We start from the raw sequence: 288,358 nt of genomic DNA on the forward strand, positions 1-288,358 counted from the left end.
TATTATACATGCTATTTATATAATTCCTGAAAATTTTCTAAATGTCTGCTATAACAAGTTAAGGTCACCGCCTCTAGTTTTGAACCTGCAAAGGATTTGTTTGTATTCCCAAACACAGAGCCAGCATTAGGGTCATATGTATCCTACCACCCAATATAGGAAGCATACCATCAACATGTGCAATTCAAACACTAAGCCCCCAATATTCCTAAATACTAGAGATCCTGTTAAAGCATATTAAAACGCCCCAATCCTTTTTCCTTTTTTAATCTATTGAACTAAGACTAGGGAAATTGGGTTCTAGTGTCATTTCTACCACTAATCACTTAACTAACCAAAGACAAGTCAATTTATCTTTTTTGAGCCTCATTTTCTTAATTGGCTAAGTGATAAATTGGACTAAAATACCTTTCAAAGCTCCTTGTTAGAGTATAAAATTAATTAACATATGTAAAGTACTAGAAACGTTACCTAGCACCCAGTTAGTACCACCTAAGCCGTAAGTGTTATTGTGTGAAAGGCCTAGGCCAGTAAGGAGAGATCATCATCATATGAAAAGTGATCTGTTGATTTAAAACCATAAATATGGTTTAAGAGGATCTGGAAAATTTAAATCTGTATCTCTCGGTCTTTTGCCTTATTCTAGTAAGTTAAAATGTTTAGAACACTCTTATGTGAAAAAAAATGAGATGACATACAACATATGCAGACAAGCACAGTTTTCTGAAAGGAAAGAAAGCCAAGCAAAATACCTGCCAAACCTAAACAGTTCTCTCTGGTTTGAGTAGCTGTTAGGCTCACTCAGCCATGATATTTGGAGGCAAAAGCTATCTTTAGAAACTTCCTAACAAGAAGAACAGTACCAGGCATTTAAATGCTATAAATGGGCACTTTGGAAGGCTAAGTTTACTGCACTTTCTGAAACCACATCCGTTTTGTTACTTCTTAGCAATCCAAAAAGGACATATGAGTATATTCTATCAACTACAAAGTGCTATATAAATGTTAGTTACTATAATAAAATTGTATTTCTTGATGTCAGCATGCCTCAGCAGCATTTCAGAAACCCAAGAAAAAAGGGTGTTGGCCGCAAAGCAGCCTAATTTTGAAAGGAAAGTTTAAAAAAAGGGAGTGAAAAGAAAAATTGCATAGATTTGCATGACGCTAGCGGGGGAATATTATTGAGAATCCTAGGGAAAGTAAATTTCAGGGAAAAAAAAAAGGGTTCTTATATATTTCCCTACTCCCTCTGAAACTTTCAAGAGATTGGACATTGTACACACTAGTGTTCTGTTCAATCATCTCTAAAGGAAAACAATTCTGTTACCTGTAAGATTTTTTTCCTGACTTTTCTTATTAACACACCTAAGAAATCTTACTTCTTTGCATACTGTCTCAAAGTTTCAAGTTTTTGTGCTTTATTCATAGTTTTTTGAACAAAATTAAACACTTGAAATATGGAATAAACTGATTTTGTTTTACTTAAACTTGGAGTCAATGATCTAAATGAACAACCTGCCCTCATAAAATGCCAGAGTCCATATCTCTCTCAGTACCTGTGTGTAAAGTTCTAGAAGATTTGATGGATTTGAACATTCTTTCTCTTCTCCACACAGGAGTTTCAATTTTTCTAATGCTGCAGAGGCCCGAATTAAAAAGTGATCTATAAGAAATAAAAATATGATTACTTCACATAGTTCAGAGTGTTATTTAAACAAACAAAAAATTACGTATCAAGATAAAATGATGAAATAAGATGAAATAATATTATCGCATATGGAGAAATAGTATTTAAGTAAAAATATCTAACATATGCCTAAACCTAATTAAGTAAATTTATCACGAAAATTTATTCTAGAAAGCAAAACACTGAAAACTTTCTAGATTCACTGTTGCTATTTGTTAAATGCAGTCTGATAATGCACTCAAAATATTTAAACAAATTAAAAACTTACTGAAATATACAAATAATATATATAAATCTACAGAAAGGGCTTCCAACTGAAAACTTGTAATTTCATAAATGAAGTTATAAATGTTATCCAAAAGGCCATGATTGACAAAATCGAATTCCTTATAAAATGCCAGCGTTACGAGCAATTGTAACTTTATCATAATTGTTTATAATTAAAATTACATAATGCAGCTTCGTTGTTCTTTTAAAAACTTAGAAATGAAACAAATTACCTCATTTCCTCAAAACCTGGAAGAAAAGGAACTATACTTATGATTAAGTCCTCTAATCACAACTCACCCTCCCTCTGCCTTCACCATCTCCTGATTGATTTCCCTTTCTCTAATGTCATAATCCCTTTGTTGCCTCTGTGATTTCATGTTGTCTTATGCGTCCACTCTGAGGCACTATTCATGATTCTGCAGCACTTCAATGTAGTCAAATTTAGATATACCCACTATCAAGACACTAAACTCCGAGTTTGCCTCTCTGTGGTTCTCTTTTGAAACGCATTCTGATATTCTATCATATATCCCTTTCTTCTTTACAGGCCAATGAACAGATAGCGTAGCACTGGTGTAGGCCTACCTGATCCAGTCTCAGGAGTTACACAGACAGACAAGCTGTTTCTGTGCTGGAGCAAAAGCACCATCAGGTTATGTCTGTTGGCAATCACGTGACTGCTGCCTTAAGTCTTCTCAGGTAAAGCCTGAGATTGGATTTTGATTGCTGTAACATCCATTTTGACTTGAGTTGAAATCTACTTCTTAGCACTGTCTTCCCACCTCTCATTAGCCCAGAAGCGACATCCACACAACCTAGAAAAGTATTCTACTATAAACTGAAATTGCATGGAAACACTCCTTTGGGGCTTCTTTAGAGAGTATGTTGATATTTTTTTAACTTGCAAGATTATTTTCAATGTAAAGATTTGTATTGAATTTACTAAACCATTACTGAAAGAGTATGTCACATAAACTCATGACATAATTACTGGGGGAGGGAGTGGTGGCATAGCTCACATTTTGGAAAAGCTCCATAAAATGCAGTATTTTTACTAGAATTATTTAGTCAAAGTAACGACGGGCAAGACAAAAGATGACAGATTCTTACAAAATCTCTGGAAAAACTCCCTCGTGACATACTTCGATATAGTAAACAGATTATGCTTGCACGATGAGAAATAAATTAACAAAAATTGGCTAGAAATTTAAAAATGCATTCTTAGATGAAATAATATCTGGCTTTATCTCATCTAATTTGAAGACAACAGTGGAAACTATCAAACCTCTATACCCTAGTATAAACATATAGTTGTTACATTAAAGAACAAAATTTGAATCTTGTTGCATGGAAAAAAAATGCCAAATTCAAGTACATGAAATTTTGTTTTAATTAAAGTTTATCAAAAAAAATCTTGTAATATTTTTAAGATTAAATTGATATCCATGCTGATCAACAGCTCATAATGTGGACCACTAACACTGTCATTTTATTTTAGTAATTTTCAAAAGTATAAAGCCTCCAAACAAGAATTCCATATACAGCACATGACTTTTATTTCCAGGTCTCATTCATTCCAGATTAAAGAAGTCTTCCAAAGGAAATGCAATGGCTTTTTGGTTCCGTGATAAGTGAATAAAAAACATTCTTTGGTCTCTTTGGACAGGTTCAAGTGAATCTAGAATTAGAGGTAACTTAGATACACTTTCAAGTTAATAGCTATTACTACCCAAGAATTATTCATGTGAATCCACAGACCAAAATACAAGTCAGCTTCAGGATGATCTGTAGGTTTTTAAAGAACACACTCCTGACCGGGGTCAGTGGCTCACTCCTATAATCCCAGCACTTTGGGAAGCCAAGGCGGGCGGAATGCTTGAGCCCAGGAGTTCAGGACCAACCTGGGCAACATGGTGAACCCCGTTTCTACCAAATATACAAAAGTTCGCCGGGCGTGGTGGTGTGCGCCTGGAGTCCCACTACTAGAGGGGTTCCACCCTGGGCGACATAAAGGAGACTCTCTGTTTAAAAACAAAACAAAACACTCCTGTGAAAAGATAATCCGGCAAAAAATATTCGTTGAAACTAAGGCATTTCATCACAGACCCTATTTAATAAGAAATCCACCAACTATTCAATTGCTTAATACAAGGTTCCACTACTGTTTTCCTATGACTCCGATGATGAGTCAGTCCACAAGAATTTTAAAATCTGTCCTAATGGTTCAAAACTCAAAAAGGAATAACGTAGATCCTAAAAGCAGCTGAGACATAATGAAGAGAATTCTACTTAAATTGAGAAGGTTGAGGTAATTCCCTAGCCCAGTTTTTCCTAAGAAAACAACTTAGACTTTTCCAAAACAAGTGCTTACTTAACAGATTGCGTTTGTGAGAACTGACATGATGTATGGGGCAGAATTTTCTAAATCACACCACGGTAAAGCTCTTCTGTAGAATGCTGTTTCGAATCCAAAACGTAGAACAGAAATTTACAACACAGCAATGAAAAATTGGGAACTATTATACATCCCTATTTATCTTTACAGGATGCAAAACCACCATTACTAATTTGAGTATTATCATTCATCTTAGCCATTTATTTAAACTTTCGTATTTTATTTAGATTCTACCCTTTTCCCAGTCGCTACATAGACAGTTAAGTACACCAGCACAGATCTGGACAGATTTTCCATGGGTTCTGAAAAGGCAGTTTTCGAAGCCAACGCCTTGGCAATGTGAATTCTGGGGATTGGGCAATCGATGGCGCAGCAGGGATCAGAAGCGACAGACCTCGGGTAGCTACGTGCGGCCTGGGACCCAAAGGAACACAGGCCTCAGCCTCTAGCCCTTATATCGAGCGCCAGTCCCGAAGTGCAGTCCGCCCCGCCCGCCTCCCCCTCCTCCGCTCCCTCACCATCTTCACCGGCAGCTTCGCTAAGTTGCTGTATGTGGGCCTGAGCCAGGTCCCCGAGCTCTTCCACTCGTCTCACCACACTAGAGACTGCGGCCGCCATGGCCACAATCAGCGGGCGCGCCCCGGCCACGTGACGGTGTCGGCCTGCAATCACCTGATCCTCTAGCAGGGGCGGGGCGTAGGGCGGAGCTCGCCTCGTTGGTGGGAGGAGACATCAGCTACGGAAGAGGGCACGCCCAGAGCCGCAAAGGTCATTCCGGGTTATTTTTTCCTCCTGGACTTCCCTTCTCTCTCATAATTCAGAGCAGCAAGGGGACTAGGCGTGTGTGTGACGTTAAGGCACGCCCTCCTCTAAGCCAATAGGGAGCCAGCCGTGCCCCTAGGTTGACCCAATGGGAAGTGAGCTCGCTCCTCCTGCCTCCTGGAAGACAGCTCCGTGACGTCTGGCTGGCGGGATGCGGATTGTCGTCCGCTCTCCCGCTTCCCTGTCCGGCGCGGGAGCCACAGTCTGGAGGGCAGACGCGAGTGTCTGAAGAGAGGACTGTCAAGTTTTGGCTTTGTAGTAAGAAGGTTGCTAAAATAAAGTGATTATAGTCTCCTGGTCCGAAACGGAAACCCCATCGGCCCCTCTTGTAACACATGCAAGTCTCCGTCCGGATGGGGAACTCCAAACACTAGTGGAGTTACCAGTCTACGTGGTTGAATGTCGCTTTTCTAAATCTGATTTTTAGCAGTCCAGTTTATCTCTGACCTCCCTTGGAGTTCACATTTAAAGAACTTTAGCCATCTTGCGTCCAATGGTACTAAAGTCTGCAGCCACAAAACTGTTTTCATTGTCTTTCATTTCAAGACCTTCCCTTAAGGCGCCAATTGTGCATGAGGTTCATTCTCTCAACTGAGAGTTTCAAAGCACTTAGTCAGCACGTCTGACTTCCACTTTGGATTCCCTGACTGCTTTCTTGCCTCTGGTCAGACAAACCGTTAACTCTGTTTATTCAGTTTTCAGTTTGACACACTGTATCTTGAATAATCTCCATCCTATCATTTCTTATGGAAGGTAGTTTTGTTATAATAGAATATACTAAAATAGGGGAAAAGTGTATTGTAATTTATAAGTGATTGACCACAGTGACTTTCTAACTGACCACTGTAACACCAGTTTCTTCTTCTGTCAATTCACCCTAAATATAGAGGACAGGAATCATGTATTCTGTGTCCTTAGTGCTTTATACAGTGCCTGGCACATATGCACTGTTGTCAACAAGCTACATGGCAGACAGATATGATGTGGTCTGTGGGAGCAGACAATTATTCAATTGTTCGGGAATTGTAGGTGAGTAAAACAAGGATCTAAGTATAAACAAATTGAGAGAAGGCTTTCTTAATAAGGGGTGGAGAAGGTGATAGTTGAAGAGAAGAGGGTGTTGGAAGGTAGAATGGAGAATAATCGTATCTGTACACAAAGGGGGAAAATAGGGAGAAATTCAAAATGAAAGTAGGGAGCTGGTAATGGTTAAGGAAAAGAGCAGAGGGTTACACCTGATGCCTTCTGAATCTTCTACAAGATGTAGAACTAAATGAAAGCTTCAGTCGTTTTCACGAAACTTTTCAAAAAATAACTTTCAAAAAATAACCTTTGACTAGGAATTTTCAGTCTCCTAGGAAATGAATAATTTACCATTCTTAAAACTATTTAAAAGAATTACCTGGATATGTGGGCAATAGACAAAGGTGCAGCTGAAATATTTTGACTGTGGATCCATAAGGTATCTCTGCAGAATTGTTTTGCTCTCAGGGCCACTGTTCCTCTCAGGTTTTCATAAAAGATCTCTTAGGGTCTATGTAATCAGGTCATCCATTTTCTAGCCATGAGATTTTGATCAGGGAGATCTTGCTCATGATTTCGAAGTGATCTTGGATTGCCATTTGAATCAAGATTTTCTTTTTAAAATAAACATTTAGGGTCAAATACTCAAGAGGTTCTTTCATTACAACTATGGCTTTTTCTGTTTCCTTTACATAAATGTGGCTTTTAAAAACATTTTAGGTCAGGTGTGGTGGCTCATGCCTGTAATCCCAGCACTTTGGAAGGTCTAGGTGGGCAGATCACCTGAGGTCAGGGGTTCAAAACCAGCCTGGCCAACATGGTGAAACCCCTTCTCTACTAAATATACAAAAAAATTAGCCAGGTATGGTGGCACGTGCCTGTAGTCCCAGCTGCTCAGAAAGCAGAAGCAGGTGAATCACTTGAACCAAGGAGATGGCGGTTACAGTGAGCTGATATCACACCACTGCACTCTTGTCTGGGTGACAGAGAGAGACTCCATCTAAAAAAATTAATAAAAATAAAAAATAAAACCATTTTAGTGGAGTGTGTTTCCAATATTTCTCTTTTTCTTCTTTCCTTTATGTTCTCTTTCCCTAGTTACAGATGCAGTCCAATACAGAAACTTGATGTTTGTTAATCCATTTTATATAGTTCAAAGTTTATATAAACTGTAAAATACTGAAACATAATAAAATCACCCTTACCCCCATTACCTCTCCCTTGCCATCTTTGTTCAATCTTTCCAGACTCTGCTGCATTTCCAGACTCTGCTCTATCAGGTTGAGCCAGCCTTGTGTGGTTAAACTGAAACTACCAAGGAGTATCAAGTCCTGATATTAAGACTCTTTCAGATTTACCAGACTCCTAATAAAGTCTCTCTCTCTAGCTATGAGTGTGATTCTAATTTTTAGACCTCTATGGTAAACACAAAGCTTTTTGACAAAAATCGTACAAAAGGAGGCACAACAAACAAATATCATGAGTATATTTGAAAAAGTCCTAATTAGAATGTTCTCAAATTAATTTAAAAGATGGGTAATACCCAAAATCAGTAAAAGAAGATAAGCACTCACTCTCATACACTGTTGTTAAGAATATACTTTTATACAAACTACTGAAGGATGACCTGGCATAACGTATTAAAACCTTTGAAAATAACTGGTTTAGTAATTTATTCTAAGACAACAACTGGACAAGTGTGTAAAGCTCAATAAAACAAGGAGGTTCATCATAATTTTGTTCATAATTGTGAACATTTGGAAATAACACATATCTGTCATAGGAGATTGGTTCAATAAGTTTTGGTATGTTTATGCAACAGGACATACTGTAGGCATCAAAATTATGTTTTATCTCCATACCTATTGACAGATTAAGATGTTCTTAATTTATTAAGTAAAAATAATTATAACAGTACATAGAGTAGAGCTTTAGTTTTAGTTGGTATTTCTGTTTTTTTGTTTTGTTTTGTTTTTGTTTTTGTTTTTGTTGTTTTGTTTTTTTGAGACAGGGTCACATTCTCACCCAGGCTAGAGTGTACTGGCATGATCTTGGCTCAGTGGGAAATCTCTGCCTCCCAGGTTCAAGTGATCCCCCTACCTCAGCTCCTGAATTGTTGGGACTACAGATACATGCCACAATGCCTGGCTAATTTTTGTATTTTGTCATAGAGATGGGATTTTGACATGTTGCCCAGGCTGGTCTCGAACTCCTGAGATCAAGTGGTCTGCCTGCCTTGACCTCCCAAATTGCTGGGATTACAGGTGTGAGCCATGGTGCCTGCTAAGCTTTAGTTTTAAATATGGGTTTATGCATCCAAAATTTGAGAGAATATCAATTATGAATAATAAACTCATACTGTTGGTGCATGTATGGATGACTTTTAATTTTTTTAATTTTACATTTTACAAATGTTACAATGAGCATAAATGAAAGTAGAACTTTTCTCCCTTCCACCACATTTTATGAAGAGACCACCATAGGAGTAATTGTGGTGGCTGAATGGTGGCCTCCAAAAAGATATGTCCATGTCCTAAACCCCAGAACCTGTGGATGTGACCTTATATAGGAAAAAGGTCTCTGCAGATGTAATTAATTTAATTATCTTGAAGTAAGATCATCCTGGATTATCCAGGTAAGCCCTAAATCCAATGGCAAATATCTTTAGAAGAGACAAAAGAGAAGACACAGATATAAGATGGAGGCAACAATTAGAGTGATGCACCAAGAAGTACTACAAATTGATGACAGCCACTGGCAGCTAAGGGAGAGGGATGAAAGGATACTCCCTAGAGCCACACTCAATCAGATGACCTATTTCTCCTTGGAGAAAAATGAGAACGAGGATGTGATTTGGCCAACAGAGTTAGTTTCTTTTGGCTGCTGTAAGAAAAAAAAAATACCACAAACTGAGTTGCTTAAAAACAATGGAAATCTATTAGTTCACAGCTCTGGCAGAAAGAAATCTGAAATCAAAGTGGCAGCTAAGTCAAAAGAATATTTGAAGAAATAATAGCAGAAACAGGTCCTTAGATGTGACACCAAAAAAAAAAAAAAAAAAAAAAAAAGCAGCAACAAAAGAAAAAAATACATAAACTTACTAAAAACTAAGAACTTCAGTGCTTCAAAGGACACTATCAAGAAAGTAAAAAGACAACTTGCAGAATGGGAGAAAATATTTGCCAAACATATATCTGATAAGAGACTGGTATCCAGAATATGTAAGGAATTCTTACAATGAATTAGTAGAAATATTAATAATCCAATTAAAAATATGCAGAGGTTTTGAATAAGGAATTCTCCATAGAAAAAAATTAAAATAGCCAATTTACACATGGAAAGATGTTTAACATCATTAGGCATTAGGGAAATGCAAATCAAAACCACAATGAGATAACACTTCATATCCAGTAGGATGGCTATAACCAGAAACTCAGATAATAAAACGTGTTGACAACAATGGAGAGAAATTGGTACTCTAATAAACTGCTAGTGGGGTAATATAGTGTAGCAACTTGGAAAAACAGCTGGAAATTCCACATGACGTTAACTATAGAGTAACCATATGACCCAGTGCAATGGGTTCAATATTTATGTGCCCCCACCAGCCCTGAAGCAGATTCATATGTTGAAATCCTAACCCCCAAAAGGATAGTGTTAAGAAGTGTAGCATTTGGAGGTGATTAGGTCACCAGGGTGGAGCCCCCATTAATAGGATGAATGCCCTTATAAAAGAGGCCTCACACACATCTCTCAATCCCTCCACTATGTGAAGGCACAGAAAAAAGTTGGTTGTCTACTAAGAGGACCCTCACCAGACACAGAATCTGCCAATGCCTTGATCTTAGGCTTTTCAGCCTCCAAAACTGTGAGAAACACATTTCTGTTTTTTTTTTGTTTTTTTTTTGTAAGCCACCAAGTTTATTGTATTTTTTTATACCAACCCAAACTAAGACACCCAGCAATTCCATTCCTAGCTATATACTGAAGAGATATTCAAATATATATCCATACAAAAAAATTTACACAAATGTTCATAGCAGTATTACTGATAATAGCCAAAAGTTGGAAACAACCTCAATATCAATGATTTGAGAAGCAAAATGTGGTATAACCATACAATAAAATATTATTCTGCTGTACAAATGAAGTACTGATACATGCTAGAATCTGAATATTAAATACATGATGCTATGTAAAAAACCCATACACAAAAGACCAGGTCATATAATTCCATTTATATTAGATGCCCAGAATATGAAAATTCCATAGAGACAGAGTAGATTAATGATTTCCCAGAGTTAAGACAGATAGGTTATATGAGGATAATAGCTAAAGGGCACAGAGTTTTTTGGGGGGGGCTTAAGATATCACCTGAAATTGTAGTGATGTCGGATGCTGCATCAGGGTATGAAAAATTAAGAAATAATAAAAAAATAAAATTGTGGTGATCGTTGCATATATCTGTGAATATCCTAAATACCATTGAAATGTATACTTTAAATGAATGAGTTATATGGTATGTGAATTACATCTCAATAAAGCTGTTACAAAATGTGTCCTACACTGAGCATCTGAAGCTTAATCCATAGCAATTCCTATGCACAAATTCAAAGGCTGTAGCTCTAATATAATTTTATGTAATGCCTAAAATAACCCATTTGTCAATAGTGGAATAGCCATGTCTAAATGCCACCTCATTTAAGATTCATTACTCTGAAACTAGACTAATTTGTCAAGCACAGAACAGGCATTTATTTTAGGTATCTAGTAATTTTTTTTTAATGGAGCATTCTTCATTTAAAAACTAGAACATACTGCATTTGATTAGATGGGAACCTACTGGCAGCAAGGAACAAAAAATGAAACTGAAAAAGTTGACAGTGGACACATTATGGAGCCACTGTGATGTCATGATGAAGAGTTTGTACTGTCACCTCTAGACAATGGAGAGACTGGAATGGATTTCAGTAGGATAATGACAACGTTAGATTTCTGAAAGGTATTTATACTGGTGGTAAAGAAGATGGGCTTGTAGGTTTAAGTTAAAAGAGAAGGAGACTAGTAGGGAGGCTTTTAAAGTAATGTGGGAGAGAGAGGATTATGGCCTAAACAAGGATAGTACCAGCATAGGAAGGGAAGAGGGACATGATGAAATAAGTATTACTAAGAGGTAAAATCAGCAATAATTGGTCATCAATTTAGCACAAAGTTAAAGCCCAAGATCACCTGCTTTGTGCCTATTAGCAAGAAAAATCCATCAACTATCTTCTAAATTCTTAATCTGTTGAAGTCCAAGTTCTCTTCATTCTATTGTAGAATGTTGATTATGTTAACTTCGGAAATTTAAAAACAACATTAATGTAGTTTGACCATGCACAACATTTATAAGTTTTAGTTTGTCTCTTCAATTAATTGATAAAAATAAATAGGTCATAAAATACAATATCAGAAAACTGCCTGAATTAAATACGCTTTCTTATATTCAAGCTAGAAGGTTTTCTCCTTTTACTTTATTGGCTTTAATAGTATAATTTTATCTGGCTTAAAACAATTTATGAATGGGAATGGTGGCTCATGCCTGTAATTTCAGCGTTTTGGCAGGCTGAGGTGAAATAATCACTTGAGTCCTAGAGTTCTAGACCAACCTGAGAAACATAGAAAGAATTTGTTAAAACAGAAAATTCAAAAATTAGCCAGTGTGGTTGTGCACACCTGTAGTCCCAGCTACTTGGGAAGCTAAGGTATAGGATTGCTTGAGCCCAGAAGTTTGAGGCTGTAGTGAGCTAAGACTATACCACTGTACCTTAGCCTACACACAGAGTGAGACCTTGTCTCAAAAACAACAATGACAAAAAAACCCACAACTTATGCCCAGGTTAAATCCTTTGAAGTCTCTCACTTCTAAGCATATTTCTTAGCCCTGCAGTCCTCAGAGAAGGGAAGCTTTACAACCTCCAATCTGCTTTCATGCCATCATCTTCTTACTATCTTGAACACACTCTCTCAAGATTTTTTTCCCAACAACCACCCTGCTCCCACCTTTTCACTCTACTGCCCAGAACTTTTGCACCAACATTAAAAGATGCTTTCATATTTTCAAAATGAGATGGAAATTTCCTCCACCGTACATCTATTAATCCATGCTGCTTCTGCTATGAGGTCAAGCTCTCTGAATAGATCTCTTTTCTCCACAAGCTTCTGGATTCCTTGCTCATATCCAGTAAAGCCACTGAATCTTGGTTTACATTATTTATCTTCACCCTAATCCTGCCTTTATCCTAAGATAGTCCAATGTCCTTGTAGACCAGCAAGCCATACTGTGAATATCAGAAATATTAAACTCCAAAACCCAATCTCTGACAGCATCTTCTCTCATGATTTCACACCATAAGAGATCTTTCATCTGGAAAACCTTTTGGCAACATTTTCTCCTAATTTTTTTAGCTCCCCTCTGGCCTGTGTTCCCTTTTTTTGTAGATTGAGTCACATGATTGATCACTTAAACCGAAACTCTCAGTTCCTTATCTTTTCAGCACTCTCAGTTTCCTATCCTTTTAACCCGTAAAACCCAAGAAATCTTCAGTGTCTTTTTGCCTTGCCATTCAGGTGGTGCACAACAGCTTCATTTGCATACAGGTTCCTGCCACTGTAAATTGAGCTGGATCATTCATGCTACCTGACAGTTCTCTTACTTGTCCCTAGTCAACTTCCTCTGGTGCCTTATACTCAGATAGTAAACTCTTTGAGGACAGAGTGAATACCTTACGTACTGACTTGCCTATAGAGAACACTTAAATGTTTATCAAATTATTAAATATTAATGAGTTAATTCATTAACATTTATATTAAATGAGTGAGTGGACCTTAAAAATATTCAAATCTCTCCAATCTCTTGTCCCTGATTTTCTCTCCGGCTCCTTTCTATTCTCTGTGTAACTCCCAACATCCAAACATTGCAGAAGTACAGTCTACACTGTCTCCTGTCTCAGATTATTATGGATAATATCCCCATCTCAAGATCCCTAACTTAATAACATTTGCAAAGTTCCTTTTGCCATAGAAAGTAACATTTGAAGGTCTCAAGGATCAGGGTCTGGATATCTTAGTGACTATTATTCAGCCTATATACTCCAGAAGGAATAAAGCACTACCAGCAACTTTTAATGGCTTAATTAAGTCACCTCATTTTTCTTGTAAAAAGACACTAGCGTGGTGGTCACAGACAGAGTCTGGATCCTCTGCATGGACACTGGTGTGGGTCAATGAATTCTTGATAAGCAGACAGTACATTTCCAGAGATTAGAGTGAGATAGCTATAGGTCTTACAGATGGCATAAAACATGGCTTTGATGGAGTTGCCCAGGGTGGTAGTGCAATCCCTGGCTAAAGTGTAGTAGTCGAGGATACTGGCCATTATTAGCAGCTTCTTTGGTGGCAGGAGTGAGGAGTACCAGCACAGAGCTGCAGGTGCCTATTATCTTTCAAGGGACAATGTGGGATTTGCCAATCTTGTTCCTCCAATAGCCTCACTGCATGGGAACTTACAGAGAGCTTGGCCAGGATGACGGCCTCATTGATGGCAGTGGCTACTTCCTTGGAGCACTTTACATCCTGATGACATGTTGCTTATATTCCAAGATGGTGAAAAATGTGTTGATCCTGGTCAGCTGGACAACATGGATCTGCTTTTGCATGGGCAAAATCTTTAAAACCTTGTCCTTGAGGAATATTTCCAGGTAAAAGTAGATGATCTCAGACTACTGGATGGGTAGAAAAAAACAGAAAGATCTCTTATTGACTTGAGCCAGGTGGCACAGCTTTGTGATGGGAAGCCATTCCTTGTCTTCAGTCCCGTCACAAGCACTGAGACTTGAACCAAATGCTGCTGCAGAAACCTCCCTGGAAGCCAAGGCTTCTCTTTCCAGGACACCTGGGTGCTAGAGGGCACTCTGGCAACACTAGGAACATCTGTCATTTGGTGTTTCCTCAGAGAACAAGCCCAATATTTAAACTGTAGTCCCGTGAGCCCTAAGCTGGACTTCTAATCCAAAAAAACGAATAAGATAATAAGTTTGTGTTGTTTTAAGCTACTAAAGGTGTTGTAGTATGTCAATGAAGCAATAGAAAACTAACATACCCAGCTCCTAGTTGACATTTGAATTATGCAGATTTGTCTCTACTCTATACCAAAAACTACATCCTAGATTCTTGCCTAATAATTGAACTTCTACTATTTTGATGACAGCTCTTACAAGATTTAATTTTAGAAACTATTTAAGCCTAAAAGAAAACCACCTTTTCCCTTACTATCAGGCAGAACCTGTCCAATACAACTTTCTGCAATAAAGAAAATGGTCTATATTTGTGCTGCAATTCATATAAATGGAATCATATAATAGATGGCCATTTGTGGAAGGCTTTTTTCACTATAATGTTTTCAAAGTTCATCTATTTTGTAGCACCAATTGGTACAGCATTATTTTTGTGGTTGAATTAGATTCCATTGTTTGGATATATACCATGTTTTGTTCATCTAGTCACCAGGTGATGGGCGGTTGAGTTGCTTTCACCATTGGTTATTGTGAATAATGCTGCTAGAAACATTCCTATACACATTTTTGTGAAGACACGTTTTCACTTTTGTTGGATATATACCTACCAGTTGAATTGCATGCCGTATGGCAACTCTATGTTTAATTTTTGAGGTACTGCCAGAGTGGTTTTCAAAGTGGCTACATCATTTTGCATCCCCACCAGTAGTATGTAAGGGTTCTATTCTCCACATCCTTACCAACACTTGTTATTGTTTCACTTTTTGATTCTACTGGCCATTCTCATAAGCTATTCTTGTCCATATGAAGTGGTACATCATTGTTTTTGGTGCGAATTTCCCTGATGAATAATTATGTTGAATATCTTTTTTTTTTTTTTTTTTTTTTTTTTTTGAGACGGAGTTTCGCTCTTGTTACCCAGGCTGGAGTGCAATGGCGCGATCTCGGCTCACTGCAACCTCCGCCTCCTGGGTTCAGGCAATTCTCCTGCCTCAGCCTCCTGAGTAGCTGAGATTACAGGCACGTGCCACCATGCCCAGCTAATTTTTTGTATTTTTAGTAGAGACGGGGTTTCACCATGTTGACCAGGATGGTCTCGATCTCTCGACCTCGTGATCCACCCGCCTCGGCCTCCCGTTGAATATCTTTATATGTGCTTATTGGTCATTTACAGATCTTCTTTGGAAAAGTGGCTGTTCAGATCTTTTAAATTAGGTTATTAATATTTTTAATTGAGTTATAATCATTCTTTATATATTCTAGATATAAGTACCTCATGAGAGGTATGATTTACAAATATTTTCTCACGATTACTGTCTGGGTCATTTAATTTCAGCCTGAAGAACTCCCTTTATTATTTCTTATATAGCAAGTCTGATAACAGCAAATATTTTCAGTTTTGTTTCTTAGGGAAGGTCTGTCTTTATTTTGCCTTCATTTTTGAAAGACAGCTTTGCTGGGTGTAGAATTCATGGTTGATCTTTTTTTTTTTTTTTTTTTTTTTTCAGTACTTTGACTATGTTATAACACTATCTTATGTTTTCCACTATTGCTGCTGAAAAGTAAGCTCTTAATATCACTAAGGTTCCCTAAGTCACTAAGTGGCAAGTCATTTTTCTCTTGATACTTTGAAGATTGTCTCTTTATCATCTTTGACTTTTACTATTTTTATTGTGATGTGTCTTTTTGTGGATCTCTTTGCATTATTCCTCCTTAGAATTACTAAGCTTCCTGGTTGTACAGATTGCTTTTCAATGAATAAATTTGTTCAGTGTTCAGCCTTTCTCCTGCTCTTCTTTTCTTTTCTTTCTTTGCTTTTCCTTTTTCCCCTTCCCTCCCCTTCTCTTCCCCCTTCCCCTCTCCTCCCCTTCCCTTCCCTCCCCTTCTCTTCCCTTCTCTTCCCTTTCCTTCCTTTTCTTTTTTGAGACAGTCTCAATCTATCCTCCAGGCTAGAGTACAGTTGATGCAATCTTGGCTCACTGCAACCTCAGCCTCCTGGGTTCAAGTGATTCTTGTGCCTTGGCCTCCCAAGCAGCTGGAATTACAAACACATACCACCGTGACCAGTTAGTTTTAGTATTTTTAGTAGAGATGGGGTTTCACGGGATTGGCCAGGCTGGTCTTGAACTCCTGGCCTCAATCTGCCCACTTCAGCCTCCCAAAATGCTGGGATTACCATGCCCAGCTTCAGCTCTTGTTTCTTTGAATTTTTTTTTCTCCTTTACTTCTCTTTCTAGTACCTCCATTATACACATGCCATTGTCCTATGGTTTTCACATTTCTCTGAGACTCTGTTCATTTTTCTTGATTTACTTTTCTGTTTTTTAGATTGTAGAATCTCTATTGATCTATGCTCAAGTTTGTAAATTCTTTCTTGTTGAGCCCCTATATGATTTTTTTCATGTAAATTATACTTCATTGGGTATTCCATTATTTTCACTGGGTTCCCTTTTATTATTGATACTTCTGGTTTGGTTTTTCTTGTTGTTTTTGTTTTATCTTTTTCTGGAGTCAAGGTCTTGCTCTGTCACCTAGGCTAGAATGCAGTGGTGAGATCATAGCTCATTGCAGCCTCAACCTCCCTGGCTCAAGTGATCCTCCTGCCTCAGCCTCCTAAGTAGCTGGGACTACAGGTACATGCCGCCATTTCTGGCTAATTTTTAAAATTTTTTGTAGAGATAGGGTCTCATTTTGTTGCCCAGGCTTGTCTTGAACTACTGGGCTCAAGCAATCCTCTTGCCTTGGCCTTCCAAAGTGCTGGGATTACAGGCAGGGGCCACTGCACTTGGTTTATTTCTATTTCTTTACTTGTAACCTCTTTTTGATGTGACATGATCATCTCATTTTACTTTTTAAATCATGGTTTCTTTTAGTTGTTTGAACATTTTTATAATAGTTATTAAAATCCACATCTGGTTATTCTCACAGGCAGTTTCTGTTGTCTATTTTATTTTTCCTGCTACAAAGGTCACACTTTTCTGTATCTTTAGTATGTCTTGTAATTTTTTTTGTTGTTGAAAACTCAACATTTTAGACAATAACCTGTAGCAACTCTGAGTACAGTTCTTATTCCCTGCCCACACTTGTTACTGCTATTTGCTTAGCGACCAGCTGCATTGTCTTAACAGAATTCATATCCATCCCCACAACCTCCAAACCCCTGTGTGAAGTCTCTGATGCTCATCGGGGCCCAGCCTTTGTTGTACTCTCAGAGTCACTTTTAGATGACAGTTGTGGTCAGGGCACATTTTGATTATGTCTTTCCCTGACCAGACCTAACTATCAAGGTCTAGTAACTTCTAGTTTGTGTTCTATTGTTTTCAACAATGCTTTGGGGGCAAAAATAGCTCCACAGACCAAATCAATCTACCTGGAGCTCCTTTGATGGAATAGTTCCTCTAGTCAGTTATTGAGATTTATTCTGACCCCTGGTGGTCTCCCCACAGCTGCCTCTTCCTCTGGTTCTTTCCAACAGACCAGCAGACCTACAGTTTAGCTTATATCTTTAATGAAACTACTAATCACCTCCCAGTTGACTTTTTCTTTGTTGACAGAGAAGGTCAAACTCTGTAAAATATTTGAAGAGGTTTATTCTGAGTCATAAAACTGCCTCAGGAGGTCTTGAGAACATGTGCCCAAGGTGACTGAGCTAGTTTGATTTTACACATTTTAGGAAGACAGAAGTTACAGGCAAAGACATAAATTAATATATGTAAAGATTACATTGGTTCAGCCCAGAAAGGCAGTACATCTCCAAGGGATGGGGGTAGCTTCCAGGTGACAGGTGGATTTGAAGGTTTTTTGATTGACAGTTGATTGAAAGACTTAAGGTTTGCCTATAGAGTTAAAGTCAGCAGAAATAAATACTCGTGTTTAAGATAAGGGAGGTTGTAGAAGCCAAGGTTCTTGCTATGTAGATAAAGCTTCTAGGTAACCAGCTTCACAGAGGATAAAAGGTAAATGTCTCTAACTGGGCCTTAAAAGTTTTCAGACTCCTAGTTAGATCTCTTGTAGGTCAGGAAAAGACCTGAAAAGGGAAGGGGATTTTCTATAGAATGTATGTTTCCCTCACATGAGGCAGACTTACAGGACCATTCCAAATTATGCTAAAGAAATGTATTTGGGTGCTGGGTGTGGTGGCTCATGCCTGTAATCCCACCAGCACTTTGGGAGGCTGAGGTGAGCAGATCACTTGAGGTCAGGAGTTTGAGACCAGCCTGGCCAACATGGTGAAACCCCTTCTCTTCTAAAAATACAAAAATTAACCAGATGTAGTGGTATGCGCCTGTAATTCCAGCTACTTGGGAGGCTGAGGCATGAGAACTGCTTGAACCTGGGAGGCAGAGGTTACAGTGAGCCAAGATCGTGCCACTGCACTCCAGCCTCGGTGATAGGGAAAAAAACAAACAAAAAAACAACAAAACAAAACAAAAACAAAAAAACACACGCATACAAAAAACAAGATATTTCAGAGTAAAATACTTTTATTTCCTTTAGGACCTGTTATCTATCATATGACATTATACCAGAATCAGGTTTGAGTTGGTAACATATTGCTACAAAGAGTCTGCTCTGTCAGTCTTAGGGTCTCTATGTTTAGTGCTAATGCTGTTTAATTGTGTCTAAACTCCAAAAAGGAGAGGGTATAAGGAAGCATGTCTAACTCCTTTCTCTTCCCATCTTGCCTAAACTATTAATAGTTTTTCATGTTTCTTTGGAATCCCTTAGCTGAAAGGGAGGTCCATTAAGTTAGTTGGGGTATTTAAATTTTTATTTTTGGTTTACAGCTTATATCATCAATGAACCTGAAATGGAGCAAAGACTCTTGTTCGAGGCCTTCCAAGCCCCCACAAGCATGGTAATAAAGGAAAATCTTGCGTTACTTTAAGAAAAATTGCAAGGACCTAGCTAGCCTTGAGTAGTAAATGAGCAACTTGATAAACAAGAAGGTAGCTTAAAACAATAGTGAAGGAGATTAGCCACAAAATGTTTGCTTCCCAATAGAAACTAAAGATAACATCTTAACTTATGTGGCTGAACTGATTTTCAGAAACCCAGACCTCCACAAAATGGAAAATGTCATCTGTTGGCACATGGACTTCAGGTAAGGGAAAACTGAAGACTAAACTTTGAACAATGTTCTTTGTTCTAAATTTCTTCTTGAGGAGCCTGGACAAAGTCATGACCACAGGCCAGAGCATAACATTCCTTTCTGCTGACCCCAAGTTTTTAGACAAACCTTGCTTCCTTAACCAATATCAAATCAGAGAATCTTTAAATCTCCCAATGATTTGTGACCCCTTGTTGCAAGATGCCCCACCTCTTTAGACCAAATCAATTTATAGCCTCCATGATACTGAGCTATGGCTTTGCCTGTAACTTTTGCTTCTTTGCCTTTTAAACCCCTATATTTGAGCCATTGAGGAGTTCTGATCTTAAGCATCCTGCCTGATTCTTCTTGCTTAGAGCCCTGAAATAAATGCCTCACTTTCTCTTGCTGCAAATGCCAATGGCAGTGTTTGGCTTTACTCTACCAGGTGGGCAGAGACCCAAGTTTGGTTCATCAACAAATACACCAGTTTTCTCCCAATTACTCACTGCCACAACCTCCATTGTTTTTTGTAGCATCTACCCTTAGGCTCAATCATCTCCATATTCTGCTGCAAATAAAGTCAACTGTTTTGGGAAAACTCTGTTCTCTGTTTTAAGGCCTGTTTCTTCCTTGTGGTGAAATTTCTGAGCCTTGGGTGAAAACAATGGCAGGCTCCTTTCTGAATGACACCTCTACCCTGGGAACGAGGAGTAATGTCAGGTCTTCTTGACTTGCTTCTTCCAGTGTTGAATTGCTGCCTTATGAGCCAGGGCTAGGGTGATAGTGTCTCCAGCATTTTCAGCAATACTGTGTCCAAGGTAGAGTTTCTGTTCCTTGGTCCTGACTGGGCAGATAAACTGAAACTCACCTCTCTGCAATGCCTGCCTGGAATTTAGCCTCAGCGGCAGGTACCTGGGAATGGGAGGAGAAAGGCTGATGTCTTGCCCCTTCCAAGAAGACAGCCCTCTAACTGGTAGTTGACGGGAAGAGGAAGCTCTATGTTTCAAGCTGTGCGGGTTTGGAGTGGAGTTTCACTCACTGAGTTGTTGGAGTGGAGTGGTCTTGATTCAAGTATGATGGACTGTGGTTCTTCCAAATTTTTACAGATTTTCAGGAATAAACATTTCTTATTTGCTATATGTCTGTAAGGCCATTTCTAGAAACCTTATACGGTTGAGGTTTTCAAAAAGTAAGTTTAACCCATTTCCCTAGGGGGTGGTTTCATGATATCCTCATACTGTTGTGCATAAGTCTCTCCTCTGGTTGTTGATTTTTATGCAGAGCCTGAATCTTAATATTCCACATTCCAAAAAGGTTATTTTGATGGATTATAATTCAAGTGTAGTAAACTATGGCCTGCTGACAAAATTTAGCCAGCTAAACTGTTTTTGTAAATTAAATTTTCTAAGAACACAAATTTGTATACTTTGTAACATATAATTTATGGCTATTTTTGTCCTACAAAGGCAGAATTGAATAGTTGAGACTGAGACTGTATGGCACTTAATTGTACAAATATTTAGTATCTGGTCCTTGGCAGAAAAATTTTGCTGATCATTAGATAATAATATCCAGCAAGGTAATAGAGGGATGGCTTCTTGTTTCTTTATACCTCAATGATTTGCTGGGTATATGGGTTTGCTTATGAATAATCTGGCAAGAGTGCTCCTCTTTCCAACCCTTAGTTTAGAGGATGTAAAGCTAAGCATGACATAAATTATTCTACTGTCTTCTCACAAACAGCTTCAGAAGCACTTTTTTTGGTCAAATTAATTCTACTTTCTTACCTGAAAAGTTGGCCTGCTTAGGTAACCCTAAATACTATATAAGAGGTCAGAAGGCACTAGAAATGTACAGAAAGACATATTCCTGCCATTTTAAAAAATATTTAAATACAGGTAAAAATTTATAGAAAATATGTATTTTTTGCCCCTGTAAAATGATTTGTACACAGAATAAAATCATTCAGAAATGTACGATGAAGGAAGCAAATTTCATTCAAAGTCCTACCATCCAGCAATAGACACTGTCAATGTTGTGTGTGTGTGTGTGTGTGTGTGTGTATGTGCATAAATAAAATATTTAATATACATACACACAAATACAAATATACAGGGTTAAATTCATTTTAGCATAAAGCAAATCACTGATAGGACGGGCTCTTTAAGTCTGATAAAAAGAAATTACAGTCTGTTCTTTCTGAAGTTTGGTACCTGAAGGCTTTATCTGCATGGTAAAACCTTGGTCTCCACAACCCATTATTTTGACCCAAACATTCATTTCAATTGATTCTAAGTCTTCAGACAATAATCTAACTCTTTCAACCAATTGCCCATCAGATAATCTTTGAATTGACCTATGACCTGGAAGCCCCCATTACCAGTTTTCCTGCCTTTCTGGACCAAAGCAATGTACCTTTTATAATGTTTTGATCAATCTCTTATGCCTCCCTAAAACATATAATACCATTGTATCCTAGCCTCCTTGGGCACATGTTCTCAGGATCTCCGAGAGTTGTGAAATGGGACACTGGTCACTCAGAATTGGCTCTGGATAAATCTCCTCAAATATCTTACAGAATTTCACTGTTGTCATCAATAATAATTTGACATCCATACATGTGGGGTTTCAGAGAAGACTCAGAACACCAGAAGACTTGCCCAAACTCAGAGCTACAGTACCAGGAGGGACCCACTGAACGTTTACCTGACTTCAATCTTCCCAGTGGAACAGGTATGTCCTCTTGAGCCCTGGACCGTTCTCTGGTTGATGGTCCTTGGTTTATTCTGAGCTGGGTGTTATTTTCCTCTAGGAAGTTGTTGTGTAGGATCCTAATTCTTGTTTAGAGGTATATTCTAAAGGGGTTTCTTAAATGACTTTTTCTAAAGATAAAGAGAATGACGCCCTTTTGAGAGCCCCGCTTGGTTTCTAGTTTAAAGGTACATTCTAAAGGGTCTTCTCCATTGCTTTTTCTCCCCAAATTAAACTCAATTGGCCTGTGTATTTGCATGAAAAACTAAAGTGTCATTTTCATAGATAAATCAGAGACTGAGCTCCACAGCTCTGAAGGAGAGGGGCATTTTGTTCCTTTCATCTGAAAGGCACCCCTGGGTGACCAGAGGCTGAATGGGAGTATCTGGGGGGGTTGACCCCCATGACATATGGTAGCCCTACAGAGAATTCCCCCAAAAACTTAGTTCAAAAAGGCTATCTAGGAAAAACATATAAGACCTGACCACTCTGTGTTTTGGGCCATCGCAAAGATGCTAGACCTCCAGAGTGATAAACTGAAATGCATAAGAGGGCAAAAATGACTCAGTGGTGAAACACTGGAATCCTGCCCACAATCAGCAGACATTGATCCACCATTATTAAACCCTAAGCCATAGCTCAGATACACCTTTTAAGGAAAAAAGAAAAAGGTAGGAAACAATCTAAGAATGAACAAAGGTAATGAGAATGACCCCTTTTCAGGCACCGCATTGGATTTATGGCACCTCTACTTGCAAGTGTTTGTAAAATAGAAAGGTTCCAGGGCCTGCCGGTTTTTCTAGCCCTGTACATATTATAGTCTGTTGTGCACATTTTAAACTCATGGGCAAATTACATCAAGGTAAAATCTAGAGTCCAGAGGTTGACCTTCAACTAACTGTAGAGTTCCTGAATTCTCTATTTTCTTTTCTGCTGTTACTTTTCTATTGAGATAACAACCACTGTTTGGATCCAACCACTTTTTTTTTCTTTCTTTCTTTTTTTTTTTTTTGTAAACTGGTGAGTTTGTATTAGTATCTCATGGCTAGAGTTCTGAAGTAAAAGCTATAGGATCTTTGTAGGAGTGTCTATGTATGCATTTATGTTTATATACTGTATTTTATGTGTTGTTGTCACAAGGTACTAAACTGGCCTAAAGTTAAGGAGTAATCATAAATTAACTGCATAAGCCCAAATTCTTTTTAAGTCCATGTCAACTAAAGTCTTTAATAAATAACCTGGCTTTAAAATTATTAGTAAAGTAATATTAGAGATGTCTTAAGAATTGTCACCATTTTTGTTTGCATTTCTTGATTAAGTAGTTTCATACATACCCTGCCAGATATTATAAGGTGTCAAAATTTGACAAACGATTTATAAAAGTATAAACCAATCTCAGAACAGAATGATTTTTGCTTGTGTACTTTTTGATGCATGAGACTTTTAATATTTTGGTTTACTGAGAATAACTAGATACTTAGTTATTGGTAAAATACCCATATATTTAACCTTAAGTTTCTTACCTAGGTAAACACCTGAAATTCATAGGCTATAAAAATGGTTAGTAGGGAAATAACATTAAATGCTGACTATCACCGTTTTCATGAATCTAGGTAAACTATTAAAAATAAATGATTGGGTAAATGTAATGGAATAAATGATTGTAAACAAACTTGTCATATAATTTAGAATTTAAAGTTATTTTTGATAATAGTCATTAAACCTTTGGGTAATTTTTAATTAAAAAGTATAGAAAAACATTTTTCTAAAACAGTGTTCTTTTAAAAAGGTAAATATTTTTTGTCTAATTCAAAAGCTATTTAAAAGTTATATATAAAACAATGTAGAAGGAACTAGGAGATAGATGTAAAGAGTTATAAATATAAAGAGGTATTTTGGGTAGAAAAGGCTATGAGAAAGAATCTTGTATGACAAATTTTTGTACTAAAAAAATGACTGATTGTTTAAGAAAGAGGAGTTCTTAGGATAAACCAGAAAGTCCAAGGATGTTTTAAATGGTTTAAATTTTTTTTAGGTTAGTTAAAAAATGTATTTTAAAAAAATATATTTTTTAAATATATATATTAATTATATAATTAAGCTGGCTATGATTAAGGGAAATTTTAAGTCTAGAAACTAAACTTTGATATTAAAAATACATTAATACAAAACTAAAGAATTAATTAGAACAATATTTGATTAAAATTGACTTACTCAATACAAGAAGCTTTTAGGTTTTAAACTATATAATCTGTTTCTTTCTGAAATTCTTGATATTGATACTTCAGTTTAACTTCTGCTGTATACTGCTGCCTCAGCTCCCTTTTGAGAAGGCCTGTGGTCGTAGCTCTCTCCCTCATTATTTGTTGGTTCCTGTAACTTTTTAGAAAAATTAATAGTCTAAAGGGCAAGATTTTTAAAAAACAGGCAAATGGAAAATCTCATAGGTTCTGCTTTTATATTATGTCTACATGTTATGTCTACATGTCTATATGTATCATGTGGAAGAGATACTTGACTATCAAATTCTATGAGAGCCCTACTCAATTGGCTTAAAGAAAAGTAAATGTTTAGCAGACTAATAAAAGCAATCTACCTCTTGTGTCTTTTAGTTTGTATGACTATAATAATATTTGGTAAGATTAATTTGATAAATTTAATCTCAAAATTCTCTCCATTAGTTTGAAATCTTACATCACGTTATATTAAATTAAGTTACCTCAAATTTTTTTCTACTAGAAATTTGGGTTATATTGAGTTAAAATAGTAGAAGAGTAAAAAATGTTTTTGATGAAGTTCCTATAAACGCAAGGAGGTGATTTTTGCTAAAAGAAATGTATTATTTTCTAGTTTATAGACTGTTTGTCACTTTAAAGTAAAGGAAAAAATTATATAAATAATACTATATAGATAAAGAGAAAAATAAAAAGGCATGGAATAAGAAACCCTGATTCTTGGGTAGCTACATGGTCACGTATCTTAAGGAGCTGCACCTGGGCTGCATTAAGTTACTAAAGAATAAAAGTTACCAATGGAATTTAGAGATGAATCATACTCATACTCCCAGGAAGTTAGTTCACTGAAAGCATAAGGAACTGGAAACTGATTAAAAAAAAAAAAAAAAAAAAAGGAAAACATTAAATCTCTTGGTTATTGTTATCTGTAACAGCTAAAATGAAAGTAAAAGAGTGCTGGGTTGGCCCTAAGGCTAGACTAAGCTCAGACATGGGTCTATCTCAGTTCGGGCCTCTAGCCTCAAAACTACCCACAAAATGAAAAATTAAGTCAGGGCAACAAAAGTTACCTCTGAGACCTGTGGTTACCAAAAAGATAGTCAATGTGTGAAAAGAGCAAAAATCAAGTAACTATTAAAACCAGAGGGTATAATGCAAAGGAATTGTTTCATTTTGTAGATGGGTATTATCAGTTTCCTGAGAAACCTTTACTATAATGCACTGTAAAAATAACTACTTGGCCAGGTGTGGTAGCTCCTGCCTGTAATCCCAGCACTTTGAGAGGCTGAGGTGGGTGGATAGTGAGGTCAGGGGATCAAGACCATTCTGGCCAACATAGTGAAACCCGTCTCTACCAAAAATACAAAAAAATTAGCTGGGCGTGGTGGCACACGCCTGGAGTCCCAGCTGTTCGGGAAGCTGAGGCAGGAGAATTGCTTGAACTCAGGAGGCAGAGATTGCAGTGATCGGAGATCTCGCCAGTGTACTGCCGCCTGGGCGACAGTGTGAGACTCCATCTCAAAAAAACAAAACAAACAAACAAAAAACAAAAAAACCCAACAACCTACTTTACGGACAGTATCTTTAATTTTAAATGCTACAGAACAAAAGAGCATGTTTGGGTTGATGCAGGACCCACAGTTCATTATTAAATAATCACTGAAGAGTATATAAAATCCAGGTGCACAGGAGGTTATTCCTGAGAGAATGATAGCCTAGTGAACTGAATACACAGCACCATAATTTCTGTTTATTCTGAGAAGGGAAATTCCCAACTCTCCCTATAAATTGCCAAGGAGAACACCCCAGATGAAGCAGCTTACATGCTTCATATGCAAGCCATGTGGGACTGGCTTTGTGATGAATGGGATATTTTCCCACTTAATATGCCTATTTCCCAGGCCATGATAAATGCTGGGGTTAAGAGGGCCCCTTCTACATGGCTACCCTGGGTGACATTACTCCTACAAAATCAAACAACTGTTTGAGAAGCCTTATCAAACTTGCCAGGTGTGGTGCAACCTGGCTCACTGCAACCTCGGCCTCCCAGGTTCAAGCAATTCTCCCATCGCAGCCTACCGAGTAGCTGGGACTACAGACCCACACCACCACACCTGGCTAAGACTCAAACTTAGTTATGAGTCTTACAGATGCTAATAAAACATTAGGGTAATTAACAAAACAAAAAAGGAGACAGGCCAAAGGGAGTCAAAGGACTTGTCTCAGAAGGGTGGTGGAAATCTTTAGATGATTATTAAGAAATGAAATTAAAATAATAATAATTGGTGGTATTAACAAAGGAAACCCCTGCTGGTCCCCCAACATTTATGACCCTCCAAACTAGTTTTCTGCATTTACCCTGAAATGGAGACATTTTTAAAAAATAAAAAGGCAAAGTTTATAATGAGAAAGTTGAAACAATGTTGAGGCAAATTTAAGATAGATTGAAAAAAGGGCGGCCGGGCGCGGTGGCTCAAGCCTGTAATCCCAGCACTTTGGGAGGCCGAGGCGGGTGGATCAGGAGGTCGAGAGATCGAGACCATCCCGGTCAACATAGTGAAACCCTGTCTCTACTAAAAACACAAAAAATTAGCTGGGCATGGTGGTGCGTGCCTGTAATCCCAGCTACTCAGGAGGCTGAGGCAGGAGAATTGCCTGAACCCAGGAGGCGGAGGTTGCTGTGAGCCGAGATCGTGCCATTGCACTCCAGCCTGGGTAACAAGAGCGAAACTCCATCTCAAAAAAAAAAAAAAAAAAAAAAAAAAAAAAAAAGGGGCCAAGTTCCTTGGCTCAACTCCCTGCTGGGAGCCTGAATCTTTTTTCACCAGAAAAGGTAAAATGATCTAGGGGTAGAGAAGAAAAGTTCCTGGGACCAGAACATAAAAATGTTAAGGTTGAGAGGATTATGAAATTTGAGATGTTTAAATGGCCTTTATATAAACTGGTTGTGACCCCTTGCCTAAATATCTTACAAAAATGGGTATTGTATCTGACTAGGGGATGTTTCCCCTATCTAACACTATAAAACAAAAGCCATGTAAAGCTGTGCTTTTAAAAAAAATGTTAATTGACATGCTAAATGGTAACTAGTAAGATTATATGACCCCACAGAACATAGGGTAGAGAAACTGAAGCACTAGCTGGAAAATATCCTCTACTTAATAGCTCTTTGTGGGGCATTTGCTAGGGCTTATGGCAAAGCAAAAACAACTTATGAGCACTTCCAGTGGCAACTACTAGGACTTCAGAGAATTTCCACTTGAGGAGCATTTACTGCCTTGCTATGGAATATTAACTAAAGCTACCCCTATGCTAATGAAAATAATAGTGCTCAAAAGAGTTCCATGATAAAAGAAAAAATAATTTCTATAGGATCTTGATACCTGGGGATGCAAGGAGGAGACACTCATAAGCAGAGAGCCTCTTTTTCCCGGACACCTGACTCTAACTGTGTAAGGAACTGCTAGATTCTGCAGAGCCTGATAAACAGCTCTCCTCTGACAAGAGCTGCTTGGCTTATGAATGGCAGTGCCAAGGTGAATAAACAAGATCTTTTGTTTGGAAGGCTGCAGCTCTGTTAAAAAAGAGTCAAGGAAATATTTTTTCTTTTATTTGTTTTTATTTATTTATTATTTTTTTGAGATAGGGTCTGGCTCTGTCACCCAGGCTGGAGTGCAAAGATGCAATCCTGGCTCACTGCAACCTCTGCCTCCCAGGTTCAAGCAATTCTCCCATCGCAGCCTCCCGAGTAGCTGGGACTATACAGACTCACACCACCACACCTGGCTAATTTTTGCATTTTTTGTAAAGAAAGGGTTTTGCCATGTTTTCCAGGCTGGTCTTGAACTCCTGAGCTCAAGCGATCTGTCAGTCTCAGCCTCCCAAAGTGCTGGGATTACAGACGTGAGTAAATTTCTTTTTAACTTTCATTTTAAGTTCAGGGATACATGTGCAGGTTTGTTACCTAGACAAACTTGTGTCATGGGGGTTTGTTACACAGATTATTTCATCACCCCCGGTATTAAGCCTAGTGCCAATTAATTATTTTTCCTGATCATCTCCCTCCTCCCACCCTCCACCCTCTGATAGACCCCAGAGTGTGTTGTTTCCCTCTATGCATCCATGTGCTCTTGTTATAGTAGGCAGCTAGTCTGACATGATCAGGGTAGGTGAGCCCCTCACTACCACTGGGAATGTCTGGCAACTAGCAGGTGATGGTCAGGTGGTTATTAGACTGTCTCTCTCAAATGATAATAAATCACAGCCATGGCCAGGGAAAGGCAGTCTCCCAATGGATAAAAACACCTGAAACTGGTCATCACCAGCTTCCTGATAAGATCTCAGTAGCTGGGCTAGTGAGTTCAAGCATGTACATTAAGAGGTAAAGTGGTGGAGCTTAACTGGTATATGACATTCTAAATGAATTTCTAGGGACATTTCCCTGGTAACGAAAGAACGCTATCAATTCCAGGAAACACATTGTGCATGCTCACCAGAGTGAATATGCTATCAATTCCAGGAAACACATTGTGCATGCTCACCTCCCAAGTTTTGGCAGGCCACTGAGTATGCAGACAGCCCATTCCAAGGGAAGAATCAGGGGAGAACGGATGCAAGACCCTGGAAGCATGTCAACATATAAAACCCTAAATTAAAAAGTCAAACCAACTACTTGTCCTTCAAGTTGCTGCCTTGGCCCTGTTCCAAATGTACCTTCCCTCCTTTTGTTCCTGATCTAAAGCTTTTTAGTAAACTTTCATTTCTGCTCTTAAACTTGCCTTGGTCTCTCTTTCTGCCTTATGCCTCCTCAGTAGAATTCTTTCTTCTGAGAAGGCAGGAATAGGGGTTGCTGCAGACCCATATGGCTCCTTGTCACTAACATTACCATAATTTAGCTCCCACTTATAAGTGAGAACATGTGGTATTTAGTGAGTCAGTTAGAGTTTAAAGCAATTGGGTAAAGTATATTTTTGTGAACAATGTTCCTTTCTATGAGTTTTCCAAAATTTAAAAAATGTTGGTGATTTTATGATAATAGTTATTGCATAAATTTAGTAAATGTATTTTCTTTTAAAATAGAACAATTAGAAACACTAGTTGTTTTACCAAGGTTTTGGCTAGAATAAATGTTTTTAGGTAAAGTTCCAGCAAAGCCAACTTGAAAAGAACCTATAGGACCAATCAATTCTTGCTGCACTTTATGTAAAAAATCAAGCCACTTGTAATAAGCCTGGAACTTATTTTACACAAAATTTGGTCTTACTATAACTTTAGTAGAAAAGGAGAACTAGAAAAAGGAATTATTTTAAAGAAAAACCAAAACCCCTGTTGCTACATTTTTTCTTTTGAGGGCAGATTAAATCATGAGTTATTCCTTAACTATAATAATCCTCTAAAGATGAACCAGGTTATAATTTTTCTTCATGTTTTTCATTGGCAGCCTAATGGAATAGGTCACTTTTTCTGTTCTGACACATATATTCTCTTTTAATTGTCAAATTATTAATGTTATTTATCTTTCATAGTTTTACTTCCTTCAAGAAAACCAGAACTGTGGTTTTCTGAAGACCAGAGATGATTTGACAAAGCCTATCAATTTCCCTAATTTGGAATCCCACTGGACCCAATCTGTTTTATACTTCAAATGCCCTGCTGCTAAAACTATACTATAAGCACTTTCTCTCCAGGCCCAGAAACTACTGCAAAAGTGGTGGGCATGTGAGATTTTAAAGGCCGGTTTTGAGTGATAGAATTTGTTCAGACCCTCCAAATTAAGGATGGTTACACAAATGCCTAAACAGCTGGTAAAATCAGGAACTTTGTCTTCTGGGTTATTATGTGGCAACTTTTTATCCATTCCAACTGTAAACAATTTATTGCTCCCTATAGAATAAAAAGAAAATTATTACTGAGAGGATATAAAGATACCTCATGTCAAAGTATCCTGGGTATAATACTCCCAGTTATGAGATTCATGCAGATATATTAAAAAATGTATTAGCCATCTTAGGACGAATTACTAAAAGACTGCAAAAAGCACTGTGGCACAACAAAAATCCCTAAATTCCTTAGCTTAAAAGGTTTTAACAATGCTTATGCTTTGTTATGCTATGTTTTCATGCTAATTGCTACAAGTCTGTAACTAAAGCTAAGATTACAATAGTTCAATGCATAGAAGTTAAAGATAATTCAATTTTGTATCCTTACCTTAGGCTTTTTGTTTGTTGGATGTTTTAAAACATTTCAGAGTTAATAAATGCCTGTCCATGTCCATTCCCATCTAGCCTAAAACGTTTAAACTGGCTATAAGTATTTTGGTACGAAGTCTCTTGGCCACTGGGTTTCAACTGAGGGGCAGAATAGACCTGGGGCAGGCAGCCATGCCACCCTGACAATGCTATGGGACAAAATAAAAGTTTGGTGGCCACTGGTGTTGCCTCTGGCAAATATAGGCTAGAAGGAAGAGAATGTAAACCAAAAATAAAATTCTAAGCCATGCAACCAGCTGAATGGATCCTTCCTCTCAGCCAAGGGCATTCCAAAGTTAACCTGAAAAAAACTAGTTTAGGCCATGATGTGAAGGAAGAGCCAGGTGGGGACTCTCCACCCTTTTGGAATTACTGATAGAAAAAACTTTTTAAGTCTGATAAGAAACATTTAGAATCTATTCTCTAGGAAGCCTGCTAACTGCAGGCTTTATCTGCAGGATAAAACCGTGGTCTCAAAGACCCCTTATCTTGAAGACCCAGGCATTCCTTTCTATTGGTTTTACGTTTTTAGACAATAACTTAACTCTTTCAACCAAGGGCCAATCAGATCTTTGAATCTACGGATGAGCTGGAAGCCCCTACTTTTGGTCTTTTTGGACCAAACGAATGTACATCTTACATGCAATGATTGATATCTTATGTCTCACTAAAGTGTATAAAGTCAAATTGTAGCCTGACCTCCTTGGGCACATGTTCTCTGGATCTCCTGCGCATTGTGTCATTGGCCATTGGTCACCCACATTTGGCTCAGAATACTGCTTTTCAAATATTTTAGAGTTTGACTCCTTTTGTCAACAGATTAGTATACTTTAAAAAGTCCTACAAAATTTGCACCCTGTCTACCATTATGTTCAGTCTTCATCTCCTGATAAGATGTAAACTCCAGGAGATCTGGGACCATGTCTGCCGTCTTATTCACAATTAAATTCCTAACCGTTAGTATAGTGCCACATGAAGGAAAGCATTTATTGGTTAGTCTGTAGCCCAATTAGTCTATAGACTAATAATATAGCATAATTTTATAGACCAATAATGATTGGCATATTTAACCTTATTGCAATTATTTTTGTTGCTGTTTTAAAAATTGCTGTGATGCATAACCTTGTCCATAAATATTTGTGTACTTGTTGTAGTATTTTCTTAGGTTAAATCCCTTGAAATGAGACTACTGAGTGGAAGGTTAGAAAAGATGATGTAAATAATACTCAGAGCATGTAGCATAGTTACAAGGAGATGATGTAGCATTGCACAAGAGAATATTGATTTTCCAGCATCAGCTCCATCCTCAGAATTCTGTAGATAGAGCTTTATTGGCTTCTCTAAGGTATTCACCACATAGTTATAGCACTAGACTGATCTTCAGAGTGGACTACGTGCCCTGTAGGAAGTCCTCAGGAAAACCCATGGGCACATTGGAAAAAACATAAAAAGGTCTATTTATATTTGTTTTTATCTAATGTTTTAAAACTGTGTTTAAAATGTGCTGTGGCAAATGTATTTAACTTATAAAAAACATATACAGACTTTACATGTATATATGTAAGTGTAGGATACAACTTCTACATATATTTACACTGACAACACAATATTTTCTACATCACTGCTGTAAAACAGGCAGAGAATAAAAATCATGAAGATTCATAATTGTCATAAGATATTGACATAAAACCAATTTTTCATCCAAGTTTATTATTAAAATGGGGAATGAAGTCTGAGTGCTGTTAAAATTTGCTTTGCCTTTTTTCCATATCTGGTCATAAAAAGCTCACTATAAATTCTATGACCCTTATTGTCTTAGTTTGTTTGGGTTACTATAATAAAATACCATAAACTTAGTAGTTTGCTGTTATGAACAGCAGCAATTTATTTCTCACAGTTCTGGAGGCTGGGGAGCCCAAGATCAAGGCACCAGCAGATTTGGTGATGAGGACACAGATAAAGGCATTAATCTCATTCATGAGAACTCCACTCCATAATCTAATCACCTTTCAAAGGCCCCATTTCCTAACAACATTGCTTTGGGGGTGAGGATTTTAATATGTGAATTTTGGAAACATAAACATTCAGACCATAGCACTTCCTTTTCTCCTAGTACTTTCCTGGCTGCTTTTGAGGGAATAGCAGTTCAATACTTTTATACTGATTATGTTTTAGGACTAGCCAGTGAAATAATCAGTTTTATAATTTTAACACTCAGGAAGTTTTTCTTAGACATTAACAAATGACTGCAGAGTAAATATGAGATAGGTAGAAAATCCACAGATACAAATCTGGTTAGAGAGTAGCAGTGTTTTAAGTCACAGCTCAAAGCTACTAGTAACTGTATAATGTTCATTAATGATTTATAGGTGAGGAAAGATTTTTATCTTGTTGATTCTTTTGTTTTCCAACTTACTGGCTTTCACTGAAGGTTGCCGTCCTCATTCACATATAGAGATGTGCATGTTGAAAGACTATCCAGTTATTCCACTTTCTGACTTGGCAGCCAAAGGAAATCTTAGTGCATGATGTAAAACACAGTATCTAGTATCCTGAAATATTTCCTTGGGTTCACAGTTTCAGACTAGAGAAGGCAAAAGTTGGTCACCAAATTTTATATATATAATATAATATATATATAATATATATTATATATACTAATATTATATATTATATATAATATAATATATATTATATATATTATATATTATATATTAGTATATATTATATATTATATATATATATATAAAATTACAGTAAGAACACTGAACATGGTATCTACCCTCTTAACACATTGTAACCACACAATACGGTACTACTAACTACACATGTAGTGCTATAGAGGTCTCTAGAACTTTTTCATCTTGTGTAACTGAAATCTATACCTCTATAGGAACTCCCCAGTTCCTCCTCCTTACAGCCCCTAGCAACCACCATTCTGCTCTGTTTCTAGGAGTTTGACTAGAACTCCTGGATACCTCACATTAGTGGAATCATACAGTATTTGTTCCTCTGTGACTAGCTTATTTCACTTAGCATAATATTCTCAATGTTCATCCATGTTGCCACACCTGGCAAGATTTTCTTCTGCTTTTAGGCTAAATAGCATTCCATTCTATGTATATATCACAGTTTCTTGATATATTCATCCATTTATCAACATTTAGGTTGTTTCTACATCTTGACTATTGTGAATAGTGCAATGAATGTTGGTGTGCAAATACCTCTTTGAGGTAACCAAATATACATTTGACATGTATATTTAGAACTCTTATACCAAAACTATATGTCTAGTGCTTTTAAAAATTGAATAAAAATTGTACAATAGTTTAAACAATGAAAGTACCTAAATTCTTGCCCTTATCATATTTTTTCCTCACTTTTAGATGACCTTTTCATTTCTTTTGCAAAAATATATAATATATGGTTATAATCCTTATATAATACAATTTGAATTCTGACTTTTATACTTAACTTTCATATAATTTACAACTTTTACTTTTTAATAATGGCATAATTGTCTTTCAAGATGATGTCCCATAATGTAATGAATCACTTTTCTGTGGTTGGATATTTATAAGTGACCCTGACATATTCTACTGAGCCAGGGTGTCACAATCTCTTGGCAGTATTTTTTTTGAAATGTATTATTGCAGGTGTTACTGGTTGTCTGAGAGCATAAACAGTGGGAACATGTAGCCAAAATATCATACTTGGTTGGGTTACTCTATTGTGAAAAAGATTTAATCAAATGGAATATTCACAAGAAGGGAAGGAAATAACAATGAGAGAAACAGGGACCATTTGAAAGAGGGAAGTAAATTTGTAACTCACTATTTGACTATTTTCTTCTTGTACTACAATGGCAGGTTATCTGTGGAGAGAAGATAGCTGGAGTCACTGCAAAGCATGAGGCTGGTTACAGGAACTGTGTTAGAGAACAGAGGCCAAGGGATGAGAGCACAAAGTAAGCTGTAAAAGAGAATACAAATGTAAATAACTACTCCTATCACATCATGATTAGAAAGAAAGTATTCAATCTAAACAGTTGAGCTGAGAGACACATATTAAAGTTCATGGCTTGTATTAAGGCAGCAAAAAAGGACAGCCCAGGTCAGCACAACTGGTATTTGTTGAACTACTCTTTGCTTAAAATAAATCCTAGGACACTATGGATACAAAAGTGAACAAATATATTCTTGACAAGCTCATAATCCAGGTGACCAGGGGCCCTGAGAGTACAGAGTAAAAGAAAATAGCTTTTAAGAGGTGGAATTCAGAATGTGAACAGTCAAGGTACACAGGGGAGTTACATTTGATCTGAGTCTTGAAAGATGAGGAGGAGTTTGCTCAGCTGGAACAGAAAAAAAAAAAAGGCATTAGCAAAGGCTCCCTGTCAGAAGGTGCTTGGTATATGAAGGGAGCAGAAAGTAGGCCAATTTAGCTAAAGTTGTAATTTTTGAATATATTTAATAAGGGTATTTAGAACTCCAACATATAAAATGGATAAACGTGGTGCTTTATGGTTTAAATGTATTTTATCATTTAAATTGTGAAATATTTTCTGTTATAAATGGAAACAATGAGAATAATAAAGCCCTTCTGAGAAGCTAAAAAATTGCAACCATGGAGTTACATCTGATACTTTGCTTATTTTATTTCTGTTTGCCAGCACAATATTAAGAAAGTTAGGATTCACACTGCAGCTTGTCCTAGAATTTCAGTGTATGATTCAATTAAAGTAGATCACAACTTGAAAGAAAAGTAGCAGGAAATGTTTGCTTCAATGGTCAATAACTAATAATGTCAGTTACCTCTTGTTCACATATGTAAATGTCAGACAAGATGTAGTCAAAATGGAAAATAATCTCTAAAACTATTTAGAATATAATATTATTGTGAAGTGTTTTATATGTTCTTTTTGAAGAACTACTATGCTGTGATTAAAAAAAAAAAATTCTAGGCAGTACATGTGTCTGACCAGAGCCTCAACGTGTTATATTTATATAAATTTAAGTGAGTCAAAATGCAGAGGTCTAAATGATAAAAAGACACAAAGCTACAACCTTCTCTACTGATAACATATTTTATATATTCAAACATGGGAATTTCAATGTTGAGGAAACTTTATTCTAAGGTTTGTTTCCCAATTGCACAATCTGGTAATTTTTTCTGTGTGTGTGAGATGGAATCTCTCCCTGTCACCCATGCTGCAGTGCAGTGGTGCGACCTTGGCTCACTGCAACCTCCACCTCTCGGGTTCAAGTGATTCTCCTGCCTCAGCCTCCAGAGTAGCTTGGACTACATGTGCCACATGCCAGGCTAATTTTTTATTTTTAGTAGAGGTGGGGTTTCACCATGTTGGCTAGGCTGGTCTGGAACTCCTGACCTTAGTTGATCTGCCCACCTTGGCTTCCCAAAGTGCTGGGATTACAGGTGTGAGCCACCATGCCCAGCCACAATCTGGTAATTTTTAATAAATTAAAATCAAATCTAGATCACAATTGAGTGTGCACGCTGCTTCTTTGTTAGTGTTGATAGAATAGTAAAAATGTAATCTAAAATTTAATTTCAAAATATAATGTTTGCAGAGTCCCTAAAGTACCTCTGCAAAGCCCTTAAGTCTACATGATTTGTTGAGGCTCGATTAAACAAAATCTTGGCTATAATTGAATTTTGGACTTCACTTGTAGCCTTTGAGGATTTCTTGAAATATTTTAGAAACGGATGTGAGAAAACCAGATCCTGCATTTGAAATAATAATTTTAAGCATGTTTAAGTTGAGGGAGAATGGAAATTTATTTAGAAAGAAACTGAAATAATTCAGATGAGCGTGACTGAAATTGATGCCCTGAAGTAGTTTAGAATGAGTGAAACTGGAGAGTTGTGGTAAGATTCAAAGACATTTCAGAAAGAGGGAGGTATAAAGAAATAGCCACTTTTAATAACGTATGGTCCAGGGTTTGAATCTTGCCTGATGTTTTTCAGTTTATGAAAATATCAAAAGCATCTGCTATGGTTTGAATGTGTCCTCCTCAAATTCCTATGTTGACACTTAATTGCCAATGTGATAGTATTAAGAGATGGGGCTTTTCAGAGGTGATTAAGTCATGAGAATTCATGAATGGGATTAGTGCCCTTATAAAAGAGGTAGAAGGGAACTGTCTGTGCCTTTGGCCCCTTCCATCATGTGAGGACACACAACAGGTACAATCTATGAGGAACAGACTCTCACCAGAGTTTTGTTAAAAGAAAAACTTTAGAGAAATTATATTTAGCAGAGTTTAATTGAGCAAAGAATAATTCTGAATCAGGCAGCCCTCTGAACCAGTAGAGGTTCAGAAAGCCCCGTTCAGCAACGTAAGCAGGCAGTATTTACAGGCAGTAAAATGAACTGAGGTACAGAAACAGCTTGATTTATTACAGCTCGCCGGCATTTGGGCACAATGCAATGAGGTATTTGCCTTATGTGGACATGGTCTTATTAGTTGGCAGTCTGTGATTAAGTGAAGTCTGGCTGCTGCAATTGACTGATACTCAGCTATTTGTTATAAGAATATACTCTTAAGTAAGGTTCATTTACGCACTAAGTTAGGTGCAGTTTGCAACGTAGAAATTCAAAGTATGGAAGCAGCTTTAGGCCAAATTTAATTTAATTTAATTTAACACATTAATTCGGCTGGTGCCTTTATCTTGGACTTTCCAGCCTCCAGAATTGTGAGAAATACATTTCTTTTTATGACATACGCAGCCTAAGATATTTTGTTGTAGCATCAAGAATGAACTAAGATAGCATCTGGGAAATAATTAATAAAGTATAATCTTTAACACCTGAATAATACAAATAGATACTGATCTAGAAATTACATCTTGACATTCTGTAAGCCCTGCTTAACTACTGCATCATAGAAGGCCACATAGGTAGAGGCTGCAGAGCAGAGTCTTGGAGCCTAGCAGCCTAGCCACAGAATTCCTGCTCTTTATTATTTTGCTGTCAACACTTGATTCTTGATTGAGATTGTGTTCAGAGGCACATGTAGTTTGAAATATAAAGTAGATGTGTAGGGGAAAGTTAGATCAGGAGAAATGATCCTCTTCTATGTCATGTTATGAAGTATGAACTTTGGATCTCAAAGGTAGTGTGGAAAACCAATGACAGATTTTAAGGAGAAATAAGGTGATCAGTCTTGAATGTATAGAATGTATCACTCCCGTGGGTTTTATACTTTTAGGTTGCCTTAGCATCTTATAATAATTATCAATTTCATTCCAGGCCTTAAGCCTTCTCCAATTACCTCATGCATTTATTTTATTTTTTTTTTCCTGAGAAAACTACACTTTTAAAAAGTTCAATTTATTTTTTCTCTATTCATTGAACAAATATTAAATATAAAGTAGTTAATACTAATAAAAGAGACTCCTTCAAATGATCTATGAAAATAAGCTTATGAAATATGCAAATCAAGGGTTGATGACTTGCATTATAAAACAATACTTTGGATTTATGTTTTTCAAACCTACTAGCACAAAATTGTTTGAAGGACTATGTTCTCCATATATTAAAGGACTATTGTCATAAAATGAAGCGTGCATGCACTTTTATAAGTAATTCAAATGACCTAATTAAAAACTGCTATTTCTAGTGAAACCAGTTAGTCAACATTTAAAAAACAAGTCTTCAGATGCCCCTGATTATCATCCTGGAGGAGTACACCATCAACTGTAAGGACAAGATGTTCTATCTTTCACTCATGAGTGATGCTGTTGCATCTCATTTTAGGATATTTAAAATGAAACTCCTTAAAACAGAGAACAATTTACAATCGAATACACTCAGACACAGTACCTGCATTTATCTGATAAAATGATGCCACACAGTCATGCCTTGCATAATGACAAAGACAGGTCCTGAGAAATGAGACATTAGGCTATTTTGTCATTGTGCAAATATCGTAGAATATACTGACATAAACCTGGATGGTCTAACCTACTAGGCACCTAGGCTATATGCTATGCTTGTGCTCCTAGGCTACAAAGTTGTACAGCATGTTACTGTACTAAATACTGTAGGCAATTGTAACACAATGGTAAATATTTGTGCATTTAAACTTTTTTTTTTTTTTTTTTTTTTTTGAGACTGGGTCTTGCTTTGGTGTGTAGAGGAGCAATGTTAGCTCACTGCAATCTCTGCCTCCCCGACTCAAGCAATCCTCCTGCCTCAGACCCCACTGCCCACCCCACCCCTACCCCAGTAGCTGGGACTACAGGTCCCTCCAACATACCCCACTATTTTTTTTTTTTTTTTTGGTAGAGATGTTTTTTTTCCCATGTTGCCCAGGCTGGTCTCAAACTCCTGGGCTCAAGCAATCCACTTGCCTTGGCCACCCAAAGTGATGGGATTACAGGCGTGAGCCACTGCACCTACCTAAACATTTCTAAACATAAAAAAGCTACAGTAAAATATGTTATGATAATCTCATGGGACCACCATCATATATGCTGTCCATTGTTGACCAAAATGTTATGTGGCACATGACTCTGTACATGTACACACACACCCACACCCACACATACACATATGTATCATAACATAATACGAAAACAAAACAAAACAACAAAAAAAAAAACTTTCTTCATTGCCTGCCTGGAATCAGACCACTTGTTTAAAGGTTTTGAATCCAATTCTCCCGGTTTTTAAAAGTGTGGAAGTTAAACTCTGCAAGATTCCACAAACAAAAGTTTCTAGAATTTGCCAGAAACTGCCCTTCAAAGCAAGTGGACAATATCTTTCCTAGTTCAGAAAAGTTCATATATTTAAAAGAAGTAACATTTTACACACCAATTAAAATTGAAATGCCTTTGTGTAACTAAAAGGGAAGTCAACATGTAAGAACTTCTTTCTGTAATTTGTAATTCAGTTTATTCTAGTCTAGGAGTCTCACACATTATTTAAAAAGTATAAAATGAAGTCACAGCCACCAAAAATATAGTACAGTGTGTTTTGACCATACAGTAATGAAGTTGATTTTTAGTCACAGAGCATACACATTTAAAATGTGTCTTCCTCAGCCAAGAGCAACAAAGTGAGACCAGCCAAGATCAGTCATATGACGACCGACAAAGTTGCCAGTGGAGTTTTTCCATTTCATGTGCTCTGTGGAAGGGCAAAAGTGGAAAACCAGACCCAATTGGAATGGGCAAAAGTGAAAAAGCAGACTCAATTGGAATCATAGGTTTTTTTTCCACATTTTATAAGTTAAAGGTCCAAAAGCTGCTATATTCTAAATTATCACTAGTTATGGGACTTTAGTTCTAGTACTCGAATTTCCTCTCAATCCGACTTCTTAAAATGTGTTGAAATATCAAGCATTACTAAATTAATTTCTCCAATGTAATTGAATAGTCTAACTTGGCATCTTATTCCTTAACTGATTTTGACTAAAATCATAATATTTACAGGGGGAAAAAAGTTCAGAGTTAAAAGAATACCATGAAAAGGTAAATGCTTTTATGGACAAACTTTGAACTGGATCTTCACTATTCATTACCTTAGGGTATTTGCTAAGGAAGGTAAGATCTCATTTAATTTTTTATGTTTTGCTTTGGTTCAAAAGTAATGTCACATTCTCACAACTTAGGCCTTAATAAAACAAAACGTTATTGAGCGTCCATGTGGTCTTTCCCTTCTGCCAAGTGCAAAGACAGTTCTGGAGAAATCCGACTTGGCTCATGTCCTCAAGGAGTTGGTCAAAAGGTAAGTCTTGGAGAATATGTAGGTGTCATGTCAATGAACTGCTACAACTCGAATAAACTTGTAATAATGCCTAACATTTATTCACTCCTCATAATACGGCCAGAAATTTTGCATGAATTAACTCATAGAAACGTTATGACGCTGTATTACAAGCAGTCCTAATTAGCAGATGAGGACACTGAGGCTTAGGGAAGTTATCTAACTTTCCCAAGCTTAAAGCAATATCCTGCCTTTACGGTTTCATCTTCTTAGTAATCTCTGGGGTTGCTGGGACTCCAGTGAGAGAAAGAGCCTAAAATTCGCAAACTTGGACGATGGGGAAGAAAAGGTGTGCTAAACTCTGGTCACAAAGGTCCATTCTTAATCTTCCTCTGCAAGCCTTGCTGCTCACACCTTACAGCCAACAGCACAGCAAACTTACTCCACCTAAGCCAAGGCCAGGTGTGGGGAGAAGGGGCTGAGAAATGTTAGAAATGTTAGAAATGTGAACGCAGTCCCGGCGGGAGAAGAGAAGGGGGTCTCGAGGGGTGCCCCTATGCAGCCCACACATGCCAGGCACTGACTTGGAAAAGCAAAAAGCTTCGTGGGACATTCTCCCGCGGCAGGAGGGCCCTGAACCCTATGCCAAGACTCATCCACAACCTAGGGGGAGGCGGCCACCCGCGCCCCACTGAAGCTAAAGGGGTGACTTAAGGGCTGCGGCGACAAGTGCACGTCAACACAGCTGCCTCGCACACGCCAAGACACCTGAGGCGCGGAGAGGAACTTCCCCGCGATCCGTCAGGGTGCGCAGAGCCTCTTCTCCCCGCCAGGGCCCCGCCCAGCCTCACTTATTTTAAAAGCAGCAGCCAGCAGCGCGCCCGCGGCGTGAGTCTCGCAAGCCCCGGAGGACGTCAGTGCAGCGCTGTCGAGCCTCCAGCCCGCCCCGCTTTCCTTCCCAGTGACTCGGCGGCGGCCAGGACAGCGCGCACCGGCCAGGACAGCGCGCACCGGCACTCCCACACGCGCTCCAGCCTCCTACTGCCTCCCGGGCCAAAGATGGCGGCTCTCAAACTCCTCTCCTCAGGGCTTCGTCTCTGCTCCTCAGCGCGTGGAACCGGAGGAGCCTGGTACAAGGTAACGTTCGGGTGAAGAGGCAGGCCACAGGCAGGAAGAACGCGGACCAAATCCGAGTGGTGCCCGCGTTTTCTCCTCGGCCCCTACCCGCCCTCTCCATCCTGGGATCTGGCATCCGTGGCGCGGTATCCTGGTCACGGACACGCGGCGACGCGTCCCTGGCCTCGCCCTCTCCGCGGATGATTGCCTTTGCTTGGTTCTGCAGTCGCTTCCCGGATGGAGCTAGACGCCGTAAAGAAGCGCGCGGAGAGGCTGAGAAGGGGCGGGAGGATTCCTCGCAGCGCTCAGGAGCCCTTCGGCGCTCGCCGGCGTCCCCAGGACGCGCGCCTGCGTTGCCCCCGCAGCCGCTAGACGTCGTGGCACCCGCGCTTGGAAAGGGACTCTGAGGGCCTGAACGGGGGGAAGAGGGCGCCAGCGTATGAAGGGGAAGGAGTGAGGCAACAGCGAGTGGGTTTGCGCCCCCAATGTGGGATCTCTAGGCAGAGGAGCCTCTGGAGAGCCAGAACCTGAGGCGGGGTTAGCCACGGCTCTGCTCAAGTTCACCGCCAAGGGGCTGGATGCCGGGTGCCGCGGATGTTGAATGCCGCTCCCCATCCTCTCCTCTCTTCCCCTATTTGGCTCTACTGCCCGGCAGACTGCAGCGCTCTCCAGGGCGACCTGTCGGCCTAGCTGGGAAACCATTCGAGATGTGTCCGTGGCTCACGCGTGGTCTGCAGGGGCGTACAAACCTTTCTCTCGAGGCCAGGTTAGGGGCTTTCGCTTTCGAGAGCCCTTTGAAATCCTTTTTGCGCCCCACTGCCAATTCACCCCCACAGTGGACTGCCTTGTGGTTTTTCCCTATGCACTGTCCTCTGTTGTGAGCCCACCCCTGTCTGGAGCCTTAGGAGCCCAGAGCGCCAGGTCCAGGAGGTGGCTTTACCCCGGCCACCTCAATCGCAGAAGTCTCTTCCTTGGTATTGAATAATAGGTCTGAGCTTGACAGCGTGCCATGCACACGGTGCTTATTCTTGAAACTTGCCTGCCCGGCCCCATTGCTCTTCTTTCCTGTATCCAATCCCTGATCGCTGAGAACACAGAGGAGCTACTGAGTTCTTTCGGCAGGTGCTAGGGAATGATTCAGAACTGGACCCTTTTACTCTTAAATGCCTCTTAAGAAGCATTTTGATAACTGCAGATAGACTTGGATATATAAAGCATTATTAAAAGGGAACTTGACCTTCAGTGAGATTGCAGCTGTGCTTAAGTTAATGCGAACCAGAGCACCGCGATACCCTTGGGCCGAGGTCAGTAACCTTCCTTCTTTTGACAGTTACTTATTTGCCCAGCTGTAATTTACTCACTTCGAGTCTTTCCCACCTTGAGTATATCATTAAACCATCTCCAAAGCTCAGCAAACCTCTGCTTAGAGGGATGAGTGCAAAGGAGGTGTTCTGCTGTATCTCATTAAAAGTTCATTCAGAGTTCAAACTTACTCCTGTCAGGCTTGATTATCATGGGTCTAACTCCTGCCTCCCACTGTTCCCCTAGCTTATAGCTCTTAGTGCCCTTTTGTTTAGCACTTTAAATGCTCACCCGCTCCTTCTGTGGAACTGTACCACTTATCCTCTTGTTTAACTTTTCAGATGTGTATATTGTCTCCTCAACCAGATGACAGTTCCCTGATGGCAGAACTACATTGTATGCCTTACACTCAGTCTCCCTCAACAAACACACTACTCTGCATAGATGAGATATTCTACACATGTTTAACAAATGGATGAGAGAACCCTGCAGGCAAACAAGTAGAAACCTTGAGTTTTTCCACTAAACATAGCTAACAGCTAAAATGAGATGTTTTCTTAAATGTTTAAAATTTTTATGATGGGCAAGCCCAATGTCTCTCAGACCTGACAGTGCATCAGCATTACCTGGAGATTTTCTGAAACAGATTGCTGTACCCACACCCAGAGTTTCTAATTTAGTGAGTCCTGGGTGGGGCCCTATAATTTGCATTAACAAGTTCCAAGTGATATTGATGCTGCTGGTCTGTGGACTGAGTGCCCCTTTTGGAGTTATCTGGTGTGGACTTAGGTGAGAATAGGCTATTGGAAGGTATCTTTTTGCTTCATTATTACTATGGGACATTGGGGGAGCATTTAATACTCTTTTCACTATAGAAAGTTATTAGCTGGAAAAAATTATAAGAGAACCACTAATATTTGACTCACCTATCATCCTTGAAACTGTCTTTTCCCAAATCTCTTTCTAACCCAGACTCTCCTGAGCTGCGGTCCTTCTGATGCAACTGGTCAACTTCACTTGGATGTCAGTCGGTGCTTATAGCTCTTTCTGATCCAAAGCAATCAGCTGTAAGGTAGCTTTCTTCTTCCTTGTTTTGTTCTTTTTGCACTGTGGTTCACAGCATCAGTATCCATCCAGTGTATATGCTGGAAATCATGGAACCATCTTCTCTTCTCCTTGCTACAATTCCAATTGATCACCAAGTGTCATATGTGTACCTTTTTCAGAGTGTTCCTCATTGCTGTCCCTGGCATTCTTTCTCAGCAACTGTTTCTTCCTTATAGCTCCCCAGCTAAATACTATGATTGTGTTTAAATTTTTGTAATTATTTAATGACTACTACCTTTGCTAGTTTGTAAGTTTCATCATAGCAGGGACTATGCCTGTATTTTATTTTTAATATTTATTTTAGCTTTTTAGCCCCAATATTTTGTACAGTTGGGTGAAGGAAAGAATGAGCTTCCCTACTACTTTCTTAATTCAGGCTTCCTTTGAGTTATGACATCTGTTTCAAAAGCTTTGTTTTTCCTTCCTCATTGAACAATCAAGTCACAAATAACCACTAAAGAACTTAATCATGTAACCAAATAAAACCGGTTCCCCCAAAACCTATGGAAATAAAAAAATTTTTAAAAAAACAAAAAAACTCTGCAGTGTAGTCTGTAAGGCCTTTTCAAACTGCCTCAGTCTGCCTCTCTGGCTTGATCTTTATGAACCTCTCTCCCTGAGACCTTATCCTGCACATCTGTGACCACACAGAGACTTTTCATATTGCTGTACTCTTACTCATGTGGCTTTCTTATTTGGAATCCATGTCTTGACAAGTATTTAACACCTGACAAATTGGGATTTTCTAGTCCACCAGGTAGAATGAATTACTCCTTCATCTGTGCTCCTGTGGAGCACTGAGTAACCCTCCAACATTGGAGAATAACATGTATGTTCCCTCAATAACAATGCATACCACCGCTGTAGAGAATGGCCTAGTGTTGTAACTCCCTGTGGGCTTCTTGAAATTTATTCTTGTCACATGTGTATAATTGGCAGTGTTTAGTTCAAGGTGAACATTCCACCTTTGGTAGATACTGGTCGACTGCTGTACAGCTAAAGTGTTTTGACACGTATCACCGCCTCTTGGTCTGCTGATCTGCAGGTCTGTAAGTGAGTGTATTCACCCTCATGTTACTGCCTTTTCTTTCTAATGTGTATCTCTTCACTTCTCTCCATATAACCTCTCCACACATTTACTTCTCAAACTCTGATACTGACTTGTACAATATCAGCCTTTCTTTGTCATTTATTTAACTGGCAGGTGACAAAATATCACCTCATGTTAAAGTAATCTTAAAGCTAAGACCTGTGTTTTTTAAAACCTTTGACAAAGATCACCTGGGTTAATTTGCTACAGTACAAATTGTGTTTAAAAACATTCTTTGTAAAATCAGTGGCATGTGTGTTTAGGGTAGAGTAAGGTGGTTAAAAATTAAAACTAAACTCCAGTAGATGGTAGGTTAATCTTACTGCCCTGGTGGAGAATGAAGAAAAGTTTGCATTTTCCAAAGGAAAATCTAACATCCCCTGGGCATCTTCTATAGTCCAGGCACAGGGCTTCTGGGCATAACATTTGATCTTTACCACATCTCTAGAAAACAATTATCATCTTATTGTAAACTTAAAATACCCTCTCCTTCCATGAAAAAGAGTTGCAGTGATTAAGTAATTTTCCTAGCTTCATACAACTGTGGCAGAATTGGAATTTGAAGGAAGGGTATTTTTGATCCCAAGAGCATGATGTATTATGCCACACAATCTCTCAAACTAGATGTTAGGGTTTCTTAGGACAGAATCTGTTGTAGTACAAGTTGACTTCTCAGTAAATAGATGTCAAATGTCAACAAATATTGTTAAATGAATATATGAATAATGAAAAAAACAAACTTGAGTACCTGCAAGTTCTTCATTGTCCTGAGCCCTTCTCACATTACCTGGAAAACATGGTCACTTTATGCTTTTAACTTTTGATTATCTGGATAATATCGTTTCTAAAATACTTTTGAGGTATTTTTTTTGCAGGGAGTGTGGCAAGCTCCTTGGTAATTTCTGACTGTAATGAAAACTGTCAGATGAAACAAAAGAATAGAGTTCTTGACAAGCCTGTGGTTATATGCTTTTATTTTTCTTTAGGGGCAGGGGAGAGATGGTAATGGTTAACGGGTACCAAAAAATAGAAAGAATGAAAAAGACCTACTGTTTGATAGCACAACAGGGTTACTATAGTCAATAACAACTTAACTGTACATTTTAAAATAACTTCAAGTGTATTTATATTGTAATCCAAAGGATAAATGCTTGAGGGGTGGATACCTGAATCTGAAAAGACTCTGTAGGTGTGTAGGGAAAATAAGTTTTCTTCCAACTTCCTCTCTATGTGGGATTTGTGTTTCTTAGCATATTAAAATAGCTAAGGGTGATCTTAACACACAGACTGTTGAGGTGTGGATGAACTCTTTAATTTTCTTCCCCTTCCAGCTATAAGGGCCTCACTCTTCACTTTTGGGTGGAGATAATGACAGCAGAGTTATACAGGAAGAAAGAACACTCACAAAGATTTGTTGTATATCAGTAAAAGAGAAGTAGAGTAGGAGAGCTTTGAAAAAACATGGAGAGAAGAACATTGTAGTAGAAAGACCCTGAGGTAGAAGGCCAAAACCATGGATTTGGTCTTGCTTCAACGGAGTTTTTGGTAAATTACAAGATCCTTCTAAGCTTCAAAAGCTTGACCTGTGGAATGAATTGGTTGAATTAGATATCTGCTTTTTTAAGTGTCTCTAGGAGATATCCTTAACTTTATCTTATGAGCCTTATAAACCTCCTGTTGGCCTGTTTATTCAGGCTATCACACCTGTAATTTCCAATGTATTAAAAATTTATGTTTAAAACCAAAGCAGAATGATACTTGAGGATAGGAAAAAGAGAACACTATGGCTCAAGCCCTTTCTATCTCTGCCTAGACTTACTTCTCAGGATTTGGGCAGTGTGCTGACTTATTTTTAGAGGAAGAAAAGATTGATAGACATTTATGCTGTCACCTTGACCACCTCAGGTTGTGTCTGTCTTGGAGACTGTTAGGCAGTAGGTGTGAGCTCACAATTGGCTTGTTAAGGTGACAGTATACCAGGATTCAGATGTTCTTTCTTTTTAGGATGACTGTATAATGAGAATAAAGGAGAGCTGATATTGAATATGAATGATTGCTACAGAATCTGCTTTCTCATTTTCTTTTGTGCATATTGTGGATGAAGTAGTGGAAAGGGAAAAGTTTACAACTGACTGTTCATGAATATTCACAGTGACTCATTTGGGACCAAATAGTACACTGTGGTAAGGCTAGGCTTACCTACCTTGTAGATAATGGCTTGTTCCTTTTCTGTAGCCTCCATAAACCTTCAGCCCCATAGGAAGATGGGTTGTTTTGTAAGCTGTTCTTGTCCTTTTAGGAGACATTCTCTGACATTTAAGATAGAACCTGGGGCCCAGTTCTGTAGGTATGTGTTTTTTTTTTAGATAGCAGTGCTCATGTCTTAATACTTAGCTATGTTGGAATAAATAGGACAGGACTTGGCACATGGCAGGTTTACAGTAAATACATGTTGATGAATGGAAGATTGGGTTACCAGAAACTGATGCTTGATGACACCATTGCTGTGAATTTGAATTCCAGTATATGGACTTCTTTTCTTTCTACTTTCCTTCTTTTGTGTTGCCACAAATGACAGAGTTAGTGCTTTCCCTTATGTAATAGAGGACATCTGTTACAAGGGGACTTCAGTAATAATTTGTGGATAAAATATCCATCTTACTTTTAAGTATGAGTCACGTAAAGTGCCAGGCTTTTAAAGAGGGGGATAGTGTCATAGACATAAAGAGTGAAATGGTGGTTACAGAGGCTGGGGGTGAGGTGTGGTGAGATACTGGTCAAAGGATATGTAATTTTACCTAGGAGAAATAAATTCAAGAGATCTGTTGAACACTATCATGACTATAGTTAATAACATATTGTAGACTGGAAAATTGCTTAGAGATTTTTAAGTGTTTTTACCATGAAAAAAGTCTGTGTGCTTATAGTTTGACTTAGCCATTTGACAATTGTATATAGTATCCTCCCTTCTTTGAGGGAAATATGTTCCAAAACCCCAGTGGATGCCTGAATTGTGGATAGTACCAAACCCTATCTATGCTGTTATTTCCTACATATCTCTGTGGTTCATTTTAATGTACAAATTAGACTATGAGACATTAATCACAATAACTAATAGAACAATTATAATAATATACAGTAATAAAAGTTATGAGTGTGTTCCCTCTCTCAAATCTTATTGTAGTGTACTTACCTGAGGTAAGATAGACCTCAGAAAGGGAAACTGTGGATAAAGGGGGACTACTGTACATATTAAAACACCATGAATGCCATAAATCTATACATTTATTACTTGTATAAATATATACATTTATATACAATTATTACCTGGCAATTAAAAACATGTATATATAAAGGCGATAATGAAATTATCATTTGTCTGTCAAATAATTGCTACACACACAAAGTAAAGCTGTATCTCCAAATGATAATCAAAATTTTTTTTTAAATATTTCAGGGATGTGTTTACTCCTTTTCCACTAGTGCTCATTGCCATACTAAGTTTTATACAGATCCAGTGGAAGCTGTAAAAGACATCCCTGATGGTGCAACCATTCTGGTTGGTGGTGAGTAATAATACTGTTTTACAGTAATGTCCTTATGTTTTTAAATGAAGCAGGCAAATCACAATGACAAAGATGTATAGATTAGAAATGATAATTATTTTATTATGCATTATTTATTTTACATATTACAGTGTCATCTATTTTATCAGTGTCTCCTTCCTAAAAGTTTAGCAAGGTTTAGCATTTTTTACTTTCCGTCAGTGTGTGTGTGTGTGTTTCTATTTTGAAAAAATGAAGCTTCAAAGTAGGCTTGTTTCATTAATACTTTTGAAAAAATTCCTAGATACTTGGAAACTTTTTAACTTAAAATGTTTACATTGATCTCATAAGCTTATACCTAGCCACTTCTGTTATTGTTCCTTATTTTGAGAAAGAGAGCCCGTAGACATAGGCATCTGTATTGACCTCTTCCACCGCCAGTTCTATTGCTGTTTCTTGTTTGGATTATCATTTATTATTTATTGATTTATTCTTTAGAGAGGGAGTCTCACTTTGTCGCCCAAGCTGGAGTGCAGTGATGCAATCTCCATTTACTGCAACCTCTGCCTCCTGGGTTCAAGCGATTCTCCTGCCTTAGCCCCCTGAGTAGCTAGGATTACAGGCACCCACCACCATTCCTGGCTAATTTTTGTAATTTTAGTAGAGATGGGATTTCACTGTGTTAGCCAGTATGGTATCAAACTCCTGACCTCAAGTGATCCTCCCACCTTGGCCTCCCAAAGTGCTGAGATTACAGGCGTCAGCCACCTGAGCCCAGACTGGAATGGCTTTTAGATCCACTGACTCACACTCATTACCTTGCTGCTTGATTCTTGTAAATAATATCAAGAATTATTTTTAGGATTTATCTCCACTAATTCAAGTAAGTCATTGAATGTTCATACAGTCAATACAATTTAAATCATCATGGAAAATGTAAAGAAATGACACTTTGGGGCTGGGCGCAGTGGCTCACGCCTGTAATCCCAACACTTTGGGAGGCCGAGGCGGGTGGATCACGAGATCAAGAGATCGAGACCATCCTGGCCAACAAAGTGAAACCCCGTCTCTACTAAAAATACAAAAATTAGCTGGGTGTGGTGGCGGACGCCTGTAGTCTCAGCTACTCGGGAGGCTGAAGCAGGAGAATTCCTTGAACCCAGGAGGCAGATGTTGCAGTGAGCCAAGATCGTGCCACTGCACTTCAGCCTGGCGCCTGGGGAGGGAGCGAGACTCTCTCTCAAAAAAATAAAAATAAATAAATAAAAAATAAAAAGAGAAATGACAGTTTGGGGCTTAAGCTTCCAATTCTGCAAAATCTACTCAGACATATAAACATGCTTGAAAGAATTACAGAAAAACTGATTTACAAAGCAGGACAATAGATGTATAGTTAAGTGCTAAGCAATGTGTAGCCATATAAACTGGTTGCATTTGGCCTTATACTTATGGTTCAAAGAGTGGGCAGTGATGTGTGATATAATGGTGCAAAACATTTGGATACAGACATATGATCATTTATTGAGCTGCTGAGATAATATCTGTGTATTTTGCTTAGTAGATCTAATAATGTGCTTTGGTTTTTTTCCCTCTTAAAAAGAATAGCACACACTTCTGAAAAAAAATGATTAACCCCTTCACAAATTGTTTATTTTTTGGGCTTAATATAGGTTTTGGGCTATGTGGAATTCCAGAGAACCTTATAGATGCTTTACTTAAAACTGGAGTAAAAGGACTAACTGCAGTCAGCAACAATGCAGGGTAAGTGTGCATTTTCAAAACAATTGGCTGGAGGGAAATCCCAGTTTTCAATATTTAAGCAGAGTTTATCAATGAAATGAAGTTTTCTCCTATTCACATGAACAGTATTTCCAAGCATCAACATATAGTGTTGAACAAGGTCAAGAGCGGTGGTTACATTTATCTGAATATTTTTGGTATCAACCTTCATAAGTGAAGCAGACTTGCTTTATCTTACATAGTATAAAGATATAAATTAAGACTTTCTATCTTAATCTGATGTGCTTTTCATTTTCTAAACTTAAAGTATATTGAATTTGGAATATATATCTTCAAATTAAATCTTGCATTTTCAAATTTAAAGGTATTCCTTTATGTTATTTATTATAACAGATGATTATTTATAAAGCAAGATGGACATCAATTTGAAATCTGTTTGAAGTCCTTTATTTTAGCAGTGCCATCACTCTAGATCATATATAAAGGGATACCATTAATCATAAAAATATGGCTGCTCTTGGAAGATGGATATGCAGCCAGCACTTAAGATAGTAGGATTGCATATTATGGTGGTCAGAAATAAGCCATCATTTTAATAATGGCATGTACGTTAAGTTACATTCAGCTATATTAGGAAAAGCTATTTTTTTTTTAGATTTTTAAAATACATATGTTCACATACCATCTAGAGCATATCGTACTGCAGGATGTGTGTGTGTGTGTGTGTGTGTGTGTGTGTGTGTGTGTGTATATTTTTTAAAAATTGTACTTTAGGTTCTGGGGTACATGTACAGATCATGCAGGATTGTTGCATAGGTACACACATGGCAATGGCAATGTGGTTTGCTGCCTTCATCCCCCTGTCACCTACATCTGGCATTTCTCCCCATGTTATTTCTCCCCGATCTCCCCAACCCTCTGCTGTCCTTCCCTTGGCACCCCTACAACAGACCCCAGTGTGTGATGCTCCCTTCCCTCCCTGTGTCCATGTGTTCTCATTGTTCAATACCCACCTATGAGTGAGAACATGCGGTGTTTGATTTTCTGTTCTTGTGTCAGTTTGCTGAGAATGATGGTTTCCAGATTCATCCATGTCCCTACAAAGGACACAAAATCATCATTTTCTATGGGTGCATAGTATTCCATGGTGTATATGTGCCACAGTTTCCTTGTCCAGTCTATTGTCAATGGGCATTTGGGTTGGTTTCAGGTCTTGCTATTGTAAACAGTGCCACTATAAACATAAGTGTGCATGTGTCTTTATAATAGACTGATTTGTAAGCCTTTTGATATACACCCAGTAATGGGATTGCTGGGTCAAATGGAATTTCTATTTCTGGGGGTAGCTATGCTAGAATACTAGTCCAGAAACAAAGCAAAACCCATAATAAACAATGATTCCCAGAGCTAAAATAAATGAATAAAAAGAAGTAATCTTCAAATAGAACCAAGTTAAAATATGTAATGGATTGAAAAGCCAAAGAGTTCTAGAAGGGGGTAGTTAGAAAAATTCCCACATTAATAAGTGACCACCTATATTCTGGCTTTAGTATGGGCCTGCAGGAGTTTCAGGTACTTAAAACTACAGAAAGCAAAATGGACCATATCCACCTTCGTGGATTATTTCATTACGACTTTATTAGTCTGGGCTCCAGAGGATATCAAACGTAATTGAATTTCCTGAGTAGTTGACGAGTTTACCAAAGGGAGCCTTTTCAATGGAATGGTCAGGGCTGAGGGAAAACATGAGTAATAAAGAACCCTGGAGTTTGTAATGGAGACAGTAACCAGCCCCAGGTTTGAGGGAGTGAGGGGAGGGAGCTGTTACCAGGACCTGGAAGAAAGCTTTATGGAGGGAGTTATCCAATGGGCTGTAGCTTCTTAGAGAGGGAGCCAGAGGAATATAAATACCAATATTTTCCCCTCACCCCATCCTCCTGATGGTGCCTCCCATTGGAGGAACCTAGTCAGAGTGGCTGAACCCAATCAAAGGGATTTTTCAGAGTAAAATCAAGGGTCTCCAGAGTAACCTGCAAAGTACCATGTGATCAGATGCTCTTTGACATCCCCAACCTTACTCCACCCATTCTCCTTTTTGCTCACTTCTCTTCCTTTCCTGGCCTCACTATCCCTCCAGCATACCCACATATCCCACCTGGTGCCTTTACACTGGCCTTCCTTCTTCTCAAACTCTTCTTCCAGACATCTACATGGCTCTGCAGTGGAGTTGAATTTGTGGGAATAGAATTGTGGGGACCTAACCAGTTATTAGGAGTAAATTAAAAACTCAGAAGGCATTGTGTGCATTGAGAGTAATGAGGAGACAGCCCTAGAACAACAGAATCCTTAGGCATCTTGTGACCTCTAGTGGACACACATATTTGTAACTTGCAGGGAATTCTAGCTCAAAAGTACACTCTTGAAAATACTAGGTTACTTAGACATTAGTTTTCTTTTGAATCAAGTGAGAGTAAGTCATGCAGCTATTTCTTTTATACCCATGGTGGATGGGAAATCGTATTAGATTCAGTATTTGGAGCCTAGGGCTGCAAAACAAGTTGAGTAGGAGGTTCACAGTTATCTGTTACCTGGATACTCTGAGGTGTTTGTTGTGTCAGGAGTGCCTGGGGGAGGAAAGAGGTTTGGAAATAAAATTCAGAGAATTGGGAAGGAATCAGCTGAGCTGGATTGGTCACTTGTGGGTGTGAGGATTGAGGGTGGAGAGTGGAATGAAGTTGGGAGAAAAGGTGGTATAGGGAGAAGTGTCAGTGATTTGTCACATACTTAACACCTCTCCAGATCAAATAAGTGGGTGTCACTAGTGCTCCTTAATTTTCCCCAACCAACTTTTTCTATATTCCATCACCAAAGCCAGAATTCTGGAGTGAGTCTGCAGCTACATCAGGATGGGCAACAAGTCTTATGAATTATTCCCCCCAAGACCCTCTTGGATTCTCCCTTCTTCATTCCCATTCCCACTGCTTTAGTTCAGACTCTCATCATTGCTTGTTTGGGCTATTTTGAGTCTCTTCACTGATCTCCCTGCCTTTCATCTTTCAATCTTTCCAACTAATCATATTGTTACTTTTCCACTTAAAACTTTTTACAGGGCCTTCCTATTCTTCGAGGTGAAATCCCATAGGGCTGATCACAACCGGCCCTGCCTCCTGCCCCTCCTGCATGCTGTTGCTCTCAGTCCATATTCCAGGTGCACTCAACATGTGGTTTCTTGAGTTAATCTTTGCAAAGCTGTCTATCTGCCTATTTCTCTCCACACCTCTACCTCACAGTCTGCTCTCAAACTGTTTTCTTTTTTCTATGTCTATTCAAGTGCCGCCTCCTATAAGACTTTTTCTGCTCTCTTTCTCAACAGTTGGGTTATCCGTCTTCAGTGTTATCATACTTAGTGCATAATTGCCTTAGCATGTCTCTCCTTGTGTTGTAATTATAGGTTATGTGTTTATTTTCTCAGTTTCAAAGCTGCTGAGGACCAGGTCTTATTTATGGTTGTAGCCTCAGAGCCTGACACAGGGGTAGAATAAGCATTCAGTAAGGGAGTCTTAGATGAATGAACTGTGTAGATGACACAAGCTCTGTAGGGAAGGAACCATCTGAGCACTAAAAGAATTAGGAGGAAGAGATTGTAAATAAAGACTTCTGTTTCTGGGAAGCACTCTGGTCCTTGTCACTACGTTTCTATCTCAAAAGGCTTTATTGAAGCCTAGTATAGAGTAATACAGAAAAGTGAGCATCACATAAATACAGTTTGATGGAGTTTTACAAGCTGCACACCTATCTAATCAATGCCCAGAGAGATAAATGGAACATGACCAGAACCCCAGGAATCTCTTCCTGCTCCTTGCAGTCACTATGCTCTTCTCCCACTACCGATATTAATCATTAGCCTCACTTTTCATCCTCATAGATTTGTTTTGTCTGATTTTGAACATAATATTTGAACAAGATTAAAGGAATATTTCAGTATGTACTCTTGTGTCTGGCTTTAGCTCAACATTGTTCTGTGAGATTCAACCATTTTTGCTAATGGTTATGGATCAGTCATTCTCACTGCTATACCCCACTTCATTGTCTCGTGTGCTAAAATTATCTATTCTGCTGATTACATTTGGGAGGCTCCAATTTTGGCCTAATGAACAGTGCTGCTATGATTTTTCTTGTTCATGTGTTGCAGTGAACGTTAAGTATGCATTTCCTGTTGGTTATAGACCCAGAATGTAATTGCTGACCCATAGCATACAGATACATTCCGCATTAGTAGATACTAACAGGTTTTCCAAAGTGGATGTTTCCGTTTACATTCCCCTTGGCACATGTGAGAGTTCTGATCGTTTCATATCTTCATTGAAGCTTGATATTTTCTTTTTTTTAAGTCATCCCTTCATGTTTGTGGTGATGGCTCATCATGCTTTTTGCCGTGTGTTTTGCTATTAAAAATATTTCGGCATTAAAAAAAATTCATTCAAAAATATTTCAACATTAAAAGATATTTCACCATTAAAATATTTCACCATTAAAAAGTATTTCATCATTAAAACATTGTGCCATTGAAAAATATTTTGCCATTTAAAAAAGCTTAAGGTCAAGTATTCTTGTAAATGTTTTTATTTCTCTAGTTGGTTAAAATATTTCTGACTCTTGAATGGAAGCTGATCTTCAGTTTTTAAGGTGACTGAATGAAAAAATAATTCATTCAGTTATCTGTCTTGTTACATTGACTTGGCTTGAAATTCTAGGCATATTTTACTTTGAAAAATAACAGAAATAAAGAAAGGCATAAAGCTGGAGATCTTCACCCAATGAAAAAATAAAGTCAAGACTGTGTATACCATTTCTAAGAATAAATTGAGCTCCAGCTTTAAAATAATAAAGATATTAAACTATAGTATAGTATATATAATTTAACAGACACAGTATTATTGTTGCCACGTATGCTCTTCACTGGCTTGTGATTAATTTTCTGTTTTTTTTTTTTGGTTGTTTTTGTTAAGACTGTTCAAATGTGTAAATCTTCTTGAACAACATATTTATGATATAGGGAAAATGTTCATATTTATAATTTGGGTTCACATTTTAATGAGTATGTTAATCTCTCTTTTAAATATCAGAATGCCCCTCTCTCCTTTTTAAAAGAGAAAGAGCTTCTCCATCCAAATCTTCCCTTTGGGTCAGTATATTGCCACTGCATTTATGTATTCCTTCAAAGCATAGGACAAGAACCAGTTCATCTCTTTGCTTATCTTCTAACTCAGAATCACTCTGCAGCAGTGAAAATAACAAAAGGTGTGGGGTAAAACTGTAGGGTTGACATGAGTGTGAATATTGGCTGTCTGTCCCTTACTGCCCAAGATCTTGGTCTGTGCGCTCCCCAACTCCCCACCCCAAATCACTTAAAATTCTTGAGTTTTAGTTTCTTCAACTACAAAATAAATGGATAGCCACCTTGCAAGATTTTTGGTGTTATGGGAGACTGAGAATGTGGATTAAATGCCTATCAGACAGGATATATATTTTTTTTAATGAACAAAGTTTTATCTCTTTAAAAAGTTACAATAGTGTTCTATCAGATGCTCTTTGGTAAACTCCCCTCATTTTCTTTCTAGGGTTGACAACTTTGGTTTGGGCCTTTTGCTTCGGTCCAAGCAGATAAAACGCATGGTTTCTTCATATGTGGGAGAAAATGCAGAATTTGAACGACAATACTTATCTGGTGAATTGGAAGTGGAGCTGACACCACAGGTGAGAAGATTTGCTTTTCTTTTATAATCCTAACTTATTTTAAAAATTCCTTTCTTCTCCCTAGATATTTCTTTGTGCAAGAGAGGTAAGGCAGAGGGAATACTACTTTGCCAAACCAAGGAATTTTGCTCCTAAGTTACACCTGTTGATTGCTAGAGAATTAATATTTTCTTCCACTGTCTACTGAAAAAGGAGCTATTTCTAATAAAGATATCCAGGCTGCAAGATAAGATTTTAAATTTGGTACTGTAATGTGTATCATGCCAGAAGCATACAAAAGGATTTCTCACTCTGTCACCCAGGCTGGAGTGCAGTGGTGTGATCTTGGCTCACTGCAACCTCCACCTCCCGGGTCCAAGCAGTTCTCCTGCCTCAGCCTCCCAAGAAGCTGAGATTACAAGTATACTCCACCATTCCCAGCTACTTTTGTTTTCTGTAGTGTTAGGAGAGACAGGGTTTCACCATGTTGGCCAGGCTGGTCTTGAACTCCTGACTTCAAACGATCTGCCTGCCTTGACATCACAGGTATGAGTCACTGTGCCCTGCCAATTTCTGTGAATTTTAGAATTAGAATTCATGAGTGATCTGGTCTTGCTTAGACACATCAGAATGAAGCCCATGGAAGGTGCATCTACTACAGATGAGTAAGTGCTGGGATCAGAACCTAGATTTCCAGCAAACAGATGTTACTACAAAGCAAGCAGTTACTAAATTAATCTAGCAATTTTTCACTCATGTTTTTTATCATCTCTTAACTAATTGGAGTTATTCATAAAGAAAGGAAAACTTTTTGAAGCCTTTAAGTAAAACAAAGATCTGCAGTTTTCTCTTCTTTCATTTTTGACATGCTCTGCTCTCAGCTCTTGAACCAAGCCACTCCACTTTATTTTAGTCAACAGAAAATATTGCCACTGAATTTGCCAAGCAATAACATAATATAATAGATTGTTAATTAAATCATGGTATGTTTGTCTGGAAAGTACGCATAGGAAACTGTTCTGAGACTCATGTTTTGCAGTCACACCTTGTCACTCTATAATACTGTTACCTATATATACCATAGCATTGCACTGGAGTTGGTATTTATTCAGTTTTCGCAGTTTTTTGAAAAAACAGAAACAAACCAAAGATGTCTTAGTCTGCTAAGGCTGCTATAACAATATGTTGCAGATTGGTGGCTTAAACCAAGGTTTCTCACAGTTCTGAAGGCTTGGAAGTCCATGATCAAGGTGCTGGCTGCCAATTCAGGTCCTGGTGATGTCTCTCTCCTTGACTTGCAGATGGCCGACTTCTCACTGTTCTCCATGGCAGAGAGCATGCATGCGCATTCTTTGGGTGTTTCTTCTTGTAGAAGGCCTAGTCATACCAGATCAGGGCCCCACCTTCTCGACTTCCTTCAACCTTGATGACCTCCTTATTGGCCCTATTTCAATACAGTCACATTGGTGACTAGGAGTTCAACATGAATTTGGGGGAGAACATAGTTCAGTTCATAGCGGTGTTTTTCACATTGTAGGTTGAGATACAGTATTCTTTGGGTTTTGGAGCTATTGAAAATTAACATTTTGATTACCCTTGGTATCTTTTACATTACTTCTTATTTTGTCAGAAGGTATGTACATCGTTAATTTTTTTTTTTTTTTTTTTTACAGTTTTCTTCTTAGGCTAAGGGAGGTCAGTGTCTCCCTCTTCAGCTTAGTGGCCCGTTAGTAAACACTGGCTCTGGCAGTTTATTTTGCAGTCTGAAGGCCAGGGGGAGCAGAGTTGATGTTGGGGATCAGGACTTCTTTGGTGGGTGAGGGTAAGGAGCTGGTGGTACCTACAGAAGGCCTATCTGCAGAAATAGTCTACTTTCAGGCCCTTAACTGGTATGACGAGGAGAGTATTCAGGGAGGGTAATAAAAAATACTTTAAGGCAGGGGGTGGTGTTATGGTAATTTAGATGATTTAATTTTTCGTGAATGTTACTAACTTCACAATACAAGGTAGAGTCATCTCTTTCCATTGGCTAGATAATCAGTTATCTGGAAGATATTCGGTTATATCCCAAGTCTCACTTTCCCCAGAATATTCCACCTACTTGAATGACTCAGTGTCTCAAGTCCCAACTGTTAGTTTCTTCTTTGAGTTGAGAACTTAGAGTCTGGTTAAAGTAGAAAACAGTTTTTCAGGTTGGGACAATTTGAACACACCATTATTAATACCATGAGCCAATTCTTTTTTTTCTTAAAGAGACAGGTCTTATTGTGTTCCCCAGGCTGGTCTCAAATCCTGGCCTCAAGTGATCCTTCACTTCACAAAGCACTGGGATTTACAGGCATGAGCTATGGTGTCCAGCCCCAATTTTTAACTACTGACTAGCCAGTCCGTTTTCTAGTAAGACTGTGATGTAACAAGACTATAACAGTAGTCTTCAGTGTTAGGAAGGGCATCAAGGTTCAGGGCCAGAGTTGATTCCTTAGGGGAAACCTGGATAGAAAATCAGTTGAGGGTGAGAAAGCTAGGGAAACTCGTCTTGAAATCGCTGGTACCTAGGAAGAAGAGTCACCCATGAGAAAGACAATGAACAAAAGAACATATAAAGAAATTTTGCTTGCAGCTATTTCTGCCCTAAAACAATTTGATGTACTCTTGATTTTTAAAAACCAACTTACCAGTATGCTGTATTTTTCACTTTTTGTTTTTTTTCTTAGCTAATTTGTAGATAAAAATATTTATGAAAATGGTTTAAAGTAAACTCTAAATTTTAAACATTTTACATTATTAACAAATAAAATTTAGGCCCTAACTACACAGAACATGAAATAAAACAAAATTTAATTATATTACTGACTGTGTATAACTAAGGTTTCATAATTCAGATTTTAAAATTGACTTAGAATATCAAAAATAGACACATTTAAAATATGTCAAGAGATCATTGGGAGATATGGAAGCTGAAAACATGAGTATACAAATAAGCAGTTGCATTTTTGAATGTGGATTTAGAATGGATCTAGGGGGCAGTAATTTCTTAAAATTGATCTTCTAGCATACAATATTAGTGAAATACTCATGCTAATATACAATGCTAGCTACTTTTTAGACTTATAAGAGAGTAGGAACCATGTCTAAATGTTTGTGTCCACATATAGAAGTGGGCTTAGTGAACTTATAGGGTGTTGGTTGCTCACTTGTAGGGCACACTTGCAGAGAGGATCCGTGCAGGTGGGGCTGGAGTTCCTGCATTTTATACCCCCACAGGGTATGGGACCTTGGTACAAGAAGGAGGATCGCCCATCAAATACAACAAAGATGGCAGTGTTGCCATTGCCAGTAAGCCAAGAGAGGTAAGAAACACTCCCATCCAGATAACACTGGGATCCTTCTTTCCATGTGGGATTCTGGGCAAACACATTGTGCAAATAAGTGTAAAAGAACCTCTGTATGAGAAAAAGCACTCATTCCTTTTCATAAATAGGCAAAATTTCTAGATAAATCTAGGCATCCACTAGCATTTAAATCACATAGAGAAACTCGAATAAATAAGGAAAAAAAGGTGTAATCCACATATGATGTACTAGACAAGGTTAGTTACTTGAACTGATTTTATGATAGGTTTTAACAAATTGAGAAACACAATCGCTGATTATGCTTCTATGGAAAATAGAGTACTTGTGATATGCATGCTAGCAAACTTTTTGTGCCCTGGCCCTTCCTAAAGTGACTGTAGGAAGGAAAAAAAACAAGGGAATTGTATGTTTGTCTGAAACCTTGAAAAGGAACTGTTATGATGGAATGGAGAGTTCATAGGATCACTTTTTGTTTTGTATCTTGGACACATTTGAGCTTTTGATGGAATAACCTACTTCTGTTTAAAGTGCTGAGTAGGATGGGGTACATTTATCATAGGAAACATCACTTAACATATTATAGAAGAGTAGAACTTCAGATAAAGGTATTTGAGATGCTCAGATTTGAGATATTTTCAAAAATTACACTGGCCAGTATTTCATTATGGTATTTTTTAGTATCTTTCCATTCTCTTTTCCAGATGGCCCAAGAGAGTTAACACAGGTTGCAGAAATGCAGTACTTAATCTCTGGGGAAGTGAACATAGTAAATCAAGGGATCTCTGATCACTTTTCTGCATATGGGGATGCTGGCTCTGCCCCTCTCATTTTGAGGAAGATGGGAGGTCATTGAACATGTCCTTTGCTGTTCAGTGTTGGTCTCCTGTCACATCTTCCATCTAGAGCTTTGTCTTTCTGTTAAGAGTGATCTATGTGGATTCAAAGCTTTTATTAATGTGTTTCTTATGTTATCTTTTTCCTTTACTGCCTAACTAAGTTAAAAAAGCCTTTTGACAAAGTGAAAGACAGGAGCTAAATGAATAAAATGAATTGTAATAGTATGTCATAAAGGTTCTCAAAAAACTTGCAATAAATACTTTGATAGCTTGCTAGAAGTTGTAGAATTAATTCACCTGGGGAAACTATGAGACTAGAATATTTCTTGGGTTCACTTCTGCCTGGAGTCAGGTGCCTCAAATTAGTTGTTTTGTAATTTGTCTGAATTCCCTAGGAATATGACAAATACTTTATTAATTCTTAGCACTTTTAAATTTTTTTACTTATAGTTGGAGGAAGTAAGTTAATTTCTAAATTAATGATATTTACTGAAGTCTTACTCTTTGCCAGTCCCTGGTCTAAGCACTGTGCTAAAATGATCTAGATCAAGTCCTCCTACTAGTGGAGGGATTGACAGTGAATGAATAAATACATAATGTCTATAGTAGAAGTACTATCAAGACAAATCAAGTAGGTCAAGAGCAAAGAGAATTATCATTGGCCAGGAAACTGTTTATATTCCAGATTGGTGGCCAGGGAGAGCTTCTTAAGGGAGGTGATACTTGGTAGAGACCTGAATAAGGTAGGAGAAAGAGGCAAGTGGAGATGAGAGGGTTCGTGCTCTATTCAAAAGGAAGAGTAAGTATACAGTGCAGAGATAGCTACAGGCTTACCATGTTTCAGAAGCAGGAGGTGGTAAGACTGGAACAACACATAAGGCAGAGAGTGGTATGGATGGAGAATGAAGAGAGGCAACAGCCAAATTCATGCAAAGTTTGGATTTTACTGAACATAGTGGGAAGGCCATGGAGTTTAGAACAGGGGTGAGAGTGATGTAATTTGAGTTGTCTTTTGTAAAGATCTGTTGGCTGGAGGTTTTTTATTTTTTATTTTTATTTACTTATTATTATTTCTGAAGCCAAGAGGAGAAGCAGGGAGAGAAGGGTTAGGAGGCTGTTGTGTTAATTTAGGTGGGAATGGAAGGTGGCTAGACCAAGGCGGTAACAGTGGAGTTTGAGAGAAGTGGTTAGAGTTCGGGTAATGTTGACGGTAGAGCCAACAGGATTTGCTGGTGGATGAGTAAGGGGTGTAAGAGGAATCAAGCATAATGTATAAGATGAGTGAAGCAAAATGGGTGAAGCACAAGGCTAATCAAAGAGCTCTGTATGGAACATGGTGCATTTGAGCTGTCCATTAGATTCCAGGAAGAGGTGCTTAGTGGACTTCAGGTCAGGGGAGAGTTTAGAGTCAGGATGGCATCAGCATATAACATTTAAATCTGCATACTAGGTGAGTGTCTAGGGGCTGAGTGCAGATACAGACCACTTCTTTGACATTTAGAGATTGGGAAGAGAAGGAGCAACAAAGAGAAATGGGAAAGAGTGACTAGTAAGTGTAAGAGAAACCCAGGTACATCTGGTGATTTGAAAGATAAGGGAAATTTTAGAATGAAAAGGGAATGATCAACTGAGTGTGAAGAGATAGATAATATAGGGCCTGGAAATTGACATTAGATGTGCAAAAACAGAGGTCACTGGCAACCTTAAGGATTATTCCTTTCTGGAATGGAGGGGATGAAAATCTCATTAGATTCAAGAAAGAACCAAAAAGTGAGGAAGTGGTGACTATCAAATGCACAACTCTTTCAAGTTAATGTAATAGCTCATTTGACAAAACCAACTCCTTCCCCATTTTTAAGTTTTAGTAAAACTAACGCTAATAGCTGGTGTGTAGACACATCAGGAAACCATGTAACTGGAATATAAAAGAAGCCTATTTATTGATTCTTCCTTGTATTTGCATATATTTACTCCAGTTTTCTAGATCTTTATGTAAAATACTCAACTATCGTTGTTGGTATTTACAATGATTTTTAAAATACAGAAGCCATTAAAAAGTAATTCTATATTGGTATGTGGCTCAGAAATATCTTTCATATAATTTATCTGAGTTCATAATAATAAGATCCTCATTAATCAGTTGTTCCCTAAGTTCATTAGTCTTTTTTCTAGGAGGAAACTTGGATAATATCTTTAAAGTAGCTTTTATTTAAGAAAGGATTTGTTTCAAACCATAGTTGAAGTAAATGTACTGAAACTTCATAGCAGCTTTCTGTATAACGCACTTGTCTGTTTTTCCACTAGGGGGTGCAGTAGGGATGAGAATGGAGTTCTGCATTCGCATGGCTCCATCTTGTGCAGTGATGGAGTGTGGCAGTGGATGTTTGTTTTAATTTCCGGAGATAAACCCTCAAGAATTAAAGAACGTGATGGCAAGACAGTTTTGCTTTATGTTCTTCCCCCCAAAATTCGTAGTATAATTAAAAGTCAATAAGCATAAGTAAAAATCAATAGCATTCCCTTAGACCAGTAATGTCAGAAGAGTAGATAGGAGCAAATGTAACATTCACAGTAGCAACAAACCACTAAGTACCTATAAATAAACCTAAGAAAAATATACAAAGCTTGTATGGAGAAAATGATAAAACTATTGAAGGAAGTCAAAGAAAACCTCAGTAAATGGAGATATATACTTTGCTCATGGGTGGTAAGGTACAGTGTGTTGGTTTTCTCCAAATTTACTGATTCTGTGAATCCCATTTAAAATCTCAACAGTTGATTATAGGTTAATGAGAATAGCTGAATGATAGATTTTCGTAACTGTTTTATGTACAAAAATGATACATAGGCCATTTTATGCAAACTATATTTTTTTTTCCAGGGGAGAAGAGGGACTATTTTTCATACTGATTATATAAACTGTACACACAAAATAGTCAAATGAAAATAGTCTATTCCTCAGGCTTACAGAACTTTCATTTCCTCAAATGCACAAGTTTTCTCTTGTTGCTGAATCTTTGCTTGTCTGTTTTCTTAGCTCCCCTTTGACTACTTTGACTAAGTCCTGCTTGCCTAACACTGCTTATCCTTGAAGTCTCTGAGATATTTTTCCCTCTGAGAAATTTTCCCTCACTAGACTTGTATCCTCGTTATCTACCTCTATCAGAGTGTCTCTATCACAATCAAGACCTGTGCAAATACCTGACAATGCCTTCTCCCTCTCCTGCAGGTGAGGGAGTTCAATGGTCAGCACTTTATTTTGGAGGAAGCAATTACAGGGGATTTTGCTTTGGTGAAAGCTTGGAAGGCGGACCGAGCAGGAAACGTGATTTTCAGGTATTGTGATAGTTTTAAAAACACTTATACATATCATCAACTCTATCTTTTCTAAATTATGATTACAAAAATGGATGTCAGAGTGAATTTGCAATTTAAAAATTTATTTTGGAAATGGCCCAAGATCATACATGCCCATGTGTATTGCACATACGTAGGTGTGTGCAGGGCTGCTGGTATGTCCACTTGTGGGAGTCTTGTTTGAACTGGTTGACATCCATGCTGCACTGCTTGTTAAATATTTGAATCTATATGCCCTTTTATATAGGCACATGCAATTGTTTTTCTCCTTGTCAATTTTAGTTGGGAAGACCATCTACATGCTTAGAAAACATGAGTCACACAATTTTATTTAGTTGATATTGTAATTTACATGTATTGTTTTAAAATGTCAAAATTAATTTGATATTCTGAAGAGATACTGCTAATAATAATTAGTGTTAGTCCTTTTTCAGTTCTTTTGGTGTCTCCTAGGAAATGCTTACAAATGTCCTATCTGAAAAATTGATTAACCTTTATAATACTGAACTTTAAATCCTCACTCTCTGGTTAGCCACAGACCTGATAGATTTGAAAATCTTTTGGTTATTCTAAGCATACTTATCTTGGACTTATAGATTTAATAGTTTTTTGAGGATTATGAAACCCTTGAGTATACACTCGAGTTTTCCAAAATGTTTAATCTTGAAGAATTTACCTACTAGATTACAGAAATCATTGTTTTTCCTCATATTATCATTTGCTGCTTTCGATTAACACTTTTTTAATCTTTAGCAAATGCAGCAAATGCAGCTTTGGTGCAATCACAATTAAGTTCTCAGTGATAGTCTCATATTGTTTTTTATCTCTGAAGAAATTATGTGTTATTAATGTTCTTTGATTTCTTTGATTTAGGCAGTTTTTTACCATACAACTAATTTTGGCAGTAACAGAAGAAATTTTACATCATCTTTATTTGACACATTTGTATATTATTTACAAATGCTTAGTTGTTTTTTTAAAAAGATTAACAAAATTGTATATTAGTAAGCAGAAATGAGTTATGGAAAATATTCCCACATTTATTCTGTGCTGCAGTGCCTGGCTCTGGTATCTAAAGACTGCACAAGGGCTATTCTAGGCACTGATTTTATGCTGGTCGTTTATGAGTTCTGGTGTGAAATGAAAGCTTGCATCACCAATGGTCAAGTGACCTTGGGACTGACTTCACATTTAGTGGGACAGCTGGAAGAGGGGTCTGTCTAGGTTATTCAAGTGGGGGACTTGGGACTTTTTTTGCCTCTGACCATTCTGCCCTTGGAATTTTTGATGCCTGGATGTCTAGTGGGCTCTAACCCAGCAACCTGGGAAAGTTCACACGTACTCCCTTCTCAAGGATGCTCCTTTTCCTGTATGCATCCTTCAATCTGAGCAAAAGAAATACTGGCGGCCCCAAAGAGCTAGTAAAATATAGCTGTGACTTGCTTCCTTCTACCAAAGAGATTCTGCTGGCAACCTATATTCCCAGAGACAAAAAATATATTTTAACTTTTACTGTTATTGAAGAACATCGGAGTGCAAAACAGTCAGCAAAATTGGCACCTCTTAGAAATTTTTACACCTCAGGGTCTGATGTGGGTGTTGCGCTTTCAAAAACTTCATCAGAAAATGATTCTCCAGAATGATCTTTATAGGTGACTCACGAATTACCAATGAATGTTTCGTTTGGTTTCAGCAATAGGCTTCTTTTCTTCAACAGAGAATGTAATTACTATACCTTCTCATGTGAAGCATTTGCTACTTTTCCTTTCTTAATGTTTTAATGAGAGCAAGTTATTGAATGAAATATTTAACTAATAGGGTCAAAGCATACTTGTTAAAAGATTAAGGGAAATTAACTTCAAATAAGATATATTTATTAATATCCTTTTTGTGCATGTAGCTATATGTTGAACATGAAAAATAGTTTCTCTTTCTCTCAAACCTGTTCAAAACTATATACATTGAATAAAATAGCTATTAAAAATTTATGAGCTATTTATGAAACTTTATTAATGGAAAATACGATAAACTCATTTTGGAAAGATTCTTAGATTTTTGGTTCCTAGAAATCCTAATATATAAAATCTTAAAGCTGACAGAGATACTTATTTTTGGTCTTTTTCCCCCACTTTCTTATCTCCCCCATGCCGATGTAGGAAAAGTGCAAGGAATTTCAACTTGCCAATGTGCAAAGCTGCAGAAACCACAGTGGTAGAGGTAAGAGGTTATTTTTGAATTCTTGGTGTTAATTATTTAACTTAATGTTAGTATTCATTCAAGAAAAAGTACCACAGTTCATTTGTTTTCTCAACAATAATGACAGTTTTTTTTTTGTTTTGGAAATGGAACCATTCTATCTAAATATATAATAGTTAAAATTTTGCTGTAACTTCAGCTTTCTTGTTAGCAGGGATGCTCTCCGTGAATCAAGCAATGGGACCAGCTTATAAAAGTTCTTTGATCCTTAAATGAAGTAGATCTCCTTGAGTGAAATTCCAAGATGAATTTATGTATGTAGAATCCCAGGAAAATAGTAAATGTGTCAGAAGAAGTTCATGATCTTACTGTGGTAAATTTTGTGACTTCTTTAATGGAAGAAGGTTACACAAATAACTACTTTGATGTGGTTCCATTCAGAGCAAAGTCAGGCACTGACTGCCCTTTGGGAATTCTGCAGCCTTCCCAGGCTTAGGGATCTGGGACAGAAACAGGTCCTTATACCAAAACCTTGCCATTTTGCTTGTAACATATTGAACCTCAAAGAAGACTTCAAATGATTCTCAACTTGAGGCTTTGAAGGTTACCTAGAACTGAACTTTTGTGGGAGTTTGAGGTAGTTTTTCCTTGGGAGGGCTTTATCCCTGTTGGGATCTGGAATTGAGATACATAGGTTCCTGATTTTTCTCATGATGGCAGGTGTTGTATGTGGTGTCTTTTGATTCGTTTATACAAGGCCACCATACTGTTTCATGAAGGCAGTACAGTTTATTTTGAAAGAATCACGTTAGAGTTCTGTACGTTTCTTGGAAAATGAATTATGCTATTTTAAAATGCTGAGGTACATGTTACTTTCAACTGAGGCATGGTGGTTTTATTGGAATGGCTTTACTACATTTAGTACATTTTCTACATTTAAAATGGATAATGTGGCTTATACTTTCTGCGTAATCTGTCTTTATTTATCCATCTTAATTACCTGTCCATGGCACACAACTATAGCATTACTGATAAACGGCCTACAGTGTAGCTTAAAATAATAGTTTTACACCCCATTGACTTCCTGTATTTCTGCAAAACTGTCAGAAACCAGTATTTCTTCCCACAGTACAGAGGGTCATTATGCATTATCTTGGGTGAAGTTCTCTTTAAAACTTTTTCCTATTACAATCTGGCTCTTTTCAGTTCATCTCATTTCTTACAAGAGCAAAAAATAACCTTGTCTTGAAGAATCATTGAAGGTATTAGGAAAGAGAGGCTCTCTTTTGGCCTAAGGAGAGAAAATCCTTTAACTGAACCTGCAAATGTAATAAAGGCTGCCCTTCTGTGTCCCTCAACAGATGTCTCTGATGGATCACAGAATGTTTTTCTGGTAGGCCCAGACATACATTAGGGTCTCTTTCAATGCAGTGCTGTGGGCAACCACTTCTAAAATTCTCTACTCTCCAGTATGGTAGCCACTAGCCACGTTAAATTAAAATTATTACATGGTGGCTCAGGCCTGTTATCCCAGTACTTTGGAAGGCTGAGGCAGGTGGATTGCTTGAGCCAGGTGTTCGAGATCAGCCTGCACATCATGGTGAAACACTGTCTCTACAAAAAAAAAAAAATATAAAAGATTAGCCAGACGTGGTGGCATGTGCCTGAAGTCCCGGCTACCTGAGGGCTGAGATGTGAGGATCACCTGAATCCAGGAGATCAAGGCTGCAGTGAGCTGTGACTATGTCACTGTGGTCCAACCTGGGCAACAGAGTGAGAGCCTGTTTCAAAAAAAAAGACTGAGAAATTGAATTTACATTTATACTAGTCCCATAGCAAGCAAAGCTACATGTAGCTAGTGATTACTATACTGATCAGTACAAATAAACATTATCATCGCAGGAAGTTTATTGAACAAAGCAGGATTAGAAGGCTCAAGAAGAAATCTGTTATCCTAGTTTAGGAACATAAGCAAAACAGCTCTTTGGACTATAGGATTCTTGTAAGCCTAGCCCCGACACCTGTTCATAGTAGAAACATATAGTATACATAGTAGAAACATGACCATAGACTGAGTTGTAAGAATTGTGCTCACAAATGTGGAAAATAATTTGGAATTGGGGTTAGTGCCTATGTTGGGCATTTTCTGATACGAAACTCCATTTTGGTTTTGTGACTTGTATTTCGAGTCCAGTGAGTTCTCTGGACCTCCAGCCCCCTGTTCTGTGCTATGCCCTATGCACTCCATTACCTGCACCTGCCTCCAGGGTTCTATGATATTTCAAGCTCTATCTTGCTTTCTTTTATGGGGGTCATAGTGCAATTGATGATTATAAGCTGATCTCTGAAGTACAGCATTTAAGAGAAATCTTCAGAGATTGTTAACTGCATATTCTTCTGCATGCAAAATGCTAATAATGATAGCTAGTATTAATCAAGCATTTATGATATGTCAGCCACTGCTGTATTCCTTATGTGCATTATTTTAAATTATCATGATAGTACTATGAAGTAGGATAATAATTATCTTTATTTTAGAGGTGATGACTCTAAGGCATAGAGAGGTTAAGGTATATACTTGACATCACACAGCTTAAGTGGAACCAGGATAGACCCACAGAGAAACTGATTCCTGGGTGTCTACTCTTTTCCATTATGTTATGAAATGTGTCCATATTATCTATCAATGGGTGTTTTAAATTCTTAGAAGATATTGAATCTCCAGAGGCAGTCCATTCCAATGCCAACTATCAGAGACAAGCAAATAAGAAGATTTTCTGTCCAACTTATTTTCTATCCCAAACTTTCCTTGACAATTATTTCCATTGTAGTCTTTTTTTTTTTTTTTCTTCTAGTACCATCTACCTTAGAGATGTCTTTGAGAAAGGCATCATCCTGTGTTCAGTGGCCCATGCACTCATTTAGTCTTTCTCTTGGACTCTTTTCATTCTATTGTTTAGCCTCTTTGACCTTTGTGCTTTTTACACATTTCTCTAAATGTGATGATTGAATGTCTATTCTAGAAGATAGTATCTTAAGCAGTGGGAGCTACACCCTATATAACATAGTCAAAGGCATCTTTTTCTTTTTAATAGAGAACTCTTAGATCATCTTGTTTCTTTTGAATTGTAGAATCTGGATGAGAGCTTGTCTCCCAAAGCTCCATGCCAGCATCTTCCCACTCCACAATGCTGCGTCTTTTAAACCTTTCTTCTCCCTGGTGATTTGAATTTTGATTTTTGTTTTACGGAGGATAGAACTATAAGTATTTAAAGTACTGATGATGATTCCCTTAGGCATCTTAAATTTGTTTTGGATTTAGAAGCAGGGTGGAAAAGGAACATAACCTCTTGCTTTTTTGTTTATAATTTTTTAATTATATAATTTACAGCAAATGTTTTACATCAACAAGTAAATGAATATGTTTATCATGAAGTTAAAAGAAAATTAAATTTGTCCTTGATGTTATTTATTTCTCAATTCTACAAAAGGGAAACTAGTCCTTTTTGGCAAAGTTTGTTTTTAGATGTGTTCTAGACCAAGGGCCCCCAACCCTTGGGCCATGGACCAGTAGTCTGTTAGATCCATGGTCTGTTAGAAACTGGGCTATACAGTAGGAGATGAGTGGTGGGTGAGTGAGCGTTACTGCCTAAATTCTGCCTCCTGTCAAATCAGCCCTGGCATCAGATTCTCATAGGAGCGGGAACCCTGTTATGAACTGTGCATGTGAGGGATCTAGGTGGCTTGCTCATTTTGAGAATCTAATGCCTGATGATCTGAGATGGAACGGTTTCATCCTGAAACCATTCCCCCGCACGACCCTCATCTGTGGAAAAAGTATCTTCTACAAAACTGGTCCCTGATGCCAAAAAAGTTGGGGACCACTTTTCTAGACAAACTTACGAGTTGTATAAAACCATAGAGGTGATCACTTACATATGTTTTTAACAAAACCAATGTGAACATTACATATATTTCTTAAAATGTGCAGCCATTTGCCTGCTTCCCCACAAAGTTGTGACACAGTTGATGCTGGCTGTGTCTTCCTGCCCTGCTTATGGACCTGGGTAGCTACTTGGGGAAAAATAGTCCACATGGCTGCACATATTGCTATACTTGTCAGAGAGATGTTTCTCTTTTCAGTCCAGACAGTGTTATTTCTGGACCTCCCTCTCTTTGAGTGAGTGGGTGAAGTCTTCCCTGATAAACTTTACAAGTTTAAGTGCAAAACTTGCCAGGGAAAGACTCTTGGGTGTTGCCTTCCATGTGTATGACAAGGAGTAGCAAGGACTCTTGAGTATTCCAAAGGGCACTAATTTGGCCCTTTATCAGGAGGAATCCTGTTATTGTGTTAAGCTCTCAACTCCCTATGAGCCCCTCTGCTAGTCTTCTGTGTATATAACCTACCATCTAAGTTTCTCTGCAAGTGGCCTATTTCTACTTTTTTTTTTTTTTTTGAAGGAGCCTATAATAGAAAACCTAGTGGGAGGGATGAGAGTGCTTCACTCAGGAGACTGTTGATGCTTTGTCTCCTGCAAGCAGCCTGGCATGCACGTGCTGTCAGAAAAGGTCGTCTGACTCAGCCACTGAAGCTGCTGAGGCTGCCTGTGACCGAAATAACCTCACTGCTTTGGACTTCTTTGTGCTGCCAGGCTTGTGCCAGGGCTGGTTTACAAGACAGCCAAGGTTTATCCAAGGCTCTTTCAACTATTTTAGTTAACTTCAGCCTTCAGTCAAAATAAGTATATTTATCATGATATAAATAGAATTACTTTTATTGTATTTATATTATGATATGTTTGCCTGTGAAAGAATTGTTTAGATGACATAATATTTGGTGCACACAAATATATTTACTGTAGCATGTATGATTTGTGAAGCACAATATAAATTGAACATTGGTGAACCTATCTAATATAAGAATTAGAGCTTAATGGACATATAGAGAATTATTTTCAAAAGTAATATCCTAAGACTTATATTTATAAGAACCAGGCTTCAGGGAACTGCATCTTCTGTGTTATGTGCTAGTGCCTGGCACGTGCCATCTTTTTAAAATTTTTAAATTTTTGTGGGTACATAGTAGGTATATATATTATGATATATGGCTGTTCAGATTTTGAATTTTTTCCTGGTTCAATCTTGATAGGTTATATGTGTCTAGAAATTTATTTATTTCTTCTAGATTTTCCAATTTATTGGCACATAGTTACTCCTAGTAGCCACTAATGATCCTTTGAATTTCTTACCAGTTGTAATGTCTCTTTTTCTCTGATTTTATTTGGTTCTTCACTACCACCACTCTGCCTTTGTTAGTCTGGCTAAAGGTTTGTCAATTTTATCTTCTTGAAATATCAACTTTTTAAAAAATTGTTCTTTTGTATTTTCTTCATTTCAAATTCATTTCTGCTCTGATCTGTATTTCTTTCACTAGTTTTGGGTTTAGTTTGCTTTTTTCTAGTTCTTTAAGTTGCGTCATTAGGTTATTTGTTTTTCTTTTTTGATGTAGGCACTTACAGATGTAAATTTTCCTCTTAGCATTTTATGGCACTTACAGCTATAAATTTTCCTCTTAGTACCTGTTCGATGAAATGTTTTATAGATCTCTATTAGGTTCATTTGTTCTATAGTATAGATTTAGTCCAATGTCTCTGACTTTTCTTTCTTGGAAATCTGTTCAATGCTGAAAATGGGGTGTGGAAGTCTCCGGCTGTTGTATTTTACTCTATCTCTCTTTAGCTCTAATAATATTTGCTTTATATATCTGGCTGTCCCAGTGTTGGATGCATATATATTTATAATCATTGTATTCTCTTGCTGAATTGACCCCTTTATCATTATATAATGAGCTTCTTTGTCTCATCTTACAGTTTTTGTCTTGCAATCTATTTCGCTTGATGTAAGTATGGCTACTCCTGTTGTTGTTTTTTTTTTTGTGGATGTCCATTGGCATGGGATATCATTTTCCATCCCTTTATTTTTGGTCTATGTGTATCTTTATAGGTGAAGCCTGTCTCTTGTAGGCAACAGACCAATGGGTCTTATTTTTTTCATCCATTCAGCTACTGTGTCTTATTGGAGAGTTTAGTCCATTTACAGTCAATGTTATTGATAAGTAGGGATTTATTCTTGCCATTTTGATTTTTTTTTGTTGTTATTTTCTGATTGTTTTGTGGTCTTCTTCCTTCTTTTCTTCCTTCCTATCTTCCTTTTAGTGATGGTGATTTTTCTCTGGGGTGCTTTAATTTCTTGCTTTTCATTTTTTATGTATCTGCTGTATATATTTTTTTGATTTGATATTAGCCTGAGGCTTGAAAACACTGTCTTATAACCCATTATTTTAAACTGATGAAAACTTAACACTAATTTTATAAAATAAAGCAAAAAGAAAACTAATAAAAACTCTTAACTTTTATTTTTTTTGAGACAAGAGTTTTGCTCTTGTTTCCCAGGCTGGATTGCAGTGGTACAATCTTGGCTCCACTGCAAACTCCACCTTTGGGTTCAAGCAATTCTCCTGCCTCAGCCTCCTGAGTAGCTGGGACTACAGGTATATGCCACCACATCAGCTAAGTTTTTGTATTTTTGGTAAGATGGGGTTTCATTATGTTGGCCAGGCTGGTCTCAAACTTCCAACCTCAGGTGATCCACCCACCTTGGCCTCCCAAAGTGCTGGGATTACAGGCATGAGCCACCGCGCCTGGCCAAAACTCTACACTTTTACTTCATCGTTATGCTTTATAACTTTTTGCTTCTCTTCATTTCTTATTGTGCTATGTCTTAAAGTTATTACAGTTATTATAATTGGCTCATTAGTCTTTCAACTTAAGTGTTTATACACCACAGTTACAATGTTACATTAATAATATCCTGTACGTCTGTAATCCCAGCCCTTTGGGAGGCTGAGGCAGGCTGATCATGAGGTCAAGAGATTGAAACCATCCTGGCCAACATGGCAAAACCCCGTCTCTACTGAAAATAGAAAAATTGGCTGGGCATGGTGGTGCGTGCCTGTAGTCTGAGCTACTTGGGAGGCTAAGGCAGGAGAATTGCTTGAACCCAGGAGACAGAGGTTGAAGTGAGCCATGATTGTGCCACTACACTCCAGCCTGGTGACAGAGCAAGACTCTGTCTCCAAAATAATAATAATAATAATAATAATAATATCTGGTGTTTTTCTGTGTGCTTCAAATTACCAGTGAGTTTTGTATCTTCAGATGTTTTTTTTCTTTCTCATTAACATCCTTTTTTTTTTTTCAGATCGAAGAACTCCCTATGTCACTTCTTAAAGGACAGGTCTGGTGTTGATGAAATCCCTCTGATTTTGGTTGTCTGGGGAGTTCTTTATTTTTCCTCCATGTTTGAAGGATATTTTTGCCAGATATCTTGTTCTAGGGTCAGAGGCTTTTTTTTTTTTTTTTTTTTGCTTTCAGCCCTTTAAATATGTCATGCTACTGTCTCCTGGCCTTTAATGTTTCCACTGAAAAGTCTGCTGCCAGACATCTTGGAGCTCCGTTGTCTGTTGTACATTGTTTCTTTTCTCTTGCTACTTTTAGAATTCTTTATCACTGATTTTTGGAAGTTTAATTAAATGCCTTGAGATAGTCTTCCTTGTGTTAAATTTGCTTGGGGTCCTCTCACCTTCTTGTACTTGAATGTTAATCATTCTCTAGATTTGGGAAATTTTTTTATGCCTTTGAATAAACCTGCTACCCCCATCTCTTTCTCTACCTCTTCCTTAAGGCCAGTAACTCTTAGTATTGGCCCTTTCAAGGCTATTTTCTAGATATTGTAGGTGTGCTTCGTTGTTTTTATTTTTCTTTTGTCTCCTCTGACTGTATTTTCAAAAAGCCTGTCTTCAAGCTCAGTGATTTTCTTCTGTTTGATCAGTTCTGCTATTAAGAGACTCCAGATGCATTCAGCAGTATGTCAGTTGTGTTTTTCAGATGTAGAATTTCTGCTTGCTTCTTTTTAATTATTTCAATCTGTTAAATTTATCTGATAGAATTCTGAATTCCTTATGTGTTCTCTTGAATTTCTTTGAGTTTCCTCAAAACAGCTATTTTGAATTCTGTCTGAAAGGTCACATATCTCTTTTTCCCCAGGATTTGTCCCCCGTGCCTTATTTTGTTTGGTGAGGTTATGCTTCCCTGGATTGTCTTGAAGCTTGTAGATGTTTGTTGGTGTCTGGGCATTAAAGGGTTAGGTATTTATTGTAGTCTTTGCAGTCTGGTCCTATTAGTGCCTTTCCTTGGGAATGCTTTCTAGGTATTTAAAGGGACTCAGGCTCCATCCATAACTGCTGTGGTTTTTGTAAATTTGTAAGAGGTATTGTCTTGATGGTCTTGGATAATATCCAGAAGACTTTTCTGGATTACCAGGTAGAAACTGCTGTTATTTTCCTTACTTTCTTCCAAACAAGTGCAATCTCTCTCTCTCTCTCTCTCCCTCTCTCTCCCTCTGTCCTCTCTCTCTCTCTCTCTCTCTCTCTCTCTTTCTGGCTGTGCTAAACTGCCCGGAACTGAGGGTTTTTTTTTTTTTTTTTTAAGTCACAAATACGTATGTACACATGCACACCAGCCCCGCTGGGGACGCCAGGCTGTCAGGACACGAGGGGTGCAGGTTCCCAAGCGCAGCAGTGTGGCGGATGGCACCCTCCAATCCCAGCCCGCCCCACCCTCTCCATGTCCCTACCAATGAAATGGGAAGTGGGGGCAGAGGGATGGGCAGGGGCCGTGCTCAGCTCAGGCTCCACTCCTCGGCCTTGCCTCCCTCCCTGCCTGCCGCGTGGCCTGGGAGCACAAGAAGCTTCAGGAAGGACAAGGCGCCCACCTCCTGGACCCTTTGGGTCTCCCTGGCTTCCTCACGGCCATCAGCGCCGACGGACAGGACAGGCCGAGATAGGGGCAGCAGCTGCACTACTGCTGGCCTCCATGAGACCCAGCCACCCAGCAGGCTCAGGGGATGTGAGTCTCACACCACAGGCAAGTGGGGGCGCTGGAACCCCCCTTGGTGATACAAATATACCCCTGTAGCTACCACCACTTGGACTGTGCTGGGTCAGGCCTAAAGCCAGCACAGCGCAAGGCCTGCTGTAACTACTACCACCTATGTTAACTCAAGACCCTGAGGCTCTACAATAAGCAGGTGATGAAGCCAGCCAAGTCTGTTTTCTTACCTTCAGGGCTGTCCCAAATACAGTCTGATTTTTAGTTCTTGTGACAGTGCTTTTCTATATACAGATAGTTATTAAACTTTGGTGCTCCTGAGGTGGGACAAATGGCTTCAGTTCTACCATCTTGCTAAACTACCTTTCCATCTCTTTTTAAACTAATCAGAGGAAAAGATCAGGGGTATGTCTGCCATCCTGCCAAGCAGACATGTAGGGTTTCTGGTTGGTGGCTGAGGAAAGGTGAAGATTGCAGTATAACTGAAATACAAATTTTCATTTTCTGGAGGATAATGAACATATACAATAGTAAGCAGAGGAATATAATATATCTTCTTGAGCCCAATGCCTTATCTCCAATGACTATCAACCCATGGTCACTCCTGCCCCATCCACATCCCCATCTCTTTGCCTTCTCCTTCCTCTAATTGATTTGAAGCAAGTACCAGATATTACGGTGCAATGATAGTTTAAGGAAAGTTCACTGATAATCAGAAATTCTAGCATACTAGGTATTTTTATAGATTCTGGAGATATAGCAGTGAACAAAACAAAACTCTCTGCTCTCATGGAGTTTACATTCTGATGGTCTATCTTGATAATAGGATGAATAAGTAAAATATATAGTATATTTGATATTGCTAAGTGTTAAGAGAAAAAGTGTGAAAAGGGACCTGAAATGTCAGGGAAAGAAACTGAAACTTTGGATGGTACAGTGAAAGGCCTGTCAGTGAGATGACTTCTGAGTAATGACCTTAAGAAAGGGAGGAAGCTAGATTTGCAGCTAACTGATGGTGGAGCCTTCTAGGCCCAAATGAGTAGTATGTGCAGAGACCTGAGGCAAGAGCATCCCTGGCAGGTTTGGAGAACAGAGATAACAAACTTTTTTCATTGTATGGTCATAGGGTGTGCAGTCTTACATGAGAATTAACTTTCTTGAGGGTACTAACAGTATCTTTCTCAAGGCTATATGACTTTTGACATTGGAGCATCCTCATGTTAATGACTGTGGCCCTCTTTGGAGAGCTTTGTGTTAATAATTCCTCATAAATCATCTTAGACATGAACAAGCTGGTTGTTTTACTTAACAATAGAAGGTGGGAACACAGTGGATTTTAACCAGGTGACATAATCGCTAAAGTGGGTCCTGTGAGCATTTAATTTTCATTAAGCAGGCCAATTAATGTATTCATGTTTTAGAGATTTGGGCTATCTTGCTTCCCGCTTTAGAGGAAATGAAAAAGCCTAAGGAGTAAGCATAATTCCTTCCCTCTTAAATTTCTCTTATTCTTTAGATTGCTAATCCCTAATGATACAGTTTCAAAAGCAATGGAATTCATGATTTTTCAAGAGGCAATAAAAATAAAATGAGATAGAAAGAAAAATGGAGCTTTGGTCCACGTAAGACAAGGACTTCTCACCGTGTTGAAAAACTTCACTGGATCCCATTTCAAGTAACACACACATCCATACGCAGGCTCATTTTTGTGTGAAATTTATTCATACACAAACATCTGTGACATATGGAGACATATTTATGAGAACTTGGCTGAAATGTCAAATTTGACATTTACTGTGTGAAGTTTACTATACTGCATGCTCTTTACTGCACGTTAGTATTTACCTGGTAGGGTTCTCTACCTCAGTTAGTTAGCTACATAGAATGAGGTTAGCAAAAAACTGTTTATCCTAATCTTCCTGAATCTACTCACATGGGCCAGTTGAGTTATACATGTAACACAAGTTCTTTTAAGAGAAAAAAAAGGTGTTTGTTTATACAATATGGAAAAAGAAATACCTTCCTTCCACCAACCCACCCTGAAGAACCCTTAGTCCTTTGGCACAATACTATCACCTTCCTGAGTGTTAACTTTTGGGGTGGATATGGTGAGTGCTGGGTATCATTCACACAGGTTGATTTTTAGACCTGGTAAATTATATAAAATCTTCAATTTACATTTATTTTCCTTATTTTTTTCAGTAATAATATTTTACTTGTGCTTTTAGACTTTTTAAAATGGATGACTAAGCCATTCTTAAAGACATCTCTAAATTCTATGCCACATATTTAGGTAGGTATAGAATGCTTTGAAAAGATAATATCCTAACAGAAGTATACTAAATGAACTGACTGATTCTACTCATTTCAGAGTATTGAAGTATTTAAAGACAATTCATTCATTTCCTTGAATTTTTATGAAATGCTGTATTGTTTTGAAAATATTTAGATGCTAATGAAGATGGACTCAATGAAGACATATTGTAGTTGAGTAGTTTGGCAAAATAACCTAACAATTACTGTTATGTTAATATTTGCTGTTTCTATCGAGGAAGCAGTAAATATAAAAAGATGGACTTGGTGAATGCCTAGTGTTAACTTACTGCATTACTTTCCATCCACTTGTATATTAACAAATATAATTCTTAGTTTAATGACTGTTTACACCCAGAATAGCAGAATAGAAATAGTTTATTGGTGATAAAAATATATTAAAGTGCTAATCTTGACATTTTATATCTTGTTGCTTGGTAACAATACTGCAGCTATGTGAGAGACTTCCATTATCTCATGTACAATGGACTTCATTGCATTGTGGGGTAAAAATACCAATTACAGCAAGTCATTTGTATGCCATTATCCTCACAAAATTTGGGAGCTATTTTTTACAGTTTGTATAGAGATCCTAAAAGAAAGTCACTTTAATAATATATCCCCCTTTCTTGATGGATTGGTGAATTTGATCCTAGCTATTTTTGGCTTTTTGTCTTTATTTATAATTTTTCAGGCCTCAAATTTGTATTTTACTAACCTGTACTATATAAATCCAGGCTTTTAAATGTTGTTATAAATATGCACATTATAAGTAGTGTTTCATAGTCCTTAATGAAAATCCTTTATCCTTGACCACTTAAAGAAAAGAGAAATATTTGGAATTTTTTTTTGCCTCATAAAAAATATGGCATATTCTTCATCCTTCTCTAATATAGAACTTCCTAATTCAGACATCAGGAGAGTCTGTTGAACTAATGTGGTTTGTACTAAATAAGAGGCAGATTCATGTTGTACAGAACATTTTTTTGCTCTGTAATATTGGTTCACAGTTATTACTTACAAGGATTGACAAAATACAGCCCATGGCCTGTTTTTGTACAGTCTAAGAGCTAGGCATATTTTTATATTTTGAAAAGATCATATTTTTAAAAACTGTGTAACAGTGTATAGCCTGCAAAGCCTAAAATATTATTTAATCCTTCACAGAAAAAAGTTTGCAGATCCTTCATTCATAGCATAACTTCTATTTCTATAGTCTGAATATATTAAATCACTCAATATTTCTTAAGGACCAACATACTTAAGTAGAACTGAAATAACTGGTTTGAAGACAATGAATAGAAAATTAATTCGAATAATGTGAATTTGTATAGATGTTGATAAATTACTGCAATTTTGTGGGACTGGTTTTGGGGCATCCATGAAGGGTAGATCTTGTGCAAGCAATTTGTGTATCCAGCTCTAGTTGCTACTGTCTTTTAAAAGCACAATGCCTCTGTCAATAGATCTAACATTAATATGATATAATTAAATATTGATGGACTCATTTTATTAGAAGCACTTGCCTTTTTTGTGCTTATTTAACTTATACTTAAGAGCCAGTTTCTAATGTATAGAAATGCACAGCCAGGCCGTGTGCAGTGGCTCATGCCTGTAATTTCTGCACTTTGGGAGGCTGAGGCTGGTGGATCAGCTGAGGTCAGGAATTTGAGACCAACCTGGACAGCCTGGCCAACATGGTGAAACCCCGTCTCTACTAAAAATGCAAAAAAATGGGCCAGGCATAGTGGTGCACACTTGTAATTCCAGCACTTTGGGAGGCAGAGGCAGGCGGATCATGAGGTCAGGAGATCAAGACTATCCTGCCAGGATAGTGAAACCCTGTCTCTATCAAAATTACAAAAATTAGCTGGACATGGTGGCAGGTCTGTAATCCCAGCTACTCGGAAGGCTGAAGCAGGAGAACTGCTTGAACTTGGGAGGCGGAGGTTGCAGTGAGCTGAGATCACACCACTGCACTCTAGCCTGGTAACTGAGTGAGACTCCATCTCAAAAAAAAAAAAAAAAAATTAGTCAGGTGTGGTGGCAAACACCTGTAATCCCAGCTACTTGGGAGGCTGAGTCAGGAGAATTGCTTGAACCTGGGAGGCGAAGGTTGCAGTGAGTGGAGATCACACCAATTCACTCCAGCCTAGGCAACTAGAGTGAAACTCCATCTCTATAACAAAACAAAACAAAATGAAAATGCACAGCCAGATGAATGTCAGTAATCAGTATGATAGGTGGAATCTCCTCCAGCCTGACCAGTGTTCAGGCTATGGCTGTAGCTCCTGCTGGCTGGCAGAGTTTCCAAGAGCTACAGAAATAGTCCAGGATTGAAATCATCTCATATTCCTGGAGTCTTGGGAGGGCCCTATATCTCTGATTTTTCATCTGTGTCATCAGCACCTTAGGAGGAGGAAGAACATGATGGATACTTTGCAGATGGAGAGACTTCGAGGATGGTGAGGCTGATTACTGCCCCCACCCCCACCCCCAGCTTTCTAAACTGTCTTGTAGCTCTCTAGTTTCTTTTTGGTCAGAAACGCTTTTGTAAGACTTACCTATTTCTTATTTGTTGATAAGGTAAAGCCTCAAATCGGGAAGTTTAATGGGGTAGCAATATGCTTTTTTGTCTTACAATGGTCCTCTTAAGCAGTAGAAAAGGATTGAAACAGCCAGGGTTACTGGTGAGTGGCAAGTCAGTTTTAGCTAGATTCATTTAACTCCCCTTTCTCATAAACAGTGCTCAGAACTTCACACTGGAGTACCATTTCCACAGTACCATGTGTTTGATGTTACTTTGCATAATGCTTTGTGCTTTTCAAATCACTTTGACATATAGTATCTCATCAGATCCTCTAATCACCACGTAAAGTTGGAGGAGAAGCAGTTTTATTACAATATTGTAAATGAGCAAATTGACATGGCTAAGTTTCTTGGACTAGATCACTAGGCAATTAAGTGGCTTCATGAAAAGGACGCTTGGAAGACTTGGCTTAAGTCCTGAGTTTCCATCCTCCATCTGTGAATTTCTGGTTTCTCTGACAATATAGAGGCTTTATTTCTGGATATGTATAAATAGGAATTATAAAAATCTGAATGTAGATAGGTATGTAGGCATTTGTAGGAGCTTGGATTTTACGTGTATTTGGAAAGGTAGTAATTTTAGTTTGCGTGTTATATGTAGAACAGACTTTAGAGGCATGAAGGGGCAGACCAGTGAGGAGACTGATGTGATCCAGGTGAGCGGTTGATGGTTGCTTGGACTCGAGTGTTGGAGAGGATAGAATTAAGAGATACAATATGTTGGAAGAGGAATCTATCCAACATGCCCATGGCTTAGATGTGGAAAGCTTGGATAGAGGAAAGGTAGAAATTAAAATTACTCCTACACTTAGCTTGTGCAATGATGTATCACTTACTGAAATGGGAAACTTGAGATGAACCTGTTGGGGGAGTGAGTCAAGAGCTCACTTAGAATTGATTGGCTTCTTAGGCATTCAAATAGTGGTGATGCAGGTGCAGATGGATATGTTATGTGTAGTGCTCAGAGATGGGGGGTTGGAAAGGTAGTTATACAATTGGGAATAATTCACAAATATTTGAGTTAAGGTTCTGGAATGGAAAAGATCACTTAGGGAAAAAAGCTCTGGGACTAATCCCAGGGAATCTTATCTTACTCTTGTATTTATTTATTTATTTTTTTGTGTGAACAGAATCTGAGATTAATATTTGTCTCTCACTACTTTTGCAACCTTAGACAAGTTTAGCATTTCGGCTTCCTTATAGCATCTCCTGTTTGCTCATTTCATGGGTTTATTTTGAGCATCAGTGGGATAGAGCATTTCAGTGTGTTTTCTAAAGCTTTAAAGTGCTATATTCTCACCTTAATCCCTCTTGCTGCTTTGATTAATAAACCTCAGGTGACAGTTGTTCTCACTGATCCAGTGATGATGACTATTGAATTACACTGTAAATGGCAGCTGGCAAGGCAGATCCTCTGTATCCTTTCCCTGTCTTCCAAAGTTCTTGATCTAAGAAAATAAAAATTCCATAATGCCACGATTCCTAAAATCTTAGTGCATGATCTAAAAACTAAATTTGGTTTTGAAAATATTGTCAGCTTTAATCCTTCAGAAAACTAGCCAGTATTTGAAGTCCATAAAATCAACTTAAACATGCTGATACCTTACATCAAGCAAAAACTATGATGATTCTTGAGGGGAATATTATGGACACCTTCAAGAAAGGAAGGTTCTTACAAGTCTGTCACTTTATTAGCTCGAGTTGCACACTGTCAAATTGATAACCTCTCTCTGCCTTTGTATTTGAAATATGGAGCATTAAGGATCCATTTTATCTCTTTTTATATTTTGGCTCAAAAAATTCACATATTTTGGTTTGAGATGAAGATAAAAGTTATTTATTGCTTAAAACTTGCTCATGCTGAATAACCACTCTGACTTTTTTATTCTTTAATAAAGTTTACTTGGCTCATAATTCTAGTGGGTAGAAAGTCCAAGACGAGGCAGCTGCATCTGGTGAGGGCCTCATGCTGCTCCACTTGTGGCAGAAATTGGAGGAAGAGTGGATGTGCACAACAAGATCATGTGATGAGAGAGGAGGCAAGAGCCATTTGATTTATTTTGAATGAAAGTCACATCAGTTGTTCGTTTGGGGGCATAAATAAAGAGGGCCTCAGATATTGATGCTTTCTGTTCACCTGTGGGCATACCACTTCCTGAACAGAGGGACTTAAGGTCCAAAACGTAAATTATGTGGAAGTAAAAAGTGTTTTCCTTTCTTCCTTATGATATTTTGCCTTACTGAATTTTATAGAATTATAAAAACATCTTTTTGTTTTTGGATGGAATAGTTTAAAACAGTTAATTTGGGAGAAATAATGAAAGACTAGGAACTAAGAATTACTTAAGTCTGAATGTAATGGTCTTCTGCTCTGTGGTTTATTCCATGAAAAAATCAAGTCCACTCATGTCTAAGACTAGAAGTTACCTTCTCTGATACAACTTTTTCAAGTTTAATGATAATACGAAGTGTTTCGGCCACTGAGTAACAAATTCTACATTGAGATTTTTCAACCACTCATGCCAGAACTATAGGTCACCTTCTCTCTGATACGGCTTTTGAAGTTTAATGATAATACACAGTGTTTCTGCCACTGAGTAACACATTTTAGTTCTTCAAAGAGAATTCTAAATACAAATCCCATGTGAGGGAAGTTAAACTGGAATGTGAAGAAACCTGCTATCTTTTCTGTGCCTTCTGTGAAAAGGATCTGGGTCATTCATTTAAAGAATATATTTTAGTTTCCCTAATAATTGCAGTAAAGGATGCAAGTTTTGCCATGCATTGTGAAAAAGTTCTGTTCAGTTTTGAATTTCACTTTAAATTTTGGAAAAGCTTTGCTGGCACAGACAAAACTCAGAAGAGAAATTCATCATTACCAAACTCAGACAATACAGGTTTACTACAAAAAGCTGTGAGATTAAGAATGAGTTTCAAAGTTTTGGTGTAATTTAAATTTCTCTGAGAAATTTACAAAACTCATTCATCTTGAATTGGCTTCTTAGAATTGGAAATAAACTTTTAGAAATAAAAGTAGTATCGGCCGGGCGTGGTGACTCCCGCCTATAATCCCAGCACTTTGGGAGGCTGAGGTGGGTGGATCACGAGGTCAAAAGATTGAGACCATCCTGGTCAACATGGTGAAACCCCGTCTCTACTAAAAATACAAAAATTAGCTGGGCATGGTGGTGACACATGCCTGTAGTCCCAGCTACTGGGGAAGCTGAGGCCGGAGAATTGCTTGAACCCAGGAGATGGAGGTTGTGGTGAACGGAGATCGCGCCATTGCACTCCAGCCTGCGTAACAAGAGTGAAACTCCATCTCAAAAAAAAAGAAAAAAAAAAAAAGAAATAAAAGTAGTATTAAGTAGAATCTGAAAGGCAGTTTAATAACTCAGTTTCTGCTATAAAAAGTATTTTAGCTGCTGTTTTATTTGTAGTTCCTTGTTCATTGCTCTTGGCATCTGAATATGTTTGCACTCAAAATATTTTCACATATTTTTCCTCCTCGGTTTATATTTTTAATGTACAAGATGTTTTCTATGTAGATTGAGGACTAGATTTTAGAAGGAGATAGGAAAATGGAATGGAAAACTTTCTTAATGAAATTCATTCCCAGGAAATATGGGCAGTGAAGCGGTCTAAGTAGACTCTATACAGCTAAGGTGTACCCTACACAGAATGTGATAGATGCTATAATTGAAATATTTTCAATAGTCGTAGTAGCAATTGAAGGAAATTATAATAATAATGATAATTATAATAATAATGAAAACAACAATAATAATAAACTGAAAAATAATAATAATAGTAATGAAAACAACAATAATGACAACTTCTGTTTATACCACGCACTTACATGCAAAGCACTTTAAGTTATCCTTTATAATAACTCAATGAGGTAGGTTTTATTGTCTGTATTTTATAGAAAGACAAATGAGGATAAGGAAAAACTTTAACAAAGCTGGTAAGGGGAAGAATTAAGATCTAAACATTTCTTTGTGCCTCCGGAGCTTATGTTCTGAAGCAAAACAAATGATGGTTGATATATTTTGAGATGCATTTTACATTATGCTTTGCAATGTTAACATTTTTATCTAATTTACAGTCTCCTTACTTGCAGGCTCTTAGACCTTTAGCTAACTGAATTTTTCAGTTAACTTAGTGTAGCCCCAGGATAATAAATGCAAAATTAAAAATCATTCAGTAATGTTAACCTTTTAGAACATATGAAATAGAATAATATCCTAAAAGCTGTAAAATGAGAACCTTCACATTTAGGAAGATAGAATGTTTTTTTCCCCCCAATTGAAAATGAAATAGATAATATTATATAATAGTTTGAATTCAAGATGGAAATTTTAGGATTCTATATAATAACTACTGGTAATGATTATTTGAAAAAATAGCCACTTCCAATTTCAGGTCTAACATGCAAGGAGCTTGGAAGTTGCCATAATCATTCTCACAATAATAAAAAGGCTTAATAAACTGAAAAATCAACAATTCTTCTTAGATCCACCAGAGGATTAAAGTCACAGGACAAACCACTGCCCCCCAAATTGGAGAGAGACAGGCTAATATGGAGAATCTCAACTTACTGGAGCAGAAACCTAGTATCAGAAATCTCCATGGGAACCAGTCCCCAGGTAGAAAAACTCAAACTGTAATTGATGAATTGTTGGAGGCTCATGTGGACAAGTTTCAGAGTTAGGCTCCAGAGTGGACTGGTCTTGGGAGGGGCTTCATATTTCTTTGAGTTTTACCTCTAGAATCCCTACCAGAGTTTTGGTGAAGATCAAAGGAAAATTTCCTTGTGCTTCTGGCAAGGGGTTGGGGGAAAAGTAGACATCTTGAAATATACCCAGAGCATTCTTTTTTTAGCAATGCCTGCCTTTAAGTGAAATTAATAATAGCAATGTTATAAGAGACAAGTGCTGTGGATACCATGTTTTAAGATATTTGTGCTACCCATGAAGTGGTATAGTATTATTTGAAAGAGGACTTGGATTAATTGTAAATGTATATTGCAAACTCAATATAACAAAAGATAGGAGAAAAAGATAGAATTCTATAAAAAAGTTATTAAAACTACAGAATGCAGAAAAGAGTGGAGGGCAAAAGGAATGAAGAACAAGGACAATGAAGAGAATGAAGAGAATAGTAGCAAATATGGTAGATATCGATTTGAACGTTACTGGTCTAAACATGCCAACTAAGATTCAAAGCAGATTAAAAACAAGACTCAGATGTATGTTGCCTACAAGAAATTCACTTTAATGTAGAGACACAAAAGTAAAGAGATGATGGAAAAAAAATTCTAACATTAATCCAAAGAAAGATGGAGCAATTAGGCAGGGCATGGTGGCTCACACCTGCAATCCCAGTACTTTGGGAGGCTGAAGCAGGTGGATCTCTTGAGCTGTGGAGTTCAAGACCAGCCTGATGAACATGGTAAAACCCCCATCTCTACCAAAAATACAAAAACGAGCCAGGCATGGTGGTATATGCCTGTAATCCTAGCTACTTGAGAGGCTGAGTCAGGAGAATCACTTGAACCCTGGAGGCAGAGGTTGCAGTGAGCTGAGATCACGCCCTTGCACTCCAGCCTGGGCAAAACAGCAAAACAGCTTAAAAAAAAATACTGGAGCAATTATATTAATTTCAGACAAACCAGACTTCAGAGCAAGGAAAATTATTAGGGATAAAGAGGGGTAGCCCATAATGATAAAAAAGATCAGTTCTTCAGAAAAATACAACAGTTCTTAATGTTTATGCTGTGGCAATTCTTATTTCTAGTTCCCCTCCCCTCACTCGCCACCCCCCCACCACCACAGAACTAGCCTTGTGAGCTTCAGAAGTATAAGTACTGTCTGCATCCTGTCACTCCCAGTAGGGGTCTGGATCCCAGCTCTGAGAAGCACCTGGCCCTAGCACCAGTTCCATCTACTTTTCTTTGTTCCTCCTGCAGTTACTAGATCTGTGTCTCCTTCGTGCTTTTTGCCTTTTCAATTCTCAATTTCTTATTTAAATTATATAAAAATAACTGCCAAAACTAACTCAAAAAGAAGCAAAGATCTATCTAAATATAAAGTGTAAAATAGAAAACTCATAGGAAATAACAAGGAAAATGTGGCCATGCTTTTTTCACATAAAAACATGATCCATTAAAGAAAAACACTTGATAGGTTGGACTTCATTAAAATTAAAAACTTCTCTGTAGAAGGCACTATACAGAGAATAAAATGACAAACTGTGGTTTGGTAGAAGATATTTGAAAGAGGACTTGGATTAATTGTAAATGTATATTGCAAACTCAAGTGTAGCAATAAAAGATAGGAGAAAAAGAATTGTATAAAAAGGTTAATTGTAACTACAGAGTGCAGAAAAGAGTGGAGGGCAAAAAGAACAAAGAACAAGGACAATGTCTTATAAGACTGGGGGCAAACATACACAAAAACAATTAAAACTCAATGATCAGAAAATTACCCTATGACAAAATAGGTAAAATCTGAGCAGGTGCCTTACCAGAGAAGATATACAAATGGCAAATAAGCATATGAGAAGATCCTTGTCATCATGTCATCAGGGAATTGTAAACCTAAAAGAGATATCATTACTCATCTATTAGAATGGCTAAAAGTCAGAACAGTAACAACACCAAATGCTGATGAGGATGTAAAACCACAGGCACTCTCAGTCATTCCTGGTGAGAGTACAAAATAGTACAGCTTCTTCCGCAGTTTGGTGTTTTCTTATAACACTAAAAAACTCTTACCAAATAATCCAGCAATCACACTCCTTGGAATTAATCCACTATGTAGTTGGAATGCTTCCTGAAAGATTAATAAATTACCTATTTTTGTTTCCATGTAGAATATATGATAGACTTATTCATGCTCTGATTCTGAGCCATGGCTGAATTTGATATTTAGTTTACTGTATTTTTCCTAAACATCAAAGAACCACTTTAGTGGCACTGTATACTGACTTTCATAAAGAGGCAATGTTTTCTTTCAAAAAGTGACTGCATGTGTGTCCCTGTGTAGATAAAAACAATACTTTGGTTAAATGTAGGAAATAGGTAATTGGCTTTGAAGTCCGTTTCAGCTGCGCATTGAGTGAAATTTCTAGCTTACTAAAACTATGAAATGCCACCTTCAGAGTTGCTCGGGGATGTAGTCAACAACATGGCTGTTAGGTATAAAATGTTAAGGATTTGCTACTTCTTGGCTATGTTTATGCAGATATTACTATAAGGTCAATTGTGAAGGAAAGAGAAGACTTAAGGCATTTTACACTTGCCATCTTGATTGACAGGTCTAGTGACATTTTGGTGAGGATGGGCCAAAATGGGATGTGGAGACACTTTCTTCATGGAACAAAGAGACTTGAGAAAGAAGATGGGAGTGTCTTGGGTTGATTTTCTTTAATTCCTGTTTATATATAATGTTTCTTTTTATAAAATAGGGACCATTTTATAATTTTTCATTACATAAAATATATTTTTCATTACATAAAACATTAAGCATGTTTTTGCAGCTTACTACTCCCTAAAGAAAGATATTTTAATAGTAATAGTGAAACTTATATCAACAACTCTATTGTTGGACTTTCATGTTTTCCATCTTTCACTATTAATGCTTTAGTGAATATTGTTTTTGTGCATGTCTGATTATTTGACCACATTTCTAGAAGTAGATTTTGTTTATATGTGTGTCAACATTTGAAGGTGTTGGAAACTATTGCTAAATTATTCTCTAGAAAGATAATTCCAATTATAACCTCTCAGTGATATTTAGAAGTATCATTTGTAACTACTCTCAATAACATGGATATTATACTTTAAACACTTAATAACTTGCTAGGTGAAAATGCTGCCCTATAGTTTTAACTCTCATATCTTTTGACAAGAGACATTGACTGTTTTTCGTATATTTATTGGCTCTATTTCTTTTGTGATTTTGTGTCTTATTTTAATGGGAATATTGCTAGTATTTTATTCCCAAGCATTTATAAACCTCCCACTTAGTTGAGGATTTGTGCGAAAGGGAAGAAGATAAGGTGCAGGGTATGTTTGACATGTGTACTCTGGAGCCAGACACTCTAGATTAAAACTCCACTTCCTGGAGAATCCTCCTGGCTGCTTGACCCAGGACAAGAACTTGATTGCCTACAGTTAGTAGACTAGAAAAGAAAGAACATTGTGAACCCAGAGTAGTAACCAGTTATCAAAGTAAATATGGTTAAGTTTCCCAGAGATAAGGTAACCATGGCCAGCAGCTATACCCATAGAGCCCCTTCCTAAAATAAGATGTGAGTCAAGTGCTGTTGATTCACTGTTTTGAGATAGCTCTCTAAAACTTATAGTCGTGATTTCCCACAAAATAATGTTGTTGCAAATGATATATATTATGTTCAAAAAAAAAGAAAAAGATGTCTCACGCCTGTAATTCCAGCACTTTGGGAGGTCAAGGCAGGTAGATCACCTGAGGTCAGGGGTTCGAGACCAGCCTGGCCAATGTGGCAAAACCCCATCTCTACTAAAAATACAAAAATTAGCCAGGTGTGGTGGAGCGTGCCTGTAATCCCAGCTCTTCAGGAGGCTGAGGTAGTAGAATCGCTTGAACCCAAGAGGTGGAGGTTGCAGTGAGCTGAGATCCTGCCACTGCACTCCAGCCTGGGCAAAAAGAATGAAACTTTATCCCCTACCAACACCCCTTCCCCAACAAAAAAGGAAGAGCCAGAGGGCATTTCTAACATATTAATGTTTTGGAATCTTTATGATACTCCCTCTTGAAAGGCTATTAAATAATGTACATTGTCACTGACATAAACTGAGGGATGTTCTCCTAAAAAATAATTATCTTATTACAAAGAATGACATGGATTCCTTTTCCTAATTTGGCCTCTTTTTTTTTGGTTTAACAACTTTTGACCTACTTATCAATTTATCTCATGTTTGTGTTAAGAATTTAACTTATAGTTTTAAAGTCACTCTGATTAAAAATAATAGTGGCTTTCCTTACTCCTTCCAGAGATCCTGTCAAAAAATGGTATTTTTTCCAACTTTAAATATAGATCTAGTCTACAAATACTGAAGTGACAATTAGGGCTTATGTAAGATTGTTTTATTTGAAAAATTATCTGCCTGCCTTTCTTTCTTTTCTTTCTTTCTTTCTTTCTTTCTTTCTTTCTTTCTTTCTTTCTGTTTTTCTTAAACAAGTTACTCTTCAAATCTTTCTGTTTCAAGAGTAAAGCTAAAAAAGGCATCTTAAAGTCATGGCTTATATACATAATTTAATTGAGAAATGTGACAAAAAGTTATAAACATGATTCATTGACCTTGTTACTTTTTGTCTTACAATCACATTTTTGCATGTATTATTATAGTTTAAGCATGTAGCATATGGCAGCCTCCTAAAATTAGAACATATGCAAATATGTGGCCTTTTATTAGACCCCTTGAAAATCCAGGTGCACAACCAAATATTAATAAAAGTGAGAGAAAGTAATTGCCAATGTGTTAAATCTCTTTCTGGTGAGAAGTCACAATAAGAAGAAGAAACTGCCCCAGCAGCATCAGCTAAGGTGAACTCTCTTGTGAATTTTTTGAAGTGCAAAGGACATCATATTTCCTTTTTTGTTCAGGTTAGCTGTTACCATTTCTGATAGCTTTTCCAAAATAAGGTTCCACATTCCGCGGAACAAAAATTTTGAACTTTTGATGCAGTGCTTTTATTTTCTGTGTACCCTAGGTCCTTTGACAGGTAACACATCCTCACATTCTCTCATGAGATCACATCCTTCCCTACCCTTTGCCCTTGACATTCCTCCTGCCTAGAGTATTTTCCCCGTTCTTTTTGTGGCTGATTTTCTGCCTCGTCAGTGGAATGTTCCCTCTACTACAGCACTTATTTTCATGTTTTATTGTGATTCTCTGTTTACCTGTCTTCTCCATGAAACTGTGAGCATCTTGCAGGACCTTGTCTTACTCATCTCTGTAGTCCCAGCATGTAACACAATGCCTGGGACATAATAGCTGCTCATTAAATGATATTTGAGTCACTGAGTCAGCAGATTCAAAACATACACAACACTTTGCAGACTTAGAAATGTTCTACAGATTTTACTTGATTAACATCATTATCCTGCCATGATCTAAAAAACAAAAATGTCTTATGTTCAGTGGTTCTTCCTGATGGCATTAAATTTGAGGCCATTGTCAGTCCTACATAGAGAGACTTGATAACGTGCCACCAACTGTTCTGCGACTACCTTCCTTATTACTGTGACTAACTTCCTGTGACTTCTCTGGGATCATTTTATCTCCAGGTGTGCCTTTTAATGCCGGTTGAAATAGTGTGTCCCATTCAGTAAGCTTGTGTTACTTTGCAAAAGCAGAATAAGCCATATGGTAGTTACCTAGTCATACAAAGGGTTGTAAAGTAATAAATCAGCAAATCAACTGGCCTTGTAAATTCAACACCCTGTTTGGTCAGGAGAGAAAGGACATAGCAAGTACACATGTACAGAGGAATACTGAAGATACGCTAAGTGGCATGGAATTAAAATTATGTTTTGCATTTAACAGATATGCTTAGTAAGATGGCAATAATCTGGAGTGTTCAATATCCAGAATAATTAGAAAGATATTACACAATAATGTGCATACTTTATGGTCTCGTAATAGAATATCTAGGAACTGCTATAGGCTTAACGATCATGCAAGTGCTGGGAAGAATATTAGGCTTCATTTAAAGTTCAACTTTTTCATTTAAAAGATGAAATGACCCTAGGTGATTCATGTAAGAACCCAGTATTAGATGATGTTAGGGCTGAAATTAGAAATCTATATCTTCTGACTTCAAATCCAGTACTCTCTTTATATCATACTGTCTTTTTTTTTTTTTTTTTAACTATAGGAAAGCTCAGTGAAATACATGGCATTAGAATCATATGGACTAAAATGTTCCTTACTAAATATTGACATCAATACATTGCTGTTTTTTATCAACCATTCCTACTCTTCTTTTAATCATCATACTTAACTTTTCAAATATGGTGTTGAGTTTTGGGATGAGTTTATATTCAAGGAAGACATTTTGGATTTGGGACTGCGATCACCTTTACTCATGGTAGGTTTCAGTCACTGTCTGAATGATGGCTACGGTTAACCTTAAATAATGAGATTCAGAAGATATGAGTAAGTATAGAGTTTGAGTATAGTCTAAGGGTAGTCACACAAGAGACACTCTAAATAAATGGGGTTAGCATTCCAACATTGAAAAGTTGAGGTTTCACTCACAGAGACAGAGAAATTCTAGCAGGACTACAACATTTTCCATATTAGACCAGATCATATGTTGTGATTTGACTCAAGGAAGATTAGTTTATTACTCCATGAGGAGGGGTAATGATCTGTAGGAGGTCTCAGGAAAAAAAAGGCAGAAGTTGCAGCTGCATGCCAAGTGACTCAGGCTGCATAGCCACACTCCTCAAAGCTCAGAATGATTTTAAATTCCAACAGCTTTAAGTTTGAGTTATTTAATTTAACATCACAGTTAAGGCTGGCCCTGCTTTCCCAGTGATGACTAGATGCTGAGATTCAGTGAGTTAGAAAATCCTGCAACCAAGTGGTACCAGCAGTAAAACTGATTGAACCTCTCCCTACTTGTACCCGTTTGAACATAATGCTGAAGTCATAGTTGAAATGTGATAAATATGTTTGAATTTCTTTAGGACTTAAAGGTCTAGTTTGGAAAACTGAACCACAGAGAGGAAGAAATATTTTGCTTTAAAGTATATTTTTGCATTTTATGTCTACCTCATATAAATCAGGGAAAACAAACATGGCATCTTAATTTTCTTAATGAAATATGTAGGATTCTACTCTGCTTATTGCTCTATAGAAATAAAAACATGGAGAGCATTTGAAAGATGAAATGAATAAAGTAAAGCTCTTCTAATGCACATTCTAAACAATTTTAAATTTAGGGACTATTGAGTCATCCTCATGCTAAATTCAAATCAAATCTGTTACATTTAGCAGCCATTAACTGTGTTCTGGAAATGCTGGGGTTTAACCCAATCCTATTTTGCAGTTTATGTGTTAAGTATTGTGTTCCTGCATTATAAAGTGCTTCAGGGATGATTAACAGCTTCAAATTGGGGGAAATAGTCTTAGAGTAACATTTTAAAGGTTAGTTGGCATTATCAATAGGCAGCCTTTCTGTAGCTGTAAAAACCTAACACAAACTTTTTCTCTTCCTGTTTCTCTGTAACTCTCTTCACTAAAAGTGTTCCTTGTTTAATTCTATTAATTATATTATGTCTCCCTGTTTTCCTTGGGGTGTATGATAATGGTGTAATTTTTTAAAACTATTATAGATAAGACTGGTGCTTTGAACATGTTAGAAGCATTTTAATTCCTTTGGGTAGATGTATTCATTTTAATTATTTCTCTGGATTTCCTACAGTCCTAATAAAATTTCTTTTTTTAAAAAAAGATGTGACAAATGAAATATGGCTATTTAGAATATTGCCTGAATGTTATTGAAGCAGGAGCGGCCACGAGAAACAGACCTCTCTGGACACTGAACTAGGAAGGAAGAGGTGATTTATTTGGCCGGGAGCAAGACGACATAGTTGTCTAACAGCAAAGCTCATCTAATAAAGAGAAGCTCTGCCTTTATGTAGGGTTACAACTCTGGATATTACATGTGAAAGGTCTTGGGTTAACAGTTTTAGAAATTACATGTGAAAGGGTCTTGGTTGATGGAGTAGGCTTGGGGTGGGGGTTTGATCTTGTTTAAGTAAAAACAATACATTCTGGAAATCCCCTATACTATGCCTGCTCTCTATAGGAAGGTGATTAAGGAGGCACAGGTTGTCCAGCCTTTTCTTCTGCTGAAATGCAGTGTGGAAGTCAAGGGGGTTGGTGATCTTAGATGCTTGGGTCTCTTTCCTCATTATTAAGTCACATATTAAGAGAAGATTGGCATTTCTGGGCAAATAAAAAATGTTGACAGCTGGGCATAGTAGTGCATGCCTGTAATCCTAGTTACTCAGGAGGCTGAAGCGGGAGAATCGCTTGAGCCCAGGAATTTGAAACAAGCCTGGACAACATAATGAGACCTCGTCTCAAGAAGTAAAATAAAAATAAAGTGTTAGTCTACTCCATGATGGTATTTTGCTATTTTGGCTTGTTTTTAGAATTAGTAGAAATGAAAATACTTGCCTTAAACTGCCTTCCATGTTTTTTTTTTTTAAACAATTCTTCCACATTACAGAAACTATTGGGATGGTTCTTGAAGTAACATTTCTGCTTTTTTCAGATCAATATGGGTCAGAAGTTGTATAATATAAGGATTTAATACATACGCTGTTAATGTTGCTGCTAGTCAGTTTTAACAAATTGAGTTATCTCAGATAAAGCTTTTCCTCTAGAGTTCAGACTGCTTTATCCATTTTTCACATCCTGTGTTTTAAAATGAGACATTGTAGGGAAGAAGGACTGTTTTTGTTTTGTAATGTGAGACATTAGGTTGAAGGTGCTATCACCAGCTCTGAGGCTCGATGGCAACAGAAAGGAAGACTTTTGGTGTTTGGAGGTATCTATCATGTAATAGTCTTTGTGCTGGTGGTTAGCTAAACCCTTCTATTTGCTTTTCAGAAAACTATATTAGTCCAGGTATTTGACAATATTATCTTTGATCCCTGCAGTTCACTCAGTTAACACTGGTTCATTTTATTTCCCTAAACAGTAGTGATCATTTTCTGTCTTCATTGAATTAGCTATTCTTTCTGGCCTTGGATCAGTTTCCAATTGGATAAATGTACTGCTTAGTTTTTACCTGTTTTTTTTTTTTTTTTTCCCAAAGGTGATTTAAAATAGCTTATAAGACATAAATATACATGATAGCATCAATTAGGAACAGCAATAAGAATGAAAAGTTATGGCACAACTGTACAGTGGCTCTAGGGTTGGACTAAAAATTGATACTGTAATGACAAACATGAGTGAGGCCTGAGATGCCAAATAAAAATCAAAGTATTTACATAATTAATAGTGCATAGAAAACTAATGATCAGATGAAATACAACTATTCTTGCTACCACAACCGACAGTTTTATGTCAGGCACTATGTTTTAATGGTAAGAAAGAATTCACTTGATTCCAAGAAAGAAAAACAAACTCTTTATGACTGTGGTATAAAGATAATTGGTTTGTTCTAGGGGCGTACCATTCTTGGAGCATTTAAAAGAGTGGTTTGACTCCTTTAGTATGGTTTTTGTCATTTCTTTTGGTAAGTACTTGGAGGCATGAACCTCAGATTATTTTCTCTGTTAGACAAAGGGATACACTCCAACCTTTGCCCCTTAACTGTAATGCTGACTTTTTTGTCTTCATTTAAAGCCTTGTAAAGGTGTTGATAGAATAGGATAGGACAAAGACATCGGGCCATTAGAGCAAAAATCTAGGCTGGAGCTGGGGGGTGGGGGTTGATGGATGTCTGTGGACAAATTCTGTGGAATCTTACAAAGGATTTTATAGGTAAAGAAATCTTTGTTTATGTGAATTGACTCATGAGATTCTTAAAGTAGTACATGTACCCTCAAAAGTTAAAAACCACAGGGTGGGTGTGGTGGCTCATGCCTGTAACCCCAGCACTTTGGGAGGCTGAGGTAGGTGGATCGTGAGATCAGGAGTTCAAGACCAGCCGGGCCAAGATGGTGTAAACCCCATCTCTACTACAGATAAAAGAATTGGCCAAGCAGGTTAATTAGGTGGCAGGTGCCTATAATCCCAGCTTCTCGAGAGGCTGAGGCAGGGAAATGCTTGAACCGGGAGGTGGAGGTTGCAGTGAGCCAAGATCACACCCCTGCACTCCAGCTTGGGTGACAGAGTGAGCAAGGCTCCATCTCAAAAAACAAACAAACAAAAACCCACAGCACTGAAGACATCCCCTAAGGCTTTGTCAAGCCACCATATACCTGTGGTTCTTCAAGTATTTGTCTACCTATCTGTACACCAGAGCAGACACCTTTTCTGTTTTCTTCCATGCCAAATCTAGTAGGTGCTTAGTTTGTATTTATTGATTTAAAGTGAATGAGCCCACCTCACATTTTCCTGCTATGTCTTTAAGACTCCTAGGTGAAGGACTGGGTCAGAGGCTTTGTAAAACCATGCACTGTGCTTTTCTCTTGACCTACCTATGTTCTAGCCTGATCACAAATTAATGCAGTTTATTTTGCATGACTTGATTTAGGGGGAGACTTAGACTGCTGTCCAATTCTTTTCTCTCTTTATGGCTGTCTAGACCATGTATTTAATAATCCTTTCTAGAATACTGTTGTAGATTGAGCCCTCCTTTTGAAAAGGAGTATATTTGCCTCTTAGCTGACACCTCTACCATTTTTCACTTGATTGTAATTCTGTGATCATATCTTCAGGCTCGTTAAGGGTCCTGGGATACAGATGTTGTGGGTCTACTCTTCTTGGAATTGAATTTCTCCTTAATCGTACTAGTTCTACTTTCTTTCTCCCTGGTGAAGTCAGAAACAAAATAAATTGAACTGCTCTGTTTCCTGTCTTCTGCTCTAGGAGTAGTGATTATCATTTTCAAATTCTCCAGCAGCAGCGGCAGCAGCAACAACAAAATCACCCTAGGAGCCACCCTTTCGTTATCTTGAGCATTTTGAGGAGTCCTTATCTCATTCTGATTTTGTATCTTTTCATAGATGTCTTAAGGTTTCATGACTTCTATTTGTCCTAGGTCATACATGTGTCTTTTGTGATAGCCCTTATTAAATATGAAGAAACACAAATTAACCATGTTGTTTCTTTATTCCTCATCAAAATGACCAGTCTTCTTATTGTCAGAATGGAAGTTTTGCGATCTTCATATCTTTCATAAGCCCATTTGTCATTTTGAGTTTCTGACCACTTGATCCTGCTTCTCTTTTCACTGAACTTACTGAAATCTTTTCTTCAAAGACCAGGATAAATTTCTGTGCATGTTTAGGATTCACTTCCTGGTCTATTTCCAATCCCAATTTTACATTGTCATTTTTTTCTCAAGATTTCTCAGGATGTCATTTCTACTTCACCAAGCAATTTATTCTTATTGGTTAAAAGTCCAGAATCTTGATTTCTGTCACTGTTTTATGCTGAAAGATAGAAATGGTCAGAAGGCAATACAGAGTTATCAGCAGACTATGATGAGTAGAAGATATTCAAATAATTGGCAGGTCTTATTTGAGCCAATTGTTGCCACTTCTGTTACAAATATATCATCTTATGTTTTTGGGCATTATATGACCATAAGTATGATATTCTTTCTCCTTTTAAACTCACTTTAAATATTCCTTACCACATATCATGCCTAGGTCTGTAGCATCCCACGTATATGCATATTTTCTTGACAGAGCATGCTTTTTCGTTAAGTTTATTTTCACTGGACATTGTGGAATGTGTGTTAGCGTGAGATCCAATCTACCCAGTTTCAATAATAACTATGCAATCATATGTACCACCATTTTTAAGGTTGCAAATTCGTTGGTAGCCACTCATTATTTCAGTCTTTGTGTATTTCTTTATAGCCATCTAAGACTATATGTATCTGTCCCTGGTCCTTTTAGCTTTCATACTGTTTTCTTCTGTGTTTTTGGACTGGTCCTATAATTAGCGTGAAGCCTAAGAATATATTCACTTTCTTGCACCTTTGGATTTCTTCTCTACATTTGGATCTCTTCTCTTCATTTGGATCTTTGAGAAAGATGCCTTACATGATGGCTGCCCCTTTCTCTACCTTGCCTCTTGTTTAAAAAATTATTTTATTGGTGTATAATAGATGTGTATATTTTCAGAGTACCTCTGATAATTTGATATATTCATATAACAAAGATCAAATCAGGTTAATTGGGATATCCATTACCTTAAATACTTATCTATTCTTTATGCTGGGAACATTCAAATTATTCTCGTTTAGCTACTTTGAGAGGTACAATAGATTATTAACTATAGATGTCCTACTGAACTATTGAACATGAGTTCTTATTCACATTTCCTCTTCATTTTACTCATTCTCTGGGTTAAATTAGCATCCAGAGCACCTCTGCATCTCACTTGTAACTGCTTTATTTTTCTCTCTCTTTTGGAGTTAGTATTTCTCATAATTCTAGACATTATTGCTTGTTGTTTGATTTTTTTTCTTTTCTCTCTTTTTTTTTTTTTGCAAAAGAAGCATATTTCTCTTAAACTTTTTTGAAACTTAAGATGAGTCAGGAAGAAAGCCTGAAATGTAAGTCTTCCCCTCCCTCCCCCTCAACAGTCCTTACTTTGTATCACAGAGTTTTGCAGGTGGGTAACATTTTTCACTAACACCATTTAGGGTTGGGCCCATTTTTGTATCTATAGCATATTGAGGTTGTCACTAAAATAAAATAAAAATGAGGACGTTACTGCCTCTCAGCTCCTCTTTTTCCTTACCTGAGATATAAATAATATTTGCCAAGCAATCACAAACACATGGTCATCAGGGATTAATTCTTATTCTTCTCCAAGCTTTAAAATAAGTTTTCAGAGCTGGGCGCGGTAGCTCACGCCTGTAATCCCAGCACTTTGGGAGGCCGAGGCTGGTGGATCACGAGGTCAAAAGATCGAGACCATCCTGGCCAATATGGTGAAACCCTGTCTCTACTAAAAATACAAAAAAATTAGCTGAGCATGGTGGCACGTGCCTGTAATCCCAGCTACTCAGGAGGCTGAGGCAGGAGAATTGCCTGAACCCAGGAGGCCGAGGTTGCGGTGAGTCGAGATCACGCCATTGCACTCCAGCCTGGGTAACTAGAGTGAAACTCCGTCTCAAAAAAAAAAAAAATAATAATTTTCAGAGTTATAAAGTAGGAAGAGTGCAGGACAGACAAAGCAACCTTTTAAAACAAAGTTCAAATCAATAACAATGAGCATTTCCTAGCCTCTGTTTTTCTGTTAATGACTGAAGACAAGTACCAATTAGTGAAGCTTCAAATGTGTGGATTTCTGGTTGTAGCAAGCCATGGGACATTCACACTGTTCATTGTGCCATGGAGAAGCCTGGGTTGTTCTTAGCTACGGTGCTTCCATCTCAATCTTGGCTGAGGACACTTATATCTGCCCATTGCTTTGCCCTGAGGCTTTTTCTTTGCCCTTTATTCTGTCTTACCCACTTCTAACTTCAGGAGGAAAACTGCCATCTTTAGTACGGAATCTGGGGGTCTTTTATTTTTCTATTTTTCCTAACCAGCTCATTTGAACCATTATTTTCTCATCAGGTTTTCCATTAACACTTATGTTATCACCTGATCTCACCAGACTTTTTAATCCTCCCGTTGCTTCTTTCTTATTGTTCTCAAGATCATACAAACTGGCACTGAAGGCAGGCCCTTCAATAGCTAGCATTAAGATAGTTCTACCTCTTGATTTTTTTAAAAACTCTTTTCACAGATTGTCTGAAAACTTGTTTTCTTCTTTTAGTTTGTACTTCAAATATTTTCTTTCTTAGCCATTAACTCCACTAACCGACGCTGAGAAAGCTTTGATTTTTGTATAGACATTTTCAATACTGTTGAGTGTTGTTATTTTGACAAATGCTGCACATGCCTGTTCCACAGTATGAAAGCCATTCATATTAAGATGACAAAACATGGAACTGTTTATGTTTAGCTGGATTCTTGCTTGTCAGAGTTGTTTTACCAGGACATCTTCATTCTGTTAGTTCTGAGAGTTATGATGTAATTGCCCTTGGTAATGAAGCTTTGTCTTGACTTGGTGTTTTCTGTTAAAACATTTTTTGATGGAACCAAAAGAAAATATTGACTGGTTTCCATCAGCATTTTCAGTTGAAGTGAGCAATACTGATATTTTTTTTTCTGCCTTTTTAATTATGTTCCTTGTCCCTGCTAGAGGGTGAGGCAGGAGGACCAATTAGGAAGCTGCTGTCACAATAGTAGCAAGATTTTTGAGGGCCTGACCTTTTGGAACAATATTCGGCATGAAAAATAATTCGTATTATTATTTTCAAATATGCAGGCAAGAAGGGTTTCCTTTGTTTAGTTTATAATGTTGTAACTGCTTTTAGAGTTTAGAAACTTCAGTTTTTCTTAGCACCTCTGTTTTCTTTTTAGGATGCCCTCTTTGGTACGTGTCTAACTAATTGTGGGATTTATTACATGCCCCAGTTATGATTTCCTAGTTTTAGAAACTGAGTGTTTATCACATCTTTTGAAAAAAATAATATTGTGGGTTTCCCCTTTGATTATAAAAGTAAAAGGAAAACAAAAATAACTTATACTGTTACCCAGAGATAACAATTACTAGCATTTCCATGTGTTTCCTTTTATTTTCTGTAGGTATATAAATAATTGTCTATGCCAAAGTGCATTTCTATAAATTTTTATTTACTTAAACAAAGTCTTGCATTTTATGAAACATAAAATTATGAGATTTCATTAAATATTATGAGTACATAATATTGATTAATCACATGGATATACCATGTTTATTCGATAATTTCCCTATTGTTGACCATTAAAGTTGCTTTTAATTCTTTATAATAAATTCCGTGGTTAGTATTTTCATGAATAATAAGTCTTCATGTCTATCCTCAAGATACTAGATTAATGTATAAAGACATCTTTAAAGTCAAGAACTTCTTTGAAGGCTAAAACTGAATATGTAAAGGTGTGAATGAGCCCTAATGGCTGAAAGTCCCAACCAGGTGAAGAGGTAGCAGTAGTGCTTAGCTGCTCTGCATTCCCCACCTCCACCTTGAATAGAAAATACTGGAGCACAGAGGAGTTTCAAGGGGAGGGCATAGAGTGCAGTGGCAAGGGGTTGGCCCTCCTTCCCTGTCTCATTACTCTTCCCCAGGTGCCTCTCTACTCAGGAGTTTAACTTGGATGCCAACATGTTTTCTGACCTTTCCTTGAAGTTTTTGTTTGATTTTGGTCAAAATTTTTCTGTTTCCCAAAGAAGATCGCTTTTAGCCACCATGTCCTTGTCTTTTTCAGCTGCTTGTGAGCATTGCACAATAAGTAAAATGTCTTCTGTAAGCCCTAGTATTATTCTTGCACTGTAGGAGGAGCCTAGTGAAGGCATATAGTAGTAGAACAGCATAAGAAGGGCTACTTAACCTTACAGATTTCCAGATTTCAATGAATAGTTTAGGAAACAAAATTAATGCAGCTATTCTTGTATAAGTCAGTTCATGGAAACAAACAATTATTTGCTTTGGATATTGTATCTGTTAAGCTAGTACTCACAACTTAAAGGTGTGTATGTGTGTGTGTGTGCATGCGTGTACATGTGTGTCACCAGAAAGTTAATTTTTTGATCATAACAATGTTAAGTTTAGTTTTTCTTGATCCTGGTTATTCTGAACTATTTTATGTTGATGGAAAAATTGTCTTTTAAATGAATTCTAAAAAAGCAGACTAATTTGGGGTCATTTCATATTGCTATGATATGACCTTATTCACAGTGAATGACTTTGATTCTAATTAAATTGAGTATTTCTAGTTATTAATTAATATTTCAGTTTTGAAGTTTCCATATTGGAATTAATTATCTGTCTTTAAGTAAATTATTTCAGCAATTGAAGTTGTATCACGATCCTAGGGAGCTAACAAGAATGATTTTCAACTGTTACAAATAGCATTTGTATCTATATTTAAAAAGCTCTTCAATTGACCAAGCAGATGTTATTACAGATTTTTGTCTTTGATATGATAAATTTCCCATTAATTTAGAAAATCTGTGTTTAAGGAATGTGCTATCAAGTTTTGCATAGTTGAGCTGCAATTTGTGAAAGTTCAAGCAGCTGTACTGACAAACCATTTGACAAATTTGTAACTGAGACTCTTAAGCAAAGACTAACTTCTGGAGCTTTATGGTCTGTAATATGTTCAGACACATGCATTTGAATTTATTCTCTTTTGTGGGTCCAGGAGGTGTGATAGACATTACCCATATGTATGTATACATATACATACATAGATACATGTACATATTCTGTCATATATATTTACATGGTGTATCCAGCCTAAGTTGTATGTGAAGATGCATATACTTTTTAAAAAATTAAAAATATTCACTTTAAGCTTTCACTTAACTTTGAAAGAAATTTCTCTTTGTCTAGGTTGAAGAAATTGTGGATATTGGAGCATTTGCTCCAGAAGACATCCATATTCCACAGATTTATGTACATCGCCTCATAAAGGGAGAAAAATATGAGAAAAGAATTGAGGTAATTGTCTTAGCTGCTCTGTCAGTATTTATGGATCCAGTTACAGAGACAATGTGTCCCTGGGGCCATTCCAGATGATGGGGAACTGGAGCTGAGCAGAAAGTCTGGTTTTAGATCTTAGCAAGAGCTTCTCACGTGTCTGTCATTATGGAGACATGATGGTCTATGCCTCTGTGCAGCCTAACAGTGAGTGCCTTGCCATCACAAGCTATTTATCACATATCATGAGATTCTCTAGGCTGTGTCTACCAGCTTCTACTGTCATAATTTATGATGTTTAGGTTTTCTGTCTGTCTTAGAGGGGAGATAAGAATAATGATGTCTTTGGTGGCTTTACCCCTGCTGGAGTCTTACCTTAATGTTTGGTTTTTCAGTGTCTATCTTGAAGGTGCTTTGCACTTTTCTAGAGTGCAGAGTGTCATTCCAATTAGCTTTGGGCTGTGGGTAGCTGGTAAGTATGAGATTGTGGTAAGGAGTGTAGGTGCCAGGAGCACTGAAAGTATTGTAAAGCCAATGTGTTATTCCCATTTGCATTGCTGTAAAGCAATACCTGAGACTGTGTAGTTTATAAAGAAATTTATTTGGCTCACAGTTTTATGGACTGTACATGAAGCATGGCCCCAGCATCTGCTTCTGGTCAGGACCTCAGGAAGCTTTTACTCAGAGCAGAAGGCAAAGGGGAAGCAGTCATGTCACATGGTGAGAGATAGAGAGAAGGTGCCAGGCTCCTTTAGACAACAAGCTCTTGTGAAAACTAACAGAGTAAGAACTTTCCAAGGGGATGGTACTAAGCCAGTTCATAAGAGATCTGCCCCCATGATCCAATAGTTCCCACTAGGCCCCACTTCCAACACTGGAAAGTACATTTCAACCTGAGATTTGGAGGGGACACATGTCTAAATGATCAGCCAGTGAGAGCAGAGTATGGCCACCTAGTCAGAATTACTATCATGATTCATAAGTGTCTAGGGATCAGCAACAGAACCACAGGGAGCCAGAGATACCCACTACCTTGTAGATATCAAACAGAAAGAGATTTTATAATACAAACCAGTGTCAGGGGCCTAGGAAGAAAGGATGGGATTTTTGTAAACACGAACCAGAGTCTGTGTCAAAGAGATTCAATAAAGGAAATAGTTTCTTGGCTGGTTTCTGGTTATTTCTATGATTCCTGTGATGTACTTGTAGCAAAACTAGTCTAGACTTTGCAGGTGGAAACAGACAATTGGCAGCAGCAACACCTGGTAAACACATTCTGACAGCGCTGAAAAACACATTCCCAGAAACTGTTCCTCTTTTGTTCTTCTGGCCAATCCCTGAGCACCAGACGAGAATTTAGTTGGAAGAGTAACAGAAGTAGCAGACAGTGTGATAGTAGCAGAGAGATTCTTTACTTCAAACAGACTGAACAGCTTATCTTCCTCTTTAAACAAATCTGACCACTTTGATTTACTTCCTAAAGAATTATTTATACCATCAAATATTACTCATATTATTTTTTTAATCTCTGGTATATTGTAGGTTTGTCTCATAATGATGGGAGAGAGGTCATCTTTTTTTCCTGTAAAATTTATTTCAGCAGTGATAAAATACAAAGCATACTTTCAATCAAAAATAATTTATTTCTGTTTAATTGAAAGCGTTTATCAATCCGGAAAGAGGGAGATGGAGAAGCCAAATCTGCTAAACCTGGAGATGATGTAAGGGAACGAATCATCAAGAGGGCCGCTCTTGAGTTTGAGGATGGCATGTATGGTATCCTTTCAGAGCCTGGGCAAAGACATAGCCTTTGCTTTTCCCATACTGATCAGGCTGTTAGACCTCTTGCATAGTGAGTTGTTGCTAGTCTATTGTAACTTTTAAGATAATTAATCAAATTTTTTTTTACAAAATGTGGCATATAACCCAAAGATATCAAGATACGTGACAGATATCTCTTTGCCTTCTTGAAACAAAATAGCAATCAAATGTTTGCTTATTTTCTAATATACAATAGATTTCAGTACGACTTGCATTTAATGGGAGGTTATTGGGAAAAGAGATTACCCAAGGTGGGAGTTTTCAAATCTCAGAATTCTAATGAGAACCAGTGCTAATATTTTCTCTGTATCCTGACATTTGCATACTCGTTGAAAGATCCAACTTCTTAACAACCCTCTTCTTCTCTAGATAAAGATCCTGTGAATACCTTTTTATATCTAATATTTTTTAAGGGTATTCAACAAGTGATTCAAATTTTTCTTTAGATACTTTGTCAAAAAAGAAGGCAGAGTAGACATCATTTAGTATAATTAATATTTGGATTTTGAATCCATTTAAATAGGAAGTCTGTTCACTGTTTTGCTAATTTTCACTACAGCAGACATTGAACTATATAATGCAAATAACACATACAAATACAGATATCATATATTAGAATGAATATTTGTTGAATGATGGATACAGTAAAGCTGTACTTAAAGACCTAGGACAGGAAAAATTAGAGACATGAGAAATGTCTACATTCTGTGAGCTTTTCTAGTCCATGAATATCAGTCTTCCAGACTGATCTTGACTGAAAGGACTTTTCTTTTTCCACTTTCTTTTTATCTTTACCTCATTTTTGTTTATTTTTCAGTTGACACCTTGTGTTATGGTGCGAACTCACATAGGGGAAAAGAATAGCATGTTGCCTGTCTTCCAGCTCTTGTATCAGCAAGGTACAGAGTCAACCCAGTTGAGTTAGTAAGTGGAAGTTGGTCACTGGACTTTTTTCTCAACTCATCTTACCCTGACTTACCATTGATATATAAACACTGACTATAACATTGATTTTAGGTATTCTTTATTCAGTTATTGTATTGCCTGTGAAAAATACCTGCAAGTCAGTTTATGTAAATGGACTTTATATAGCTCCTACTCTTTTCAACCCAAAATACATAGACTTTTTCCTCCCTGGTGTTTGACTTTAAAGTATTAAAGAACTGAGAGTATAGGTTATGATGAAAGAGTTGAGGTACCAGGCTTGTAATTTGGGTTACTCTGTCCTAAAAATACCCACTCATGATGGAATTAATATCTCAATGTGTTTGTCCATTATTGAGAAATAAATTAGAAATAACATTACAGTAGACTGCGATAGAACACTAGAGGTGAACCAAGTAGCTATAATCATAGCTTCATAGATTTACTGTATCCACAAGAAGTGACCTGGATCATTGAGTTGTCCTGCTGGCCTTTGTAGTTTATAATATGGCACCATATATAAACCTCCTCTGGCCTTGATTCATGGAGACTTCACTGTTAAAATCTCATCAGAGTGCCATTGTTCTTTCTACTAGTTCTGGTGAGGTATTTGGTGTGCAGTGGTAGTGGACAGTAGTGGGCAGTAGTTCCAAGCAGTGTGAGTATCTTTGATCTGATCAGCCTGTCTGTGTTGATAGGTTGTATTGAACCCACATCATTGAGTAGTAATCATCGTCAATCCTGTTTTGATCATCTAAGGAAGAACATTCAATAACCTCAGTTAACTCTTTGGTGCCTTAACAACAGCTGCTTTATATATGGGCTTAATTGCATTTGCTGAAATTTAATTTCCTCCTCACTTTTCTTTTTATGTCACATAGAAAATTCAGTTGCCAATGAATGTTACCACAGACACGCAAAAGATCAGATCTTTTAGGCAGAAATTTTGGTATTGTCAGAAAACTTTTTAAAATTAAAAAAATAAAATAAAAAACAGTAACCCTATTTATCAATAAAGTTGATAAACAATGATCTTTACTTTTGGCAGGAGTTTTGAATCGTGAAAATCATTCTTTAAAGAAAAGGCAAGCCATGTTTAATAATCAGTCATAATGCATCAATCCAAATTTGCAGAGCACAGTAATGAAAATGTGCTTATGTTTTTTTTTTAATGTAATAAATGACTAGCTTCTGAGGCTACTACTTTGATATTGGTGGGAAAGCATATTAATGTTATTGAAAGAGCTGTGACTACTTAGAGACTGTCTTTTTGAAAAATTATAAAATAATACCCAGAGGGCGACTGGAGAATATATTCATTTATAACTCAGAGTAAGCCACCTTTAAATAAAGCTTCTGTATATATACAGAAGATTTATGGTATAACCTCTCTACCTTTTGTTTGCTGGGCCTTAACATCTTATTTTTCCAGCTAATTTGGGCATAGGAATCCCTCTCCTGGCCAGCAACTTTATCAGCCCAAGTATGACTGTTCATCTTCAAAGTGAAAATGGAGTTCTGGGTTTGGTAAGATGAAGATTTGTTTTTTAAAATCCAGTTTTGATGAAGAATGAGATATTTCATGTGGTGAAATTTTGTGTTAAATTTTTATTTCAATAGCTTTTGGGGTACAAGTGGTTTTTGGTTACATGGATAAATTGTTATAATGCTGAAATCTGAGATTTTAGTGCATTCATCATAGTGAAATCTGAGTTGTTGCATAAAGTGTCCAACCTTATTTTTCTTTTATCATAATAAAATATTTAACTTTTCCATTAAAATGTGAACATGTAGTATTTTATTTTATGTAGTAGATGGTAGATTCCTGACTCTGTTCTTTCTGACTGCATCTCTCATGAGGAACCTCATTCAGAGAGACCTCATGATTGTCTGTATAAACTATTACTCATGCTTCTGTGATTGTACAGATAATGATGGTTGTCAATAATTCTATGTTAAATAAAATTAATTAAGCCTCAGAGTGAGAAATTGAAGAGTAAGGTTTTTACTTTAAGACAGGGACATTATTTGAGTTGATTGCCTCAAGAAGCTGTAGAAGCTCTCATCTCATTCTCCTTTTGAGACCCTATTGTCCAAAAGGTTACATTTTTTTCTTCCTTAAGATTAAGCTTCCAGATGAGCTCAATATTTTAGTGGGGCCATATTTTTTTATTATTATAATAAAATTATATATTTTTTCTCCCTGGGTGACATTTTCATTTAATTAACAATGGTAGGGATTATTAATGGTTTGCCTATTCATAATCTTTTATTTCTCAGTGGATCATGACTGTTAATACAATAGAAATTATGCATATAGAAAATATATTCACAGTTCAAAAAATAAATAATGATCATGGGCATATATTTGATACTGATTGAGGCAATAATCATGACATTTTCAAAGACACAAAAATGGTATATATTTGGATAAAAGCAGATTCATGTGGAAGTCAAAGACTTGGATTTTTAAGGTGACTTAGGGATTATTTAGAGTGATCAAATTTCTCATTTTGAAGAAAAGTTAAATAAGTTTGTGGATTTTCCATGGCCAATGTTTAAATAAAATTTATATAGTTCTGAGCATTAGTTGCCACTTCAGTTTAAAAGATAAATTTTGGTCCCTTTCTAGAAAGTATGTAAAAATTTTATAGCCAATATTTCTTCAGTTTTTGATCTATCTTATATTTTATACCTTTTTATTTTTTTACATGTTCCTCCCTTTTCATATAATATATGTGATATTCTTAAACTACTTGCCCTGTTTAAATAGTTACTTTATAAAAACATATGCAAAAATTTAAAAACTTTACTGAGAATAGCTATACAAAAGGAATATAAGGACATAAGTATATCAAAACTTAGATGTAGTGAGGAGTACGATTAGAAATCCAAATTCAGGCCTTCACATTTTAAAGATCAGAAAGTTAAAAGTTTGTCTTTCCAGGTCTTTCTAGCCAAATAACATGATGTAGTTTGTATTCATTGATCTTCACAGAAAAGTTTTTGAATAACATTGGCTGCATAGTAGGTACTAAATTTTTCTTTTTATTTTTTAAGAGAATAGGGTCTCACTATGTTGGCCAGCCTGGTTTTGAACTGGCCTCAAGTGATCCTTTTGCCTCAGCCTCTCAAAGTGGGACAGGCATGAGCCACTGTCCCTGACCTACAATAGTTTTACTGACCTATATTTCTAATGAATTTTCACAATAGGGACTAAATAATTACTTTTTGTTTTATAGACTTACATTTCTAATAGCATAGCAGTTCTTTCAAACTGGTAATTTTTAGAAAATATTTTTCATTTACCCAATCACAGCTTCAGTATAGAAAAGACTAACATGAGAAACAGAACCATGGATACCACAGAATTATTTTTCAGAAGTTTAACTCAAGTCTTCAAATGATAAATTTCTAGGGTTCTTAGGGAAGTTATTTATAGTACAGTTTTAGTATGTGATTCAGTGAGAATCTTCATTTACTAATTGAATGTGTGTTGTATTTGACAGGGTCCTTATCCACGACAACATGAAGCTGATGCAGATCTAATTAATGCAGGTAAGCTCACTTATTTCTAGCTTTTCCCTTTGCTGTTAATTTTGTGCTAAATAACAAGCGTTTGGACTCAATTATTTGTCTTTTCCTGGAGAGCACTCCACTGTATTCATTGTTTAGGAGGAGAAATAAACTTTTTTGAGGTCTCTTCTCATTCAGGAATGACTAAGATAAAGGAGGAAATGCAGATGGAAGAACTTTGCTGGGTCAATCAATCAGTTTCCTGCTTCTAAATAGATAGCACTCTTATATCTGTCAATTTACAAGGGCATGGACATGATTAAAAGAGAACCAGAAAGGATGGTGAAATCCCACAGGGAGTTACCACCTCTGGGCCCTATGTGGCAGTGACAGGAGAAGGCCACTTAACAGAAACTGTAGCCTTTGGTAGAGGAACTCAGTCAACTCACAGCAGCCTGGTTGGGTTGAGGGTCTCCTCTGCTGGATTGCCTGCCTATGCCTCCCATTAGACAATTTCAAGTCAAAGTAGGTCAGCCTTCTCAGGATAGAGAAGGGTGAGAGTGAATCCATAGCAGCAAAAAGAAACTATCTGGTGCATTGGGGGTTTTGTTGTAGGTAATGATTACTGTTTTCTAGTTCTCATTGGAGCAGGAGAGGTGCTTAAGGAGGCACTCTGCCAGTAAGTACAAGTATGATCTAGTGAATGTAGTTCCATTGAACTGGGGACTAGAGCGTTGTCTACTTTGTTCCTACATGTATGTGGTTTACCTTTTATTACTAGCCTTTTTTGACTGGGACATAGACTCATATATCAACAGCCTAGAGGAGGAAGAACAGGTCAGGTCATTTGCCCATCTTTACTACCTATGCTTAAGGCAACACTGCTACCACTTTGGGACTGTAGATCATCCCTGGAGTGGGACTGCCCATAAGAAGCGAATTTTTAGGTTCTAGCATGATTTTCTGTACCTTTCTTTTATTCATTCTGCCCCCACAAAAGTATTATTCTTATGTTGCATTCAAAAATAGTATGTGTAAATTTCGGAAGACAAGTAATATGAGCTGAACATAAAGGCCAGCTGCCAAGTAAAATTGATGTCTGATACTTAGAATTTTTGGAATTGAAACAGCTTCTGGTTAAATAGTTGAATTAGTTAACACAACTCAACTCTGAAAGGCCTACTGTGATAAAGCAATGACATTTAACCAAGGCTGTAATTTAATTGTACTGTACCCTTTAGCAATAGCTCATTGGTCTGTGAAAATATTTGCTGCTTGGTTTAATTAATTTATGATGTTAGTGAAATGAGTAACTGCATGCTCCAAATTTCAGACTTCAGTTTATAAAACCGACTTTCCTTGGAAAACTTGTTAACTTCTTCAATATGGTTGAATGACAGGTGTTTCTGATTCCTTAGAGCTTAGAAGTAGCTCAGTCCAAAGGAAGCCACCAATTTTACATTTCAGCTTCTGAAGTGCCACGTTTAATCTTAAACTACTTTTTTAAACAAGAATTTATTGCTTATGAGAAGCCAAGGTGCAAGTCAGTTTAATAATATTGTAACTTTTTCAAAGTCCTTTTGGGGATTTTTGATACTTTTAATTTTCAAGCTATCTAAATTAGGGAGGAAATACTTTAAGGTCGAGAACCTAGAATATAAATTGGCAGTTTCCTCAATTTTCAAAGTTACCTGGAAGATCAACCCATTATTTGTGTTAGCCTGAAAGCATTTTATGGAAATCTCTTTGAGTACAGAGTTATATTTCTATTATTACATAATAGTAGAACTATTTCCAAGGATCTCTTTTAAAAAAAGTCTCATAAGGTTATATAAAAATGAACTACCACTTGTATAGTATTCAATGGCTTAGAGCATACTTTTTAACATGTCTTATACCATTGGAACCTCAAATGAAACCTCGTTTTACAAATTGGGAAACTGTGGTCCGGAAAAGTGAAGTGACGGGTTTAACATAACATTGTTAGGGACTGAGTTCATCCCCAGTCTCCTGCTTGTGACCCCTGGCCTTTTTCTCTATGCACTGAGTTATACCTCCTGATCACCTGAATTGCACAGAGGTGCAGACAGCAGTGCTTGGAACATTTCAGAGGTCCCATGAAGATCTGGGCTCTAACCTAGAGTAACCCAATGCAGTTGTGGAATTTCTAAGTCTCATATTTTTGCTTCTATATTGTGCATTTTGCACTCTTCATTTCTTAATGTTTTCTTATTTTAATATACAGTTTTTTGAATGACTTAACTTTTGATTAAAGTTGCTTTAGAAAGAATCACCATGTTTAATACTCCTGGGCCCCTGCCATGTCCTCTCTACAGTAGTGGTTTTCAACGGGGTGGGGTCTGATTTTGCCTCTAGAGACATTTGGCAATGTCTGAGGATGTTTTTGGTTGTCACAACTTGGGGAGTGACATCTAGTAGATAGAGGCCAGGGATGCTGCTAAACATTCTGCAACAACCAGAATAGTCTCCCCATACCCCAGAGTTAGCTAGCCCCAATGGTCAATAGCACTAAGCAGGAGAAACTCTGCTCTAGAGGTGTATGTATCGCATCTGAAGAATAACAGGTCTGCAGTCTAAAGTACAGATAACATAGCATTCCAGATCTCTTAGTGGTTGCAACCAACCATTGTGGCTTTCTGTCTTGTACCCTTCAAGGATACTTTTGTCCACCCATTCTGGACTGCTGGGTGTTTTCTGATCATGGCTCTTACTCTTTCTTGCATGTCTTTGCTCTTCATGTGCCTTTCATGAGATTTTGTTCCACTCCATTCCATTTTTATCCCCATCTCCTTACTGATAACTTTGTATCAACACTCATGCCCATCCTTCAAGTACTAGCTAATTTTTCCTCTCCAAATTGTACTGTAGCTCCGAAATGACCTTCCCCGAAATTCACAACTTACCTAATGTCTCCAAGAAGCATATCACATTTTGCCTTATAATTATTTGTTTATCTCTATTTCTGAATAGTAAGTTTCTTTTGCTTAGAGCAGTGATTCTAATCCCGGTGCGGTGTCCAGACCCACAGCGTCAACATCACTGCAAATGTTTTAGAAAGGAAATTCTCAGACCTTACCACATACCTACTGAATTAGAAACTCTGGCAATTGGATGTGGCAGTCTGCAGTTCATAAATCTTCCATGTGATTCTGATGAATGTTAAAGTTTGCAAACCACTAGTTTAGATTACCCAAATATGATTTATAACACTGTTTAAGGCACATAGTTGGCATTTACTATTGTGTGGATGACCTGTTAAATTATAAGCCAAAGGACTCAGTAACTATGAAATTGGTAACTCTATTGCCCAAATATCATGAAAAATATTCAGATATACATAAAGAAAAAACGGAGGAGACAGAAATCAATTGGGAATAGCCAAATAAGAAAGCCCTCTTTATGTTGATTGTCTTTAGTTATGACTTTTCTTGACCAAACTTGGACATGGTATTTAAAAAGCATGGATTAAATTTTAGGATACTCATTTCTGTTTAGATAATGAATGTTTAAAAATGCTGAAGATTAATCTTGCTTCAAAATAATGTAATTTATAAGATGCTATAATGTATTAGTGGAGGACTTGATAATGTTTTTTCAGGAAAATTGTTTTCTAGGCTCTTTAATAAAACTATGCTTCACAAATGATATAGGAAGAGCCAAAGCTCTTTCCATTGATTTCAGTTTCCTATAGCATGGTAAATATGCCTTCTATGTGTTATTGGCTAGTGCAGATTGTCTTTTGGAAGTCAGTGTTTAGCCCCTAAAAAACAAAGAACTGGAATTTTTTTTTTTTTTTTTTTTTTTTGAGACGGAGTTTCGCTCTTGTTACCCAGGCTGGGGTGCAATGGTGCGATCTCGGCTCACTGCAACCTCCGCCTCCTGGGCTCAGGCAATTCTCCTGCCTCAGCCTCCTGAGTAGCTGGGATTACAGGCACGTGCCACCATGCCCAGCTAATTTTTTGTATTTTAGTAGAGACGGGGTTTCACCATGTTGACCAGGATGGTCTGGATCTCTTGCCCTCGTGATCCACCCGCCTCGGCCTCCCAAAGTGCTGGGATTACAGGCTTGAGCCACCGCGCCCGGCAGAACTGAATTTTTTAATGTGTGTTTTTTTTTGTTTTTTGTTTTTTTTTTCCTTTTTGTCCTGCAAATTCCTCCTCCTTGACTTTCCACCTTACAGGATTGATGAGGATCTGAATTTGCAGGTCATAGACATTGTGTCTAGAATGAAGTTTAGTTGTGTTATGTCTGTCTTAAAACCTAGAGTTCACACAGGCTGGCCATGTAACCCCACAATATAAGCCAATCGTCGAGTGCTGAGGCATTTATCCCTAGAGGGCAATGACATTGTCTCTTTTATAAGTACTTTTGGAGAGAGGAATAATAAAAATGGGAATAATAAAAGCTGACAATTATAAAGCCCTTTCTCTGTGCCAGGCAAGTTAGAGTAAGGACTTTGTAGACATTATCTGATTTAATCCACTAAGTATTACATGCTGTTTAAAAGCCCCTGCTAACCATATCAGGAAGTAATTTCCAAAACTTTTCAGTTTTATGGAACTTTAAAAGATACAAAAATGTTTCCATCATTTAGAATCAAACTCCCTTGAGAGATAATATTTCATTTTGATATAAATATATGTATATATTTACTTATATATTTATAAATAAACTTACTCTTTCTCCATACTCAAGTTTGACCGGAGGGGGATATTGATGGAAAAGTTTGCTTTCGAGAAAGACTTGAGAATCTGAGGATATAAGTGTGTTGCACAGCTAGGAATATTCAGACTGCTTGTGGTTCTTTTGTTTCTGGGAGCTATTCCCTGTTCCAATCTTGTCTTAACAGTTTTTTTCTTTTCTTTCTTTTTGTCTGCCCTAGTATACTGGGGCCATGCATGGGGTATTCTCAGACAGGTGACTTATCTTTGGCAAAGTGGTATGTGAGCACCTTCCTGGTTGAGATCAGAAGCTGTTCCCAGCCTCCTGACGCTCCTGAATAGACAGGAAATAGATCACAAGATGAGAGCAGCTTAGATATGAGTCAGGTGATTTTATTAGTTCTATGGGGAGTAGATGACCTTGAAAATCCTTTCCAGCTCTGAATTTTACTGTGAGTTGTAAGTCTTGGGAGATGTCCTTCCACGGTGACCTCTTGAAAGTTAACATTAAATACATTAGCCAGTATGTTAGCCATGTTATTCCCTGATTTTTTGAAAATCCTATGGTTTTAGTAGAAGCTTATTGGGCAAGAAAATACAGATGAGTCAGAAGAAGAAAGAAAAAGGGAGAGAGATGAAAATTCGAGAGTTCAGGCCAAATGATATTAAGGAATTAGGTGGGTCCTTTTTTCTGTATTTGTTTTCTAATTTTATTTTTATTTCTTCCCAGCTTCATTGAGATATACATGAACAATGCAAATTATTTAGATTTAAGATGTATAACGTGATGATTTGATATACATATACATTGTGAAATGATTACCACGATTGTTAATTATCACATCCATCACCTCACATAGTTACAGTACATATACATTGTGAAATGATTACCACAATTGTTAATTATCACATCCATCACCTCACATAGTTACCCCTTTTGGTAGTGAGAATTCTTAGATCTACTTTTCTAGCAAATTTCAATTATACAATATATTATTAACTATAGTTACCATGCTGTACGTTAGATCCTCAGAACTTATTCTTCTTGTAATTGAAAGTTATTCATTGAGTAAATGAAACTTCTGTGTCATTCCCTTCAAAATTGCATTCCTTCTTATGTTCCTATTGATTCTACCATCTCTCTGTCCCAGTGACTTACAGTAGAATTGGATTCTGACAGCTGTTATCCCAGACCTCCCTTCCTCCTCATTCCTAAGTGGTATTTAGCAGAGGATTGCGAAGGGAATGGGGATGGTGAGAGACTGGAGAGGTATAGAAAATAGAGAGGTGCATTTCCTGTAAAATAGAGGTACCCAATCCCTGAGCCATGGACCAGTACAGGTTCGTGGCCTGTTAAGAACCAGGATGCACAGCAGGAGGTGAGTGATGAGCCAGCAAAGAAGCATTACCACCTGAGCTCCACCTCCTCTCAGATCAGGGGCAGCGTTAGATTCTCATGGGAGCCCAACTGAACCCATTGTAAAGTGTGCATGTGAGGGATCTAGGTTGCCTGTTCCTTATTGTAATCTAATGCCTGGTGACCTTATGTGGAACAACAATTTCATTCTGAAACCACCACCCTCCCCCAGTTCATGGGAAAATTGTCTTCCACAAAACCAGTCTGAGGTGCCAAAAAGGGGACTCTCTACTGCTGCTGTAGAGAATTTCCAAACAATAAGAAAACTAAAAGTTGGTCTGCCTTTTTTGTCATCATGCAAAGGCAAGAGCAATGTCAACGACAAAATACTCCCCTCCACAGAAGGTTCCTACTATGTTCCCCGCACCTGCTATGTCACTGCGTTTTAGTAAAGGGAGCTTAAGTTCTTTTGGAAATGGAGAAGGTACGGACATCTGTTCACCATGATAATCTTAGAAAAATCTAATAGCCTTTTCTTTTTTCTGTGTGTTGTGTGTGTTTTTAGGCAAGGAAACAGTTACTATTCTTCCAGGAGCCTCTTTTTTCTCCAGCGATGAATCATTTGCAATGATTAGAGGGTACGTAATAACAGAGCCCCTCATGTTTCACACAGTGTGGAATGAGCTGAGTCATCCTCTGAGTATGTTAGCAAGGCTCTGAAACACAGCCACATTTCCCAGCCAGAAAGCTATCAGGAGTTTGTTCGGCTGCAAGATGTGAAGTTATTCACATCAAATGTTAAGCATTGAATATCCAGCCCACCATTAGAAAAAGAACCCCCAAAATGGAATCTATGTCTTTGTACCAACCAGACTGAAATAAACATTTCTAAGGTTCGTTCTGAGGATTCTAACATTTTCTTCAAACTGTGTTCACTTTCTAGCTAGTGTTTGTCTTCAGATAGTCACATTCTACCTCATTGAAGGAAACAATCTCCCTGTGTACACCTGATCATAATTTGTTATTGAGACAGTGTATACTATAACTTAAAAAATTCTTAATGATTATTTCTCTGTATCAGCTTGGATCTGATCTATTTGGAAATCAGTTGTATCGTGGGGGAAGCAAATATATTTTGGTGTTATGAAATTATTCTAATTGCTGGCAAGTTCAAGCAAAGGGGACAAAAGCTTGTTAGGTTCGCTTTATTCTTCCTCTTTCTTTCTCAGGGGACATGTCGATCTGACAATGCTAGGAGCCATGCAGGTTTCCAAATATGGTGACTTAGCCAACTGGATGATACCTGTAAGTAGACATTTTTTATTCTGAATTATGCTTGGATCAGAACAATTATTTTTTAAATACGAAGGCAAAAATCTTATCAAAGGGCCATGAGATCACAAGTCTTTTAAAAATGAAATGTTTTAATGTTTATTTCTTATTAGAATCAAATTTTAATTAAGCAGGCACTGAGACGTATTCAGCTTTGCCAGTTTACCATGTAGTTGGGACTAAAAGTAGTCAAGGTCAGAGCCAAAATATCTTCCTTAGAAGAAACCAAGTTGGAGGAGACTTAAAAAACAGAAAAAAGTGCTAATTATACACAGAAAGTAAGAAATACAAATATTTACCATAACTAAAGTTTTAAACTAGAAAGAACAATTAACAAGTTTGTTAATGTTGTTAGTTTTATTAATCAGTAATGGAAATAATCTTGATTGGTCACGTGATCCCATGAATAATCATTGTCCTCTACTATGGAATGCAAAACCTGTGAGAATTTACCATCATCATGAAATACACAGTTGTCATTTAATAATGACCTAAATCAAGGAAGAAACCTCTTAGAATTAGCTTTGAAAAGAGGACTGTTATCACTGACTTAATTCATGAATGTAGTTCATTATAGACCAGGTTGTTGCTTCTCTATTATGTGCATGGAAACAACAATGAATATGTTTATGATTATGAGCTCATTTTGGCTGGTAGCCCAGTTGCTCTTTGTGTGTGTATTTAAGGATTTTCATGTGTTTCTCTATAGAACCAGCTAAGAAGAATCTTGTCAAATAACTGAGGCTGATGTTCTATGATACTACAGTTTTCTTGAATTTGCTTTTTAATGATTTTTTGAAGAAGGCAGATTAATGTAGTTGATAATAATATTAGAGATCATGTTAGTCTAGCTCATTTGATCTAATGCCACCTGAAATGTTATTTTAAGTTTTAATAATTATTCAAGCCCTAGTTTCCAAACTTGGTGGCATATTGGAATCTCCTCAGAGTTTAAAAAAATTTCGATGCCTGTGTTCCAGCCCAGATAGTCTGTAATTCAATTAGTCAGTGATATAGCCTGGACACTGGGTCATTCAAAGCAACTCAGTGGTTCTAATATGTGACCAGGTTTGAGAACCAGCATATTAAAGATTGATTATAACTCAGCCCATTTTAAAATGTAAGAGAAAAATATCATTGAGCCATTATGGGAAGAACTCTTAGCAAATTGTGGATTATGTTGTCAGTTTAGTTGTAAAAATATTAGTCTTTCTGAATCAGCCATAATTATAAGGGTCCGCAGCTTTTAGTTGCTTCAAAAAACAAACAAACAAACAAAAAACCATTAAGGAGCGTCTCCTGAGCATCATATAGTAAGTCAGATTGAAAGTATATGGAAGTACTTGTGCGGGAAATTGGAATGTATTTCTGTTTTCAAATTTTAGGAAAGGGCCATATAGGGTAGTAGAGTGAGTATAGGAAAGCAAGCCCTGGGTTTTAGCATGGACTCTACCAGTAATCGAGGTGTGACCTTGGACATTTCACTTATGCTCTTTGGGTTAAAATGCCCTCATCCATGAAGTGAGGGTTTGAGACCAGATAATTTTATGGGTCTCATTTGGTTCTCTTAGCTTAGTGGGTAAGAGCAAGGCCCTGAAGTGAGATAGTCCTGGGTTAAAGTCTTATTTCTGACACTTGCTGGCAGTGTAACTTGAGGTGATTTCTTGTTTTTCCTCATCTGTAAAATGGGAATCATATAATAGTACCTATTTGTAGGACCATATGAAGGACTACATGTGATAATGCATGCAAAGTACATAGCACAGAGCTTGACACATAGCACCTGGCAAGTTGGTTATTATTTTTATAAGAAGTTGTGGATTCCTGGCAAAGAATAGAAAAGCATTGGGTCCTATGAACAAAAGCAATAGGGTTTTAAATATATCTGTTTCTCCGGACTAATGATTTTTGAAATCAGTTTGCACAGTGGTCCTGGGTATGGAGCAGAAATGTGTTAAATATCTTCTTCCCTTTGGGGAACATGTTCATCTTTATATCAGTGTAAGATTTGTTTAGATTATGATTTAGCATATAGTAAGGCTGGAAACTCTCATAGTGACAATGTACATTATGTACTTATTTGTAGGAAAGTTTTTCCAATGCGTATTATACTTTTACATATCCTGTCAAGATTCCTGTGAATGGCTAAAATACAAATGTTAATTACTTTATACTTTTCTCAATATAACTTGGGGCCTATGAGTTCCCAAGGGAATGGACCTGTGTGGTGAACAGCTCTGGAGTTCTGTAGCAACATCATGGAAATCTAGTTGAGAAAAATTAAGCATAAAAAGTGTTCTTGGGTTTGGTTCCACTGTTTTGGTAGTGGAAGTTGGTAGTGTTACTCCTGATTAGCATTTCTTTTGTTGCTTTCATAACTGATAATCATTTCCTGACTTCTTTGTATATATTTTCATTATTCGAGACTCAGGGAAGCTTCAGAATCAAGACCATAAGATTTAGTTTGGTTTGAATTTCAGCTCTACCTTTTAAAATTATGTGATCTGGAGCACATGTTTTTGCTAGGATTAAGTGAGAAGAAAAAGAAAAATGAACACTGCAAGCAGTCTCTAAATAGTGGCTGCTATTAAGTAATGCTCTATTACTTAAAATTAAAGAGAGAATATTTACCTTAAAATACACTGGTATAAGCAAGATGATTTTGCAGGAGCCAGTATAACCTGCTTATCCTAAGTCCTTATTCAAGCACCAAAAATTAAGCCCTTTGAGGATACATTTTTTTCTGTTATTGGTTATGGATAAAGATATAGCTTACCTTCCTTACGTAATTTCAGTAAGCAAGCTATTTTTATTTGTGCCAAAGGTTTGTTGGCTTATATAATTTAAATATATTTTTATTGCAAGATCTGGCAGTCAAGAAGCTGAAAAGTTCAGCTTTATTATATCATTTTTCATTTATTTTATACTTTTCCTGAGTTTAATAATCTTTCAATGGTGTATAAGCCATGAATTCTCAGCACCATGACATCATAATCAATCATTACAGCATCAGATTACAATAAACATTAAGCCTTCAGGGCAAGCAAATGGTGTGGATGCTATTTGTCTTACCCTTTAATAGCTTCTTAGTATGCAGTGTTGGTCTCACATGCACAGTTTTTTAACAATTCTACCCTGAGCATCCAAAGAGAGAAAACTTGACAAAACAGTAGTTGGCTCCTTCAAGCTCCCTGCTGATTGTGATGATGGCAAAACCACAGGCAAGCTAATAAATGATGGAAAGATGTGCAGTCTACTGAATCTATATTCAGAGCTGTTCTAGTGCCTTCCTAATGCCTATTTTTGGAGAACAGCTGGCATTGATTATTGACTTATGAAGGGAAGCAGATGTGTATGGTCAGCTATGAGAGCTGGTTATTGAAAGCACAAAATAGCAGCCCACTGGACAGGGCTGCAGCACGTGAGTGGCACGAGAGCCAAGAGCCCTCCTCTGTGTGGAAAGGATTGAATGAAGCATTCTTATGGCAAGAAAGACACTTCTGGTGTCTTGTTTTTCCTTTTCTTTCTCACATTTTTCATCTCTTTGTGCATTTGAAAAGAATAAATACTAATTATTGTCATACTCATGTGTGCTACATATCTGAGCACATAAAATTTGTTGGATTCTCTGGACATGCTGCCTATTTTAAATCAGTTAAGTCCCTAGTATTCCTGGTTATAAAACTACAAGGGGATTTGTGTCCAAGATTCAATCCATTGGTTTAGTTGTATCAATTGTAATCCAAATATTAAATCCAAAATATAGATATTTAAACATATTATGACATAGATGAATAAATAAGCATAAATCTGTAGATATTGTTTTAACATTAGTGTATCGTTTATTTGGTCCTGAGGCGCAGGAAAAGAAAAACAGGTGGAAAATATATATGAGATTGTGTGAAACTTTTACAATTAGTAATGCCTTTCTCTTATTAATGTAATATCATGGAAAGCTCATAAAACTTTGGAATTAGACAGACTTGAGCTTAAATACTGGTTCTTATTGATCATTTAGTGTATCACTTTTTTAGTATATTCATTGGTAAAATGATAACTTTTAACTCATGCTTGTTCTGGGGATTAAATTAGCTCATTCATTCAACAAGTATTGATTTGGCAAAGATTAAGAGCCAGGCACTATTAAATATAAAGGTCAATGTTTTTGGGAATGCGACAGTTAACAAAACACAAAATTCTCTGCATTTATGGAGCTGACATTCTAGCAGCGGTCAGCAAACTGTGGTCCATGTACCAAGTCTGGCTGCTGCCTATTTTTGTAAATTTCTCTTGGAGCATAGCCGTATTCACTCATATATATATATATATATATATGTGTGTGTGTGTGTGTGTGTGTATATATATTTGTGGTTGCTTTTGTACTGCCATAGTAGAGTTAAGCAGTTAGAATAGAAGCTGTGTGCTTTGCAAAGCTTAAAATATTTACCATTTGGCCCTTTACAGAAAAAATTTGCCAACTCCTGCCTTAGATCATTGATTTGAAACTTTTTTTCTCTAATATAAGCAAGTAATGCTATACATTTCTCTCTAATCACTGTATTAGTGACAGCTACAAATTTTTATGTTGTTTCAGTCTCTTCAAAATACTTTCTGATCTTCCTTGTTATTTTTTCCATGACCCATTGTTTATTTTGAAGTGTGTCAGTTTCCAAATATTTGGTGATTTTCCGTATAACTTTAAAAAGTTTTTCAGTTTATTTCTTTTGAGGTCAGAGAGCATACTCTTTATAGTGTTAGTCCTTTTAAATTTGAGACTTGTTTATGGCCCAGAATATAGTCTAATTTTAGTGACTTTCATTTGCACTTGAATATATATTCTGCTCTTGTTGGGTAGAATGTTCTATAAGTGTCATCTGGGTCAAATAGGCAGTTAGTGTTGTTCAAGTGTTCTGTGTCTTATCAGTTACTGAGAGAGTAGACTTGAAATCTTCAGCTATAATTATGGATGTGTCTTTTTTCTTTCAGTTATATCACTTTTTTTTGCTTTATCTGTTTTAGAGCTGTTACTACTTGCATTCATACACATTTAAGCTTACATTCTCCTAATGAATTGATCTCTCTCTCTGTCATTTTGTCTTTTAAATAGTATTCCTTATATTGAAGTCTACTCTCCGATACTGATATAGTCACTCTTCATAGTATCTTTCTCTATTCTTCTGCCTGTAACCTGTGAAAACCTTTATTTTTAAGTAGGTTTTTGTAATCATATAGTTAGATCATTATCACAGTATCATCTTATAATCTCTAACTCTTAATTGGAGGTTTAGATCATTTACATTTAACGTAATCACCAATATGGTTGGGTTTAAATCTATCAGAATTTTTTTTTTCTGTTTACCTCATCTGCTCTTTTTGCCCTTTGATTTCTTTTAGATAAGTTAAGTATTTTTCGAGTATTTTATCTTCAGTGTTGTATTATTTTTAGTGGTTTCTCTAGAGTCTCCAATATATATATTTTATCATAATCTACTTCAAGTCATATATCACTTTATGTATAATGTAAGAATTATGCAATAGTAAACTCCTATTTTCTGCCCTTATTTTGTGTGTTATTTTTAATGATATTTAAACCTGTGTGTGATATAAACCTTATAACACTTTGCTATTATTTTTGCTCTAAACAGTCAACTATCTTTTTAAGTAATCTTTAAAAATGAGGAAAAAAAATCTCTTTCATCCTTTTCCAATGTATTTTCTGTTTGTTGCACTTTTTCTGTGCACAGATCTAGATTGCCATTTGATGCTGTTTTCCTTCTGCTTGAAGGACATCCTTTGATGTTTCTTGTAGTATATGGCATATGGATGTCTCTCAGGTTGATCTTTTTCAATATTTGCTTTTAAGCTGTGTTAAGATTAGTTGACAGTAGCCTTTAGTTGCAGTCTAAGTTAGCCCACTACTGAGGCAGGTTTCTTCGGAGGACTCTACCTGATGCTCCATGTATTATGAAATCTTTCCTCACTGTTTGATGAGATTGTGAATTGTTCCTAGACCTGTGTTAGTTCTAGGTAATTTTTTAGCTAATGCTTGCTTAATGGTTCTTTTTCAGGCTTTGACTAATTTTTCCTCATATATGCACACATCAGTACTCTGCTAAAGACTTGAGATGTTCCTCCTCTGCAAATCTGAGTTCTCTCTCTTTGTATAGTGACTTCCTTTCTGGTGTTTTCAGATCTTAACCTAAATTGTATTTGCCTCAGACTCTCTGAAGCCACCAAGACTGCTGGGTTCCACTTCCTATACTGCAGCCTGCAAATTCTCTCCAGGCAGTAAGCTGGGGGAAATTGTAGGTCTATCTTGTAGCTTCCTTTCTTTCAGAAATCATCGTCCTGTACTGTGTGTGGTCTAATGTCTGAAAGCTACTTTTTCATGTTAGTTTGATTTTTCTAACTGTTTAATATCACTGATAACATTTTTGAATTTATGTCATTGTGTATCTACTGATGATTTTCTTAGTATAAACCCGTAGAAGTAGAATAGCTTTGTCAGTATTGTACGGGTTTTGAGTTATATCACTGAGTTACTGGCCAGAAAAATTATCCCAATTTACTCTCAAACTGTTTCTACTCTATTACCAGCATTGGTATCAGCTTTTTTAAAGTTACATTATTTTCTTCTGTTATTTGGCATTTCTTTAAAAAGCTGCTATCGGGGACTAAGGAGCAGCCATGTCTTACTCTTCTGGAGGGCACTTAATCCTTTTCATTCTTGTTTTGGAGACCTTCCTTTTGGCTTCTAGCAATTATCAAATTCCAGTGCTGCTATCTTTTGTTATTTTAAAAAACAACATTGACGTTGACTATTCTATGTCAGTGAATGTATCTCAGGAGATCCACCATAACAAGCACGTGTGTGAGTGTGCATGCATTTCTTCTGTTTACAATATTTTGAACAAGCCCTAAATATGGGATAAAATTAAAACACAGCTCTTTTATATCTCCTGTGGTACTCTTTAACCTTATTCTGTTAGGGAAGCTTTTCCTCTGCCCTTAATGAATACTCAGGCTGCATGACATTTCAGCTAACTCTCAGAAAATAAACTGCTCTTAGGTCACTTTAATTCATAAACTCAGTCTTCATTCAGAAATTAGAGAGTCCATTCAAAAACAGTGAACAATGCTTTAATAACAATTCAAAAGCAATGCGTCTCCTCATTTTTGATCTCCTGGTTATAGTCTGCCTGCATTTGAAGGTTATATGATATTCTTTCGCTTTTTCTCTACTTCCCTTCTCTTCCAGCTCACTGTTTGACACCCACTAGGATCAAAATTCAAGAGAAAGGAGAGGCAAGGAAATAGGGCAGGAAAGACTTTACATATCTAGGGGCTGGTAATACTGTTTACTGGCTACATGATCTCTGGTCCATAAAAGTATTTAAAGCTGATGCCTTCCTCTCTCTGTGTGGGGAGTTGGGTGAGTGGCTGTCTTTAGAGGCCCCCTTCTTGGTTCCTCCTGTAACAGCTGCTCCTATGGGTGATGGCTGGATGCTTCCCTAGCAGCTTCTGACTTTCCTGTGGTCCACTTAACACCTAGACTCTTAGGGGTAGAGTCCGTCCTGGGCTGTCCTTTTGACAAAGCATTAAAATCTGTTTAGGCTGGTTCTCTCTCACATGGTCCCCATCTGGGAAGCCCTCACATTTCTCATACTGCCTCCAGTGATAGTGTAGTTACTTCCCCCAAACAGCCCCTTTAGCTTTCTCAGGTAGGAGTCAGGCAGCACTCCCTATCTGCAGGAACTGTCTTTCAGGCCCTGGGTTGTCAATGGAGTGATGGGCAGACACACCATTACCACTTCTTTGGTTGCTGAGAAGTGTGGGGGTAGGTAGGACCACTTTTCATTACATAAATCCTTCATGTGAAACTCTGTGCTATTCCCATACTGTATTTATTGGTCCTGCAGAGGGTCCCAAGAGCCTTGGAATGTGCTTTTGACTATTTTCTTTGTCACTTCTACTTCTGAGCTTCTACACTACATGCTGGTCTCCCCCACCTCTTCTATCAGCCAAAAGTGAGACAGTAAGATCTCATCTAACATCTGGTTACCACCACTTTTGCTCATCACCCTGCCTTTTTCTTGTTGCCATTTATCCTCCCTATTTATCATATTTAATTCTGCATGTGATATAAATCTTATACTACTTTACTATTATTTCCGCTTTAAATAGTCAACTCTCTTTTTAAGTAATCTTCAAAAATGAGGAAAAAACTCTTTGATATTTTTCAAACATATTTGCCCATATAAGCTCATATTCAGTTAAGCCTTGGTGCATATAAGAGTGTTTTCCATCTATGGTTCCAATACCTCTAGGTAGTTCCCCTCAGCCTGTTCTGTTTCCTACTTTCCACAGAGGACTGTGGAAGAACCGAGCCAAACCCTGTTTGCCCTACCTGGGAATAAAAATACTGACCCATTGGGTTGGACCTTTACTTCCTCTGCTGATTAAAAATGTATTCAATGCCTTCAGAATTTCTAAGAGAAAAATGTTATTTCCTCTTATACAGTGATTTAACAAATGGGTATGCATTTTTTTAGAAAGCCAACTTTTTATTAGCAATTCATGAATTTAGGATGTTATTAGAAACATAAGTTATTTATTATACTTTTCTTGGGTGCTATATTTGATTATCCCAAAAATACTTTTATCTATGACTATCTGGAAAACATGTTGAAAGTTAATGTTTAGTTTCCTTATTTACACCCGATATTTTTCAGACTAAAGGTATATGTAGAGACTGACATACTTGATATATTCATTTTGTGAGGAAAATTTCTCTTACTTGAGGGATCCTGTCAATGATTAAAAGCTATGCTTAAGGTTTAAAAGCCACAGCTAAATTCTAAATCTGTATTTGCAAGGAGGGAACTAACATTATTAAGCACATGCCACTGGCCAGGTTCTGAATATTTCTTGCCATTTTATCCTCACAGAACACTGAGTTAAATATAAATATTCCTGTTATTATAGATGAAGAGACTCAGACCAAGGGAGCTAACTATTTAAGTTCACATCTGTGGCAAGTGATGAAAAGAGAAGTAGAATCACAGTCTTTTTTGCTCTTATGTGCTTCACATTCTGCCACAGGTACTTTTGGGAGTATTTAACTGCCTTTCAGAATGGAAGCAGAACAAACTGCAAAATACATAAAAATCTGTTTAGCATTCTGTAAGCCTTATGCAGAAATGATTGTCAGGTGAAGTCTGTTGCAGTTTCAAGGATATATGCTGGGTATATATGACTCTTATTCATGCTGGGATTTTTTTTTTTTTTTTTTGAAACGGAGTTTTGCTTTTGTTACCCAGGCTGGAGTGCAATGGCACAATCTTGGCTCACCGCAACCTCCGTCTCCTGGGTTCAAGCAATTCTCCTGCCTCAGCCTCCCGCATGGTGGGATTTTTGAAAGGCACTAGGTGGACTATTTGCATGTTGGTTCTTTTGCATCCTGTTCCCTTTAAGCTCTCACCCAAATTCTAAAGTCTCCACTGCCCAGTCACTTACAATTAACCTAAATGTCATATATGAGGTACTTTATCCATTTTATTTACCCTTTTGTTTTTTGTACTCTATGAATCAAAAAAATTTTTTGGAAAATTTCAGGCCCTCTACAAAGAACATTTGTAAAATTGGCTTGCAATACTTGTTGAACAGGAAACATTGAAGCGCAACTGTAGAAATACGAGAATCATTGCAAAGAGAGGAATACTGAAGAGAAATTTTAAAAAGCTTAAGATCAGAAAGGAACCAAAGCAAATTCATTAGCAAGCCATCCCACCCAGCCTAGGCCCTCACACATGTTAACTTTTACAGAAGCAAAGGGACATAAGAATGTGAAAGACGTTCTCCATCTTCAACAGTCTTACAGAGATTTTGCCTTTTGATTGCTATGTGAGTCTTTTTTATCTGGAGGAAAGGAAATATTTCTCTTCTTGCTGTGTTTCATGTGATATAATTTGAACAGCTACTTAAGACTTTGACTCTTCACTAGAACTTGGATGTGTTCAACATAGAGACTAAAAGAAAAGTGAGCTAGATATCTAATTCCAAACCATGCTGCTTTACTGCCTACCACACACTCTTGTAAGAATTTGATAAAATATTCTCCATCTACTCTGGTGTTGAAAGGCAGACTTCTTTGCATAGAGTGGGATTTGGTTGTCTTTGAATCAGTCGATCTCTGTCTCTCTTATGAACAATGAGTTTGATATTTGCTATAAATATCGTTTTGTCTAATGATGCATTTGTGTGACTACAGCAGCCTCTTCTCATTAAACAGCTCACTTAAAAGGAGGAGAAGAAACATTAAAAATGATAGATGAGGCCTCCTAGAAACCCATTATTAGTAATATGATAAATCATAGTGTTGCTGATGTGACTTACCAGGGAATGAAACCAAAGGGCTAATGATAACTGCTAGTGACCCTGTAGCTAAAGGCTAATGAATCCTGAAGACTAAATTTTATTAAATGACTGAATTTTGTATTCCCGGTTGGTGAAATCTTTACTGCTCTCTTCTTTTGGTTTAGAGATCATCTTGATCAACACTTTTGAGGAAATGTTTAAATATACTCTCTATAAAAATAGAAAGGAAATGCATACATCCAGCTTAGATAGTTATCCACTTATGATCAGTCTTGTTTCATCTGTACTTAATTTCCCTTCTCCTCAGATTATTTTGAAGCAAATGCTCTTCATATTCCATCCATAAACATTTCAGCATTATCTGAAAGATTATTTTCAAATTTCATTATATAATGATTCTTTTCGTAAACTGCAATTCTGTTATCCCATCTAACAATAAGGAATTAAGGATATAATTCTTTAATATCATTCAGCTGTACAGCACCCTAATGTTATTAGTGGAAAACCCGAATCCCGATGAAGTGACTCAGCTCAGGCTGCAAAACTCTAGTTAATAGCTAAGCCAAATTAGAACCTCTCTCTTCTGTTTATAGTTTTGTAGGGATGCTCTTTCCACACTGGAAAGTTTGCCTTTGAAAAACAACATTCCAATACAAAGAACTGTCTGTAATTTTTTTTTCAAATACACTTAGATGCAGCTGTGTCCAAAAGAAACTGTTATCAGAGTGAACCTACAGAATGGGAGAAAATATTTGCAATCTATCTATCTGACAAATGACTAATATTCAGAGTCTGTGAGGAACTTTGTTTTTATTTACAAGAAAAAAACAACCCCATTAAAAAGTGGGCAAAGGACATGAACAGACACTTCTCAAAAGAAGACATACATGTGGCCAATAAACATGAAAAAAAGCTCCAGGCACAGTGGCTCACACCTATAATCCCAGCAATTTGGGAGGCTAAGGCAGGCAGATTACTTCAAGTCAGGAGTTGGAGACCAACCTGGCCAACACGATGAAACCCCATCTTTACAAAAATTCAAAAATTAGCAAGTCATGGTGGCATGTGCTTGTAATCCCAGCTGCTTGGGAGGCTAAGGCAGGAGAATTGCTTGAACCTGGAGGTGAAGGTTGCAGTTAGCTGAGATTGCACCACTGCACTCCAGCCTGGGCAACAGAGTGAGACCCCATTAAAAAAAAAAAAAAGCTCAACATCACTGATCATTAGAGAAATGCAAATGCAAATCTAAACCCTAATGAGATATCATCTCATGCCACTCAGAATGACTGTAACTAAAAAGTCGAAAAACAACAGATGCTGGCAAGGTTGCAGAGAAAAAGGAACACTTTTACACTGTTGATGGGAGTGTAAATTAGTTCAACCATCGTGGAATACAGTGCAGCAATTCCTCAAAGACCTAGAGGCAGAAATACCATTGGACCAAGCAATCCTGTTGCTGGGTATATACCCATGAATATAAATCATTCTGTAATAAAGTAACATGTGTTTGTTATGTTCTTTGCTTCACTGTTCACAATAGCAAAGACATGGAATCAATCTAAAGACCCATCAATGATAGACTGGTTAAATAAAATGTGTTACATATACACCATGCAATACTGTGCAGCCATGAAAAGAAACAAGATCATGTTCTTTGCAGGGAGCTGGTTTGAGATGGAAGCCATTATCCTCAGCAAACTAATGTGGGAACAAGAAACCAAACACTGCATGTTCTCACTTGTAAGTGGGAACTGAACAATGAGAACACATGGACACATCAGGAAACAACACATACCGAGGACCTGTTGGGGTATGGGGAGAGTGAGAGCATCAGGAAGGATAGCTAATAGACTCTGGACTAAATACATAGGTGATGGGATGATCTGTGCAGCAAAACAACACGGCACACATTTACCTATGTAAGAAACCTGTACATCCTGCACATGTACCCCAGTACTTAAAATAAAGTTGAAGGAAAAAAAAAAAAAAAAGCAGCAGTTGTGTCTCTGCAGTCACTTTACCTTTCTAGACCTTAGCTCCATATTTGTAAAATGTGATCCATGGCATAGCTTTTATTCAACAAAATTTGTTAACATTGTTTTTCTTTTTGCATTAGGTGTTACATTAACAATAAAGGGTAGATCAGTGAGCAAACCCAATACAGTCCTTTCCTGTACAGAGAATATTTTTTTATCTATGATGAAGTTAATAAGCTGTCGGAGGCAATGCTAAAAGGTCACTGCAGTATACTACACATGAACTGTTGGTTTGGGAAGAACTAAATGAGTTTGCATTAGTTAGGTCATCTTATCCAGGAACATGGTATATTTTACTATTCAGGTCTCATTTTACCTTTGTTACATTTGTTACATTATTTTATAGTTCTTGTCAATATTTTGAGCTGAATAGTAAATTTCAGTTTACAAATGGCTGTTGCTAATACAAAGGAAAACTGCTGGTTTCTATTTATTTCTTATATCTATTCATTTTACTAAATTTTCTTATTAGCTGTAATAATTTTTAAAATATTCTTAGACACGCTATAAAGTTCTCTTATCTGAAAATATTTTTAATTTAATCATTAAAACAATGTAAATAGTAGTGATTGAGGACCTTGATTTCGATGAATTCAGTTAGAGTTTTTAGAGTTTTAACTTAATATTATGTTATGCTTCTAATAAATGTTTGCCTTTGGTCCTTTTGCTTATAGTTTTTAAACTGAATGACAGTTGAATTTACTCAGTGTGTTTCCATCTGTTTAATCACAGTTCTTCATCTTTAATTTATCAATGTCATTATTTAAATTGATGTTGAATCAGTTGGTCTTTTAATACAAATAGTCAATTTTTAACAATTTGTAAGATATTCTTATGCCTTTTGGTCTCAAATTTTCTGTCTTCTTTTTTTTTTTTTTCTTTTTTTTTTTATTGCATTTTAGGTTTTGGGGTACATGTGATGAACATGCAAGATTGTTGCATAGGTACACACATGGCAGTGTGCTTTGCTGCCTTCCGTCCCCTCACCTGTATCTGTCATTTCTCCCCATGCTGTCTCTTCCCACCTCCCCACCCCCCGCCCCTCCCCCATTTCCCCCCAACAGACCCCAGTGTGTAGTGCTCCCCTCCCTGTGTCCATGTGTTCTCATTGTTCAACACCCGCCTATGAGCGAGAATATACGGTGTTTGATTTTCTGCTCTTGTGTCAGTTTGCTGAGAATTTTCTGTCTTCTTTTGGCAATTTTATTAACTTGCATTTTCCAAAACACATCTATTTCTTTTGGATTTTCAAATTCATTCAACCCAAAACATATCATATTCTTGCATACCTTTAATTTCCTCAGACTGTTGTTATATCTACTCTTTATCCTAATGCTGTAAATGTTTAGCCTTGCTAATTTTCTTTATGTCTACTCACTTTTTAATGTTGTACGGGTTCTAGATTTATAAATTCAAATACTTAACTGCAGTCCTTATTATAAAAGCATTTAAGGCTCTGTGTTTTTCCAAATACAATTTTAATTGCATGTCATAATCTTTCACAAAGTTCTTATTTTCATTAATTTCCAGGTAGCTTTTAATTTCAGTTTTTATTTCTTTTTTGGCCCAATCATTTATTATAAATGTTTTTTTCTTTGAATTTCAAAGGTTTCAAGGAGTTATTCTTTACATTGCTTTTTGGAATTTATTGGGTTTTCTTGGTGGCCAGATAACTTGTTTTTTTCCTAACCTTTACATGAAAATAAGATAATTTTATATAAGATTGAGCTTGTTAGTTATCATATTCAGATCTTTTACTTTCTTTGTGTTGGTTCAGACAGTGTGGTTAGTGGAAAGCAAGTAAGCATAGAATTTTAAAGACTTGAATTCTAATTTTAGCTTTGTTACTAACAAATTGTGACTTTGTACAGATTACTTTCTCTCTGTTGGTCTAATATAGTACATCCAGAAAACTTTCCGTGATGACGGAGACATTTTATATGTGCTTGTACAATGTGGGAGCCATTAGCCACATGTGGCTTTTGAGTACTTCAAATGTGGCTAGTATAACTGATAGACTCAATTTGTAATTTTGTTTAATTCAGATTCATATAGCCACATGTGGCAAGTCTAATTTATCATGAAGTGCAGATCTGATCTCTGAAATTAAGTTCTTGAATTCAGTAAATCCCGAACAGAACCCAAGGCTTAAAATTTAACCTCTAAGCTGTGGATCTACACATTTCTAAAGATGCTGCAATGTAATAGGGAATTTTGAATACTTAGAAAAAAATCAATATTTGAGAGATGGTAAAACTTAAGCATTTTTCTACCTGGTTCAAGCTTCTAACACGTATGAGACCTAGAAATAATCTACATTTAATAATTTAGCCTATGGTAATATAAAGGCTTTGAAATGTGGAGAGTTATTTTAGTGAGGATTTTCTTCTGAAAGTCAATCCTATGGTGAAAATTGCATTCCAATTTTGCTTCTGGGTATATTTTACTTCCATGTTAAACGTTGCAAAACACATAAGAGCTATCCTATGTTCTTCTCCCAAAGGGCATTGGATCAAAAAAGAAAAAGAAATTATAAATTATCTAGAAACTAATAAAAATAAGAACTTTATGTCAAAGCTTGAGGAATACAACTAAAATTATACTCAGAATAAGAAGAGAACCTTAAGTGCTTTTATTACTTGCAAAATGATACATTGACAACTTCTGGCTTGTGTGCGTTCCTTACTGGTCTGATGCATGTGGTGGGCCATTGTTGAAGAACTTGCAGCACTCGATCATCCTAGCAGCTGGGATAGGTGTCAGCACTGGAACAGATGATTATGGTTATTGTTAACGTCCAGATATAGCAGTTGGCTTTTATTTGGGGGTCATATGATATGTGACATATATCTTTAAACCGTAGAGTTAGCTTGATAAATTCACGTTATGAAAACAATATAGGATTGGGAAAACATGAGTTTTCCATCTCCCATTTTATCCTCTCTGTCTCTGGACCTCTTCTGTCTAAACTGAATACCAGGCAAAATCATCAGTATTTTACATTTACCTTTTTCTCTTCCCTCTTAGCCAATGTAGTGGAATTATTTTAACTAAAAGGCAGAGTTTTTAACTTTGTTTCCAATAAATTCAACACTATCCGTATTACCATTTGATAACTCAAGTATATCATTGGAGTATTTGTCCTAATACTTCATTTATAGAGAATTATTAGAGATATTCCATCTATGAATTTTTTCAGATTATCCAAATTTAGCTATGCAAGTACCAATTTCAAAATATAGTTCTGAATAGAAAATTAGATAATCTTTTTATATTTGTGCATAAGGAGAGTAAATGAAGGCCTGACAAAGATTCCTCATAAGCCTTGTTTTGACTCAAGTACATGTTTTAGCCGTTCACTATCTGTTTGGCATATTTCTGGATTATAATTATAGCCTAGAACAGATCTAAATAACCAGATCTTCAAAAATTAATCCATAAATATTATGGAAATGGCTGTCTTAAAAGGCAAAACTTTTCTTATTTTTTTACTGCCATAACTTTATGAAAACAAACTTATTATTCTAACACTTAGAAACTATCTGCTAATGTAATTTCATCCTGAATGTAACTTCTGCTTGTAATAATGTGGTTTTTAGGAAACTTAGTTTTTATAAACCATGACTTTCAGGTTGGCAAAAGATGAATCGTGTATTTATAAGCACATTTGAAAGCTTTGCAACTTTAGTCCTGAAGGATCTGACTGTATTTTTAGAAATTGTACATAGGTTGCCAATTCACTCTACTGACTGTTTCTTTTGCCGTGCAGAAGCTGTGGAGTTTGATTAGGTCCCATTTGTCTATTTTGGCTTTTGTTGCCATTGCTTTTGGCGTTTTGGTCATGAAGTCCTTGCCTACACCTATGTCCTGAATGGTTTTGCCTAGATTTTCTTCTAAGGTTTTTATGGTATTAGGTCTGATGTTTAAGTCTTTAATCCATCTGGAGTTAATTTTGGTGTAAGGTGTCAGGAAGGGGTCCTGTTTCTGCTTTCTGCACATGGCTAGCCAGTTTTCCCAACACCATTTATTAAACAGGGAGTCCTTTCCCCATTGCTTGTTTTTGTCAGGTTTGTCGAAGATCAGAATTTACAAAGAACTAAAGCAGATCTACAAGAAAAAAACAAACAAGCCCATTCAAAAATGGGCAAAGGATATGAACAGATACTTTACAAAAGAAGACATACAGGAGGCCAACAAACATATGAAAAAATGCTCATCATCACTGGTCATCAGAGAAATGCAAATCAAAACCACATTGAGATACCATCTCACACCAGTTAGAATGGCGATCATTAAAAAATCGGGAAACAACAGATGCTGGAGAGGATGTGGAGAAATAGGAACACTTTTACACTGTTGGTGGGAATGTAAATTAATTCAACCATTGTGGAAGACAGTGTGGCGATTCCTCAAGGACTTAAAAATAGAAATCCCATTTGACCCAGCAATCCCATTACTGGGTATATATCCAAAGGATTATAAATCATTCTACTACAAGGACACGTGCACACGAATGTTCATTGCAGCACTGTTTACAATAGCAAAGACCTGGAACCAACCCAAATGCCCAACGATGATAGACTGGATAGGGAAAATGTGGTACATATACACCATGGAATATTATGCAGCCATAAAAAACGATGAGTTCACGTCCTTTATAGGGACATGGATGAACCTGGAAACCATCATTCTCAGCAAACTGACACAAGAGCAGAAAATCAAACACCGTATATTCTCGCTCATAGGCGGGTGTTGAACAATGAGAACACATGGACACAGGGAGGGGAGCACTACACACTGGGGTCTGTTGGGGGGAAATGGGGGAGGGGCGGGGGGTGGGGAGGTGGGAAGAGATAGCATGGGGAGAAATGACAGATACAGGTGAGGGGACGGAAGGCAGCAAAGCACACTGCCATGTGTGTACCTATGCAACAATCTTGCATGTTCATCACATGTACCCCAAAACCTAAAATGCAATAAAAAAAAAAAAAATTGTACATAGGACATCTCTAAGCTTGCTGTCTGCTTCTTAATGAAATTAATTAGCACCATGCAACAGATTAGGAACAATAAGAAAAAAAATAGTGTAATAAGTTCAACATAAAAGTGTAATAAATTCAACATTTTTAAATAAGAAGCATCTTTTATGGAGATTTGATTATCTCTTTCTGGAAGCTGGGAAAGAGACTTCCTCCAGATTTTTTTCTGACCTGTAACTTCAGGTGATATGTTTAGCTTTTCTTCATTGTACAGTACTTTTCTTTTTTGTAAAGGAGAGCCTGTTATACATTATGCAAGTACTTTTTAGGGGATGAGGACTATCTTTATATAATTGAGTTTATTAAAAGATGTTCAGTATAAACAAAGTAAATAACAAGAAAAATAAGAATATTAAAATATAGAAATGGCACATCATTTGTCATAGAACAAACATCCAGTCTGTATTTCTAATTTTCTCAAACTGTAATAATATGATCAAAGAATATTGTATTAAAAAGTCCTAATGGCTGTGTATGATTTTTTTTTTCCAAAGCTCTATCAGAAATCTAAGTTGTCTAGCATCAAGATAGGCTTATCAACATAATGAATTGGATAGTAAAGTTTTTTCATTGGGAATAAAAACAAAAATCTCACACATACAGTTCTTAGATTTATTTTATTTATTCAGAAACTAACTTATGACTTTGTTATGCTATCATACCCTGTGCTGGTAAATGTTGAATTCTGCAAAGAAATAAAGTTCAGTTACTATAAGAAAGTAACTCATTGTTGAAAACAAAGCACAAATTTATTTGACTCTCTCAAATTTACTTGTTTTCTGAGTCAGATTTTGCAATGCTTTTTAGCAACAGGCTTAAAGATTTACTAGGAGAGCTCCTTATCGAGGGAAATCTGAGAACCATTCTGTTTTCATTTTGATGAAAAACAAAACAAAAAAACCCACAGGAGCAGGCTACATACTGAGTTTTTTAAATAAAGTTTTTGTTGTAAAAATTAAAATTATTCTAGATTCATAGAAAAGCTGCAGAGATAATACAGAGTTTCCATATGCCCCTCACCCAGGTTCCCCCATTGTTGCAATCTTACAACATGAAATATTTGTCAAAACAAAGACACATTGGCACATTATTCCTAACCCCAGACTCTGTTTGGATTTCATCTGTTTTTCTGTTCAGGCCCATTTTCTGTTTCAGCATCCATTTCAGGGTACTGCATTGAATTTAGTTGTCATAGCTCCTTAGCATTCTCTGATCTGTAACAGTTTCTGAGTCTTTCTTTGTTTTTCATAATTTTGTCAGTCTTGAAGTATTAACTGGATGTCCTGTAGAACATCCCCCAATCTGGATTTGTCTGATATTTTTAGAAAGAGTATCATAGAAGTAGAGTGCCCTTCTTATAACAGTGGTTATTGTATATCCACGTTGCATCCCTGTTGATGATAATTTTTATCACTTGGTGAAGGTAGTGCTTACCAGGTTTTGTTCACTATGTAAAATTACTATTTTTTCCTCTCTACTTCGTTCTCTGTGGAAGCAATTTAGTACTCTTAGCCCACCCTCAAGGGTCTGGAGGGAAATTAAGCTCTACCTCTTGGAGGGAAACTGTGATAAGAAATATATTTTGTCTTTGCCCCCCAACTCCACCCCAGTTCCTGACACTGAGCTTCTACAATGCTTGGAATTTCCTGAGTGAAAGGGCGATAGGAGCATTTTTATTGTTCATAATAAACCCCTTTCAACCATATCTGAATTAATGCTAATGTGATTCTCAGTGGGCCCTTAAATAGCTTCAGTATGGAGCTGTTTGCCAGACAGAGCAAGACATGATTAGAGGGTTGGAAAGTTCAGCCCCTCGCACAATGTCTAGAAAGGAGAGAGGGTTTGGAGATTGAGTCCAGTCACCAATGGCCAATGACTTAATTATGCCTTTGTAATGAAACATCCATAAAAATGCCTTAACAACAGGGTTCTAAGTGCTAGAGTTGCTGAACACATCAGAGTTCTGGGAGAGTGTCATACCCGCATAGAACACAGAAGCTCTACGCTCCTAACCCCAAACCTTGCCCTATATATCTCTTCCGTTGAACCATTCCTTAGTTGTATCCTTCATAATAAACCAATAATAGCAAGTAAAATGCCTTGCTGAATCCTGTGAGCTGTTACCGAGAGGGGGTTGTAGAAATCTCTTGATTTTATAGCTGGTTGATCAGAAGTACTGGCTGCCTGGACTTACTATCAGGGTCTGAAATGGAGAACAGTCTCGTAAGACTGAACCCTTAACCTGTGGGGTCTATGCTAACTCCAGGCAGTTATGGTCAGAAGTGACTTGAACTGTTGGGCATTCAGCTAATATCTGAAAAGTTACAGAATTGGGTAGTGTAAGGAAACACCCCACATATTTGATGTCAGAAGCATCAAGTATAAACAGTTGAAGAGGTACTAATATCTTTTGCAATTCTTCTGGAGAAAAGATTTGTCTCTTCTCTTACATTCTTAAGTGTGTTTTATATTTTGGTTGTAATACAATACCATGTTTATTTTTATGTTCACATTGTTCCATCTATAGCCATTGGGAGCTCTTTCAGGTTTGCTGCTATACCCCTTTGGTGTCTTTCCATTCTTTTTGTTTTTCATTGAGCACTTTCTTACTTTCTGCTACTACAAGACGCTCATCTTATATTTCTTGTGTTCCTAGAATCAACTATTTATTCAAAAGCCATTCTTATTAGAGAAATGATATATAAAAACCAAGATCTGGGTGCTAGGTGTGCTTGTTGCTACTGGGCTATTAGGGTTCTAGGCCTTCTCAATGGAGAGAGCTACGTTATATGCACATGTATTAAACCACACTCATACAGTTTTAAATAATAAAAATAAACAACTTTCCATTTTAGACCATTTTCCTAAGGATAGAGGAAAAAAGTAACTCCTTACTGAATAATGGTCTCAAGGTGGTATCAGCAGAATGTGTTTTCTTCCAAATACTAGACCTAGAAAATGGTCTCCTTAGGATTAAAAAATAATGCTATTTTAGCAATTACACTTTACCATCAAGTATTTGCCACACTTGAGTTCCAGACGAATATAAAAGAGGTCATATCTGCCATACAGCCATGTAGTAATGCTGTAAAAGGAATAAAGTCTTCTAACTGTAGCTCCTGCTTCTCATCTGAGATTGTACTAGATTTAACATGTACCTCAACTTAGATGCATATAAAATGAAATAGAAGTAACCAGGGATTTTACTCACATGGATTTTTAAATACTATTTTTTTCCACATATTTAACATTCATATCTGGTATTATGAATGGTTAAAGTTATTGGAACCATCAAGATCAGAAATTTAAAAGGTCTCCTGTGAAATTCAGGGAGTTGAAACATTGGCCTATCAAGAAATAAGTTAAAGTTTGTATATTCCTATGTATGTTTTTACCTCTTCTGATCTTTCTGTTTCACTTTGAAAGCAATTTTCCATTCTATTCTGTTTTTCATTTTGTCTTGGGGTAGCAGCAGGGGAGATAGGGTCTCACTCTGTACCCCAGGCTGGAGTGTGTTGGTGCAATCAGAGCTCACTGCAGCCTTGACCTCCTGAGCTCAGGTGATCCTCCCACTTCAGCCTCCCAAGTAGCTCAGACTACAGGTGCATGCAACTACATCCAGCTAAATTTTTTAAAAAGTTTTTGTAGAGGCAGGTTTTACCATGTTACCCAGGCTGGTCTTGAACTCCTGGGCTCAAGTGATCTGCCTGCCTTGGTCTCCCAAAGTGCTGGGATTACAGGCTGGAGCCACCATGCCTAGCTGTTCTCAGTAGTTTGATTTCTGCATCACCAAGTTCTTCACCAAAGCTTTCATTTTACTATTACTTTTCTGTAAAGGCACTTCACTACCCCCCTCACCCCATCTAAGAGATTGCCCAGCAGTGTTGACTTGAAAAGATAAGGTAGAAATTAATGCTCTCTGAATTTCCCGTTATATCTTTCAAAAAATTAACTTCGTGACAAGTCTTCCCAAAGTCATTCTTTTAACTGGTTTTGGTGTTGAAAGGAGAAATTGTGGTTTTGCTCCCTGTGATGATAGGACCCTCCCAGAGTGACATTGCTCTTCAGCATTCTCTGTTGCTCCCAGAGATGGGTCATTCTCACAAAGAAGATGTGATTTTCCCTCTTGGGGCCCAAACCTGAGATGCATTCCATGCCCCGAGTCTGTGTGAAGTAATGTTACCTAGGAGGCCCATGGTACTCCTAGTCCTGAGAGTATGGTATGCTTTCTAAGCAAACCAGAATTTAGGCCTGCTTCCACATATGAGAAGCACTGGGTCCCTGTTTCACAGAGTAAGACTTGCACAGGAGGAAAAAATTAAGACTCCAACAGCAGAGTTATCAATTTGCCGTGAATGTCAGAGCTATTAATTCCCAGTAGGTACTTAAGTAGTCATTAAAGGGGTCATCAGCTGAATTCAGAGGACATCTTGAGATAACCTAGTTATTAATTTAATGTAGAATCAAAATGCTTTTATATTCTTCCACCCAACCCTATAATACTTGGGCACATGCATTTAGTATACATAGCATGCTCTTTTGCAATTGCTCTTAACTGCTTTTTTTTTTTACCTTTAAAATGATCTTTTATGTTATTTTCTGATCCTTTCTATTGTGGGAAAAACACCAGTAATGATTTTGATTTATTAATGTTCTTTCAGTCACTGTCTGTTTAAAAAAAAATCTCATCCAGCTGTCAATGATGGCAGTGTAATTACAATAAGTCTAATTGTGCTCCTAGAGTTTTGCAGACAGTGGGAGGAGGTGATGGAGCACGTGTGCTCTGCCCATGGTTCTAGTTCTCACTCCCTACCGCTTCTTCCCATCCAACCCACACCCTCGCTGAGGAATCAGAAAATAAACTTTCTGAGAACAACTATTTCCTGTTGGCAAAAGAAGTAATAATAATTTCATATTTCATGTGAATGAGTTGTTGAGGAGATTAATATATTTTAACATATGCAGACACTTAAATGATGTTTTTCCATTTGTATTTTAGAGTCCAATTTTGTAATGACTATTGGGGACCTCCTAAAATATTATAAACGTTAAAAAAGTTATGTAATAGTAATTGGGATCTTTTTAACCTCACCATTTGAACATAGGTTGAACCAACCCTATGAAATTCCTGTATTTGTAGGTCATACATGCTCTTATGTGGGCAATTTCATATGATTCTAGTGCACTTCTCTCAGTGATTCAATAGAAGGAAGAAAATAACTTATGCTTGGATTTTTAAGTATATAACATATTTTGTTTCTAGGTAGTATACAGGCCCCGAAGCTCCAGTGCTTAGCTATATTTAATAAACTCAGTTAAATAACTTAGAGTGTTATACTTGTTTTAAATGAAAATAAATGCCTTTTTATTTATTCTGAACCACTTGTTCAAGCTCTTTCCATCGATGCTTTTTCTAAGAGGCGTGATAAAACAATGTGAACTCTCTTAGCCAGATTGTCTGATGTTTGTTTTCATCTCTGAAGTATTATAAATAGACTCTATGAAAACTGCAACCACAGCTTCAGAACAGAGCTAGGAGTATGTTTTTCTCTTGCTGTCCATTTTCAAAATCTAACAGATAGATCAGAGTGTTAGTGTATTTGACCTTATACAAATAATTTAACCAATCTAAAGTGCTTTATTTATAATAACAACCAAAAAAACTTAGCCACACATTGATTGTACCTTAAGAAGAGAAAATACATTGGTTTCATAGTTCTAACTGTTCACTTAATATTAATATTTATTAATTTCCCTACCGAGGTGTAGTTAATGACCTTTGTATAATTAATGACAATTTTATGTACATTGGAATTTTTTTCTTGGAGCGATGAGGTCTCATAAGTGAACTATGGAGACCCTCTTGAATGGTATTTACACTTTACAAAATGAGAGAAATTGGCGTAATTAGTAGCTAGGAACAGTACTCATTTTTCTTATTTGAAGTTAATTGATTTCTTTAAGAATCATACCTATTACATTTTCTAACCTGCATAAAGTGGTTGGTCTGGACTGTCTTATGATAGAATAATAAAGATTCTGACCATGGTGATAAAATAAATTTCACTTACACCAGTATCGTTTTTGTTTGTTGAGGTTAATTTGCAATAGATGATGTTTTAGAGAAACTTGATGTAGTTTTGGTACAGTTTCTGCTATAAACTAGTATAGATAGTTTCTGTAAAGTAAATTTTTATTTTCAAATATTTTGCCTGGAATCAGAAAATAGCACATTCATCAAATCTAATGTATACAATTATCATAAAGTATTTTTGAATTGATACACATCAGTGGTTCTGTTAGTTATATTTATTATAATGGAATTTATTCTTTTGCTCTTCCAAGGGAAAAAATGGACTTTACCCTTTGTGAATGTTTGAAAGAAAACAGAAGTGGTAGCTTTAGGATTTTAGAATTTGCATTTTTAAATTTCATTTGGCCTCAGAAACATTGAGAGGGCATTTAAGAACTATGAGCTATTCAAAAGCAGAAGTTTTGCATGCTCAGCGAATAGCACAGAACACCTAATAGGTATTAAGTACATGCTTAATTAATGACTAATAGTTGAGATATCATCCAGTTTCTTAGGACTTTTCCTTGGGTATCTTATAAATGATTTTTCTCCTCTCCTGAGAAAACAAATTCAGTGTACTTCAAATATTTATTAAATAATGTTTGTTTAACATTCAGCACTGATGAAGATGTAAAAAATGTCCTTAGTAGGATCAGTTTTGAAGGACACCATATTCTCTTCTCTACAGCTTTGCAACTTTCTGAAGTGAAGTTTTAATTTTACATTTTATTTTAGTCAACTCTTTTTTTTCTTCTTGCTATCCTTTTCTCTGCAGATAGTGTCCCCAGCTTTGTTTAGTATCATTAGTACACCTTAATATGCTTTTGATTATATATTTTTTGGAAACAAACTTTTACTTTAAGATGGAATTAAGTTTAAATATATACTGAAAACAATCTATTACATATCAGTAACTGTACTGAGTTGAAGATGAACAGGGAAGGCAAAGAGCTTATAGTCTAATAAATAGTGAGCAAGGGCTGGGTGTGGTGGTTCATGCCTGTAATCCCAGCACTTGGGGAGACCAAGACAGGCCAACCACCTGAGATCAGGAGTTTGAGACCAGCCTGGCCAACGTTGTGAAACCCCGTCTCTACTAAAAATAAAAAAATTAGCAGAGCGTGGTAGGAACGTGCCTGTAATCCCAGCTACTCAGGAGGCTGAGGCAAGAGAATTGCTTGAACCCAGGAGGTGGAGGTTGCGGTGAGCCGAGATCGTACCACTGTACTCCATCCTGGAAAACAGAGCAAGACTCCATTTCAAAAATAATAATAGTAATAATAATGAGCAAGATGATATCTTACATCTGTTATAGGTGATTGTTTTTTAATTGAGACAGGGGCATAGGCACTGATTAATCAGAACAGATGTGATAAATCGGAGCACTGGTAGTCATAGCTGCATGGGGTCTTAGAGGCTCCCTATTGTGTTTTTAATTGCTAAATTTGGGAGGAATGGTGGTTAGAGAGAAGGGAGATGGTATTTCTCAAAAGGAAGAGATCATAACTACTTGTATGGCCTTGCCACTACCTGCCAATACAACATCAGCCCCTTTCTTAAAGCAGATAATGTGGTAAGTTCTAAAATGGGAATATGCAAGGATGCTGTGAGAGGTTCCTAAAGTAATCATAATCATGTGGATAGGGTGGGACAGAGGTCTGTGAACTCTTCTTGAGAGAAGTCATCATGATTTGATACACAAAGAATAAGCTGGAGCTCACTTGATAGTATGAAGGAGAAACCTCAAGGCATGTGGGAGCCATATGCTATGTACAAGCAACTCACTATTCCTGGCATGGAAATGGCAACTGGGGTGTGAGGAAATGAAGAGGGGAGGGGCCAGGTTATCAGGCCTTGAATGCCAGGCTAGGGTGCTTGGACTTTATGCTGAAGCACTGAAAGGTTTTATGCAGAGGAACAGCATAATCAGATGGTCATTTTAGAGAGATGGTTTTTGTGCCTCCCATTTGAACAGAGGAATAAAGCTGGACACATGTCGACCAGTAGGGAGACTACTATAACTCTTTAAGGAGAAATCATGGGTATCTTCGCTAGGATGAGAAAAAGTCAAGTTCAAGAAATGTTGGGAGAAGTGGAATTCTTAATAGTTGAGTGACTGATTGGATGTGGATTATGAGGGAGAGGCAAGAGACAAGAAGGTTTCTGAATTGGATCTTGAGGTGGATGATTGGCCATTAACTGAGCTAGGAAATTTGCAGGTTGGTGAGATTTGCCTTATAAAGATACTTAATTTAGTTTGGATGATACTGAGCTGAGGCATGTATTAATATAATAGAAGTTTTTATTTCTAATTCACACAAACCAAATGAGTATCCCTAATTGGCAGGCAACTCTCCTCTGTGCGGTGATTCAGAGATTGAGATTCCTTCCATCCTGTGGCTCCACCATTTTCAACTTGCAGTTTACAGAAGGTAGAAGAATGTGGAAGATTGTTCTTTCAAGGTTTTATTGTCCAGCCCTGGAAGTAGCATACATCATTTTCACTTTCTATTGTCCAGAACTTATTCCATGTGACCAACTGTAACTTCAAGGAGGGCTGGAAAATGTAGCTTAACTGTGAGCTCAGGAATAGAGGAACAATTTGGGGAATCAGCTAATAGGATGTGCCACAGGGTGACAGGGACACTTTTGGATATTGAAGTCTGAAACTTGGAGGAAAGACCTCAGCTGGAAAGGTGGTTTTAGGACTCATTGTTTTTAGGACTCACAGGGGCAGTCCATATCATGAAGCTAGATGGGAGTTGCTCTTGGAGAACAAGTAGACAAGAGCTGACGGAGCTGTTAATCTGGCCAACGTATAAGGTCTGGGAAAAAGGATGGTGGATAGGAAACTGAAAGCCTCCATAGCAGTAGGAGGAACCAGGACCAAAGAAGAACCTAACTGGAGAGTTTCAAGCAGTGAATGGAAGACACTGTGGTATACAGTAGATAGATATCGGACTGTAGTAAAGTAAACCTACAAGCTGTCTACTGAATCAGATGATTACTGTTTGAGACATGACCGAGTAGAGTTCTCACTTCAAGGGCACAGCCAAACAGAAACAAGATTTTATCTCCAGGGATTTAGCAGAGAGGAGCCATGGAGAGAGAATGGAGAAACTGGAGCAAAGGGCCTAATTGATGACACAGGGTCCCTGAGAGAACAAGAACAAGAGAGCGTATTAAAATAAAACTTTGAGCTTTTCAGAATACTGTTCTTTGGGCATGATTTTTTTGAAAAGCCTATACAATGATTAATAACTGAATTTTATTGTAAGCAATTTTCCTAACCTAACAATAGTGAATATAATTATATTTCTGGTTCCATATTAGTTGGTTTACATAATCAATTCACCTGTCCTAGAAAATGCAATTAATCTTTGAAAAGAACTTTTTTTTGTTTCTTTTAAAAAACAAAGTGTAACACAGAAAAGAGAAATACTCTCATATAACTGTGCTATAACTTTGCTATAGTAAGGTAAGTTATAAGTCTCTTATCTTGCCTAGGGGAAGGAGTTTATAACCTGTTACTACATTTTTAAATAAATGTTATCTTTCTCAGTTTTCCTCTCTCCTACTCTTTAGCTAGGCGCATGCTTAGAGGACTATTTATTTTCTAGAGCATTTTTAATAATGGGGAAGACAGATATAAAGAGGCTTACATTTGGATTGAGGTCGGTACTTAATGTTCCTATATTTAATATGGAGCAACAAGCTCTAGTTTTATTCTTAAATCATTCTATAATTGTCTTTCCCTTTGACTTCCAATAGATTGACACATTCTACTATGGCATATAGCATTACTTTTAAAATGCTTTTAAAGTTGTTTCCATTATTGTAAATTCTTTTTCACTTAAGACCAGAATATTTAGAGGTAACATCTGGAAATGAGCCATTACTGTTTATGTACTAATGATAAAAGTGGTGGCAAGAATGATTTCATTGTGTTCCCTACTTTATTTTAATAAACAGTATTTCACAGAACCATTCAAATGCATTCATTTTTCCTTTTTGTAAAATCCTTCAAGTATCACCAAAGGTCATGTTTGCAACTTGAATTCCTGTTTTGTCAGTAGTACAATGTAATATTTATACTTTCATGCATTGAAGTTTTTAATGTTACTGCATTTATAATAATTTTTCTCTTACTTTCTTTAAAATTCCAGTAGTAGGAAATAGGATCAAAGTAGGTATATTATTGATTTCAACTGAAATCTGTTTTCTAGAAAAAAGTATATCATCATATTCGTCTTTTGTTTCTAATTCCTATCTTGGTGCCTGGCTTATAATAGACTCTGAGGAAATACTTGTGAATTGAGGATACTTGAATCAGTATCTTTAGAAAGGTTGTATAACTGTTGTAACAGAGCATGCAGCATTGCTAGCACATTTTATTGCAGAATCTTTCCATACTTGATAGCGGGGTCAATCCTTAACAGCTAAAATATGAGTTGGCTATGAAATGAGCATCCAGCAATCATCTCTCCATTATGCTAGCCAGAACGCATTTCAGAACTAGAGTTGCATCATTTAAGAAATGTATGTTTGCTGATGAGATTTTAAAGAAAGCCATACTTTGTGTTACTATTGGCCCAATGCTTCAATCATGCCCAGAAGCTCTTCTTCATTATAGGCCTGTTTTCCCCAATTATCATTTTCCCTCTGTGACTTATTTAAAGGTATATTTTTAGCTCCTTAATCTCCCCGTTTTAATAGCTTTTTGTGTTGTATGTTGAATAGGATTTTGAATTTTGGGGAGGGAGATGAGGGATGGGGGTGGAATCTATATTCCCCTGTTTAGCTGTTCCCTTAACTTGTAGTGCTCTCTTCTTCTCAAAATTCTTTCCATTCATTCATTCACTAACTCATTTTATTCATTCAATAAGCATGTTATAGCTCTGCAAAATTTCAAACAGTGTGTGGGACATCTGGATAGAAAGGTGAATTACTGTGCCTAGCACAGAATCAAGTATAGTCACCTCCCTCAAGGAGCAGTAGTAAAATATTCTCTTAAGAGCCCTAGTCAGATCCCCTTCTGTTGTACAGCTGTAGCAGTTCTAATTTGACGCTGAATTCTCACCCTTCCATATAATTTGGACACCACTTTAATATATTAGTCATACTAGCTTCTGTAACAAATAAGCCCTTCAGTTTTAGTGGCTTACCACCCTTTACACTTACTTTTTACTCATGTTGAAGGGTACGATGTGGTTCCAAAGAAGTGGGCTGTGCAATAGATGGCCATTTAAGGACCAAGGCTGAAGGAAACTCGGTCATCTTCCAAAGTCATTTTGGATGTCAGTGTCCAGATTGCAGAAGGTAAAATAACATGACGAATTGCATGAGAGATTTTTGTAGGCTGGAGCCTGAAAGTCACAGATATCACCTCCATTTCTTCCATTGTCTGGATCTCAGACACATGGCCACTTCTAACTGGAATAGAAATCTGGGAGATGCAAGTAGTGGGAACCCAAAAGAATGCCTAGCTAAGCTGGCTGAAGGATGATGATGCATTTCCCACTTACGTCAGGGAGTATGCCTTGTATAACCCTGTTTTGTTTTCCTGCTGGATATAAATAGAATGATTTTTCTTCTTGTTAGTAATTGATTGTTTCAGAAATCCTTTGGGACTTGAAATAGAGAGAAACATTTTATTTTCTGTTTCCAGTACAATGAACACACTAAAACCAGGAAAATCAGATATTTGAAGGTTTTCCTGTTAACCTGCTAGAAATGCTATTAGAAGATACTGCTCTTCTCTTTTACAGTATTGCTCTTCCTACCTGACAACTTTTGTGAGTCCCCTCCTTCGTGAATCTCCCTGGGCTACTTCCTTCCCTGACTGTTTCCCCGGGCACAGTCAGCAGTTGCATCCTCAGTGTTATACCTTTGTTGGTTTAATTCATTCATCCATTCACTCATCCAAATATTTATAATGGAGAGAAGGAAAGAAAGAGGGAAGGGAGGGAAAGGGAACAGTTGAAATTCACTGTGATAGCATTCATACTGAATAGTACAAGAGCATTGGAAAAAGACACTTAGCTCTACCTTGTGGTAGGAGAGAAGTGAAAATGTTCCTTTTAGAGGAAGGAAGTATAGTCTGGGTATTTTAGTATTCATAGATACTTTTCCTTCCCTAGGTAACAAGCTTTTCCAGGAGAAGAACCTTGCTTTGATCAGACTCTAGCGCCCTAGAATAGAGCCACACTTATGCTAGACATTCAGTAAGTTGAATTGATTGAAGATAAGTGCATACATTTATAAACTCTGTTTACTACACGTTTTCATACATTATCTCATACAGTGCTCACCACAGCTCTGTATGGTAGGACAGATATTCTTATTCCTGGTGTTTACATAATGAACCCAAATTCAGAGAGATTTGGTGTTTTGCCATTAACTCATAGTTAACAGGATAGATCTCAGTTGTTCTGCACCTAATCTCGTGCATTTTCACTCTTGGAAACAAGCATTAAATTTAAGGATCAAAATAGTGCTTTAAAGGTTGTAGCACGTGCTTTGGAAATGAGACATCAATCCAGTTGAATCTCCTTGAACAAAGGCTATTCAGGTATATTGAGTCAAGAATGTTTTTAACAAAAACAGACATTCTTGGTCTACCATGTTTTATAGTGTGTTATATTTTTTCCAGCGCAGTGGTTTGTACCCTGCAGGTGCTCTATATATATTTCTAAACTAATTGACAGTAATTTAAATTGTATAAGTCAGATTCATCTAAATTGGACAGGCTTCCTTCTTGTTAGAGGCTGTCATAAGTTTTTACCTATGTAACCATTGTGTCACAGGGGACAGAATTCGCCTATGGCATATTCTAATTCAGGGACTTTTTTTTAAATTCAAGGAGTTTTTAACTGGTCTATCTTGGTCTCTGGTTTTCTTTGGCTGCTCCCTTTTCATTCTTCCAGAGCTCGCCCCCTCAGTCTGCCAAGGACACTATGTATAGAAGCTGAGACTGCCTGGATGTTCTTACCATAGCAGATTGACACATTTTATCATAGGGTTGCTTTAGTGTCTTTCATTGTTCTACAAATCTCAAACTTTCTCATTAGACTTTGGTAGACATTGATTGCTTCCATCTCTGACTTATGTGTATTTTGTACTGTATCAGTGTTCTCTGTAGAAATATTATGACCAACTTAATACATTGGCCACCAGTTTATTAGGGTTGCAGCTAAGAATAAAGGTATTGCTTATAGAAGTTTAAAATTATGCATTTCCACATCGTTGTTCTGCTTCAAACTGTCTGAAAGCAGGCTTATCTTGTAGTCTACACTTCTCTCTTCTGCCACCCTCATCCCTTGCCCCCCAGCTATTGCCAGTGTAATGAATGAAGGGATGGCCAGATGACCAAAAATAGAATGGTAATGGTGAAATGATCCTGAACTCTGCTTCTGTGTTGCTTTTGCTTAGCAAGAATGTTTTTCGTTTTATTTTTCTAAGAGCAAGATAAATGCCAAGTGTTAGAAAGACAGAGCCACCTTTTATATTAGCCATTACTAGAAAAACACCATTAATACCTCAGCCCACTACTATATAATGGAATTTTAATCTGCAGGAAATCCAAGAGAACTTTAGAAAGTGCCTGTAATAAAAGAGGCAGTAGTGTTAATTGTGTTTAAAAAGAAAGAAGTGGCTGTCAGGTGTGTTTGGATTTCAGTCTGATACTGTAATAATAGTAATGTCTCAGAATTCTGGAAAGGTTTTTAATTCTTTTAATTCACCAATTGTCTTATTGCTAATATGTCAAGAAAATCATGTTAGCCACACTTAATAAAAGTGACAAAACGTTTATCCTGAACTTTATCCTTCAACCACAGAATAATAGAATGACAGAATATTAGGTTATAGTGCATCAAGCACTATGCAATGAAGGACAATGAGTTTTTAATGATTCTAGTGTCTTATTTTTGCAAGTTAATTTTGTTCTGCCACATACAAATGAAGTGAAAGACACAGCTATTTCTTTTTTGTTTTGCAGGGGAAGATGGTGAAAGGAATGGGAGGTGCTATGGATTTAGTGTCCAGTGCCAAAACCAAAGTGGTGGTCACCATGGAGCACTCTGCAAAGGTAACATGTACTGTTCTCCCCAAATACTGCTTTTGGAAATTTACAATAAACCAAAACCCACCCAGTATACTACCAGGCCACCTAACTGGATTTTATTTTCTCTGGCTCATTCAAGGTGATAGCATTTACATTTCAGAGAGAAAGATGACAAAAAGTTATTTATTATTTAGCTAAATGGTTGTTCAACTTTGAGTGAAACCAAACATCAGGATGTTGTTCAAATATTTATCCTGCATACATATTAAAAGTAAAAGCTTTATATCTCCAAAGAAAGTAGAAAGATGTGAGTACGGAGGTATCAGTTCTGGTTTTAAGATGATTATAGTGGTTGCTATCTGTGCGTGAAATGAAAAGCCACAACAGAACACTCATCTTAACAACAGTTATTTTCAAATGGACCATATGGACTTTAAAGCTGTGAGGTGCCATATCCCGAAGATGTTACAAAATAACAGACTAGGTGACAGCAACTCTCCTTACTCTGAAAAGTATTATAATTTTATTTTGATAAATTGTTAAATATTTGAGATCCTATTACATGCTATGCATGCTAGAATGTGGCAGTGACCAAAACTGGACAAAAGTTACCGATGCCATGGAGCTTACATTCTGTATTTTTCCTCTTCCTTCATATTGCAATAATAATAGCTACCATTTTTGAGCATTTCATGTGCCAACAATATACCAAGCTCTGTGTATATGAATGAGCCCGTGAACTTGCTGTAGGTGTTCTTAGTATGTCCAGAAATAGAGCTTTAGACAGGTTAAGTAACTTCCCTAAAGTTCTGTTAGAACTAGTAAAGCTCTCATTAGACCTGTCATCTCTGATTCCAAAGCCTCAGTTGTCTCACCAAGGAACTATCAATGTAACTTTCTTCTTTGTTCCTGACTCAGTGTCTTTGAACGAACTGTAATTGCTTTCCGAATCTGAGTCCACTGCCTTCTGCTGATTTGAAAAGTTGATATTGAGTGCTTTCTTTACCTTCTGTGCCTTCTCTTCATTTTCCTTTATTCTTTATCAATCTCACTTTAAAAATAAAATCTACCTCTTCTCACTTTGAGACCTACGAATCTGAGTGGAAATGGCAGTCAATTGCCCTTTTTTGTTTAGTGATGCAGCACTATGTAAAAGCATGAAACCAGAAGATTCTCCTCTCACCTGCTTCCCCTGGGGAAGTTCAGTTGCAGAGAAATGTATGCCACAAAATGATTTGTTGTGAAAACAGCTACACATATGAGTTATCATAAGTTGTTTAGTAAGTAGTGGGAGATGAGCAGTGGTGCATAAATATGGAACAGTAGAAATGGAACTAGCACAGGTGACTTCAGAGACTGGCTTGCAAAGCATCCAAAATACTTCATTTCACAGGCAAGAAGATGCCAACCATGCAGATTAAATCCTATTCTTTTCTGGAACATAATGTCTATTTGGAAAAATCTCTTAAAGACTTTGCGCTTTTTTTGTTACCTTAATGTTGACACACAAAGGCACCAATGTCCAACTTATTTTAGTTTATTTTTGTGTATTCGTTTTCAAAACATTAAGTCTGTATTTTGCAAATTCTTCCCCCTGCCCCACGTCCTTTCTTTCTCCTCAGCTGGAATTTCTGGTAGAGGAACATACATGGTGCCACCAACTTCAGACTAGAAATACCTATTAAAGCTTTCCACAGAAGCAAAATCATATTTTTTACCTCTTTTCTTCTCTCAGTGGGGAGATTAGCATTGAGTTTTAGAACAGCATTGGAATCCGGTATTTTTCCATAGATAGCTTCATTTGAACAACACAATAGAAAATGTGCTTCTGATTAAAATAATAGTAATGATTTATTCACACTTAACAGTTAACCTTTGAAAACTGATGAACAGTTTCTCTTCTCACCACCTTTACATTTTACTTGTGGCCCTCAAATATGTACCTGCTACTGTTTTGAGCACCTGGACTCATTGTTACCGGCCCGTCTCAAGGGAACACAGGTAATTCTTTTATTTCTTTTTTTTTTTTTTTTTTTTCTCTGAGACAGAGTCTCGCTCTGTCGCCAGGCTGGAATGCAGTGGTGCAATCTCGGCCCACTGCAACCTCCGACTCCCTGGTTCAAGCGATTCTCCTGCCTCAGCCTCCTAAGTAGCAGGGATTACAGGTGGGCACTACCACGCCCAGCTAATTTTTGTATTTTTAGTAGAGACAGGTTTTCACCATGTTGACCAGAATGGTTTCAATCTCCTGACCTTGTAATCCACCAGCCTAGGCCTCCCAAACTGCTGGGATTACAGGCGTGAGCCACCACACCTGGCTGGAACCTGCTATTTCTTTTTTGCATCTTTTACTCTTGTTAAAAGTTGAGAAGAGCTGGAAAAGAGGGAAGAGAGGTTTTTCACTCCTGGTAACATTTCCAGTTAATGGTCTGTTCTTTTAGACATGCCAGGTAACTTCTGCTGCCTTATCGTTAAGTGTACAGCCTGGAAAACTAATCTCTTGAGTTTTATAAGACATGGAAGTAAAGTTTGCAAAGAAGGATCAAAACCCGAGAAATACAGTCTTGTATTCTTGTGCTGCTATTTTTTTTTTCTTCTGTAAGTGGATGAGCTATGAACTTGTTTTTGGGTGGGGCTACATTTTTCCTTATCTGTAGGGTTACAGTTACAGGTTGTTTATAAATACAGCATTGTCTAACCTTGTAAAAATATGTTTTTTCATTATTGTTTTAATAAGACAAAGGAAACCTTTACAACTAGTTGCTGCCTTTAGTTCAAATCCAACAGCTTCTAAAACCTGAGACCTGGCTACCCACTGGCGCTGCTCTGGAGTAACACCCGCCCTCAGTCTACCTTTGCAACGTATGTCAGGCGCACAGGTCAGACTGGGATTGTTACTTGATTTTCATGTAAGCCTAGACATCAGAGTTCCAGGCAAAGTTTTGAAATAGGCAAAGTTTTTTTTTGGTGTCCAGCCAATTTCTTCTTAAGCTTCATTTTCATTTCTAGGTATGTTTTACCTTCTGCCCTCTAAAAATGGGAAGAAAGGAAAGGAGTAACAATCTGAGTCCTAACCAGGTGGAGGTGCTATGCTTGGCACTGCACATGCTAAGCTCATTGACCCTCCCCTGCCCCTGAAGTATGGTTGGGATATGGGTATTAAGAAGCTTATCCAGGAAAGTGACAGAGCTGGAGTTGGATTCAGTGTGGTACAGCCTGTGTTCATACGGCACCATGCCACGTCCTCACAAAGCTACCTCTGCATCAGCATCCTAACCACATCTGCCCTTTCAGGAAGCTTCAGGGTTTTGTTTTTTTTTTTTTGTTTTTTTTTTTTTTTTTTTTTTTCATTTTCCCTGGACAATACTACCTCTGCTTAGGTGAGACTTATATCAGCAACATATTTAAAGAAAAATATTCCAAAAATCTAATTATATCTTCTAGTACCTATCTCCATTATTTTTTGCATTAAACTCCTCCCTGTTTTATCTGGGCAGTAGATAAACCCAGTGACTGGCTACATTTCCTAGCCTTTCTTTGCATAAGTACATCCATGCTACCAAGTTTGGGTTAGTGGGATTTGAGTATGTATGATGTATGTGATTTCTGAGTTATGTCTTTAACATTAAAGCCAATCACATTAGATTTCCTGTACCCCCTCTGTCTGATAAAGGCCTTGACTGCAGCAGCAGCCTTGGCACATGTGCCGTGGGTTGCAGAGCTGCTTCCAGCAACCTGCATCCACAGATTCCCCATTCCTTCCCTTATGGGTTCCCTCCAGAACTCTTTATAATGTCCTCTGTTCTGCAGCCTTCCCAGGTGCCATCTAAATCTTTGGTATCAACTGCTATTTTTTCACTCAGTGGCTCCTTAATCATTTTTCCACACCAGAGTCTTCTTATGAGCCCTAGAACTATATTTCTAATTTCCTATTAGACAACAATTGTTCTACAGCCACCTGAGCTGCAACAAATTTTGCCATCTTAATCATCATTCCCCCTAAATATGTTCTTCTGCTTATTTGGCCCAATTAGAGAAGTGATGATCTCCCAGCTCTCATTTGGCAGGGCATTCATGGTCCCTCTCTGCCCCTACACCTACATACACCAAGCACTATAAATATTGCATCCACGCGACTCTTGCAGTCTGCTCCCCACTATATATTTCTACTCTGTTTATCCTTGTTAAGGCCCTCTTTACATCTACATAGATCACTGTTGCAGCATTCCAAAGGTCTCTGACTGCTGACTGCCCCTCCCTCCTAGTAATCAAGCACACGGCTGCCAGACTAACTAGTCTAAAGCTAAAGCTGGATGGAGTTGTTGCTATTTAAAATCCTTAAACATAGTCAACACTGCTTGGTTCGTTCTCCTTAGCCCATCTGCCTTTGCGATTGGCTCCCCAGCAGCCTACCTCATCCTTGCCCCCAGAATTTAAGGTCTGCTAAGGTCTACAGAAAGGCATCATAGTGTTTCCTGTTCTTAGGTGCTTTTATATTCAGTCCCCATTCCTTATTTGGCTTATTCCTACCTCTGTAAAATCACAGATGAATAAGCTAACGTTTTATGAATGTGCTGGTTTAGTGCCTTCTGTCTTCTAGACATTATGAATGACCAGAGGAATATTCTTTGATGTTTTGTTTTGAATTTTGGTAAAATTACCTTATGAGTGTGTTAATTTACTTGTTTATGCAGACATACAATTTTTACTGAGGACCTACTATGTGCAACGTATTATCATAGGCTCTGAGGAAATAAAAGAGATGTGGTCCTTCAGGCAGCTCAGTCTCATGGGTATAGAGTCATGTAAATCAGTACGTAAGATGAAAGGTGAGCAAAGCAGAGCCTGCAGAGTCTGGCACCTGATTCCCAGTTCTGTGGTTGGGGAGCAACAGAGGCTTCCCATGGGATGTACAGAGTATTTGCAGGAGATCTGAGGGATGGGGCAGCCTGACAGGGACTAAGTGTTGCAGGAAATAAGCGAATAGACACTGGTGTGTGGGAGGATGGTGCATGTTAAGATGAGTTTGTGTCTTTTGTAGGGGCGTGGATGAACCTGGAAACCATGATTCTCAGCAAACTGACACAATAACAGATAATCAAACACCGCATGTTCTCACTCATAGGCGGGTGTTGAACAGTTAGAACACATGGACACAGAGAGGGGAGCACTACACGCTGGGGTCTGTTGGGGGGAAATAGCGGAGGGACAGTGGGGGGTGGGGAGTTGGGGAGAGAGCATGGGGAGAAATGCCAGATATAGGTGATGGGGGGAGGAAGGCAGCAAATCACACTTCCATGTGTGTACCTCTGCAACAATCTTGCATATTCTTCACATGTACTCCAAAACCTAAAATGCAATTAAAAAAAGAGATTTATAATTAGGTCCCTCTTGTCAGAGAACAAAGGAAAAAAGGTTGTGTGGGAAAAAATATACTCACACTTAAACATATACAGTGGCCAGAGTGATTTTTGTTTTCCAAAATGTAAATGGGATCATGTTACTTCATTAGCTCAGAAACCCTCAACGGCTTCTCATCTCACTTAGATTCAAGTCCAGAGTCCTTACTATTGTCTCCGAAACTTCCATGGTTTGTTGACTCCCCCTGTGTTGCCACCCAACTACCTCTCTGAATCTGTTACCTCTCTCGCCCATGTAACTTCACCCCCACTCACTTCCTGAAAGTTTCTGGAATATCCTAAGTATCACCTTTGCATTTGTTATTCTTTATGCCTAGAATGCTTTTCCCCAGATATCCACATGGTTCACTCCCTCACTTCACTCAGACTCAAAATACCAGAGATGGGCCACCTGGCAGCCATCGTGGCTAAGCAGGTACTGCTGGGCCGGAAGGTGGTGGTCATTCGCTGCGAGGGCATCAACATTTCTGGCAATTTCTACAGAAACAAGTTGAAGTACCTGGCTTTCCTCCGCAAGCGGATGAACACCAACCCTTCCCGAGGCCCCTACCACTTCTGGGCCCCCCGCCGCATCTTCTGGCGGACCGTGCGAGGCTTGCTGCCCACAAGATCAAGCGAGACCAGGCTGCCTTGGACCGCCTCAAGGTGTTTGACGGCATCCCACCGCCCTACGACAAGAAAAAGTGGATGGTGGTTCCTGCAGCCCTCAAGGTCATGCATCTGAAGCCTACAAGGAAGTTTGCCTATCTGGGCCGCCTGGCTCACGAGGTTGGCTGGAAGTACCAGGCAGTGACAGCCACCCTGGAGGAGAAGAGGAAGGAGAAAGCCAAGATCCACTACCAGAAGAAGAAACAGCTCATGAGGCTACAGAAACAAGCCTAGAAGAAGGTGGAGAAGAAAATTGACAAATACACAGAGGTCCTCAAGACCCATGGACTCCTGGTCTGAGCCCAATAAAGACTGTTAATTCAAAAAAAAAAAAAAAACTCTACCTTACTATACACAACAGAAGTTTTCCTTCTTTGGACGATCCTTCATCCCCCCTTCTTTAGCAGAATGCAAACTCCATGAAGACAGGTACTCTGTTATAAGCATTAAGTAGAATAGAGCCTTATGTTCATCATGGCTCAATACATTCTTGTTGAATTAATTTTTCAAATAATCCACCTTGAACACATAGAAAGGACTTCTAACCTTTCCAAATTGTTACATGCTTCTGTCTCCATTTTATTATTATAACACTCTCATGAGATTGGTCTTGATATTTTCTTTCTAGAGACGAAATTTCATAGAGGTTAAGTAGTCCAATAAATTAAAAAGAAAAACCAAGCCTAGAGTCCATGCATTCTGCCTCTGGGCTTCCTTTTTCTTTTGTTAAGCTTTTCTGCTGGCAAGCACCATTACCACTAACAATATGAAGAATCTGTTTTGTTCTCAGTATCATATAATGGAAACGTGTTCCTGAGTATAACTTTCAGACCACAAAAGCAAAGGAATTCAGTTACTGTTGGCATTTACTGGCAATGAACAAAGCTTGGTTTCTTATTTTGGAGACAAAATGAGAGCTCTATTTCTAAAACAGATTTAGATTTTTTTTTTTTTTACAGCAGGAAGTCTGGATTCTGAAGGGATAAAAAATAATTGTTTTGAAATTGAGAATAAACCTTGTGAAGAATTGTTTTTTATTTTGAATTACCTTAATCTTGTTAGCATAAAAAGTATATTCCTATATAGCTTCGCTCACTCTCTCCTGGCTTGTGCTGCCTTTGGCATATAAACTGTAGCTGTCTTTGCAGTCATCTGCCCATCAGAACATATTTATAATTGTTTTATGCAACTGTGTTTATAATCTTATAAAGGAAGTGTTATATTTATGTATGTACCTTTCTGTGTACCTATGTTCCCGTTTAGGTAACCTTTTATATTTACCTTTGCCTGCTGCTCTTTCTTTTCCTTGATTCAAATTATAGTCAAGTATCCTTTTATTTTAGCCTTTAATTTGTGTCTGATAGAGCAGTTCTTATAGAAAATTGAAAGCTATCTTATCTTGACTTCACTTTTTGTGGAGAAGAATTATAAAAGGTAAATAGAGTTTATTAATCCTGTTTATTTTGGATGAAATGTATTACCAAAAGCCAACAAATATGAAGGCTTTTTAAGTAAAACTCTTTTTTGGGAGACATTCTTCAGATAATTTTCAGCAACATTGAAAAGTATCTCAAAATAAAAGTATTCTTTTGTTAGGAGAATTCATAATTAATAAGTTTCAGCTGGCTTAACTTTTTTCCCATTTACAAAAGCTTATAATTCTTTTCTAGCTTTAATTAGGACATATAGTAGCCAGGTTCTGTTTGGGGAAAAAATGTCTCCTTTAAACAATATCAATTCTTACATGGTTTTGCCTTTTTATTTCTTTATGATAGAAATACCTGCAAAAAAGTTATAATATGGGAGAAAAAAGCAGAACAGGGTCCAACAACTAATAAAGCTCTTTAAAATGTCTCACAGAATTTAATTAAGCTTCTCACTTTGAATTCTATAATTTTGCATTTATGTGCACAAGTATCCAGATTTTCTAAAATAGAAAGGAAAATGAAAGCTAACAGAGGCTTTCTAAGGTACCACAACACTTCATGAATGAAAAGAGAAGATAAAGTAATTATTGCTGACTTCTGTGCTCTACTATCTGGAGGTTAGAGATCATAGGATCTTAGAAAAAATAAGTTTGTCTGTGATAATGATTTTTATGATACAGTGTATAAAAAAACGGGCCTTCTATTCTAAGATCTCAAAACCCTGAAGACTGTTTTCAGGGAAGTGACTTGCTGTATCAACTGTTTCATTTGGCTAGTCTTTCCCTTGAGAATATCCCTGTAACCAGAAACTTTTATTGCCTCCATATATTACCTCCATGTATCATTTGTAATAGCAAATGTTCTCTGCTTCTAAGTTAGCTGAGTCTCTCCACCGAAGTTCTATATGAATTGTTGAAAACCCTATAGCATAGATGCTGTATAGAGGTCAGTCATATCCCGTGACAAACACAGTGTTAGTAATCTTATTCTGTCCTTTTATTCTGTGTACCTCGATTTTCTTTATTTAGCAAATCCCATTTTCTGTTCAAGAAAATTAATTTTTTAAAGTTTTTGTGGGCACATAATAGGTGAATATATTTATGTGGTACAGGAGATATTTTTATACAGGCATGAAGCGGGAAATAATCACACCATGGAGAATGGGATATCCATACCCACAAGCATGTATCGTTTGTATTACAAAAAATCCAGCCACATCAGCTGTAGTGATGTGACAGTCATGTATTTTGTAATACAGCATTTTCTAAATATTAAATCTTTGGAGTGTATATATGTGGAATGCTTGATTTAAGCATGAGATTAGGTGGGGGAAGCAAAGGTGCTGATAATCAGACTTCATCCACGGTATTTTGGCAAGCCCAAAGAGAGACCTGCCATTGGCTTCCTTGTTCCACCAGGCAAAGTATTTAATATTCTCTTGTCACCTTCAGGCTTTGTAGTCCTTCTTTTCAGCAAATTATAGCAAGTGCCTTTAAGCTTTAAACAGGAGCAGGTGGAAGAGGTAAAATAACGAATTCACTGTTTCTCTCTTTACTTTCATATTTGTATGTTTTGTGCTACAGTCCTGAAGTGTCTTTGCTGCTTCCTTTTACCACACCTTTATCTGTCTTCCCAAAGTCTTATAAGCCCCATCATGTGCTTCTGTGACCTGTGCTGCTTCTAGTGAGTTTGGAGATGCTAGGAATGTATAAGTACCTATCTTAGAACCATAAAGCAGCCTCTAGTGGTCCACAAACATTAGTCATATGGCATTTTATAGCTCCCTTCTGGAGTTCCTTGAATTAGAAATTCAGCCTCTATTGATCACTGTGGTTTGCCTAATGTTCTACTCATGACTGTACATACGAACAAAAATAGTCTTAGCTTAATGAGCTCAGCATCTAGTGGGGCTGGTGGCAAGAGATCAACGATTACAACATGTGAAGGAAGGAGAAATCACAGGAACACCCAAGAGGGCCACAGACTGGGGACCCCATGGGACACGGGACTGTAACACCAGATGAGGATGCTGGATGAAGGTTTTCCTAGGGAAGATGGTGTGTGAGCGAAGTCCTGAATAGGAAGTGTGTTGCTGTTTGAACCTGGGGTGATGGGGTATGTGGTGGTATGTGTTCCAGGTAACAGGCAGCATGAACGAAGGCTGAAAGTCTTGATCTTTTTAGGAACAGCAAATCCCAGAACTTACCTTCTCTGTGTATGATCATTAGGGCTTTATCAAAGAAAGTCCCTGAGAGAAAAAATATGTGCATGCGTGTGTGTGTGTGTGTGTGTGTGTGTGTGTGTGTGTGTGTGTGTTGCAGCCACATTTAACAAACACTTAATAGAAAAGATGAGCATAAAATGAGGTTTTATATAAAGCACATTCTTAAAGATTTCGGGTGAAAATGTGTTAACATGAAATGCAAGAAATCATTTCGTTGGGATAAAGTTGGGATTAAGTTCATTGTGATAACATGAAACTTAGTTATGATAGCAAAGCGATTTATTACTATTTAGCTAGAGTTGTTTAATTCTGCAGAACTTAGGCCCAGGATTTTATTCAGATGTCTGAAGAATCAAAGAGATCACCATGAAGCAAGTAATAGAAAGTACTAGAGTGTTTAGTCACTTGAAAATGGTGAATTATCCTGTGTATTGCTCAAGGCCTGTAAGTGCTGCAGGAGAAATCAAGAGTCTCAGGACTAGTCAAAGTTGTTTGTTTTTTTGTGACCAGGTCTCTCTGTTGTACAAGCTGGAGTGCAGTGGCATGATCATAGCTTATTAAAACCTTGAGTTCCTGGGCCTAAGCAATCCTCCTACCTTGGCCTCCTGGGTAGCTGGAGGTACAGGCACGCATTGCCACAACTGGCTAACTTTTAAAATTTTTGTAGAAATGGGGTCTTGCTATGTTGCCTGGGGAGGTCTAGAACTGCTGGCATCAAGTGATCCTCCCACCTCAGCCTCCCAAAGTGCTGGGATAAGAGCATTTTAAATGCTATGCTTTGTATTTATTTCTCTGCCTTTTCTGACAACTCTTCATGGGGAAGGAAAGAAATACAATATAAACATGAAGGAGATATGAGCAACTCTGGATATTTGCACATAGATTCAACCCATCCTAGTTTATTGCAGTTTCAGAGCATTTCATTTGATTCCTACAATGTTCAAGTAAGGAGGATGAGATAAAAGATAAGAGAGAACTATGGCACAAAGAATTTAAGGAACCAAAAAAACTTAAATTGCAGACTACAACCTGGTCTTTGGACTCCTAATGCAGTGCTTTTCACTGGCACAACGTAATGCATTCCTTTATTAGGATTTATTTTTACATGCTAAAAACTCAGCACTTGTTCCTCCTATGTGAGTCACTAATGTATGCAGCTGCCATAGCACACGGCAGGGCTCAGCCCAGAATGGTTAGAGTAGCGTGCTAACGTGGGAGCTAGTCATATTTTGGTTTCATAGCTAACCTTTCATTGAATATTGAAATTGTGACATTTTAAAATCTTTCTGCATCTCATTTTCTTTTTCTTGGATCTGTGTTATGTCTTGTCACTATAAATGTGAATGGAATCATCTGGCTCCATTGTTCTAACTGCAGGAATACACTTAATGCCAGTTTCTTAGGCAAGCCATATGGTTTGCCCCCATATTTGTGTTGTGTTTTTACTAGTTTTGTATGTCTCAGGAATTGTATTTAGGCCATTTTATACATACTCCTGTGTTAGACATCATAGAGGAACTTAATTTCCAGGCAGGTTAGAGAAATGCTAATTATTGATTGTATAAAAACAGTATCAGCTAACATCCATTGAGCACTAAGTGCTGGACCCTTGCATTTCATTTAGGCCTTACACAAATCTTGTGAGGTAGGGTGGATGGGGAGGCATGGGCATGTGGCCCTTACAGAGACAGTGGGGGGGATGGCCAGGTTTTACACACAGGTCCTTTGGCTCTGGTCCCACATTTAACCACTATGCTCTAGTGTGTATGCAGAGAATGGTCTGGAAAAGGGTCTCTGTTGGTAGGACACAGCCAATTCTGTCAGTTGAAATCCTTGATTCCTCCTAAAATGAAGTTGATTGTTCATTAAAATGCAAGTGACTGCTTTCACGCCAGGTGTAGATCTTGCTTAAATAATGAAAACCAAGTAACAGCTCCTTGCAGAAAATGTTCTTCAGAGGCCGGCAAATAGTTCACTTTGTTTGAAGTCAGGCCCAGCATTCATTGTGACATGCCTTGAGTTATATTAAATGTAAGGAGACCTGACAACTGTAGAAGTTCGAATATTCATCATTAATTTCAGCTGTTTAATTTAGCTTCTGTGTCATGTGCAGAATTTGAAATCTTAAAAGAAAAATAATTAGAAGTGAAGTGAAAATGAGGCTTTATTTCTGCAACTGTAAATTTTGTTATACAGTAAGATCCAGAAATTTATGAATTGTTTTAAAAGGTGTTATGTCTGTCTACTTCATTCATATGTATTTAGCACCAGTTTTGACTAAACTAGGGTAATAGTTTTTTTTTTAATCTATCCAAGGTCCCCAATAGACTTCCTTTTCTCTTCCCATGCATTCTTACATGCATTTATTCAAAAACTACTGAATGTCTTTTATGCCTTGCACTGGCTTAAGTACACTAAAGCCTTTTCATTACTAGTGCATTGCTGAGTTGTCAGGTTATCACAAGAAATAAAATCATAATGAAGCCCACCTACCTGAAATTCATTGCCTCTGTCTATATAGTTGGTCTGACACCAATTTTGGAAGAGCTATAAACTAAACAATAGGTGCGCTTTTAAGCAGTTAAAACATTGAGATGGCTAAAGATGATGGTGGTGTCACATGTGGTGCATTAGATCCAAGAGAAAGCAATAGAAGCATTTTGTCATTTTTGGAGAAGATCTAGAATTTGTTACAGTAGTTGTCAGCCCCAAGGGAGACAGTTATTTAGGCTCCTGGTGCTTGACTCTTAAAAAGTCATAAAGAAGTCATAAACAGAAGAAAATGAACTGAAGATTGGATCCTCAGAGCTGATGTTTCAACTATGTTCCTCAAATGTGCCTCAGAGGCCAGTTCTACATTGTAAGTGGGAGGAAGGGCTGGAGGAGGGAGTCAATGGAAGACATTTTTTCCACTTTTAATTTTTCTTAAGTCCTCCTCTGCCACAATAGGAAATCAGTCTAAATACTATCTAAAATTGATTAATCAAGAAATAGCACGGTAAACATAATATTTTTTAAGTAGATATAAGAAGAAAATGTATAGAAACATAGAAGAAAATGCAAAAAAAAAAAAAAAAAAAAAAAACTGGCTAAAATGGATTCCAGTTAAGAGCAAGTTTAAGAGGAGGAAAGGCACTGCTGTTTTCCATATATGTATTACCGTTTTTTAATGGATAAAGTATTTTTTAGAAAGAGGACTTACACATTTGTGTTCTGCATGTACTTTGCATCCTGGGCAGATATCTTTGCATGGTTTTTTTTTTTTTTTTTTTTTTTTTTTTTTTTTTTTGAGACAGAGTCTCGCTCTGTCGCCAGGCACAAGTCTGGAGTGCAGTGGTGCAATCTTGGCTCACTGCAATCTCCACCTCCTGGATTCAAGCAGTTCTCCTGCCTCAGCCTCCCGAGTAGCTGGGATTACAGGTGCGTGCTACCGCGCCCAGCTAATTTTTGTATTTTTTAGTAGAGACGGGGTTTCACCATGTTGGCCAGGATAGTCTTGACCTGTTGACCTTGTGATCCGCCCACTTCAGCCTCCCAAAGTGCTGGGATTACAGGCGTGAGCCACCGTGCCCGGCTACTCATGTTGTTTAAGGAGACCATTCCTTGGAAGGGAAAAGTAGGATATTAGTGAAATATCACATCAAATGACACAAGGCTGAGGCTTGAGAAGTCAAATTTCTGGCAGGGTGTTTCCTAACTATATCATTTCCGCCTTTGGCCATTTATCGGCATTCTCTAAATTATTTCAAGGGCAGAAGCTGCCTCCAAAAAGAGTAAAAAACATAACTGTGCAAAAATTCTGAAACAGGCTGTACTTAGGAGACAATTTCTCTGATAGTTCCTGTTTATCTTATAGTTATACCAATTCTAAATAAAAATTGCTTCCTAACTACTCTCTTTGATGTTTTCTTTTTAAAACAGGGAAATGCACATAAAATCATGGAGAAATGTACATTACCATTGACTGGAAAGCAATGTGTCAACCGGATTATTACTGAAAAGGTAAAAAGTGCTTTTTCTCTTATTTTCTCTACTATCTACTACCACCTTTTAAGTAAGCATTTTTAGAAATTTTTGTTACCTTCTGAGAGTGTATTATACCAGTTGTCATAGGATTAATTTAGCCTATGGGCAGACAGAATAGGAAAACTCATCAATTTAATGTTTCTAAATGTAGAATTCTTTATGTGCAACTCTCTGGAAACATACACACAAAATTGAATCATTGCCCTTGATAACTTTGATAGTGTGCTATAATCAGAGAATAGCTTTATTGATCTTTATATTTTGACTATTAAAGTGTCAGGCTGGATGATGATATATGCAAAGTTATAAATATTTCTTCATTTTCTAATCACAAGTGCAAATTTTTAGATTTCATTTTAAGAAATCCAGTGTAAGTTGAGTTTTTAATTCTTTCAGTGCAAATCATCGTATAGGCCCTACAGTAAGCCAAGAAATGTATTCAGTTTCTTGCATGATTTCTGCTTTCTTTTATAGAGTGGGGTTTCAAAACACATGATGCCTCTCCAGATTCTTCTTACTAGATGGAACATGTTGGTCAGTAGTACAACTGAAAGCTGCTCAGACCAGAGGAGCAGCACCAGCAGCTGCCTATAGTTACCCTTCTGACTAAGATTTGAACCTACTATGTCGGAACAACTTAAAGCTTATAAGTCAGCTAGGAGGGTGTGTTTTCTTGATTCAGTACCTTGAAGAAGTCACAAAACAGAATTATGTATATCAGGTTTTTTTAGTGCTGTTCCATTTGCCAAGAACAATAGCGTTAGTGTCTTGGCATTAATCTGACTGACTAACCTAATTGAGGTGTGAGCACAAGCACCCTAAAGCAGGCTTTGAAGTGGGCTAGGAGGCTTATTATTCCCAGAAGCCACTTTTAAGGGAGGTTCTGATCTAAATGATGCCTTCCCCAGGACTGCTAATCTGGATGCCATGAAGGTAACATATAGAGAAGAATACGTAGATAAAAGGGCAGAATATTTTATCCCACCATCTATTCTGAATCTTTACCATTCATGAATCCCCCGAAAATTATGAACAGGGCTTGTTGAAAATAATCTATTATTTTGAAGATAAAAGCAAAGCAATCTTTGACCCTGTTGTTTGTTTGCTTTTGAATAAAGTGGTAGTCTTTCTAAAGATCATTCCAGAAACACTCTTCCCATGGGTCCTCTCCTCCTTCCTTCAGCTCTCTCCTCAACTTCACATGTGCTCTGCCCTTGTTCTTAGCAGTTCAGTGCTTCTACCTGCCATACCTCCCATCTGATCCTCGGCCTCCCCAAATATTACCTGTCCTTTAAACCTTATGCAGTTTACCTCTTCATGATGAAGAGGTTTTGCACCATCTTAGCACACAACAATTTATTCTCATAGTAGCCCACTGTTCATTTTGGCACTCATAATCTAATGTGTTCTTATGCTATAACTTACATTGTTATTTAACTTTACTGTCATTTTAAAAACTTTTGAACCAGATTGTTCCCAACAGTGGGTTACAAAAAGGAGGAAAGCAAAGCCTGTGTCCTATAGGACAACACAGAAGAAGGGTGAGACACCAAACAGCCAGCCTTGCTAGCAGTCAGAGTAATTGACTAGATAAAGGCCGTGTGGAGATATACACCAGATGCTAATCTAGGGACATGGAGAAAAGCTGCCCAGTAGTGTGGGCAGAGGTGTCAGGGAAAGCTTTTTGGTGTTATTAAATACAAGCTTTTAACATATCTTGCAATGCATTTCATAGTACGTACCTTTTCTCCTTTAGCGTATTTCTTTCTGCTTTAACTTTTCCCCATTGAGCCATACTAAAATGCTGTGAACTACGTTCCATTTTTCCCTAGACCATCTTCTTTTGAGACTTTGCACATCCTCTTTCTTTCTCTGGAATATTCTTCCCACCCCATCTATCTGGCTAATTTCTGGTCATCCTTTATTTCTTGGCTATATATTTATCTGGTAAGTCTTCCCTATCCCTCCCCAAATCTTCTGGGTGCTTCTCTGAATTCTTTTACTTATCCTAACTTAGCACAAGCCACTATATTGAAATAAACTCTAATCTCTGCCTGTCTCACTTGCCACTGTTTATCTAATGTTTGGCATAGTGACAACCCAAAACGGTGAATACTGTGCTTTTCTTGCTGAGAAAACTGGATTGAATGGTGAGCCTCGAAAGATCAGTAGGAATTTTGTGGGTTTTTATTTTTATTTTTATTTTTATTTTTGACTCTGGCACCCAGGCTGGAGTGTAGTGGCATGATCTCAGCTCACTGGAACCTCCATCTCCGAAATTCAAGCGATTCTCCTGCCTCAGCCTCCTGAGTAGCTGGGACTACAGGCATGCGCCACCATGCCTGGCTAATTTTTTTTGTATTTTTAGTAGAAATGGGGTGTTGGCCAGATTAGTCTCAAACTCCTGACCTCAGGTTATCTGACTGCCTCAGCCTCCCAAAGTGCTGGGATTACAGGTGTGAGCCACTGCATCCAACCTAGGAATTTCATAAGTTGAAAGAAAAACAACAAAGAACTTCTGGAAAAAAGGAGGAAAACATGCAGGGTCACACAGATGTGAAGAAAATGTGGCTTGTGGAACTGGTTGGAGCAAGGGCATGGAGAAGGGCATCTATGTCTGGAACTTTGGGTACCTCAAGGAAAGGAATGTTGCATGTTTATTGCTGTGCTCTGTGCATAGTAGGTGCTCAATAAATACTTGTTGAATGAGTAATGATTGCAGTGCCATTAAGGGCAAACAATTTGTCCAGCCCTCATTGGCAAGGGACTAGAATGCCATTATCAGATCCAGAGAAAATTCCATCCAGTTGCCCTTTGAAAGCGGATTTGGAGGAAGCTATGACCCTGATTTCCTAGTTTTGAGCAGTTAGAATGAGGTAATGAAAGATGCCCTTCCACACCAGCACCTGGGCTGTGATTAACTGTTATCTATAATGCAACATTTTGTCATGGTGATAAAGTAATTAACATTTATCTCTTAGACAAAGTACTTTCAATAATCTTGATAGTTGAACAATTGATTGTGGCTTTTAGGTTTTGTATCCATTTTGGTCAAGTTTTTGTTTGCACCTTATATCACTAAACAAAAAGTTTCCTAAATATTTCAAAAGCAAATTTCCTTTTTTAAATTATAGATACTTGGCTTTCTAATATATCTAATTAAGATTTGATAAATATGTTAACAAGATTTTTTAAAGAAATAAGTCAATTTGCCATAGATTTATTCTCTGTGATTACTGAAGCCTTAAATTTATGATACCACGGTTATCTTCCAAATCATTTCCATGCCTGTTCTTAATAACATAATCCAGATGCTCTTTTTTTATTTGTTCTATTTTTATATATTGACAGTTGTTCAGAATGCAAGAAAAAGCAAATCATATGAATAGTGCTCCAGACACATTTTCTGCAGTGTTCATTTACAAAAATTAATTGTCATTTTGAAATGAAGCAAGCTAATGAGTATCCAAACATTCCTAAATTATCCTTTTTTTTTTTCCTCTTGAAACACACATTTCTGCCAAAAAACACATTTTTGGAGCATAAAATGTTCAAGCAAAAGGAAAGTTTACTGAAATATTTCATCTTATATTTCAGCTATCTTTTCCAGTAACATCAACCAGGTTATCTGAATTCATCAGACAAACCAAGAGTGCAATTATCACTGATCCCAGTGATATTTTGTTTCTGGGGGAAAATATTAATCAACTGAAGTCAATAATCATTTCAGGGCTTTGATCTGGGTTCACATACAAGTGAGATGTTTCGCAACTAAGGAGTAAAAAGTAAAAGCATAATTGTATGCTGCCCCCACTGTCTCAGGGATGGTGCTCAGAGTATGTTTTCTTACATTTGTCCTGTATCACAATCTTGGGAAGTACATTTTTATTATATATGTCTACAGATGCAAAGACAGGTTTACCAAAGGCTGCATAACTGTTGTGCAGCAGAGTGGAATTCTCATTCAGCTCAAAAGCCAGGGTTCTTTTCTCTCCATGTTGCTGTTTCTTGATATTGCCCTCCTAGTTAGGAGTATATTCAAAAATGACAACTCAAGATTTGACTTCTAAGCTAGTTGAAAAATCGACCAGTCATGGTGGCTCACACCTGTAATTACTGCACTTTGGGAAGCCAAGGCAGGTGGATCACCTAAGGTCAAGAGTTTGAGACCAGCCTGACCAACATAATGAAACCCCATCTCTAATAAAAATGCAAAAATTAGCTGGGCATGTAATCCCAACTACTTGGGAAGCTGAGGCAGGAGAATCATTTGAACCCGGGAGGCGGAGGTTGCAGTGAGCAGAGACTGAGCCATTGCACTCCAGCCTGGGCAACAGAGCAAGACTCTGTCTTAAAAAAAAAAAAAAAAAAAGAAAAAAAAAAAAAGAAAAGAAAAAGAAAGATTCTAAGCCTCCAAATAATAGTTGAATTTAGGTTAACTCGAGCGGAGAGGGAAGCTCTGGGATGCGTAACATTTAAGTCTCAGAAAGATGAAACTAACCATGAGAACTGAAAAGAGGGAACAGTGCTTAATATGCTGGAGAATAACTGTAGCATGGAGTTAAAGCCATAGGAGAAGCGTTTTAGCTCTTATAGTTTGAGCTTCCCCTCAATAAACAATCTGCCTTGAAATAAGTGAGCCTCCTGCCACTGCAAGTATCTAAGCAGAGCCCCACTGATTACCTGAGAAGAATGTTTTGAAGAATTCTTGGATGGAAGGTTATGTTAAGTGACCTCTAGATCACTTCCACTCGAGTTATTATATTTCTAAGTGTGAAAGCATGTGTTCTAAATCAGATACAACAGATTGGGTCTATCTGCTGAGGTCAAGCTATGCCAGTTGGCACTACCAACACCTGGTGTTATGGACTAGAATGATGGAATGTTTCAGGTGAGATTGGCTTTCTGGTGCTTGTCATAAATACAAGCATCTTCATAGATTTGCATAGCAAAGGGAGGACATTCCTATGCACTCTTTTTGAGACTATGTGTTTTCATAGGACTTAAAGAGAAAATTTTAACACTTACCTGCATGTCTTTCAGGTCCAGGATAGCTATCTTCTTATAATTACTCTTGACACTTCAGAGCACCTTATTCTGTTTCCTGTAATTCTTTACCCAATAGCATTTATAAACTTTTTCCCATCATGTGCTTTCCCATTCATGTGCTTTTACCTTCCAAATATTCCCTTTCTCCCTCTTTCTTCATTCCTTTTCTTTGTTCAAATCATTATTAATCACTAATTGACATTTGGCCAGAAGTGTTAGACTTAAACCGAAGAAAGGTAGTTTTTAAAAGCTGGTTGCAATAGTTACAAATGCCATGGTCAACACTCATTTATTTTCTGGCATCAACACTCTTCCACAACTAATTGCTGATTAGGGAGTTGGCATTTATTCTCACCAAAATATCATAGTTACAGTTGACATTTTTCCCTCACTGCTGATTTTTCTTTTTTCCTGGGTCTTGTCTTTCCTTTATAGAACTTGAGAGGTTATTTCTGTTTTGTGCCATCTAATAATTATTGTGATGGAATTTGTCATTATCCTTTTTCTTCCCACTCTGACAGGCAGTGTTTGATGTGGACAAGAAGAAAGGGCTGACTCTGATTGAGCTCTGGGAAGGCCTGACAGTGGATGACATACAGAAGAGTACTGGGTGTGATTTTGCAGTAAGTATTTATATGAACAAATCGAGCCATTTGTCCTATATTATAGGCTTTATTAATGGGTGTTTACAAGACATGAACCATTAATTTGTGATCATTTTTGGAGTTGACCTTTGCAGTTAACAGGAGTAGAAGGAAGGATGTCTCTAGATGAAAGCAGGTGGGAACAGAGTTGTGCTCTGACTCAAGGGCCAAGGTTTGGCTCAGGACTCAGAAGCCAGGAGGGGGACGAACCACCAGAAGCTGCTAGAAACAAGGTCAAGCTTTAGCTCTAAGCTACTTTACGTGAAAACCCTTGTATTACTCTATTCTTTGGTTATATATCAGCTGTGGTTGAACTTGATTAGCTGAAAAATGTCAGCCATATATGGAGAAATGATACTTCCTTATTTTTAGACCCATCTATGACTTTCTCTAAATTATATGCCATATTTCATCTGTTGAAGATCTTAAAATGTTGGGTCTCTGGCATCACCAGGTTAATCATCACAAAACAGATGTGCCCTGTATTTGAAGATAAGTGCATGAAACACTCAGACTTACAAAGTAGATAAATACATCAGGAGAGTATCTATTTAAGAAACCTCCAAATCCCCTTTTAAAACAGAAAAATACTGAAATATAAATCATTGCTGTTTAATATAAGTGCTTATTCATAAATCAATCACCTAGGTAATGGCATTGAAAACTATTTGAAGTTAACCAAAAGTAAAACTAAAATGTCTCTGAAGAAATGAAGGAATGTGTATTAGTCCATTCTCACGCCGCTAATAAAGACAACCCGAGACTGGTAATTTATAGAGAAAAAGAGGTTTAAAGGACTCACAGGTCCATATGTCTGGGGAGGCCTCACAATCATGGTGGAAGGCAAAGGAGGAGCAAAGGCACATCTTACATGGCAGCAGGCAAGAGAGTGTGTGCAAGGGAACTGCCCTCTATAAAACCATCAGATCAGAGACTTATTCACTATCACGAGAATGGCAGGGGAAAAACCTGCCCCCATGATTCAATTATGTCCCACCAGGGCCCTCCTACAACACATGATGATTATGGGAGCTATAAATCAACATGAGATTTGTGTGGGGACATAGCCAAACCATATCAGAAAGGGATATAATTCTCATACCCTTTTAAGAACCAATCTAATTACAATGAAATATATTTATAATGAGAAGAAAATATGTTAATGTTCAGCTGCACATCTTGGAAAATGGAAAAATATATGATCTCTAGCTATCACATGAAACAGCTTCTTTAAAAAAATCTGTAATGACTGTCACAGTTGTGTTTCTGATTTTGTATTAATTGAGAGTTGGTGTTTTCAATTAGAGTAAAGTATCTTTAAGGTGACATATGTCTGGAACTTCAGTAGAGGCTGTGGAAATTTTGTTGCAGAAATGCAAATATTGCTATATTTCTGGAACCTTCGACACACACCCAAAATAAGATTCTAGTCAGGAGCTGTTTACAATTAGAGAGGCCAATGATATGATCAGCCTCCCTCAAAGAGTGGTTGCTATGAAGATAGGGACTTTGCTGTTTCTTAGGGATTGAGTGCCAAATCCCTTGAGAGAAAGGAGTTTGACAGGTAGAGGTAAAAGCATTGCTATTATACAGGCTGGAGTGAGGGAGGTGGCCTAGGTGTACAGCCACAGCAGGCTTCCCAGGTATGAGACCCACAAATACAGAGGCTTTGGCTCCTAAGTATAGGCAGCACCAGAGAAACCCAGGTCTCCTACAAGAGGGGAGCCTTCATTGCTGAGCTTCCTTTCACATGGCTGAGAGCAAAACAGAGCATTGCTTTCTAGGTGAAAACGTCAATGAAGAAGAGGAGTCAGGCTGAGTTTCACGTTACAGTTCCTCTGCCCAAACCATCATTTAATTACATCACTAAGGTACACACCGGAGGCCAGGGTAGTTAAACAAATAGATAGATGTCCTTCAGTATGGAATGGAATATGAGAAATGGGGAATAAATGCTCCTCTGTCCCTACACTATTGGTAGAGCCATGTACATATGTTCACGCTCTACAAATGCTTGATTGTGTTGCTGTTCAGTAATGCTTTCCTATCTTTAAATAAATGTGACAAAAGCCTTAAAAAACTTTACTATCTTAACCATGTTTAAGCATACAATCGACTAATATTAAGTGTATTCACATTGTGGTACAACAGATCTCTAGGACTTTTTTAACTTGCAGCTCTGAAACTCTATTCATTAAAGGCTAATTCCACAGACTTTGGCAACCACTGTTTTTCTAGATACCTCATATGAGTGGAATCATACAGTATTTTGCCCTTTTGTGACTGGCTTATTTTGCTTAGTGTAATGTACTCATGATTCATCTGTATTGTAGCATGTATGACAGGATTTTCTTCTTTTTAAGGCTATATGATATTTCATTGTGCATATATACCACATTTTCTTTATCCACTCATCTGTTGATAGACAGTCGGGTGGCTTCCACCTCTTGGCTATTGTGAATAGTGCTGCAAAGAACATGGATGTGCAACCATCTCTTTGAGATTCTGCTTTGAAATTTTTTAGATATATACCCCGAGATTGGAATTGCTAGATCATATGATAATTCTTTTAAATTTTTTGTGGAACTGCTGTACTGTTTTTCACAATGGTTGCCCTGTTTTACATGAGGTGAGGTGATATCTCATTGTGGTTTTGATTTGCATTTCTCTGGTGACATTGTCAAAGTTACTCATATATTCTGGATGCTAATTTCTTATCAGATATGACTTGTGGATATTGTCTTCCATTCCATAGGTTGCCTTTTCACTGTTTACTTTGGTGCATGGAAGTTTTTAAGTTCGATATAGTCTTCTGTCAGTCTTTTATGGTTCTAGGGCCCAACATGTTCAAAACTTAAGGAGTCCTTTGGCTAATTTTTCTCCCATTGTTCTCAGATTTTGACAGAAGTCTGCCTCCCAAATATTTAAAGAGTCAAAATGATGTCATATTAAAACTGTGACAAACTAATGAATATCTCAAATTTATTTTTGTCTATACTTACAGCATTCCGTATGGCAGTTACTTGATGGGCCAAAGTATTGGGTTGATGGAAAAGTAATTGCAGTTTTTACTATTAAAACTATTGGCTTTCAGTAGGTTGTTTGGGTTGTTTATTTTCTGATGAATGCTTAAGCTATGTAAAATAGGTGTCTTTGAAAACCGTATGTTTAACTTAAAAAATTAAAAATGTAATCCGTATTTAAACATTATGTGGTAGAATAAACTTCCAGGCCTCACAAGTCATACATACCCAATGTATGTTCCATATTGAGCTGTAAAGTGTGAGTAGAATAGAACTAATTTATAGTTCTTACTCCCAAGAGCCTTGGCCTTATTCTTCAGGCAGGAATATACCTAAACAAACAAACAAACAAAAAACCCAAAACTAGTAAAAGCATTGCTTATTGATATGTTTGCAGTGGAATCTGAAAGAATCCAGCTGCAGATATTCCTTGCCAAGTTAAATAAATTTATACTCTTAGTATCTACTATGAACTGGCATTCTACCAGAGTTAAACAATATGCTTTTGGAATAGTAATGCACTGGGAAGACAAATCATTGGCTTACCTTCTATACCTAAATCATGTTATCCTGTGCTTAGCATGTAGATCACATGGCAGAATAAGTTCCCTTGGCTTGCATGAATTTACAATGTTGATGAGACTGGGGAAACGGAATGAGAAATGGTGGTTTAGTATGTGTTTTTCATTACAAAGCAGGCAAAGTCAGTCTATATAAAGCTTTATCTTATTTTTTGATGTCATTTTTCACATTGAGAATGTAAATGTCATTAAGAGTTCAAAATAGGGCTGACATGACAAGAAAAAGGATCAGATGTTTAATTTAAAAAATTAAGGTGTCCAGTTTTTTTTTAAAGGAAGTTATATGGAGCAACTGTGGGAAATGATATGTAGTAAAAAAACTTTCACTAAATTATTTCTGCAGATACTCTGTTGTTTTAAAAAAATGAACTGTGAGACATAATTATCTAAATACTAAATGTTATTTTTAGTAGAGTTGAAGATCTGTGCATATATATGATGTTACTTTTGTCTACTTATTCTGTTTATTTTGTCTATATGTCTGTTCTTAGAAATAAGTCATAATAAACTCTCATTTATCCTAAGCTATGTACCAAACCATGCTGAACTTATTTATTCATTTATTCTTATTTATTATTTAGTAGACATATTTGTCATTCTGATTTAATATTTTAGTAGAAAAATGGATGACAGGACATTAACTCTTGATACTATAATGAGTTAATTGTGAAGATCTGATGCAGAAATTATTTATAAATGAACTAAAAATATTTAACCTCATCAAAGCCAAATAGTTGCCTGTTCTTTCACTTTTTAATACTGATTTAACCTCTATTAGGAGCTTCCCTTCTAGTTCTTTGAGGCCTATGTAATTATCTGTTTATTCATTCATTTGTTCATTTATCAATTTAAGAAAATATTGTTTATTATGGAAGGTAAAATGCTAATTGGGCTCATTTCACTTGCCACATCCTTGAGAATTTAAAAAAAAAAAAAAAAGACCCAAATTTTGGTATTTCCTGCTGTGCTTTCCGTGGAGACTGTTACTAACTAGAACCCAATCAATATTTGCCATATTGAATTAAGGAATCTGAACCTGGTACCACACTTTGAAAAATCTGTCACAGTTAAAGTTGACCACTTCTATTTATGTTTCTCCTGCAACCAGCTCTACCTTAAATATAGACTCATTGTCACTTTTCTCTGCTTGCGGATGTGCAGAAAAGCATTTGCTGTTTTATACGCGTAACATAATTATTATCAACATTTAATTGTTTTAATGCTGTTACTTTCATATTTTAGTAACTTGGAATCCTCTTACTGCCTTTGTATCATTTCTTTTCTGATTATGAAATTTCTGATAAGATTTGTCATAGACCATACATCTCTTCATTAATATGTATCTAGTTAATACAAAAATTACATACAGCGTCTTTCAACAAAATTGTGAATTGGTTGAATCTATTTGGAGGTTTTGGAGATTTGGGGTTTGTGCTATGTCTTAAGTGAAGTCTCAGAGGCATCGTCTCAGAGATCAGTGATCCATCTGACAGGGGCTTGGTTATTGGGATACTTTGTTTCCCTCTGCTCCTCTTCCACCAGCTCCTTGTTGCCAGCCTCCTTCATCCTTATCTTAGGAGCTAACACAAGAAGGTTGAGAACTACGAAATACTCAAAATGTAAACAGAACAGTTCTGTCTCAGTGTTTCAGAGTGGAAAATCATATGGAAACTCCAGGGAATGTCCATGGAAAGGCTTCTTGTTGCCTACATGATTGAAATTTGGAAATTCAAAGGAGAGAGATTTATATCATCCCATTTTTTTATAATTTGATTTTTTTTCCTCTTTTACCAGGTTTCACCAAAACTCATGCCAATGCAGCAGATCGCAAATTGAAATGTGGATATTGGTACCAGGCTGCGTGTTTTTCATTTTAAAAACATAGGATTTAATTGAAAGGACATCGATAATTATAATCGTGTATTTAACAAGTGGTTTTTGATTAGTTTTCTTCTAGTGTTTCAGGCTTTATGCAGCCATATAAAATGTTCTCTAGGCATGCTGTGACATTTTAATAAAAAGGAAAAGGAGCATTAATAATTATCTCATTTGTTAAGTGCTGAGAAGGTTGTTTTTCTAATTGATAATTATATTGAATGCGTCTTCACTGAATATGGTATGTATGCTAAAAATATGACCCTTTCCCCAAGATGGGCCCTAGAAATTGATGTGCTTTTCCTCTTAACTATTATTAGTCCTGAAAGAAAGATAACATATATGTGATTTTAATCGCAAAATCACATATATGTTGTCTTCTTTCATGACTGTTTTTTCTTCATCCTCCTCTGACTTTTCTTTTGGGGCTTCTGATTTTGTGATTACATCTTGTATCCCTAGAGCATCCTCCTTCCTCCCATATTGCTTTGTAGCTAAACAGCCTTCTTGCCTCCCAAGAAGGCAAGCAGGAATATCACCTTGCGGCGGAGGGCAGGGAAAAGTAACCATTTCAAATGAATCATCTATCTGTGCTTTGCAAAGACTAAGGCTTCTTATAGGAAGAGGCCTAGAAACCTAACTGATCTTCTCAGTTTTCTCATTTTAAAATAGTCCAATATTCCTTTGTATCCTCAAGGATCCTTGAGAATATTTCTGTTACTGAGGCCCAGTGGGCTACTTGTACTGTACTGCCTCACCGGCTAAGAAGGGCTGTGTGGGATAATTTACCATGAATCCTTAGTAGCAATGAGAGCAGAGTTAAAAAATAAAAGGTATTTTAATTACAGGCTCTCGTTTTGGTTCAGAGAAGATTTTAAATATTGAATGACACTTCTACAGAGCAATGGTTTTTCTTCTGCCAAGGCTTCTTCCTTTAACAAATTGCCTTTAATTCAGATTTATCCAACTAGGGAAAATAGTGATGGACAAGTCTTGGACATAGAGTCAGTGAACTTTTAGTGTCAGGGAATAAACGTGGTGGTGGATAGATTAGATTTGAAAGAATCTTCCTTAGAAGTATCCTCAATACCAGACAGGAGCGCATGGTAATCACTTCAGAGGCATCCCGGATAACAACAGATGGGTAAAAATTTGAGACACCCTGAAGAACAGGTGAGACAGCTGGCCTCTGGAGAAAGGTAGGCATAGTACAGTGCAATATATCATTCCTCTGTCCTAAATATAGGAACTTATTCATGTTTCTAGGCGATGGTGGTTATTGAAACTCACTTCTCTTCAGATGTAGCTACAATTGTGTAATATACAATATTAGAAAAAGGACAGGCTTTTTATGAGTAACACACTCCATATAAAATAGCCTTTCTGGCTGGCCACATGGTTAAATGCATACCTTTCCAGTACTGGGAAGAATAAATGACCCTTCTTAGAATGTGCAGTGTCCATGAGAGTAATACATTCATGTGATTAGAATTGTTGATATTGTATCTTCAAACTTGCTTGTCATTCCAGTATGCGTCTTTAAGATAATGTGATTCTAAGTAGATGACTATATTCTTGATTAAAGCATGCTATACATGTGAAGAAAGGCATTAAGAAATACAATAAATATTTCAAAGTAATATAGATCAGTGTGACTGTCCTTTATTTCACTTGAGGATGGCATTGCTAAACATGGGAATAATGCAACAGATTGTCCAGATAGCCAGCAATAAAGTCAGCACACATCACCACTTCTGTTCAGCTTGTTGCTTTTTTTTTTTTTTTTATCTTACCAGAGAAAAGATACTGTTCTTCTAGAAAGATGAAATGAATGTTGGGCTTCACAACTTGCTCCTTGTCAGAGCCTGTTATGTTTATAAAAGCCATATATCCAAGGCTTCATGTGTGAATACTTGTTCACTTTTGTGTAGCATTTTCCTTTACCGTACACATTAGTTGCCTAGTGCTCAGCTGATTTCCATTTTGAAGTGGCTCTAGTGCTAGTCTGCTCAGCATCTGTGTTGCTGCTCCTCTGGTAACAGAGGTGTGGGCGCATCCCCAGGATTTGCTACTTCTGGTAGCTCTCCTCTGTGGACAGTGGTTATACCCAGGGTTGTGCATATGACCCAGGATGTACCAGTCTATTTCTCCAACATTTAAAAGCAGATGAGAAGGCTACTTTCTTACTCCTCTAGGTCTATGAGCCATAAGAATATGAATCTGTCACCAATACCCCATCTCTACACTACACACATGTACACACCTAGCTGAGCTCCAGCTGGAGAGAAATAAACTGATACACAAAAACATGGCGCTGTATAGGAAGTGTGTTGCGGGGGGCATTCTAGCGGTATTTGGATCGATGGTTCTGGATGTGCCTATGGCCAGCTTCCCTCCAACCATGCCTGGACAGAGTTCATAAATCTCCCTTTTTGCTTGAGCAGAGTTTTTGTCACCTGTAACAACAGTGAAATCATACAGCTTTTGAAATTCTTTTTCACAACAGTGTCTCACTCTGTCACACAGGCAGGAGTGCAGTGGCACAATCATGGCTGACTGCAGCCTCAGCCTCCTGGGCTCAAGCGATTCTTCCACTTTAGCTCCCTGAGTAGCTGGGACTACAGGTCTGCACTACTACACCCAACTAATTTATTTTTTGTAGAAACAGAGTGTCACTGCTGCCCAGGCTTATCTGGAACTCCTGGCCTCAAGTGTTCCTCCTGCCTCAGTCTCCGATACAACTGGGATTACAGGCACGCAGGCCATATTCTCAAGTTCTGAGAGGGACCTGGTTGCCTACAGAAGTTATGCAGAATATGAGAAAACTGCCTGTACCTGAGCCCAGAGAACACAAGAGCATTTCTGGGTGTGGCCAGTGAGTAGGGAGGTTATGGGTAGAGGTTCATTCTCTTCCAATCTCAGTATATTCGGCACAAGTTTGGGATGTTATTCCAATGGAAGTATAAGCAAAGATTTAATCAATAGGTGGGTTTCTTTAGCGTGAACTTTCTCCCTTTTCTCAGAGTGTAATCTTGAATTTCTTTTATTATTAGTAGTAGTAGTAATATTAGTATACTTTAAGTTCTGGGGGTACATGTGCAGAACGTGCAGGTCTGTTACATAGGTATACACGTGCCGTGGTGGTTTGCTGCATCCATCACCCCATCATCTACATTAGGTATTTCTCCTAATGCTATATCCCTCCTCAGCCCCTCACCCCCTGCTATTCCTCCCCTAACCTCCCAATCCCCAACAGGCCCTGGTGTGTGATGTTTCCCTCCCTGTGTCCATATGTTCTCATTGTTCAACACCCACTTATGAGTGAGAACATGCGGTGTTTTGTTTTTTGTTCTTGTGTTAGTTTGCTGAGACTGATGTTTCCAGCTTTATCCACATCCTTGCAAATGACATGAACTCATCCCATTTTATGGCTGCATAGTATTCAATGCTGTATATGTGCCACAGTTTCTTTATTCAATCTATCGTTGATGGGTATTTGGGTTGGTTCCAAGACCTTCCCATTGTGAACAGTGCTGCAATAAACATACATGTGCATTTGTCTTTATGATTGAATGATTTATAACCCTTTGTGTATATACCCAGTAATGGGATTGCTGGGTCAAATGGTATTTCTATTTCTAGATCTTTGAGGAATCACCACACTGTCTTCCACAGTGGTTAAACTAATTTACTATCCCACCAACAGTATAAAAGCATTCTTATTTTTCCACATCCTCTCTAGCATCCTGATTTTTTAATGATCACCATTCTAACTGGCGTTAGATAGTATCTCAATGTGGTTTTGATTTGCATTTTTCTAATGATCAGTGATGATGAGCTTTTTTTCATATGTTTGTTGGCTGCATAAATGTTGTCTTTTGAGAAATGTCTCGAGTTTCTTAAACTTATTTTTAGATTCTCCATCTTTAAAATGGGGGAGAATACACTGTTTTCCACTGTGGTTCTCTAAGATGTAATCAAAATATCTGACTGTAAAACTGACATCTTTTAAAAATGCTGTGTTTCATTGGAGACAGAATTGTTCATTGTTCTGTCCTTTTATTTAATGTCTACACTGCCTTCTCACAGGAGACAATACTGAATATCAAAGTGGATTTAAGTATAAATACCAATAAGTGTATGTGATCAGAGTGCATCTATGTGACATATTTGAAGATCCTACCTCCATATAGTTTGACATACCTGTGTAAAATCATCCAAACACCTTTTGTGGATTACTCAGCAGCTTCCATGAGCATGATGCCTACACCACTCCAGACAACTAACTGGTAACTCCTTTGTCTATGGGAACCAAATGTGTTTGATTGTGGTCATTATCACCCCCTCATGGGGGGCCACTCTTGACGGCCTTTTTGGAAAGGGCCTCAGGCAACTCTCCCCTGGCTCTTGTTGCCCACAGTGTGTATATTGGAAACACTCCTATTTCTGCTGACAAACTACCGGATCCCAGATATACAACACAGCCATTTTTGTTTGTTTGTTTTTGTCTCATTCATTAGCAGCAGGTATTCTATCTCTTGCCCTTTAAAGTTTTTTAGAGGAAATCAGACAGTTCCAGAAGCGAGACATATAAAACCTTGGTGTTTTCTTGGAAGACCCTTTGTCTTGATATGGGGTTGGGGGTAGCTTCTCCCATTTTGCATTCTTGGGGTTGGAGTACTTAACTCTCCAAATTGTCTCTGTAATTGCTCTGTTAATATTTGTGGAATAAATTTGCTGGTTGAATACATGGGTCATAGTACACAAGACTTAGAGGAGTTCCCTCGGCTAAGTAACTAGGTAAGACCTCTTGGGAAGAGGTAAGAAAAGAAAGAGAAATAAACAAGAGGTGGAATCTTGAGGGCATGACAGAGGAATAAAGAGATCTGCAATGATCACATGTTTAACACTTCATAATTTATAAAGCACCCAAAATATGTTAGCTAGCTTATTTGATTCTCATAATAACCTGCCAGGAAGACATTATTACCTCGATTAAAATTAACTAGATTAGTTGGAAAGAAGTAATGTCTGTCAGTTCTTTAATCAAATTAGCTTTTCAGGGCTAATGTTGGATTTTGCCAGGGTAGTTAATGAGATGTGAATTAAATCCCCTGAATAGAGCTAGATTTGTGGCTCTTTGGTAAGCTATAAAACAGAGTCCAAATTCTCTAATCCTAATGGAACAAATATTCAGATTTTTTACCCTCTGACCTCATAGCTCTTATACACAACCCAGTTTATAAGGAAATGGGTAGTTGTCAAGTAAAAAGGATGGTGCCACCCACGAGGCAAAATGTCCCTGTGGAAGACTTGTAATTACTGGATTCGCTCACATGAAATGTTCTGTGTAGGTAAGCTTGCTCATCTGACATCAGCCAGAGGGACTGACAGGCTTTGCTTTATCTTTGTGGCTGAATGACTTTCTGAAATTGTTTCCTTGCAATTAACCTTTACCTATGTTCAAAGTCAGAGGTATACTTCAGACTAATTCAGTTGAGCCCCAGAGATAAAGCTAAGATTGTTACCAAACTGAACTTGGGTTACCTGCTTGGCACAGCAAAGCCAAAAACTGATATGAGTATATGCAGCAGGAAAAAATGAGGCATTTATTGCCATGCAGCAAGTAAGGAGAATTAGGCAGCTCATGCCTAAGACTTCTCAATGGCTTACATGTCAGGGTTTTTAAAGACCAGACGACAGAGGTTATGTGTGAAGCCATAAGTCAATTTATGGAGGCTGCACACTGGCGTAGCCTAAAAAGGACAGAACATCTTGAAACAGGGCTCAGAGGTCGTAGATGGATTCAAAGATTTTCTGATTTGCAATTGCTTAAGCTTTGCTTAAAAACTCGGGACCAGTAGAAAAAAAATCTTAAGCTCTGGCCTATGGGTATGACTTCCTCCAGGCCCCTCAGGAAGAAATTTAGAATGAAGAACGTTGATCAGAGTTCAGTCCTCAGTTCCCCATTATCTGTGGTCTGTGTGCCAGCAAAGAGCATTTTCCATTTGTTGGGGATCTGGGTTTCTGAAAAACAACTCAGAGATTTAAGTTAAGATGTCCTCTTGAGTTTTTATAGGGAACCAAATATTTCGTTGCTCTCACTTCTTTGGCTGTCCCTTACTTCACCTGTAACCACAGTGAAATCATAACTTTTGTAATTCTTTTTTGCAATGGGGTCTCACTCTGTCATCCAGGCTGGAGCACAGTGGCACGATCATGGCTTATTGCTTAACAGGTTGCTCATAAGGCTAGCGAGCTGTTTCTCAAGGATAGCTAGGTGCCTGGAATTTTTCTTGAAGGGACTCCAGGTTTTCTTTTATTTCCATGCTTGGGACCCATCAGGCCTCAAAGAGGGGTCCCTGCTCCACCTCAATATTGGCATCCTGAAAATAAATGTTACTGGTGGCATAGAGGAATGCTCAATAAGATCTAGTAGTTTCCTCCAACAGGAAAGACAGGATCCATGGAAAAGAAGAGAACTGGTCATGGCACTGGAGCCTGTGGAGTGGGTCGCGGTTGGGGTTGGAGTGAGGAGGCATTAAGGCTCAGCAAGACACACCCGTTATATGAAACATTTAAAACATTTAAGTGTTTTCGTATTTTATTTGAATGTTAAGACAGCATCAATTTTAAAATGTACTATGATTTTGTTTACTTTCTCATCACTTAGAAATTTTATTGTGTACATACTAAGATTTTTTAGACTTCTCAGTCCCAGGTCAGTTCACCAATTATTTCCTGCCTGTTTAAGGCAAACAAGAGTCATTGATGGATGGCTTGTGCAGCTGATAAGCATTGCACGCAGTTAATGACCCAAGAAAATTGACCAGTCTTGAAGTTTGTGCATTTGCAATCCAGGAGTTTTTCTGTGACAAGAGAGGTCAAGTGGTCAAAGGGACAGGGTCAGGGTGGCAGTCAAGTCATGAGAACGGTGGAGGTGTGGGGTGCTGGTGCCTGCCTCAGCTCTGCCTCTGGAACAGTAGGGCAACCAGAGACTGAGGGCGCCAAGACAATTGTAGTGTGCCACCAACTGGGAGATACATCTCAATTTCAGAGGTGATAAAATGTGGAAAATTGTTCATCTTAGCTAAAATCAGTGAATTGCAGGGGGTCCTTTCAGACCTTTCTGAATTGGCATAATGTCTGATTTAAGAATATTTTAAAGAAACATTATTTTCAATTACATACAGCACTGATTGCATAGAAAATGATCCTTAAGGACCTCCTTCACAAATAATAAAGAGTTGGTAATTATATTAGTGTCTATGTAAATAAGTGGTTCCCCCAGAAATCCAGGTGTTCATTATGGAAAGTTTCCACCATAATTTGCCTTCCAGATATGTCTCTGTGTCCTCCTAACCTTTTCCCCTCACTCCCATCTTTTCCATACACAAACAAAAGTTTTGCCTGTAATCCCAGCACTTTGGGAGGCTGAGGCTGGTGGATCACCTGAAGTCAGGAGTTCAAGACAAGCCTGACCAACATGGTGAAACACCATCTCTACTAAAAATGCAAAATTAGATGGGCATGGCTCATGCCTGTAATCCTACCTACTTGGGAGGCTGAGGCAGGAGAATCGCTTGAACATGGGAGGCAGAAGTTGCAGTGAGCCAAGATCATGCCATTGCACTCAAGCCTGGGCAACAAGAGCAAAACTCCATTTCAAAAAAAAAAGTTTGTGAAAAATTTTAAATATTGGGGCGAGTGCAGTGGCTCATGCCTGTAATCCTAGTACTTTGGGAGGCCAAGGAGGGTGGATAGCTTAAGCTCATGAGTTTGAAACCAGCTTGGGTGAAACCCCCATCACTACCCAAAATACAAAAAATTAGCTGGGCATGGTGACACACACCTGTAGTCCCAGCAACTTGGGAGGTTGAGCTGGGAAGATTGCTTAAGCCCACGGCGTCAAGGCCCCAGTGAGCTGAGATTGCACCACTGCACTCCAGCATAGGTGACAAAGTGAGACACTATCTCAAAAAAAAAAAAAGAAAAAAATTTTTAATATTGTAATTAAAGACATTTAATATAGATGCTCAAATACATAAAGTATAGAAGCCCAATGCTTCTGAAGAGGTACTTCTATTAAGTCAGTAGTATGAAACTCCATATGCAATTGTTGAAGTGAACAATGCCATTTAGGATGAATATGATCAAATTGGAGAAAGCCCAGGAAGACAAATAATTAAAAAGAATACAACTTTGGGGAAAGAATAAAATGCCATGGAATATTTAAGTTAAGGCCAGGCACAGTGGCTCACACCTGTAATACCAGCACTTTGGGAGGCCAAGGCGGGCAGATCATGAGGTCAAGAGATAGAGACCATCCTAGCCAACATGGTGAAACCCCATCTCTACGAAAAATACAAAATTAGCTGGGCATGGTGGAATGCACCTGTAATTCCAGCTACTCAGGATGCTGAGGCTGGAGAATCACTTGAACCTGGGAGGCAGAGGTTGCAGTGAGCTGAGATCACACCATTGCACTCCAGCCTTGCAACAGAGCAAGACTCCATCTCAAAAATAAAAATAGAGAGAGAGAGAGAGAGAGAAGTTAAAAGAGTGATTTAACAAGAATTTAGGGAACTATTGTATATAACTAAAGAATGCTCAGGTCCAAAGGGAAAGAAGGAAGAAAGGCTATAGAATTTAATTTAGACATTAAATACCATTTCATGACAATGAGATTTTAAGAAACAGGAATTAAATGACTTATTTATTCATTTATTTTAAATTTTATTACATATATTTAAGTTATACACCATGATGTTCATTTATTTATTGGTAGGAATTGAGGAGGGGAGAGAAAAGGAGAGAGAGGATAGGTGTTAGGTAATCTAATATGAAGACAGTTCTGGAATCTAGCATTCCTAAAATCTGGTATTCAAGGAAATTTCTGCTGGCTTAATAGTCTAGATTCTCTTTTTAAACTTATTAATTCTCTCATTATCCCAAAAAACCTATTTATATATGGTTGACAAACAATGGATATTCAATAAATTTTTAGTGAGAGTGAATGAAGAGAAGATGAACTAATAAAAAATAATTCAGTGCCACAGGATCATATTTAGACAAATTTCTAAGTATGTCTTTTTGAAAAATTTCTAACTCCAAATAACAGCACACAAGCACAACTAGCCCAGGGACACCAGGGATAGTTAAGCTCTCTCTCTGTCACTATCTCTTTGCCCCCTCCTTTCTTTTTTCCTTCTTATTTACTTTTAAGAGATATTTATTGGTCACTCAGTCAGAGTCCAATCAGAAGGCAGAAAGTGCATGATGAGTTGAACAGGGAAAGTTTAAAGTAAAGAATTGTTAACTACAACAGGAATTTGGAGTAATCTGCAATTGGCTAGTAAGAAGTAACTTGAATTCTAAGCAACATGAGAATAACAGCTATAAGGAGCAACCACTACACTTCGGGTTGAAGTAGAACATCCAAGGAACAGGCCTCCAGGGCTGAGATCCAGACCTTGTTCAAAAGTGCATGGCTGTGGCTCACTGGCAGAGAAGTCAATGTGATGCTATGCCAACACAACTTTCTCGAAATCTGCCTCTGAGGTGCAACAGAAAGCTGTCCACAGGAGTGGTGCCATGCATCTGGTGCCACAAAACAGGGAAGCTGTTCACAAGGAAGTGTCTCATCTGGGGCATTTCCCACTGCACAGACACCTGAGAGAATGCTGGAAGATGTTGCTGGCTGCCAGACTCCATTGGCTGCCACATACTGAGTGAGGAATGGAAAAAGCCAGTTGTGCTGTGATTGCTGGGTACTGGGGAAGCTATGTGTCCTGCATGACCCTGGCAAGAGAAGCACAGCAGAACTAGGAGAATAAAGCTCTTCCTCCTCCAGTGTCTCTGTAGCACCTTCTATTGACAAAGGTTAACATAGAGCCAGTTGGCAAACAAGTCCTATTTGCAGGCTTCATCTGTATTATCTTGGACAAAGCAATGAAGGGTGGATTTGGAGTCAAAGTCAGCAAGTTGCTAACAGGCATAAGTACCTGCTGTGAGCCAGCAGTGTACAAGAGACTAGGGATACGACAATAAGAAAGCATATGGTCTCACCTTCATGGACCTTAGAGTCTAGGGGAGAGAAGTGGCTCTTAATCACATAATCATACTTAAGAGTTAACTTATAATTGTGTTGAGTGGTTTTTTTTTATGAAGAAAAAGTATGAGTGCCATGAGAGGTTATTTTAAAGTTATATTAATATTTCTTGACTCTGTCCAGCACATCCTTACATTTGGCACAGGTTATTCAATAAAATGTGTAAGAATGTGTAAAAGAAGCTCAAGTGACTCTTGACAATAAAAACCAACCAACAAAAACCCCTCCAACCAATATGGAGATTAAGTAATATATCATCTGTGAAAATTTATAAAAAGAATTCAGCCACAATGCAGAACTCTGGTGAAATGTGGTTAGAGGACAAAAATCAAACATCACTTATGCTTGATTTGAGAAAATCCGAACTTTAAAGTTCCAGTGAAATAATAGAGTTATTAAAAGGATATGAAAGAGAATGATCCTGGCCCAGGGTTAAAGCCATACCACTCAGTGGCTATTGTAGTCATTTGATTATAGATGTTTTATTATGGAAGGATATTACATAGATACAATATGTTCTGAAGGGTCAATTGAAATACTTTGGTGACTCAGGAAATGCAGCAATGAGAATGCTGCTAACCAAACTGAGCCAGCTGTGTTTTTCAGAGACAAGCAATTGTGAAATGACCTCATTGTCATCTATTGTATGGAGAAGCAGAAATGTTCCAACGGTATCTGAGCTGGTGCTAAAGCCAAACGTTTATAAAAGTTAACTCTGGCATAAACATAAAAGTACTTTATATTGTTAGAAGGGAAAAACAAAAACATAAAATCATTTAAAAACCTGTTCTGTACATGGAATACATCCATTTGTTTATCTAATATGACTATCCAATTAATAAGAATTTTGTTTTCATTTTGTCAAGCATATAATTTTATACATATAAAATTTAATTTATATTTAATTTTTTTATAAAATCAATTAAATGAAAAAATATATTTAATTTTTTTATTTTATCAAGCATATAATTTTATAAATATAAAATTTCATTTATGTTTAATATAATTTTATAAATATAAAATTTCATTTATACATGAGCATTTCATTTTATACATATCTACCCATATGTATACAACCTATAAATCTAGTCCAGAAGAAGAGCAATTATGGACTGGGCATGGTGGCTTATGCCTGTAATCCCAGCACTTTGGGAAGCCAAGGCAGGTGGATTACGAAGTCAAGAAATCAAGACCATTCCGGCCAACATGGTGAAACCCATCTCTACTAAAAATACAAAAATTAGCTGGGTGTGGTGGTGTGCACCTGTAGTCCCATCTACTTGGGAGGCTGAGGCAGGAGAATCGCTTGAACCTGGCAGGCGAAGGTTGCAGTGAGCGGAGATCACACCACTGCATTCCAGCCTGGTGACAGAGTGAGACTCCCTCTCAAAAAAAAAAAAAAAGGCCATTATGTTTTTAAAAACTACTAAAACAATCTAAGAACTTCAACCACCAAATAGGTCATAGTTTGCAAACACTAATTTTAATAATAAAAATAGAAAGCAATTTGAAGCTTTGCTTCACAACCAGCTTATCTTCCTTAATCTGGAGAATCTCATGACTTGACCTTGTCAGGAAAAGTATTAATTTGTGGGTGAAATGATATAACATGAAGATTTGCTTAAAAATACTCTGTCAAATAATGATGATAATGATAATTATAGGAAAAATTGAAATAATATTGGCAAAATTTGGATAATAAAGCTGGTACATGAAAGTTCATTATACTGTTAACTTTACTGTATGTTTGAAATTTGTCATATTAAAGTGGTTTTCAAAGGAAAGGTATAAATAATATTCATAATAGCATATTTATGATAATTATAGTTTTGAATAAGAAAACTTAATGATGGTTCCCAGGGGTAGGGATTAGAAATTTAGTCAAGTAGTATCTTAGTACAGCTTTAAGTTGCATTTAAGAAAACAACATAGCTACAGTCTCAATTGAAGAGAGAATATGAGTATGGACTTTTTTAAAAATCAAGTTCATTTTTATTCTTTTAATCGCTAATAATGCAAACCCCAGGAGAATGAAAATAAGTACAAAAAGCATGAGGGATCCTTGTGGTGATGAACTGTTCTGTATCTCAACTGTAATGGTGAATATATGAACCTACACATGTAATACAAGTGAATAAAACTAAATCTTACACACACACGCACATGCAAGTAAAGCACAAATGAGCACAAGCAAAATGAATAAGATCAGTATATTCTCATTAACCTGGTTGTGATATTGTAATATGATTTTGTAAGATGGTCCCATCGGAGGAAAATGGATAAAGAGTACATGGGATCTCTCTGTTGTTACTTCTCACAACTTCATGTGAAACTAAAATCTCAATAAAAATTTCAACTACAAATAAAGTTCAAAAATCAGTGTTGAAAGGCTGCCTTTTTAGTCTGCTCAAAACCTTGATAGATGATCTTCTTGACTTTTTTTTCAAAGCGAATAAAACGAAATGGTTATAATCTTCCTACTAATAATAGGAAGTTCTTTACTTGGTTTACTTAGGAATGCCACCCACTGGCTAGATGTCTCTATTCAAGTTTCTTAACCTCATTGGGTAGGTTTCCTAATATGTAAATGGATATAATACCTTCCTCAAAGGGCTTCTGAAGGGATTAAATATATATCTAAAGTTCCTAGCACATAGGTGCCACTTGAAAATTTCTTATTTACACCAGTGATAATGTTTCATTTGTAGGTTTTTTTACAGTCCCTGCTTTTGTTACTTTTGCCCTCCCATTTGTCTTTGGGAATTCTGTATGTGTTTGTGTATCCCCCGGAACATGAATATATTATAATATATTCAGTAAAATTTCTGGTTATGAAAAAAAAAACAGTTTGGAGAGAAAGCTTGAAACTAGTGACCCAAAAGCAATGCTGGATTATCTGTGGTTTTCAGTGATCCATCCTCTTCCTGACCAAGTGCAGCATATGAAATCAAGAACTAGTGGCATTAAATGGCAATTTAAAATGCTGCTTAATTAGGCCATTAAAGATGAATATAAATTCTCACAGTGATTTTTCATCAATTCTCATTTATTACCGGGACACCTGTTGATTTAAAAGTGAAGAAATACTGAGAGAGAGCTTGTTATGGCCTTGTAATGAGGAGTTATGAAAAATCAGCCTTGCCCCGTTAGTAATTATGTGCATATCCAGATCCATCTACTTTTATGAAGCAGACAGTAAGTATTTTTGATGGCAAATGAGAAAAATCACCCCTTTAGAAAGCAAGCTGGAAATTCTCTACTTATAGAAATGATGGCATAGATTGGTATAGATAAATCTGGCAATAGAAATCTACCAGGAAGGCTGGATAAAATACCCCCACCCCTGTTCCACCATCTCCACCACCACCACACACACACACACACACACACACACACACACACACGCATTTGAGGTCATCAAAGAGAAGCTGAAATTTTCTGGAGTAATAAGTAAAATGAGGTTAGTCCTCTATTCTTAAGCTTAACATTCCATGGCATTGTCCCCTTTGAGGCTTTTGCTAAGTTACGGGGCTTAACACTGGAAAAGTATATATAAAGTAACAAACAGGTAAGACTCTGAGAAGCTTAGATGAGATTCAGTTGTCTTATAAGTTGGAGAGACAACAGTTAGGAATCAGAGTCAGGCAAGGAATAAGGATCCTACTGAAGACATTAGAATTCCAATTACAGCTGACCTTTGAACAACACAGGTTTGAACTGTATGGATCCACTTATGCACAGATATTTTTCCAATAAATACATTGAAAATATTTTGGAGATTTACAACAATTGGAAATAACTTGCAGATGCACCATTTAGCTTAGAAAAACAGCCGGGCGCGGTGGCTCAAGCCTGTAATCCCAGCACTTTGGGAGGCCGAGGCGGGTGGATCACGAGGTCGAGAGATCGAGACCATCCTGGTCAACATGGTGAAACCCCGTCTCTACTAAAAAAATACAAAAAAATTAGCTGGGCATGTTGGCACATGCCTGTAATCCCAGCTACTCAGGAGGCTGAGGCAGGAGAATTGCCTGAACCCAGGAGGCGGAGGTTGCAGTGAGCCGAGATCGGGCCATTGCACTCCAGCCTGGGTAACAAGAGCGAAACTCCGTCTCAAAAAAAAAAAAAAAAAAAAAAAAAGAAAAAGAAAAAGAAAAAGAAAGTTAGGTATGTCGTGGAGACATAAAATATATGTAGATGCTAATCTATTTCGTCCTTTACTACCATAAGATATACACAAATCTAACATAAAAAGATAAAATTTATCAAAACTTATGCACATAAACACTATACATGGTGTCATTTGTAGTCTAGAGAAATGTAAGTAAATATAAAGATACAGTAGTGATAGCTGCATAAAATTAACTATAGTAATACTGTACTACTATAATAACTTTGTAGCTACCTTCTTTTGCAATCGCAGTGAGCTCCTGTTGTAAGTATCCAAGTATCATTTAAAATGCCATGCCATACTAATCATCTTCATATGTGTAGTTTGTCTCTCCAGTAAATTTTTTTTATAAAAGTAAAAAGTGATCTCTCATGATTTTTGTGGACTTTTTCGTTGTGTTTCATGCAAAACCATAAACCTTAAATAATACCATGGGACTCATACAAAGTGCCTCTAGTGATGCTGGAAGTGCTCCCAAGAAGCAGAGAAAAGTCATGGCATTGCAAGAGAAGTTTGGGTCACTTGATATGTACCATAGATCAGGGTCTAAAGCTGTGGTTGCCCACCATTTCAAGATAAATGAATCCAGTGTAAGGACCAATGTAAAAAAATTAAAAAGGAAGGAAATTCATGAAGCTGTTGCTGCAGCTATGCTAGTAGGCGTAAAAACCTTGCCCTTTTTGTGAAGTGCCTATTTATCTTGTATTGAAAATGCAGCTTTTGTATGGGTGTGGGGTTGCATTGTAAGAAAAGCCTACCTATAAACTCTAATATGATTTGAGAAAAAGCAAAGTCATTGTATGTGACAACTTAAAGCAAAAAGAAGATGAAGGCTCTAAAGTCGGAAAATTTAATACTAGCAAGGGATGGTTTGATAATTTTAGAAAGAGGGTTGGCTTTTAAAATGTCAAGATAACAGGAGGAGCTTCTGCTGACAAACAGGCAGCAGATGAGTTCTTAAATACCATTAAGAAAATCATTGAGGAGAAAAGCTATCTGCCTGACCAAGTTCTTAATGTAGACAAAAGTGCCCTATTCCAGAAAATCCACAAAAGAAATTTATTAGTAAGGAAGAGAAGCGAGCACCGGAATTTAAAGCAAAAAGGGATAGGCTAATTCTACTGTTTTATGCAAGTTCAGTCAGGTTTGTGATCAGGACTGCCCTTACCTATAAAACTGCTAATCCCTGAACCTTGAAGGTGAAAAAGAAAATAAACATTTTATCTGAGGAATATTAATCTCCTCTAAATTATCAGGCCCAGAGAGGCGTAGGAACGAGACAGCAGTTGTGTCCAACTTCCCCCTTGATCTAAGTAATCATCACTTGAAGCTGCTTGCTATGTAGACTCTAGACTGACTGATGCCACAAATAGCTATAAATTAACAATTTCACAACCTGGATACCATAAATCATGCCCTATGATTCAATAATGTATAACAATTACTAATAAATGTTATTTTTGTGAACCCATGAAGAATTCCTGACAAACAAGTTTGTATTATCCCACTTCTTGTCCCCCTTGTTTGCTCTTAAAAATTTACTGTAACAAAGGCTACATGGAGCACATATCCAAGGTTGCTTGGGTGTGAGTCTTCTGGGAAGCTCTTCTCATTTAGTTCAAGTTTGAAATTATATTTCGTGTATCAGTTTCTTCCTTTAGGTCAACAAAGGGAATAGATAAAAACCTGCTTCCAGTCTTCTGAATAGACAACAAGAAGACCTACACAGTAGGAACCACTTTTCTAGACTGGTTTTATCAATATTTTGTTCCTGAAGTCAGGAAGTACGTCGCCAGTAAGAAACTGCCTTTTCAAGTTCTTTTGATAGTGGACCATACCTCTGCTCATCCAGAACCCTGTGAGTTTAATGCTGAAGGTGTCAAACTGGTCCACTTGCCTCCAAACACAACAGATCTAATTCATCCTCTAGAAAGAGGGTCATAGGAAACTTTAAGGCTCATTACACATGTTACGCTATGGAAGATTGTCAATGCTATTAACAGAGAAACCTAATAATTAGAATGTTACATAAGTCTAAAAGCATTACACCATTGAATATGCCATCCTTGTGAATAAAGACCCATGAAAGGCATCAAGCTCAAAATAATACATTCCTGTTGAAGAAAACTTTATCAGTATGTACATGGTTTCACAAATTTATAGTAGAGCTAACCAAGAAAATCATGAAAGAAATTGTAGATACGGCCAAAAAAAAAAAAAAAAAGGGAGGGGGTGAGGGATTTCAAGATTTTGCAAATCTTAGAGAAATTCAAGTGGTAACAGCCACCACAGCAGTTGAATTAACAGAATATAACTTAATAAAAATGAGTGCTTCTAAACCATGTCAAACTATGAAAAGGAAGACAGAAGCAGTGCCAGAAAACAAACTGACATTACACAATTTGGCAGAAGGATTCCAATTAATCAAAACTGCTTTTGACTTCTTTAATGACATGGATCCTTCCATGACACAGGCAATGGAACTAATGCAAGTAGTGGAAGCAGTATTGGTACTGTATAGAAATGTTTTTAGAGAAATGAAAAAAGCAGAAAGTCAGAAATTATGATGAATTTCCATTAAGTTCCACCAAATGTGCCTGCCTCTCCTTCCTCCTCTCTACTTCACCTCTGCCACTCCTGAGATGGAAAGACCAAAAAGACCCTCCTCTGGTTCAACCTACTCAATGTGAAGACCATGAGAATGAAAACCCTTTTGATGAGCCACTTTCACTTAATGAGTAGTAAGTATATTTTATGTCCCTTGTGATTTTCCAAATAACATTTTCTTTTCTCTAACTTACTTCATTGTAAGAATGCAGTATGTCATACATGTAATATATAAAATATGTGTTACTAGACTGATTATGTTAAAGATAAGGCTTCCAGTCAACAGTAAGCTATTAGTAGTTAAGTATTTGAGAAGTCAAAGTTACATGCAAATTTTTTATTTCATGAGGGGGATGGCATCCCTAGTCTCCATGTTGGTCAAGGATCAACTATAGTTCTCCAGAAGAGTATACTTCAGAATACCCAATAGAAAGAAAAAGAAAAAGAAACTTCCTCTAAAAAAAGATCTCAGAAAGAGCTTCGATTGCCAAAGCAATTTGGCAAGGGAAAGAAATACGTGGCATTCAAATAGGAAAAGAAAAAGTCAAATGATATCTCTTCACTTATAATATTATTCTATATCCAGAAAACCCCATGGTTTCTGCCCAAAGGTGCCTTGATCCTGAAAACAACTTCAGCAAAGTTTCAGGATACAAAATCAATGTGCAAAAGTCAGCAGTGTTTCTAAACACCAATAACATTCAAGCCAAGAACCAAATCAAGAAAAAAAAAAAAAAAAGAAAATTCTTTCCCTGGGACATTTAAAGATAATACAAATTCTCCCTTCTTTAATAAACTTATTCTTGATCCAAAAAAAAGAATATAATCCCATTTGCAATAGGCACATAAGGAATAAAATACTACCAAGGAATACAGCTAACCAGGGAATAAAGGATATCTACAACAAGAATTAAAAAACCCTGCTCAAATAAATTAGAGGACATAAACAAATGGAAAACTTTACATGCTCATGAATAGGAAGAATCAAAATTGTTTAAATAACCATTCTGTCCAAAGCAATTTACAGATTCAATGGTATTCTTATGAAACTAACGATGACATTTTTTCACAGAATTATAAAAAACTATTATAAAATTTATATAGAACAAAAAGAGCCCCCAAAAGCTAAAGCAATCCTAAGCAAAAAGAACAAAGCTAAAGGCATCACACTACCTGACTTGAAGCTATACTACAACACTATTTTGTACCAGTAACCACAACAGCATGGTGCTGGTACAGGAAAAAAAAAGACACGTAGGCCAATGAAACAGGTTAAAGAACCCAGAAATAAAGCCACACATCTACAACCATCTTATCTTTGACAAAGCCACCAATAACAAGCAATGGGGAAATCACTGTTTATTTAAAAAATGGTGCCAGGAAAATTGGCTAGCCATATGCAGAAGATGGAATTTGGGCATCTTCCTTTCACCATATACAAAAATCAACTCATGATGGACTAAATACTTAAATGTAAAACCTCAAACCATAAAAACTGTAGAAGAAAACCTAGAAAATAGCATTCTGGAGATCAGCCCTGGCAAAGATTTCATGACAAAGACTCCAAAAACAATAGCAACAAAATCAAAAACTGGTAAGTGGGACCTAATTAAAGAGCTTCTGCAAAGAAAAAAAAAAACTATCAACAGATTAAACAGACAACCTACAGAATAGTAGAAAATATAGTTAAATTATGCATCCAACAAAGGTCTAATGTACAAAATCTGTAAGTTACTTGTATCAACAAGCAGAAACCAATATTTTAAAACTAGGCAAAGAATATAAAAAGACACTTGTCAAAAGAACACATACGCATGAACAACAAGCATATGGAAAAATGTTCAACGTGACTGATTATTAGAGAAGTACAAATCAAAAGCACAGTGAGATACTATTTCATACAGTCAGAATGGCTACTGTTAAAAAGTCAAAAATAATCAATGCTAAAAGATTGAGGAGAAAATAGAATGCTTATACATTGCTGATAGAAATGTAAATTAGTTCAGCCACTTTAGAAAGCAATCTGGAGATTTCTCAAAGAACTTAAAACAGAGCTACAATTTGACCTAGCAGTCCCATTACTGGGTATGTGCCCAAAAGAATGTAAATCATTCTATCACAAAACACACGCGTATGTGTGCTCACCACAACACTATTCATGACGGTGAAGACATGGTATCAATACACATGCCCATCAATGGTAGACTGGATAAAGAAAATGTGAAATATATATACCACGAAATACTATGCAGTCATAAAAAAATAATGGAATTATATCTTTTGCAACGACATGGTTGGAACTGTAGGCTATTATCCTAAGCCAATTAACACAGTAACAGAAAATCAATTGCTGCATGTTATCACGTATAAGTGAGAGCTAAACACTGAGTGCACATTGACACAAAGATAGAAACAAAAGACACCAAGGCCTACTTGAGGATGGAGGTTGGAAAGGGGGTGAGGATGGAAAAACCACCTATTGGGCACTAGGCTCATTATGTGAATGACAAAATAATCTGTACACCACACCCCTACAACACATGATTTTACTTATGTAACAAACCTGTATATATACCCCCAAACATATAAAAGTTGGAAAGAAAATTGCAAAATAAGACAAACTAAACTTATCACTAGGCAGACAAAAATAGTAGTATTTATCACCAGAAGACCTGTATTAAAATATCAAAAAGAGTTTATTAGGCAGAAGGAAAACACAGAAATGTGAATAGATATGAAAAGTAATAGAGTAAATATATGGAATAATTAAACAAAATAACACTTTATGGAATTTTAAATGCACATTGGAAATAGAACAATAGCACAAATGATGGTATGCATGTTTTAATTTCTAGCACACAGAGAAGAGTGAAATAATGGATAACAAGCTAAAAGAAAAAATGGAATAATAAGATTGATTTATTTAAAAAATAATAGAAGGAGAAAGTTATATGAAACCTTGTAACAAATAGATATTAAATCTTAAAATGTCATATTTAAAACCAAATACACCATTAACAACAGGAAATGTGAATCTATTTCTTACATTAAACTTGAGTAAATTAAAGATTAATGAGTATAACTAAAAAATAAAATAATGAAATAATGTAAAATCAACAATGGAAATACTAGATTAATTCAGAAGAATATTAAAAAGAGAGTAAAAAGTAAATTAGAACATGTGGAACAAATAGAAAATAAACAATGTGGTATATTTAAAGCCAAATGTCCCCAAAATAACATTAAATATGAAAACATAAAAGATTTTCTGAATGAATACATAAAACCCGTTATAAGGTTTACAAAAGAACTACCCAAAATATATGGATGTTGAAAGTTTGAAGGTAAAAGAATTTTGTTTCAACTAGATCTTTATTCACTGAAACAGAATCACTATGAGAGATAAAGAATTTTCATAGGAATTGGAACTTATATATTTGTAGGAGTTGGGATAGAAGTCTATGGAAGGCTGTCTGTTATCTCTATGTTTGGTTGTGGTCTATTGTCTCTGAAGGTCAGTTGGTCAGGCAGCTGGAAAGAAAAGCTGAATGTGAAGCTGGAAAACGGGAAGACAAAATGGAAGCCATGCCGTTAACTAGAACCCTTGCTTGTGTCTCTGCTTCCAACCTGAGCACATGTGTAGCCTGCAGAAGCTGACTCCTTTCATAATGGATTTACATACACATGACCCTGGTCAGACTTGGAGAAACTTGAAGGAGGATATCTGGCATAAACTGCAGAAGCTACGGCCATGGCTATTGATTCATACCAATGAGTGAGACAGCAGACTGGTAATAATTTGAACAGAAATTATGTCTTTAAAAACAAACAAGAAAACTTTTTTTCAGAAACAGGTCTGCAAATCTGCTGTAAATCGTCTTGAAGTGAGGCAAAGGTTTTCCCAGTCTACAATATGGCACAAGATATTATGCAGGAATTGAAGAGAATTTTAAAGTCTCTTAAAGGCTCTCAGAGTAAATCACTGGATCTTGTTTTCCAACATGTGAGAAGTAATCAAAATTTGTACAGGACTGTAAGTTCCTTCAGACAGGCATTGCTGAGATCTGTAATAGCAAACACATTTATTTGTATGTGTGTGTCAGGGGGTGGTTATTATAAAATGGAATACAATGTTTTTAATAAGAAAAGCAATTACTAAATGGGATGAAAAACTAATGGCTATTTGGTTTTTAATATATTTTTAATTTTTAAATATATTTTTAAATTTTAAATTTTTGTTTTTATATTCTATTTGGTTATTTTTAGATTTGCACACTAAGTCACTTCCTTGAATGTGATTCAGTATTAAATACTGTGTTGAGTCTCTCACCCTATCTATACCTCTTTCTCACTGTTCTCTACACACTGCTCCTCCTGTAATAAAGTGGAGTTCCTGTTTGTTACCTATAGATACTCTATATTTGCTCCTGTTTTGATATAAATTCTCATGCATTTTCACTATATTTCTTCCTCCCCAGTTACCTGTAATCTGCATTACTGTAAGACCCAGGTAGACTCCCACCTTTTCTGAGCAGCCTGTTCTTCTTAGCCCAGATTGCTTTATCAATTTCTTCAATGAATTCCTAATACAATAGGAAATGTGTGTGATAATGCATGAGAATTGAGTCTCACACAGATTGGAAAATAACTGTTTTCTAAGCTTTGTTTTTGTTTTAGATACCTTATAACTGTACCCCCCAACACAATGGGGAGTCCATAATTGGGTGATTAATCTTAATTAATTGGTTTAACATTGCAAGCAGAATAGTTTATCAGATGATTTGACCATTTTCCTAATACAGACTAGTATTTAGCCATGTCCAACAGGAAAGCAGTAGAATTTTCCAGTGATATTTCATTTTAACCAGTATTTTGTTAAGAAGTGACAGTTCAGTTTTTAGATAGGAAGGATTCTATAGAAATAAACAAAAAGCCATGCAATCCCTGATATTCCACAAGTTTGTTGACAACTGTAAGACTGGTAGAAGGAGCCGTGATTAAACTTATTACCACCACTGTTCCAGAAAGTAACAATTCTCTTTGTAGCACTGAAAGGGAAAGAGTGTAGATGGGAGCAGAATGATAGCATGGTGTCAAGGAAACAGAGTTCAAATATCATGAGGATATACAGTTCGTTTTTTTTTTTTTGTACTTTAGGTTCTTGGGTACATGTGCACATCATGCAGATTATTGCATAGGTACATACATGGCAATGTGCACTGCTGACTCCATCCCCCTGTCACCTACATCTGGCATTTCTCCCCATGTTATCCTTCCCCAACTCTCCACCCCTGCTCTCCCTCCTCTACCCCCACAACAGACCCCAGTGTGTGATGCTATCCTCCCTGTGTCCATGTGTTCTTTTTTCTTAGAATTGTCTTGGTTATGCAGGCTCTCTTTTGGTTCCATATGAAGTTTAAGGTGTTTTTTTCCAATTCTGTGAAGAGGGTCATAGGTAGCTTGATGGGGATAGTGTTGAATCTATAAATTACTTTGGGCAGTGTGGCCATTTTCACAATATTAATTCTTCATAACCATGAGCATGGAATGTTTTTTCATCTGTTTGTGTCCTCTCTTATTTCTTTGAGCAGTGGTTTGTAGTTCTCCTTGAAGAGGTCCTTTACATCCTTTGTTAATTGTATTCCTAGGCATTTTATTCTCTTTGTAGCAATTGTAAATGGGAGTTTGCTCTTGATTTGGCTCTCTATTGGTGTATAGGAATGCTTGTGATTTCTGCACATTGATTTTGTTCCTGAGACTTCGCTAAAGTTGCTTATCAGTTTAAGGAGATTTAGGGCTGAGACAATGGGGTCTTCTAAATATACAATCATGCCATCTGCAAACAGAGACAATTTGACTTCCTCCTTTCCTGATTGAATACCCTATATTTCTTTTTCTTGCCTGATTGCTCTAGCTAGAACTTCCAATACTATATTGAATAGGAGTGGTGAGTGAGGACATTCTTGTCCAGTGCCAAATTTCAAAGGGAGTGCTTCCAGTTTTCGCCTATTCTGCATGATATTGGCTGTGGGTTTGTCATAAATAGCTTTTATTTTGAGATATGTTCCATCGATACCTATTTTATTGAGAGTTTTTAGCATAAAGGGCTGTTGAATTTTGTCAAAGGCCTTCTCTGCATCTATTGAGATGATCATGTGGTTTTTGTCTTTGGTTCTGTTTATGTGGTGGATTATTCTTATAGACTTGTGTATGTTGAACCAGCCTTGCATTCCCAGGATGAAGTCTACTTGATCATGATGGATAAGCTTTTTGATGTGCTGTTGCAATCAGTTTGCAATATTTTATTGAAGATTTTTGCATCTATGTTCATCACAGATATTGGCCTAAAATTTTCTTTTTTTGTTGTGTCTCTGCCAGGTTTTGGTATCGGGATGATGCTGGTCTCATAAAATGATTTGGGAAGGATTCCCTCTTGTATTGTTTGGAATAGTTTCAGAAGGAGTGATACCAGCTCCTCTTTGTATGTCTGGCAGAATTCGGCTGTGAACTCATTTGGGCTTTTTTTGGTTGGTAGGCTATTAACTGCTGCCTCAACTTCAGCCGTTGTTATTGGTCTATTCAGGGTTTCAACTTCTTTCTGGTTTAAGCTTGGGAATGTGCAAGTATCCAGGAATTTGTCCATTTCTTCCAGGTTTACTGGTTTATGTGTATATAGTTGTTTGTAATAATCTCTGATGGTAGTTTGTATTTCTGTGGAATCAGTGATGATATTCCCTTTATTGTTTTTTATTGAATCTATTTGATTCTTCTCTCTTTTCTTTTTTATTAATCTGGCTAGTGGTCTGTCTATTTTGCTGCAGTGTTTACAATAGCAAAGACTTGGAACCATCCCAAATGCCCATTGATGATAGACTGGACAAGGAAAATGTGGCACATATATACTATGGAATACTATGCAGCCATAAAAAATGATGAGGTTTTACATCTCCTGGGAAAAAGAAAGTGGGAAAGCAGTCTATGTGACAGCATTTGCTGTTAAAAGTGAGTGAAGCCCCAGTACATGAGAGGCAGATAAGATATCTGTGATTCAGTTTTCCACTAGGGATCCATGCAAGTCAGGCCATGAGGGTGCACCTTGCATCTCTGTAGTGCTGGAGCTAACTTGGGGAAAGGCTGGGAGACAATTATAGGAAAAGCCACTGGGAAAAACTGCAGGCATAATCCCAGACCCAGGACTGAGAGGAAGATGTCATTTTTAATCTGGACTCATGCAGTCAGTCATCGCTTGGTGATCTGTTAATGGTGTCTGTCACAAGCAGTTTAGTCTCCAGCCAGAGATTAGAACATTTGCTCTGGAGTGTGGGAAAAATCCCCAAAACCTAAATTGAGTGGCAAGTGTAGAATGCACCGCAAAAGTAGGCGCTAGAATTGGGTTCTCTCCCATCACTGAAGTTGAGTACGAGAATTACTGAAGCTGCATGTTCTCCTGAGTGGTGTAATGTCTGACCAGGAACAGCTTTGTAACTTGAGACTGGTCTGTCTCTGTCATTTCTGGGTGCCCCGGATTGCTCCCTTGTTCAGTCAGGAGACAGTACCCCACCAGCTTTGAGGTGCAAGAGGGAGGCAGATCCTATTCCTCCTCACCTGGAGTGGGAGTGTGGGCCACATCTCTTTTCCTTTGCAAAGAACTTGGTGCAGTGGTGCTCCCTCTGCTCCACACCTGGACATATTTCCAGGCATTTTGCACACCCACTTCCCTAGAATAGAAGCCTGAGTTGCCCCTTTATTCCCCTGCAAAGACCTTTCTGCATCAGCTTTGAAAGGAAAAGTTGAAAACCAACACCAAAAAATCAGGAAAACAATTCCAGATATTAAGAAGAGATACATACTTTAAAAAGGCAACCAGAACTTCTAGAATTAAAAAAAACATATCATGGAAGGAATTATAAAATACACTTGAAAGCCTTAACAGTACACTAGATCAAGCAGAAGAAAGAATTTTAGAGCAAGAAGGCAGGTCTTTTGAATTAATCTAGTCAGACAAAAATAATTTTTTTAAATGACCAAAGCTTTTGAGAAATAAGGCATTGTGCAAAGCATCCAAACCTATGAGTTATAGGCATTACAGAGGGAGAAGGAAAAAAGGTAAAAAGTATGAAAAATCTGTTTGAGAATATAATGCAGGAAAACTTCTCTGATCCTGCTAGAGATCTAGACATCTAGATATAAGAAGCTCAGAGAATCCCCAGAAGATACACTGGAAGAAGAACTTAACCAAGGCATATAGTCATCAGACTATCCAAAGTCAACATGAAGGAAAAAAAGTCCTAAAAAGTAACAAGAGAGAAACATTTAATCACCAATAAAAGAAATTCCATCAGAATAACAGTAGACTTCTCAGCAGAAAGTTCCAAACCCAGAAGAGATTATAGTCCTAGTTTCAGTCTTCTTAAAGAAAGAAACAATCCAACTAAAATTTTTGTATCCTGTTAAATGAAATTTTGTAAATGAAGGAGAAATAAAGTCTTTTCCAGATAAGAAAATACTAAGGGAACGCCACCACTAAGCTGCTCCTACAAGAATTGCTCAAAAGAGTTTGAAACATGGAAATGAAAGAGTAATACTTGTTATCATAAAAACACAGGTCTTATAAATCAGTTACACAATTGAGATTGCAAAGCAACTAGGTAATAATTAACATTATGGCAGGAACAAAACCTCACACTTCAATACTTATTTTAAAGGTCAATGAACTAAGTGCTCTATCTAAAAGATACATAGGCTAGCAGAATTGATAAAACAATAGGATGCAACCATATGCTGAAATACATTTACAGCCTCAAAGTACAGGGATGGAAAAAGATATTTCATGCAAACAGATACAAAAAGTGAGCAGTAGTAGCTATTCTTCTATCACATTAAAAAGACTTTAATCATTAACATTAAAAAAAGACAAAAGAGGTCATTACATAATGATAAAATTGATTCCAGAAGAAGAGATAATAATCTTGAATGTACATGCATTCAACACTGGAGCATCTAGATTCATAAAACAAATACTACTATACCTATGAAAAAGAATAGACAGCAATATAATAATAGTGGAGGACTTTAATACCCCACTGACAGCACTAGGTAGATCATCAAGGGAGAATATCAAAAAAGAAACTCGAACATACAATCATCCAAGATCAAACCAGGGAGAAATAGAAATCCTGAAGAGACTAATAATAAATAGTAAAATTTAATCAGCAATAAAAAAAATCTTTCAACAAAAAAGTTCAGGATCAGATGGATTCACAGCCAAATTTCACCTGACATACAAGGAAGAAGTGGTACCAATCCTACTGAAGCTGTTCTAAAAATCGATAAGAAAGGACTTCTCCCTAGCTCATTCTATAAACTAAGCATCAACCTGATACCAAAACCAGGCAAGGATACAACATAAAAAGAAAATTACAGACCAATATCCTTAATAAACATAGATGCAAAAATCCTCAACAAAATACTAGGAAACTGAATCTAACAGCACATCAAAAAGATAATACACCATTATCAAGTAGGTTTTATTCCAGAGATGTAATGTTTGTTCAATATGCACAAATCAATAAATGTGATTTACCACATAAAAAGAATTAAAAGAAAAACCATATTATTATATCAATAGATGCAGTAAAAGCATTTGACAAAATCCAGCATTCTGTCATGATAAAAAACTCTTACCAACTAGACCAAGAAAGAACATACCTCAAAATAATAAAAGCCATATGTGACAAATCCACTGCCAACATCATACTTAATATGGTTTGGATATCTGTTCCCTCAGATCTTAAGTTGAAATGTGATTTCCATTGTTGGAGGTGGGGCCTAGTGGGGGGTTGTTGGGTCATGGGGGCAGATCCTTCATGAATGTTTTAGCACCATCTCCTTGGTGATAAGTGAGTTCTCACTCAATTAGCTCATGTGAGATCTTGTTGGTTGAAGAGCCTGGCATCTCTTCCATCTCTCTCTTTCTCCCTTTTGCCATGTAATATACTGGCCTCCCCGTTCACCTTCCGCCATGATTATAAGATTCCTGAGGCCCTCACCAGAAGTTGAGGTGCCATGCTTGTACAGCCTGCAGAAACACGATTCAATTAAACCTATTTTCTTTGTAAATTACCTAGCCTCAGGTATTTCTTTATACCAATTCAGAGACAGCCTGACACAGAAAATTGTTGCTATAAAGGAATACCCAAGACTGGATAATTTATGAAGAAAGAAGTGTAATTGGTTCACAGATCTGTAGGCTGTACAAGCATGGCAGCAACATCATAAAAGAATCTGCTTAGGTTCTGGTGAGGTCCTCAATAAGTTTACGATTATGGTGGAAGGTGAAACAAGAACAGGCATGTCACGTGGCAAGATTAGAAGCAAGAGAAAATGGGGAAGTTTATTGCCATGCTCTTTTAAACAAGTGAGAACTTACTTCTTAGCAAGGGGATGGCACTAAGTCATTCATGAGGTATCAGCACTCATAATACAATACCTCCCCATTGGCTTCACCTCCAATATTAGGAATCATATTTCAACATGAGATTTGGAGGGGACAAACATCAAAGCCATATTAATACTGAATGAGCAAAAGGTGAAAACATTCCCCTAAGAACTGAAACAAGACAAGAATGCTAACTTTCAACAGTCCAATTTAACATAGTACTGGAAGTCCTAGCTAGAGCAATCAGGCAAGAGAAATAAATGAAAGGCATCTAAATTGGAAAAGAGGAAGTCACATTATCCCTGTTCACTGATGACATCATCTTATACCTATAAAACCTTAAATAATACTCCAAAAGATTCTTAGATTTTCCAAGTAACTTCAATAAAATTTCAGGATACCAAATCAACATACTAAAATAAGTGGCATTTCTATGCACCAATAATGATCAAGCTAAGAGCCAAATCAAAAACTCGATTCCGTTTACAATAGTTACAGAAAAAACCTAGGAATACATTTAACATAGGAGGTGAATGATCTTTACAAGGAGAATTACAAAGCACCGATGAAGAAAATAAGGGGGCAACACAAAAATGGAAATACATCCCATGCTCATGGATTGTAAGAGTGAATATCATTAATATGACCATATTGCCAAAAATAATAAACAGATTCAACACGATTTCTTTCAAATTACCAACATGCTTCTGCACATAGAGAAAACAATCCTAAGATTCATATGACACAAAAAATGAGCTTGAATAGCCAAAATAATTCTAAACAAAAAAATAAAGCTGGAGGAATCACATTATCTGACTTCAAATTATACAAGCCTATAGTAATCAAAACAGCACAGTACTAGCAAAAAAAGAGATACATAGATCAATGAAACAGATTAGAGAACCCAGAAAATTTTCACATATCTACAGCCAACTGATCTTTGACAAAGTCAACAAAAATATACACTGGGGAAAGAACACCACATTAAATAAATGATGCTGGCATATGCAGAAGAATGAAACTGGACCCCGATATCTCACAACATACAAAAACTAACAAGATGGCCTAAAGACTCAAACGTAAAACTTTAAACTCTGTAAATCCTAGAGGAATACCTGAGAAAACTCTTCTGGACATTAGTCTAGACAAATAATTTATGACGAAGTCCTCAAAAAGAAATGCAACAAAACCAAAAGTAGAGGAAAGGGACTTAATTAAACTAAAAAGCTTCTACACAGCAAGAGAAACAATCAATATTGTAAACAGACAACCTACAGAATGGTAGAAAATATTTGCAAACAATACATCTGTAGTAGTCTGTTCTCATACTGCTATAAAGAACTGCCTGAGACTGGGTAAATTATAAAGGAAAAGGATTTAATTGACTCACAGTTTTACAGGGCTGGGGAGTCCTCAGGAAACTTACAATCATGGCAGAAGGGCAAGCAAACATGTCCTTCTTCATACTGCAGCAGGAAGAAGAAAAATGAGAGCCCAGTGAAGGGGGAAGCCCCTTATAAACTATTAGATCTCATGAGAACATACTCAAGATCACAAGAATAGTATGGAAGAAACTGCCATTTACCAGAAGTGGAAGGTTCAACTACCTCCCACTTCATCCCTCCCATGACATGTGGGGATTATGGGAACTATAATTCAAGATGAGATTTGGATGGGGACACCGCCAAGCCATATCAGCATCCAGCAAGGGGTTAATAAGCAAAATGTATATGGAAGTCAACCACCACCACCACCCAACAAAAGCCCCATTGAAAAGTGGGCAAATATAATGAACATACATTTTTTCAAAAGAAGATATACAAATGGCCAACAAACATATGGAAAAAGTGCTCAACATCACTAATCATCAGAGAAATGCAAATTAAAATGACAATGAGATGCCGTCTTATAGCAGTCAGAATGGCTATTAAAAAGTGAAAAAACAGCAGATGTTGGCAAAGATCTACAGAAAACAGAATGCTTATACACTTTTGGTGAGAATGTACATTAATACAATGTCTACAGAAAACAGTACAGAGATTTTTCAAAGAACTAAAAACAGAGTTCCACTGTGATCAAGCAATCCCACTACTGGCTATCTTCCCAAAGAAAAAAAGTCATTTTATTAAAGGTAGCTGCACTTGTATGTTTACTGCAGCTCTATTCTCAATAGCAAAGATAAGGAATCAACCTAAGTGTCCATCAGTGGATCAAGGCATTAAAAAATACAGACATACAGACATACACACACACACACACACACACACACACACACACACACACACATCGCCTCTCGCCACTTTGGCCATCATTTCCTCTTCTGAACTGGTATAAAACATTATTTATAACACTCATTTAGTACTGAAACAATACCCTGCATTGTTCTTTGTCTTTTTTATGCATATATATTCTCCCACCCTACCCACATTTCTTCCTAATATCTGAGGTCATGTCTTTTATCCCTTTGCATTCTGCCCAATAAGTATTGAAAGAAGTTTCTTACTTGTACAGAAGATTCTACAAACGTGTGTTCATTCATTCAAAGGAACAAATGAGGTTGAGAATATGACAAACATAAATCAAACTTGAAAATTATGTCTAGTACAACTGTATCTAGGAAAGCTCTTTGAGTACGTATGGTTACTGATACATGGAAAAGTAAAATTACTGATAAATGAATAAGAGAGTTAATAAGATTTTGAGGAAATTAATTTGACAGTGAAACAAACAGCATGACCTGAAAATGTCGCTGAGTATTCAAGTCTCAAAAAAGCCTTCAGGCCAGGTGCAGTGGCTCACACCTGTAATCCCAGCACTTTGGGAGGCCGAGGCAGGTGGATCACCTGAGGTCAGGATTTTGAGACCAGCCTGACCAATGTGGTGAAACCCTGCCTCTACTAAAAATACAAAAATTAGTTGGCCATGGTGGTGTGCACCTGTAGTACCAGCTACTCGAGAGGCTGAAGCAGGAGAATCGCTTGAACCCAGGAGGTAGAGGTTGCAGTGATCCGAGATCACACCACTGCATTCCAGCCTGGGTGGTGGGCGACAGAGTAAGTCTCAAAAAAAAAAAAAAAAGCCTTCAAGCTTTCTAAACTTGTATAAACAGGAAGCAGGCTGAAAAAATGAAACAATACACCCCATGCAACACTTACACTCGAGTCCTCTAAGGCAGGGTTCATGCCATCAATGCTGTGGATCACAGGAATCGCTGTCTCCCGTTCTCCCTTTTCTGAGAGAGAAGTTTCTATTGCAAATATCTTGTTTCTGTTTCATCGTTTTCTTCAGGGTGTGAAGAGGTAGATAACCTGTTTTTTGGTTCTTAGTTCATAGTACTTCAAGGCATAGCATCCAAATTTTGATGTAGAGGACTGTATTACTATCTAAGGAATACTTTTTGTGTATGTGTGAGTAAAAAAAAAAATTGAATTCCTTTTGTGTTAAACTATTGAAATATTTGACTTTAAAAAAATCAAAGCCTAGACTACATTAAAATATCTTCAGCGATAGAGTTCTTTTTACCTATTTGACTTCATTGAAATCTGAGTGTTCCACACTCCTAGCTCCTCTCTCAAATAGAAACTATTGGTTTTACACCCCCAGAGAGCATTACATTTGTACTAGCTTTTATTCTAGAGAAGCAGAATATTCTGATTACAGAAAAGAAATATTGCCGTTTTCATACCTAACTATGTCACAATATGCCAACTCCTTCAAGATAGCAGGGCAAACATGGCATCATGAGAAGTTGGAACATAGGTGCAGGGTGTCGGAAGAGGGGTTGGAATAAAGCTGCTGGAAGAACACACAAAATGATAGGACATATAAGCAACTATATAAATTGTGACATAATTCATGGTCCTGTTTCTCAGATTTTAAAAATAAAACTTAGAGAAAATAAAGAGCAAGGAAAAATTATGAGCACAATATTGTGAGACCTACTATACCATGAGTGACACTGTCATGTCCCGTTCATTCCATCATAAAATTTGACTAACTCTGAGGTTAAATTGATGCAAGGAAGAAAGGGCCGGAATCACTTTGTAACTCCACAGGTGTATGAGGGAATAAAGGACTAACGTAACATCAGAAATGAGGAACTCCTAGTAGCTAACAGAACTATGGCCTCAAGAACCGCATTTGGGAAGAACTTGGGGTTCTTGAGGAAACTGTAACACTGATGTGCTCTCGAGTCTGGAGAAAATTAGGCTAAATGAGCCAAGGAAGTCTTTACAGCGGGGGAGGGGGGTGTGGGGGTATCTTTAAAGCCTGCAGTGTCAGATACAGTTGCAGGTGCCAGATAATGAGATAAACACCTCTATTCTTCAGGAGGGCTCTAGAATATGATTAGATGTTTTTGGAGGCACTGATACTTGGTTGCGAGATGACTGGCCTGAGGGTCAGCCCCTGGGGACCACAGCATTCCTGTCTTAGCTTTGATATGTTTATGGTCACAGAGAAATCACTGTCACCTACAAAAACTGGTTAATAATCTAGCTGCTGTCTACATTTTGGAAAAAGCATTTGTAGGAAAAAATGGATTCTATTCTCCCTCCTAGACTTTTCCTCTTACTCCCATTTTCATATGCTTCATCTCTTTGAATTACTCAGATGTAGGCAGGTGTAATAATTATTTCCATTAGTGAATAACTATTGATGGTGGCAGGAGGCAGACAAATGCCTAGGAAGACAGGGATGGGTCCCCAGTGAAACCCCGTCTTCAAGCTGAAGACAGTTTAAAGCCTAGCTACAAGTTCCAGGTAAATCTATGGACTGGATTGAGAACCTGACTTCCTATTTGGTGTGCTTTCCTCTAATTGATCCCTACCCTTCACCTATTTTAAATATACCTACCCTTCTCTAATTAGATTTTTACAGTGTCATGCCCACCTTTGAGTGATGCCTTTGTTTTAACTGCTTTGCATGCCCAGAAACCAATCAACATACACACCCTATTCTGAGTTCATTAAAGCCCCAGACTCAGCCACACTAGAGAGAGACAACCCAACTTCAGGTGAGAGACCACCTTCCTGCTCCCTCTCCACTGAGAACTGTTTTGTTTCTCAATACAATTCTCTGCCCTCATCACCATTCAAGGGCTGGCATATCATTACTGTTCTTGGGTATGGGACAACAACTCAGGAACTGCAGAATGCTGTAACACAGGCAGGCCAGGACATGCCCGGCTTAGCCACAGGCTGAGCTGGTGATAAGCCAGGCACAGCCTGGGTGAGCCGAGTGGGCAGGCCATCTTCTGCCACAGGCAGTGTGCTCCAGCAAGGCCCAGGGAGGGGCTTTGCTGGCCGGAGGTCCCCAGCTTGCAAAGTGACCGAGAAAACTCCTGAATCACTATTATGTATCAGACATTGATGAGAGATGTCCTACCTGTCTTGTTTCATATCTTTTTATCAACCCTACAAAGTTGAAGAAATTGATGCTTAGAGAGGCGAATGGACTTAGTCAAATATACACAATTAGTAAATGACAAAGGTAGAATTTGACAGTAGGCATGTTTAGCTCCAAAGCCTGTTCATAAGCTTGAGAAAGGAGTAGGAATTAAATACAGCTAAAATAATTAAAACTATCACCTCATTTAGCTAATCCTCAGCTGGACCAATAACATATCACAAATAGTGGGCAGGCAGACCATTTCCTGCAATTGCATGAAAGTTTCAAAAGAAATACAGTTGTTATGCAGATTGCCTGGCTTAGGAACAAAAAGCAAACAAAATCCAAAGCTTTAGAGGAGACTTTAAAGATAAAATGCTTTTAAAATGGAACAAATGACTGTTTAAAATGCTACTGAATGAGTTTCCAGGAATGGCTATTGTTATACTTTAAAAGAAAAATTTTTGTTCTTTTAAGATACACAAAAGTCCTGGAAATTCAAATTAGGACGGTAGGGGACTGGTTCAACTAACTTTCCCCAAAAGTAATCAGCCATGTCATATGAAGTCCTGGGTAAGAGCTCTTGTGGAAAAGGCAATTACCAATCAGCAGCCATTGATCATTTGTTTATTCATTCATTCAGTACCCTTTTTTATTATTAAAGTGTTGAAATTCACAAAGGAGTGTATAAACCATATATAGTAATTTTACTGTTATTGTTATTTGAGACTGAATCTTCCTCTATCACCCAGGCTGGAGTGATCTCTGCTCACTGCAGCTGGGTTCAAGTGATTCTCCCATCTCAGTCTCCCAAGTAGCTGGGATTACAGGGGTGCACCACCATACCTGGCTAAGTTTTGCATTTTTAGTAGAGATGGAGTTTTACCTTGCTGCCTGGGCTGGTCTCAAATTCCTGACCTCAGGTGATCCACCTGTCTCAGCCTTCCAAAATGCTGGGATTACAGGCATGAGCCACCATGCCTGGCCAATATATAAAGAGATTTTAAAGAGCAATTATATAATAATCACACAAGTAATCTAAGGAACCTAACATTAACCAGTTAATTAGAAAATGCCTTCTGAGAGCCCTTTCTCAGCATGTTCCCCTCCTGCCGACACGTTACCTAGTGTTTCTTTGCTTGTACTTAGTTTTACGACCTATGTATGCAAACTTAAGCTATACATGCATACATACATATGACCATCTTTGGACTCTGTAAATGGAATCATAATACATGTGTTATTTGTAACTTTTTTTCATTCTTGTATTTATGAGTCCAATCTTTACACCGTATCTCACACCATTTTCATTTTCATTTCCTTCCTTGCCTACTGTGGTGGCTGTGAGAATGAGCTTGCAGACTGAGCCTCTCAGACCTCCATCCACAGGGAGTGATTAAGCGCCTCAGTTTCTGAGCTTTGAAATCCATGGCTATGTTTGTGGACAGCCTGTGTTTCCTGCAAGCATCTCACTCTCAATGGCTCAGTGCAGCAGGGTTGCAGATAGAGGCCTGTTCACGGGAGACACTGGATTCTCCTCTGAACGGGATCCCTCACTGTGGCTGGAGGCCAAAGGCTTCACTGAGCTTCTTTAGACTTCTTTAGTCTGCACAGCAAACCAACCTTCCCTCTCTCCTTTGCACAAGGTTTCACGTGCGTCAGTGTCTGACAATATGCCTGGCTTCTCTGGGCTCTTCATTTTCACTCACGTAGGTATTTTCCCTAAAAAGTAATCTTTGCATATTTAATCCCATCTTGGTGTCTGCTTCTCAGAGGGCCTGGCTTAACACACTCAGTCTTAATTATTATAATTATTCTTTTATGCATATTGTTAAATCCCGTACTCTCTTCTGCCTCGTTGAGCTTGCTTGGCCTAGCCACCTGTGTGGTTAAAAACAATGGTCTCCGTCTTTAATGCCTGCTTATGTGTAGGTAGGATGTGGCTGAAAAAATGATAAACAACATGGTCTTATTTTAAATTATTGACCCTGGAGCTTCAACTATACCTTTAATGTAGATAGGCAATCTGCTGTTTCCCTGGCCTATTCATTCTTCCACTTTTCATAGGACTGTGTTATATTTTCTTTCTCCGAACCTCCGACACCTTCTTTATCACATTTACTCTTTGGCTATGACCTTACTTATTATTTTACCAAAAAAAAAAAAAAAAAAAAAAAAAGAAGAGTCAGAGAGCTCTTCCACAGACTCCCACCACTGCATCTACTCACCTCTTTGTATCTGGACCTTTGTATTCTGTGTTCTTTTTTGTTACAATAAACAGATTAATTTACCCTGAATTCCTAGCTAGGCCAAACCCTTCAATATCTCTCAATCTACCCTGCTCACTTACAAACATTGCCCTCAAAAGATACCTACCTCTCTCATCTTTAGATCCAAACTCTTTGAATGAGTGATCCACACTTGTCTCTAATTTCTTTTCATTCTTTATTTTGCTCCAGGCTTTTATACCCATGAAGACCTTAAAGTTTAAAAATCAAAGTCATGAATAGCTATCATATTGCTAAATTCAAAGGTAAATTCTTTTTTTTTTTTTTTTGAGACTGAGTTTCGCTCTTGTTACCCAGGCTGGAGTGCAATGGCACAATCTCAGCTCACCGCAACCTCCGCCTCCTGGGTTCAGGCAATTCTCCTGCCTCAGCCTCCTGAGTAGCTGGGATTATAGGCACGCGCCACTATGCCCAGCTAATTTTTTGTATTTTTAGTAGAGACGGGGTTTCACCATGTTGACCAGGATGGTCTCGATGTCTTGACCTCGTGATCCACCCGCTTCGGCCTCCCAAAGTGCTGGGATTACAGGCTTGAGCCACTGCGCCCGGCTCAAAGGAAAATTCTTAATTCTCATCATGCTTTAATTGGAGGATATGACTTCATTATTTCTAAATCACAAATCTATTTGTGATCACTTTACTTCTTCCTTTAAAATTTCCTTTCATGAAGATCTGTTGGTGGCAAACATTTTTTATCTGAAAATGAATTTATTTCTCTCTTATCTTAGTTGGCATTATTTTCTTTCAGGAAATTGAAGAAATTCTTCCATCTCCAATGCTTTCTTAATCTAAAAGTTGCTCCTTTGAGGATAATTTACCTTTTTCCTCTGGTTGCCTTAAATCTCCTCATGATCTTTGTTGTTGGACAATTTTTCTATGATATGACTAGATATGGGTTTCTATTTATCCTTGTTGGAACTCTTTATGATTTCTGAATGCATGAATCAACGTTTTTCATCAGTTGTAGAAAATATCAGCCATTATCTCTCTTTTTAATTGCATTTTAGATTTGGGGGTACATGTGAAGAACATGCAAGATTGTTGCATAGGTACACACATGGCAGTGTGATTTGCTGCCTTCCTCCCCTTCACCTATATCTGACATTTCTCCCCATGCTCTCTCTCCCTACCTCCCCCCCCCACCCCAGTCCCTCCAATATTGACCCAGTCCCTTCTTTTTCTCCTCTTCCTGGAACTCCAGTTATAGGTATGTTATGCTTTCTCAGGTGCTTATTCATACTTTCCATTGCCTTTTTCTATGCTTCTTTTTGAAGCATTTCTTTGGCTTGTTTTTAAGTTTGCAATGTCTTTATTAAGCTGTATCAATTTGCTGATAAATCCATTTGCTGAGTTTTCTATTTCAATTACATTTATCATTTCTAAAGGTACTATTTTATTGTTGTTCAACTCTTGTATTATATTTTATATCTCATATTCTCTGAAAATACTTTCAAGCTTTTATTTGATCTGTCTTCAATTCTGAGTCTTATTTTAATATTTGAAATTTTAAGCATTTTATTTTTGCCAGATTTTATTTATGAAGCCTTGTTTCCTTGGGTATTTTTGTTTTTTAACCTTGTGCATTATTCTTACAAAGGTATTTGTGGGAATTCTTGACACCTATGGTAAAGGAGCATTTCTTTGGAGTAGACTTACATTTGCTTGGGAAGCATGGAGCCTCAATAGTCTGGAACACTTTTAAATGAAGTTCTCCATAGGGTAAGCCAATTATTCCAGCAACACTTATTGAATAGGTAGTACTTTTTCTATTGCTTATTTTTGTCAGTATTGTTGAAGATCAGATGGTAGTAGGTATGCAACTTTATTTCTGAGTTTTCTATTTTATTCCATTGATCTATGTGGATATTTTTGTACTGGTACCATGCTGTTTTGATTTCTGTTACTTCTTTATAATATAGTTTGAACTTTTGGTATTATGATGCCTCTGGCTTTTTTTTCCCCCTTGGGATTACTTTGGTTATTCAGGCTCATTTTTGGTTCCATATGAATATAGAATAGGTTTTTCTAACTCTGTGAAGAATGACTTTGGTAGTTTGATAGGGATTGTGTTGGAATCTGTAAGTTGCTTTGGGCAGTTTCACCATTTTAATGATATTAATTCTGTTAACCCACAGGAGTGGAATATTGTTTTATTTGTGTGATCTTTGATTTCTTTCAGCAGTGTGTTATAGTTCTTGTAGAGAAATTTCATTCCTTGGTTATCTGTATTACTAGGTATTTCATTTTCTTTGTGGCTATTGTAAATGGGACTGTGTTCTTGATTTGACTCTCAGCCTGGACGTTATTGATGTATGGAAATATTACCGATTTTTATACATTGATTTTTTTGCATCCTAAAACTTTACTAAAGTTGTTTATCAGTTCCAGGAGTCTTTTGCCAGTTTATCAGTTCCAGGAGCCTTTAGGGTTTTCTAGGCATAGGATCACATCGTCAGTCAAGAGAGATAGTTTGACTTCTTTTTTCCTACTTGGATGCCTTTTACTTGTTTATCTTCCCTGCTTGCTCTATCCAGAACTTCTAGTACTGTGTTGAAGAAGAGTGGTAAAGGCGGGCATCCTTGTCATGTTTGAACTCTCACGAGGAATGGTTCCAGCTTTGGCCCATTTAATATGATGTGGATTGTGGGTTTGTCAGGTTGAAACTGGATCCTTACCTTTCACCATATATATGTAAAAATTAACCCAAGGTGGATTAAAGATTTAAATATAAGGTCTCAAATTATAAAAAAAAAAAATCCTAGAAGAAAACCTAGAAAATACTCTTCTCAATATTGGCCTCGAGAAAGAATTTTTGGCTAAGTCTCCAAAAGCAATTGCAACAAAAACAAAAAGTGACAAGTGGGATCTGATTAAACTAGGAACTTTCTGTGCAGTAAAACAAACAAATGAAATTAAAGATCAACAGAGTAAACAGACTACCTACAGAATGGAAGAAAATATTCACAAACTATGCATCCAACAAAGAACTAATATCCAGAGTCCATAAGAAATTTAATCAAGTCAACAAACAAAAAAACAAATAACCCCATTAAAAAAGTGGGCAAATAGACACTGCAGGCTATTAGAGGGGCTGGAAGGCTGGTGGTCATGGGCAGAAAGACTACCTGTTGAGTGCTATGCTCAGTACCTGGATGACAGGGCCCATACCCCAAACCTCAGCATCAAGCAACATATCCATGTAACAAACCTGTTCAGCTACCCTCTGTATCTAAAATAAAAGTTGAAATGTAAAACAAAATTATCAGTTTCGAGTCTTTGTGGATTCCCAATAATACTTATTTTAAAAAAAATAATAGATTTTATTATTTAGAGCAGTTTTAGGTTCACAGCAAAGTAGGCAAAATGTAAGAAAGTTTATACATCTCCCCTCTTCCCCCCAGTATCTCCCACCATCAATGTTTCTATCTGCATGGGACATTTGTTACAGACCTCTAATGAATTTAAATTTAGTTTACAAATCTGCATAATGGCCACCTATTGTTTATGACTTCCTAGGGACATTTTTTTCTTCTCTGCTCAGCACAAAAGCAAATAGTCTTGAAGTGTTCTTATGTTGGGAGTAGAAGCAATTTACCTCTGGTTTGAACTTAAACTGAAAGTAGAACTTTATGACGGAGAGGATCTCCTATTAAACTCCCCGTTTGGCAGGCTCTGAGCTTGGTTTTCTGTTCCCATACCAGTGCGGTCATGGAAACTGAAGTTCAAGTTTGTAAAGTTCAAAAAAATGCTCTTAGGGCTAAAGTGATTCTAGTATATTTTTACAAGTTTTCTCCTGCAGGTAGAATTTGGCCTGAAAAATCCCTACAATTTTTTAAGGTTTTCAGTGCAAATAAAAAGGCTTAAAGATATTTTCTTCAGTCTTTTACGGTTATTCCTAGTTGGATAACTGGCCAAATATTTCGTCAGAAACAGAAGGCTGTTCATTTATTATCTCAATCAACCAACAATTAATGAATATCTACAACTGTGTTAGATATTTGGGGGAGGCAATTATGTATCGGATATTATTCCTGTCATGAGGAGCTTCCAATCAACTAGGGAAGGAAGTGTTGAATTGTAGAAAAGATCAACAATATTACATTATTTCTGTGTTTTTCTTAAACACAGTTGGAGTAACTGTAAACTCAACTCTGGTTAGAATCTTATCAATCATTATTCTCTGCACCAACACCCCAATTTGTCCTGGTTTCTATGAGGCAATAGCGCTCCAGTAGAAGGGGACTGAGGAACAGAACTGGGGTGAAGATCAGAGTTCCAAAGATATTATCACCTGCTTAACCTACTCTCTTGGGGTTATTAAAATGCTGATATATCTGCTCTCTTCTGTTACCTGAACCTGCTTCGTGCATGGAAAAGATGAGTACGACCTTACAGCTTTTTCCTGAGGAGCCGGTCATTCCAACAGCCTCAAGGAGATTTTGTATAGGTGTCACTTCTAGCAATGATAACAGTGGATGTGACTTTGTTGGGTCAATGATTTTATAGCTTTATGTGATTATACAGTTGTATGAGTATCAAAAAACCTAAATAAGGCTTGTACTTGCTATATGATTAAGAATTAATTTGGTGCAGTCTAATAGATATATTTTTTAATCCCAGGAAAATAGTTAATGCATTTTCCTCATTAGGATATTAGATTTTATTTATATAGCATAGAAAACATCCAACAAATCAACTTTAAACAGTAAAATATTTGATAATGTCTTTTACTTTGCACCCCATTGAGGGAAGAGCAGATCTGAAAGGCAAATGAAGGTTCATTTTCTAGCAATCAGATACAGTTAATTGATGGAGAAATTTCAGAGTAAAATAAAATCATCTTGACAGCTTTTCATTAGGGTAACAACCTGACAGTCAAAGAACTACCTAATTTTTTCCCTAATGATGACAAATTATTAATAGTAGCTTACACATTTATTAAACATCTTGAGAGATGGATTGTTGCAGACTTGAGAGCACAGATTGATGAAATAGTCTCCTCCTTCATTGGCTAGATCCTGGGCATTCCTAAAATAGCGATTTAGAAGAAACAAAGAATAGTTTCTTCTAAATAAAGTTCAAAGAGCTAAGTTTTCAAATTTAGAGCATAAAAGCAAATACTGAAATTGCAATGAAGAATGTTAAAAAGTAATTTTCAGAAACTTTTACCAAGTGATTGTAGTCCATGTGAGTACTTGTTCCGTTTCTTTTCTTGTTTTGAGGGAATAACACATTGATCAGAAACTTTTGCATTGCTCACAGTATATGCATTATATACTTAAGGGGAATTAATCTTTTGTATTTTTAGAATTGGTTATAAAGTGATAAGATTAAGGGTAAGAAGAAAATTCTTTGTATTTGGATGCATATCCAGGTATAGATTTGGGAGGGTTTTCCACTCATTCTGGTGAGTGTTTGATAGCCTTTATTTCCTTAATGCCTTGAGATCCTTTCCTTGTATGTCTAAAAGTATCAGATGAGAATGCAGAAAATAAAAACCTGGGTGAATGCTGGAGATGCTTCATCCCTCTGGTCCGTGTGTATCACCCTCTGATAATCCAAGAAAGCTTTAGAAGTGCAGTATCGAGAGAGGTGCCTGGTGAGAGGCCATCCAGATATGGTAGAGCTGAATGCAAAATTGGGAATTCTTGACTAAAAGCAAAGAAAAGGGTCACCCCTAACATTTGTGTGGCTTGAGCATTTATAAGTCATAAATCAACTACCTTAAAATTTTACCTTCATAATGACAAATTTAAAAATTTGTGTAAAACTATTTTTACATAGCTTTATGTAACTTAATATTCATAATTATCAACTACATTTAAAATAAAAATATAAATTATAATCATGTATATTACATTTTAAATAAAATTATTCAAACAGCTAAAATTTAAATACATTTTAAAATGTAATTTAATCTTATTGAATACTATTATAAAACTACTTGTAGTTATATCATTCATCTTTCAACTCGTTGGCAATGTTAGTAAGAGGTATCACGCTCCTTGATGTTATTCCTAGATGTACACATTTAAGAGAAACATGAACCTTTAATATTTTAAAATGTTTCTCAGCCAAGTGTAACTGTTGTGAATATTGCACTAATTCATGAATATCCTCAAAATTGCAAGTTGGAAAACAAAGTAAGAATAAGAAAAAAGATGTCCAGAGCTACTGGGAAATGATGCTTTAGCATGCTAAAATATTTTATCTATGCTATTTGAGTGGAAGGATTTGATAAATTAGTCTTTTTTTTTCTTTTTACCTAAGTTCATCTGCTGCCTAAATTCTCCTCTGACTTCATAGCTGCATTCATCTTCAGTGTAAAAGGAACATGGCCCAAAACCTTCATGGTGTTTGGACGTAGTGGCCATCCGTTTCTAGGACAGGGATAGGATATGAGAAGCAGCATTTCCCAAGGGCCTGAATGGTGTTAGTAACAAGCATGGGTGTTGGTGGTTATGATGTGCACTTTACCAAAGCTGAGCAAGGGATCCCAAGTGACAAAGGCACACATGTGTTGTTAACTTTTATTTATGTGTATGTTTGTGAGATACATAACACTTAAATTTATTACAACTTCTTGGAATAAATTGTCACATGGATGATTGGATTTAAAGTGTATAATATGTTTCATAGAGTGTTTTTTTCTCTATCAAATTTGTCAAGCATTCTTCAAATAATCTGATGACTCTCAGAATCTATGAAGCAGCAGCTTTAGCAGTGTAAATCTCTCTAGAACTCCATTTTAGCAGCGATAATAATGTAAGATAAAAGGAATGGAAACTCACTACCTTGATGATGGGATCAGCTTTTAAAGTATTTGTTATATTCTGGCTGGTTTTTTTATTTTTGGCATGGGTACAGAGGTTAAAGTTGTGAGGAACAGTAGCACAAAGCTACATGATAATGAAAATTTGGACCTTTATTGAATATTCTTTCATTTCTAGAAACATCAGAGCACAATGTTATGCACATTTTAATGAGTTGCGTATTTTGACCTGTTGTGGGTTCAATTATAAAACCAGATCATTTACATTTAAAATGACAATCCTAAAAAATTAAAAAGAGGGAAGGTTGCCATGGAGATTATCCTGTGTACGGATGATAGGTGAATGTATTAACCTGAAATGTGATATGGTCTCAGAAAAAATATAAGTTTACACTGCTGCAATAACGTAAATAAATCCACTTACCTAAGTCAGAGGACACTATTCGTACTGGGAAAAAAAGTCCTTTCTGTCTCCTTATTTATTAAAAAATAATGACAATACATCCCTTATATTAACAGTATGGTCAGAAGCTTAATTGAAAATCTGAAAGTTCCCGTCCTGTTATTTGAATTTTTTCAGCTGGTATATAAGCATCAAGTTTGAGAGAAAAAGAACACATATCTCTATTCTGGGCAGATGTGGTGTTCATTCACTGATGAATACTCAAACATTTTAGTGATAGTTTATAACCCAAACTATAAGGGTTTAAAAAAATCACTATAATAAGCAGAACGTCTTTAAAGGCATTTTCTAGACAAGTTTGGAATACCATCTGCTATGTGAAAGAATTGGGCATAATAAAAAAAATTTGAACATAGTGGCTTCCATCGTACAATTTGGGTTTGTGTAGATGTTGGGATTCCCACAGCACTGACAAATAAATTGGACTAGCCAGGAAAGGCAAGTAATCCTACTGCAACGGCAGGTGTGTTGTTTCAGCTCTTTAATAACTTTTCACTGAAAAGAAGCTAGTTCCTACACCAATGTCATGCTTCTATAGTCTCTAAATACTCTCTAAATTCTAGTAACCTTACTTCTCTTGACTGGCTTCTCTTGAAGGTCTTGGAATCTTTAAAATGTGTTTTCAGGAGTTATCAGATTCAAGAGACACTGTCTTACAAGGCCTAAGCCTTTATTACTTAGCAAGAGCCATGGAATTTATGTACTAAAAAACAAAGTTCCAGCTTGACTATCTGCTGCAAAAACGCTAGGAAATTAAAATTAGCTGCAGCCAAGGAGAGGCCCACCAACACTAGGATTATTTTTCATTGTAACTCAGTGTTAAATAAGGATAATGCTTTATATAACTATTTTATGTGGCAGGGTTATTACTGGCCTTTCTTGTCACCTGCACTGAACTCATGGTTTTGTGCTAAGCTCTGAAAGAGGCAGATTTTTTTTTTTTCTGGCCTCTAGGTGCCATTTAGCGTGTTACCATTGCTGTGCCCTTAATGACACCCTAAAGACTTAAAAGAGGTAATATTCTTTCTTTAGTATCTGGAAGTAACTTGAGGCTCTGGGAACATTTGGATTCTCATTGCTATAATAAGAAATAATGAGAATAATGTGCAGAGACAATTGGTACACAGTGACTGCAAAAGGAAGACAAGCATGGACAAGACTCTTCGGCAGGACCACACGTTAATATGTGGGAGTGGCTGATAAACCCTCAATGGTTTAAATTCCTAAATCTATTCAGTTTTAAGTTATACAGTGCCCATCACCTGGATACTATTCTTTATGACTGTCTGCTGAACATTTGGCTGAGTCAAAAGCGTTCTGTTGTAAGCTCTTCACATCACCTTAGGGAGAATGACTGCTATTATTAGCCTCAACTTTTTTACATAAGCCACTGAACATTTAAACATATCTAAGAGTAAATTGGTTCTTGAGAGAGAGTGTGGGACCATGAGCTCAGGTTACTCATGCCACTTTTTGTTTCTTATTTTACTCACACTATCAATACCATCCCAAGGTAAGAGCACTTTCCCTAAATCCAGTAGTTTGGAAGGTGCTGGGGTGATAAGCCTGAGGGCTGACCTGGGCTTGTTGCTGAAAAGTAATGGCTTAGAAAGGCAGTTTGCTTGGAAGGAGAAAAGAAGGTAGCTCTGTTGGCTGATGTTAAAAATGTATGTAGCGTTCCATGATGAAAAGTGCCCGTAAGCCCTCCTGTCATTACCAAGCTACAATAATGGAAACTTCCTCCTTCTCTAGCCAAATATCATATCTTCTCTTTTTATGATTTTACTTTACAGGCTAGGCTTGGTGTTTCTGTTAGCCTGATTTCACTTAAGTAAATTTGTGGCATAGGAGAGGGGGAACACATATCACATGGTATACTTTGGGACTGTATCTATTTGCAGCTGTCAGTGACCACTGGTACTGCTATCCTTAAAGAATATGGCACAAAAAACACTTTACCTTCTCAAAGAGCCAGTGTAGAATGCCACATTACAGTTTGTTACCATTTCTTCCTTAAACATTTCATCTTCCACAATTCAGATCTAAACATCTAAATTTATGGCATTGAACAGTTTCAGCAACCAATGTCCCTGTTACATCCAACAAACACAGGTGGTTGAAGCTGTTTTTTGATGAAAACCAGAGGAGCAGTGTTCAATGTTTCTGTCTCCTCCTCTTCCTAGATGCTTCCGAAAAAAATTCAGTTTCAGTTTCTTCAACGGTCAGATCAGGATTGTTGAACTGCTGAAGATTAATTGAGATGATATCTGGGAAAGTTCTAAGTGCTATGTGGAACAGTGCCATAAAAATGCAAAATCTTGCTATTATTATTTAGCAATATTATGCTCTGGTGTTAAAAGAATCAAGATATGTGGAGCATCCAATAAGCATGTAAGAAGGGTATCCTTGTTCGCTAAAGGAATATGGTTTACACTTCACAAAGAGTGAAACAGAATTTTAGAAAATATTTCTTGGGACTTTAAAGTGTCTTAAATCATTTTTATGCATAATTAAAAATGATAACTTTTAGATAACAAATACTGGTAATGTAGGATGTGGGACTGTCTTCTTTACAGGGTACAGTAGAAGCAAATCTTAGGTTAAAATATGCCATGGAGTAACTCTGTGTGTGTGTGTGTGTGTGTGTGTGTGTGTGTGTGCGTGTGTGTGTGCATGTGTATGTGCATGTGTGTGTGCACACAATAAAAAGAGATTGTCAAATGTCAGTGCTACTATATCTACCAAACTATATTATTTCTGATATATTTATTTCTCAATTAAAGGCATAAAGTATTTTTTCACATATCAGTTTATATGTCATTTCGTCATGTGAACTTCTTACTATCTTGAGTTTTATAGTATTCAAAACCCACGTATTTCATGGACCTCACTGCTTCCTGACATGCCCCTCATGTAGGAGTTATACTGAAATCTGAGCTACTATCTTCTGTCATCTGGGTGAATAATGCTTTTCTTTTGTTGTGTTTGGCTAGGCAATGAGAAATGAAGACTATGAGTTCTTGATCTGCTCTGCCGTGGGTTGGCTGAGAGGACTACACGATACCTCACTATCTTGGACAGTTTAATCCAGTTCACATGAATGGCATATTTGTCTCTATCATGACTGCTAGGAAAAGGGATGTTAGTAACGTCATATTCACATGTTCACTTATGTCCAAGAATTGGGTCTCACTGGCAAGTTCACCAGCATGAAGAAACAATCAGTACTCCTTGTTAGTACTTGAGACAGCTGTCATCCTGCAGGTGCCAACAGGCTACAATTGGTTGAAAACTGTCATGTGACTTGCCATAGGGAACTCTAGCATCACTATTCCCCAAAACCCTTATAGGAATTGTTCTCATCTGGGTGCCGTTTAGCCTTTCCACCACAGGGGACACTTGGAAATGTTTGGAGACATTTTTTTCATCGTCATGGTTGGGAAGGTGCTGCTGGTTATCTAGTAAGCAGAGGCCAGGGATACTACCTAACATCCTCCAACTCACAGGACAGCAGCACCCCCCCGAGTCCCCCACCCCTGACAGCAAGGAATTATCAGGTGCAAGACGTCAACAGTGTCCAGATTAGGAAAACCTGTCTTTGAGATAAGGGTTCAGAGATAGTTGGCTGAGTAGGGGGAATGAATCACAAGCTTGGTCAGATCCACTCCACATGGGGTATTTTAAAACATCAAATATGGTGGTGTTAAAGTATTAGTCATAGCATTCCTGTTTTAAGAAAGTCAAAGTATCCATTCTCTTCTTGAGATTACATTAATATTGTTCACACCTCACTACTGACTTTCTAAAATAAAACATTTGGTGTTTACCTCTCTACTTGTTGGTAGTCCTGCAGGGAGGAAAGAAATCTAGAGAAATTACTGGCATGCTATGTTCCTCTTATAGTATGCACCTCCATCCCAAATTTACAAGGGGTTATTACTGCACAAATGTGGTGAGTTGTATGTCAACCTTTAATGAGAAAGCTTGTAGAAGCTGCATGTCAGCCACACCCAAAATATGCAGGTGTTGTGTCAAAGCAGCTGCAGAATAACTGATCGAGTTTCCAAGTTCCAAGGATCATGTCAAGATTCATTCACATTATGTCGACCTGGAATCTGCAGTCTACTGTAAACTAAACTCATTTAAGAAGGGCATCTGTTGTGTTATCTCTCACATTGCCTTCCGCAGGCCTTCCTTTTTTATTTTGAGTGAGGTTTTTGTTTTGTGTCTTATGACAGCAACGCCTCCTCCATAAAGAGCTGAGGCATTGCCAATGTTCCAGCCGCTTTCTGCATAAATCAACTATGTTCCATCAGGTGGCAGAAAGGGCACTTCGAATTTTCTTGTGGCAGATGGTTTGACACATCTAATTGAAGTAATATATTTTTTTCGGTTGGTCTTGATATGCTATAAGGAAATGTACAGTATGCCATTTTATGACAAATATCTACTTACTGAAATAGAAAATTTGGAGTAAATGTGTTGCACTCAGTATAGACATAGTGGGTTTTTGGGAGGAAAAAAACCTCACCTTTATATTTTCAAGTCTTGGTCTCCAGACAGAGGAAACTTTGCAATGGTACAAATAGATGTAAAAATCTTACCCTCTTTTTAAATTTGTTTGAGATGGCCTCACTCTGTTACCCAGGCTGGGGGGCAGTGACGTGATCATAGCTCACTGCATCCTCTGAGTGATCCTCCTACCTCAGCCTCCCGAGTAACTAAGACTACAGGCACATGCCACCATGCCTGACTAATTTTTAAAAAATTTTATCTTTTTGAGACAGGTGTTTCACTTTGTTGCCCAGGCTGCTCTCAAACTCCTGGACTCAAGTGATCCTCCCTGCTCAGTCTCCCAGAGTGCTGAAATGACAGCCATGAGCCACTGTGCCTGGTTCAGGGTTGACTCTTCAATAGAAGCTGAGTCACATCTTTCCTCAGTCTGGTTAGGTTCTTTTGGAGGTGGGGGTTTGGTAAGAAGCTATTGCTGAGAGAATTACTCTTATAGTGCTGTAACAGAGTTGTGGTTCTGAGAACCCACTGGGAGAAAATGGTGTAATAATACATTAAAGAGGAAGGAAAGAAAAGAGGTTTATGAGAGTAGGAGTGAGCTTGGGCCTTTAGCACCCAACACCCCGTAACTCAGCACTGTCTAGACTAAGCTGATGGATGGCTCAGACAGCCCCTTCATCTTTCCCGGGCCTCACAGATTCACTGGCCTCACCATGCCCCTAAAAGACAGGGCTTCAAGTCACTACCCTTGAGGGCTTGTTATAATCTCTTAGAGTCTGGTCCTTAGTTATTTATTACAAATAATTATCAATTTGTAAGAAGGCTTGCTCAATGAATAAACTGGCATTTCCAAAACAAGCTGTAGGGTTGTTCTGTGTAGGTAAGTTCTTTAAAAATGGATCTGGTTGTTGATGTATCCTACTTCTCCCTTTATTAAAATCTCTGCTTAAATGTTGCTACCCCAGGGAAATGGGTAGGCCCATTCCTCTCTGTCCCCTTACCCTGGTCTCTTTGATATGCAATACTGTTACAACTTGACATCATTTTTTGTATTTGTTTGCTTATTTTCTATTCCTCTCCCCTGGATATCCCCCATTCTCTCTCCCCACCACCAATGTAAGATCAGAAAGGCAGGCACCAGAGATGTCTCTCTTGTTCACTATTTTCAGTAGTTAGACCACCAGAGGGTAGTAGGTGAATAAATCTTTTGGATAATTCCCAAGCTTACTGTGACTTTGCAATTGATCTGGATCCTAACTGAGGAATGGGTGACATTACCATGTATCTTTAATCATGTAATGATTCACTACATGAATCATTACATGTATGTAATGAGAGGTGGAGAAAATAGCTGGTGGTTAAGATCTTCAGTTAATCTTTGTGTGGATACCTCTTTGTTTCTCTGGCCTGTTCTCTTCTAGACCCTGACCCTGACATGATGGGCTTCCCACTTGCCTTCTTAATTATTTACTTTCTGATCTTAGTAAGTCAACTTGGCTCAAATCTTCTGCACTCTGACTTGGTTCTCAGAGGCCTGTTCTGCTTTGTCCGAGATCATAGTCAGATTTCTGATTGTAGCACCACTCTCCATTGGACCTATTTTTACTTGGTGATTGGAACCTTCCTGCTATGGTTTGAACATATGTGTCCCTCCCAAATTAATGTTGGAGGGACATTTAACCCCAGGAAGATGGTATTAAAAAATAGGGTTTTGGGGAGATGATTAGGCTGTGAAGGTTTTGCTCTTGTGAATGAGATTAATTTTTCCTTTTTTTATTTTTTAAATTTTTAAAATTTTTTTATTTTTTTAAATTACATTTTAGGTTTTGGGGTACATGTGAAGAATATGCAAGATTGTTGCATAGGTACACACATGGCAGTGTGATTTGCTGCCTTCCTCCCCCTCACCTATATCTGTCATTTCTCCCCATGCTATCTCTCCCCACCTCCCCACCCCCCCTCCCTCCCCCATTTCCCCTCAACGGACCCCAGTGTGTAGTGCTCCCCTCCCTGTGTCCATGTGTTCTCATTGTTCAACACCAGCCTATGAGTGAGAACATTCAGTGTTTGATTTTCTGCTCTTGTGTCAGTTTGCTGAGAATGATGGTTTCCAGATTCATCCATGTCCCTACAAAGGACACAAACTCATCGTTTTTTATGGCTGCATAATATTCCATGGTGCATATGTGCCACATTTTCCATGTCCACTCTATCATTGATGGGCATTTGGGTTGGTTCCAGGTCTTTTTTATTGTAAACAGCGCTGCAATGAACATTCATGTGTATGTGTCCTTATAGTAGAACGATTTATAATCCTTTGGATATATAGCCAGTAATGGGATTGCTGGGTCAAATGGAATTTCTGTTTCTAGGTCATTGAGGAATCACCACACTGTTTTCCACAATGGTTGAACTAATTTACACTCCCACCAACAGTGTAAAAGTGTTCTTATTTCTCCATATCCTCTCCAGCATCTGTTGTTTCCAGATTTTTTAGTGATCGCCATTCGAACTGGCATGAGATGGTATCTCAATATGGTTTTGATTTGCATTTCTCTAATGACCAGTGATGATGAGCATTTTTTCACGTTTGTTGGCCTCCCGTATGTCTTCTTTTGTAAAGTGTCTGTTCATATCCTTTGCCCACTTTTGAATGGGCTTGTTTGTTTTTTTTCTTGTAGATCTGTTTTAGTTCTTTGTAAATTCTGGATATCAGCCCCTTGTCAGATGGGTAGACTGCAAAAATTTTTTCCATTCTGTTGGTTGCCAATTCACTCTACTGACTGTTTCTTTTGCCGTGCAGAAGCTGTGGAGTTTGATTAGGTCCCATTTGTCCATTTTGGCTTTTGTTGCCAATGTTTTGGTGTTTTAGTCATGAAGTCCTTGCCTACGCCTATGTCCTGAATGGTTTTGCCTAGATTTTCTTCTAGGGTTTTTATGGTGTTAGTTTTTACATTTGGACCCCTTCCTGACACCTTACACTAAAATAAACTCCACATGGATTAAAGACTTAAACATAAGACCTAATACCAGAGATTAATTTTTCTAATAAAAGTGGCTTCAAAAGACCTGCCTGGCCCTTTTATCCTTCCATCTTTTCTGCCATGTGAGGACACGGCACATTTCCCCTCTGGAGAATGCAGCAAAAAGTACTGTATTAGTCCATTTTCATGCTGAGACTGGGCAGTTTAAAAAAGAAAGCGGTTTAATTGGACTTCAGCTCCGCAAGGCTGGGGAGGCCTCACAATCATAGTGGAAGGCAAGGAGGAGCAAGTCAAGTCCTTCTTCCTTTTGTTTCCTCTAATCCAATAGTTCTCAACCCAGGTTCACACTGAATAATCTACAGATGTCTGGGTACCAATCTCCACAAATTTTGATTCAATGGGTTTGAAATGGAGCTAATAGAACGTATCCTCCAAGTGCTTTTCAAGTTTCACTGGACATGTATTTACACATGGTCCTTAATAAAATGAAGATTCTGATTCAGTATACCTGGTTTGGGGCCTGTGAGTTTACATTTCTAACAAGCTCCCAGATGATGATCATACTAAAAGTCCAAGGCCAGGCTCTTTTCCATCTATACCCAGTAGTCAGAGTGGTCTTTTAAAAGGGAAATTGTACCCTGTTGCTCTCCTACTTAAAACTTTCCTGTGCTTCCCATTACACATCAGATTAAATAAAATTGCTTATCATAGTCCTTCAGTCTTATTTTTTAAAAATCTGGCCCCTACATCCTCTCCAACTTCATCTCTTGCCATTATTCTGGATCCCTGTACTTCAGCCACATGGCTATTTTCCCATTTCTTAAATACTCTAAGCATGATAATTAGAAGTGTGGGCATGACAGTCAGACTTCCAGAGAACCAATTCCAGCTTCACTATTTACTGTCTTTATGACAATGAAAGAAGAACTTAACTTTTGCTTCTGTTTCTTTTTTCCATTCTATAAAATGAGAATAATGGTATCACTTAGATATAGGAAAATTGTCAGGCCTAAAAGAGACCACAAATGTGAATGTTTAGGACATGTAGAGAGTGTCTAGTAAATGTGACATTATCTCTTTCTGCTCCTTGGTATTCTGTGTCATACTTTCTCATTTTAGCCTGTAATAGTGCTGTTTCTGCTGCCCAAAAAGCTTTTTTCCCTCTTGCACTTTATTTTGCTGCCTCCTTCTCATCCTTTAGGCATGATGTTACCTTCTCCAAGAGATATTTAATGACTACTTATATAAATTAAATACCCCTCCCTCCACCTCTCTACAACCACATCTTGTCTATTTCCTTTGTAGATTTGCCTGTTTTCACATAATCTGCCTCGCCCACTAGACTATAAACACTATGAAGGTAGGAACAATGTCTTTCTTATATATTCTCAAAGCTCAACAAATGCCTGGTATGTAGTAGACTCTCAACACACATTTGTTCAATAGATGGACAAATCAATGTATGTTTATCACCCCAGTCTGCAGGCATTGCCTGAATTCCTATAATATAGAGACTCTATAGATACCGGAAATTGACCTTAAGGCCATTTAGCTCAAGTCTCTTATTTTACTTATGCGGAAAGTCATAACAGGATCCTAAGCTTGATGACTATATTACTGTTACTGACTATGGCTTATGCCCTGATGCTGATAAGCTTTGGTATGTTAGTTCAGCAAAATGTGTCTGTGATGGTGACACCCAGTGTCAACTTGATTGGGTTGAAGGATACAAAGTATTGTTCCTGGGTGTGTCTGTGAGGGTGTTGCCAAAGGAGATTAACATTTGAGTTAGTGGGCTGGGAAAAGCAGACTCACCCTTAATCTAAGTGGGCACAGTCTAATCAGTTGCCTGGGTGGTTAGAATATAAGCAGGCAGAAAAACATAAAAAGAGAGATTGGCCTAACCTCCCAGACTACATCTTTCTCCCTGATGGATGCTTCCTGCCCTCAAACACCAGACTCCTAGTTCTTCAGTTTTGGAGTTCAGACTTGTTCTCCTTGCTCTTCCACCTGCAGATGGTCTATTGTGGGACTTTGTCGTCATGTGAATTAATACCTGATAAAATTCCCTTTATATATAACATATAATATATATTATATATGTTATATATGACATATATAATATGTATTTTATATAAGCTATATATAAAATATATAATAGATATTACATATCTATTATATATAAACAGAGGTTTATTATATATAAATTATATATAAAATGTACAATATATACACATATATATATTCCACTAGTTCTGTCTCTCTAGAGAACCTTGACTCTGCTGTGGCCAAACCTAACCTGAAGCCAGATGTCAAGAGAGCCCCTTGCTGTAATCCATGTTAGTCAAGTTAGAGAAAGGTGGGTATCTATGCTTCTGCACAGATAGAGCTCTTTGTATGGATTACTTATTTAATACTTACACTCGCCTCGTAAGATAATTATTATTGAAGTTTTTCAGAAGAGAACACTGACTTTGAAGTAGTAAACAATTTACTATATTTTTTATGTATATGTATATATACATGTACATATATTTCCACATATTTATCTAGGTTTTTTTTAAAAAAGTATGACATTTATTACAGAAAATTTGGAAATACGGATCCCTCTCTCCCAAAAAAAGTAATAATCAAATAACTTTAACATTATAGATCACCTCTATTAACATATTTGCACATCTATTTTATATGATACCTTTAATATGGCACATTTTAACTTCATTTTATTATGTTCATTTTAATTCAATTTTTCATTTCATTTATGAACAGTATGTGAAGTTTCAATGTGTCAGACACTATTCTATCTATTTTACAAACATTAACTCAATAAATTTTCATAACACCTGTATGAGGGTAGGTATCATTATTATGCCAATCATATAGATAAGAAAGGTTAGGTAATTTGTCCAAAGTCACATATCTAGTGAATAGTGAAGTTTATATTTAAATACAGGCAACTGGATTTGTATTTGGCTCCTATTCTTAATCATTCTTATCTACTGACTCTCACATACACATACACTGAAAATTTGGAATCATTACTGTTCTCTGTGTTTTATTTTTATCTAACTGTATGTCTTCAGCATGCCTTCATATAGTAGTTCTTTTTCTTGATCATCCTAAATGTAACTAGGTATGGAAATAAGTATTTCAGCAATTAATAGAATATGCTAGTAAAAAGCTGCTAAAAATCAAGTAGAAAAAAATGTACCCCCAAAACACACACACACACACACGCACACACACACACACACACAGCCAGCACACACAGTCAGAAACTAAAGGAAAAATGTTAATATCTAATATCGCTAGTCAAGTATTGAATAATTTGACATGTAGAGTAACCTTCACATGGGTCACTTAAATAAGACTCAGTGTGTTTAACTGGATCTATATGTTTCATTAATTTCATAGGGTCATACATAATTCATTGGCAACTAGTTAACTGTCACATATGCAGTTTAATATGGGCATATGAAATGTATAAGAGGCTTTGAGGATTTAGGGACATGTAAAATGATTCCACAAACCTCTCTTGCTGACAGTATAATTGTGGAGGCAAGATATATATGCAAAGAAAAATGTTATAGACTGAATATTTGTATCCCCCTAAAATGCATAAGTTGAACTTCTAACTCCCAGTGTAATGGTACTTGGAGACAAGAATGTTGTGAGCTAATTAAGGTTGGATGAGGTCATGAGATGGGGCCCTTAGGATGGGATTAGTGGCCTTATGGGAAGAGACAACAGCTTGCTCTGCCCACCTCCTCCAGGACTTAACATGCACAAAAAAACGTCATGCGAGCATATAGGAAGATGGTGGCTGCATATAAGCTAACAGAAGAGGCCTCAGAATGAAACCTTCCTTGCCAACATTTTGCTCTTGGACTTCCCAGACTTCAGAACTATGAGAAAGAAGTTTCTGCTGTTTAAGTCATCCAGTCTAGGATATTTTCATATGGTAGCCTGAGCTGACTAACATAAGTAAGATAAACTTTTTAAAAATAGCTAAAGACAGAAAGTGCCTAGTACTAAGTAAAGAATATAATAAATGTTTTAGGGGCAGGAGGTATCTGAGCAGCTGTGGTGATACAAGAAGACTCCCAGGGCTTGGTGGCATTGGGGTGGAGGAAAAGCCTGCAGACTCGCAATCAAGAGTACTTAAGGATCATGCAGATTCTAACATGCCTACTCATATTCATATGATTGGTCTGAACTAACAGAACTCTAGGGCCCTGTATTTGTCCTTCTCTCTGACTGACATACTCATCTCCCCTTCTTCATCTAGTTAATGCTTCTTCAGCTTCAACGTTCAGTTTAAATGTTTCATCCTCAAGAAAGCCTTTGCTGACTCCCAGGTTTGGTTGTGATAGCCAGTTGGAGAATTCCTTGAACTTTTCCATTATGGAAGTTTCTATAATGATATTTAAATAATTAATTTGTGTAAGTTTTTATTAATGCTTGTCTACCTCACTGGATTTCAAGATCTGTAGTTGCCCAATGTGGATTTTTTTGTTTCCCCCCAAAGTCCCAAATTCTGGCACAGTCTTTGTAGGCATTAAGTGCTCAATGTTTGTTTGTTGATTGACTAAATGAACGCTCCCCACAGGAGATGCCTTCTTTGCTGTAGCAGTGACTTATTTTAAAGACTGAGTCTTTTTTTAGGTCAGAGTTAAGAACCATGTATATATAATCAGAAAATAAAACACCTCATGATGTCATTCATAAGTGGGAGTTGAACAATGAGAACACATGTACACAGGGAGGGGAATGTTATACACTGGGGCCTGTTGGGGGTGGGGAGCTAGGGGAGGGACAGCATTAGGAGAAACACCTAATGTAGTTGACGGGTTGATGGGTGCAGCAAACCACCATGACACGCATATACCTATGTAACAAGCCTGCATGTTCTGCACGTGTACCCTAGAAGTTAAAGTATAATTTTAAAAAAAGAACTATATATAATCAAAGGAATATTTTGCAGTCTCCTAGGCCATGTTTTAAATATAAGCTGGTTGGCTCAGATCTACCACAGTCCTCTTCTGAACTTGTTTCTGATTTATAGAAATACGACAGAATGAAAGCTCAGGGTCAAATGACAGAATAGATTGAGTGGAATCGATGGCCAGATAATTTCTATAAGAGAGCAGGGGTGTGGTTCAGCCACTCTTTCCAATGTTTGCTTAATTCATAACAGACTAAGAACAATTTATTTTGTTGTTATTTTTTAAAGGTTTCACTTAAAAATGTGAAGAAAATTGACTAAACTGCAATTTTTTTTTTTTTTTTTTTTACTACAGCCCTTTCCAAGTATTGGAGATAAAACAAACTTAACTATTTGTTTTGGGGAGTACTGAGCTCCTAAACTATTTAGGAAAGGGAGGTGGAGGAGCTAAGCCAGGAATGTTTCTTCCTTTTGTGTTAGGTTGTCTGTGAGAATCCTTTGACTATACTCAGGTGCCCCAATTTTCAGCTTCCTATGTTATCAGATGTTTGGGAGAAAAGGCAAGATCTGTTTTCAGAAACATCTATTTAACAGAGTTCAGAAATACCCATTCTAATGGCTTTGAAATTAGCTACTTCTGACCTCTTTCAGGGCAGTTTCCATTTTTCTGAGATGACCCTGGCAGTGACAGTCCTAAGTAAAACCCCAGGTCTCCAGTCCCTCTCCTTCTTCTGCCTCTGCAGAGCATGTGGCCATCCCATCTAGATCATGAAGACCGGAGAGCTTGACTTAGTCACAGCCACTTTCTCCTTTGGACATTGTGGCGACTGCAAGGCCCATGGCGTTAACAAAACATCTCTAACCAGGGCCTGGGGTTGCAGGAGCTAACAGTAGCCAAACTAATGTGTCAACGGCCAAATGATCAAAACCGAGACCCCGTATATTGACAAGTTAATAATGTTCAGATAACTTTTCTAATGTGAAAATCCGTTCCAAGATCTGGATTACACCCATAATCACAATGCAGCTGGTGAACTGTTTTTCTTTAAAAGTATGCCATGAACAATATAACTCAAAGCCATCTCACATGTCGAAATACTAGAACACTTCCCCTTTCTACTGGTCACTTTTTCTATCTAAAACCCAGCTGATAAGTGATCAGAAGATAATACTTTAGAAAGCTGAGAGGAACCAACTAGATATCTCAATACCCGTATATTAAGTTGATGTGCTTTATGTATATAGTCTCTCTGATCTCAACAGTATATTCTCACTCCATACAAAATTTTAACAAGTGTAGGAGTATGGTGTCCCAGCTCATAATATATTAGAAACAATATATTAGGAAGGGCAAACATATGAGAATCAGTACGAGGCCACAACAGATGATCATATTGTGATAAAGAATGCAAAGAAATGAGAAAAGGCAGACTCAAGAGCTACAAATTAACGTCTCAGTGACTGGGGTCACTTTGTGTGTGGGCAGGTGACCCTCTCCACTCATACTGGGAAGCAGAACATCTCTATTACGACCCTGCAGAGCGATAGGATGCTGAACCCGGAGCATCAAGCAAAACATAAAGTGGGACATTTATAACAAGTAACCCCTGCTTGAGCCATAGCAAATAATTCAAAGCATTTTAGAAACACTTTCAAGTAAAATCACTCAAATAAAACACATTGTAAGACTCTAATAGATAAGTTTTGGTTACCTAGAAAATTCATTTATTTGAAACACCTTATTTTGTGATAATGTCAAATATGTGAGGTGTCTTATGTTGTGAGCACTGAAGAGCACAGATAACACAATTTTGATTTCACTGTCAAACTGAAATATTCATGAGATTATATTTTCTCAAATACATTTAATAATAGTATATTGTCTCTCTTCCTAACATGGTTTGAATTGGGGCTAGGGCAAAAGAGAGACACACACACAAATAGGGGCTCTGTCCTATCAGCAAAATGTTTGCACCTGACTAATTACAACTATTCCATTGGGAAGCTGTAGGGAAGATAAATTCTCCAACCTGTGTAAACTTCAGTCTGATCAACAACAGATTGAAGTAATTCAGTTAGCAAATGTTTTCAGTGGAGCAAGGGAATCTCATTTAAAGAACTAAAACTAGGGGAAGAAAGCCTTAGCATTCCGAAAAGCTTGGCTCTTCGTATCTCAGTGTTATATCCGGCAGACAGAAAGGTACTCAAATAATGTGTGTGTGTTTTCGGATTTTCCTGCAGTTTGTTTGTTTGTTTTTGTTTTTTTGTAGATGACACCAAGTATATTTTCTTCTCCTTTGTTATTAGATTTGTCTTTATCTGAATTCTTGGGTACTATGGAGATAAGTGCTTTGAAATTACCCAGAGAGAAGCAGATTAATGTTTTGTTTTTCAAATATCTTAGTAAAAGAGTTCAAAATTATTATTTGTAAGGTTGTAAGTAGATACTTAATGAAGCACAGCAAATTGAGTATCCCTTCCAGACACACTTAATTACCACCATGGACCAAAGGCCCACAAAATAAAACTATTCTAAGCCAAAGTCAGAAGTCTGCAGGGGTCCTTACTTACCTCTGCTTCCCAAATTCCACTTGCAAGAATGACCCATGTTGTCTGAACACATTGCTCTGAGCTTGCTCTCTATCTTGCAGCCTGCGGTGGAAACTATGAAGTTCTGGTGGGACTTGGGCAGTGTCTCATCTATCACCAGTTTGGGGAACTAGCTAAGCTTACTCAGAACCCAAAAGTTTCAGTAATTAGATGTTTTTTTTTTTAAAGAAATACTGCATTTCAGGGCAATAAATATCTCTAGTAATGGGAAAAATGAGACAGTGATGACAGCCTGGGTTACTCTAAGAAATCCTTGGAACTGCTGTGACAAATATTTGCTGATGGAAGAAAGATCTTCCCACGCAGAGATGTTCCACCCAACTCCTATCTGTCCTGGGTTAGTGGTTCCTTTATACCTCTGTGCCACAAATTCAGTAGGTGCTTATTAAATTAGGTCCAATCCTCTACTGGTAGTAATGGATTCCCCATACATCAGTTCTTTTCCTAACTCAGTCTTCATTGATGAGGGCCTGTTTCTTTCTCCATACCTGGTTCACCTGCTTTGGGAGGGAGTGGGCTCTTGGAATCCAGTCCTAGTATGGTTCTATGTAACATGAAAGACCATCTTCTCTCTACTCCAAGTCAATGACTGTATGGTTCTGGTTTTAAATTTGAAGAATCGTGTACTATCTCCAGCTGTGCCTTGATGATTTCTACCCATGAACAATGGGAGATTATAGTTCAAAATGGTGAATGACAATAACAGTAATTTTTAAAAGACCTTATAGTTTTTAAAGCACTTTTGTGTGCATGATCTATGGTGAATTTCAAAACAATCTGGTGTAGGAAGTGGTACAAGGATTAATTTTATCATCCTTATTTTACAGATGAAGAAGCTGAAGGAGAGTGACCTACCCAGTCACACACCTAGGAACTGGAAGGAGAGAAGTGGACTGATGGCTTCTGGGTCCATGCATTCTACTTGTGGCTGCTGCCTCTCTTGGCCATCCCAGAGCATCAGGTGATGTTGTGATATAACAGCAGCAATAACAACAAGAAATCAATGTTGTCCCTTGTATGTTAAGGTAATATGGATACCATGAAAGGCTGGTTCAAATCCATCTTCTTGTACTTCATGTGACAATGGCAGACTGTCAGATTCATGACTATGCCACGTGTCATGCCCAGGACCAGGTTCCAGCCCATGCTGAGGTTTGAGAGAGTGGGTGGATGAGCACAAAGAACACTTTCAGGGGCCACAGGCAGGTGAAAGATTATTTTCTGCAGCAGTAGCTCTCATCAACAGCTTTCTCACACTGTCCGCCCTGTCTCGGGTGCTTGAGCCAGCGGGTCTCACATGCAGCTGTGCCGCCAGCTCTGCCTGCCTTCAGGGCCAGCAGCTTAATTCTTTCTCTCGCTGGGCACAAGTGGGCCAAGCTGTGTCCTGTGTCTGTCTTTGCAGATGGGCAGCGTTGACTCTCTCTCTTGCTTTGAGCGCCAGCGCTCCTGCACAGTGTCAACAGGGCAATTACGCCTTTTACAGACAATAGTGGCATAGAGCCAAGTGATGAGCTTTCCTTATCTTACAGCTATAGCAGTGAGCTTCTCTATGTTAGGTCTACATGGCTATGATAACAAGTGGAGTTAAATGCCTGTACTCGAAACTCACTGAGTCACTCTGGAGGTTTATCTTGGTCTATTCCTTGACCAAAGCACAGCCATGTCCCTTACACTGACATTTCCAAGTTCTTTGGAATTTGTGAATAGTGAAGCCTTGGAAGGAGATAAAATCAGTGGGCCCTTCTGGCAATGAAGTCTTCAACCTAATTAGCACCAGGCTGTAGCTAATGGAGAGCACAATCATGTATAATGAGTAGATTAAGCTGCTTTCGTTAAAGGGTAGAGCAGCCCAGAAAATGCCTGTAAATGCATATTTTCCCACATTAGAAATATGTTATGTGCCCTTTTGTATGTTATCTCTGATGAAACGAATGAGTTTACTCATGTCTTTCTTTTGGAACAGAAATTCTAGAATGAAACTGGCAAGAGTGAGGCCTCTGATGGAGTGCTGCTGGGACCCCTGCTGCCCCACACAGGCTAGCACACATTTCAAAGGAATCATAACTTCCACACTCCTGTGGTCCTGCCAACTCAATTAGAGGGCCAGCCTGGCCTTCTTTATTATGCCCTGTGGGAGTACCCTTTGATATTGCTAAGGATCCTAAAGCTGAGTGAGAGAACAGAATGAAAAGCTGACCGCAGGAGAGTATTTGATCTCTGAGTTGGGTCACAGTGAGAGCAGACACCTGACTGTGAGGATAGTCTCATGCTAACTGAATCTATCAGTCTGGGCCAGGCTAACTGCAGCCAAATGCAGGCAGGTGTTTACCTAAACCAGGCGTCCACAAACGTTTTACAGAGGGGGCCAGTTCACTGTCCCTCAGACCATTGGAGGGCCGCCACATACTGTGCTCCTCTCACTGACCACCAATGAAAGAGGTGCCCCTTCCTGAAGTGCGGTGGGGGGGGCGGATAAATGGCCTCAGGGGGCTGCATGCAGCCCATGGGCCATAGTTTGGGGATGCCTGCTAACCTAACCCTTGAATGACTGGCTGTGTACCAGCAATGAGCATATTCACTGAGCCTTGAGATCCAGATAATCATAATCTCAGGTCTGCTTTCAGAAGCAGATTTGTTCAGGTTCTGTATTCAGATTTCTTGCTGAAACTGTTGTAAAAAACAAGAGAACCTGTCTAACAGACCCCAGCACCTGAATCAGAGGAAAAAAACAGGACTGTTTCAACCTCAGCCACTCTTAGCCCCATCACCACTTCTCGCTTAGATTCTGAGAGAGCTAGCCTTTTCTCTTACTGTCTATTTTAACTGAGAGAAGAAATTAGGGTGGAGGAAGATGGAGAGATGAATAAAACAGGATGCAGAAGGCAGAAGGAAGCATGGATAATGAGGCAGGTTTCTGAGTGGCTGTTATGCCTGGGGCAAAAAAATATTAAAACCCCATGCAAAATAAAAGATTATTTTGTCTCCTTTGTACATGTGACCTCAGACAACCAATTTCCTTCAGTACGGTTAAAGGCTGTAGCCTAATGTGATGAACATTATTACTGCCAACAACCGGCTTCTCAATCGTTGCTTGGTGGAAAGGCAAAGTAGCCATCTATTTGTCAGCTTCAAGGCATGTTTTCCCCTCCTCCTGTACTGGTAAATGGCCCGTGTAGTATATACAGAGCCACCTCCTGAATTTCCACAGTATACACAGAGCCTGACGTCCCACAGTCTGTACAGAGCCCCTTTCCCTCTGAGATTCCACAGTATAGACAGAGCCACCATCTCTCTGAGGTTCCACAGTTTATCCAGATCCCCCCACCCACTCTAAGGTTCTACAATATATAGATAGCCAGCTTTCCTTTGAGGTTTCACAGTATATGCAGAGCCAGCCTCCCTCTGAGGTTCCACAGTATATGCAGAGCCAGCCTCCCTCTAAGGTACTGTAGTAAAGAACAACAATGATAAATAATAAGGAAAAAAAAGAAGGAATAAGCTAAATTAGATGCACTTCCTATCTCTATTTGGTACAATTTTTCAAAAGCAAGAAAAAGATTGAAATATGAGAAGTGGAGAGACAGCGTATGTGTCCCACAAAAAGTAAAAAAAAACCCCTATAACATTGTAACCATTTTTGGTATGAAGCAAATGTTCAGAATCCTTATAAACATGACGTAATGTTCAATGATTGGCCTCAGAAAAGAAACTCATATAAAAAGCTGCTAGAGGAAAACAACAAATTGAGGCCCATTGCAACATGAATTTATGAAAAATTATAGTGTCTAATCTCTAAAAAAGGAAACTTCAGAAATCTTCTTGGATTTCAAGAATTAGTTTTTTCCTACATCAAACAGCATTAGTGATCATCCAATTATATTACTTAGAGCAACCATCAGGAGATCAGGAAGACCACCTTCAAGTATGGTCTGTAAGTTTGTAGAAACATTTGCTTTTGTAGCAACAACACTGCTGTGTGATCCACGTGGATTGTTTTTAGTTTCAAAATATAGTACTCTATTGGGACAGAATTGAAGGAAGAAATTATTTTCTCTAGTTAAGGCCTCAAGTCAGAGACCTTCCTGAATCCAGCAATGTTGCTAACAGGATTGCCTATAAGCATAATGTATGACTCACAAGTACCTATGGCAATTATATTTAAAACAAGACCTGGGTATGGAGTTCCATTTTTACCTACTGTGCTATTTACACTAATAAAGTTTTCACAAAGAAGTCTTATTCAGCCTAGGTGGTTCTAGCCACAACTTAGAGAAGATTGAGACAACTGTTAATGGGAAGTCATGTTCTTGGGTTACCTTAACAAAAACAGAAAAAAGAATCATGGTGTTAGGTTTTTCTAAATATTAAAATAGAAAAATATGTCACTGTTGCCTACTGACATCAAATTTTTTTTTAAACCATGCTCTGTTAGAACTAGAAGGGTTTGGGCACAAGACAAAGTGGGACCTGAGAAAAGTCTGGGTTCAGAGGGGACCTCTGGGCATCATCAAGGCTCAGAAGCTATAGGGACACATCAATGCCAGTGGAGCTGTAGCAAGGATGTCCTGTCTGGAGGCATGGTGGTGTGGAAATCTCCTAGGCTATGCTTTAACATGCAGAGGCCAAATAAACATCAATATGTTTCTGGAGATGGGATCATGGGAGGAGGAAGGCACTGATTTTCTGGGGAAAATATGAGCCATCTGGGGCCTTAAATACTTTATAAATAGTATCCTTAACAAGGTTATGTCTCAATGGTTATTGCCTTTTTTCTCTGTGCTTTTATTTTGCAATTGTCAACCAAATATCAGGAAGAACTACATCTGAGCCAGTGGAGACCTTCTGGTATTAGGGTGAGATGAGTGAAGTGTCATGAACATTTAGGGTCAGATTCTGTTTGTATTAAAAACTTTGATATTTTCTTCATCATGGATTTCGGATCATTGATTTTTCCAAAATATGACATAAAATATTACTTATCTTGACAACCTATTCCCCACTCCCGCTTAAATTCTGAGCCTGAGGTGAGTGCCTCTCTTGCCTTATCCTGGTCCCATGATTTGGCCCTTGACATGTCTTAGGATATGATTTCCATAGCAACAGACTAAACTGATGATCCCATGGGTGGTCATGGAGTTTAGGGAATTGTACCTTCTGGTAACACAGAAGAGGCACTTTCTGCCCCAAGACCTGGGAGAGATGGTAAGAAATCAGTGAACTTCCATGGCTTGGGTTTTTGTTAAGGATTGGCCATCTCTTCATAGGCACTTTTATAAATGCAGTGTAGTTAAAATCAGTATAATTTCTTTAAAAGTAGAAACCAAACTCAGTCATGTTTTGATTTAGTACTGAAAATAAATGAGAATCCATTTGTTCTTGGACTGAAATGAATCCAGCCGTTTTTATCATCCTCTATTTGCTTGTCAATGAAAAATACTTTTTGAAACATAAACATGATAAATGGTTCAAAATTAATTTGAGAGTTATGAGATGAGTTGTACCTAATAAAACAGAAAAATGGCAAGAAGGAACACTTTTCTGTAGAGAAATAAGAAATCTATCCTATAGGGAGAGTTGCTCAGAGAGTTACTTTTTGCTGTGCAACTTATGTTTAATCCCCACTGTGGTCAATAGTCATCAGGCTTTTGAAGGGCTCAGTATAAACACAGTCAACACCATTTTTTTCTAATGACTCTATCTTCTCCCTTTACATGTTTTCTTTCCCTTTAGAACCTTGTCCTGATGACCCTATGTATTGTTGCAAACAACCTATAATGTGCTCCAGCTGCTTTTCTTTTTGTCTCCTCACCCCATCAGTCAGGACTGGCTGTAGTGATAGCTTGATCATGAGTTTATATTCACATGTCTAGAGGTAGGTAGTCCATGGATGGTAAAAATTATTTTAGTCTAGGCCCATGATTACCCTGAAAAATTTATGTAAGGGAAAGATTCACATAAGTTTGTTTTTTAAATTATATGTCCTTAATACTCATAAATACTGGGTAGAATGTGATGGGTATATGGTACATTACATGGATAGAAAAAGAAGAGAGCTGGGTGGAAGATTGAAGACTGAACATAGATTCTAACATTTAGGAATTAAACTAGACACAATCCAGAGGTCTAGCATATGCTGGGTTAAAGTTAGACCAAAGGGCTGCAATGCATCTGAAGAAAATTAACTCTAGAATTCATGCCTCAAGTGTGGATTAATACAGAAGCAAGTGTGAGGTTGTGAATTAAATCTCTCAGTATAGAATATCGGTAGATGTTAGCGATAGGCAATAAGGCACAAAATCATAATTAGAAAAGATCTCATCAGGAAGCTAAATATGGTAATTTGCTTTGCAGCAAGGGAATATAAATGGATAAAAATTTTATCAGACTCCTGGGAGAATGGGGGAAAAGATACAGATATTTTTCTACTGAAGCTTTTCCTTTTCTTTTTCAGGAGTTTAGGAGGACTTAGGTATCTTAAAGTATTCCATGGACTCTAGCACTCTGTGGAAAATATATTCTGCAGCTGGGCTTCCTGCAGCTCAAGAAAGAGACTTCCATGCCAAAGTAAGTTAACTAAATAATAAAGGGTATCCACATGACGAGTCAGTTAAACTATTAAACCTCTTAAAGCTTGCCTACCAGTCACTGGTATCAGTGGGAACATATAGGTTTTAGAGAAGACAGATGGATTGAAATCCTGACCCTTGACATTTACTAAATATTGATACATAACTCTGGGAAATTTATTTAACCACCCTGAGCCTCTTCATCATTTATACATCCAGCATTTATTTATTTGCTTATTTTTTTTTTAACTTTTTAAACTTTTGCTTTAGGTTCAAGAGCACATGTGCAGGTTTGTTAAATAGTTAAATTGTGTGTCATGGGGATTTGTTGTATAGATGAAATAATCTATATCACCCAGGTGATAAGCATAGTACTTGATAGGTAGTTTCTTGAGTCTCATCCTCCTTCTACTTTTCACCCACAAGTAGATTCTGTCAATGTTTAGCTCCCACTTATAAGTTAGAACATACAGTATTTGATTTTATATTACTGCATTGGTTTGCTTAGGAAAATGCCCTCTAGTTCCATCCACTGCTGCAAAGAACATGATCTCATTCTTTTTAATGGTTGCATAATATATCGTCATGTATACATACCACATTTTCTTTATTCAGTCTACCATTGATGGGCATTTAGATTAATTCCATGTCTTTGCTATTGTGAGTAGTAAATGAACATATGCATGCATCTGTCTTTGTGGTAGAATAATTTATATTCCTTTTGGCATAAACCTAGTGATGCAATTGCTGGGTCAAATGTAGTTCTGTTTTAAGTTATTTGAGAAATTGGCCAAACTGCTTTCCACAAGGGTTGAACTAATTTACATTCTCACCAGCAGTGTATAAGTGTTCCCTTTTATCCACAATCTTACCAGTATCTTATTTTTTGACTTTTTAATGATAGACCTTCTGAATGGTGTGAGACGGCATTTCACTGAGATTTTGATGTGCATTTCTCTAATGATTAGTGATGTTGAGTATTTTTTCAAATGCCTGTTGTCCACGTGTCTGTCTTCTTTACAAAAGTATCTATGTCCTTTACCAAGTTTTTAATGGAATTGTTTGCTTTTTGCTTGTTAATTTGAGTACCTTACAGATTCTGGAGTTTAGATCTTGTTGGATACACAGTTTGCAAATATTTTCAATCATTCTGTAGGTAATCTCCTTCCTCTGTTAATAGTTTCTTTTGCTGTGCCGAATATCTTTAAAGTATCATTTGTCAATTTTTAATTTTGTTTAAGTTGTTTTTTGGTGTTTTTGTCGTAAAGTCTTTACCAGTTTCTATTTACAGAATGGTATTGCCTATGTTGTCTTTCCGGGCTTTTATAGTTTAGGGTTTTACATTTAACTCTTTATCTTGAGTTGACATTTGTATGTGATATGAGGAAGGGGTCCTGTTTCAGTCTTCTGTATATGGCTAGCCAGTTATCCCAGCACTATTTATTGAATAGGGAGTTCTTCCCCCATTGCTTGTTTTTGCTGGCTTTGTCAAAGATCAGATGGTTGTAGGTGTACAGCATTATTTCTAGGCTCTCTATTTTCTGTTCCATTAGTCTATGTGTCTGTTCTTGTACCAGTACCATGCTGTTTTGGTTATTGTAGCCTTGCAGTACAGTTTGAAGTGGGATAATGTGATGTCTCCAGCTTTGCTCTTTTTCCTTAGGATTGCCTAAATAGTTTTTTCTAATTCTGTGAAAAATGTCATTGGTGTTTGACAGGAATAGCACTGAATCTATAAATGGCTTTGAGCGGTATGGGCATTTTGACAACACTGATTCTTCCTATCCATGAGCTTGGAATGTTTTTCCATTTGTTTGTGTCATCTCTGATTTCACAATCAGAGGACTGTTTATAATTCTCAACGTAAAAATTTTTTTGTGTCTCTTGTTACCTGTATTCTTTGGTTTTTTTTTTTTTCTGGCTATAGGCAATGGGATTATGTTCTTGGTTTGGCTCTCCGATGTTGTTTGTGTAAAGAAATGCTATTGACTTTTCTACGTTGATTTTGTATCCTGAAACTTTTCTGAAGTTGTTTATTGGATATAAGAGCTTATAGGCAGAGATGAAGGGGTTTTCCAGGTATAGAATAATATCATCTGCACTCAAAGATAATTTGACTTCCTCTCTTCCTATTTAGATGCCTTTTGTTTCTTCCTCTTGCCTGATTGCTGAGGCTGGGACCTCTAGTACTATACTGAATAAGAGCAGTGAGAACGGGCATCCTTCCTTATCTTGTTCCAGTTCTCAAGAAGAATGCTTCCAGGTTTTGCCCATTCAGTATGTTGGCTGTGGGTTTGTCATAAATTGGCTCTTAGTATTTTGAGGTATAGTGCTCCAATGCCTAGTTTGTTGATGGTTTTAAATATGAAAGACATTGAGTCTCATCAAAAGTCTTTTCTGCATCTATTGAGATGATCATGTGGGTTTTTTTGCTGGTCCTGTTTATGCGATGAATCACATTTATTGATTTGTGTATGTTGAACCAACTTTGCATCCCAGGGATAAAACCTACTTGATAATGGTGGCCTACCTTTCTGACGTATTGCCGCTGGATTTGGTTTACTAGTATTTTGTTGAGGATTTTTGCATCTATGTTTATGAAGGATATAGGCCTAAAGTTTTTAGTTGTGTATCTGGCAGGTTTTGGTATCAGGATGATACTGGCCATATAGAATGAGTTATATATGAGAAACATATTCCAAGTATATAACTTCCTTTCTGACTCTCAGGGCCTCAGCCAGCACCATCTTTTGAGGGTTTGATCAACTGACATGAAGTTCTTCATAACATTGTATCAGATTTCAGACTGCTTCTGAACTGGGCTCCTCAAAATGGGACATTAAAAAAAGCCTTCTTTTAATGAAATCAATTATGTGAACATTTATTTTTAGGACTTCGATAATGGTATTTTCTATTACTTCTTTTACTATTTCATTATTTAAGTTTGTGGAATAACATTCATTTCTCCAAATTTAGAACATTGAATTTAGGTATGTGACCACCAGATGTCATAGTATAGCAGAGTCACATTATGAGTAGAACATGAGCAGTTCCAAACCAACAAACAAACAAAACACTTTTTATTAAAACAGTTAAGCTGAAGTAAATAAATATTCCATATCCATTAAAGAACAGAGTTTTGGAAGTAATCCTTGAGATGGTCTATTTATTGCTAGAGGATCTGAGATGGCTTTACTAAATCTTAGAACATCTCATCTTTTTCCTGGGTTTACATTTAATTCACATAAAAACTCTTCGAGCTGAGAATGTATGTTTCTCTTCTCCGTAACATGTTCTGTTGAAGGCACTTACTTGTAAAATCTCAGTCTTATTTAGATTTTGTTTTTCTAAACATTGTTTAAGCATAGTGTAAATCATTATAACAAACATATTGAATGGTTTTCAACCTAAGGTTTTTTACTGGTTTCATTGTTAATGTGACTTTTAGTTTGTGTTTTATTGATTATAATTTAAAAAAAAAATAGCTCAACATTGCTAGGAAAGTACTGTTCCCAAAGAAGGATATAATCTTTTAAAATTATATTGATTTCTGCCAAGAAACCAGAGTCAGTTTCATATTTTGATTGTTTTGAAGAAATATTTGATTTCATTAATTCAACTTTTTCAGTAAGTTCATTGTCAGAGGTGCTTGGGTAATAATCCTCACTTTACCATTTTTGGATTTACTTTTTTTTCTATGTTGCATCCACTGTGTTGTTTTCCCTAGTGTCTTTTTCTTTTTCAGTTTTCCAGCTCCTTCTCTTGTCTTTCTCCTATTACTTCTGCTCTGTTCCTGCCTTCCCCTTCCACACATGCATAGACAGGCTCTAGCTTGCCAGTTAGTCTATGGTGGTTCCTCTTCTCATGACCCTCACTCTCACAACATACTTCCACCTACACACAGCTTGAAGCCACTCTCTGCATTATTCTGCAGAGATCTGTGTTCTGCTTTTTCTTATCTGATACACAATAACAAAATGACATTTAAAGCATGTTGGCTTTTTAATCTTTTATGTGTTTAATTAAATTCAAAAATAAATAATTATCTGTCATCTATCTATCTATCTATCGTCTATCTACTTATCTATAGCCAAAGGATGGCTGCTTTCCATTTAAAAGAGATTTAAGAAAAAAGAAGAAGAAGAAGAAGTAACTGAAAGCAGCTCTCTCTACCTAAGTGATGAGTCTTTTTCTTGCTCTATAAATATCTGGGACTTGAATTAAAAGGATTGAGCTGCTGTTACTGGATGTTAATGATTCTCAGAGTGGAATCTTATCGACTTATTGTTTGAAAAACAAGCTTCTCATATCCTCCAAAAGTAGTTTAAGTGTATATATGGGGGTGTCTGGGTGTATGTTATTACATTAGACAGCGGATGGCATGGTTTTACTGATGGTATAAAGAGACCACATGTCTCTCTGAAGGGAATTTATTGCCATTGTTCAGGTTAATGTTTTTAATATCAGAATATTTGTTATTGCCAGTGAGGTAATGTTTAAGTAAATCAATTGTGCCACTTTATTATGCAATTGTAATAAGGTCTAGGCCTTCACATGTCCCTTGAGTTTAAGTTTAGCTCTTGGAGTTGGCTTTAGACCTTCCTCCTTTTCTGGATTGATTGGAATAAATAAATGGTGTAGTGTTTGGTAGGTAGGGAAGGTTGTCCTAAAAGCTTTATGCTTGTGTGATGATGCCCCTTTTGCCATCACTGGCTGAGATTTCTTTTTGTCCTCAGTATATTATGTCTTCAATGTACACTCAGGCAAAATTGTCTAAGTGATCCAAACCTTTCTAGAGCTAAGAGGTCAGGAAAGCCCTTGAGCAAATCCCTATGCTCACCTTAAGGTTTAGATCTATGTACACTTTTTAGTCATTAAAAGTGGTACCTAATTTTTTTGAAGTTTGCATTAAGGCTAGAAGTTCTCAATAGGATTTACCTGGAAGAGATAATGGTTTAAGAAATTAGGTGTATTAGTCCTATTTGTATGGTGTTGATTGCCTTAGTATGCAAAGGTACAGACAAAAATAAAAGCCGTAAGTTTTGCATGCATCAGGATGCAAGCAGTATTCTCATGAAGATCAATATCCTTTATAAAGGACTAATAACAGAAGAGTTCTGAGGACTTTCATCTGCAAAGCAATTTGTGGGACTAATCATAACCCTGAGCTGGGGTGTATTTTATTTTTAGTTTAACATAACCAATTAGAAGTCATGGAATAGAGGAATTAAATAGACTGAATTTGCTCATCATGCCTTTCCTTACCTTTGGAGTCTGCTGGACTCTCTGGAGGTATGAAAGATATTCTAAATTAAAAACTCTCATTGAAAATACCTTCAGAAAGGAAATAGGCCCATCATTCCCATTTATGTGATGGTTGGGAAACATATACCATTTTACCAGCAATCATCTCTCATAAAATGATGTTACTCTGGATATGACCTCTAGATTTGTGGTGTGTCAGGCAACTATTTTTCTTAAAACTCCAGTAACATTAGCTCCTGAAAAAGGATTTCATGCTGATAAAAAATAAGATCCACTTGGATCTGACTTTTTTTTTTTTTTTTTTGAGACGGAGTTTCGCTCTTGTTACCCAGGCTGGAGTGCAATGGCGCGATCTCGGCTCACCACAACCTCTGCCTCCTGGGTTCAGGCAATTCTCCTGCCTCAGCCTCCTGAATAGCTGGGATTACAGGCACACGCCACCATGCCCAGCTAATTTTTTGTATTTTTAGTAGAGATGGGATTTCACCATGTTGACCAGGATGGTCTCAATCTCTTGACCTCGTGATCCACCCACCTCGGCCTCCCAAAATGCTGGGATTACAGACATGAGCCACTGCGCCCGGCCGATCTGACTTTTAAGTAGACTAATGGTCCAGTTACAGTATTTTATGAGTCAGATTTATGAAAACATAGCTGTTGGGAAATGGGATAGGTTAATTTTATGTATCAACTTGACTGGGTCATGGAGTACCCAGATATTTGGTAAAATACTATTATTTAAGTAATTATTATTCTGGGTGTGCTTTTGGATGAGATTAAGATTTAAGTCAGTACATTAAGTAAAGCAAATTACTCATCCCTAATGTGGATGGGCCTCATGTAGTCAGTTGAAGGCCCGAATAGAACAAAAGAGCTGACCCTCTACTGAGTAAGAGAGAATTCCTCATGCCAAAGTTCCTTTGAACTGGGACATTGTCTTTTTTCTACTCAAATTGAAACATCAGCTCTTCCTGGGTCTGAAACTAAGCAAACAGATCTCTTAGTTCTTAGGCCTTTGAATTCAGACTAGATCTACAACATTAGCTCTTCTGGGTTCCAGGGTCTGACTTACCTTGCAGATCATGGGACTTGCAAGTCTCCACAATGATAAGAGCCAATTCTTTATAATAAATCTTTTTCTTTCTGTGTATACATTCTATTCGTTCTGTTTCTCTGGAGAATCTTGACTAATATAGCAATTAATCTGTTTTCCATTAAAATACATTAACCTCCTTGACTCCTAGATGTAGACATTTTCTGAATATTGTACAAGAAGGATGTTACTAAAAAATTACGTGTGGCCTCAGTCCTGATTTCCTTCAGATGTTCAGAAGATCGTGAAAAAAGCCAATGCAGTTGAGGGGTCAGGGTGGAGAGAGTGTGGAAAGGGACTAAGTGTCTGTCTATTGTGCTAGGGCCTGAAAATTATCATCCGCCACTTAGGCTCTGTGGAAGGAATAGAAAAAGGAAAAGAAAGATGAATAGGAGGAGGAAGAACAAAGGAGGCAGAGAAGATGGAAGCTTGGGATGGTTTTTACTTGTTTAGAAGGGGTATTGAGCCGGGCACAGTGGCTCAAGCCTGTAATCCCAGCACTTTGGGAAGCCAAGGCGGGTGGATCACGAGGTCAAGAGATCGAGATCATCCTGGTCAACATGGTGAAACCCCGTCTCTACTAAAAATACAAAACATTAGCTGGCCGTGGTGGTGCGTGCCTGTAATCCCAGCTACTCAGGAGGCTGAGGCAGGAGAATTGCCTGAACCCAGGAGGTGGAGGTTGTGGTGAGCAGAGATTGCGCCATTGCACTCTAGCCTGGGTAACAAGAGTGAAACTCCGTCTCAAAAAAAAAAAAAAAAAAAAAAAAGAAAAAAAGAAGGGGTATTGGAAGTGGGGCTTAAGGCCTTCAGAAATAAAGCTTTAAAAGCTGTTTCTCTTAGGTTGCTGCCATATCCCTTTTGGACAATCTCCTTTATACTCTCAGCTTTAGGAAGCCATAGTGGCCTGAAGATAGCAGTGAATGTTCAACTTCTGTGATGCATGTGCCTCAGCCTCTCACTTGGCGGCAGATGTTAAATCAGGAAAGATGAAAGACCTCTGCAAAAGAGAAGAGCATCTCTGGATTTTGATTTTTCTATTTTCAATAAGTTCCCTAGTTCCCAGGAGAGGAGATCTTAATCTATGGATCTCATCCACATCATAATCTCCTCACATATTCAGGGATTATTTGAGTTGTTTCTTCTGCCCTAACCTACACAAGGAGAGCCCTCTCAAAACAAGGTCATGGTTATTAGTCCTGCCTACACACAGCAAGCACCAAGCATGCAAACAGCCTTAAAAAAAATGCCTGCATTACATCTTCACTCTTTCAAACAGGAAGAAAAGAAATGAGTTACAAGGCAATACGTGTTTATCAGTCTGGAAACCATTGTCTGTGGGGGTGCTGCTGCTCCAGCTTTGCCTGACTATTCATCAACTGAGCAGGAAGCTGTTCTCAGGAGAAAGGCCTCATCCTGCAGCGTCCTAGGGCTGAATGGGCAGGGTGGGAAGTACAACAGGAACAGCAGGAAAGCCCTTTTAAATTCTGGAGATTTGAGGCCGGGCACAGTGGCTCATGCCTGAAATCCCAGCACTTCAGGAGGCAGAGATGGGTGGGTCACTTGAGGTCAGGAGTTTGAGACTGGCCTGGACAACATGGTAAAACCCATCTCTCCAAAAAATACAAAACTTAGCCCAGCATGCTGGCACATGCCTGTAATCCTAACTACCTCGGAGGCTGAGGCAGGAAAATTGCTGGAACCTGGGAGGCAGAGGTTGCAGTGAGCCAAGATAGTGCCACTGCACTCAAGCCTGGGTGACAGAGCAAGAATCTGTCTCTAAATAAATAAATAAATAAGTAAATCCTGGAGATTTGAGTAAACATTTGTTAGCTGGCAATAAACAGTGGGATACCCAGTGGTGAGGATCTTCTTATCTTCTTGTCAGTCTGTCCTTTCTTCATACATGGTCAATTGCAGTGACATTCATAGTTATGAACAAAGGCTCACTCCTTAATAAGAAAAAGCAGGCATCCTAGGGCATGAGAACCTGGCTTTCATATTGGGTATGTTCTTTTCTAGCAATTCTCCATCCAAACAAATCCTTGCGTGGCTTCCTGTCAATGTCTAGTATTGCTGTCTTTTTTCCCAGCCTGCCCATTTCATTCAGGGAGCCCTGGATACCAAGATGCCCAAGCCTTACCGAATGATGCTGCTCATTCTCCCCAGTGTGATGAACTGCTCTTGCAGACATCCTGCTTCTATAGAAGGACACTAAACAGCACACACCTGCTGTGCAGAGACAGTAATGTAACAGCATAGTGTTTAAGGACTGTATTTTTCAGCAGACTCTGGGGCATTTTTTAAAGCCTACTTGAGAAGCTCTTTAAAATGGGTTTAGTATAGTAGCTCTCAGGGTTGTGGTAAAGGATCCTTCACATGGCTTCCTGCTAATTTTTATTTCGCCTAGTGATAGGAACTTCTCTTTCAATTCTTTTCTTTCTCTCTCCTACCTACTTACTGGCCTCCATTCCAATTTAAAGCCCAGGTGTTTTCATATTTTCGTTGTGAAAAGTCACATAAGGTATCTAGCAAAAAATAAAAATAAAAATAAAAATCTAAATTCTCAAGACCTACTATCAGGAGCTCTGGAGTAAGTACAAAAATTGGCATAGAAACAGAGAGAATTTTGATGCAGGGGGTTCTCAGCCTGTATCTAAGAGTACTACTTTAGACTTTGCTGCTCAAATTTAATGGGTTATCAGTGCTTATTTAAGACATGAATGGATTTTGAGCTTCATTGCTTTTATGTACTTTTTTTTTCCATTTCAGAATTTAAAAACCAAATAAAAAACAAATTAAATGCAGAATGCAAAGAAACTGTGCCACTGTCTTATCACTATATTTGCGTAAACTCTTAAGACTCAGAAATATGTACTCAAATATTGCTTCACAGACTCAAAATCAAACCAGAGATTTCATTTCCATGAAAACTAAGTTTAAGAAATGCTTTAGAGAAAAAATTGTATCATGTTTCCCCTCGTATTGAAATCCTACAAAATTAAATATATTTGTTAATATAATAGTCAAGATGAAAATGAAATTTTTAACTAAGTCAGACTTTTTTCTTCAATCTATAAGGTTTTTGTCTGTCTCTTTGTGCCTCTGTCTTTCTGTCTTTCTGTCTCTCTTTGATTTTAATTCAATGTGAAAGGAAACTATTTGCTTCTGTTAGATCAGATTTTTAGTATTCAGGGCATAAATGAGTCTCACAGTGGAGTTTATTTTCAGTGACATTTTGAATATCAAATTATTAGTTTGCCCCAACAGATGAGAGGACAAATTTGCTTTTATTCTGGCTGAAAAATAGAGAAATTCCTGGAAAATTAGATATTGATTAGACTTACTTTCAAATGTAAATGAAAGTTTGCAAGTCAAGTGGCACTTTAAATACTTTGAGGATTTTGCATATCTTGGGGTAAACTGGTGACCGATTTACTGGTAATGTGAGCACCAATTTGCTAACATGAATAACTATTCCCTAATTGAGCTGATGCATAAATCTGATTATCTGTGTATTGTGTTCCATTAAAGTCAGATGCACGTACCCTGGGTGAATAACCCACGGCCACAAGCAAATGAGACAGAAATAAGCCTGGCTGGCCTGAAGAATAGGAAAAAGATGGATCTTACTGTAGTGTATGGGGAAGGAAGGAAAATGACATATTGACTGTTGAGTGTCTGCTATCTTATTTAATCATCAAAAGCCTACCAGGCAAGTGTCATTATTATCCTCACTCTATGGAAATGAATTGAGTTCCATTATCTTGCCTGAGATCATAAGTAGCAGAGCTGAGATTCAAGTTCAGATCTGATTTAGATCCCTATGGTCTTTCCATTATCCAGTGGCTACTTCTCACATGATGAAGGATTACCTATGGGATTCAGAACAAGTAGACTGATTTTTCTCATCTTGTCATGTAGTCAGACATAGTCTCTAACTTAAATAATGTATAAATCTGTTTCAACAGTATTCATTAGCAAATCTTGTCAGCTCTGGAAATCACCTACTTCTGTCCACCAAATTATTTAGGGAACCAGACCATGTTCACAAGAAATTGAAAGTGAACCAGAGTGATTATATATGCTGCCTATTACTTTGCCTTAAAGTAGCTGTCTGACAACTATCAATGGTGTAGCTGCATACTGTGTATGGTCTGTATTTATTTTCAATAGCTTTTAGAGGTATAATTGGCACACAATAAGCTTCACATATTTAAATTGTGCAATTTGATAAGTTTTGACACACGTATACAATACACACACATGCTTTTGAAACCATCATCATAATCAAGATAATAAACACCTCTAGCCACCTTGGCATCCTAGACAAACATGGATTTATTTTCTGTTAGTATAGATTAATTTTGTATTTTCTTGATATTTATATAAAGGATTTATATAGTATGTACTTTTTTTGGTCTGTCTTCTTTAACTTAGAGTAATGTTTTGGAGATTCATTCATGTTATATCAATCATCCACTTGCATCAATAATTTCTTTTTCTTTTATTGCTAAATTTTCTATAACATGTATATATCACAATTTGTTTTCCCATTTACTGGTTGATAGACATTTTAGGTAGTTTCTAGTTTTTGACTCTAACAAATAAAGCTGCTATGAACATTTGTTGACAGGTCTTTGTATGCACATATTATTTCATTTCACTACTCCTGAATACCTAGAAGTGAAATAGCTGGGGGAATATAATAGGCATATTAAACTTTTTAAGAAACTTCCAAAATTTTTCCAAAATGGTAGGATCATTTTACATTCATATTGATAGCATATGAGAATTTTAATGGCTCCACATCTTCACCAAATCTTGATAGCATCAGTCTTTTAAAATTTTAGACATTTTAAGAGGTATGTAGCAGTAGCTCATTGTGGTTTGATTTGTATTTCCCTAATGACTAATGACATTGAATATCTTTGCATGTGTTATTTGTTAAATATCTTTGGTAACAGGCTGGTTCAAAACTTTTGCCCCCTTTTTAAAATTGGATCATTTATTTTCTTATTACATTTTTGAAAATTATTTGTATATTCTATATGTAAACCTCCTAGATATGGATACCTTTTACAATATGTGGTTTGTCTTTATATTCTCTTAAAATTATTTTTAAATACATGTAAGTTCTTAATCTTGATGAAGTTTTGTATCGTTTTCTCTTCCAGATAATGCTTTCAGTGTTGTATCTAGGCAATATTTGTCTAGCTCAAGTTCACAGTGATTTCCTTCCATTTTTTTAGTAGTTTTATAGATTCAGATTTTACATTTAGGTCTATGAACTCTTTTGAGTTAATAGTTACATATGATATAAATATGAAACCAAGTTATTTTTGTTAATTGGTTTACTTTCCTGTATCCAGTTGCATAGCACCATTTGTGGAAAATACTATTTTTTCTTTTTATTGCTTTTGCAGATTTTCCAAAAGTCAATTGATGATAAAATGTCTGTTTCTGAACACTCTGTTATGTTCCATTTATATATTTGCCCATTTTAATAATAATACCATACTGTCTTGATTACTAGAGGTTTATAATAGGTCTTGAAACCAGGTAAAGACCTCCAAGTTTCGTCCTTTTCTTTTCAAAGTTGTAGCTTTGATAGATTCTTTGCATTACCACATGGATTTTAGAATCAGTCTATTAATTTCTACAGAAAGCCTATTAAGATTTTTATTGCAATTGTATTGGATTTATTGATCATCTTAAGGAGAACTAGTATCATTAGAATACTCAGTCTTCAGTGAAGAGGGAGACCCAGGCATCTCAGATTAACTTCCCCTTTTATGTGATTCCTAAAACTGTAAACCAAAACCCTTTTCATATGTAATTCCTGAGACTGTAAACTGAGACCCTTTTCATATATAAAGCTATAAACCTAAGATTCTTCCATGTGTAACATCTAAAGTATAAGCCTATATAAAGACAGAACATTTCTTTGTTAGGGGAGCTTGGCTGTTAGGCAACTATGCCACCTTGCTCCTGGCCGAATAAACCCTCCTTCCTCCTGTATTCGGTGTCCGAGAGATCCGTTTCCCATAGCTGCTCCTGCTACATCTGGTCTATGGAAGTGGTAGCTCTCTCTCTTTTTAAAAGCTTTATAAAACATATCTCTCACCAATGTTTTATAATTTTCAGTGTGAGAATTGCACATCTTTTGTCAGATACATCACTAAGTATTTTCTATTTTTGATGTCATAAATAATATTGTTTTTGATTTCAACTTCAAGTTATATTTTGCTAGTAAGTAGAAATACAGTTGAATTTTATGTATTGTGAGACTTGACAGACTCACTGATTAATTTCAGTATCTCTTTTAAAATTCCGCAAGCTTTTCTACATAGATAATGATGTCTTCTGTGAATAAAAACTATAAATAAAAACAGTTTTACTTTTTCCGACAATCTGGGTGCCTATTTATTTTTATTGCTTAGTTGTACTCATGTTAGGACAGCCAGTACAATATTGAATATGAAAATAGACATCCTTGCCTTGTTCCTGATATTAGAAGAAAGGCATTTAGTCTTCACAGTTAGGTATGATGTTGGATGTAGATTTTTTTGTGAATGTTCCTTATCACGCTGTGGGAGTTTGCTCCATTGCTAGTATGCTAAACATTCTTATCAGCAATGGATATTGGATTTTTGTCATGTACTTTTTTACATATGTTAGGATGGTCATATGTTTGTTTGATTTTTAGTCTATTAATATAGTAAATTACACTGATTGAGTTTTTTATTTGTTAAAACATACTTTTGGCTGGTGCAGTGGCTCACACCTGTAACCCCAGCACTTTGGGAGGCTGAGGTGGGTGGATCACGAGGTCATGAAATTGAGACCACCCTACCCTGGCCAACATGGTGAAACCCTGTCTCTACTAAAAATGCAAAAATTAGCCAGTGTGGTGGCAGGCACCTGTATTCCCAGTTACTCAGGAGGCTGAAGCAGAATTGCTTCAACCAGGGAGTTAAAGGGCAGAGAGCTGAGATCACGCCACGGTTCTCCAGCCTGGTGACAGAGCAAGACTCTGTTTCAAAAACAAAACAAAACAAACAAACAAAAAACATACTTTCATCCTTAGACTATATTTCTCTCTCCTTTCCTCCCTTACACTAGTAGAGTGAGCAGTTGACTTGGAAAATCAGTCAGAAATCCTGGGGGAAATTTTAGTTCTGCCACTTATTAACCATGACCTTGAGCTCTTCACTAAATCTCTCTGACATTCACTCTTCTTACATATAAAATAGGAATGATTATGTCCACGTGAAAGCATTTTTGGGTAGTCTAATTAAGAATATGTTTTTAAAAACTGTCAGTAAATTGTAATACACATGTTCTATACGTAGAAGGTTTAAGCATTCATGCTGAGGAGTTTTCCATGACAGCAAAATACCAACAAGTGCAACATAAAAATGAAAGATGTCATTTGGCAAAAAAAGAAGCTCGTTGGCCACCGGAGCAATTCTCTATGCCACGTCGTAGTATCTTCCCAACATCTTTGGGAGATGAGCTTAGTTTGACAGTTTTAAAGGTGAAGAAGGTGAATCACAGATAAGCATAGGTTGATTTTTATGTCTTTGAAAATGGTCATAAAAATATAGAGGGGAACATTTGACTTTATTTTTCTTCCCTACCATATCATGCCAGAAAAAAAATCTCATTCTGATAATTTAGTTGTATGTTTGAATTTCTCATCTTCTATCCCTCCCAGGTTTTCAGTGCTGCATTTCCTTTCACAATTTAAAGGAAAGATTTCTATGAGATGCACACACAAAGTCTTTCACAGAACAAGCAGACACAAAATGTGGATGATTCTTGATTTCTATTTAAGAAGACAGCCAGCTCATTTTCTTCCTGCCTCACCTTGGCAGAGCTGATTAAATTTATTTAAAATACTGCCAGATATTTGATCTTTTAATTAATATTTCCTGTATCTATACAGCAATCTTCTCCTAGAACCTCAAAAGAAATTCATAGTCATTACTAGTTAATACACTCAGTGTCCCTGTGAGACAGGAACAGGGCAGGTAGTGCTATCTGCCTCTTTCACATGAGAGAACTGGAAGTCAGCGTGATGCCTCCAGCCTGTTTCAAGGGGTCTGGGTGATTCAGGAGCAGATCTCAGGGTACTCTCACCAGTGTAATTTTTAGCTGGAAAAAAATTGTTCAGGCCCAAGTACAGGAATAGCAAGAATAAATAGAAAATTTATTTAGGCCCCAGTATAGCAATATTTATATTGCTGAAACCCAAATTTACAGTTTCTTGCTGCCTGATATTAACCCTTCCTTTTATTCAAACAAGGCTTTCTGGATTTTTAAACAATTTGTCATCCACACAGATATTCATTTGCCATCTACCCGTTCATCCATCCACGTATGCATTTCCAACAAAGCACCCACAGGCACTATCCTAAATCCTACAGCCACAAAGTTGAAAAAGATTTAGTCCTTTCCTTCAAAGAACTAAGTTTTCTAGAGACAGACATTAGCATGTTCTTCAAAATAAGGCAAATTCTGTGACATACGTATGCACATGAAATAGTATCACAAATAAAAAGGTGGAAGTTACCAATTGTATCTGGGGTCCTTTAGAAAGAAAATACATTGTATATTTGCAAAACACCCAAGCAGGTGTTTTAAATTGCGATACCATCATGCTTTAGAGTGATGCTTTTCAGACTTCAGTGTGCATGAGAATCACCTAGAGGGCTTGTTGAAACATGGATTCCTTGGCTCCAATCTCCAGCAACTCTGATTCAGGAGTCTAGGGTAAATGTATTGTTGGCAAACTCCTAGGTGATGCTGATGCTGTGGGTGCAGGGGCCACATTTTGAGAACAGACATCACCTTTAGAGGCAGACATAACCTTCAAATCACTGTTTTAACCAGGTAATTACCTGGATATTTTTTTTTTTTTGGACTTTACATGGAATCTAAGAATGGCAGTGATCAATGAATAAAAATTCTCATTTTATGGAAGAGGCAAGTGTGATCTAGAAATCTTTAGTGATTTGCACATTCTGGTTAGACAGCAGCAAAATTGATTCTACACTACGTTTTAAATGGTGGTTTCTAGTAATTTTGCCTCATAGAGCTAGCTTATCCTGTGACTCTACCAGTTACAGGTTTGGGTCACTTTTATGAGTTTTGATGTACTGATGGAAAATGGCTTGCGAGGGTGGATGGGGGTATCTATACAGAGACAAACTGCAAAGCAAACACTAGGATGGAGGCAAAGCACCGACTTCCATGGCAAGAACTTTTAGCAGGTCTATTTGTCTCAGTTGTAGTAGTTTTACAGGAAGCTGTTTAGTGAAGCAGCTGTTCAGAAATCTGAAGCCACTTCCTGTGGTCCTCTACTTCAATGGGGAATTATTGCTCATGAACTTTTATACTTATTGACGAGTGTATACAGGCATACCTTATTTCATTGTGCTTTTCTTTATTGTACTTTGCAGATACTAGGCTTTGTGCAAATTGAGGTTTGTGGCAATCCTGGGACAAGCTAGTTTATCAGCACTGTTTTTCCAACAGCATATGCCTACTTTGTGTTTCTGTGTCACCTTGTGGTCATTTTAGTAATATTTCAGACTTTTTAAACACTCTTATATCTGTTATGGTGATCTATGATTAGTGATTTTTGATCTTACTATTGTAATTCTTTTTGGGCAGCACAAATAGTGCCCATAGAAGACGGCAAATCAATAAATGTTGTGTGTTCTGACTGTTGTATCCACAGGCTGTTCCACCATCTCTCCCTTCTTTTTGGGCTTATTCCCTGAGATACTAAATATTAAAATTGGGCTAATTAATAACCCTACAATGACTTCTATGTGTTCAGGTGAAAGGAAGACTTGCACATCTCTTACTTTATGTCAAAAACTATAAATAATTAAGCTTACTGAGGAAGGCAGGTCAAAAGATAAGATAGACCAATTCTAGGCCTCTTGTGCCAAATAGCCAAGTTGTGAATGCAAGGAAACGTTCTTTAAGGATATTAAAAGTGCTACTCCAGTAAGAACACAAATGATTAGAAAGCAAAGCAGCTTTATTGCCAATATAGAGAAAGGTTTCATGTTCTGAAGGGAAGATCAAACTAGAGATAATATTTACTTAAGCTAAAGCCTAATCCAGAGAAATACCCTAACTCTCTTTAATTCTTTGAAAGCTGAGAGAGGTAAGGAAGCTGAAGAAGAAAATTTTTAAGCTAGTCGAGTTTGGTTTGTGAGGTTTAAGGAAAGAAGTTGTCTCTGTATTATAAAAGCATAAGATGAAGCAGAATTTTCTGGTGTAGAAAGGGCAAACAGGTCATTCAGAAGGTCTGTATATGAAGGTGTCTAGATTCAACAATAGATTTTCAATAGAGACAAAACAGCTTTATATTGGAGGAAGGTGCCATGTAGGAGTTTCGTAGCTAACGAGGAGAAATCAATGTCTGGTTTCAAAGTGTCTAAGGACAAGCTGACTCTCTTGGTAGGGGTTAATGCAGCTGGTGATAATAAGTTGAAGCTGCCACCCATATATCATTCCAAGAACACTAGGGCCCTTAGAATTATGCCAAATCTACCATTCCAAGAACCCTAGGGTCCTTAAGAATTATGCTAAATCTACTTGGCCTGTGTTGTATAAATGAAATTATAAAGTCTGTATGACAGAACGTCTGTTTACATCATGGTTTACTGAATATTTTAAGGCAACCGTAGAGACTTGCAGATACCTTTAAAAATATGACTGCCCATTGACCATGTACGTAGTGACCCAAGAGCTCTGATGGAGATGTACAAGGAAATTAATGTTGTTTTCATGCCTATTAACACAACTTCCATTCTGCAGCACCTGGATCAATAAGTAATTTCAACATTCAAGTCTTATTATTTAAGAAGCATATTTTGTAAAGCTATACCTGTCATAGATATATAGATTCTCTGATGGATCCAGGCAAAATTAATTGAAAATCTTCTGAAAAGTATTCACCATTCTAGATGCCATTAAGAATATTCATAATTCATGGAATGAAGTAAAAATGTTAACAGTAACAGGAGATTGGAAGAAGTTGAGTTCACACCTCATGGATGATTTTGTGGAGTTCAAGACTTCTGTGAAAGTGGAAAAAAAAATAACTACAGAAGTAATAGAAATAACAAGAGAACTAGAAATAGAAATGGAAGGTTGATGATATGACTAAAGTATTTTAATATCAATAGAACTTTAACAAATGAGAATTTGGTTCTTATGGATGAACAAAGAAAGTGGTTTCTTGAGATGGAACCTAGTCTTGGTGAAGATACTGTGAATATTGTTTAAATAACAACAAATAATGTAAAATAGTATATAAACTTAGTTGTAAAGCTACATCAGGGTTAGAGAGGATTGATTTCAATTCTGAAAGAAGTTCTACTGTGGGTAAAATGCTATCTAACAGCAATACATGCTACAGAAAATTTTTTTGTGATAGGAAGAGTTAATTGATGTGGCAAACTTTATTATTTTCTTATTTTAAGAAATTGCCACAGCCACTTCAGCCTCAGCAACCATCAACCTGATCAGTCAGCAATCATCAATCTCAAGGTAAAACCCTCCATCAGCAAAAGATTTCAACTCATTGAAGGCTTAGATGATTGTTACCATTTTTTAGCAATAAAGTATTTTAATTAAGATATGTACATTGTTTTTTTCAGTCATAATACTACTGCACACTTACTAGACTACAGTATAGTGTAAAAATAACTTTTATACTTACTGGGAAACCAAAACATTTGTATGACTTGCTTTTGTGCTATTTGTTTTATTGCAGTGGCCTGAAACCAAACCTGCAGTATCTCTGAGATATGCATGTAGATATAGCAACTTGTGCTTATTTTGACTTGGGATTGGATGAGTGGAGAAGACAGCAGGGAAGGACTGAACTAACAGATTTCTAGGTTTCTGTCACTTTAGCTTTGTGGTGCTGCTTTTATTTTGTCCATCAATTGTTCAGGTGACCAATCTTATGTCTCAGCTTGGAATGCGGCTCTGGCACCTTTCAGTGAGCCTTTGATCTGAGGGCTCCTTAAAGTCTGGACTTTCCCTTCTTTATGTATCCCCAGGGCTTCACACAAAGGCTAGCATGAGCCTCAGGAAATGTTTGCTGAATGGATGGATAAACTGTGAATGTATAAATGCGCCCTCTCAGAATTCTGCTGGCTTTTCCCAAAAGCCCCAAAAGGAGGCTAAGGGCTGGCTCGAGGCAAAACTAAGGGCTTTTAAGCACTCAAGCACAACAAATCATATGTGGGCAGTCCAGCCCTTTCTAACCCTCAGGCACATAGCAATTCAGTGTAGATCTTTGCTGATCAATGCTTGTTTAGAGAACATTCTACTTATCTTTTTTTATTCTTTTAAGGTGTACATATTATTTATTTATTTAATAAAATTATTTGGCATCTATTTTAAAGTGTGTAATTCAGTAGTGTGAAGTGTACTCACACTGTTGCAATACAGATCTCCAGAACTTTTTTATCTTGCAAATCTGAAACTCTATATTCATTAAACTACTTCTCTTTTTCTTCTCCCCTCAAACCCTAGTAACCACCATTCTATTTTCTGTTTCTATGAATTTGACTATTTTAGACATCTTATAATAGTAGAATTATACAATATTTGCATTTTTGTGTCTGGCTTATTTCACTTAGCAAATGATATTTACTTAGCAACATGGATACCTTCAAGATTCATCCATGTTGTACCATGTGACAAAATTTTTGTCTTTTTTAAGGCTGAAAAATACTCCACCGCATGTATATACCACATTTTCTGTATTCATTTATCTGTTGATAGACATTTGGACTGCTTATACCTCTTTGTCTATTGTGAATAGTGATGTTATGAACATGGGTATACAAATACAATCATGAACCATGTAACATATTGCTCAACAATAAGCCACGTATTTGACAGTGGTTCTATAATATGATATTTTTACTGTATCTTTTCTGTGTTTAGATATATTTAGATATACAAATACTTACCATTGTGTTACAACTGCCTACAGTATTTAGTACAGTAACATGCTGTAGCCTAGGTTTGTAGCCTAGGAACAATAGGCTATACCTTACCATCTAGTTGTGTAGTAGATTGTATCATCTAGGTTTGTGTAAAAATAGTGTGATAACCTGCTGTTTGCCAGCTAAAACTAACTCTCAGACTAAAAGCTGTTCAGGCTTTATGTTAGCTTCTTGAGCTGGACAGACTCCATCTCAGCTTCTTCATTTTTGTTATTTTCCCACCATTAAGTAGGTAGCTATAGTATGTAGCTAGGGTAGGCCGACACTGGGCACCTCCAGGAATGCATTTGTTGATAAGGGGCCAAGTTAAATGGTATCAGCAGAGCCTGGAATGCAGGTGCTGTCAGGCTCCCAGAGCCCCCATTATCTATAAGTTGTATGTCTTTCATGACAGCTTTACCCCTTGCACCTGGCACTGTTTTATTTCTCATGTACTAATTTATCTTTTAACTTTTTGCTTACTCTGCTTTTGTGAAAAATTTGCTTCAGCTAGTTTTCCCCTCCTTTTTAAAACTAGGGTATAAAAGACCACCTAACTTTTTCTTAGGTGCCGAGAGAATTTGGGGCATTGGCCATCTCTCGGTCACTGGCATAATAAAGGACTCATAATTCAATTTCAGAGTGTGGTGCATTCCTTGACTCACTAGGGTACAACAATAATATACTCTGTGATGTTCACACAATGACAACATCACCTAATAATGTATTTCTCAAAAATATCCCTGTCATTAAGTTACACATGACTGTGTCTCTCTGAGATCCTACTTGCAATTTTTTTGACTATATACCCAGAAGTGGAATTCCTGGGTCATACGATAATTTTATTTTTAATTTTTGAGGAACCATACTATTTTCATACTATAGCAATTACACTTACAATCCCACACATATGCAACAAAGTTTCCAATTTCTCTACATCCTTTCTAATGTGTATGAGGTGATACAGCATTATGGTTTTCATTTGCATTCCTCTGATGATAAATAATGTTGAGCATCTTTTTATATGCTTGTTGGCCATTTGTGTCTCAATCATTTTTGGAGAAATGTCTATTCAAATTTTTTGCCCATTTAAAAAATGGGGTTATTTGATTTTTTATTCTTGAGTTATAGAACATCTTTATGTATGTTGGATATTAACTTCTATCAGATACATGATTTGCAAATATTTTCTCTGATTTTATAGCTTGCATTTTCACTCTGTTGATTGTATCCTTTGATGTGCAAAAGCTTCAAAGTTTGATGTAGTTCTATTTTTTTATTTTTGCTTTTGTAGCCTATGTTTTTGGCATCATAATCAAGAAATTATTGGCAAGTAAAATGTTATGAGATTTTTTTCTCTATATTTTCTTTAGTAGTTTTATAGTTTTAGGTCTTTAATCTATTTTGAGTTAAATTTTATATGGAGTGTAAGGTAAGGGTCCAACTTCATTCTTTTGCATGTGGATATCCAGTTTTATCAACAGTCTGTAGACAGTTCATCTTTCTTCCATTGAGTAATGTTGTTATCTTTGTCAAATATCATTTGATTGTGTACATGAAGATTTATTTCTGGGCTCCCTATTTTATTCTTTTGGTCTATTTTATTCTTTTTGTCTGTCTTTATGCCAGTATAACAGTTTTAAATGCAGTAGTTTTGAAATTATGAAGTATGTGGACTCCAACTTTGTTCTTCCTTTTCCAAATTGTTTTGGCTATTTGGGGTTCCCTAAAATTTCATATGAACTTTAAGAGGAATTTTTCTATATCTGCAAAATATATTGTTGAGATTTTGGTAGGGATTGGGTTGAATCTGTATATTACTTTGGGTAGCATGGACATGTTAACAATACTATGTTTTTCAATCCATGAGTATGAAATGTCTTTCCATTTATTTGAGTCTTCCTTAATTTCTCTCAGCAATGTTTTACAGTTTTCAGTGTACATGCTTTCACCTTCTTGGTTAGGTTTGTTCAATAAGCATTTTATTCTTTTGGATGCTATTGTAGCATATGTATCTTTATGCTCTAGATTTTTCACCTACAAATGGCTTAATGATGAATCAGATTATCCCTTCAGTGAATTATCCCAATTGAGGGAACAGAATTCTTCATTATAGCTAAAACATAAAGTCCTTTATGGAGATATGTAAATCCTGGAGTTTCATGCAATGTTACAGCTGTGGGAGAACCCAGAAATTACTCCATATAGGCCGCCTATTCCCCTGCGTCCTGGTTAGCCCAGTCAACGAGTATGTGATGGATTTATTTTTTTTGTACTTTAGATTCTGGGGTACATGTGCAGATCATGCGGGATTGTTGCATAGATGCATACAAGGCAATGTGGTTTGCTGCCTCCATCTCCCGTCACCTATATCTGGCATTTCTCCCCATGTTATCCCTCCTCAACCTCCCTACCCCCACTGTCCCTCCCCTAGTCCCCCACAACAGACCCCAGTGTGTGATGCTCCCCTCTCTGTGTTCATGTGTTCTCATTTTTCAACATCTGCCTATGAGCGAGAACATGTGGTGTTTGATTTTCTGTTCTTGTATCAGTTTGCTGAGAATGATGGTTTCCAGATTCATCCATGTCCCTACAAAGGACACAAACTCATGGTTTTTTATGGCTGCATAGTATTCCATGGTGTATATATGCCACAGTATCCTTGTCCAGTGTATTATTGATGGGCATTTGGGTTGGTTCCAGGTCTTTGCTATTGTAAACAGTGCTGCAATGAACATATGTGTGCATGTGTATATTTATAACAGAATGCTTTATAATTCTTTGGATATATGCCCAGCAATGGGATTGCTGAGTCAAATGAAATTTCTATTTCTAGGTCCTTGAGGAATTGCCACACTGTCTTCCACAATGGTTGAACTAATTTACACTCCCACCAACAGTGTAAAAGTGTTCCTATTTCTCCACATCCTCTCCAGCATCTGTTGTCTCCAGATTTTTTAATGATCGCCCATCTAACTGGCATGAGATGGTATCTCAATGTGGTTTTGATTTGCATTTCTCTAATGACCAGTGATGATGAGCATTTTTTCATATGTTTATTGGCCTCATAAATGTCTTCTTTTGAAAGAGTCTGTTCATGTTCTTCACCCACTTTTGAATGTTTCTTTCTTTTTTTTTTTCTTGTAAATCTGTTTTAGTTCTTTGTAGATTCTGGATATTAGCCCTTTGTCAGATGGGTAGATTGCAACAATTTTTTCCCAGTCTGTTGGTTGCTGGTTCACTCTAATGATTGTTTCATTTGCTGTGCAGAAGCTCTGGACTTTAATTAGATCCCATTTGTCTATTTTGGGTTTTGTTGCCAATGTTTTTGGTGTTTTAGTCATGAAGTCCTTGCCTATGCCTGTGTCCTGAATGGTTTTGCCTAGGTTTTCTTCTAGGTTTTTTATGGTGCTAGGTCTTATGTTTAAGTCTTTAATCCATCTGGAGTTAATTTTAGTGTAAGGTGTCAGGAAGGGGTCCAATTTTTTGGTTTCTGCACATGGCTGCCAGTTTTGCCAACACCATTTATTAAACAGGGAATCCTTAACCCATTGCTTGTTTTTGTCAGGTTTGTCAAAGATTACATAGTTGTAGATATGTTGCATTGCCTCTGAGGCCTAGGTTCTGTTCCATTCGTCTATATCTCTGTTTGGTACCAGTATCATGCTGTCTTGACTACTGCAGGCCTGTAGTATACTTTGAAGTCAGGTAGTTTGATGCCTCCAGTTTTGTTCTTTTTGCTAAGAATTGACTTGGCTATGTGGGCTCTATTTTGGTTCCATATGAAGTTTAAGGTGTTTTTTTTCAGTTCTGTGAAGAAGGTCATAGGTAGCTTGATGGGGATAGTGTTTAATCTGTAAATTACTTTGGGCAGTATTTCCATTTTCTCAATATTAAATCTTCCTAATCATGAGCATGGAATGTTTTTCAACCTGTTTGTGGATTTTTTTTTTTTTGGTCATCTCTCCTTCAGGCTTCCTATAGTATTTTATTATTATTATATGAACTTCAATATAGTCCCCGTCAGATTATTTTTAAGATATCTTCCAAAGGAACATACTAACTCTGAAACATTCTGTGCATAGGGCAGCTATTAGCAAATTCCTGGTTGATGTAGCATGGATTATAAGTGTGGTGGCACCTGTAACTTGGATGTTAAAATTAGAGCAGATGCTGGTAGTTATCTTGTTTTTTTATTATTGATAACTAAATATGGTTAACTAGAGCTTGGGTTATCCCAATCCTAAAGGCCAATAGGTTACTGCACCTCATGTACGAAAGGATTGTCCTTCTGAAGAAGAATTTCTCCATTTTTAATGCTACCCGAGTCATATCAGAATTTTGGTGGCACCCTAGTTCTTAGTTTGCCCCTAATGTATATGATTGGTTAATACACAAAATCTTTCTGGGTGAAACGAGGCTGGTGGTATGTCAATGGAGTGGAATGGTAGCTGGTGTAATATGTGTGAATCACATCATGGGCACATTCTTGCATGAGTCTCCTGCCTAATTTCTTTAGTTAGTACTTGTAGCTGCCTTCCACATATACTGTATTATGTAATACGTGAAACAGAGAGGATGTTATTTATGTCCTCCAATATCCCACTTCCCAAATAACATATTTGATAATTAGAAAACCACCTGCCAAACCATAATTTTGCAGACTGTCTATTGATACTTAAATTCCCCTAGGGAGCCTCAGTCTTGAGTGTTATTTGTCTGATTCCTAATTGGTCAAGGCAGGACAGATTATTTCTCTTCCCCAGGTTCCCCTTTTGAAGCCATGGCTGTAAACGCTTCTTTCTTTGAGTATGCATGACTCACCTAGACTGTGATTCTGACAAGTGGACCACTCAATCCTTTTATAAGAGTATATAATGTCCTCAATAGTTAGGCTTAACTTTCAGATGCAGCAGAGCCATGTTGTGGAATCTTCTCTCTGGGAGGAATAGAGCAGTCTCCATCTCATTTGTTTTCTCTCTTTTTTATCTTAGCTGGAGAAAAGAAGAATTCTACGTCTGTGGAATCTTCAGTTAAAATTCCAGAATTAGGCGTTACATATTTTTATAGAGCTTGAGATATGCTGGAGCTGAGATTTGATCGGTTTGGTATAATGTGAGAAACAACATTCCCTTTTCCTCCTCCTCAGGCACATATCTATGTGAATGCATTGATTTCCATGAGGGGCTACTAAGAAGCTCATGGGCAAGGGATTTTGAAGTGGAACTCAGAGAAGAACAGACATGCCTGACCAGTTGTGTTGGAAGTTACAAAGATCATAAAAAAGCAGCCTTCAGGATGAAAATAGAAGGACAAGTCATCCTAAAGGGCAAGAAGTCTACCCTGAGCAAAGAGTCTTAGCAACAGGACTTTGAATCTGGAGAGGTGTATTGATTCTGGGTGGAGAGTGTGAAGCTGTTACTTAACCCCAGTTCAGCCAGGGAGAAGATGCCCAGGGGGGAAATGAATCATATACTCATTGGAACTCTATAACATTTTGGATTTCAAACTGTGGTCAGATTCATTTCACACAGAGTGCAATATGGAAGAAGGGAACTGCTCTCAGTTTTCAAGAGTTCTTGTGTCCAAACAAAGGGTCAGAGATTTGTATCTTATGAGAAACAGTGGTGGTGAAGGCAGTACCAATCTTTCATAAAATGCTGAGCTTTGGTTGTGGTGACTTGAGGAGATAGAGTCAGTGGTCAGTGAAGGTGAGATGGCTTTTCTTAGAGCAACACTTCTGAAGTGCTGTTGAGAATTACGGATGTAGATTCCTGGATGAGCAGGCTATGAAAGTGGATATGTCAGCAAATACTCAACCCTATTATCACTGTGACAGTGGGGCCCAAGAGCTACACTTTGGCAGAAGCAGAGACAACAATTATGTCAATAAAGCAGCAGTGCCTGAGTTTGAATAACAGAAGAAGGGGAGGGGCAGCCTGGATGGTTTTATGGATGTGTATACCATGTTCCTGCAAAGACCTATAATTAGTTCGTAAATAGTAAGACAGGGTTGGCAAGATTTAAATAATGATGCTAACATGAACCAAATTTATTCATTAATGCCACAAATGCATATTGAGTATCTACTATATGCCTGACTGTGTTAAGCCCCAGATACAAGGACAAACATAAGCCACAGTACCTGCCTTCAAGGAGCTTACACTCTAATAGGTAAGAAAGACACTTAAGTAAGACACTTAAGATATATAGAATACACATCAAAATAATTCATCTATTCAATAAGTACCAAACAAGAATCTATTTTTGTGCCAGACACATTATACCTCATCCTGTGCTTCTATATGGTTGCATGTACTTCCAAACTAATGATCTGGATATTCAGGTTACAAATGCTCTTTAAGGGTCACAGACTTTTCTTTTTTTCCACCCAAAGTCTATTTTAATACTGCAGCACGCAACTCTGCTCCTGTAGTTACCATCCTCAAGTTGGAGCTCTTGAAGCTGGCAGGGCACAGGACAGGTACCTGGGGACGTAACTTCCTTTAATCATGGCAACATGAGAAGTTGAAATCCAGAATGAAAATTTCTGCAAAATCTTCCATTGAACTAAAACAAGTGGCCAGACTCCTCTAGAAGCTAGCAGAAAATTATAAACATCCCTTGAGGTAGACACATTGTGTTAACATTACAGCTGACTTTCAGAATGCCTAACAATTCCATGTGAAACTGGTTAGCAGTGGCGTGTGGGTTCTGTACATGACTGTGGAGAGGACGGGGTGAGGCATACATTGTTATTTCACATTCCTTGTCCAGGATGTTTTTAAAAGGGTTCCTGTCATGGTGGATTATTGGAAACAATGTCTTAAATTAAGCCTTAAAGGTTCTACGTGTTTAAATTCTCATTAGGGAGATAAAATGGAAACAATAAATGCCTGTAAGTAGCCAGATGGATTCAGAAATTAGCCCTCTACAGTTAGAAACAGGGAGATGTAAGGCAGTGATGTGCTTTACATCTTTTGGGTCCTGCATACTGGCTAAGATTGTGGAAATAAACAGGCACTTAGTACAAGGACATGCTCTTATTCTAGACATTTTAGGGTCTGCAGGAATAACAATTTCATCTGTGCTCTGTTAAGGACCATTGAATTTTTTATATGCAGTTGATAAATCAATAAAAAGTTGTAGAGTTATTGTACAATGAAGAGAGTATGGGATTTGGATTTCAAAGACATGCGTCGTGTCCTGGTTCACAAGACCTTGGTCAGTTCCCTGACCATTTTTAAACTTTAGTTTCTGGTTATGAAATGTAGATAAAGACTAGTTGTAATAATATCAACTCCGTATACACCACAGGGCTGCTGTGAGGATCAGATGAGATAACATCTATGAAAATACTTTGCAAATACAAATGCCAGTTTATGATTTTGGGGTATCCGGTATTGCAAGGCATAGAAAATAAATGCAAAGTATGGTCAGTGCCTGTACAAAGCTTACAATTTAGTTGAGGTGACAAGATTTATTCCTATGAAAAATTAGGGGATTCTGAGAACTCTCTGTGGAGAGTATTAATTATGGGAGGATTTATAAAAGAAATAGAAAATGAGGAAGGCTCCAAAATGGGAATATAATGAAGCTGCCATGTATTTGCATCAAACAATTGTGTTTATTTTAATATTTTTGTTCTTTTTTTCCTTCTGTTTCTAGACTGTCAGCTTTTCCAGGGCAATAAGCTTATATTCATTTATTATTTTTAACTTCAATGTCTAGCATGGTATCTGATACATATTAGACCTTCAGTAAGCATAGACTGACTGAGTGACTAAGAGAATAAATGAATAAACTGCAAGAAAAATTGTGGTTTTAAGCAACATGCCATTGTCCTGAATCACGAAGCCTTGACATTAAATTTGTTTTTGAATTTTAACATAAATTCAGAAAGTACACAAATAGCAAGTGTAACAGTTCAATAACTTTTCACAAACACATTCTGCACCCAAATCTAAGAACAGAAGATTTCCAGCACCTCAAAGAACTCCTTGTGCTTCCTTCTGGTTCAAGGACGTCTGTAATTTTGACTGCTAATGCCATTATTTTCCTATTTCCTGTTTTTCACTCTTATATACATAGACTCATATTTTAGTTATTCTTTTGTGTTGTAGCTTTTTTCAGATTGTTTGTAAGCTTGGATCACATCACTGCATGTTGTAGTTAGTTCAGTCGCATGGCTGTATAAAATGGTGGTGGTTCTCAAATGTTCTAGAGTGAGCACCTCTTTAGATTCCTAAAAATTATTAAGGACTTCAAGGAACTTTTGTTTCCGAGGATTATACTATGGATATTTACTATATTTGAAACAGGAACATTTAAAAATATTTTTTATTTACACATTTAAAATATCAATAATAATCTAAATTATATAACTTAACATGTTTACTTGAAAAATAACTATGTTTCTAAAGCAAAAAAGTAAGATTGTTGATGTTTTTTGCAAATCTCTTTAGTATCTGGTTTAATAGAAGCCAGCTGTATTTTCAAACCTGCTTCTGTATATAATGTGTTATGGTGTTTTACACCATAAAGGCTCTGTAAAAATACACTGTACACTTGTGAGAGAATTAGAGTGAAAAAGATAAAAGACATTTTTGTATGGTTACAGAATAGTTTGCCATCATGGATCTTCAAAACATTCTTGAGGACCCCCCACAGACTTGCCGTACTTTGAGAGTCATTGTAGAATGCCACTTACTGAATATACTATTCGTATACCCAACTGGTGAAGGGCATTTGGATAGTTTTCAATTTCTGGTTATTACTAATAGTGCTACTATGAACATTCTTATATATACAATATATTTTTTTGTCTGTTTTATTATACTTTAAATTCTAGGGCAGAACGTGTAGGTTTGTTACATAAGTATACATGTGCCATGGTGGTTTGCTGTATTCATACCCCTGTCATCTATCATTTTACTAATTGTATTTTTATGCTATAAAATGCAATACATTTGAAAATTTTTAGATTATATATAAACTTAATTTTGTAATTAAACATTTCTTTTATATGTTAAAAAAAGGAAACAAAGTCAATATAATGCTTATCAAATGTCAATCACATGCTACCAGTTCAAACCAGGCCTAGAATATAAAATTCAAAATAAATGAAAAGGTAAATGTAAACATAAAGTAAATAAGTCTTCATCCAAATCTTAAATTTGTGATTTCTCCACTTCTGCCCTTTTTTACTAGGGTACCTAAAATTTTATCTATTGTATTTCTGTTTTTTGAAAGCTAGGTCTTGAATTTATTATTTATCTAATTTTCTATTATCTAATTTATTAATTTTTGCTACTATCTCTACTAATTTTTCTTTTTTGCTTTTATGTTTTGGATTATTTTATTGTCAAACTCTTATTTCACCAATTTTAGTCTTTTTTTCTTCATTGGTATCAGGATTTAGGAAAATGAAAACAGCTCTCTAGTGGTATTCTTTAGTTCTGTTCTTTATATTATTTCATTCTAGGATAAATCCATGATTTTAGTTTTGATTTTCTTTTACTTACAAATAAGCTTTAAAACAACGGAATGTCTAAGTTTCCATCCTTCAGTAGGAATTTCCAGCTTTAACTTGAAAAAGTAGTAACAGCTGATATGTATTTAGTGTTTATGATGGGCCAGGTACCTAGGCTCAATGCTTTAGGTGCATTATTTCAATTAATCTTCAAACCAAACTTTTGAAATAGTTACTATTATATATCTTATTATATATTTATCATTTTTCTAGTATTAAAAATACAGACTGAGGCATAGAAAAGTTAAAAGACTCGATCAAGATGCAAACTAGCAAGTGGCAGAGCTAAGATTGAAACCCAGTCATTCTGAGTGCAGAGGTGGGTTTTTTGACCTTGTGGCATGATAAGAGTGTCTGCTGTCCTGATTCACTGGTTATGGAGGTGGCTAGCTTCTTCACTGGAGGGACTCAACATTGCTGCCTGGGCTGACATCTGTGCAATGTCTCTTTCAGATGTAAGTCGCATTCCAAATTAGTATAGAGAAATAATGTTTCTTGAATCATTTCACTCAAATGATTCTCCGCTTAGATTTATTAATCACTATGAGCCTGTGATTACATGCTTTTCTGCCAAGTGCTACATAAAGCTGTTAGCTGACATAGTCTTTGTTTTGGAGAGCCATGTCATCTGTATTTATATCAATTGGTACATTAATTGTGGTAATACTCAACTTGTGAAAAGGGCATTGATAAGCATCTTCTGCAGTGGTTTTTCAAACTTGACTTCACATCAGAATCATCTGGGGAACCTTAAAACATTTCAATGCCCAAATCTCATTACAGACCAATTAACTGACAAATCTCTAGAGATGGTACCTTGCCATCAACTGGTATTCCAAAATTGGATGTTTTTGATAATGACAGTATTTTCTTTTGTTTTTGAAAAACAAATATTGTCATCCAACTGTTTGATCAGCAAATATTTGTTTTTAAAATAAATTTTCTCCTATCTGCAATGTAAGAGTTGTATATTCTCATTGTATAAATTTTCAAAAATAATAGCAAAAACTCTAAGCCATCAAAATATCAAATAGAAAAGTAATGGTTAATGGAATTTGTCTCTTGGTGTCTGTGGGAATTGGTTCCAAAACATCCCATGGATAACAAAATCCACAAATGCTCAAGTCCCTGCTATAAAATGGTGTAGTATTTGCATATAACCTATGCACATTTTCCCATGTACTTTAAATAATCTCTAGATTACTTACAATACTTAGTATAATATAAATGCTATGTACATATTTGTTATACTGTGTCGTTTAGAGGAAAATGACAAGAGAAAAAGACTGTACATGTTCAGTATAGGTGCTATATTAAAATATATTTTTGAGGTTGGTTGAATACATGAATGTGGAACCCAGGGATATGAAGGATCAACTGTAGATATAGTCATTCTCTGATGGGCTTCCTTATTAGACCAATGTTGATCATGTAATTGCATAAGCTTACAATTATTTACTGTGACAAGTGCCAAATGATAATATTGTGAACTAAAAGAATATATTGTAGAAGTTTTTCCAGTCTGCCACTAAAAACACTTTCCCTAAGAAAATTAAAAGTTGAGTTGAGAACTGAGATTTGCAGAACAGAAATGAGTTAGGAAAAGAGAGATGAGGAAAGACCTTGGATACAAAGGTGACAGCATGAGAAAAGGCCATGAGGGGAGTGGAGAGTAAAGCTCCTTCTACCACTAATGACCAGGGTATCTGAAGGTGGTGGGTAGGGGAGTCTGTAGACCTTGGCAGAGACAACCCTTCATTAATTGATTGCAAGGCATGTTAAAAAAAAAACTTTGCTCTTTAAGAACAATGAGGAACAATGAAATAATTTTAGGCAGAAATGTGGCATGATTAGGGTTGTGCTTTGAGAAAAATCTCTTTGCCAGGTGGAGGATGGACTGGAGTGGGGAAAAGGTAAATGAAGAAACTGTAGAGAGAGTTGATAGATGGCAATGTCTTAGACTAAGAGGGTAGCAAGGGAATTAGAGAGAAATGACAGAGAAGAAGGAGGCATTTTGCTATTTAAGATGTAGAATTAGCAGAATTTGGTGATGGATTATGATGAGAGCCTAAGGAAGGGGGTGGTGTCCATGACAACTCCCTGTTTTCTGGCTTTCACTACTAGATACAGGGTGCTGTGTTCCCTAACAGTGGAAACAAGGGTGAAGGACTGCTTTGGAAGGGAAATCAAATGAATCTGGTTTTGGATAGATTGATTTTGAGGTATCTTTAAGATGTTGAAATAGAGAACACACATTACAAAATTGGAGAGGCAAGCTAGGAGCTCAGTGGAGAGGTTATCACTAGTGGTATAAATCTGAGCATCACTGGTATAGAACAGTACAGAATAAGAAGAGAAGAGGCCAGGGCTGAGTTTTCAGGAATGTTCATACTGGAGGCCATCTAAAGGAGGCTGAGTTCACAATGGAAACTGAGGAGCACTGGCTGAAGATGTAGGAGGAGAGTTAGGAGGATACAATGTCAAGGAAGTTTACAGTAAGAATTTTTAAAAAGAAGGGATGCTTAATAGTGTGACATTCTGCTGACAATTCACCTAAAATGAAGACAAAAAAAAAAAAAAAAAAAAACACCCATGCATTTTAGCAACGTGGAAGTAGGTCACTGGGAATCTTAGCAAAAGTCTTTCTAGTGAAGCAGTGGGTATATATTGAGATCAGAGTGGACTGAGGAGTGGGAAGAAAGGAGAGAGACAAGGAGGCAATTACTTTAAAAAGTTTGGCAGTGAAGGGGAGGAGACAGTGATTGTGGAGGATTGTGTCGCTGAAGGAAGTATTTTAATTTTGTTTTTTAAGATGGGATGAAGTTAAGGCTATTTGAAGATTCAGCATGAGATAGTTCCTAAAAAGATAGGAATAAGTAGCTTCTAACAAAATGAGGAGGAACTGGCTTACACAGCCAGTTTTTTTTTTTTTTTTTTTTTTTTTTAAATAACAACAATTAGAGAAGTACAAGTACCCATATGGTAATGCATGTTGGTTTTATAACAAGACTTACAGGGATTTCTTGTCTGGGTACATCTATTTTTCTGTAACATAGGAAGCAAGGTTATCTGTTGTGAGCATGTGCTTGTTAGGTTGTGGAGTGTACACTCGGGTGTGTATGTATGCATGTAGGTTTGCGTTGATGAGAGGTTTAAAGAGAGTGAAATTTTAAAATTGTCACTATGGAGGGTGGGAGATTCAGTTGAATAGGGAAAAACAGGGAAAATGCCCGGTAGTCCTAAGGACCAGTTGAGTAAGTGACCAAGAACTTATAATAGTATAAACATACTTGCTTCATGTACTTATTCATTCAACAAATACTCATTGAGTGTTATTGCTGTTTTAAGTACTGAAGATATAGCAGTGGACAAAACAAATTCTATGTCGTTATGGAGCCTATAGTCAAGCAGAATAAGACAGGCAAAGATCAAAGAATAAATGTAGTATATGTATTATGTTAGGTGCTGATTAGTGCAGTATCATCCCAGTGGAATCAATCTAGTTGACCATCATGGTGATGCTATCCATATCTATCTGAGTTTCAGGCTTTACTTGTGTGTGTGTATGTTTCAACTCATAAATTATATGGGAAAATATCTGTTAGCTAGAGTAGTCAGGGAAGGAGGTGTTTGAGAAGAAAAAAACTGAATAAAATGAGGGAGTGAGGCTTGCAGAGATCTAGAAGAAGAGTATTTTAAGTAAAGGAAACAGTAAATGCAAATGCCCTGATGCAAGAAGACACTGGCTTGTTGAAGTATTAGTGATGAGGTCAGAGTGACAGCAGTGACATGAAGAGGAGATGAGGCCAGAGTGGAAACTGTCAACCAAATCACAGAGTGTTCTACAGCATGGAAAGGAATTTGGGTTTTAATCCAAGTAAGAAAGCCACTGGAGGGTTCTGAGCACAGGAGGAACATGACATATTTGCATCTTGGGATTTTTCTGCAGCAAAACCAAGCTGCCTTAGTACAACCTTGGAGGAAGAGCAGGAGTAGAGGTGCCAAGCACAAAGAAAAGACAAAGAGGTATCGAGTCTAGAGTTACTGCCCTTGTTGACTCTGGAATCTAATTTGAGTCAGTAAGATATAAAGACAGGTAGAGACAAATAGAGAGGGATGGGAGAGAATTGTCAGTGAACTTGAGGATTCATGATGAAATCATGATGAAATGATGAAAAGAATAGTAAAAGAAACTAGCAAGACCAAAAGGAGATTGTGGTTCAGGTGTAGGAGGTAATGAAGAATCTTGTAATCCTATGGTCCATGGGTGAGAGTGACTAAGTGAGAAAGTTAAGAAAATAAGAGGCAAAATGTTTGTGAATTCAGCATACTATCTTTTAATACATAGTTAAATCTAATTTTTCCATTGATCATACACTTAAAAAATAAATTCTAAAGAACTCCAGTAACCTTGACAAAAACATTATTATAACTAGAGCAGAGCTCAGAGTCCTAGTTAGAACTTCTTAAAAGCACAATATTCTTGAGTGGTACCTTGTTGAAGCAATATCAATGAGGGAGGTATGTCTGGTGCCGGTGAAGTATGGGTGGGTGTGTGGGTACGTAGGCTCTAGGACTCTTGACACTGTTTAGGTGGCTCATAGCCAGAAAAATTTTAAAATTGGTTAAGTTATTTTACCACACTCATTTAATAAATAAATTCAGTGAGACAACTTAATGATTTAGATTTGGTGATTATTGATTCATCTACAGAGCTTTGTCAAAATACAAATATCCAGTTACTACCCTGAACTTAACGTTTCAGAATTTTTGAGGGATAAAGTCCAAATATGTTTTTTATGTATTTATATAAAACCTCATGGATAATGTATACCCAGAATTGAAAAACCACTGGAATAGCATTTAATGGACAGTTACTGATTTTGCCTGCCCATATCTGTGGACTTCTTTTGTGGCCATAGTGACCTGACCCTAGGACACCATCATAAACCCATTTCTTGCCTAGGCACTTTTGGTAAAACTGATCCCACTCATAACCTTAAGGAAAGCAGGTTATTCTGAACTGGGTGATTTGAGGTTCACCTATTTCTTCCTATAGAGATTACCATAGGGATGGAGCAGGAGGACCTAAATCAAGGTGATTATTTTCCAGTCAGAGTTAATTCCAGGACTTTTGCTTCACTCATAAGATTGTGTTATTTTTGTTTCTTCTGGATTTTGACCTGGGCTGATATAAGCAAATGCTGCTGTCAGTTATTTCACCAACATGAAGAAAGCCTGTTTGAAAAAGGAGCCAGAGAGGAAAGTGGAGGCAGCATAAAGACCCATGAGTCCTGCTCATAGTACTTGCTGCACTGGACTCAGCCATTCTTGGCTTTGTATTATATGACCCTACATTCCTAATTTGCTTAAGTAATTTGAGTTGAGTTTTCTGTAACTTGAACCTGAAGATTAACAATATCTACAAACTGGAGTGTTGTCTGTAGGGGTGCTTAGGGGTTCTCCCACTTTCTAATACTCTCCTCACTCCAGGTTATGTGGTTTCATATTCTCAGATAGACTTTTTGACATGTTGGCTCAGGAAATATATATTCAAAGAATCTGGTTCCCATTACAGGGATACAAGAAAATAGAATCAGATAAAGATGAGAAGAAAATTGATTATGTATGAGATTATCATCTCTGGTAATTCCTCAACATGCTTAGATGTTTCAGTTCCTATTTGGGCCTGGTGACAGTCCTAAAGAATCAAGGAACAAATGTATTCATTCAATAAATTTGGGACTGTGAATGCTAGAAATAATGGATGTGAACATTATGTTCTAAACTCAGGTTTAAAATATGATATAAGCTAGACATAATTAATCTAAGATTTTTTTCTGTGTTGGCATGTTTCTTACATGTTTGTTCTTTATGCCTTTTCCCAATAGAGGCCAAGTTTGGTAAGATCATTAACGGTGTCTGAAATAAAGTGTTAAGCACTCAATGTTGTAACAAAATAAGGAATCACTATCTTTCCTAGAGTAATTTTGAAGAAATCAAATTTTTGTTGCAGGGACTATTGAGAACTGTTATAATATTAACTTCCACATTGAGCTCCCTGCTTCATCTTTTCTTGATTGTTTAGTTCCTGAAATACTGAAAGGACTTGACTAAGAGATATGTTCAGTTTTAAGGTAATCTCGTTCTATGAATCCCAAGGGTAACTTAGTGGAAAGTAGAATTATGCATCCTAGGTTGCCTATTGTCCTGCTATTCATCAGGCAAATAGCTTTTCATTTCCATGGAACATTGCTATCATTTTCATGTCTGTAGAATAAATTGTTTTAATAATTTCTGTACCTGGACAGACACTAACCAACATTCCATGACACGAAGTCCAACTACCTCATAAATGGAAATGCTAGTCAGTGGATAAAACTTAAAAATGCAGTTGAAAATTTTGATATAATTAACGTTCTTTTATATCTCTTGAAAATTGTATAATCTTATGACTTCTGATGGAGATAATATTTAACTGCTTTTCTCAAATGTCATGAATATTTTAGAATACTTTGTAAATACAATTTTAGTATCAGTTTTCTTTTGTGAAAACATTTTCCCTAATAACCTAAAACTCCCTCTGAGTCACAATGTCTACCTTCTTTAGTATTAACATGAAACTCAATTTTAGAGAAAGAAATAGCAAAGAACAATTGGAATTCATACCCCCAAAATTTGTACTAACTTATGTTTTTTCTTTTCTTTTTCTTTCTTATCTGCTGTGTTTAACAGTAAGAAAACAACACTAAGCAAAATCAACAATAGCAATAAGGAAAACACTAAAAAATTGCTGACAAAAAAATACAAGAAAAGTTACTCCCCAACTTAGTTAGTGCTAAATGTGTCCTAGTGAGGATGGTACATAGTCCACTGGTGTGTGGAAACCACTTTCATTTGTCACTGTCAATGGAGTTACAAAGAATTGTAGGGAATTCTAAGAGTACATCTCAGCATGCTTCAAGTCATCCTGATTTATCCTTTGTGAGCAAGGAGGCACTCTCGACTGAAAGCTCAAGGTTATTTCCTGCATTTAAAAATCTAGTTCAGGCAAAGAATGAAGCTATAATGCAATATTTGAAATGCAAAATCCTGGCAACTAAATAATAGTTTAAAATCCAGTTCCCTCAATACTTCTTAAGTATAGAAATTACTCTAAACACTCACACTTAAATGAATATCTTTAAGAAATTAATTTCAGATTAAGTAAAATGTATTTAAACAATCAATAAATTAAGAGATAATTTTTTATAATACCAGAGCCTCCAACAAGCCTAAGCAGTGCTCTCTCTGGGTCTTAGGTGTTTTTGACTTCAGCCAGAGCTCTGTAGTAATGGGATTACTAGGGATTCATTTGTATAAAGAACACTGGGGCCCCTTGGGAAAGCATCCATTCTAATGAAAGGGCTAGAGATTTTACTCCAAAGATTGTAAAAATAATAATACCTTAGGATTGGAGGAGAAGGGATGATTTGAATACAACACAGGATACCTCATCAAAATTTTCCTCCCACTCAGCACTCTCTACCCCAGAAGAATTTGGACTTCAATCTTAAAGTCAAAGAGATTGAATTAAATAAATAAACAAATAAAAACACGATATTGTAATCATCTCAGTGAATTATGAAGAGGTCATGAACTTGACAGTATTACTTTGTAGCTTATATTAAAAATTTGGCCAAAACAGGAGAAGGAGACTATTTGAAATTACTGTGGATTACTGCTGCGGAATATTCAAATATAGAATAGACACAGTAGTTTGAACTACCGTTTGAACTGGTCACCATCTGGAGTGAAAAAGGACAAGGTCTCACCACTCAGAAGACATCAGTGTCTCTCAGTGGGAGATAAGAGGAGGAAAATGGCAAGTTCAGTAGGTATATATAAGATCTCATTCATTATCTAAAACATGAAAACTGAAAACCACCAGTGTTCATAAACAGGTGGGGAACTGCACTGGCAAAAGTGTGTGAAGAATTACTATTTTGTGACTATACGGGTACCTTGCTTTCCTAAAGTGGCCTGGGAAACACGCCTACCTTTTCATTTCAAATGGATTCTTCATTTTAATAAAAGATTCATCTCAGAGTGATTTAGGACAGTGAGACTATAACTGCTTTTACCAAAATGTTTGAACTAGAGACAGTTTTTCCAAGACCTATCTCCATGAATGAGGACATTTTGTGCTTTTGATTGTTATGGTAATCATCCGTGGGCAAAAAAAAAAAAAAAAGATTGGAAACTAGTGACTTTTGTTTGAAGATGACTAAATTGAGTCAAAGTTATTTTGCTGGAAACAAAAATGGACACATCCATGCTTCTTCTCTTTCTATACCTGAAAGTATATGGGTAGCATACTTGTGGACACTGGAGCATGAATGACGCACCACTTCATAATTTACATAATGAAGAAATCAGCTGCTAAGGGAATAACTTTTGGAAGATGATTCGATAGAACTGGTACATGAAAATAACTGTACATTTTTATAATGTTGTCAATATAGAATATTAGAACTTTTTATGTGTATCTTTTTGCAGAGGTCTTGATTTCTGTTTAATTTGCTGATTTTTAAATTTAACATTTAATTTGATATAATTTGCGAACTTTCCTACTATTAATTAAAAAGGTTCTAGTGTTAAATTGGAAACTAGTAAGTTCATCTGATCAGAGTTGTTTAAATTATCAATATATTATTTCTCTTCTTGAGAGTTTCTATGATCCTGTTGAGTGTTGACCATTTTATGAAAAATTTTTTTTAAATGAAGATTCCAAATGGCTAAAGAAATGAGAAAATAACTAAAAAGTGAGAAAATAGGGCTAGAAGACAGCAGAGGTGGACATTCAATCCATTCCTCATGTATGTTAGGTTAAGACTACCATGTTGCAATCTGTTTTTCATTTCTCCTATTTGTACCAACCTCATCTCCTGCCTTCTTTGGATTAATTTTACTTAATTAAGCATATTGGCTTTTTAGTCCTACCCTTTTGATTAGTTTTCATTTTTTACCCAGAGATTACAACATATATCCTTAACTTTTAACAGCCTGCATTGGATTTAATCATTTCACAAAATAAGAACCTGAAAACAACAGAATTCCATTATATCCCCTGTGCTTTGTGCTATTATTGTCACATATTTTACTTCTACAAATGTTAAAAATGCCAAAATCCACAGTTATTTTTTTCCTTAAGCAGCTAATGGTCTTTAAAAAATTGTATAGATATTTCCAAATATTTACCTTTGTCTGTGACTCTGACTTAGTGCTAATTATTTTGGAGTCCCAAAAGATGACTATGATTCACTAGTCAAAATGAAGAGTGATGATTACTACTGTTTTTCTTTTGAATATGTGTCTTTTTACTTCTAGCTAGTTTTTAAGATTTTCTGTTTTCTTCTTTACCATTTTCTTAACCTTTGATTTTTTAGCAGTTTGATGACAATGCTTCTAGATGTGTCTCCTTTTTAGAAGCTATGAGTTAATGTCTTACTAATTCTGAAAGATCCTTTAACATAATCCATTTATATACTTTATTTGCCTCATTCCGTCTCTCTCTTTCAGTGTGTGTATATGTACATGCAGGTACATATGTGTGTATTTATATGTACAGTTTTCCTTTCATATTCATGAATTCTGCATCCATGGACTTCATAAACCAAAGATTGAAACTATTTTTTTAAAAATTGTATCTGTGAGAAACATGTATGGAGTTTTTTTCTTGCCATTATTACCTAAGCAGTACAACGATGATTTAGATAGCATTTACATTATTTTAGTTATTATAAATAATTTAGTGATGATTTAAAGTATACAGGAGAATGTGTATAGGTTACATGCAAATACCACACCATTTTGTAACAGGGACTTAAGCATCTCTGCATTTTGGTCTCCACAAGGGGTCCTGGAACCAGTGTTCCTCAGATGCTACAGGTCAACTGTATATGTAAAATATATGTGTTTGTATGCTTATATATTACATTTTTTGATGCTTCTATTTGGATAATTTCTATTGACTTATCTGAGTTTACTGATCTTTTCGTGTGCTCTGTTACGTCTGTCATTGACCCTATTAAATGAATTCTTCATAATTTATATTATGCTTTCCAGCTCCAGAAATTTTGCTTTGTTTACTTCTTAATTTTTTTTTATTTCTCCACAGATATTCATTATGTTTTTTACCCATTATATCTACCTTTTAATCTTATTTCTGCAGCATATTTATAATAGTTATTTTTAAGTTCTTGTTTTTGAATTCTTGCATCTGTATTTTCTGTGAGTCTGCTGCAATAAACAATTTTTCTCTTTTGATGGATGGTATATTCCTACTTTTGCTTATATGACAGTCGTTTTGGTATGTTAGATATTGTGTATAAAAAAAGTAGTGACTGAAATAAGTAGTTTTTAGCTCCAGAAAGTGTGCGCTGTTTCCTCTGTCAGGGGTTAGGAGTTGATCTCTTCTCATTATGAATCAGTCTAGGTCAGGAATGGGCTGTAGCTCTACGGCCACCAGTTCACCACCAGTTACAAATTGCCGAAGAGCAAATTTAGGTTACTTCTCCCAGCAAGGCTTGGGTTTTAGGCACTTTAAGACTATACTTATTCCACTTTTCTGCCCAGCCTGCAGTATTCTGTGCCATGGCATATAGCGGGTGATATGCTGGTAAATGCTTAATGAACTGTCCTGAAAAGAAAGTCTGATATGCAGCATTTGCTGATGTCTGTAGTATGAATACTCCCACCATGTGCAATTTCGATGTACTGGCATGTTACTGATGCAGACTCCGGAAGAGAGATACATAATTGGTTCTCATGCACTGGTACAGGCTCCATCAATCACTGGATATTCTTTTTTGCTTTACAGTTCCTGCAAGCACCCATACACTCAGTAAAAATGTTCCTTGGGGAAACAATGGGTAAGGTGAGCTTGTTCTATCTGGGGCTTCTTCAGTGTCTCATCTATAGCATATCCCACAGGGTAATTTTTGCTGGTTTCTTCAGGTTGCTGCAAATTCTCCTGGTGTGTAGTGGGCTTATTTCTCAGTGTCCTCTGACCCCAAGAAATGAAAGAACCTTCCAGACTTTGCTCACATAGGGATTGTCTCTCTCTGGGTTTTGGTCATTTCGGTGTCTGTGCATCTTTATCTCTCTGATGAATTTTTAAAAATATGATTTATAGTTTAATATTTTCCTAGTTAAATTTCTATTTTATAGCCACATTTCTTTAACTGATGATAAGAAACAATATGTTTGACAGAAATTTTCAGCAAATTGGTCTAATGTTTTGCTGTTTATGGTAATTCAGTGAGGTTACAAATGATTTTGACATTCAATACAAAATGAACATTTAATTTTTCATTCATTCACCATTTATTTTCCAATATTTTCACCATTTAATTCCCACCATTCATTTTCCAATATATATTGATTGTTCTTGGATATATATACTCATTGTTAGAAGATGTTTAGAATTTAGTCACGAAATCTTTATTTCACAACTAAGCTTAAACATACCATGCAGTGAAACAAATAAACTAAGTGAAAGGTAGCATAGGTTTGATCAGCAGTAAGAAATTCTTAAGATAAATAAAGAAGTAAAATTAATACATGTACACAGTTTAAAGATAAATAAAAATGGTTGTTTATCATACAAGGCCTTTTATGAATAACAGTAGATCCCACTGTTACCCTGATTTCCTGCTGCTAAGAGACAATTACTTTAAACTTCTTGATCATTTTTTATTTATTGTCATTTCTCTAAAGCATATGCTTATGTTGGTATTTCTTGGTTTTCCACTTTTAGAATTTATCTATTATCTTTACATTCAGAAGAAAATTCCCTTTTTTCTGTTCTTCTGTTCACTACATATAATTTCTTGTATATTTTTGAGTAATTGTTTTTTTAAAAAATCCAGTCTCTCTTTGTCTTTTAATGAGAGTTTAGTATATTTATATTTACAAATATATTTGATTTATTTATATAATTTAATTTTGTTCTTTTATTTTTCTACATTTTCTGTTTCTCTCCCCTCCCTCATTTCTTGTCTCCTTTTGCATTAAATTTTTTGTTTCTCTCATGACACTTTCCCCATCTTCTGCTATTAAATCTGTGGCAGAGGTAATGCTGTGTTCTAGTCCTATCTTACATTTCTCTTTCTAGGTGCCCAGAAACACTACTTCTTCATCTCTCTTATAGTTACATTGGGAAGTTTCAGGCCCATAAACTGGCAAAAAAAATTTGCTGTTTACTTTCTAGAAGTTGCTCTAGATATTTTAGAACAAATAATTTAACAAGTCTGGAATTAATACCTCTTGACACCTCAAAAATAATTCAATAATCTTTGGCTGTTCTAATTCCAGTCATCTTCTTCACTGCCCCCACCCCACCAATTTAAATGCTAATTTAACCCAATATTTTATTTTAGATTTCTTTTTGTTTAACCACGTTCATTTCTACTATTCTTTTCTTATATTCAATGTTTGTTTAGACCCCCATGTATCTACTCATCATCTTTCTTTTTTTCCCCAAGTCTTCTACTTAGTAAAAGATGATGGTTAATTTTATGTGTCAACTTGACTGGGCCACAGGTTGCCCAGATATTTAGTCAAACATTATTCTTGGCTGTTTCTTTGAGGATGTTTTGAATGATACTAACATTTAAATTGGCAGACTGAGTAAAGTAGCTTGTTCATCCTAATTTGGGTGAACCTCATCCTATCAGTTGAAAGCCTAAATAGAACAAAAAGTCTGACCATTCCCCAAGCAAAAGGGAATGCCTCTTGCTAGGCTGCTTTTAAACAGACTGGTTAATGTCATGCCTCTGGACCTGAACTGAAACTTCAGTTTTTCCTGGGTTTCATGCTGTAGGACTTTGGTCTGGAATGGGACCATTGGCTCTCCTGTTGGTTGTTGGCTTTCATAATTACCTGAGCCAATTCCTCATAATAAATCTCCCCCCCCCCCACTTCTCTCTCTCTCACTCTCTCTCTCTCTCTTGCTCGCTCGATGGACAGATAGATAGGTAGAAATACATATATAGATATAGAGAGATCTATCTATCTATCTAGATGATAGATTATAGATAGATAGATAGATAGATAGATATTAACATAGATATAAAAAGTGAACTTTACTTTCAGGTGTCAGGCTGACTGGATTAAGAGATCCCTACATAGCTGATAAAGCATTATTTCTAGGTGTATCTGTGAGGGCATTTCCAAGCATATTGGCACATGAGATGCCATACTGAGTGGGAAAGATCTGCCCTCAATGTGGGCAGGCACCATCCAATTGGCTGCTAGCCTGAATAGAATAAAAGGCAGAGGAAGGCCAGGCGCAGTGGCTTATGCCTGTAATCTCAGCACTTTGGGAGGGTGAGGCGTGTAGATCACTTGAAATCAGGAGTTCACGACTAACCTGGCCAACATAGTGAAACCCTGCCTCTACTAAAAATATAAAAATTAGCTGAGCGTGGTGATGTGCACCTGTAATCTCAGCTACTGGGGAGGCTGAGGTCCAAGAATCACTTGAACCCCAGAGGCAGAGGCTGTAGTGAGCCAAGATTGCTCCACTGTACTCCAGTCTGGGCGACAGGGGGAGACACCACCTCAAAACAAACAAACAAAAAGACAAAATAAAACAAAACGAAACACAAAAAGGTGGAGTAAAGGAAGCTTTTTCTTCCTGTCTTTGAATATTAGAACACCATGCCCTCTGGCCTTTTGGACTCCCAAGACATACACTGGTATCCCCCTGGGTTCACGGTCCCTCAGCCTCAGGCTGAAAGTTATACCACTGGCTTCCATAACTCTGAGGCTTTTGGACTTGGACTAAGCCACACTTCTGGCATCCCTGGGTCTCCAGCTAGTAGATGGCCTACCCTGGGATTTCTCAGTCTCCAGAATTGCATGAGCCAATACATCTCCTTTCATCTCTCTGTCTATCTATCTATCTATCTATCTGTATCTATCTATCTCTATATTCTGTTTATCTCCTATGGGTTCTGTTTCTCTGAATAACCATGACTAATACACACATACACAGACACATGTACTATTGAGCCTGTTTTTCTGGAAAACCCCTGACTAATACACATGGGATTATTTTTTTCTCTGACTGAAATACACATATTAAGGTTTTTTTTTAGAGATTGTCTATTTGTAGTAAACTCTCTCAGTTATTTAAATTGAATATACCTTTTATATTCTAATTTTTGAAAGTAGTGTCACTCTAATTCATGAGAAACAGTGTCACTTGAAAGGTAATGGCAATATAGACTTATAAGTAACTAAATTTTTAAGCTTATAAAAGATATGATTTGACCATTTTCTGGCCTCTGTTATTGCTTGTTATGAAGTTAGCTGTTAACACTAATTGTAATTTCCTCTTTAGATCATCTCTCTTTTACAATCGCCTGTTTGTGATGTTTTGTGGTTTGTTCATAATGTTTCTTGGCATAGATGTTTTTATTTGCTTGGGATTTTGTTTTCTGCTTTAATGTTTTTCAACAATTCTAGAAAATTCTAAGGTGTTACACCTTCAGATATTACCTTCTCTCCATTTCTAAATTTTCTCCTTCTGGTATCACAATTAGATATGTTGACCTACTTATTTTATTTTCTAGGTCCGTTAACTTCTCTTTCATGCTTTCCATCTTTTGGTCTCTATAGATTGCATTATAAATAATTTTTAAGTTTTAATTTTAATTTTATAATTGTTTCTTTCACTGTATTTAATTGCCTGTTATCTCTTACATTTCATTTTTAATTCATATTATTATATTAGTTACTTTCTGAAGTTCTATTTGGTTCTTGTGGATAAAGGCACCAGAATGAATCTCAGGAGATCTGGATCTGTGTTCGATCTGTTATGAAAGTAAAATGCTTAACCTTTCAAGATCCCAGCTGTAAAATATTAACATTGTATATTTTCTAAAAGACTAAATTTTTCATAGAAATAAAAGTTTCAATTACATTAAAATTTACATTGTGCATGTATAACCTAAGAGAAAAATTAATAAAGTAAATATAATAAACCTATCATAAAGTAACTAAAATTTCTAAATTTCAATCAAGGTTTTTTATCTGGCCTTTCTGATTGAAATAAACATTTTACTGTCAAGTTGGTTTGTTTAGTCTTGATAGGTCTTCCTTGTTGCTAAAGACAAAGCAGCCCGGGCGTGGGCAGCTCACGCCTGTAATCTGAACACTTTGGAAGGCTGCCATGAGTGGATCACTTGAGGTCAGGAGTGCAAAACCAGCCTGGCCAATAAGGTAAAACCCAATATCTATTAAAAAATACAAAAAATTTGCTGGGCATGGTAGTGTGCCTGCAATCCCAGCTTCTTGGGAGTCTGAGACAGGAGAATTGCTTGAACCTGGGAGGCAGATGTTGCAGTGAGCCAAGATGGTGCCACTGCACTCCAGCCTGGGTAACAGAGTGAAACTTCATCTCAAAAGATAAAAAATATTAATAATTTTAAAAACTAAATTACCCAGAGGAAGAGAAATAGATAGATACAGGAGGCATGATTTTTTTGTATGTGATAATACAAAGCTAAAAAAATTGATGCAGTGAATATTTAGCTTTGGCTTAAAAAATATCTTGCTTGACTAATAATGAGTAAATCCACCAATATAAAATCTATAGGAGATAAATGAAAATTACTACTCGGTTCAATAATTCAACCTCATAAATATATTTTTAAAAGAACTGAACCTGAAATGATTGGACATAAATAGAGGGATTTTTATGTGACAGTTATTTGCTTTTTAAAGACAATAATGGAACATAGTCTAGTGATTTAGTAAAAGATTGGGATTCAGATCATGGGACACTGATCCCTTTTTCTTCCATATAGCTCCTGTCATGGCTGACTTGCTCTATTCCATTCTGATTGCTAAAATTGTTAGAGGTTCATTTACTTATCACAAAAGAAGTGAAACGTAGTACTGGGATTGGGCAAACATGTCCCATTAAAATGATTAGTAAATCTGGGAATATTTAGCCAAGAAAAGCAAACAGGTTGTATAAAAACTTACACAAATTACTTACTTTTTCTCATTTGTTTCACATTTTATTATTGTTGAATTGTCACAAATGTAAGTTCTTTTTCCCCTCTTTTCCATATATCCTACTCCGTTGACCATTACAGCTGGTCTCATGACTTCAAATACCATCTCTATACTGGCAACTACGACATGTGTATCTCTATCCCTGGCCTCTCCTTTCATATTATGCATCCACATTAAAATGTCAACTAAACATTTGCAACTGTTTAGTTGACATTTTTAATGTGGATTCATGATCAATGTTTCACATATAATAATAAAACTCCCATATATTTTATATATATATATATATATATATATATATATATATATATATATATATAATTGTACTTTAGGTTCTGGGGTACATGTGCAGAACATGCAGGATTGTTGCATAAGTGCATACATGGCAATGTGGTTTGCTGCTTCCATCCCCCCCATCATCTGTATCTGGCATTTCTTCCCATGTTATCCCTCCCCAACTCCCTAAACCCCACTGTCCCTCCCCAGTCCCCCACAACAGACCCCAGTGTGTGATGCTTCCCTCCCTGTGTCCATGTGTTCTCATTGTTCAACACTTACCTATGAGAACATGTGGTGTTTGATTTTCTGTTCTTGTATCAGTTTGCTGAGAATGATGGTTTCCAGATTCATCCATGTTCCTACAAAGGACATGGCTGCATAGTATTCCATAGTGTATATGTGCCACAGTTCCCTTGTCCAGCCTATCATCGATGGGCATTTGGGTTTGTTCCAGGTCTTTGCTATTGTAAATAGTGCTGCAGTGAACATACTTGTGCATGTGTCTTTATATTAGAACGATTTATAATCCTTTGGATATATACCCAGTAATGGGATTGCTGGGTCAAACGAAATTTCTATTTCTAGGTCCTTGAGGAATCGCCACAGTCTTCCACAATGGTTGAACTAATTTATACTCCCACCAACAGTGTAAAAGTGTTCCTATTTCTCCACATCCTCTCCAGGATCAGTTGTCTCCAGTTTCTTTAATGATCACCATTCTAACTGGCATTAGATGGTATCTCAATGTGGTTTTGATTTGCATTTCTCTAATGACCACTGATGATGAGCATTTTTCATATGTTTGTTGTCCTCATATATGTCTTCTTCTAAAAAGTGTCTGTCCATGTCCTTCGCCCACTTTTGAATTGGTTTGTTTGTTTCTTGTTTTCTTATAAATCTGTTTTAGTTCTTTGAAGATTCCGGATATTAGCCGTTTGTCAGATGGGTAGATGGCAACAATTTTTCCCATTCTGTTGGTTACCAGTTCACTCTAATGATTGTTTCTTTTGCTGTACAGAAGCTCTGGAGTTTAAATAGACCCCATTTGTCTATTTTGGCTTTTGTTGCCAATGCTTTTGGTGTTTTAGTCATGAAGTCCTTGCCTATGCCTATGTCCTGAATGGTTTTGCCTAGGTTTTCTTCTAGGGTTTTTATGGTGTTAGGTCTTAGGTTTAAGTCTTTAATCCATCTGGAGTTAGTCTTAGTGTAAGGTGTCAATAAGGGGTCCTGTGTCTGTTTTCTGCACATGACTAGCCAGTTTTCCCAACACCATTTATTAAACAGGGAATCTTTAACCCATTGCTTGTTTTTGTCAGGTTTGTCAAAGATCAGATCTTTGTAGATGTGTGGTGTTGCCTCCAAGGCTTCTATTCTCTTCCATTGGTCTATATATCTGTTTTGGTACCAGTACCATGCTGTTTTCATTACTGTAGCCTTGTAGTATAGTTTGAGGTCAGGTAGCATGATGCCTCCAACTTTGTTCTTTTAGTTCAAAATTGTCTTGGCTATGTGGGCTCTCTTCTGGTCCCTTTTTTTGATTGCCTTTATCTCCCACCTCCAAACCCACTTCTTATGCATTCTTCCCCATATAAATGAGTGACAACTAATCCTTTGTCTGCTCAGATCAAAACTACTGAAGTCATGCTTGACTCCACCACTTCTCTCTGATCATTGCAGAAGGGATATGATACATAGTAGATTTGTGGGAAGAATGGGGAGGATAGGCATAGGTAAAGGAGGAGCCAGTCTTATTTTAGCATATGTATAGGAAGCCTCAGAAAGTACATGTTAGGAAGAGACATTTGACAGTGAAGATTCCTCACTAGATGTGCCTTTCAAGGAGAGTCCTGCAGTTGTGAACACTTGCTGCTCATGTCAGGTCTGTGGTTTGGGGAGAAAAAGACATGATAAACGTTACATTCTAAAATGGGTAGCCTCCTCTAGGGATTATTGGTTCAAGATGTTTGAGGGTCAGACTCTATGAATAACCTGTAGTATTGGCAACTATGAGGCACACAGTGATGCCTGTTTTGGGTGCCACTTAGAACAAAGCTGTTAACATGGGGTTTGCCCACAGTTTGCAATGCAAAACTCAACACCTGTGACTGTTCAGTCTCCTGTTTTTGTGGAAGTAATTATACTATTCATGGAACACAGCAATCTGCAATATTTCTCAGAGGAAAAGAACAAATTTTGTCTCTTCTTACTTAATTTTCAGAGCAAAATTAAACACCTTTACTGCTCTACAGGAGAAACCAAACTAAAATAAAAAACACACTGACAACTAAGATGAGCAGAAGATGGCCATGGGTCTCATTAAATATATTAAGTTTTCATTTTCCCTCTCATTTGTTTTTTGTATAGATACAGTGTATTTTAACAACTGGTATTTAATCTACTCTAATTATTCATTGTTCCATGCATAGAAAGGTCTTTAATTTCCCATATACTGACAGTGCCCTTGCATAAATATGCTATAATAGATGGAACAAAATTTGGTATTCATTTTCTCTGAGATTTACTATTAGGCCCCACTGAAATACAGGATGTGCCAAGGTTTACTTGAGTCTAACATAAATGTGACTATCACTAGATGTCAAGCAAAGGAAGACAAGAGAAAATTTTTTTTTGTCACTTATTATATCAAAAGCACTTAGCAGTTTATATACGTTGTCTCATTAATCCTCAAAAATAACCTTAAGTATAAATTACTGTTTCTATTTTGTAGATGAGGACAATGAGTTTTGTAGGAGTTTCAATAATTTAAGGACACACAGCTGATAAATGACAGAACCTAGAATTTGAACCCATCTTTTCACTTTTCTTCAAAGCCCTTAGTTACTACACTGTGATGTTTCTCTCCCCACAAAAAAAGAAAGAATAAAACAAAAAAAGCATCATAAGAAGGCTGAGTTGCGTTCCTTTTTAGGAGCTCTGCAGAACATCCAGCGTGAGGGTAGACAGATAGAGGAGGTCTAACAGAACAAAGATTTGAGCCATCTGTGATTTTTACTTGAATGTTTTGCAGGCTTGTGGCCATGGCCTTAATAAAAGTGAAAAAGAGAATATGGAAAGATAGAGCCATTTAAATGTAAACACATTCTCATAATATTGCCCAGGACAAAGATGTCTTGCTATGGTCTTCATAGACAAGGCTGTTGGTCACTACCACTCCAGCAGAATCATCAGCAAGGCTAGTGGAAACACAAAGGCAATGATGCTTCAACATAAGAATTATGTATGCAGTTGCTTATGTTAAAAAGTATTTGGTAGCTGCTTCTGTGGCTCAAGGGTTTGTATTTTTGACTAGCATTGGTACAATGGCTAGTATGTTTAGTTCCAGGCCTATTCAGATAAGGAATCAGTGTGAGCTTAATATTGTGATAAGGGTCCCAGTGAAAATTGTAAGGGAGATAATGAGTTGGGCTAATGGATTGATTAGTATGGGAAGGATTAAACCAACATTTTTGGGGTATGGGCCCAATAGCTTGTTTAACAACTTATAACAAGGACTAGAACCAAAGTGGATTTGCAGCTAGGAAGAAGTGGGGTTCGTGGACTGACCCCATAATAACCTGGGTATACTGAGTGAAATACACGTTTGTTCTGGTTTAATTAAGGATCTGATTGAAGCAGTGAGCTTTTAGATATTTGACGTTTGGTTGGACTGAAATGAAAATTCCCAAAGTTTTGCCATTGATTAACATGGCAAATTACTTTGAGAACATAACTTCTCTCTGGCTTTTGAGGTCAAAATTCTTCTTGCCTTATTATTGCCAAAAGAGTCCATTAGGTAAGAGAAAATAGCAAAATTAATAGGAGGTCATTGCCATGTTAATTGTGATTTTCTAATAATTTGTTCAAAAAGAATATAAGTAACTGGCAAAGTAAAAAATAGTTTATTTGTGTCTGTCTACCTGTGTAAATAATACATTATATTGTTTCTGTGGGTTGTAAATAAACAGTTTATTATGTTTTCAGTATTTAAGGAATTACATAAGAGCCCATAATGCCAAGATATAAAAGCCTAGACCAAAAAAAAATCCTATATTTAAGTTTTATAATGATTAGGAATCATTCATTCAAAACAAGACAAAGGCAGGCCTTGTCATCCTCTCTGTCATTTTTGTGGAAGTGAAAATTGTTTCCTAAACTAAACAAAGTAGTTTATTTGCAGAGATATGTTGAAACCATACACATAAATAAGAAACAAATGCTTTAATAATGCTTCATTTTTTATGGAAGTTGGAAATTATATTAGTTTGGTAGAGTTCATGTAACATAATACCAGAAACTTGGTGCCTTCCAACAATGAAAATTTATTCTCTCACAGTTTTGAAATCGAGTTGTTGGCAGGGTCATGCTTTCTGTGGAGGTGCTAAGGGAGGATTCTTCCTTGCCCTTCTACCTTCTGGTGGCTGCCAGCAGTTCTTGGTGTTCCTTGGCTTTTAGATGAAAACAATCTCTCCCTTACTGTCACATGACCATCTTTTTATATGCCTTGGTCTTTGTGTGCCAATTTCCATCCTGTTATGAGAACACTCACTGTTATATTAGGGCCCAGCTTAATACAGTATGACCTCACCTTAACATGATTCATCTGCAGAGACCCTATGTCCAAAAAATGTCATATTCATATGTACCAAAGATTATGACTTGAGCATATGTTGTGGTGGACACAATTCAACCCATACAGAAATTAAGTAGAAGTATTAGACTGTTCATTATTTATATAATTATGTGGTCCAGATCCCAAAAGTATGACTCTGCTTCTTTCTGTGTATTTCCATTCTCATCAGCTTTCTCTCTCAGGTACCCTGCCACAAGTGCCCCCTCATCCTCCAGTTTTTACAAAGTAAAAACTAAGAATCAGAGAAGTCTTAGACCAAGAGCAGCGTATTAGCATTTGGGACATAGAATCTAGTAAACAACAACAACAACAACAACAACAAAACCCAAAAATCTTAGCAGTTAACAGAGTGAATTTAAGAAATTGGGAGCAGAAAAGGCAAAAAAAGGAGCACGGAGGTGGCTCAGATCTAGTAAATGCTGGTGGAACAAAGGAAAGTGGTTGGAATGGGTACTTGGGAAAGGGGCTTAACAGAGCTGGAACTCAGACCCCTACTGGAGGTAACATGGGGCGGTCAGTGCTGATACCTCTGAAGGGTACAATGAGACTAGTTTTATGAGTGTGGACAAACTGGAGCCACATCCACTGCCACTGCCCAGGTGAACAGCTTTGCTGTGGTGACCCTGGTGGGAGCAGCAAGCACTTAGGAACGAACACATCTCTTTTCCTTCTCTTTGTGCTCAGCATCCCTTCTGAGTACCTTCCTTAGGCAGAGCTGAACTGGGAGATATCTAGCAAAAGTCAGACACGGTTGGAAGAGTCCGGGACCCAGCATCACAAAGCAAATGTAGAAAGGTGGGTTTGGAGCTGAAAGATATGTCTCAATAATCAGCCAGATGCAAATTTACAGGACCATATTTTCAGACTGGAAAGATTAATTCACACCAGACTCTGGTAGAAAGAGGGGAAACGGGGAAACTAATGAGAACTTGAGAGAAACATGCGGAGGATGTGGGAAAGGGAAGAAAGACTGACTTTTCTGGAACTATATTAAAATGGATAAAGGATTGATTTATCCTTTGGATTGATTGGATTTATCCAATGGATTGATTACCCACCTCCAACATCAAATATTTTTAAATCCTAAACTGGAAGTTTTATTTTTATTTTCTATTTTTTATTTATTTTTATTTTTTAGAGACATTCTCAGTCTGTTGCCCAGGCTGGAGTGCAGTGGAGTGATCATAGTGCATTGTAACTTCCAACTTCTGGAACTGAGAGTTTTGAATTTAAGCTCTTTGGATGGAGTTGAGGGAATGAAGGGAAAATCTCGTCTTCTGTTCAAGAAGGAAGTAAACAGATCCAGGTGGAATTTCTTCCATGATCTGGGGCAGTTGCTGTATATAAATTTCACAAATAAAGGACCATTACTACTGTGTGCTGATGGGCTATGCACTGAGGGAAATAAAAAATAGCACATGCACAATCAATTAATGTAGAAATCAATGTATTAGGGCTTCAGAGAACAAACAGACTGCACCCCATATTGCAGTGTTTCTCAACCTTTTTTTCCCCATCATTACCCCTTTAAGGAGCTTTCAGACTTTTTCCCCCTATTTATTCCCTCCTCCCATAAAATGTTGATACTGTGGATATATTGCACATCTTGTTATACACTGGTCCTTTGGAGAGCCATGAAGCATTGTAATGTCTAAGTTTTCCCTCTTCCCATGCCCTCCAAAAACAAATGTTTGCTCTCGTTAGAAATTTACACGATAGCCTTCCCACCGTGTCCCGTGGCTGGGCCCGGGGAGCTGCGAAGCTGATGGAGCGGTGTTGCCCAGCAGCCCCGCGGCCTCGCTCGGGTAGGCTCCATCCCATCGCTGCTGTGGTCACTGGGTGGCTGAGGGGCCACGACACTGGTTGCCTACGGCGTGAGTGGAAGTGGATGTACACCCCTGTGGTAAAGATGGAGGGACTTCTGTCCATATTTGGGGACTGAGACCGCAGCACTGGGGAGGTAGTCCACTCGCAGAATGTTATGGCTGCACCTTCAATTGCCAATACTGTAAAAAGTTACCTCAGTCCAGTTGGCTTGGATAAAATGTTGGTAGATGATGTTGGTGATGTAACCATTACTAATGATGGTGCAGCCATCCTGAAGTTACTGGAGATAGAACAATCCTGCAGCTAAAGTTCTTTGTGAGCTCGTTGACCTGCAAGACAAAGAAGTTGGAGATGGAACTACCTCAGTGGGAAGCCTTGTGTTATATCCGTTAAAACCTTATTATTAACAGATGAAACTGGGAAGAGATTGCCTGATTAAAGCCACCGAGAGAGATATGAATGTCTTCCAAAATCATTTTTAATAAATGGTGGTTTCTTTTATAGATGCTGTATTTGTTATTATATACACAGATATTAAGAGGCTAGCCTCACTATCCAGTCAATTCTGTTAATATTCTGAAAGCCCATGGGAGAAGTCAGGTGGAGAGTATGCTGATCAGTGGCTATGCACTCAGCTGTGTAGTGGGATCACAGGGCATGCCCAAAAGAATTATTCATGCATGAATTGCCTGCCTTGACTTTAGCATGTAAAAAACAAAAATAAATCTTTGTGATGTGGTCTGGCTTTTATCCCCACCAAAATCTCATCTTGAATTGTAATCCGAATTGTAATTCCCACATATTGGGGGAAGGACCCCATGCTGTTCTTGTGATAGTGAGTGAGTTCTCACAAGATCTGATGATTTTATAAGGGGCTGTTTCCCCCTTTCACTCTGCACTTCTTTCTGCCACCATATGAAGAAGGACATGTTTCCTTCCTCTTGGGCCAGGATTGTAAGTTCCTGAGGCCTCCCATGTCCTGTAAAACCGTGAGTCAATTAAACTTATTTTCTTTATAAATTACCCAATCTATGCAGTTTTTTATAATAGTGTGAGAATGGACTAATACTCTTGGTGTACACATGGTCATTACAGACCATGAAAAACTGGACCAAATTAGACAGAATCAGATATTATCAAGGAGAAAATTCAGCAGATCCTGGAAACTGATGCCAATATTATTCTAAGCAGTGGTGGAATTGATGATGTGTGTCAAAGTATTTTGTAGAGGCTGGTGTTATAGCAATTAGGAGAGATTTAAAAAGGGACCTTATATGCATTGCTAAAGCTTCTGGAGGGACTACTCTGTCAACCCTGGCCAATTTGAAGGGTGAAGAAACTTTTTAAGCTGTAATGTTGGGACAGGTGGAGAAGTGGTACAGGAGACAATTTGTGACGATGAGAGCTGATCTTAATCAAAACCAGTAAGACTTGTGCATCTGCATCAGTTGTCTTACATGGGGCAAATGACTTAATGTGTGATGAGATGGAACACTCTCTACGTGATGCTCTTTGCATAGTGAAGAAAGTTTTGGAGTCAAAATCTGTGATGCCAGCTGGGGTTGCTGTTGAAGCAGCCTTTTCCATATACCCTGAAAACTATGCAACCAGCATGAGTTCTTGAGAACAGCTTGCTATTGCAGAATTTGCAAGACTTCTTGTTATTGCTAATACACTGGCAGTTAATGCTGCCCAGAACTCCACAGATCTGCTTGCAAAGTTAAGAGCTTTTTGTAATTAGGCTCAGGTTAACCCAGAACGTAAAAATCTAAAATGGATTGGTCTTGATTTGAGCAATGGTAAACCTGGACACAACAAACAAGCAGAAG

The 288,358-nt window shown here is 37.2% G+C and overlaps 2 protein-coding genes and 2 pseudogenes across 6 annotated transcripts in view; 3 read left to right on the forward strand and 1 right to left on the reverse strand.

The window, feature by feature from the left end:
* Positions 1–5,013, reverse strand: part of RIMOC1 (RAB7A interacting MON1-CCZ1 complex subunit 1) — an 18,122-nt gene extending 13,109 nt beyond the window's left edge. The window contains exons 1-2 of one of the 2 annotated variants that reach the window (XM_039469494.2): positions 4,871–5,013; positions 1,557–1,663 (exon numbers count right to left, since the gene is read on the reverse strand). In XM_039469494.2, coding sequence (XP_039325428.1) covers positions 1,557–1,663; positions 4,871–4,970 — 207 coding nt within the window. In that variant the 5' untranslated portion in view covers positions 4,971–5,013. Of the gene's footprint in view, positions 1–1,556; positions 1,664–2,542; positions 4,817–4,870 lie in introns of those variants that run through there. The other variant, XM_074386251.1, reaches the window with a different exon arrangement.
* Positions 5,014–41,061: 36,048 nt separating this feature from the next.
* On the forward strand, positions 41,062–172,590 carry OXCT1 (3-oxoacid CoA-transferase 1). 4 transcript variants are annotated; one of them, XM_003925893.4, is made up of 17 exons: positions 41,081–41,446; positions 48,382–48,490; positions 50,140–50,230; positions 55,831–55,966; positions 59,146–59,295; positions 63,364–63,470; positions 65,648–65,708; positions 100,720–100,827; positions 102,468–102,582; positions 104,984–105,078; positions 107,061–107,109; positions 113,673–113,745; positions 114,337–114,412; positions 145,964–146,053; positions 159,670–159,750; positions 165,345–165,446; positions 170,866–172,590. In XM_003925893.4, the coding sequence occupies exons 1-17, from the start codon at positions 41,369–41,371 to the stop codon at positions 170,905–170,907; spliced, it is 1,563 nt and encodes a 520-aa protein (XP_003925942.1). In that variant the 5' UTR covers positions 41,081–41,368; the 3' UTR covers positions 170,908–172,590. The 4 variants fall into 4 exon arrangements, with proteins under 4 accessions (XP_074242365.1, XP_003925942.1, XP_074242378.1 ...); XM_074386277.1 differs by lacking the exon at positions 41,081–41,446 and adding an exon at positions 41,844–42,130 and having other exon boundaries at positions 48,380–48,490; XM_074386264.1 differs by lacking the exons at positions 145,964–146,053; positions 159,670–159,750; positions 165,345–165,446; positions 170,866–172,590 and adding an exon at positions 130,920–131,024 and having other exon boundaries at positions 41,062–41,446.
* LOC104651035 (large ribosomal subunit protein uL13 pseudogene) lies at positions 151,323–152,435 on the forward strand (annotated as a pseudogene).
* Positions 172,591–286,389: 113,799 nt separating the features above from the next.
* The window catches only part of LOC101027733 (T-complex protein 1 subunit alpha pseudogene), a 2,127-nt pseudogene continuing 158 nt past the window's right edge, over positions 286,390–288,358 (forward strand).

Source organism: Saimiri boliviensis, chromosome 1 (genome assembly GCF_048565385.1).
Source record: "Saimiri boliviensis isolate mSaiBol1 chromosome 1, mSaiBol1.pri, whole genome shotgun sequence".
In the NCBI taxonomy this organism is placed as follows: Eukaryota; Metazoa; Chordata; class Mammalia; order Primates; family Cebidae; genus Saimiri; species Saimiri boliviensis.

Bases quoted from the DNA above. Each gene is read 5' to 3' on its own strand.
- OXCT1 (XM_074386277.1), top strand. From the start codon at position 42,004: ATGCCGGGTGCCGCGGATGTTGAATGCCGCTCCCCATCCTCTCCTCTC. The intron at 55,967-59,145 runs GTGAGAAGATTT...GCTCACTTGTAG, and splicing joins AAGTGGAGCTGACACCACAG to GGCACACTTGCAGAGAGGAT. The intron at 146,054-159,669 runs GTAACATGTACT...TTTTTAAAACAG, and splicing joins CCATGGAGCACTCTGCAAAG to GGAAATGCACATAAAATCAT.